The 288358-nt window shown below is 44.9% G+C and overlaps 4 protein-coding genes across 16 annotated transcripts in view; 3 read left to right on the forward strand and 1 right to left on the reverse strand.

Annotated features, from left to right (window-relative positions):
• The first annotated feature begins 19511 nt into the window (after window positions 1–19511).
• On the forward strand, window positions 19512–43488 carry METTL3 (methyltransferase 3, N6-adenosine-methyltransferase complex catalytic subunit). The gene is made up of 11 exons (XM_077466856.1): window positions 19512–19709; window positions 23423–23631; window positions 25684–26070; window positions 26537–26712; window positions 30267–30483; window positions 32944–33131; window positions 37115–37153; window positions 37242–37350; window positions 39579–39644; window positions 41337–41449; window positions 43166–43488. Exons 1-11 carry the CDS (start codon window positions 19604–19606, stop codon window positions 43335–43337), a joined length of 1782 nt encoding a protein of 593 aa, XP_077322982.1. The 5' UTR covers window positions 19512–19603; the 3' UTR covers window positions 43338–43488.
• Window positions 43489–54477: 10989 nt separating this feature from the next.
• On the reverse strand, window positions 54478–120922 carry TOX4 (TOX high mobility group box family member 4). Of its 4 annotated transcripts, none has more exons than XM_077466860.1 (9): window positions 120782–120922; window positions 89044–89112; window positions 74694–74936; window positions 74348–74608; window positions 74037–74264; window positions 72544–72624; window positions 67594–68301; window positions 62664–62830; window positions 54478–55040 (listed from the first exon to the last, which is right to left on the reverse strand). In XM_077466860.1, the coding sequence occupies exons 3-9, from the start codon at window positions 74760–74762 to the stop codon at window positions 54983–54985; spliced, it is 1572 nt and encodes a 523-aa protein (XP_077322986.1). In that variant the 5' UTR covers window positions 74763–74936; window positions 89044–89112; window positions 120782–120922; the 3' UTR covers window positions 54478–54982. The 4 variants fall into 4 exon arrangements, with proteins under 4 accessions (XP_077322986.1, XP_077322983.1, XP_077322984.1 ...); XM_077466857.1 differs by lacking the exon at window positions 120782–120922 and adding an exon at window positions 110157–110298; XM_077466858.1 differs by lacking the exons at window positions 74694–74936; window positions 120782–120922 and adding an exon at window positions 110157–110298.
• On the forward strand, window positions 110367–160309 carry RAB2B (RAB2B, member RAS oncogene family). 6 transcript variants are annotated; one of them, XM_077466862.1, is made up of 9 exons: window positions 110367–110545; window positions 120827–120881; window positions 122501–122572; window positions 132685–132752; window positions 139954–140036; window positions 153320–153412; window positions 154990–155101; window positions 155193–155261; window positions 155542–160309. In XM_077466862.1, exons 1-9 carry the CDS (start codon window positions 110507–110509, stop codon window positions 155641–155643), a joined length of 693 nt encoding a protein of 230 aa, XP_077322988.1. In that variant the 5' UTR covers window positions 110367–110506; the 3' UTR covers window positions 155644–160309. The 6 variants fall into 6 exon arrangements, with proteins under 6 accessions (XP_077322988.1, XP_077322987.1, XP_077322989.1 ...); XM_077466864.1 differs by having other exon boundaries at window positions 110372–110545; window positions 120827–120897; XM_077466861.1 differs by lacking the exon at window positions 120827–120881 and having other exon boundaries at window positions 110367–110630.
• A 103510-nt stretch (window positions 160310–263819) lies between these two features.
• CHD8 (chromodomain helicase DNA binding protein 8) overlaps window positions 263820–288358 on the forward strand; it is a 124286-nt gene continuing 99747 nt past the window's right edge. For 3 of the 5 annotated variants that reach the window (XM_077466867.1, XM_077466870.1, XM_077466871.1), the window contains exon 1: window positions 263820–263952. The gene's annotated coding sequence lies outside the window, so the exon portion shown is untranslated. Of the gene's footprint in view, window positions 263992–283627; window positions 283780–288358 lie in introns of those variants that run through there. The other 2 variants (XM_077466868.1, XM_077466869.1) reach the window with 2 other exon arrangements.

Consider the following 288358-nt stretch of genomic DNA (forward strand, 5'->3'; position numbering starts at 1 on the left):
GTGTCTTATTGCAAGCAAAGACCAGGCACGAGGCTACATAACCTTTGACATCTCTTTTGCACCCAGGCCACCAAAAGGAATGGGATAAAAGTTCCTCGGCCTTAGAAACTCCAAAATGTCCAGCAAGTTTGCAGTCATGAACCAACTTGAGGACTTCAACCCGAGCAACTTCAGGTACATAGAGGCGATGTGCTTGAGTCCAGAAGCCGTTTTTGTACTCAAGGATGATGTCCATAGGAGGATTTTTGAGGAGTGGGTCATTCTCATACCCTTCCTTGAGGAGACTCAAGAGTGATTTAGAACTTGTGGCCCCTACAGGTTCTCTTGAGGCAGGACTGTGTATTCAGAGTGGTTTTCCTGGAGAGGCCCAGACAACATTTGTGATAAAGCATCGGCCTTACCATTCCTTGACCCAGGTCGATATGAGGTAATAAAATTGAACCTGGAAAAGAACAATGACCAACATGCTTGTCTAGAAGACAATCTCTTTGCAGAACGAATGAATTCCAGATTCTTATGATCTGGGAGAACAGTCACAGGATGCTTAGCGCCTTCCAGAAAATGCCTCCATTCACAAAATGCTTCCTTAATTGCATCAACCTGCATAGGTTCAGCTGTGTCAGAATCTGGAGAAACTCTTGGATCCTTCTGAACAAATTGACTAGCAGAGAAATGCATGCCACCATTACTTCCAAACATTCTCAGCCTCTCCTTCCTCCTTTCTGTAAGCCTCTGATCAACTCGGATACATAGTTGGATAAAGGCTTCAAGATCATTAGGAGTCTCTACTCTGGCAAGCTCATCTTTTACCTGTTCAGAAAGCCCTTGGCGGTGTTAAGGAATCTAATGTACATAATGATAATCAGAAAATGTCTATTCGCTTATGTGTATACATGTTCCTATGCTCCTTACTTATTATGTAATATACAGATTGACTTTCTGTTCAGAGCTAAGATGGCGTCTATACCCTACATCCCCCGCGTTAGAAGAATGCATTTGAGATAACAGAACCAGCGTCAACCAAACTTCAAGCATCAAGTTTCTTCATTTCTCTTGTATTGTAACCAATGAGATGTACCTATTAGACTGACATAGCAATGACGTATCTTTCTGTATAAAATATCAACACCGCCCACCAATAAATCAGAAGTTAGAAGTAGCCTGAGCTGAACGTATCTCAGAGAGTGTTTACTTCTAATGTGCATGCATATTTATACTTTTTAATTAGAAATAGCAGCACATAACCAAGAACTAATTTGTAGTTCTTATCCATTTCAACTGGCGCCCAAATGTGTGGGGGCTTCAGGCCACAATCGAAGGGAGACCGCATTCCAGGACTGAACAGCTGGCCAGATTAGAGAAGGGGGTTAAGCGCGCAGCCCTAACAGTACGCTAAGCATATTTATTCTTACCATTTGTACGACTTCTCTGGTTGGGCCGGTTGATTTTGTCTTGTTGGCTCCTTTTGATTGTTCAAAGAGGCAGGTAACTTATTTCTCGCCTGGAGCTGTTTTAACGAACCTGCTAATGGTTTTCTGCTGACTATTATCTGATCAGTGTCTGTCATTCTGAAGGACTGCAGATTTAGCAGACTGAAAGTGCAGCTGCAGGCGTGTCCATCCTCACCCCTAGATTCTACCTCTAGTGGTGGGGTGGAATTCTGCAGGCATTTATAGACGGGGTTACTCGAGGTTGGCTGTGTAGGACCTCTGAGGGTTAATCTCAAGCTGTGAATTAGGGCAGTTTGAAAGAAGGCTTGCGGAAGTGGCAGTCTTGCAAACGTCTATAAATGTTCTTCTCGGGTAAGCTTTCCTTGAGGGTTAATCTCAGCTGCGGAAATTGGGCAGACTGAACGAAGGCTAGCTGAAATTTGGCAGTCTTGTAACTCAGGTGAGCTTTTCCCAAGAGCTATCTTTGCAGTTCAAAGAGTGTCAGGTGTCATGTCCTGTACTGAGTGTATTTGTCGATTACTGTTTGCCATACACGAAGAGGGTTGGAGAGAAGGTGGCTACCTGAAGATTCAGTTGGGCCATAAGCCACTGCTCCACACCACCTCTGACGTGCTAGTTTTGACCCTCGAAGAGAAAAGTCAGGAGTGTGCGAGGAGACAGATCTCTCGCAGGGATGCGAGCCCCCACCCTAGGAATTCTTTGATAAGACAGCAGTCAGAGGAGTATTAACCAATTTGTTGCCTGTATTCTCCTCTTAAGCCGTCCGCTGAAAGAAAGAGAGAGAGAGAGAGAGAGAGAGAGAGAGAGAGAGAGAGAGAGAGAGAAGGGAATGCTAGAATGTGATATTGTGAAGAGGAGAGAAGATGTTGCAAGAAGCAGAGGAATGGCGTGTGCTGATAAGAGAACAAAGGGGCGCTCTGTGTGATAATGGCTTATTGGATGTGGCAGAAGCATGGTTCAGGATGGCAAGGGCATTGCAAAGAGGGTTGGATAGAAGAGGAAATCTAGAAAGATGTCAATTGTACTATGTATGTGTATCACAGAGTTGATAATGTGGCTGTACCGCCCCCATATACTAAAACTGGAACAAAGGAGGAGAGGGACAACCCTGCCATCCGCCTTACACCCACTCCCTTCTCAAAACTCCAGCCCAAGCACAACCCACTGTGACAACTCCACCCGGCAGCCATCTTAGTGCACCCATACCTTCACTTTCTGCACAGCCCAGTGCACTTCCTGCCGGTGGCCATCTTGGTACACCCAATAGGCCTAGCCATGGCCTATACCCAGTTCTTCCCGTTTTAAACCAGGATGGTTCCTATCACACACCTATCTTCCCTAGTATGGAAGCACTACCTTCACAGGCCGGATATGTTAATGATGAAGAAGCGTGCGAGTGGGAAGGCCAACAACAGGCAGCAAAGCCACCTGCTGATTTAACCCCCAATCCGGCTCCAGACTCACAGATCCAGGAGGATCTCAAACGTATGCTGACAACCATAAGAAACAGTGCCCATTCTCAGCCCCTGCCCCAACACCAGTCTCGGTTACCAGAAGAGGCACCGGTGATGTATGTCGCTTTTACCCCATCACAAGCAGCAACCTTAGTGACAAGTCTGCCTGACCCAGAGAAACAGCCAATGCCCTTCTACCGCAGGATAGTGCAGATACAAGAAACTTACTCAGCTGCCTGGAGAGACTTGATCAGCCTACGCCAAATTAAAGCAGGACATGTCCTTTGGCTGGTCATGCAGACAGCCTTCAATGATGCCTGCCTGGCAAGTGCCACTTCTTACACCTTAGGCTTGGAGTTCTGTGCACAACTCCGCGACTGGGCAAAGGAGAAATTGGCAGATCAGACCACCACAATCCAAGATATTGCCCAAGATAAAGGGGAGTCTGTGAAGTATCATGCTAGACTCATACAGGCCTTTGATGATCTGGGCTTCTCCCTCTATGAAAAGACACACACACACACACACACACACACACACACACACACACACACACACACACACGTTATTTTCTTTTGTCTCAGGACTCAGAGAGGATTTCAGAAAAAGCCCTGAATATCGCTCAATGAAAATGTCCGATTTACTGTTTGTGGCCAGAGGGATAGAAAACCAAAAGGGAAAAAAAAACAACGCCCCTCATGGTAACACAAGACGAAGATCCCGCCTACACTCGTCCTCCACCACTGCCCAATACCAGGGAAAAGATCATCTGTTACAACTGTGGAAAGCGGGGTTACATCAGAAGAGTATGCAGAACCCCAAGACATCCGAGACAAGACAGGGATCCCCGTGAAGGGCAACATGGACATGAACCTCCACCACCACGCCACAACTCATGCTAGGAAATGAGAAAACCCGTGTCACCCCTTATGACGGTGTCCTCAAATGAGACTGGGGGACCCCTAGCAAAGGTCACGTTACCTATACAAGGAAAACCTACCACTTTTCTAATTTCCATGAGTGCAGCCAGGAGTGTGTTGAGGGCTGAGGACCTGCCTGATAATTCTTTCCTTTCCACTATTGATGTTTCCTGCGTGGGAGTGGATGGGGTGCCCCGCTCCAGTCCACTCACTGAGCCTCTCCAAGTGGGGACATTTCCTGATTTGCTTGCCAGATTTGTGGTGTCCTCTACATGTCCCTTGAATCTACTAGGAGCTGATGTGCTGTCCAGACTACAGGCGTCAATCATCTTCACACCTGAAGGGGGGGTGAAGTTACATACTCCCCTATCCTTGGAAGACTCATCTGCTTTGTATTCTCTGCCCCTCCTGATGACACTTCATGAAGCAATAACTCCAAGTTCAATACCACAGGAAGTACTTGACAGAATCCCTGTGTGCCTATGATCCACAGGACCGGAAGACAACTGTCACTTAATGGTGCCATCAGTTTCAGTCAAGCTCAAAGAGGGCGCATCATTGCCCCGGAAACCACAATAACCCCCTAAAGTTAGCTCAATCTGCAGCTATTTTGAAGCATGTTACGGCCCTCGTGTCAGATGGAGCCCTGATACCCTGCGCATCTCCATGCAACACACCTCTGTTCTCTAGGAAGAAGAGAACCCCTAAAAGAGAACAAGCTGGTTGCGGGGGTGTCCCTGACTGCAAAGTACCTCACAGTGGTGGACCATGCAAACGCTCTCTTCAGTGTCCACCCTCACCCCTCCTGCTGGTACCTTTTGCATTCACCCACGAAAAGACAGCAACGTACCTAGACAGTTATGCCAAAAGGGGCACAGAACTCTCCAAGCTAGTTTGCAAACGCTATGGCTATCATCCTTGACACATAACAAGAGGATCACCTGGAAGTGATTCTCCTCCAATATGGTGATGACCTTCTCCACTGTGCAGCTGACTTACCCACTGTTGAAGTCACCTCAGAAAGCCAGTTGGGCTATCTTGCCACACAGGGTTGCAAAGCCTCAAAGCCCACATTGCAGTGGTGCTCAACATCTGTAATTGTTCTTGGACACTGTCTTGTCCCATGGGACAAGACACCTCACTGAAGACAGGGTGAAAGCAATCTCCGACATCCCAGTGCCACAAGGCCAGAAGCCCCTTCATTCCTTCCTTGGACTAATTTTGTATTGCAGAGCATGGATTCCAGAAGGCTCCCTACTGATGCAAGCTTTGTATGATGCCCTGAAAGCAGACCCCATCCAGATGTTTCCTGAAGCAATATCCAACTTTGAGGCCTTCAAGCACACCATCTTTGCTGGTAGGGCTCCCAGACTACGACAAAACGTTCAAGCCCTTTGTATCCGAACATCTGGGACATGCTACAGGTGTACTCGCCCAATCACACGGCATCTGCCTACGCCCTATAGGATATTATTCCTGTCGGCTGGATGCGACAGCAAGAGGAGGCCCATCGTGTCTGTGAGCTGTCTTTGCTGCACAAGCCTTGTTTGACAAAACTTTGGACTTGGCTCTCGGACTCTGCCTCGTTCTGCTTGCTCCCCATGACATTGCTCCCATACTCCACCAAGATCCAGCCGAAACATCTGTCCATTGCCAGACACTTGAGACTCCTGTGTTCCTACCTTCTAGACAGCATTACTCTATTACATTGTCAAACACTGAAACCTACCACCCTTCTTTCACTTCTCGAGGGGGGAAAGGAGGAGGAGTCAAGTCTTGACTTATCACCCCATGACTGCATCGAACTAATGTGGCTGGAAACCACGCATCTCCCCACCATGAGTGAAATACCCCTGCAGGATCCAGGTCACCACTGAAAACTCGGTTCTCCAAACTGAAACCTTACCGCCGGTGATGTCTGAACAGGTGGCAGAGCTGCAAGCACTTACTACAGCATGTAAATTGGCAGAGGGAAAAAGAGGCAATATTCATACGGACTCAAGATATGCTTTCAGCGTTGCCCATGATTTTGGTGTTATCTGGAAGGACAGAGGGTTCCTGCCGGCTGAAGGAACACCTGTGAAACATAGCTCAGCCATCAAGGACTTGATGGACGCCCTGCTTCTCCCAACCCAAGTGACTATTCTAAAACTAAAGCACACGACAAACTCAACTCGAAGGAAGCTCAAGGCAATCTAGCTGATTCAGCTGCCAAACAGACAGCCAGTGGTTCACGGGAAGTGGAAAGCAGGGTGGTAGAAGAAGACCACTCCGTGCTTACCCTACAGACTCTCCCAGTGGACAGAGTTTGTCTGAAAGAATTACAGGAAGCAGCAAGTCCGGTGGAGAAGGAAAGCTGGAAACGGAGAGGAGAAACTTTCAGAGATGGACTATTCAAAGCCTTGTCTACCCAGGAGTATGTACCCAGCCATGGTGCAATGGGCAAATGGAGCTGCCCACATGACAAAGACTCTTATGAACTTATGAGTTACACCATTGACCAACAACTTCTGCAGATCATGCACTATCTGCAACAAATGTAACCCAGAATGTACAGAAAAGGCACAGAAGAAGCACCTGGCAAAAGCTCTATACCCCTTCCAGAGGATACAAATTGATCACTCCCAAATGCCAAAGGAGTGACAGATTCGAATACGCCCTAGTGGAGGTGGACATGACTGCCAGGACCACAGCTAAGGAACTACTGAGTGAGATAGTATGTAGATTTGAGGTCCCAGAGGTGATAGAGAGCAATCAGGCCCAACCTTCACAGCAACCCTTACAAAAGATTAGGGTAGCACTGGGGGTTCAGTTGGCTCTACACACTCAAAGTAGCGGGAAGGTAGAAAGGATGAAAGGGACACTAGAAAAACAGGATGTTAAAGATGGCCCAAAAGACTAACATGAGTCGGCCAGACAGTTTGCCCATTGCCCTGTTCAGTGTCGGACACACACCCCGGGGGGAAACATGCCCTATCCCCTCATGAAATTGGTTCAGCCCCCAGACTTGGCTGTTATTTTCCCCAACAGTTACAGTTACAATCTGATGTGTTGACTAATTATGTAACCGCATTATCACGAGAATTAACCCAAATGCATGTCCAGGTGTTTTCTTCCATTCCAGATCCTGAATTAGATACAGGAACACACCAACTACTGCCTGGAGATTGGGAGCTGGTAAAGATATTTGTGAGAAAACATTTTCTTGAACCCAGATATGATGGTCCATTCCAAGTTTTGCTGACTGACCACAGCCACCTCAGTCGAATTGGCCAGAAAGAACACCTGAATACACTCCTCCCACTGCAAGAAAGCTCCAAACCCCCGAGGACAAGATCCCGCCCACTTCATGACGACCATGCTGCATATCCTTTTTCTGTTTGGTCTAGAGGGGAGGCTCAGGAGGTGGTCATCACAAAACATGATAACATAATTACATTTTGGTATAACTCTTCAGGTACACATGTGACCACCTTTACCTTTGATTACTGTGACATAGTACCTTGTTCGTTTGACTCTTTCATGGCAATGCCATTGGTACAGTGACATCCCTAATGGTACGGATATATATGTGTGTTTTACAGACAGTTACTGGGGACAGAATTGTGGTTCCTGGGAGGGACAGTGGGTTGGAACATAGGACCAGATTAGAGGGTATCTGGACCGGTGAATGTGGCCTTGAAAAGGTCATTATGCCCCTCCATATCCTAGCAGAAGATACTCCTGATACATACACTGACCCAGCACACAGTCAGAGGAGGAAGCGAACAGCTCTCTCCGGAAGCTTTGACCCTCATGTATACATAGATGTTATAGGAGTTCCAAGGGGGTCCCTGATGAATTCAAATCCAGGGATCAGGTAAAAGTTGGTTCTGAGTCTTTGATCCCCATAATAACTGTGAACAAGAATGTAGATTGGATCAATTACATATACTATAACCAACAAAGATTCATTAATTACACTAAAGATGCCCTCCAGAGAATTGCTGACCAGTTAGCCCCTGCTTCCTACATGACATTCCAGAACCGGATGGCCTTAGACATGGTGTTAGCTGAGAAAGGAGGTGTCTGTAAAATCATAGAAAAAACGGGAATCTGTTGCACCTACATTCCTGATAATACCGGCCCAAATGGTAAAGTAACTTTAGCTATAAAGAAATTAGAAGATTTGACATTGGAGTTGAAGAAGAACTCAATAATATAATAAATATTTTAGCTGGATGAGTGGGTGGCAGAAGGTGGTCGCCCAGATAGGGGTAACGGTACTAATAATCCTGGTTCTTTTAGCCCCGATTGTATGCTGTATTCTACCTTTCGTAAAGAAGTTAATGAGCAAGGCTGTAGACAACAGCACACCTACATTTCTCCACCAAGAAGAGGACCCTCTTATGATGGAGGATGACAAACCCTTCACTCCTCTACAGTCACTCCCTGTCCAAAATCTCACAATCCTCTAGGGTTATAGGGACAGATAGCACCTGATTGCCCTTCTCCAGCTGTATCGAGGGGGGTAGTGAACTAGTTTCTGCCTAACTCTATATACAGCTTAAAAAGAGTTGCTGAGGAGAATGGGCCAGGTGAGGAGGACCTTTAGATGAGGGACAGAAGAAAATAGACATTTTAGGGGGGACTGTTAAGGAATCTAATGTACATAATGATAATCAGAAAATGTCTATTCGCTTATGTGTATACATGTTCCTATGCTCCTTACTTATTATGTAATATACAGATTGACTTTCTGTTCGGAGCTAAGATGGCGTCTATACCCTACATCCCCCGCGTTAGAAGAATGCATTTGAGATAACAGAACCAGCGTCAACCAAACTTCAAGCATCAAGTTTCTTCATTTCTCTTGTATTGTAACCAATGAGATGTACCTATTAGACTGACATAGCAATGACGTATCTTTCTGTATAAAATATCAACACCGCCCACCAATAAATCAGAAGTTAGAAGTAGCCTGAGCTGAACGTATCTCAGAGAGTGTTTACTTCTAATGTGCATGCACATTTATACTTTTTAATTAGAAATAGCAGCAGATAACCAAGAACTAATTTGTAGTTCTTATCCATTTCAGCGGAACTGACTTTTTTGCGCTGCTGGGTTCCAAGTGGTATCTGCCATCCAATGTCTGAATTCAGTTGTGTACTCAATAACAGAGTGTTTACCCTGCCGTAAACTATGCAACTTTGCTTCAGCCGTAGCGCAGTGGTTGGGATCATCAAAAACTTGATTCATCGCATCCTCAAAAGTCTGTAAAATATTCAGCATGGCACTGTCTTGTTCGATATAGGGGGAGGCCCAGGCTAGAGCTTCCCAAGTCAGGAGGTTGATAACAAACATGACCTTCTGTCTTTCAGAAATGAATGCAGTGGGTCGCATTTGGAAATAGATGCGACACTAGTTAAGAAAACCTCTGTAATGGTGGCGGTTGCCATTAAACTTGGGTGGGTGAGGCATATATGCATTAGTATCATCTTAGGAACATAGATCCAGCAATTGTTTTATCAGAGTGTGGATCTCTTCGTGCTGCTCTTTTACCACACCTTCCAGTACGGAGAATTTTTCTTGGTAAGTGACACCGAACTCCTGCAGCTCTGCAATTTGCTGCCTGAATGGAGCCACAGCATTTGCTATAGCGGCCTCCATGTTTTGGGCCAGAATATTCTGTCATGATCAGGGGTCAGGCTCGAAGACCAATTGCTATAGCAGTTGCCGGACTACCACTAACCAGCAGGATAGGTACATAGGCAGTCACCCTGGCAGATGACACAGGCTCACCTGAGGTGTGGAGTCTAAGTACTAACCGGTGTTCACCAGAGCTCCTGATGGTGAAGATGGATTTAGCTGCGTGTTAGTACCAGGTCGCGGTCCTCAGGATCGCCCCACCAGGAGGTGAGCAAACCGGGGTTCAGTAGCGGATGAGCAGGTAAGGATCAAGCAGAAGCATGGTCAGTAAACAAGCTAAAAGGTCATAACGAGTTGTTGCAGGTTGGGATCAGGCAGAATCGTAGTCGTGGAACAAGCCAAGGGTCGATAACGAGCAGTAGCAAATATAAACGGCAGCAGGGAGCGAGATACAGGCTGGAGATAGCACAATATTCTGGCAAGGAGGAAGTGTAAAGACATGGCTATTGTATTACCAACAAATGGTTTTCTATCATACCATCAGAATTTATGAAGATGGAGATATCCAGGAAATTGATTGACTTTTGATTATATGTCAAGGTGAATTTTCAAATGATACCGATTGCTCTCCAATTTACCCATAAAGAGGAGAAGCTGATCCTTGGTGCCAGTCCAAATGACAAAAATGTCATCAATAAACCGATGCCAAATGAGTACATTTTCAAAGAAATCTTGAAATTCATCAGAGAAGAAAATATAGTGGATAGTCTGATCTGATCTTTTTTCTTTAAAAAATTCAGACGGACCTAGAAATAGAACATGTTTCAATCATGTCCAACTGACTCAATTCCTATCGGGAAAACTATTCTTCTGTATGCTGGTCTGACAGACCAAATATGACACAAGGGCAGCTATTGGCTACTGGCTATTGAACTTCCTTTTCTAGTCCCGTCATCACGTTCAAAACGAACAAACTTTCGAACAGACTTTAGTTCGTTCGTGTGTGGGCAAGTCCGTTCTTACGGAAGTCCGTCGAAAGTCCGTCAGGAAGACCGTCGGACCTTTTCTGCCGGAAAGTCCAGTCGTGTGTGCGCGGCATTAGACTTTATAGCAATGGTCAACTTGAAAATTATAGAGGGGTTTAAGTGCAGTTCCGACACTTTCAGAGGGTCAGACAATAGCAGCACATTTCCGTACCTCAACACCCAAAAATGTTGGTCTTTTTTTTGCAGTGTGTCACAATGAACAGTGAAAAAGTTAGTGCACACATCAATAACTTCCAGCAGTGGTGTCAGTTGATGTAGTAATAACCCCCAACATTGGTGCCAGTGGACACAATAATATCCCCCAGGATTGGTGTCAAAGCGTACAATCACAGTCCCCAACACTGGTATCAGTGGATGCATAATAATGCCCAACACTGGCATCACAGAACACAATAATAACCCCCAGCATTGGTGTGAGTGCAATAATTACCCTCAAGATGGGGGCAATAATACTCACCAGCATTGGTTTCAGTGGAGGCAATAATAACCCCCAGCAATGGTCTCAGTGCACGTAAAGATAACCCCCAGCATGGGTGTCAGTGGATGCAATAATAATACCAATCAATAGACGCAATTTTAGTCCCCAAAACTGGTATCAGTACTATTCATTCCCAACATTGGTACATTGGTATTCACTGGGTGTGAAAATTTTAACCCCCCTGCATTGGTCATCACTGGCAAAAAATATAAATCTCCCATGCATTGGTGGTCAATAGCAGTGAATATTAAACCCCCTGCGTTGCTGGTAATGGCAGTGAAATTTAACCCCCCCCCCCCCACCCTTACATTGGGATCAGTGGCAATAAAAGGTAACCTCACCCCTCCCCCCGCATTGATAATCACTGGCAGTGAAATGTAACCCCCACTCTCTTCCTGCATTGGTGGACAGTGGCAGTGAAATCTAACTTCAGTACAGTCCAGGGTCGCTCTATCTTCTAAGTGCAGTCAAGAGAAGCTCTGTAAACACAGGTGAAGTGATCACAGACTTACGAACACAGCAGGGGACTACCCCACTGGACATGCAATACTCTGATAGCAATTTGGGAGGTGCTCCCCACCATAGCTGGGTTTTCTGAGGAAGCTGTATACTTTTAGACCGTATGCCAGTTATGGCAGAGGAGGGCCCCTCACCTGGCTGAAAATTACAAGCCTAGCTACCTCTGCCTCATCAGATTCCCTCTCTGAGTGATAAAAGTGTTAAAGGATCCTGCATCTGCATTTGAGCATGGTGCATAAATGGGCAGATCGCTACACCTCACCCTGCTTGAACTTATTGTGTCTAGCAGGTTTGCAGACAATTCAGATTCTTCTTCTGTAAAATGTACACAGGGTCTCCCAAAGTCAGGTCTGGGGGAGCACCTCAGGAGTCTCAGTTTGAGACAAGAATTAATGTATCTTAGTATTTATGCGTGTCAGTAGATGATGGTTCAGAGGGGCCCACAGCAGGAGCGTGGACCAGAACTGTGGCTCACAAACCGGTTCCTCAGAACCCCTCATAATGACCTCCCTGTGAGTTTCATTGGATATATGGAGTTTATGGCATCTTGGTTTTTCCTTCTTTCCTTCTCTTTGGATTCCCTAGACTGGCACACCTGGAATAAACTGTTGTAAAACACCTTTCCTGATTGGTGTGCACCTTTACATTATACTTGCTCTTGTACCCAGGTTGAAGATCAAAGTCTGATGCTTTGAACTCTCCATGCTCCATCCATGATTGATCTTTAACAAACTACTGGACTTCAGACAGGTATTGTTTCTACTCCCCAGCCCAGGAAGTTGAAGTGTGTTAACATTTTTCTGTGGGTACTGTAACCCATAGATCTGTTGGCTCCAAGAATATGGCCAAACATAACATAGTAGGTTGAGTGGCCTGTTAGGGAATGTACTGTATGGTTGTTTTTACAGATTACTTGCCTAAATGGGTCCATTCCTTTGTTTCTTATCAGCTAAGTTACTCAGCAGTTGTATGTGGAATATATGTGGAAGCCACACTGCCTCACTCTCTGAAAAGTGTAGTCCCTAACTCTAAATTATAAAAGCCTCCATTTTGAAACATTTATATCAATGAATAAATTGTGGGCAGGTTGTCTGGAGACAGCCTTATCCTCCCTAAAGCATAACTCCAGGTAACGTGAAAATTGTAACCTATAAAAGTGTATAAATAGGCCGCACAGCTACAAAAATCCAATGAATCCATCAAATATTATATGAATCATTTGCATCAATATGTAACTTAAAATGAAATCAAAATATTGCATGTAGCACTAGCCCTGTAGGGGCCGCTGGTGAATGTGGTTCGTCTTCCACCCTGCACAGCCAGGTACACAAATTACCAGAGTATCTGAGGGGGTCTGCCCCCTGCCAATCCAAGTTGTGGATGAGTGAGAGCCTGAGAATACTCCAGGAAGCTCCACCTTACCCCCCCTCCCATCTTTCCAGAAGATTCCAGCACATTCTAGAAATAGGGGGGAGGTCTCATTGATGCTGCCTGTGAGTCATCCAGCTCTACCTGGATTGCTGCCTGGATCCTTCGTATGTTGTAAACTATCACTCCAGAAAACAATATTTGGAAAAATATTAATTGTGCAATGCCTTTAGCTTTATTAAATAAATAAAATAAAAAAAAGCACATTTCATTACAGCAATGTCAAAGGAAATGATTCATAAGCTGCAGATCATGAAGCAGACCCATGTGCATGAAGTGAGATGAATGGCAGCCTCAGCCTGGACTTTAGCCCCATGATTAGGCTTCATGATGTGCAGCTTCTGGATCTTTTCCTTCATTACACTCACATTCTTTGTACATGCAGCGTGTATAAAAAGATGGCCAGCGCTACCCAAGGACCAGAAGCACCTTTTGAGCCAGAGACAGGATGTGACATCACCAGGAAGTGACGTATCGTCTGTGATTGGACGTCTTCAGGCTGCTGCATGCCTGTTTGGATGATGCTGGCTGGCCATGTTGCTAGAGGGACCCGAGTACAAGTAAGTTGAAGCTTTCTTAAAGGGATCTCTGCATTAGTCTGTCTGAGTTCCCTCCATTTCTCCTTGCTCTCAGGCCAATTGCTGTTCCCTGTGTTATTGCTGACTATGACACGTTGTCCATTCCATTGCCCCTGAGAAAGAACAAGTCACAAAACACATTAAGCATTTTGGCAGGCAGCTATTTGTTGTAAATGGTCACAATCACAAATTCTTCTGTGCTTGGGAGTGGACCCGCTCAAAATAAGTAGGCTATGTCTCCATCCTGGCTTAATCTTGATAAGTCTCGTCTTGCTGCCCTCATAAGACTGAGGGAGTGTGGAACTACTGGAACCACACTGACCTAGTGCATTATCATCATCAAAGCATGCATTATGCATTATCATCATCAAATCATTATCAGCATCAAAGCTCATCACATAGTACAGCATCAGCCAGTCCACAGTACATCATATCATGTGGCAGGAGGTGAAGATCCAATAACTAACGCATTTCGAGGACTAGTCTCTTCCTCAGAGCTAATAAGACTGTTGCCTGAACACCTCTTATACAGTAAATTGACATAGCAGATTGTCTAGCCATTTTATCAGGTATAGGAGTCCTATCTGAACCTATGTGGGCATAAGTTGATGTGGTTGCAATAATTAGTCCATGCATATTTGTATGTGCTTTGGCATAGCTCCCAACTGTCCCTGATTTTGAGGGACTGTTCCTGATTTGAAAGAATGTCCCTCTGTCCCTCTTTCCTCATCATTTGTACCTTATTTTGGTCTGATCTATATTGTTGTATATAAAATGCACTTTTTATCTTTCAAAAGGTATTTTGCGGTGCTAAACCTTTTATCCAATTTCTAAATTGCTGCATTTGTCAATTTCAAAAGTCAATATAAAGGTATAGTAGTGGTAAAATAAAGCACTTGTGGGTATAACAAATATTTTTTTGGTATACTTCTCCTTTAGAAGAAAGTGGCAGTGGTTGTGTCCTATGCCTTCATACGTTTGCTAATAGGTGCCTCTCGTTCCCATATCAAAAAGTTGGCAGGTATGGCTTTGGAATGAGCAAAAGCATAATGCTAGTGGAAATCAAATCAGAAGCAGACTGAGATGCACACATGCAGTAAACTCGCATTCCAGGTATGCATGTAAAGACAATTTTATTGGTCTTTACTAGAACAAACAACATTATGAAGGCCAAGGAACACACCAGACAGGTCAGGGATAAAGTTGTGGAGAAGTTTAAAGCAGGGTTAGGTTATAGACAGTGGCGGCTGGTGAAGTTTTTGGATGGGGGGGCGCCAGACCCCGCACATCATGACCCCGCCCATCATTTTGGCCCCTCCCACTTCTCATAAAACACGCCCCTTATGTAATCTGAAAAAAAAATTGGCGTGGGTTCCCCCCTCCGAGGGCATACCAGGCCCTTAGGTCTGGTATGGATTCCAAGGGAAACCCCCTACGCCGAAAAAACGGCGTGGGGGTCCCCCCAGATCCTTATCCGAGCACGCTACCCGGCCGGCCAGGAAAGGGGGTGGGGACGAGCGGGCGGCCCCCCCCTCCTGAGCCGTACCAGGCCGCGTCCCCTCAACATGGGGGGGTGCCTTGGGGGAGGGGGGCGTGCGGCCCCCCCACCCCAAAGCACCTTGTCCCCATGTTGATGAGGACAAGGGCCTCTTCCCGACAACCCTGGCCGTTGGTTGTCGGGGTCTGCGGACGGGGGGGCTTATCGGAATCCGGGAGCCCCCTTTAATAAGGGGGCCCCGGATACCGGCCCCCCATCCTATGTGAATGAGTATGGGGTACAATGTACCCCTACCCATTCACCTGTGAAAAAAAAGTACAAAAAAAACACAACACAGGGTTAAAATATTTTATTGCACAGCTCCGGGGGTCTTCCGTCTTCGGGGGTCTTCTCGCCGGACTCCTCCGCTATCTTCTTGTAGCTCTTTTGCTAGCGGAGGAGTCCGGCTTTCTTCCTCGCCGCCGGCCTCTTCTCCCGACTTCGGGGGTCTTGTCCCCCTCTTCGGTTCTTCTGCCGGGCCACCGCGCCTTCTTATAGCTCTTTTACAGGCGGTGGCCCGGCGCTGCCGACGTCACTTCCGGGTTTTGTGAAGCAGCCGAAAGCCGGAAGTGACTGCCTGTCTAAGAATGACAGTGCTCCCGCCCGTAGAATCACAGTGATTTTACGGGCGGAAGCTAGTCGGCGTTCTGCAGTGCACCGCAAGGCGGGTTTTTAACCCGCAAATGAAGCGCCATGGATGCAATCTTGTGATTGCATCGACGTGGCGCTTCTCATAGTGCACTGTGACCGGCGCCACAGTACACTATGTCAAATTGTTAAATGACATTTTTTTTTTTTTTTTTTATGTCTTAAAGGGCCCGTTTTTTTTTTTTTTTTTTTTTACTTTTTTTTTTTTTTTTACACCTAGGGAGAGGGGGGGCGGCGCCCGGGCGCCCCCTATGGGCGGGCCGCCACTGGTTATAGAACACTATCCCAAGCTTTAAACATCTCACAGAGCACTCTTCAACTCATCATCTGAAAATGGAAAGAGTATGGCACAACTGCAAACCTACCAAGACATGGCCACCAACCTAAACTGACAGCCCGGGCAAGGAGAGCATTAATCAGAGAAGAAGTAATGTGGGGGACAGAGCAAACATGTGAAACATGGTGGTCAGATAAGACCAAGATTAAACTTTTTGGCCTAAAGGCAAAACGCTATGTGTGGTGGAAAACTAACACTGCACATCACCCTGACCACACCATCCCCACCGTGAAAGATGGTGGTGGCAGCATCATGTTGTGGGGATGCTTTTCTTCAGCAGGGACAGGGAAGCTGGTCAGATGGGAAGATGGATGGAGACAAATACAGTGCAATCTTAGAAGAAAACCTGTAATGCCGTGTACACACGACTGTTTTTTCCATCAGAATGTACTCTGATGGTCTTTCTGACGGAGTTCCGCTGAAACGGACTTGCCTTCACATGATCACACCAAAGTCCGTTCGTTTAGAACGTGATGACATATGACGGGACTAGAAAAAGGAAGTTCAATAGCCAGTAGCCAATAGCTGCCCTTGCGTCATTTTTGGTCTGTCGGAATAGCATACAGACGATCGGTTTTCCATTGGAAAGATTTAAAATATGTTCTATTTCTAGGTCCATCAGAATTTTTGAAAAAAATAAGTCAGATGAAGCCCACACACGATCGGAATATCCGATGAAATTATTCCGTCTGACCTTTTCTGCCGGAAAGTCTGTACGCGGCATTAGAGTCTGAAAAAGACTTGAGACTGGGGTGGAGGTTCACATTCCAGCAGGACAATGACCCTAAACATACAACCAGAGCTACACTGGAATGGTCAAAGCATATCCATGTGTTAGAAAGGCCCAGTCAAAGCCCAGACATAAATCCAATTGAGAATCTGTGACAAGACTTGAAAATTGCTGTCCATAGAAACTCTCCATCCAATCGGACAGAGCTTGAGTTATTTTGCAAAGAAGAATGGGCAGAAATGTCCCTCTGTAGATGTACAAAGCTGGTGGAGACAAACCCAATAAAGACTTGCAGCTGTAATTGCAGTGGAAGGTGGTTCTACAAAGTATTCACTCAGAGAGGCTAAATACAAATGCATGCCACACTTTTCACATATTTATTTGTAAAAATATTTGAAAACCATTTATATTATTATACAGGTTTAACCATATATATATTATACTTTATATTATTATACAGGTTTAACCAAATATAACCATATATAAAATGTATATATACCATAGTTTTTGGATGGTTGTTTCACTCGTTGTTTCACTAACAAAAAATACACTGTGCACTACAAGTGCAGTTGCTCTAGATTTGAGGGGAAGCTCTGTTGATTTTTATTATCCAATCATGTGCAAGCAAATGTTGTTTTTTTTTTTTTCCTTGCATATGATTGGTTATTCTTTGCAAAGTGAGGCTTTACCACATTTACTAAGCTCTGGAGCAAATGCCCTTGCAGTGCACAGTATGCCTTTAGTAAATCAACCTCTATAACTTTCCTACAGACTAAATAATAAACACTGATTTGGGTTATTTTCACCAAAGAAATGTAGGAGAATACAGTTTGACCTATATTTATGAAGAAAGATTATTTAATTTGCAAACTGTTATAATCCAAAGACATGCAGGTAGGTTAATTGGCTTCTGTCCAAAATTGGCCCTAGTATATGAATGCGGACCTTAGATTGTGGATTGTGCGGACTCCTTGAGGATAGGGACCGATGTGGGTGTAGTAATGTACAGGGAAAGGGACCATTGTAGACACTCACTCAGGTTGAACTGGATGGACTGGTGTCTTTATTCAACCTAACTAACTATGAAACTAACTATGAAACTATAACAGAAACAAAGAAAAACATGTTTTTTTTCTCAACATTTTCGCCTTTTTTTTATATAATTTATTTAGCAAAAAATATAAAAACCCAGCAGTCATTCAATACCACCAAAAGAAAGCTCTATTTGTGTAGAAGAAATGCTAAAAAATCTCATAGGGATACAGTGTTGCACGACTATGCAATTGTCATTTAAAGTGCAACAGCGCCCAAAGCTGAAAATTGGCCCGGGCTGGAAGGGGGTAAAAGTGCCCAGTATTACAATGGATAAACAATGCTGGCAGTTAACCACTTGCCAACCATATAACTTACATATACAGCAGCAAGATGGCTCTCTTGCATACTAAGTATGTGATCCGGTAATTCCAGGCTGGGGGCGCATACGCGTGCCGCAGGTGACACGGCTCTGCTGTGATTATACACAGCAGATGTTGATCAACAGGTGTCGACCAATAGATGACCGCCGGCACCTGCTGATCGTCGGGAAGACACACAAGACAGTGATCTGCCTATGTAAACAAGGCAGAGCCCTGTCCTGTCAGCGAGGAAGTAATAGAAGTTCTTTCGCTGCAAAGCAGGGAATAAACTCCACCACTTGCCCTTAGTAAAAGCACCTCACATAGTACACCAAAACACTGGCTAGGCACATATTTAACACTTTGATTGCCCCTGATGTTAACCCCATCCCAGCCAGTGTCATTTTATATATATATATATATATATATATATATATATATATATATATATATATTATAGTTACAGTGCATATTTTTAGCACTGATCACAGTATTAGTGTCACTGGTCCCAAAAAGTGTCAGATTTTCTGCTGCAATATCGCAGTCCTGCTATGAGTCGCTAATCGCTGCAATTACTAGTAAAAAATAAATAAATAAAAATGTCAGTATATAACCCATAGTTTGTAGATGCCATAACTTTGGTGTAGACCAATCAATATACGCTTATTAGGATTTTTTTTATCAAAAATATGTAGCAGAATACAGATTGTCCTAAATGTATAAAGAAATTAGATTTTTTGTTTTTTTTGCAATTTTTTTTTTATTTGATATTTTATAGAGGAAAGTAAAAAAAGTTTTTTTTTCATAATTGGCAGGCTTTTTTGGTTTATAGCTCAAAAAAAAAAAAAAATCAAAGTAGTAATCAAATACCGCTCTATTTCAGCACACAAATAAGCTCTATTTGTGGGGGTAAAAGGGACATACATTTTGTCAGTTAAAGTAACTCAGTGGTGTTTAGCAAAAAATGGCCTGGTCATGAAGTGGGTGGGGGTAAACCTTCCAGAGGTCAAGTGGTTAAACAGTCCATTTACATATACACATCCGTACATAGGGGTTAATGAGGGCTATTTGAGGAGGAATTGGAACAAAAGCCAGAGACAGCCGTGAGCTATAAGCTCAGTACTTGTATTGTGTTATTACGTATGGAATCTGACTGACGGGCTACAATCACCCCGCCGTGGGCGCTGATACAATTTTAGGTTTTAACCAATCGCAGTTCTCATTTTACCACCCTCCAAAGCACGAGAAGGGGGACGCAGATGAAAGGCGCACTGTTATTGGTTACCCCCCTCTCAGCGGTCTCCCTATGGAACCTATTAGCAGGAAGTTCTCTTGTTCGGGGAAGGGTTTACTTATGACTCTAGTTGCAACTTCCGGTGTGCGTTGTACACATCCGGTGGGGGAGTAGGACGGTGTGTAGTGATTGTAGTACGCCTGAGGACGGTGCCGAGCGCTATGTCCGACACATGGAGCTCCATCCAGGCTCACAAGAAGCAGCTGGACTACCTGCGGGAGCGTCTGCAGCGGAGGAGGAAGGATGTCACCTCTCAGCTGGTGCTGGGTAAATGCGCTGCCTCTCTTTATTCACCAGTCTGCATGATAAACACCATCAGCTTGTATTCCCTTACTGCAGACAGGGATTTCTCTTTACTCTGCTAATAAACATGGAAAACCAAGTCACTGAGATCTTTTTCCTGATCTCTGTTTATATTCAGTCACTGACTAGGAATAAGCATTCAAAAACTAAAGTATAAATGTTATTCTGAATATCAAGTGTAGGGATGAGCTCAGGCGTGTTCGCATGCTCCACGTGTAGATCCCGCCAGGAAGTCGGCACGACGCTGTGCTAATCACAGGCAGTGAGACATTTACCAATCTCTGCAGCCGCGCAACGGGCCAATGTCTCACTGCCTGTGATTAGCGCAGCGCCAACTTCCTGGCGGGCTCTGCACGTGGAGCATGCGAACACGCCAGAGCTCATCCTTAATCACGTGTGGATCACTGGCTCAAATATTTAAACCCTAAGTTTAGAGATTTTTTTTATTTATTTTTTGTTAACTCAGCATAAGGGATGGTACTTACATTTAATCCAAAGTATCCTTTGAGCTAGTGCTGTCAAAAGCGCTGACTCGGCTTTCCCCTTCCACCCAGCTTCTCCATTCATAGAACCCACAAAATATAAACTCGGTGCTCATTTGAGGAGAGACCCTGAAGATGTACACAGATCAAATAAATGTGATTGATAAAGTCTTTCAATAGGAGGGACAAAGTCCATAGCAACAGTCTCTAAGATGAAGAGGCCTGAGGAAGGAGCAAGCACGCCCCGAACACAAAGCCACCTCTTCTCACCCGGAAGTGATGTCATCTCCGATCTCCCCTGTGTTCCCTGCTGTTCTTATAGGCTGCGAATGCTGGAATCCACCTGCAAAAGCTGTCAGCTGCACTTCAGAGACACGGATGTTTAGGAGAAACACCTCTGGATTTTGCTGCAGGATTGCTATCATGCTTGTGTTTATGCTCCCTTTGTGAGTAGTTTTACTTTTAACTTATTAAATGGTTTACCAATACTGTACTTAGAGGAGCTGGGATTCATAGAACCCATACTATAGCTTACATGGATGAAAAGTGTTCTGTGAATGGGGAAGGTGGACCATTCATGCACCTGCCTGTCCTCCGTTTATAGATGCATTTCATTAATGGAAGCTATAGTACAGGTTCTATGAATGGAGGAGCTGGGTGGAAACAGAGGGCATAGTCAGCACTATGCTTGTGACAGCTCATATTAAACCCTGCATCACCAGAAGATCACAGCTGTGTGGTATTGGTAGAACAGAGAATTTAAACTGACAGCTGGCACAGCACAAGGGATCCTTCAGATTAAATGTAAGTAGCATCTCTTGTGCTAATTTTTTATTTATTTTTTACTCCTAATTTTGGATTGTCATGACAGCCAGGCAATTTGTATTTCTCCTCTCACCTTCCAGGGCGGCACACCTATGTAGGCCTGCCGTCTTGGATGGTTCATAGAAATGTTATTACCGATAAGTGTAACTATAGGTTTTTTTGAAGGTGGAGAGTTGCAACCGCTATAATTTTCTCAGTACGGTTTTAATAGCTAAATGTAATAACACAAAAGGCTGCTTCAATTTAAAAAAACAAAACTCTTTTTACATCTAAAGTGTATTTTCAAGCCAAAAGCATTTTTTCTAGTTTTTAACAGCATGAGGAAGGCTTATAATGTTGTCATCCCTGTAGCCGATGTAAACAAAAAGATGTGGTTCATTGTTCTAAAACGGGTACATGGTTATATTAAGATAATGATGTCATGAGTATCCCCCACTCCCTTCCGTATGTGCAGCTGCAGGGTGGAGAATTACCCCTTTTAAAGCTCATTCGACCAGCAATGACTGCTAATTTCCAATTCTTCAGCGCAGTCCCAAACTCAACCCTGTTAGGCCTCCTGTGCAACATTTGGCACTTTATAAAAACAAAAATAGGGGGAGGTGGGGGGTGGGGGGAACAGATGCCTTCTTTTTTTTTTTTTTTTTTTTTTTTTGACAGGTACCTGCTCCGATCACCTTTGTGATCAGAGCAGAATTTCGTTACCCCTCTCTTTGCCCGTTGACCTCCGGGACATGTCACACATTCCAGAAGGCTTTGGGACCATTCACACAGCACGACACAGCTCCTGCATGCGCAGCAGGAAGCTGGCTGTGAAGCCACAAAGAGTCACAGCTGGTTTCTCTTGGTGACTATGCCGTGGACCCGGTGAGGGTGGCCCTGGATCCCCAGACAGGCAGGTTGTCCTTTTATTAAAAACCAGCAGCTACAGTATTTGTATCTGCTGACTTTTTTTTTTTCTTTGTATGGTGAAGATCCTTTTTAACCACTTGAGACCCGCGCTATAGCCGAATGACGGCTACAGCGCGGACCTCCTTTGCCGGGACTACGTCTATTGACATCGTCCTGTGCACGAGAGCGGCCTGCTCGCGATCGGCGAGTCTATGAGACTCGCCTGATCACCGATCCGATCAAGGGGTCGATCCCGACCCCTTATCACGTGATCAGCAGTCAGCCAATGACAGCTGATCATGTGATACAACGGAGCCAGTAATCGGCTGTTATTCCTCCTCGCGCTGGCAGCGCGAGGAGAAAAAAAAGACCCGATCACCAGCGGCTGTGATCGGGACATCAGTCCCAATCACGGCCAGCCCTGCCAGTGCCCACCTGCCCCCTGCCAGTGCCACCCAGCAGTGCCCACAATCTGCCTCAAAGGTGCTGCACCCCAGTGCCACATATCCGTGCCCATCAGTGCCGCCTATCAGTCCCATCTATCAGTGGTACCTATCAGTGCCCCTTAGTGCCACCCATCCGTGCCATCTTATCTGTGCCCATCAGTGCCGCCTTATCTATGCCTATCAGTGCCCACCAGTGCAGCCTATCAGTGCCCACCAATGCAGCCTATCAGTGCCCACCAGTGCCGCCTCATCAGCGCACTTCAATGAAGGAGAAAAATGACCTGTTTGCAAAATTTTATAACAAACTATTAAACATGATTTTTTATTTATTTTTTGCATCTTTTTTTGTTTGTTTAGCAAAAAATAAAACTCCGAGCTGTAATTAAATACCACCAAAAGAAAGCTCTATTTGTGGGAAAAAAATGATAAAAATTTCATTTGGGTACAGTGTTGTATGCCCGCGCAATTGTCATTCAAAGTGCATCAGCGCTGAAAGCTGAAAATTGGTCTGGGCATAAGGGGGGTTTAAGTGCCCAGTAAGCAAGTGGTTAAAAACTATCCAACATATCTTTCAAGTGAATGGAGAAGTAACCTCAAGCTGTGCACTCCGTTGTGGCATGTTTTTTGGGGCAAAAAGGGGGTTGAAACTTCTCAAAGGAGTGGCAAGTTTAGATGCAGATCTAAACCTAGCTTCAGAATGTTCCCCTGGCTTTTTGTCTGAGAAAACATTGTCAGCAGGACAGGAAGTGAGGGGAAATCTCTCATATGGAGTCCCAGATAGCACTATAAATCTAACAGGAGTTCTAACCCTGCCCCACCCTATCCAAAACTAGAAAACATGTTTTTGGCTTGACATTTGCTTTAAAAAGCCTTCAATGATCATTATTTTGCTTAATGCATAAAATGGTTTTAAAATACCAATAAAGCAGTAAATATCAAATATGACAGAATATCACTTTCAACGGGCTGCTGTTAATGAGATATGATGTTATTGTGAATCATTGCGCAGATTCATTCTTGTCTTCTCTTCTTCCAGATCTCCAGAACCCAGATGCTGGGGTGGCTCCAGGTTTCCGTAGTGATAGCCCAGTCCCTTCTTCTGCTCCACAAACTTCAAAGACATCAAGTGGACCAACAGAAGTAATTCCTGATCCTGAACTGGAAAGTAAACTACTGCATCATCTGTCAGATCTGTCACTTATCCTGCCAGCAGACTCTGTATCCATTCAACATGCTATTGCTACGGTGAGAACTGCTCTAAAGCTAAAGTGCACCTGTCATGCACATAAAACCAAAGTATTTCCCATCTGCATACCAAGAACACTGGTACCATATCGTGCACTTAGAACTTTCTTCTGTGAAGTGGATAACCCCTGTCCCTGGCACAGTGTTATGCTATGTAAAAAATAAGAAGCAATTAGTTTTTTTCTGCCTGTGGAGAAAACATAAGATTTTGGCTCAGTAATAGGTATATATAAAAGAAGCATACCTGGGGCACCATGTGCTAACGCTCTCGGATGCTGCAGGGCCGCCAGCAGAAAAATGTTGGGTGGTTGCTGATTACTCAATGACTGTCTGACATTTGTTTTCTATGTATATTACTTCGTGTTTCAGTGCCTATTGTATTTGCACTGCAGCTCTGCTTCTGACCATCTCATAGCAGCAGTTCAGAGCAGAGGACGGCTCCTGTCATTTAACCAATTCAATACAGTGCACTTTCACCCTCTTCCTGCCCAGGCCAATTTTCAGCTTTCAGCGCTGTCGCACTTTAAATGACAATTGCGTGGTCGTGCAACTCTGTACCCAAAGAAATGATGTTGTTTTTTTAGACCGATGGAGCTCTCTTTTAGTGGTATTTAATCACCACTGTGTGTTAAAATTTTTTTTGCTAAACCAAAAATTTTCTTTGTTTTCTGTTTATAAAATGTTGTAAATGAGTAATTTTTCCCCTTCACTGATCTGCACTGAGGAGGGGGCATTGATGAGGAGGCACTGATGGGCAGCACTGAAAGGCATCATGGATGGGGCTGCACTGATAATCATTGCACTGATGCAGATGTCCCAACTAAGAAAAGCCGCTTATCCGCTCTCCTTTCCTCACATGCTATCAGTGTGAGGAGAGGAATGCCAATAACCAGCACTTCCCATTTGCGTTGTGATTGGACACAGCTGATCACATGGTAAAAAACCTAGGTCATAGGCTCTTTACCGCGATTGGTGATGTGGTGGGGTGGAGCATGAATGAGCAGCTGTTCTGAAGGATATCATATGAAATCTACTCAGAACAATGAAATCCTGTCAATCTACTATAGGCCAGGCGGGAACTGGTTAACAAAGTCAAGGAGAGTGTTTCTCTAACACGGAACCACTGTTGCATTTGGGGTGGGAGAGAGAGGAGATTGGTACAAATTGGAGGTCTATGCTGGGGAAGGCTGGCTAGTAGGGAGAGGGTTGTACTGAGGAAGACTGTGAGGGTGGGATCTGTACTGAGACAGAATTGGGGATACTAGGGTGGAGATCAGTAATGACTCAAACCCTGTCAACCCTAACTGAATGAGTTTGTTAAAGCATTTTTTATTTGCTAATTTTTGCATAACTGGTTCAACTATGGTTTATTTTATATATATATATATATATATATATATAATATAATATAATATAATATAATATAAAATAAACTATATATATAATATAATATAATATAAAATAAACTATAGTTGAACCAGTTATGTCAGTGCTTATCTTCAGCTGTTACCTTCAGCCTACATGCTGGTAGCAGGGGATTCCTCTGGATAAGCTTACTAATGGTGACAACTGTGTAACATGCAATTTATAGTCTCCCTCGAAAGGGAGTGTGAAAGGGTGACAGCAAAGAGGAATCCATGGGAGACCAGGACAAAGTGTTGTCGCCTTATAACAGGAATGCCCTCTTCATGGTAGGATCACTACGTTTTTTTTTTTTTTTTTTTTTTTTATGTTATTTAAAGCTGCTGATTTGAAAAGATTGAATATACCTTTTTAAAATACACATTAAAGATTGAGATTGATTATAGTGATGGGGTTTCGATCTACTTGATGAGTTTGTGTAAGTGAATGTTTACGCTAATCATAATGGCCTTTTCTTTCATATTTGATTAGTCTGCTTGATTGTATATAATTTAAAAGGAGTGAGTGGAGTGCTCTCACATAAATCAAAATGTATCCACCATTTCAGTTTCATCAGTTATAATTGTTCCTATTTTGTAGTTCAACTATTATGTGTCCTATAATAAATAGAATAAAAATTTTGTGTTTCAGCCAGAACTTCCTGTGTCACGCCAAGCAGTTGAAAGCCTTTTACAAAAATTTGCTGCTCAGGAGCTTATTGAAGTAAAATGCAGTGAGCATGAAGATAACGACCGTCCCACTGTAGTGATTTTTGCTGACCATTCCAAGCTTTCAGCAATGATGGGAGTTGTATCTGAAAGAAAAGCACAAACTACTGCTCCAGGAGCAAAAAAGAGAAGAATACAGGAGACGGATTGTGCTACTTCTTCTTTATCAGTAGCCTCATCCTCTGGTGCTTCAGGAGAGAAAAAGGCACCCGAGCCCCATAAGAAGGCCCGCAAACATGCATCCCATTTGGACTTGGAAATCGAGAGCTTGCTAAGTCAACAGTCCACCAAAGAACAGCAAAGTAAGAAGGTACGTGTTTTTTTTTTTTCTTTTTCTTCGCAGGGCCCCAAGTGCTCTTTGAGATTGTCGAGCTTGATTTAGAATTAATTAGCACCTACACTTGGGGTACTACAGTCTGCATTTTCTTTTTGATCTATTATTTTTTAAGTACCCAAGGGTTAGCTTTGGTCACATGACCCACATTTTGACATTTTGTAACAAGAAATTCTGTATTTCTAAATTCTTTTATTTATTTATTTTTTACCTTTTTCTGCCAAGCTAAGGCTTCAAACAAAATAAGTATGTACTGATGGTCAGGATTTTTTTTTTTTGTTTTTTTTTTTTACACTAAGTCATAATTAATATTGACTTTTGTAAAAAAAAAATGTACTCTATTTCATTCAGTATAATGTTGGCAGGTTGAAATTGGTAGTTTATTGGTCTTCACTTTTTACTACTATTTATTCAGTTTTTCTTCCCTTTTTTAAAATGTTAGGTAAGTCAGGAGATCTTGGAGCTCCTCAATACTAGCACAGCCAAAGAGCAATCCATTGTGGAGAAGTTCCGCTCCCGTGGAAGAGCTCAGGTCCAGGAGTTCTGTGACTATGGGACAAAAGAAGAGTGTACAAGAGCGTCTGGAGCAGACACTCCTTGTCGGAAACTACACTTCAGGTAAGGAGTTATTGGTAATAACAAATGTGGTGTAATTTTATAAAATAGTCATATTTAACCACTTTGCGCCCGCCCTATAGCCAAAAGACGGCTACAGCGTGGACGCTAACTGCCGGGAGGGCATCTCCTGTTTACTTGCCCAATGCGCCACCGCGGGCGCGCATCGGGGAAGTTCTGTGCTGGCCGTGCTTTCCCTCCTCACACAGACAGCGTGCGAGGAGGGAGAGATGAACCGCTGCATCTCTGCAGCGGTCAGTGTAAAAAAAAAAAAAAACAGTGCCCACCTGTCCCCACTGTCAGTGCCACGTGTCATCAGTGCCACATATTAGTGTCATCAATGCCAGGTATCAGTGCCATTTGTCATCAGTGTCACGTGTCATCAGTGCCACGTATTCGTTCCATCTGTCATCGATGCCACGTGTCATCAGTGCCACATATTAGTGTCACGTGTCATCAGTGCCACGTTGGTGTCACGTGTCATTGTCCTGGTGCTCCAGGGCCTTCAAAAGTGTAATAGGTAGTCAACAAGTTAGATGTTTAATTTATGCTCCTAGAACACCTGATGTCGCTCCCTGCATGTTGGGCCTCTCTATGTGGCCAGGCTGTGGAAAAGTCCCACACATGTGGTATCGTAATACTCAGGAGGAGTAGCAGAATTTATTTTGGGGCATTATTTGTGGTATACACATGCCATGTGAGAGAAATAACCTATTACAATGATAATTTTGTGGGAAAAATTAAAATAAAATAAAAAATCTTCATTTTGCAAAGAATTGTGGGAAAAAATGACAACATCAAAAAGCTCACCATTCCTCTTACTAAATACCTTGGAATGTCTACTTTCAAGAAAGGGGTCATTTAGGGGATATTTGTACTTTCCTGGCTTGTTCGGGTCACAAGAAATGAGATAGGCCACCAGTACATCAGATGAGATCAATTTTGTATGATTCGCACCACAGCTTGTAGACTCTCTAACTTTCACAAAGACCAAATAATATCCACTAATTTTGGGTTATTTTTACCAAAGATATGTAGCAGTATAAATTGTGGGCAAAATTTATGAAGAAAAATTAATAATTTGCCAAATTTTATCACAGAAACAAAGAAAAATGCGTTTTTTTTTCTTCAAAATTTTCGTTATGTTTTCATTTATAGCGCAAAAAATAAAAAACCCAGAGGTGATCAAATACCACCAAAAGAAAGCTCTATTTGTGGGGAAAAAAAGGACAAAAAAAATCATTTGGGTACAGTGTTACATGACTGAGAAAATGTTATTCAAAGTGTAAGAGCACCGAAAGCTGAAAATTGGTCTGCGCAGGAGGGGTGTTTAAGTGCCCAGTAGGCAAGTGGTTAAGAAGGGGGGGGGGGGGGGGTGAGGTTACTAGTTCTGGAGTCCAGCATTGTCTTCCCATAGCTGGTTGATCTCACTGTGGGTCCCTGGTGTCTCGATCTTGGATTTGGGAGGTGGCTGTGACTTGCTGAGGAATCACAGCTGGCTCCTACTGCACATGTGTGAGATTGCACAGCACAGAGAGACTGGTCATGCAGCCTCATGGGATGTGTGAAAGGTCCCAGGAGTCTGTGGGTGTAGAGGGAGCAGGTTGAGTGATGTAGTTCTCATGTAGATGAAAATGCAGCAGTTATTCCTGTCAAAAAAAAGTACCTGCTCCCCATTAAAAAAAATGTTAGGGATGGGGAAGAGTATTAATGACACTATCGCTTTTGAGTGAGTAAAGGTCCGCTTTAACCACTTCAGCCCCGGAAGGATTTACCCCCTTCCTGACCAGAGCACTTTTTACAATTTTGCACTGCGCTGCTTTAACTGGTAATTGCGCGGTCATGCAATGCTGTACCCAAACGAAATTTGCATCCTTTTTTCCCCACAAATAGAGCTTTCTTTTGGTACTATTTGATCACCTCTGCGATTTTATTTTTTTGCTATAAAACAAAAAAATACAACAAACTCAATTTTAGTCATACATTTAGGCCAAAAAGCATTCAGCCACATGTGTCTGATAATAAAAAAATCAATAAGCATATATTGGTTTATGCAAATGTTATAGCGTCTACAAACTAGGGTACATTTTTTGGAATTTACGCTGCTTTTAATTTGACTGCCTATCATTTCTTGAGGTGCTAAAATGGCAGTGCAGTACAACTATTCCCCCGCATTTTGGAAAGTAGACACCCCAAGGAATTTGCTGAGATTCTTGTTGAGCACATTGAATATTTTATTTTTTTGTCACAGGTGATTGTGTAAAAATTTTATTTAATTTTTGTAATTTTTCAAAGTTGTTACTGAAATGATATATTGCTCAAACATGCCATGGGCTTATGTGAATTTACACCCCAAAATACCTTCTTCTGCTTCTCCTCAGTACGGGGACCACATGTGAAACTTTTTTGCAGTCTAGCCGTGTCCAGGACCCCGAAAACCAATCACCGCCTTCAGGATTTCTAAGGCTGTAAATTTTTGATTTCACTCCTCACTACCTATAACCATTACGGAGGCCATGAAATGACCATATAGTGCAAACCCCCCCCCCCAAAATGACCCCATTTTAGAAAGTAGACAAAGGCCCTACAGATTAAAATGGTGGGTGTTGCAAAAAAATTTTTTCACAAAATTGTCAGTTAAAGCGACACAGTGCCGTATTGCAAAAAAATGGCCTGGTCGGGAAGGGGGTAAATTCTTCCGGGGCTGAAGTAGTTAAAGGGGAATAATTTTCTATACCCACTGTATAGTAGTCAGATTGGGTATTCAATCTCCAGCCAGTAATCAACAAGTAATGTCTCTTCCAGAAAAAAAATCTCATTCATATTATTTGTCATTAAACGGATATTAGTCTGTGTATAATAAGATAATAAAACAGCTTGTGTATCATACTGTCTGTACAGTTTCACAATGTCCCTGCTAAGCAGAAGATAACATCAAAATGATTAATTTGTTTCATTTTGCAAAGAGAAGTAAAGACGCTTTGACTTTAAGAATGCTTGCTCTCTATTCTATTCTGCAAACAATATGTTAAAGAGGGGTTCCCATTTAAAAAAAAAATTATTAAAAATTAAATGTCAGCGGCTACAAATTCTGCAGCTGCTGACTTTTAGTAATCAGACACTTACCTGTGCCAGGGTCCAGCAATGCGGGGGATTGAAGCGCCGCTGCCCCCCCCCCCCCCCCCCCCTCCATTCGACGGTGCCTGCATTGTAACTGTGGGCCACAGCCGGGCACCCACTGCGCATTCGCGAGCTGCGCCGTGCAATCATCTGGGACCTGTCACGTGTCCCAGATTGACCAGAGGGAGGGGGCAGAGCTGAGCTCTTCCTGCGCCTAGGGGAAGAGATGTCAAGAGCCCAGGCACTGAAGGAGGCAGTCTACGAGGGACCCCTTAGCAACAGCCATTTAGAGGTGAGTAAAGAAAAAAAAAAAAATCCCAATTTATTTTTTTCCAGGCACATTGATGAATAATTTTATTTATTTTTTGGGGTGGAACACCACTTTAAGTCTAGAATTTTATTTTATTTATTTCTTTTTAAATAATTTTTTTTTACAGACGCATCATTAACCCACATACCGATGAATCCCTCGGTGACTGCTCTTTCCTGAACACCTGTTTCCATATGGACACTTGTAAATATGTTCATTATGAGATTGATGCATGGGTGGAGCCTGGAGGAACTGCGGTTGGGATCGGATCTGCTCCATGTCAAGATATGCCTCTAGTCAAGAGTGTAGGAGACCCAAGTGTAGGTCGTCTCTTCCCCTCACAGGTAACCCTATAATTTTTATTTATTTTTTTAACTGTAAGAAAATTGTTGGATATATACATTTTTTTTTTCTTGTTTTATGTATTGTATTCTTCCACACAGAAAGTTTTATTATTGAGTGATTTTAATGGGATTAAAAACTGCATGTAGTTCATTTCTAGTATTGAGAAAATATTCAAGAGAAATAGAAAAGCGCGCATGCATCTGGTGTAATATCAAACTCTTTATTAGTATAAATATAGTAGAATGCGCAGCTACATTTCAGAAGGTAATGGGCAGCATTGAAACACAGCATGGGTCTCTGAGAGAAGGAACACTGACTGAGGCCGGTAATTCTGTGAATGAACAAACAAATTCTTTATTCCTTAATTGGGGAATCCCCAGCTGACTGATGAAGGTGCCAGCTCTCTAACAGCCAGGAGGAAGCTGTTGCATTTAGCACTGGTAATACCAACACTCAATGTTTTGGTACACATTGCAGTTGGAGGTTCATTCGACCGTTTGCCCTGCATGCCAGTTACCCCTTAGGCTTGGGAAAGGGGGACTGCCCCGTAAACTGGCTGTAACATCTTTTTAACATCCACTGCTGTGATTTTAATGGGGACATGCTATGTATTCAGGAATTCCTGGGGAATTTAACTAGCCTTTTTTGTCTGCTGATGCTGTTTTTTAAAACTGGCTGTTAATAAAGAAGCTTTCAGGAGCATGTTTTAAATGGACACTGCTAATTTATGTGCAAAAGTCAAGCTGCAGTCTTAATCTTTTCCATAATAATCTGTCTTGCTGCTCTTATTCTTCATTACCTTGCTGTTTAGCAAAGTTGATAACCTCCTTTCAGATTCTGTAGTCTTTGTCGGTGGACAAAAAAATGCAGACTAAATGCAGTCCGTGTCAGTGTGCATTGGGTTTTTCAATGAGTTTGGCATTGCGCTTCTGAGATCACTGTTTACTTTTTGAGATGTGGTGCGTAGAAAAACATATAGAAACATAGCTGCAAGTGTTTTGCTGTGTGGGACAGAAAACTGCGGACATATTGCACATTCTGCACCTCAGCTCAGGCTGCGTTAAAGCGTAAACAAGGCACATAAAAAAACAATTGTTTTCAATATGCCCTTGTGGAGATTGACTTTTTTTTAGTGCAGAAAACTACCGATCACTGCACAAGTCTGAGCAATACTTAATAGGTGTATTTGATCTGTAGGTGATCTTTCTCATCTGTATTTGATCTGTTACTTAAAGCGGGGTTCCACCCTAAAGTGGAACTTCCGCTCATCGGAACCCTCCCCCCCTCCGGTGTCACAGCTGGCACCTTTTTAGGGGGAGGGGGGTGCAGATACCTGTCTAATGCCGGCCATACACGGTTCGAATTTCGAAAGAATTTTCTTTCGAAAATCATATCTAAGAATTTTCGTATGAATTTCGCACCATTAGTGGGCTGCAGCAACAGCCGATTTTTGTGCGGAAATAAAATTTGAGGAATCGAACATGTTGGAAATTTTTAGAAAAACAAACGATTTTCTAATCAATGATGGGAGAATCGTGCGAGAAACGTAATAAGAAAAGAAAATGTACGGAGATACAAGAAAATTTATGGAGCGAAAAGAAAATTCTTTTCTGTAGCAATTTGAGGTGAAATTGAAGGCTTGGTCGGCCGAATTTCGAAAATCAATGGTGGCATCATCAGATCACAAAAAAAACAAATTTTCTGATTTTGAAAAGAAAATTCGTTCGAAATTCGACTGTGTATGGCCTGCATAAGACAGGTATTTGCACCCACTTCCGGGCATAGACTCCCACGGGAGTCTATGCCTCTTCCTGTCCCTGCGCGTTGTCTGCTGGGACACACACGGGTCCCAGAGACAGCGCGGACAATTCCTATTGCGCTGCGCGACTCACGCATGGGCAGTAGGGAACAGGGAAGTAAAGCCGCAACGCTTCACTTCCTGATTCCCTCACCTAGAATGGTGGCGGCAGCAGCCGAGAGCCAATCGATCGATCGGCCTCGGCTGCCGACATCGCTGGATCCTGGGACAGGTGAGTGTCCATTTATTAAAAGTCAGCAGCTGCAGTATTTCTAGCTGCTGGCTTTTAATCATTTTTTTCACAGTGAAATCCCTCTTTAAGTATATGGGAGTGCCAAACCTGAATGACACAAACAAAAGCCCATCAACACTCTGCCTGCCTGCAATCAGCTCTGCTTATGAAAAGCAAGTTCTACATCTGCATGTGTTTTGACACCAATGTGGTTGACATTATTGTCTGCTCTGGTGGAATAAAATAAAAATACTTGTAATTTATTTATTCACAGATCTCTGAAGGGGGGATTTGGCTGTTTCTTAGCAAAGTGTACATGTTATCCTCTAAATATGGGTGTAACCTGCTGCTAATGTTGCAGTTAGCCTTTTTAATAGCTGTATTGGTTTGACTTTACCAAGTGTAATTTTTGGCTCATTTGTTAATTAGTGGATCCGGTGTGACATCCGATACCTGGACGTGAGCATTTTGGGCAAGTTCTCTGTGGTAATGGCTGACCCACCATGGGATATTCATATGGAACTGCCATATGGGACCTTGACAGATGATGAGATGAGAAAATTGCAGATTCCAGTGCTGCAGGACGATGGATTCCTATTCCTCTGGGTAACTGGAAGGTAAAACCAATTGTTTTTTTTATAAGCACTAAGTGGCCTCTTAATAAAGGACTAAGACAAACATAGAAAAGCGATGGCAGAAAAAGACAGGGTAGTCCATCGAGTCTGCTTTTTTTTTTATTTATTTTTTTCCTGCGTGTTTTTTTCTGATGTTCACCCCTTTTTAGTTAAGCAAAAGATACTTGATTTTTACAGCAGCAGTGTGTGTATGTATGTATGTATGTGTATATATATATATATATATATATATATATAATATATATATATCACTTTTTTTTTTTGTTTTTACGCTAATCATTTTTATTGAGTAAAAGTTATAAAACAAAGAAAACTAACAAGCCCAAAACGAGCTCATAGGAATAAAACAATAAAAAGCAGGAGTTCATAACATAGCATTGGTAGAAGCATAGTAAGTACAGGAAAAGAGGAACACTCAACCATTGTGCTCTAAATCTCTCAGTGCACTGTAATAATTGCTTATATAAGCATAAACAATGAGCATATAAGATCATCAAATCATTTACCATCGTGCAAGTTATTGTTGTTGAAATTGTATAATGTAGTATTAGGAATAAAATTAATATGGCAGCCTTCCTTACGAATACCATACAATTTTCAAAATCAATAAACGCTGATAAAAGAACAGAACAATGGCGCATGTATTTACCTATCATATGACCCATGCCCAAACAATAAGTGTATAAAATCTTTAGTTGTCAAAGTAATAAACCACAGGGTTTATTTACTAAAGGCATATCCTCTGCACTACAAGTGCACTTGGAAGTGCAGTCACTGTAGATCTGAGGGGGATGTGCAAGGAATATAACAGCATTTTTGTCTGCACATGATTGGATGACAAAAATCAGCAGAGCTTCCCCTCACTTCCAAGTGCATTTGCAGTACACAGTGTATTTGCCTTTAGTAACCCCAATGAGTCTAGCAAAGTAATCTGTTGAGAATCAATTATGTCGGGGCTAAACTAAGAATTTCCAACCAGGCACCCCAAATTTTTGAAAGTTTGTTAGGACAACTTCTATGATGGTATACTAATTTCTCTTTTAAGAGAGAAGCATTAATCAGTTGCATCCACATATCAAAATTAAGGGGGGGGGGGGTCTCTATGAAATGATTTTTGTACCATAAGTTATTATTATTATACAAGCTATTGACAATAATCGCGTGATGGCAATATACATATATGGAGTATACTGTTCTTCATCCAGCAAGCTCAATACATGGTTAAATTGTAAATTAGCAGAAAAGATAGTATTGATAGTGTCCATAATAAGCGCCCAGTGGCGAACAAGTTTGGGCCACTTCCAAGCCATGTGGATCTTTGTACCCATGTCTATTTCACAACTCACACATAAGAGAAGTACCTCCTATACCATCTGAAAAGTTTTTTGGGGGTATGATAGGTTCTGTGTCCAATAACAAAATTTATATAGGACCAGTATCAGTTTCTGTGTTCCTAGCAATTAAAGAGTCATACTGTCAGTGGAATGCTGCAGCAATGTGCTGTACATTAACAAGATATTTTCCCTTTTAGAGATAGTTGATCAACCATAGAGGAGACCATTAACGACCATACACTAGACCTAGCTTGCAACTTCTTTGTTAAAATATCTGAAGCTCTTTCCCTATTGCATATGTCTGAGCTGCGTCAATCCTCAGTCCTGCATTGACGTCCAGCCTCAGGGAAAGTTTTGCCTGCCCTTAACTGAAGTAAAGATCATGACCAAGTTAGCGGTCGCATGATCCAGGATAACTGCAAAAAAAAAGAAAAAGTTATTAACATTGGTTTCCCATATTTTGACATATAAGTGTGTCATATCTATTTAAGAACTGACATTTGGTGAGTTCTATACGTAATGCCTATCAAAATACTTAAAATTAACTTGTACTCAGAAAGTATGTAGTAAGCTACTAAGAAAATATAATTACTGCGCTATCAAAATCAAAGTGAATAAGTGAAACCAAGCCGCAACGTCTTGTGAGATACACACAACAACATAAGCTTTTCAATAAATAAGTTGCGCTAATTTTTAAACAATGTGATTGAGTAGAAAGTAACAAAGTCCATCCAGTGTAGTGACATCAATGTGAAATGAGGAACGATGCACCCAAGGAATAAAAGAGATGACTTCCACCACTAGACACACTGCCTCTTACGACTTCTTCCTATGATTTCCTATTCCAGGAGATCATGAGTGCTTTCGTCTTAGAAACCCAGCCAGGGTCTTTGTTTAAACACAGCAGCAGTCTGTTTCAGAAGGAGGGGTCAGCAGTAGCATACTACATCTGCCTAGGGGAGGGCGTGACATAGTAGAGTGGTGGAAACCTATGAAGACGCTGTCGCTGAGAGTGTTGCTGTGTTTAACAAAGACCCTGGGGCTGGGTATTAAGCCAGAAGGTGCTTGTGATCTCCCATAATAGGAGATCATAGGAAGTCAATAGGTGGCAGTGTGTCTAGTGGTGGAAGTCATCTCTCTTTTATATGACATTCCTTGGATGCATCATTCTTCATTTCACATTGATGTCACTACACTGGATGGACTTCAGTTGTTGTTACTTTTTACTCATTCAGTCACGTTGTTTAGAAACTAGCGCAACTTATTTATTGAAAAGCAGATGTAGTATGCTACTGCAGGAAAATTCCAATTACCTTGACTGTCAGTAGCTTCATTTGCTAACCAGAATAAATATGCAGATCGGGAGCACTAACTTGCCTATTCAGGGCTTGTTTTATGTCATGAATTTAGATATTGCAGACAGACATGTAGCATTTGCTCTGTACTGGTGTCTTTTTGCCATTTTTTTTTAAAGGTTAAAGCAGAACTATAATCACCTCGGCTCCAGGGATGTAGCGTCACCGTGCTCCCCGCCCAGCTTCAGATGTATTCGGGCAGCCGGTTTCTGAGTTTCGATCGTCAGACGCTTTCATTGGCCAGGCGGGGATGACGTCACTCTTGCACATGTGTCAGATTCAGCTTCGAGCGTGCAGCTTACTGTACAGGGGCGAACAGGCAGGCAAGTAACTTTAATGCAGAAGAGATAAAGCATGTCTCTTCTGCATTAAAATTTCTGCCTGTTCGCCCATTTTTAATTTTGTTCTAAAATTCCACTTTCATCCCCCCCTTAGAATTTAATAAAGTACTTTAAGAAATTGGTAGAAAAAAAATGTACTGAAAAATATAAAACTCAATCAGAATGAAATGTTTGAATTTGCCTGGTGCTCTGTAAATATTTCCTTTAGCATGGATTGACTGAGGTGATAGGCATATTCTTCCCCCTGCATGCCAGTGATTCCTAACCTGGGGTATGTGTCCCCCAGGGGTTTAGGCAGGGAAAAAATTTAATAATGGTGGTAGAAATGATGACTTCGCTGGGAGGTGACTGTCTGAGCTAACAACCTGATCCTGTAAAAAATTCCTTCTGGTTTTGCACAGGGTGGTGCTGAGGCTGAGAAATTCCTACCTACCAAAGGTAGTTTTGACCTTTCACCTTAAACAGGGTGTTATTTTTCTGCACTCGGCTCCAGTTCATCAGAAAGAGATTTCCCATCATTACAGTATCTGAATGTGGTTTGGACAGGCGTGTGTGTGTGTGTGTGTGTGTGTGTGTGTGTGTGTGTGTTTTTCTGATAAAAAACAAAACAAAAAAAAAACTGACCCTTTATTTCTGATGGTCTCCATAAAGGTGAACCAGATTCTTATTCCACTATTTCTCAGTGACTCGCACAGACCATTATCCAAGTTTGGTATTACAGATGGGGTTCTACCCTTTCTTGTCAAGGTGCATGCTACTAGATTATGTTAGGTTAGCTCCGATTTTTTCCACTTGAATTGTTTTTTAATGTTGGCATCTTTAGCAAAACACTGTTATATTGTATTGATACAAGCTATATAACGTTATCCTGGCAAGCTACCTATATTTATTTAGTATTAATACAATTCTATTATTTTAATTTTTTTATTTTATAGAGCTATGGAACTGGGTCGAGAATGCTTGAAGCTGTGGGGGTGAGTGTATGGTACTGTCAGTTTTTCCACTTGTGACTGATAGATGCTCTTTTCTAACCCGAGTTATCATTGGATGACCTATCTACAGATACGAGAGAGTGGATGAGATAATCTGGGTAAAAACGAACCAGTTACAAAGAATTATTCGGACTGGACGCACTGGACATTGGCTTAATCATGGCAAAGAGCATTGCTTGGTAATTGTTTTGTTAACTGACGACATGTGTATTCTTTTCATAGTAGCATGAACTTATTTTTTAAATCTGTTTATTACATTCCGATACACCCATATAAGTATCATCTGCATTTATTAACTACTTAAGGACCAGGCCTCTTTTTTTTCAGACTCGGTGTTTACATGTTTAAAACAGTTTTTTTTTTTTTTTTTGCTAGAAAATTACTTAGAACCCCCAAACATTTTATATTGTTTTTTTTCTAAGAGAATAAAATGGTGGTCATTGCAATACTTTTTTTTCACACCGTATTTGTGCAGCGGTCTTACAAGTGCACTTTTTTTGGAAAAAATTCACTTTTTTGAATAAAAAAAAGACAACAGTAAAATTAGCCCAATTTTTTTTTTATATTGTAAAAGATAATGTTACGCCGAGTAAATTGATACCCAACATGTCACATTTCAAAATTGCGCCTGCTCGTGGAATGGGGTCAAACTTTTAGCCTCAAAAATGTTCCATAAGCGACATTTAAAAAATTATACAGGTTGCATTTTTTGAGTTACAGAGGAAGTCTAGGGCTAGAATTATTGCTTTCGCTCTACCGATCGCAGCGATACCTCACATGTGTGGTTTGACTACCATTTTCATATGCGGGAGCTACTCATGTATGCGCTCGCTTCGGCGCGCAAGCTCGTCATGACGGGGTGTTTTTAAAAACTTTTTTTTTTCTTATTTATTTTAATTGATTTTATTTATTTTTACACTGTTTTAAAAAAATGAAATAAAAAATTGATCACTTTTATTCCTATTACAAGGAATGTAAACATCCCTTGTAATAGAAAAAAAAGCATGACAGGTCCTCTTAAATATGAGATCTGGGGTCAAAAAGTCCTCAGATCTCATATTTGGACTTAAATGCAATAAAAAAAAAAGTAATTTGAAAAAATGACATTAAAAAAAAATATACCTTTTTTAAGAGGTATGGGCGGAAGTGATGTTTTGATGTCTCTTCCGCCCTCCTATGGTATAGAGACGAGTGGTGGCCATTTTAGCCTCACTCGTCTCTATACCCAGCCATCGATAGCGGCAGAGGCAATCGGGTCCTACCGACGGCTCCGGTAAGCAGCGGCGGGAGGGGGGGTGGCACCTCTCCCGCTGCCGATAGCAGTGATCTTGCGGCGAACCCGCCGCAGAGACCTCCGTTATCGCACACACGACCGGAGCCTGAAGAGATGGACATCTCGGTTGTGGCAGCAGCTGCTGCCGTTACCGAGTTATCCCTCTTCAAAAATAGGACGTACATCATATAAGTGGTTAAACTAGAATAAAACGTAAATCGTGGGAAACTTTCTTCATTTTCCCATGTGCAGATTTGGGTATCTCTGGCAAAGGGGCTATTTGTTTCCTTTTCTTTTTAATAAGAAAAAAAAAAAAAAGAGTACCAACCAATATTCAGAGATGACATGTCTGTCGGAAATCCAATCTGTTTATCAGTTTGCACAGATTTATTTGTTTTTCAAATGCATTTGCTAGGCTGTGTGAATCCCAAGAACCCTTTTCAGCTATTAATACTATATATTAGTTAAGCCTATTTACAAAAAATTGTAGGGTTTGTTGTAGCCTAATTTGGGAACATCTTAATTTAGAGAGAGACAGAGCATTGTTCTGTCTGTTCCAGCTTCAAATGGGAACTCTACCTTTTTTATTTTGTACCTGTTCACTTACACACAGTGTAAGTGAACAGTGTAAGTGGATCCAGTGAAGAAAGCCCTCTCAATGGCTTTCTGCGCTCATAAATCATCCCCAGATGAAACACTATCACTCTTCTGTTTATCCCAGCCATAGAGACTGAAGATCAGGACTACAGTATATTACAGATCAAAAATGATTCAATCTTTTATAATGTAACCCTATTTTGATCAAAACTGCAAGAATTATCTTTTTCTTTTCTTTTTTTTCCACCCAGGAATTCTGATCTCCCAGTCCAGCAAATATTGCTTTGCAATGCATGCAGGATAATGTAAATACATAGGCTGTCCATTGCCATGCTATTGTACTGGCTGGAGAGGGTAGTGAAAGATGGGGAGCATTTAAGGTACATGCAGACTAGAGGGGTGGGGAGGATGCTTCCAGTTCAACTTTTCTTTTTTTGTTAAAAGGTGAACTAACTCTTTAAGACAGTATTTTGGGGGCTTTGGGGAGGTATACTTACAGGGTGAGCACTTCTGATGTTTCTTCTGTTTTCATTTCAGGTTGGCGTGAAAGGAAACCCACAAGGGTTTAACCGGGGCCTTGACTGCGATGTAATTGTGGCTGAGGTACACAGAGTTTTTTTTTTTTTTTTTTTTTCTATTGTATAGACGTTTTAAGATGCCCATAGACATCAGACTCCATAGTAAACATAATAAACATGAAAGCATGAGCAGGGACATGAACAGACATCCGATCACCATTTTCTGACTAGTTTCTGGTGGCAGTTTCTGCTCTTTTCCCATAACCAATGGATTGCTACTCTCATGCAAGGTTTTTAAGTGAACAAATGTTTGAATAAAAAAATGTATTGAGAAAAATAAGGAGTTGACCATTGCTTTTCTCCTGAACATTCTACTTGCCTGATTGTGCCTGGCTTCAGTATCGCTTTTGGTCATGTCTCCCATGAGTCACAGGAATGCGCTTATTTGTGACTCCAATCAACTGACAGCAGGCTAAAGCCTGCTGTCTGCACCAAGGCACTCCAGTCTCTGGATGTCTCTTGAAAATAATGTCAGGATCCACCCAGATGCCTAAGCCAGCTGTTCCTGCCCAACACTTCAGTGAGCAAGGGTCAGAGCAGAGACTGGTGACTGACGGTCACTGCTCTGTGCTTAGAGTGGCCCTGAGAACTGAGTGATCAGTGGTCGTCTGATAGCTCAGTTATCAGATTCAGAGTCTGAGAGGGACAGCCATATAGGTGAGGAGTATGTGCTTGTTGTGTTTTTTTTTTTGTTTTTGTTTCTCACACTTCTCCTTTTTAACCACTTTTAGTACCGTGCACTTTCACCCCCTTCCTGCCCAGGCCAATTTTCAGCATCAGCGCTGTCACACTTTGAATGACATTTGCATGGTCAAGCAACACTGTACCCAAATATTTTATTTATTTTTTTTTTTTTTTTGGGACAGATGGAGCTTTCTTTTGGTAGTATTGCTGCTGAGGTTTTTTTTAATCTTTTATATTATTTTTTTTTTTCTAAACAAATGAACACATTTTGAAAAAAAAGAAAGTTTTTTTCTTTGTTTCTGCTATAAAATTTTGTAAATAAGTAACTTCTTTCATTCGCTGATATGCACTGAGGTGGCACTGATAGACGGCACTGATGGGCAGCATGGATGAGGAGGCACTGATATGCAGCACTGATGATCAACACTGATGGGCAGCCTTTATGGGTAGCACTGATGAGGAGCCACTGATGGGCACTGAAAGGCAGCACTGGTGGGCTACACTGCTGGGTATTGCTGATGGGGCTGCACTGATAATCAAAGCATTATCAGTGCAGATCTTCCTTATCAGGAAAGCTGCTTATCGGCTCTAACACAGAGTCGTGAGTAGAGGAATGCCGATAACTTGCACTTCCTAGTTACTGTGATTGGACACAGCTGATCACATGGTAAACAGCCTACGTCAAAGGCTCTTTACCATCGATTGCCAAGCTGCACACCCCCAGGTGGCACTCATGAGCAGCATGTTCTGAAGGACTTCTTATGACGTACAGTCAGAATGGGGATGTGGTTAAAGACATTGACCATGCAAATTAGAAAAGTCAGAGTGAAGTCATAAGTCCTAATCTGCATGTTTACGCCAGTGTAGTAATTTAATAAGTACTGAATCCACAGACATCCAGGGACATAGTATTTGGAGGCGGGTTGAACAATATCAACCCCTCATGCCTCCTAGGGTAACAAGTTTACTTTAATTTATGCAAATAAATCTTGGCACATTTGATTAAACGAGAACTGTATTTTAAATCTTTTAGGTTCGTTCTACAAGCCACAAACCTGACGAGATTTATGGCATGATTGAGCGCCTCTCACCTGGAACACGCAAGATTGAGCTCTTTGGACGACCCCATAATGTGCAGCCAAATTGGTTGGTACCAACTTTCACAAATCAACACATCTCCAATTCTCTTGTTTTCTATGAGTTACTATCTCCAAGGCTACTTGATACTTACTTTAGTGTAACGTAGTTCCATAGAGCTCTCTAGTTTTGGCTTAGCAGAAAAAGTAATCGCAAATCATGTAGAAGGCATATCAGGTTTTCATAAATTTCCATTTCTTTGTTTTCTATTGAGGAACACGGAAATTTACATACTGTCAGGTTATACTACAGGAGCATTGGACACTAGCAAACAGGCATGGATGCATGTTCCTGCTTTGCAGGAACACAGGATCCCTGTCTTCCCTATGTACAAAACGGCAATCTACCTTGTTTATATGAGCAGATTGCCATTCTGCCTGTACACTGAGGGATCGGCAGGTGCCGGTGAACATAGAGTCTGCAGTACCTGCCGCTCAGCTCCTGCTGTGTATAATCATCACAGCAGGAGCAAGCTGCTGGCAGCGTGCATTTGTGCTCACTACCTGAAAGAACCAGATAGTGTGTGTGAGTACTTTTGCCGAAAATGGGTAGGGCTTGCTGGGCTTGGCCCAGCCCCTGGTGCCACCCATCACGGTGGTGTCATTCCGTCTTTACTCTCTCTCTCTCCCTCCCTCCTCATCCATGCTGCAGGCGGCCCGTGGGGTCTTGCTGTAAAGTCCCCCTCTCCCCAGCGGTGGCTGCATATGGCTCCTCAGCCAGTGTGTAAATCGGCTGTGCAGGAGCTTGTCACGCTGTTTACTGTGAAAGCAAGGGAGAGATGTCTAGCAGTGTGTGCTGTGCTCTCTGCCTCCCCCTACAGTGCCGTACCCAGCATGGAGATTGAAGGTACAGAGCTGCTGCTGCCAATTTTTAAAAAGACTGTGTGTGTGTGTGTGTGTGTATATATATATATATATATATATATATATATATATATATATATATATATAAATTGTGTGTATGTTTATATGCACTGGTGAGGCACAGGCAGGCTACATGATGGGCACTGATGAGGCTGCATTGATTTCCTGTATAAAAATATTTTTTAAAAAGTCAATTTCGGTATTGATAATAATGGTGTGATACCACCCAGTGGACAAATGTAACTGACATTAAAGACACTTTAAAATGTGTTCCACTTTTGCAGCCAAATTGGAATGACACCTACTTTGTCACATGTCCCTATTCACGTAGCATAACTTATCAAATTAAAAAAAAAAATTAATTATTATAAATCTTCTGGACCCTCCAGCAAGGAAATATTCTACTTTTCTTTGAGGGGGCTGGGCAGCTATGTTTGCCATAATTGACCCTGTCTGTACTGTGCAAGTATCAAATGTAATCAGATTTGAACATGGTTTGTCCTAAAAAAAAAAAATATTAAAGGTGCAGAGGTTGAGCTTCTTGCATTGTATGTTAGTGAGGACAGACTTGGATCAGGTGGTTATTCAAAAAACCTAGCAGTCAGCTATGATAACTCCTCCTGAGAAACTTCTAAAAGACTAGAATTTTTTTTTTTTTTTTTCTCAAATTTTACTGCAAAAGTGGGAAAATACTTTAAGAAATTTTAGAAAACATGCCTAATTTTCACTTAAAGTTTTCAGGATAAACTTCTATATCCGTAATTAAAAAAGCCTTTTGTTTGTACAACTGACAAATATAACTGTATAAGATTGTATTGTACATGTTGCTCTGTAGCTTCTGACCACTGTTTATTTTTTTTAGGATAACATTAGGAAACCAGTTGGATGGGATTCATTTACTAGATCCTGATGTTGTGGCTCGATTTAAGCAACAGTATCCTGATGGAGTGATCTCAAAACCAAAGCCTGTGATGAACTGCTCTTACTACATGAATGAGCAAAATAATTTGGATCAGAAATGCATAGGCATTTGAGGTCTATGCAGTCCCAATAAAAAGGACTATCACTTTTTGTAAAAAGACTTGTTTTGCAATTGTAAATACAAATGTATGGCATTGTACTTCTTTGGTAAAGTGCTGTATTCTAAATTAAACGTTCTAAGAAGCATTCAAGGAACACAGTGTACCTACTGATGGTATATGTTTTTCATCTAGGTTTAGCTGTATTGTACTATCCTGCTTTGAAAAAACAAAAACCTTGCTTGCAGAAGTTGGTGTTCTGGAAACATCTTATGTGTGGTTTATAACTGAAGTGGGCTTTCCAATTGTAAAAGATAAAACTCTACTACAGCCCATAATGAATAGAAACATAATGTGACATCTCTACGCGTTTCATGGAGTGTATATCCACTCCTCAGGAGCATGCATGTGACTTGCATCTGTAATAAAGAAATTGCTATGTGATCTAACGATATAAAAAAAAAAGCAAGGATAAAAAATAAAATAAAAATTGGAAACTAATAAAGCCCCACCCTCTGAGATACTTAAACAAAGCTGTATTAAATGTGGCACTAGAAACCGGAAGGACCAGAAGGGTATCTATACTGGAAGCTGAGGTGAGGGGCACGGCCTGTAGAACCAACAGGGGCCACATCCGGGGAGGGTGATGTCCAGAATTGAGGATAGCTATTCATAACCATAGTTAAGCCTTCTATAAAGAATATAATGTGTTAATACACAATGTGCAGTATGTCCTTTATGCAGATAGAGCAGGACAAATGTACAATAGCAAGTGTCAATTAAAACCCAGATAAGAGAATAAATGGTAGGATAAGTGAAGAATGTAAAGTTAAACCACCAAGGAAAATGTGCCAACTCCAAAAGATGTTGAGTTCTAATTGCCAAATTCCCCAGACTGGAACGTGAAAGCTGAAGTCCAGCATGATGTATATGATTGGCCAAGCAAAGGCAGAGACAGACCAACAAGGTGGAAGAGCCACCTGGAAACGGGACCTAATATGGATACAGCCGTCGCACACCCACCAATGTCACGAGCAGGAGGAAGGCATCAACGATTGAGAGGTGAAGCTGCTCATTGTTTGCACCATAAACACTCCTCCCATACATCTGCTGGGTGTAAAGGACGCGGGAGAGATAGTGCCACAGGATATGATGCCATACCCCAGTGCAAAGGCAGGATGTTGATGCATAGCGCAAGACCGCACCCCGAGGAAAGGGGGAGGAGAGCCCGCTGTATGCATTGCAGCTCCTGGATGAGATGGGAGCCAATAGGCTCCTAGAACCAGATCATGTGACACACACATAGCAAGGGGAAACTAAGCATCAAGCCAAGGGATGTGACCTAGTTATGTATAGTCTCTTTTTGACAGTTATGAAGAATAGCATTTCCTCAGTAGTAGCGCTGGAGGCTGTACCTGGGCCCCACTGGACTGGATGTGTGCGTTAGCTGCTGGGCACTTCCCAAAGCCATGGCACAGCCCCAAGTGTGCTCTGGTCTCTGAAGGACGGTCTAAAGTACAAAGAGCTACTTCACCATTTGCAGCGTTGGGTGCCTTTTCAAAAATCCCACCACTGCTGGTTTTTGGTACAGTAAGGCTGCTTTCACACTGGGGCGGTATTCAGGCGTTACAGCGCTAAAAATAGCGCCTGTGTAGCGCCTGAAAAAAACCAGCCCCTTTCCCTCCAGTGTTAAAGCCGGAGGGCTTTCACACTGGAGCGATGCGCTGGCAGGACGGTGAAAAAAGTCCTGCTAGCCGCATCTTTGGAGCGGTGTATTCACCGCTCCTACCCATTGAAATCAATGGGACACCGCGGCAATACCGCCGGCAAAGCGCCGCTGCAGCGGCGCTTTGCGGGCGGGTTTAACCCTTTTTCGGCCGCTAGCGGGGGTTAAAACCACCCCGCTAGCGCCCGCAGACCGCCGCTAAAACGACGGTAAAGCGCCGCTAAAAATAGCGGCGCTTTACCGCCGACGCCGCTCCCGCCCCAGTGTGAAAGCAGCCTAAGGGTTATAGCTGCGGTATAGTTTTTGGGGCACTGCAGTCTCCCACCAACTACTCAAATTCACAGGGTAATGTTTCAAATATTAGTGTTGCTGTATTTTTATTTTTTTACCCTGAATTTGAGGAGCAATCTACTATTCCAGACTTTGGGTTTTATAGAGCTCCTACAGGTGCAAACACCTTTCCACATCACCTCTATTTTAATCATTCCTCTGTTACTGGAAACACCCTTAAGCATTCTACTAACTTCCTTTTGAAAGAGAATTCTGGTAATAGGTTGGTCTGGCCCCACTGTAAATTCACCAGTAACTCAACTAAACAGGATTACCACTACACTGGTTGAAGGTGCATGCACCTACTCAATAGCTTCCCTCCTTAAATCCTAGGTTCAATTCACCAATGCGGACCTCCACCCTTTGGCAGTAAATTTAATCTCTCAAACTATGTCAGAATATGTGGATTCTAACGTTACACTTTTGGGTTAGGTCACAGTTTCACAAAGCACCTGACAGTATTAGTTGTAATATCTAGCTAAACACCTCTAAGCAAATGTCTATACAGATGCAAGAAGCACTGATTACATCGTTGGGATGCTGAATCCAAAGAGCATCTGAACTGATTGACCCTTGAACAAAATCTCTTAGACCCTGCTCATGACACCATGATTATCTGCACTACAGACAGTATTCCTTCCTCAGTGAGGGGCCCTCCTCCATCCACCTTGGCAACTGGTATCCATAGGCCCTCAGAACCTAATCCTTCTCAGTCCCCAGGGTTCATAGCGAGAGGTCAACTAACCCCTCTGAAAAGCCTTTCATATAAAGGTGTGCCCCCACTTTTCCAAGTGAAGGGGGTTGTAGATGGGTCCTAAAGTAGCTTGTCTCTCTTACATTTAGGTTCTCAGGGAACTCATCCCAGCCCACAGACTAATTGCTTTTATATGAAACCTCCTTCAGCTATCTCTCTTAAGCTACTTTCACACTGGGGAGTTGCGTGCGCTTGCAGTAAAGCAGTGCTATATATTTAGCACCGTTTACCATTGTTTTAGCAGTGCTAGTGGCCGAAAAAAAGGGTTACAGGCGGGTTTGCAGTGCTGCCTCGTTGTTTTCAATGTTAAGGGGAGCTTTAGGAGTGATAAATACACCGCAGCTTGCAGGACTTTTTTGACCGCCCTGCAAGCGCACCGCTCCAGTACAGCAGCAGCTGTTTCAGGGTGCTTTGCAGGAGCTATTTTTAGCACTTTAGCTCCTTCAAAGCACCTCAGTGTGAAAGCAGCCCTAAAAAAAAAATTCCCAGGTTCCTTGCACCTTAGGTCCCTTGTTCCTGGTATAGTGTAATTTTGCTTCAGGAGTTGTTAAATGCGCAGATGTCCATGGATAATGTTAAACTCTTCATGGTACCCCTCAGGTTTTCCTTTCTCTCAAGGGGGATCTGAAGGGTCTACTAGGATTTGTTAATACTGCTCCTTTCCCTAACAGGGACCTGACCCTTTAATGTCTTGCCTTGATACATGCCATTTATAGAAGCACTGGATCCCATGTCCACCCTAGTGCTATCTTAATCATAGCCTACCAGACACATGCTTAATGTTCATAGACCCTGAGTTATAGGCTGGTAATTTTGGGTGATTGAATTCTGGCAAAGCTTTTAAAGGACACACCTGCTGGGCATGCCCTATAACCCTACCCTAGTTTTTTGCTCGTACCTAAGGTGATGGACCTCTCTTACTAGCTTAACTAGTTTATTATTTTACTTCAGATTCTTTGATCAACTGTTCGGAATAAGACAGGATCATCCTGTTTATTGAACGGTTACTGCAGCCCAACAGTAAAAGTGTGGGACATACAGTTGTGTGAAAAAGTATTTGCCCCTTTTCTGATTTTTAATTTTTTTGCATATTTGTCACACTTAAATGACTCAGATCATCAAACAAATTGTATTATTACACACAGATAACCAGAGTAAATACAAAATGCATTATTTTAATGATGGTTTCATTTAAGGCAACAAAGCTGTCCAAACCTGCCTGGCTTTATGTGAAAAAGTAATTGCCCCCTAAACCTAATAACTGGTTGTGCAACCCTTAGTGTCGACAACTGTAATCAAGTGTCTGCGATAACTGGCAATGAGTCTTGCACATTGCTGTGGAGCGCATTTGTCCCACTCTTCTATGCAGAATTGTTATAATTTGGCTACATTGGAGGGTTTTCCAGCATGAATGGCCTGTGTAAGGTCATGATAGAGCATCTCAATTGGATTTAAGTCTGGGCTGTGATTAATCAACTCCAAAACCTACATTTTGCTTTGTGTTTGAGTCATTTGGAGGTGGACTTGCTGTTGTGTTTCGGACCATTGTCCTGCGGCATAACCCAAGTGCACTTGCGCTTGAAGCCACAAACTGATGGCCGGACATTCTCCTGTAGGATTTTCTGGTAGAACTCGGAATTCATGGTTCCATGGTAAGTCGTCCAGGTCCTGAAGCTGCAAAGCAGCCCCAGACCATTACACTACCACCATTGTTTGACTGTTGGTATGATGTTCTTGTTATGAAATGCTATATTTGTTTTATGCCAGATGTAACGGGCCGCACACCTTCCAAAAAGTTTAAGTTTTGTGTCTCATCAGTCCACAGAATATTTGCCTAAAAGTCTTGGGGATAATCAAGATGTTTTTTGGTAAATGTGTTCTTTTTGGTCAGCAGTGGCTTTGGCCTTGGAACTCTACCATGGATGCCATTTTTGCCCAGTCTCTTATTGTTGAATCGTTCTTTTATGACCTCCTGGATGAGTCGTCATCATGTTCATGGAGTCATTTTTGTAGGCTAGCCCCTCCTGGGAAGGTTCACCACTGTTCCAAGTTATCTAAAAATGTATGGATAATGGCTGTCCCACTGGTGGTTCACTGGAGTTACAAAGCCTTAGAAATGGCTCTGAAACCCTTCCTAGACCAATGCATGTATATTACTTTGTTCCTAATCTGTTCTTGATTCATTTTTTATTTTTTTTAGATTGTGGCATAATGTGACTTTTTGTGATCTGTTTGTGCTTCACTTTGTCAAACAGCTTCTATTTATGTGATTTCTTGACTCAAAAGGTCTGGCAGTAATCAGGCCTGGGTGTGGCAAGTGAAATTTAAAGTGGAAGTAAACTCTCCTATCGTTTTCAGCCAAGGAAGCTGCCATCTTTGCCTCTGTTTAATCTTCAACTGCTATGGTGCTGCACATGTGATTCGTTATGACACCAGCCATTGGCTGAGAGCACAGCGAATGTGCAGGTAGCATTCCTGGCATGCCCTTTTTTTTTTTTTTTTTTTTTTAACTGTTTAAATTGATGGGTTTACTTCCACTTTAACTCACCTTTCCAGAAAATTGTGGTTAATCACAGTTCATTCATGATTCAGGATGGGAGGGGGCAATTACTTTTTCCCATAGGGCCAGGCAGGTTTGAACAGATTTTTTCCCCTTGAAATAATAATTAAAAAACTGCATCTTGGAGTTACTTGGGTTATCTTTGTGTAATATTAAAATTTGATTGATCTGACATTTAAATGTGAGAAAAATGCAAAAAAAAAAAAAATCAGAAAGTGATTTACACTATTTGTGTATCTTGAATTGTATGCCTTTATATGTTACAGATATCAGGAAAGTATTTCAAACTTGTCCTCTGATATGATGTTAAACTTTTAAAACTTAATGCTTACGTTCCATTATTTATTGCACATTTTACCATGACAATGAATTAAAGTGTTTGTTCACCAATGCCAGAAGTCTGCCAAGCAAAATAGTTGAGTTTAAAGCACTGGTGGATGAGGAGAAATATGATCTAATTGGTATTGCTGAATCTTGGCTTCAGTCTTCTCATACCTGGGATATTAATATTCCTGGCTAGGCTCTCTTTTGGAAAGGGGGGGGGGGAGGGATGGGTGGTGTCTGTCTCTAGGTGAGAAGTGATCTCAAAGAGAGTGTGATGAGTGAAGCATTATGGGTGTGCAAAGGTTGCCATTGGAGTTTGCTATAGACCGCCCAGTGTTAGTGAGAAAAGGCTGCAAGGGCTAGCACAGTGATAATAATAGGGGATTTTAAGTACCCGGAAATTGACTGGCGTAATGGTACTGCTAGGACAGTGAAAGGGCAAAAATGTATAAACCTATTACAAGACAATTTTATGGTCCAGGTTATTGAGGCCCGAAGTAAGAATGACGCTCTGCTGGACCTGGTAATCTCAAAGCATGCAGATCTTATTACCAATATTCATATAAAAGAACATCTGGCATGTTAGCTATAAGCAACAAATGCATACGGGTAAGTTAAAAACACTTAACTTTAAGAGAGCAAATTTTCTAAGGATGAGGGCTGCTCTCCAGGACTTTGAAGAATTCCTATTTCTGTTGTGTCCATTGATGCCAATATTCCCTCAAAGTAACTGTATGTAAAACTCACTGCAAAGTATATTGCCATGAGCAATAAGTTTAAAAGGCTTTTTTTTCCCCTCAGGTTAGGCAGATATGTATTCTTCTACATATTTTTGGGGTAAAAAAATAAAAATACAATAAGCGTTTGCTTGGTTTGCGCAAACGTTATAGCGTCTACAAAATAAGGGATGGCATTTTTTGTAATAATTTTTATTTTATTTTTTACTAGTAATGGCGGCGATGAGCGATTTTTATCGTGACTGTGACATTATTGCGGACACATCGGACAATTTTGACACATTTTTGGGACCATTAGCATTAATACAGCGATCAATGCGATAAAATTGCATTGATTACTGTAAAAATTTTACTGGCAGTGAAGGGGTTAACCACTAGGGGCTGGGGAGGAGTTAAGTGTGTCCTAGGGGCACGATTCTAACTGTCTGGGGGATGGGCTAGTAGTGAGACGACACTGATCGCTGCTCCCGCTGACAGGGAGCAGACTATCAGATTTCCTGTGACTAGGGAGAACGGGGAGATGCTGTTTACATCGGCATCTCCCCGTTCTTCAGCTCCATGACACGCTCATGGGTATCCTCGCGGCGATAGAGTCCGCGGGTCCTGCGGGCACGGCGGGAAATTCAAAGTAACGTATGGGTACGCTATTGGGCATGGCGGGAAATTCAAAGTAACGTATGGGTACGTTATTTTTCCCAGCCATGCCATTCTGCCGTCGTATATGTGCTGACAGCAGTCGGCAGGTGGTTAAGCTCTGCAACTGCTATGAAGTGCTCAAGGGAGCCCAATACAGTAAAAAAAATATTTTTTTTTGTGTCTGTTGGGGGCACCAGATCTAGGCTAGTGCACTGAGACAGACTACGCCAGGGCACTTAACTTTCCATGGCACAGGGCCCCCTAGGGGTTCCAATCTTCACCCATCACGGCAGGCAATATGACAAGGGCCTTCAGGAACTCTACTCCAGGGGATCATTACCCTGGACCTGTATAGTACCCGTCTGCAAGGTAATTTATCATGGAACATGAAAAAGAGCCCAGGTGAAACCATTGAGCAGCTGGCTATTTTGCATGCAGAGACTGGACAGACACACCCATCACAAACTATCAGGAAAAAAAAAAAAAAAAAAAAACACACCACACCAAAGCCTAGCGTAAAAAGGCAGGTATTATGCCTAGGATGGGATTTCCTGTCTTTTTTAAATTGCTTCTCAATCACCTAAAGTTGGCAGCATAACACTATCTGGTATCTAAGGACCTCCATATTAATGGGGGTCTCCAGATTCCAATAAGCCCCCCCAAGCCCACAGACACCAAGTCAGGGCTGCGTGGAAGAGGCCCTTCTCTAGGTGCCTTGCTGGGGGGGGGGTTGGGTGGCATACCCATGGACTCCAGGACAGGCAAGTGTCCCATTATTAAAAAAGTCAGCAGCTGCAGTATGTGGGAGTTGCTGATTTTTTTTTTTCACTTTATTTTTTTTAGCTAGACCCCCGTTTTAACCTACACAAGCCCTGCAAAAATGCATACATGTCTTTTACAGGCATTTTTTTGTGTGTTTCTATTGACATCTATGGGGCCAAAATCATGCAGCAACTGCACCGCTTCCAAAAACATGCTGTATTGATGGGACCAGGAACCATAGCGAATAATGTGAATTTCATTGTCATCATGTGATTCTGTGCGGCAGACGTTACATCTGAAATAGCACTAGAGTGAATCAGGCCTAAGATTTATTTTTTCCTTCATCATGAAAAAGGTTAAGGAATAACGCAATGCAATGTAAGAAGCATTGAGGGGGAGGCGCCAACTAAGGCTGGATTCACACCTATGCATTTTTAGTGCATAGGTGTGCATTGTGCAGATTTGCACTACAGTCCATTTAACATGGTTTCCTATGGAACACATTCTGTAGTGCAAAATGCAAAAAGCACTAAAAATGCATAGGTGTGAATCAGCCCTAAGTGTAGTAGTATTAGATCAACATTTATTGCATAGGGTTAAACAAAAGCAAAAATAAAAAAATATAAACACACAACACAGGAAGCAAGAGAAATTCATGCTCTTCAAATACTGATCAATCCTGGCGGTCCCTTTGCTAGCTTGCAGGCTCCACGAATGGCCCAAGAGGCTGGGGAAGCTTTAAACCGGATGGGGCACCTCCTGCCTCTTGGATGGTTTGTGGAGTCCGCAGGTTGACAAAGGAACTGCCAGGATTGATCAGTACTCGATGGGCGTGAATTTCTCTTGCTTCCTGTAAGTTGTTTTTTTTTTTTTTAACTTTGTGCAATAAATGTTGATCTAATACGAATTAGTTGTCGCCTCCCCCCCCCCTGCTTTTCCCATGTTTTACAGAGTTCCCGGATACACTCAGAGGATGGCTGCCTTCTTTTAACTATTTACTAATAGACTTATTGCCACTCAGCATTTGCCTATTAAAAAAAATAAAAAAAAAGGGACATATACCATTTGGTGCCAGATCCCTATTTTTGTGCTATGCAATATAAAAACCGAACATGCACTGCCTTTGTCTTAATGCATAAGATGCAATTATGTAAGGAAATCATTTAAAGAACACAAAGGATCTTAATGAGGCATCTTTTGTGAACTCGCAGCATTGCTATGAAGCAGAGACCAGTAATTTCCCAACCATTTGAGGATTCGGTAATCACTACTAGGCAGTCCAAGAGAGTTTCAATAAAAACAGTCTTCTTAAATAATTTATTGTTGTCCAAATACTCTAGAACTTGGTTTTCAATATCCTATATTCAAATATGATGTAAAATTTTGAGGGGGGTAAAAAAAAAAAAAAAGCGACAAGAGATCCTCTCAAACCTTCACGAATAATACATATTTCACGGAAGATCAGGTTCTAAAGCTGGATACACACTATCCAATTTTCTGTAGATTTTTCCTTCAGATTTACCAAAACCATATAATATGAGCTCGAACCTTAAGATTTTCAATTTGTATGCAATCAGGTAGGCCCTTACACTACATGGTTTTGGTAAATCTGAAGGAAAATCGTACAAAAGTTGGATAGTGTGTAAGGAGTCTTATGTGACGAGACCTAAATTCAGACACTAGCAATGATACTCAAGCAACTGCTTGTCTGTCTTCGCTCATTAGAAACATTAAAAAGTAACAATTCCCAAATATTGGGTTCAATGGTTATATATGCCAAACTGGCTATATTCATTAGCCTGTCCAATAAAAATAACTATGCCACAAAAAACTTTTTAAAAGCAAACCAAGGAATGTAATTTCTTATCATACTTGTTGCTTGGCTGTCTCTAGCTCCAATACTTTCAGTCACTGACCTAGAACAAAAACATACCAGGTTAGGTTGGAAAGTGACAATGGAGATAGAACCGATCTGTAGACTTATTCCAGGTGAGTGGCTCAAAGCATTAAAGCCATTGGATCTGCATGACAAAAAGAGGCAATTCCTATTTTCAGAAGAGAACAGCAATGGAAGCCTCTTAAGGGCCGGTTCACACAGCGAGGCGCGGCGAGGCGTCTCCGACTTGCCTCGCCGCGACCTGCGGGGACCTCAGCGGCGACTTGCAGAGGACTTCTGTATAGAAGTCAATGCAAGTCGCCCCGAAGTAGTACAGGAACCTTTTTTCTGAGTCGGAGCGACTTGAGTCGCTCCTCTCAGAACGGTTCCATTGTACAGAACGGGGGCGACTTGCGGGAGCGAGGCGAGGCGAGCCGTGTCGCCTCACATCGCCTCGCTGTGTGAACCGGCCCTTACTTGTTGCATGTTTTGCTTGAAGAAGAAAGGAAAGAAAAAAATTAAAAAAACAAAAACAAGATTTCTGGAGTGGGATGGGGCAAGCATAAATTATGTGCAGGATCACGATCTTTGGGGCTAGATGAGGCATTTCTGTGCTATACTCTCTACTCCATGCCTCTGCTTAAAGCAGTATTAAACCCAAAAGCAAACGTTTCAGATTGCAACTTACCAATAACATGTAATGACTAATAGGCAAAAAAACAAACAAACAAAAAAAAAAAAAAAAAACTTTCTTGCTATTTTCATTTGGTGATCCAGCCAGCAAGGCTGTTTTTCACAGCACAAACCCACCAGCAGAATGTATCAATTTACACGGATGAGACAAACCACTTAACACTGGCAGGGGATTAAAATAATCTGTTCTTTTTTAGTTTTACAAAACCTTTATCCCAAAATAAAAAATAAATAAATAAAAAAGTGTTGTAACCGATTATAAAGTGTGAGCTCGAGTTTTTTTTCTTCAATTTGTTAGTGGTTCTAAATCTGCTAATAGATTTAACACTGCCCTCCCCCCAGACTGACAATGCTGCCATCTGCAAAAAAATAAAAAAATATAAAAAACACCCTGGTACAGCCACAACATCCAATTGGTAGCTACAATATATTTTTGGTTTTGGGATTAATGCGGCATTAAGGCTGGGTCCTTGCACACAGCTAATCGGTGCTTGGACTATGGGGCCCAAGAAGCAAAAAGACAGACATGCTAGGATCTACCCTACCTAATTCGGGGATCTCACAATCTTGGAGTGCTTTATTATCTTTGTTACATAAATTTAAAAGGGTATGCATCATTTAACATGATAAACTCTGCAATCAAACAATTGTAATGGCTTCTTTTAAGCTCTCATGAAGAACACCTAAGGGACTTAAAGTTGGATCCACACTAATACACTATGTCAAACCGCTTAATAATTCACTGAGAAGACCTGTGTAAATATTCCTCCAAATACATGTTGATTTATTTATGTATTTTTTCTTCATCATACTTTTTCAGATTTTTAGTCTTTTTATGACTGCATTCTTGAAAAAAATCCCAGAGATTGTGAAAAAGCCATGGTTGGGGAATAACAGACAAGGCTGTACTTGGTGTTGTAGGGAATATCCTTTGCCCTCGATCCTTACAATAATAGAACAGACAAGAATATGCCTAAACAGCTTCCAAATTCCATTAATTTAGAGGAAAAAAAGTTTCTTAGCAACAGGAAATAGAAATGGTTTCCTGCAAAGACAAAGGCCAGGTTCATCCACCAATTCAGAAGAGGTCAATGGCCCTGTCGCACGAAAGTAGGTACATTTTTCCCATCCATTATAGTCTTCAGTCTTCCTCACATATCATAATATGTACATATAGTCAGTAAAAACGTGTCTCTTGGAAATTCACTTGATCCATGGGAGTTGTGTGATCCAACAAATACCGAAATGTAAGGGATCATGGGCTATTTTACAGGTGCAATTGTCCCTTGACGTGCAGCAACAAAAGCCAAGAATGTGTCTCTGTGAAAAGAAATACCAAAAAGTCAATAATACATAGCACAAGTGGTACATGACATTTTGAAAAATGACATACACCAGTTAAAATTTTAAGGTTACATTTACATGTTACGTGTGTGTGGGCACGCGCGCGCATGTGCCCATGTGTAGGTCCTTCCCCAAATCAGGATTTTTGTACGCTTGGAAGGGAATGATTCCGTTTTTGTTTCCCTCCCTAAAATCATAATTTCTCTTTCTCGTCCAATGAGTGAAACAGGAAGTAACATAGGGTCAGGTTATACTACCGCCTACAGAATGAGGACTGGACACTGGAAAACAAAATCTGTAGGCAAGCCCAGAATAGCCTCTTTTCCCAGCATGCCATAGTTTATAGAAAGCAGTACCAAGTGTGTGCACATAAAACGAACAGAGGGATGGGGGACCTGTGTCCCTCAAGAATGGGATGTTTTATCTAGTACAAAAGTTTCCTCTCTCATATCACTTGAGGGATACTGGAAGTCATTACCTGGAGACTCGCTCACCTTGAGTGACTTTCTTTGTTTCACATGGTGCATCAACTTAATGCCCAAGACCAAGAAAAAAAGGGCAACAGTGAGAACATCTCTACATGAAAGGAGGAAAAAAAAACCCACGCAACACACCATGGTCAACAAGGAAAGTGAATAAAACCCTTAGGCCCCTTTCACACTTGTGTGACTTGTCCTGCGACTTGGGACTGCAAAGTCACATGACAAGTCGTTCTCCATGATTTCCAATGATAATCATTCATATATATGTGACTTCAAAAGTAGTTCCAAAGTAGTTCCTTTCACATGAGTTGAGGTCCATAGACCTCACGTTTACACAGGCAAACAAGACACATATGGGACATCCTTCTAGTAAATATCACAGCTAAAGATTAGGGCTCCAGACATTTGCTCCCATTAGGAAGGGGGTCACTATGTAGAGATCTTTTGGAGGAATCCAACTCATTCCAACACCGTTTGATTAGAGTCCCAAACGGAGTGAAAGGCAATGGTTACCAGGGAAAATTGAGCGTTAAAGAGGGATTCCAGCTATTGGTCAGTAGAAAGTTAGAAGGTGATGTCACCTTCTACTGGTCCAGTAGTTTCCCTGTTAAGTTGGGTTGCTGCCAGATCCACAGTGTGTATAAACCACTGTTGAACAAATGCCTTCAAAAAGGTAGGTTTTAGTACAGTTCAGGGCGCTTCCAGTATGATCAGTGGAATACCTCAAACAGCAGGTGTAGTGGAAAGTTCTCTGCAGCTGTATGAGTTCTGAAAGACTCACGGCTGGAGACAGTAGGTTGATCCTCCAGATGCAGATAATTACAAACCACATTAACAAGGGCAGAAACAGTTACTTGAGGCAACAGCAAAGGACCAAGATTGGCTTTTGGCAGCAGTGGGAGCCATTGAGCCAATCAGGAGACGGAGGGGGCCACAGCTCAGTATGTGAATGGACACACAGTGCAGCGAGTCCAGAGCATGACTACTTTGGTGCTCCCAAGCTGCTTGCTGTGGGCGCACCTGGCATGGGACCCGAGAAGAGAAGGATCTGGGCTGCTCTGTGCAGAGCCATTACACAGATTAAGTATGTCTAATGGCCTATTCACAGAGGGAGTCTACAGAGATAGGGCAAGTGCAGAGGTAATTCCAGTGGCTCTGAAACTAAAAAGCCATCTGCAGCTTACTTGTTATCAGAACAGAGTCTTAAAGTGGATGTAAACCCAATTCATGAAATTTGGGCTGGGCACTTATATCTGTAGTGTCTTCTTATATCTTTTCAAAGCACTGAGTCATGTAGCTTTTTCCTGCCCAGTAGCTCCGTTTTCAGCCTGATATTCTGACAAGTTCTCTGAGATAGCAGCCTGAAGTGTGTGTTGTGGGAGGTTGCTATAAATAGATTAGCAGACAGTTTGCTGTCTCAGAGCAGTGCTCTGCACATTACTTCCTTCACCAACGTAGAGTGGGGGTATCTGCCTTTCCTCCAATCAGGCGTCTTGGCTGTATGCCAATAATCCATTCCCAGTGCTGTCCAGGAAGATAAAATCTGTATCAGGAAGAATACTTTCTAAAGGATAGAAATATCATCTATCTCTCTATCTATATTAGAGCTGCAACTAACGATTAATTTGTCTGTCGACTAATCTAGCGATTATTTTTTCGATTAGTCAACGACTATCCGATTATTTTTTTATTTTTTATGAATCTAGTGTTTTTTTTTTTTGATTAGCTAATTAATCCTTTGGATAACCTTGAGAGTATTGAATTGCAGAGTATTGTATTGTATTGGCTGGCAGAGTATTGTATTGGCTGGCAGAGTATTGTATTGCATGGCAGAGTATTGGCTGGCAGAGTATTGTATTGCAGAGTATTGTATTGGGCTGGGTATGGAGGGTTGGCTGCTTCCATCCGACCTCTCCCCTCCACTGCACAGATCAGTACAGAGAGGGGAGAGAGAAACCAGCGTCATGTCATGACACCGGTTTGTTTACAAGTGATCGCTCGGTCGGAGCGATCACATTGTAAACGCCTGGGTGTAGAAAGATGGCCGCCGCTTCGGAGCTAGGCCGAAGCCGCGGCCTCTCCTAAGGCCGAGACCGCGGAGCGCTCCGCGGCATGTGCCAATCCGAGCGGGGTGACCCGTTCGGATCACGGATTGGTGACGATCCGTTGCACCCCTAGGGACTGGGGCATGGAGGGGGGAGAAGAGAGGGGGAAGTTTTAAATGTTTATTGTGTGACTATTAGAAAAACAATATTCCTGGGACTGATTTTTAAAAAAAACTTACTTCTGAGCACATTATTGTATTAACTTGTTGTATTGTTTTGTCTTATCCAACTCCATAGTAAGTTGTTGGATGATTACATTTAACTAAATATGATAGCCTAAGAATGTACGAGGAACATGAATATCAAAATAAAGTACCATTATGTACCATGACAACGTTATTTATGTTTCCTCAGCCAATAGAAGCATAGAGGTGGTAATTCTTGTAGGAATAAAGGGGGGGGGGGGGGGGGGGAGACATTTCTTTTGTGAGACACTCTTCTTCAGCTTCTGTCCTGTAAGCATGTCTCCCTGTTGTGGGCCACATCAGAAATAAATTGTCTGCTTCTCAATACATCTGGAGTTTTGACTGATCACAAGAGAAGATTCCTAACAGGGACGGCAGCACGGAGGAAAGCGGTAGATACTAAGCACCGTGACGCATCAACAACCTGCACGCACGTCGATGTATTTTTGTAGTCGATGTTATCGATTACGTTGACTCGTCGTGGTGGCTCTAATCTATATATCTCTATCTCTCACACACGTAAAACTTATGTAGGGAGATTTGTTTCATCTCTGTGTATCATCGGAAGCTGTTCACTTCACTGGGTATATGTGAGGGTTTGCATCCACTTTAATGTAAAACCCAGTGCCTGAAGGCAGCCCCACAACATCTAGTCCAGCAGTGTCCAGGTATGGCACTTCAAAGCTAGGCAGAAGAAAGGCCAAGCCAGGTAGTTGCCATGTAGAGAACAGCTCAAGCAGCAATGTAGCAAGGAATCTTCATTAAAGTGGTTGTAAACCCTTACATAAAACCAGTGAAGTGAACAGCCTCAGATACCACAGATGGAAAAAAAATAAAAAATTATCCCTAAATAAGTTTTACTTGTTTAGTCTTCTCATCTACAACCCTTCAAAAGTGCAGAATTGTGATATAATCCTTATACATCTGTGATAATAATTCTCCCGCTCTACAAGACTCTGGTCCGGCCTCACCTAGAGTATGCTGTCCAGATCTGGGCACCAGTCCTCAGGAAGGATGTATTGGATATGGAGCGAGTACAAAGAAGGGCAACAAAGCTAATAAAGGGTCTGGAGGATATTAGTTTTGAAGAAAGGTTGCGAGCACTGACCTTATTCTCTCTGGAGAAGAGACGCTTGAGAGGGGATATGATTTCAATATACAAATACCGTACTGGTGACCCCACAATAGGGATAAAGCTTTTTTGCAAAAGGGAGTTTAAGAAGACTTGTGGCCACTCATTAAAATTAGAAGAAAAGAGGTTTAACCTTAAACTACGTAGAGGGTTCTTTACTGTAAGAGTGGCAAGGATGTGGAATTCCCTTCCACAGGCGGTGGTCTCAGCGGGGGCATTGCTAGTTTCAAGAAACTAGATTCGTTTACAAAAAGTTGTCACTAAATGATATATTGCTCACACATGCCATAGTTATATGTGGAATTGCACCCCAAAATATATTCTGCTGCTTCTCCTGAGTATGGGGATACCACATATGTGGGACTTTTTGGGAGTCTAGCCGCGTACGGCACCCCGAAAACCAATTACTGCCTTCAGGATTTCTAAGGGTGCAAATTTTTGATTTCACTCCTCACTACCCATAACAGTTTCGAAGGCCATAAAATGCCAAAATAGCACAAACCCCCCCCCCCAAATGACCCCATTTTGGAAAGTAGACACCCCAAGCTATTTACTGAGAGGCATGTTGAGTTCATGAAATATTTTATATTTTGTCCCAAGTTGCAGGAATATTACAATATTTTTTTGCACAAAGTTGTCACTAAATGATATATTGCTCACACATGCTAAGGGCATAAGTGAAATTACACCCCAAAATAAATTCTGCTGCTTCTCCCGAGTACAGGGATACCACATGTGGGGGACTTTTTGGGAGTCTAGCCACGTATGGGACCCCGAAAACCAAGCACTGCCTTCCGGATTTAAATATAAAACGCTACAAAAAAAAACCTGTTAGCGATCGCAGGGATCAGGCCTGACTCTGCGAATGCTGCAGTTATGTGTTTAGCGTTTTGTAAGTGACAGTGATCGATCGATACTGCACTTGGGTGGGCTGGGCGGAGGGGCAAAACGCAGGTGCTAGCAGGTATCTGGGCTGATCCCGCTAACAATGCGTTTTTTTGGTACCCTAAACTGCTGGGGGACGCTAGTATAGATCTGATCAGATCAGATATTGATCTGTTCAGATACTATACCACTACGGGAGGTGTATGCTTTGCGCGTGGGTGTTAGCGGTACTGGCACTAACCTAGCGCTGCCTGGGGCGACGCAGACCCTGACCCTAAAACCTAATTGATATCACCCACCGGGTGATCAGGGGGTTAAACCTTTATTGGGTAATAAATGGTGGGTGCCCTGATGCTATAAAAAGCAAACTAACTAACCAGTCACCCGTAACACTTATACGGTGATCACTGGTGAAAGGGTTAACTAGGGGCAATCAGGGGGTTAAAATCTTTATTAGGTAGTGAATGGGGGTCCCTGGCGCTATATAAAACCCTGACGGGGAACCTAAATTACTAACTGGCTAACCAGCGTCACTTATACGGTGATCGCTGGTGAAAGGGTTAACTAGGGGCAATCGGGGAGTTAAAACCATTATTGAGTAGTATATGGGGGTACCTAGCGCTATAAAAACCTGGCGGTGAACCTAAAATAAAAATAATTAGCTACCTAGCGACACCAGTGACACTAATGCAGCGATCAGAAAAATGATCGCTTAGTAACACTGGCAAAAGGGGGTGAAAGGGTTAACTCTAGGGGCAATCAGGGGGTTAAACCTTTATTGGGGGGTGGTAGGGGGCTAACACTAACTGCCCTGACAGTTTTTACTTTTACAACTGACACTGAATGCAGTGATCAGAAAATAAATGGATCACTGCAATCAGTGACACTGTGACTGGGAGGGGGAGGGGGGCGGTTTGTGTGCCTATGTGTGCCTACATGTTAGTGTAGTTTAGGTGCACACTTACTTTCACTCTTCTCCTCGTAGTCCGGTCAAAAAGACCGCCCGGAGGAGAATGACATCACTTCCTCCCTGCCTGTGTTTACTATACACAGCGGGGGAAGCTTCTCATTCGCCAGGAGCGATCCAGAGGGGATGGCCAGAAACCAATAACAATAACCGATCGGACCCCCCACCCGCTGTACATGTACGTGCTTGTGCCTGTACATGCCATTCTGATGATGTACATTGGCATGCGGCGGTCCTTAAGTGGTTAATGGGGTTTATAACCACCTTAACCATTTAAGGACCAAACCTCTGAGATTTGTTCTTTACAATTTAAAAACATTTTTTTTTGCTAGAAAATTACTTAGAAAAAAAAATGTATAATGTTTGGGGGTTCTAACGCCCTAGAGAATAAAATGTCACTGCAATAATTTCTGTCACACCGTATTTGCGGAGCGGTCTTACAAGCGCATTTTTTTTTGGAAAGAATACACTTAAAGTTATATTGTGAAAGATAATGTTACGCTGAGTACATTGATACCCAACATGTCACACTTCAAAACTGGAATGGCAACAAACTTTTACCCTTAAAAATCTCTATAGGTGAGGTTTAAAATGTCTACAGGTTACCAGTTTTGAGTTACAGATGAAGTCTAGGCCTAGAATTATTGCTCTCGCTCTAATGATCGTGGCGATACCTCACATGTGTGGTTTGAACACCGTTTTCATATGCGGAAGCTACTCATGTATGTGTTCGCTTCTGTGCGTGAGCTTGTCGGGAGGGGGGCGCTTTAAAAATTCTTAAATTTACTTTATTTTACTTTTATTGTGAAGCGGACCACCCGCTGAAGATGATACCGGGGTTTTGGCAGCTAGCTGGTGCCATAACAACGACACTGCTCTTCAAAGTACCAACGTATAAGTACAGTGGGCGGTCCGGAAGTGGTTAAACAACTCACAGGGAATAATCGGAAACCCATTTTTTGTTAGCTAGAGTATGTCCTGGGTTGCCCTACGGATTTGTTTGCCAGTGTCCAATCCTCCTGTAAGTGGCAGATTTACATGAAAGTAGATGACTGTGTCCTTCAATGAATGAGGAACAGGTGCCATTTCATATTCCTCCACACCCAAAAGTACCAAAGCAGTGGAAATTGCTAAATGGCTTTTTTCTTGACAGATTCTTTAAAGGAAACCTGTGGCAAGCCATTTGTTTACATTTATGATTGGCAATCTCACCTTCTAAAAAAAAATGCTGTTGCCATTTAAACTGATCCAAGGTCTGTAAAGGTTGGAGTTGATGACAGAATAAGCATGCAGATCTTGAGTTTTGACTAATTGTTGAATATTTTTTAGGGTCAAAGACACATTGAATTCAGGGTCGATCAAGCAAACTAGCATTTTAAAAAGAGGCTTAGTCAATGGCAACCTATACATTTTTGTGCATCAGTTTGAACCTTAAAAAGAACAAGTTCACTTTTGAAACAGGTTACACCCGCTTTTAGGGTGAACATGTTCCAGCATCTGCAGCTCTCCCCCTACTGCCCCCTGTGAGAGCAGGCTGGGGATTTTCTCCACACACTGGCAGTCACTATTTGAAAACATGGCTGCATCATTAACAGTTGCCCGTTAATGAATGCTTACAGGTACCATCATCCATTGTGGCTGACAGCTAGTAATTTTCAATGAGCTGCGAGTGTGCTGTGCTGATGACAGCTATGCTGGAGTCTGCGGAAGCTGCACATTGCAACCACGATCTGCCAATTGCAGGTGCAATGCTCTGCAGGCTTAGAAAAAATAAAAATAAATTGTGCATTTATTATTTAAAAGGTGAACCTATCCTTTAAGCCAAAAGGAATCTGTCACTTACCTGCAGTGTTTGGCCACACATTCATTACTACAGTACTCATTGTCCCAATCTTTGCTTTCCACAGGGGGATTCTCGCATCCCGAACGTACACACCGAGGCTGGGGAGATGGACTGCGAGGTGGAGAAGCACTTACTAGCTGCACATCCATTTGGGGCGGGGAAGACTCCTACAAAGTGAAGTTATTGTTTTAGGTGAAACAATGTACAACATGCAAAGTTCTCAGTATTAGTCTTAAAGCAATATTACTAAACTTGATTCCGAATACAGTCCTTTTTTAACACTATTACCTATGCAACCATTTACTAAAATGTTCTAAAAAATACATTGTTCTTGCCCTAAAAAACACTTTTTGGAGTCCATAAACCTCCCTGCACAGAGGTTGGAACACTAGCAAACAGTAAAAAGCAATCCAGCCCCCATATAACCCGTCTTCTACTTCATATTCCTCAGTTTTGAGAGAAAATGAACACACAATGCCGGGAGCTGGACTAAGGTCCCTCAGTGGATACCAAGAAGAAGATTTTGTGGCAAGTACAACAATTGTAATTCTCTTTAGTGTCCATTGAGACACAGGAGTTCAAAAACAAATAAATAAAGGTCCAAAACAAAAATACCGCAAATAAAAATAGTGCAACTAGGAACCAACGTCCAAAGTATGTTTGCAAAATATATCAGTGTCCATGAGTTCAGGCTCCCAAACTCAGGAGGGAAGGTAGAGAAGGAATGAGACAACAGATAAAGAGGAGACAGATAAGAATGGAATTAATGCCCCACAAGTAGGCCATACATGGATGGAAAATCTGCTGGTTCAGCAGGGACTGGAGGAATTTCGATCCATGTATGGGCAGGGTTGCTGCACAGGTCAGTTTACGGCCAGTATGAAGAATAGTTAGGCTTTCAAACTATTCTATGCTGCAACCTCTGTTTCTGCTACAGCCTGCCCAAAAAAATAAAAAATAAAAAGAGCTAAGGATGCGCCCACACCCATTGGCTGCCTCCCCTGTACAGTGGCACCCATGTCCCTTTACAGTAGGGAGAAGGACGCTCTCTTGTAAGGGACTCGAGTTCATCTTAATCTGGCTGGGGCTGTCTACAGGAGGGGCGAGCAAAAAGACAACACTACACTGCAGCCCCAATCATGGTTTCCCACCCTGCAAGCACTACAGACATCAAAGCTCACCAAAGGGCAGAGTGAAGATAAGGATGGATGGATTCTAGGTTTTATGCACCTGAGTCCTGATCTATTCTGCTTTCCGAATCCAAATTGTATCTGGCAGTGCTGTAATCCTGCCCTGTACTTTGCACTAAACTTGAAAGAGAAAGTAAAACTGTTTAATATGGTAGGAATATACTGAGAGCTTTCAGTTTTCTACAAAGTGTGGAGAAACTCTATTCCACTCTGACATGTGTAGCTGCAACAAAGATCGATATAGTGGTGATGGAGCACTTTGCCAATTTGCCCTTTGCTGCTATGCAAGGAACACAGCCAAATGCAATTCTTCCTTCTGTGCTCTTCATATGTAAACATGGCAGCGTCAGTTCTCCTGATCTCCCTCCTGTGTGACCCGCTTCATTCATTCCCTGCATGCACATTACAGCTCAGAGCTGCTCTGACAGCCCCACATTCTCAGCAGAAATAGGAGGAGCCCAATCCAAGCAAAGCTGACAGAAAACAGACACCTCTAAAGGGTTCACAAAACTGACCCTTTTCAGAGGGGGGTCACCTGAATGGTCTACTGTGGTGATGCCAGGAAAATGTATTAGGGAAGGGCGAAAGGATCAGAATCTTGAGAAGGGAAAAGGAGCTTCTGGTGGATCCTGTATAGTCAGGTCCTTTTTACAAAAGCCCTCTAATGGGTCAGGAGTAGATTAGACTAGGACTAGACTGGATGACAGGGGTCCCAGGGTTTGGAGGGCCCAGGTAGATCTTTATGCTTTAAAAAAAAAAAAAAAAAAAAAAAAAAAAAAAAAAGGGAAAAAAACCTTTTGTATGCAGTCAGTCTCCCCCTCCCTCCCAGCCCTCCTAATTAGCTGCTCCCAATCTTGATCCAGCGATGTGCACAAGAGCAGTGGCTCTCTCCCCTCATTGAACAGAGGCAGCAGTGGGAGAGATTGGTTCCTGCTTCTGTCAATCACAGCCAATGAGAAGAGAGCAGGGGACGGGGCCGAGCCATGCTCTGTGTGTCAATGGACATGCAAAGCCCAATCGGTAGAGAGCATGCACAAGTGCCCCTCAGTGCCAGCAGTTTGATCTGGGGGCTCGCGGGAAAAAAAGAGGAGCCATGAGAACTGGCGGGGGGACCCCAGAAGAGAAGAATCGGGCCTGTTCTGTGAAAACCATTGCATAGCAGGCAAGTAGTACAGGTTGGTGATTTAAAGAAAAAAAAAAAATGAATAAAATTGCCTTTAGATGCATTGTAAGGGTGCAATAAAATGTAGGACTAAAAAGATGCTTGCAACAAGCCATCATAACTGAAGCACAAGGCTTTATACATCTGTTCCACACCCTAAATTACAAAGGGATCTACCCCAGCAGTAAAGAGACCATTTGAGGGATCTAATCCATCCCTTCACAGTTTGGCATATTAGAGTTACAGCTAAAATAGGACAGAGAGCAGGACCCCACAGAGCAAAAACAGCTTTAAGTAGGGATTCTAATCTCCCCCATCAGTAGAATCATTAAAGAAAGGTAAGCATGCCCTCTACCCGTCCAGTAGTTTCCTGTTAAGATGGGTCACTAGCAGATCCGCAATGTATATAGCACACTAAAAAAAAAAAAAAAAAAAAAAAAAAAAAAAAAATCCCTTCTCAAGTGGGAACAGTCCCAACACACTTGGGTGGGGCCCAGGATCCTTCAGATTGCTCCCAGCCTACAGAGAAATACCTTGAATAGGAGTATTGGAAAGACCTTTGCAGCTGTATGAGCATTGAAAGACTCAAAGCTGGAGACAGTGATCCTCAAAGTGCAGTCAACGCCTTGTAATTCTAAAAGTGATGATGGCAGGAGACTGCAGGGCCTCAAAAACAAATTGGAACTCAATCTAAGAGCGGGATGAGTAATTGGGTGAATCTGGCCACAGACGGCAGTAGATGCCCTTGATGACGGGGTACGGGACATGGCCTCACCCAACGGAGCAGAAGACTCCAAGGATATAGCCCCTAGAACTACAGTGTTAGTACTGAGTACAGTGCTACCGTTTCTCAGACTGCAGGTGTCAGTTCCTTCAGAAAGTACAGAGTAGACATTGCTGGAACTTCTAGGAAAAAGAATGGGCTGAGGTCACCCATTGCAGCGGAACTATTCTCCATGATATAGATATGTTTCGCCCAAGTGGCAGTAATGCAACTATGCCCAAAATGTAGGGAAAGGCCTCAGGTACTCACAAACCTTGACAACTGCCGATGAGAGTTGGACTGAACTTAATATTCTATGTGTTTGAGGACACAATAAGCCTCAAAAGCGGGAAAGTGTGTGTGTGTTCCCCTAATGGTACAATTCGTGACTGATCCTGACCGTTTGTTTCCTACTTCCTGTAACACCTAATGTGGTAGTTACAGTAAATGGAAAAAAACAAATAATCTTGCCACCTGTGGATCTGCTTAAAGTGGTCAACTTTTATTCACATGGTTTGTGCCAACAATAACTGTGCAGGCATGTTCCACTGTTATCACCATCAATAAGCCTGCCTTAAAGTGGTTGTAAACCCTTACAAACCACTTTGACCTACAGGTAAGCCTAGATTAAGGCTTACCTGTAGGTCCAAGCAATATCTCCTAAACCTATATGGTTTAGGAGATATTTGCCCGAAAACGGGCACCGCTGTCTACGGCGCATGCGCCGTAGACAGCGGCGCGCAGTCGCACTGAACGCAGCAGTTCCAAAAATGGAGCTGCCGCATTTGTCGACTGCCGTGCGCATGCGCGGGAGTGACGTCACCGCGGCTTCGCCAAATGACAGCGGCGGAGCTGCGAGACGCCACCAGCAAGATGGATGCGGCAGACTACAGGGGACAGCGCGACTTCGCTGGCTCCTGTCAGGTAAGTGACACATAATGGGCTACTATGCGATGCATAGTAGTCCATTACGCTTTACCTTTGCAGGGAAAAAAAGAGGAAGTAAACTCATCAGGGTTTACTTCCTCTTTAAAGCTGGTCATAAACTATTAGATATAACACATTCCTCGAGCACAGATGGTCGTTTCTCTTGCTGTGGTTATTGCATTTTGATATCCAGCAGCTGTCAAAATATCCAAGCAGTGGTTGCCTCTGATTGGATGTAGCCTCTATTCGGCCAACAATTTTCCATCCAACCCCTTTCATTTTGCAATTGAAGAATGTTGGGTAGGAGGTTGGCGACAAAACCACCCAGAGGGCCAATGCTGACTGGTTCATCAGAGCTGGACGAAATTCAAATTCTGTATGGCCAGCAATAGACATAACGTGCAGCCACAGCTAGACTGAAGGTATGTAGACAAAGTTATCCTGTATGGTCTGCCTGCCTCCAATGCAGTCTACCACCTAAAAAAGCTAGGAGCAATGGAATACATGCTCATCTCCACTGCAGCAGTCTCCTCCAGATTCAACCAATCTGCTGATTTCCCAATACTCAAGATCTTCAACCACAATTGATGGTAGTTCCGGAATCGTTGCACTCCTTGAAATCTTTTATTGTATATCATAAAATCATCACAGACACCATGGGGCTATCACAGATGAACATATTTAACACTAGTGTCATACCAAAACTGACCAACATACGTAAGCGGCACAGGTGCAGGCACTTGATTGATTAGTGTCTGCCTCTTGCTAAACACAGCACTAGAACATTACCTCTCATACGATCAAATCTTGTGTGCCATGTGGAAGAGACTGCTCTAGATGACTGCAATTATAAGCCATACACACACACACACAAAACGTAACACTAACCTCTTGTACAACTTCTGTCAATACTTCCAAATGCTCAGGTGAGGCAGGAACTTCTGGTGAACAGGGTACACTGATGATTGGGATGGTTTGTGCTTGGACTTGTACAGTCTGTGGTTGGGGCTGCAGAGGAGGGGGTATAATCTTAATCTGCAATGGGGGAGGCTGCACACTGAGCCTCACTTTCTGCATTGGCTGTAGAGGTGGAGGTGGCTGCAGAATAGTGATCGATGGTTGCTGAGAAGGTGCCATCTGTTGTAAACGTGGTGGTTGCTGCATCTGTTGTAGTGGTGGCGGTTGTAGACGTGGAGGCATCTGCATTGCTGCCTGTAGTACTGATCTCGTGACTCGCGTCTGAGGGCTGGGCTGCAGTTGGTGAAGTGGTATGCCACGAGAAGTCACCATAGTAGCTGGAATCACCGTCACCATGCCCTGAGACATAGCGATAGATGTGGGGATCTGCCCTGCCTGTAGCATCTGTTTGGAGATTATTATTTTGGCAATGCTTGGTTGGGGAGCAATTGCTTGTGGAGGTGGAGGAGTAGGTGCAGGTGGGGGTGTTGGTGCTTGACTAGATGTTTGAACAGGTGGTGAAGATGCACTCTGGGGTATACTGGCTACAGTTGCTACCGAGGGAGAATGAACAGGTGATTCAGGCAAGAGAGCTGGTGTAGCAGGAGAAGGATCCAAATCCACAGTTTCCACAACCACCTGTTTGCAAAAGATATCGGGTCATTAACACAGCATTCAATTCCATCATTTTTAACAACTGACATTTAAATCAAAAGCCTATCCTTTATTCAGTGCTCTGCATGTCAATACCAGAGTTCAGATTAACATTTTCAAAAGGCACTGGCAGAAACTCATGGGGCTAATTAGAAATAAGGTCCAACAGCTTTAAAAAAAAAAAAAAAAAAAAAAAAAAAAAAAGCGCAAGTATAGATTTTGCTGCGGGACCTTAGGTCTCAGCCTAATTTTTTATTTATTCTTTACACATATACAGTAAAAGACATATTCTTTTAGCCAAAAAACCTTTGCCCCACAATCCTATCAATTTTTCTTGAACACTGCATGCCGAAAATACAGCCAGAAGCCAGGGATAATGCAACACTTGTGCATATGCACAAGAATTCTAATCTCTCGCCAATTCTAATTCTACATCTGACCAATGGCAGAAGAGGAGCAGAGCAGGTCATGGATGAAGCAACGGGGGAGATGGTCGCAGAGTTGGACAAAATGGCAACTGAAGCCCAGCCCTATCACTGTTGGAGGTCACACTAGGAGGCAAGTATGCTGTACACACTTACGTTAAGGCGAGAGCCCACCCCACTCAGCCATCTAGTTCACTTTAACAATACCGGTCTGACTCCAAGACCTTGCTGATATGGGCTTCAGCTCATAATCAAAACAATTTATTTTATTTATTTTCTGTAAAAAGCATTTGCACAGCTTTCAGCAAACGTTAAGCAGCTTTGTTAAAGTCCTTAAAGCAGGGGTGCCCAACCTTTTGAAGAGCGAGGGCCACTTAAGCGACTTGGTAGCTGGTCGCAGGCCACAATGAGCGGAGCAGGTGGATGGCATATCCGTGGACACAGACGCAGCCCACGATACTTTTTGGCAGATCGTATTGAAGGTAGAACACAAGTCGATTATGTCTGCCACTACTTAGAGGTGAATAGAGGGTCCAATTGTTTCGGACTGACCGTATGAAAGCAGTCCAAGGCTGCTTTCACATTGATGCGCTGAGGTTTACCCGCACCACGTGTGCAATGCAGTGTACCTTTGGCTTTCCTGTAGTTTGCAATGGACTTCTATTATATTCTGCAGGTTTGGTGCACTTTCAGAAAGATCACCAAACTTGCAGGTAATAATAGAAGTCTATGGCTCAGTGCAGGTAACCTGCAGGTAAACTGCTCTGCACCTGCGGATCAGTTTGAAAACAGCCCAGTAACCACTGCAGAACAGATATGCCCATATATACACTGTGATTTTAGTAATAAACTGACCTTTAATAAAAGTATTCTTTCTATTCTATCCCAGAGCAGGAGGTCGCGGGCCACATCAGAGGGCTCTGCAGGCCACATGTGGCCCCCGGGCCACTGGTTGGGCACCCCTGCCTTAAAGCATTCCTTAGCTCCAGAAAGGAGGTTAAAGAAAGTGCTTTCTGATGCTTTAAAAGCAAGCTGCTAGTGTGCTTTAACTTTCACCAAGCTTCGCATAGTGCTAAAGCCTACTAGCAGCTTGTTGAAAGCCAACACTTCCAGTAAGATCTACGCTTCAACCCCTAAAATGGTGATGTCTTAATTCATGCTGGCCCTTAATCATTTATATGCATGTCAAACATTGCAGGAAGCTCACCTGTATTTGCAGGGTCCTAATATATATATATATATATATATATATATATATATATATATATATATATATATATATATATATATATATATACATATACATATACATACACACACATATACATACACACACATATACATACACACACACACACACAATTTCACAATTTTTTTTCATGGACAAGGGGAGACCTCTAGGGAAACTTGCACTTATACCCAATAAAGCCATGTCGGTGCTCCGGTTGTTCACCCGTTCACCTTTTTGATTCAAATGCCTGCTCCTTACCGAAAAACAGGTCCTGTCGATAATGCGTTGCAAACATGGAGTAGCTGGACCACGTTGCCACTCTGCAAATATCCTCCGGAGTGTCACTTGCCCTCTCTGCCCATGAAGCTGACACAGACCTAGTTGAATGTGCCTCAACTACCTGCCAAAGTGTATGCTTCCATAATCGTCATTCTGATCAATCTGGCAATGGAGGATTTTGAAGCCCTTACGTGCCCCCGCAAAATTAACAAATAAGGATTCTGACCTCCTGAAGTCCCTGCTGACCTCAAGATAAGACAACAGGCTTCTTGTAACGTCCAGTAAACTAAAACTTCCTTCCTCATCAACCTTTAAGGGGAAATAAAATGTTGGCAGGATAATATCCTGCTTTCTATGAAACAAAGGGGATACCTTGGGGAAAAACCCTGGGTTTGTGTTAAGCACAACCCTATCCTCCAAAATGAACAAAAATGGCTCTCGAATTGAGAGCGCATGCAATTCACTCACCCTTCTAGCGGAGGTGGTGGCCACCAAAAACGCTGTCTTTAAGACTACCCACTTAACCTCTGATTTCTCCAGGGGTTCAAAAGGGACTGCCCGTAAGCACCCCGAGGACCAAGGACAGATCTCAGGCAGGGCAGGACAGGCCCTGATCTGGAGAGGGCTTTGAAAAAATTCTTACAAACCGATCTTGCTGAAGGGAGACCTGAAGAAATACACTCAAGGCAGTGGCCAACACCTTTAGTGTGCTAATAGAGAGGTCCAATTCTTCCTGCATGGAAGAAAAAAAAAAAAAAATAAAAAAATAAAAAAAGAGGACTGCCAGAATGCCCGGTTGTACCTGTCCCTGTTTTCTTAACCAGGAATTGAACCTCTTCCAAATTTTGGTATAAATGGCCCTAGTCACTGGTTTGCGGCAGTCTAGAAGGGTCTTTATCACCATCTGAGAACCCCTGAGACCTCAACAGCTGTTCCTCAGATACTACGCTGTTAGTCCGAGGGTTCCTACCCGAGGGTGCCGGATTGGTCCCTGCATGACCAGATGTTCCCTCACAGGGAGAAGAATTTGGGGATATATGGCGAGCCTCCTTAGGCTGGAGAACCAGGCTCTCCCCTGCCAAAATGGAGCTGCCAGATTTAGGGCAGTCTTCTCACTCAGGAACTTCTGTAGAACTGCAAATATAAATCTTACTGGAGGAAAGGCATAGCAAAGGCTGAACTCCCATGCATTGGCAAAGGCATCTATCCCCTTGGCTCGATCCTTGGATGCATGGAGAAGAACTGGGTTACCTTTCTGTTGCTACAATTTAAAATCAGCGCTCAGTGGAACTCAACATAAATACAATCAATTAAAAATATCACATTTAATCAAAAGAGAAGCACAGAGGTAAAGTCATTAATATCCAGCACAACAGTGAGGGATGTACTTATTGCACAGTCAAGTAAAAATCTAAAAGTAGGAATAAAGTAATAGTACACTGTGCCGCCTTCCTTTGGGAAACAAGGGGTTAACTCTCGGCTATAGATCTATTACCAGGTAGCCAAAGCATAGAGGACTCATAGCGCCATGTTGCAGTAACTTGGCAATTCACTTATTGCAGGCTGCTGTCCACTTAAAAAACACGTGCGCCATTTTAATCTCAAGTTGAGATGACCAGGGATCAGACAGCGCTCCGCCAAGACAGTCACCAGAGTACCTCTATTCACGATGAGCGGCGTCCTATAGTGTATGTCCGGGAGACATCGGATTGGCGTCCCATGACCCCCGCCGTGTGGTGAAGAGGGGAGGAGCCTGAGTCGCCGGGAATGACCAGAAAAGGACAACCACTACCGTTTGGAAAATGGAGCTCCCGTTCGGAAGGAAAGGGCGGTCAGTGAAGCTCAGTAAGTTGCCGTGATGACCGTGACTGACACGTTTCGTGCGCCTGCGCTTTGTTAAAGTCCACGGTCGTCGCGGCAACTTAAAAAGCTGAAAATTGGCCTGGGCAGGAAGGGGGTTTAATGTGCCCTGTAGGCAAGTGGTTAAAAGCTTTTACAAAGCTGCTTGACGTTGATTGAAATTTTTGAAATAAAAAGCCTTGTAGAAACTTGCTGTACATATTGTTTATACAACATGAATTCCATAGGTACAAGGCCTCAAATTTCTTGTGCACTGCCATGAAGCGTTTTTACAGCAACATTTTCACATCAATGCCATAAAGAAAAGCCAGGAAACATTGACCTCTCAATGGATTTCAAGTGCTAAAATTAGGTCATCAGAATTTTGGTATCCAACCCACAGGAACCCATGTAAACAGAACGCCAATTTTAGGCTTAATGAGGCAGCTTTACCTGTGACATTTGGTTTTCCTTGTACAGTGCCAAAGCTTTCAGATATTCCTTTTTAGCTGCCTCAGTTTTTCGTTTATAAACCTAGGGGGGGGGAAGAGAAAAAAAAAAACACACCATGTCAATTGCCATTGTAACACATATTAATTGTAATTTTTTTTGGCTTATTTTATACAATTCTATAAATTCCCCAACAGTAGACGGCTTACACCACATTAAAATACACCTGTAAATTAAATCAATTACATTAAGAATAGTAAGGATAACGTGTAACACTGAACCGTGAAAACATTGCACATAAAGCATAGCACAGAACTAAATACATGCAAGTCCCCGGGTTACAACCAAGATAGTTTTGTTCTCAAGTTAAAACAAGTATATTTTTTAAGTAAAATCCCAGCCAAAAGAAATAAAAAACTACTTTTTTTTTGGGGATAGCATAGGGAACAGGTAACACCCCAGTAACATTTGTTTTGCCGTCTGTGCCCCTGTTCAGATGATTTCACCTGACTTTCGGTCCCTGTGACAATTAGATTATGAAGAATGTGGGTTTTTCTAGAAACAAGGATTGGTGATAAAGCTTCAGTGGAGACACCTTTTCCCATGATAACTCTAATACTGCGTACACACGATCGGAATTTCCGACAGGAACTGTTCGATGTGAGCTTGTTGTCGGAAAGTCCAACCGTGTGTATGCTCCATCGAACGTTTGCTGTCGGAATTTCCGCACAAATGTTTCAGAGCAGGTTCTCAAATTTTCTGACAACTTTACTTGTTTTCAGAAAGTGTACACAAGTCCGTCGCACAAAAGTTCACGCATGCTCGGAATCAAGCGGAAGGAGCCGCACTTGCTACTGAACTTCCTTTTTCTCGGCTCGTCGTATGTCTTGTACGTCACCGCTTTCTTACGTTCGGAATTTCCGACAACATTTGTGTGACCGTGTGTATCCAAGACAAATTTGAGCCAACATCCTTCGGAAAAAAATCCACGGTTTTGTTGTCGGAAATTCCATTAGTGTGTATGCAGGATAAGGCTACTTTCATACTGGGGCAGGGGGGCGCTAGTGCTAAAGCAACGCTAATTTTAGCGGTGCGCTTTTTGAATCCCCGCTAACGGCAGAAAAAAGGGTTCAAAGCGCCTGCTAAGCATTTGGCAGGCGCTTCAGCAGCGGTGCCCATTGATTTCAATTGCAGGGGCAGTGGAGGAGCGCCGCTCCAGCACTGCCCGAAAGATGCTTGCTAACGTCCTGCAAGCACACCGCCCCAGTGTGAAAGCACTCGGGCTCTCACACAGGGGCTGCAGGGGAGGCGTATTTCAGGAGCTATTTTTAGCTGAAAAGCACCTGAAAACCGCTCCAGTGTGAAAGGGGTCTTACAGGTGAACGTTTCCCTTCCTAGGGGTAGATTTCATCTCACTTCCTGTTGTCTCCCTCCGTTTGTAAGTTAAAGGGTTGTAACTGAGGGACTGTCTGTAGTAAAGCTTTTCAAAAGATTACCTGTTTCTGCTCTTCTCCAAGGCTGTCCCACATAGAGGCCACAATTTTAGACACCTCCCCAAACGTGGCATTAGGATTTTGTCCCTTAATGGCAGCCTGCGTGTCACGAAAAAATAGAGCATATGCAGAAAGAGGTTTTTGAGGCTCATTAGGATCTTTCTTCTTTCTTTTCTTAGAAGCTTTCGGTTTCTTGGTTTGTTCCACAACAATATTCTTAGGAGCAGTTATCTGTGAAGTACAACAGCCGACATTAGCATTCTCAAAAACAGCCCATATTTTAACAAAAGCGATTTGGAAATAATTATACTAACCCTTCTAAAGTCTTCCATGTCTTCATCGTGCAAAGAGCTTGTTGGCGAGGGAGTAGGTGACAGGTGATCCTCAGGAGACTGGACCGGAGGCAAAATAGTACCACCACCAAGGCTCAAACCAAGTTGGGTGCTCAGCTCTGATTGATCAATAGTTGTAAGCTGACTGTGAGCCAGAAGACCAGAGGATAAATCGGTCATCGAAACATCTATGGTAACTGGTGGGTTGGCACTGTACGTGGTAACAATGGGATGATCCAAATCCTGCATACAGACAAAAGCAATCAAACATCCTATTTTGTTTTAAGTGTAATAAACAGATTACGGTGCTGCAGGACTGAATGTTTACCATGGTTAATCCGGTTCCAAGCAGTCCACCAGTCTGTTCTATTACTTCATGGGACATTTCCACTGGCATGTCCAAAGTCTGAACTCCATACTGGGCTGCAAATGCTCCTTGCTGAACAGTTGTATGATCCCCAAGGTCATCAAAGTGTCCAACTACATCAGTGACTGCCAGGGATGGGTCAGAATCTAAGGATATGGGAGGGATCTCAAACTCCTCATCCCCTAGGCTTGGTGTATGAAAGGTCTACAGAAAGATAATAAAAAATAGGGACATGCTTTAGTATTAAAACATGTTAGCTTTTAACTGCCAACCATATTAGAAATACTGTTTCCCCAGTCCTACTCTTGCCAGTAGGTAAAAAAAAAAAAAAAAAAAAAAAAAAATGTAAAAAATGGTACACTAAGCATTAAGAAGGGCCCTCTCAAAAAGGAATATCATAGATACATGCAGAGTATGGTAGGCTATATCAGCCACTGACCTATTATACACGTTAAATATAATTTTAGAAGTAAAAACTTCCTTCCATAATTCCTAGCTCAGTTTCTGCTTTACGCCATGTTTTAGCACAATACTGAATATTAAAAAAAAAAAAAAATTTCCAACAAAGAACATCAAAAGCTCATAATGACCAAAAGCACATGTACTGCCCTTGAAATTCAAATACAGCTATATCACTCAGTCTCAAAGATACAGGAAACAATCAGGGGGTTTAATTTGTTGGCATGAGAAAAAAAAAAAAAAAAAAAAAAAAGGTGGTCAAGCCCTTTAAAATATACCTACCGTGAGAGAAGGGGGCATGCTTTTGCTGACCTAAGTCAGTCAGTGTGTCTCCAGTGGCCAGAACACACAGCAATTATTGCCAGCGGCTATAATCACATAAAAATAATCCAACATGCTCAGCCTGCCCATACACGGTTTGAATCTCAGCTGGTCCCTGCTAAACGAGCCGAGATTCGAACAGTCTATGGCAGGCTTAAGTCACCACACTATGAGAAGCATGTGCATCAAGACCCCTTTCAAACTGGGGTGTTTTTCAGGCACTATAGTGTTAGAAATAGTGCCTGCAAAACCACCCTAAAACAGCTGTTCCATTTACTCCAGTGTGAAAGCCCTCAGCGTTGCGCTAGCAGGGCGTCAGAAAAAGTCATGCCAGCAGCTTCTTTGGAGCAGTGAAGGAGCAGTGAAGTTCACCGCTCCTTCCCATTGAAATCAATGGAGCGGTGCTGTCATACCTCTGGCAAAACGCCGCTGCGGCTGCATTTTGCGGGCGGATTTAACCCCTTTTCACCCGCTAGTGGGGGTTAAAACCGACCTGCTAGCAGCCGAATAGTGCCGCTTTACCGCTGTATAAATAACTTAGGATCTACTTGTTCTAGGTCAGCAACTAAAAATATTCAAGCAGCTAGCAATACAACAAAAACAGAAGCTCATTCAAGAAAATGAAAAAAATTCTACCTTGGTATACAAAACACGTTAATTTTTCTTGGATGACCAGACCAATAGTTAAAGTGTATCAAATATATTGCAGTTTACCAATCCCTTAACATAGGAGCTGCTATTGCTTTCCATTTTTAGCTTCTAGTTTCACCTGGTGATCCAGCCAGTGACACGCTTCCTGTCTTATGGGGTCTCCACTCACGATGGAGGAACACAGGAGACACCTTTGGACAGCAGCACTATGTATCTGAGGTACTGTTAGATGCACTAGCAGAAATAGAGCCATTTTTACAGGGGCATTCCCATCAGGTCTGTGCGTCTATTTTTCAGGTGAGCCCGATCAGAAGAGCTATGTGGGGCTATGAGTAGGCTGATGTAAACAGACTGGTGTCTATTTACACCCACCTATCTCACACACACACACACCTTTCCTCTTCAGTTCAGATTCAGCAGGGGACCCGCTAATGTATCCCCTGCTTAACAAAGCAGCTCCAATTGAAAAAGATAGACTTGACCAAACAAATTAAAGTTGAACTCCAGCTAAAAAATTTTAAGCAATTGCAGCAACATTTCCCCCCCCCCCCCCCCTTTGGGATAAATAAAAGGATGGCCATTGTAAGCACCCTGTCAGTGTTAATGGTTTGTCTTAACACTCCTTTCTTAGAAAGCTTGATCTGTTAAAGGAAGTTGATAAATAACTTACTGCACAGATAACCATGTGAAAATAAAAGGAACAAAAAAAAAAAAAAAGGGGGGGGGGGCTAAGAAAACCAATGCAGCCACCAAATATATATTTTTCTTGCTTCAAGAGGGTTTTCCATACCCATACAAGTCTACAGGCATAGAAAACCTGCTTTAAGCAGGTCAGAAACGTCAACACATCTGTCAATGGATTCTGCATGATCTCAGAACTGGTTCAAACTAATGCCATCAGTCCAAAGCCCTTCAACACAGGTCCCAAACTTTTTGGGGAATGTTCAGGCACTTTTAGGCCGTTTGACTGGGTGGAGCCGTGATGACGTCACTCCCTCGCATTGCACGTGGGAATCACAGCCACGGCACGGCTCTCTATGGATGGCACGCCGTTTAATTGAGAGTGCAGTGCGCATGTCCCAGTGACATCACTGGTGCTGCGCTAAATATCTCCTAAATGGCGCACGTTTAGGAGATATTTACTGTACCTACAAGTAAACCTTATTATAGTCTTACCTGTAGGTATAAATCAAAAAGCAGCATTTACTACCACTTCTTATGAGAGATGTACAAGCAAACTTGTTCATCAGCCTCCCAAAAGTGAACGAACATTTGGTCTGTGTACCCAAGCTTCTACTTTTGCCTGCCCAGTACAATTATCATGGGGGTTTCTGCATGAGGATTCACTTATTTTACATTCAAGATAATGCGGTAAGAGTAGGCAACCTGCTTTCCTTAAAGGCTGTACCCATGGGCGGAATATCGGGCCAAATATCAGGCGTTATCGGTGGTTCAATAGAAACTATAGCTGATTAATTCTAAATAGTTGTTATTTAGTTGATCTGGGAAAAAAAACAAACACACACCCACTGATCGCCGCCATTACTAGTAAAAAAATAAATATAAAAATGCCATAAAAAACTATCCCCTATTTTGTAGATGCTATAACTTTTGCGCAAACCAAACGCTTATTGCAATTTTTTTTACCAAAAATATGTAAAAGAATACGTATTGGCCTAAACTGAGGGGGAAAAAAAAAAAGTTGTTTTTTTTTATATATATTTTTGGGGAATATTTATTATAGCAAAAAGTAAAAAAAAAAAAAAAAATAGCTTTTTTCAAAATTGGTGCTCTCTCTTGTTTATAGCGCAAAAAAGAAACACCGCAGAGGTGATCAAATACCAGCAAAAGAAAGTTCTATCTGTGGGGAAAAAAGGACATCAATTTTGTTTGGGTACAACGTCCCAAGACCACGCAATTGTCAGTTAAAGCGACGCAGTGCCGAATCGCAAAAAGTGATCTGGTCTTTGGCCAGCCAAATGGTCCGGGGCTCAAGTGGTTAATACAGCATTTCCCCCCCATTCATGTTAAATAAGTGCTCAGAGCTGTCAAAAAATAAAAAATAAAAGTGCCTCAGCTGGCAAATGTTTAACAGTGATAAAGAGAAATAATGCATCTCATGGTTCTTTTAGATCACAGGAATGAACTTCGGTCTGCAAGATCCCTTTCACACTGGGGGCCGAAGAAAGGGTTAATAGTGCCTGTGTTGCAGCTCTTGCAGGACTTTTTTCCTGTCCTGCAAAGCACACCACCCCAGTCTGAAAAGCACTCAGGCTTTCACACGGGGTGGCTTGAGAGGCGCTTTTTAGGTGCTATTTTTAGTGCTAAAACATCTGAAAAGCACCCCAGCGTGAAAAGGGGTCTAAATAATGTCCGTTTAACTACTTAAAAAAAAAAAAAAAAAAAAAAATTTAAAATTAAAAGTCAGCAGCTGCAAACACTGCAGCTGCTGACTTAATAAGCACACTTACCTGTCCAGGGAGCCCGCGATGTCGGCCACCCTAGCCCGACCCGTCCCTCGGCTCTCGGGTCCTGGCGCCGCCATTCCTTCTAAGGGAAACAGGCAGTGGAGCCTTACGGCTTCACTGCCCATTTCCTACTGCGCATGCACGAGTCGTGCAGCGCTTTGTGAATGGGATGCGCTGTGTTCTGGAACACACAGTTCCCAGAACACACAGTGCCCCATTACCCAGAAGACAACGCGACGAGGAGAGAAGAAAGAAGATCTCCACGGAAGAGCAAGATTAGGATTATGTGCCTAGCAACAGGCATTTCTGGCAAGTTAAAATCTGTATTTTTTGCTAGAATATTATTTAGAAACGCCAATATATATATTTATTTTATTTTTATTTTTTATTTTTTAGCAGAGACCCTAGAGAATAAAATGGAGATCATTGCAATCTTTTATGTCACACTGTATTTGTACAGTGGTCTTTCGAAAGAAATTTTTTCTTAGGAAAACATGCACTTCAATGGATTAGTTAGACTCTGCCTGTCAGAATACAAAACAGCTCAGTGGGGGAGATTGCTGTACTAACATCAGATAATTAGTACAGCAGCTCCTACCAATCCCCCCATGGCAGCCAAAAAATAAATAAATAGCTAGTGTGTGTACCAGGTTTTAGACTCTTATGATTCAGCCCATCAGCATCCATGCAGAGGCGTAACTAGAAATCACAGGGCCCCATTGCAAAAATGTTGTCTGGGCCCCCCTCACACAAAAAATAAATACAATAATATCATTATTAATAATAATAATAATAATAATGATGATGATGATCTAATGCCATTGAACAACAGATTACCACAGTCATTAAGCACAGTACCCAGGCAACAGCTTATATCGAACAACAAAGTATGCAGTATACTGTATGCAGCCCTTGAAGGACACACATGCATACCCCATCAGCACAAACACCCCTACCTCAGTGCAGACCCCCAGCATTACAGACCGCCCCCCCCCCCCAGCAGTACAGACACCCCCACAGTGCAGAGCTCCCCCTAGTGGTGCAGACCCCCCCCCCTCCTCAGTAATGCAGACCCACCCCAGCAGTATAGACCACCCCCCCTTACATACCTCAGAACAGCGCTGACAGTCTCCAGATACACACAGCTGTGTGTGTCCCTGGAGGCTCGAGTGCAGGCTCCTCCTCCTCCTCTGTGGATGTAAACAGAGAGGAGGTGGCTTCAGTCCGTGCCGCTGAGGGGCACAGCGGCACGAGGCACAGCAAGCGGTGTTAGTGGTGCAGCTGCCACTACCCATGGGCGTGACCCGGTGCGGCTCACACCCACCTAGCAACGCCACTCACCAGGCTTCATGGGTCGCTATGGCGGCAGTTCTGCCACTGCATCCATGCATTTATAAAATATACAAGCTTCCTGTTGAGAAATATATATATTATACACACCTATCATATTGCGAGTAACGCGGTTTACGAGCGTTTAGCAATAAGAGCTATTTTTTAAAAATCCTGAAACGCAAAACGAGCACGATTCAAGCCTCTGTGGTGTGCAGTACAACATCTGGCCAGAGGTGCGGGGGGCACTGACGACACTCAGAAACACTCAGTTCCAAGTGTATTCAAGCGGCTCCGACGCCCCCCCCCCCCCCACCTCTGGTTACATGTGGTACTGCATACACTAGCAGTGCCACAGGAACGCATTATCTGAGTTTCCATTATTACCTATGGGGACACTCGCTTTGATATACAAGCGTTCTGGAACGAATTATGCTCGTAATCCAAGGTATGTATATGTATATTATACACACATACACACACACGGGTTTATTTTAAGCCTAAATGCAGTCAGAATAACCAGAGAGATAATAAATAAAACAGAAACACTCGCACATGGGACATAACCTGCAGTCAGTAGAAGGTGTCCCTTGTGTTCTTCCGTTTTTAAATTTTTGCTGCACTTAGCCTAGGTTTCCACTATTGCGACCTGAAAGTCACACGATTTTGATGCAACTTGACGCAATGCCTGTGTATTCTTGAGGTCTATGAACCTCAAATCGCATCAAAGCCAGATCAAAATAGTACAGGGACTACTTTGAAGTCGCTACGGCTTAAAGTCGCACAGATATGAATGGTAATCATTCACAATCATGGGGTATGACTTGTCATGCGACTTTGCAGTCCCAAGTTGCAAGAAAAGTTGCACAAGTGAGAACAGAGCCTTAGGCTTTAAATAGGATAGCTCTGAAAATCATCATGATTATCAATGTTAATCATATAAAACATGTAATTTCCATAATGTGTATGGAAAGCCGGTAGGGATGCACAGCTATACACCAGTGCACTTTGTTTCCTCCATAGAACATTTCATGTTGTGATATTGAGTCACAGTCATGTGTGGTTTTGCAAAACAAATACTCTAATCATCTTACTAATCCAGCTATACTATATTTTTTTAAACATTGCTAAAAATTGTGTAATTCTGGCAAAGCATTATTCCAATGAAAACTTTCAGCTGAATGACTTTGAATACATTTGAAACAAACAGAACGAAGGCTTACCCCAAAGCTTGCGTCTCGGTTGTTTTGTCTGCTCTGTCCTGAAGGCTACTTCCCTAATTCTTCTACACTACAGTGTTCTGTCTGCTCACATGACCCGTCCAATCAGCTCGTTACACATTCATTTCAACTTATCTGCTAACACTTCCTCTTTCCTTTCCACAACACATTCTATCCTATAGCTCTTCTGCCACCACCTCAAATAGATTGGATTTAGCTGGAACCTTTTAAAATGCACATTCCATTGCATAAAACAACAGAGTAGAACGTGTTAATTGCAACATTCTAAAAAGGCAATCTAGTTTGTATCACTCCCCAGCTCACAGTTATTACAGATGACATGCTACACTCGACAGCATAGATTTTATTCATGGCATGAAAAAATAAATAAAATAATAGATTATTTGTGGCAATTAAACTCAGGCCTAAACACTTGATGCCGATAAACGCACCTAAGCGCACCTTAATGCGTTACACAACTTTACAAGCGCTAGGCGTTTTTTTTGCTGCCAGGAGGAAAGGCTTTTAGGAGACTTTCCAAAATGTCCTGTGTGCATAAGGCCTAAATATAAATCAGTGAGGCATGTAACCACTAAAATATTTGAGCCAAAATTTTTTTTTTTCTTTTAACCATTGAAATAAATTCACAGGCATTATTAAACAAGTGCCAAGTGGTTTTTTTCTGCCAAAACACCTCTGCTCCTGGATGCACTGGCAGGGTTTTTTTTCCCCGCTTCTAAAAGCCCTGCCTCCAAGCGCACATAAACCACCAAGTACGCTTGGAAGTACAGTTGCTCTAAATCTAAGGGGTAGATCTGAAATGAGGGGAAGCTCTGCTGATTTTATCATCCAATCATGTACAAGCTAAAATGCCGTTTTTTTTATTTTCCTTGCATGTCCCCCTTAGATCTACAGTGACTGCACTTCTAAGGTCACTTTCAGTGCAATTTCAAGTGCACTTTGCTCTTGTAGTGCAAAGTGGATTTGCCTTTAGTAAATGACCCCCATAGGCCAACATGCAGGGGAGTTCAAAAGCAGGGGGGAGAACACACACTGCAAAAACATCCCGTGTGCATGGGACTTAAAGAGATCCCATTTCTATTAGGACACTGTTGTACAGGCTCATCTGCTTTATTAAAATGGCTTACTCTAATTTCACTGTACATGTTAAGCTTTTCACAGTGTGCATTTGAAGCTACAAGTCAGAAAATGCCTCAGTGCCTGGCTGAACGTCCAGCCTCATCTAGCTTTTATTCTAGCCTGGTACACACATTAGGGCTTGTTTTGTTCAACTCAGCGGGAAGGAAATATGAGGAGGTTGTACTAACTAAGCAGTGTTAGTAAAGTGATCTTCTTGCCGTGCTTTTGAGGGGGGGGCACCCCCCCCCCCAGATGCCAATCAGCTGCTGGTTTTCCAACAGAGCAAGCAGCTGTACACATGGGCAAAAAGTCTGCCAGTTTCCACTGTAAGGCTCAATTCACATCTATGCATGTTGCTTTTGAGTGTTTCTGCAGTGCTTTTTGTGGTGCTTGCTGCGTTTTTGGGGCACGCATTTTTTTTTTTTTTTTTTTTTATATGAGCCACTGGAATGTTTTCAGGAGGTGATGGGAGGGACTCTATGGCCTTGGACATTTCACTTCCAGTGCAGGCTGGAAACACTTTTAAAAAAGGTGAAAAAGGAAAAATACTTAGGGGAAACGTTTATGGTATATGTGAAAAAAATATTATATTATATATATATATATATATATATATATATATATATATATATATATATATATATATACACACTTTTATTTTATTTTTTTATTAAAAAGGGACAGTGTAAAAAGTAAAATAAAGTAAAGAGCCCCATCCCTCTATGTTTGCGTGCAGGAGCAAACGCATACGCAAGTCGCACACATATGTAAACAGCATTTGCACCACATGTGAGGTATCCCTGTGAACGTTAAAGCTAGAGCAATAATTCTTGCACTGGACCGCATCTAACTAACTCATTTAAAGCAATGCCTATGGAGATTTTTTAAGTGCCGCAGATTGTTGTCATTCCACGAGCATAACATCTTTCACATTTTATTTGAAAATAATTAGGATAGATATGGGATAGTAATATATCTTATATATACACACACACACACACACACACACACACACACAAAAGCGAGCGCAAATACTGTGACAAAAGAAAACACACAATCGCCATTTTATTCACTAGGGTCTCTAACAAAATAACAACGTTTGGCGGTTACGAGTAATTTTTCTAGCAAAAAATTACCGATTTATACTTGTAAACAAAAAGTGCCAGAAAAAGCCTGGTCTTAAAGTGGTTAAACTTCAGCTCTAAAAGGGTACTCACATAATCATTAAAGTCCGTACGCTGCTGTTTTTAAGGCAGGTCATAAATTTTGCCATATTCTTTCCTGTAACAAAGAAGCTAAATTCCCTCATCAACACAGTCAGCAGTGATGGGGGGAATCCCTCCCATGGAGCTATTGTGATCTCCTGGGGGGGGGGGGGGGGGGCGTCCCTGCCGCATGCAGACAGTGATTATTGCTAGCGGCTACAGCGGAATCGACTTGGGTATGATCAGCCTGTCAATTCCAATCTCGACAGGTCCCTGCTGAACCAGCCAAGATTTGAGCTATCTACTTAAGTTCTTTGGTTCATTGTACTGGAAACAGACCTTCCATATTTTCTGGGAGCATCAGAGGCCCTGTATTCCAGGAGGGACACACCTTTTTCTCCTATCCAGCCCTGACATCAAAGTTCAGCCTCCACCAAGCTGCAAACTTTGTCAAGGCAGACAGGGCAAAGCTCACCCAGCTGCTGCCAGAATCTTTGTTGACCTTGGAGCCAAGGGAGTAGCTGTGTCTCTATAACAAAGTCTCTGACACTACTGAAATGTCAGATTAGTGAAAAAAATAAATAAAAAAATAACCTATGATTACAGTGTTTTTTTTTCCCCCAACACAACAGGGAAAATGTTAAATAAAATAAAAGAAGTCTTGTCTTATTTTGTGATGTTTATCCTAAAGCAGAACTAAACCTTTTGATTTATCCATTTCTCAAAACGGCATGAGCATGCTGTGTATGATAGATTATACAATATTATTTTATCAGCCGATTTTGGTAAATCAGTCTTTCCCGCATGGGGCAAAAACTGTAAAAATACAGGTGGGGTTCAGTTAGGCTACTTTCACACTGAAGGCGTTTCAGCACTACAAATAGTAGCTGTAAAGCGCCATAAAAACGTGCTTTTACGCTGGGGAGGTGCGCTTGCAGGACGCTACAAGCGGCATCTTTGGGAGCGCTTTATCACAGCCTAAACCGCCCCTGGCCTTTGGAATGCATGGGCAGTGTTTCAGAAGCCCCGCAACACGGGCAAGCAGCGCTTTACTGCAAACGTGGTGCGACCCCAATGTGGAAGTAGCCTTAGTTCTTACCCAGCAAAGCAAATATTAATTGTTCTCATACCTTCTGGATCAGGTGTAAATTAACCACTTAAGGACTGCCTCACGCCGATGTACGTCGGCAGAATGGCACAGCTGGGCGCAAGCTCGTACCTGTACGTTGCCTTTTAAGTGCTCAGCCGTGGGTCGGGAGTGCGCTGCCGGCGGCACGCCCCGACCCGGTCCTGTGGCCGCGGGACCAGCGGACCCAATCGCCACTGGTGTCCCGCGATCACAGAGCTGAAGAATGAGCAGAGGTCTGTGTAAACAAACCTCTCCCCGTGCTTCTCTGTGTGGCTGTCACCGATCGTCTCTTCCCTTTTATAGGGAAGGACGATTAGTGACGTCACATGCCAGGTCACGCCCCCTACAATAAAAAAAAAACACACATAAGGTCATACATAACACCTACACTGCCCCCTAGTGGTTAACTCCTTCACTGCCAGTGTCATTTACACAGGAATCAGTGCATTTAAATAGCACTGATTGCTGTATAAATAACAATAGTCCCAAAAATGTGTCCGCCATAATGTCGTAGCCACAATAAAAAATAAATAAATAAATTGCTGATCGCCGCCATTACTAGTAAAAAAAAAATGCTATAAAAATATCCCCTATTTTGTAAACGCTACAACTCTTACGCAAAATCAATAAATCGCTAATTGCGATTTTTTTTTTTACCAAAAATATGTAGAATATGTATCGGCCTAAACGGAGTAAAAAAAAATATATATATTTTTTATATATTTTTGGGGATATTTATTATAGCAAAAAGTAAAAAATATTGCATTTTTTTCAAAATTGACGCTCTATTTTTGTTTATATCACAAAAAATAAAAACCGCAGAGGTGATCAAATACCACCAAAAGAAAGCTCTATTTGTGGGGGGAAAAAAAAGGACGTAAATTTTGTTTGGGAGCCGCGCAATTGTCAATAAAAGCGACACAGTGCCGAATCGCAAAAAGGGGCTTGGTCCTTTGGCTGCAAATTGGTCCGGGGCTGAAGTAGTTAAGGACATTACACAAATATATAAGGGGTTAAAAATCCTGACATGTTTGTTGCAAGATTACTTGTGCCAGCCTTTACCATATCCTCAAAGGTTTCCAAAACATTTTTTGTTAGAGAACTAAAGTATCATCCACTACTAAAGTGTTTAAGGCCACATGCACATTGGGCCTTTGCCCAGCTCCCCTGAACACCTTTCTCCTAACATAAGAGCAGTTTTTGTGTAAATGCATTTAGGCATGTCAAGCGCTTGGCTGGCAATTCATTCTATTGGTCAGAATTTATGCTAGCCATTAAAATGATTTAACGTTCAAGCATGAAGCGCATTAGTGCGCTTTTAGACGCATTTAAAGGCGTCAAGCATTTTTTTGCCAAAACGTTGCTGCCCCTAAACTCTCTGGCAGTGGGGTTTTTTCCTGTCTGGAAACACCAATGTGTGCATGATCATATAGACCAGCCTTATGCCGCGTACACACGATCAAACAAGCGGGTGGAAAAGTCCGGCAAACTCAAGTCCGCCAAACAATCCCCCCGTGTGTAGCCTCCGGCACACTTTTTTTGACCCGAAAGTACGGCGGACTTAGAATGTAGTTTTACACTCCAATCTTCCCGCCGGACTCGCATTTCGGCGGACAATCTGGCCGTGTGTATGCCAGTACTTTTGAAATGAACGGACTTTTCCCGCCCTGAGAAAAGTCCGCTCATTTCGAGCGGGTCTCCAGGTAGGCGGGGCCCGCGAAGGAGACGCTTGGTATGGACTTAAAGGGGAAGCCCAACGCCGAAAAAAAAAAATTAAAAAAAAAAAAAAAAAAAAAAAAAAATCGGCGTGGGGGTCCCCCCAAAGTCCACAACAGACCCTTGTCCGAGCACGCTACCCGGCCGGCCAGGAAAGGAGGGGCGAGCGAGCGCCCCCCCTCCTGAGCCGTACCAGGCCGCGCGCCCCCCCACCCCAAAGCACCTTGTCCCCATGTTGATGAGGACAAGGGCCTCTTCCCGACAACCCTGGCCGTTGATTGTCGAGGTCTGCGGGCGGGGGGCTTATCGGAATCCGGGAGCCCCCTTTAATAAGGGGGCCCCCGGATACCGGCCCCCCACCCTATGTGAATGAGTATGGGGTACAATGTACCCCTACCCATTCACCAGTGAAATAAAGTACAAAAATAAAAACACAACACACAAGATAAAATAATTTATTGCACAGCTCCGGGGGTCTTCCGTCTTCGGGGGTTCTTCTTGTAGCTCTTTTACAGGCGGTGGCCCGGTCTTCTGTCGCCGCCGCCTTCCATTCTTCTTCTTCTTCTCCTGGAGATGTTACCTCGACGTTCTCTCCGGCCGCAATGCCAGAGCTGCGACTTATATAGGGACAAGGGGTGGTGTCACATGGTGACCCCGCCCCCTTACGATGTCACAGTCCCGGAGGATGCTGGGACTGTCGCCATGTGACATCAACCCATGTGACATCGCCCCTTGTCCCTATATAAGTCGCAGCGCAGCGCGTCCCTGGCATTGCGGCCGGAGAGAATGTTGAGTCAACATCTCCAGGAGAAGAAGAAGAAGAAGAAGAAGAAGAACGGAAGGCGGCGGCGGCGACAGAAGACCGGGCCACCGCCTGTAAAAGAGCTATAAGAAGGCGCGGTGGCCCGGCAGAAGAACCGAAGAGGGGGACAAGACCCCCGAAGTCGGAAGAAGAGGCCGCGGCGACGAAGAAGAATGCCGGGCTCCTCCGCTAGTAAAAGAGCTACAAGAAGATAGCGGAGGAGTCCGGCAAGAAGACCCCCGAAGACGGAAGACCCCCGGAGCTGTGCAATAAATTATTTTATCTTGTGTGTTGTGTTTTTTTTTTGTACTTTATTTCACTGGTGAATGGGTAGGGGTACATTGTACCCCATACTCATTCACATAGGGTGGGGGGGCCGGTTTCCAGGGGCCCCCTTATTAAAGGGGGCTCCCGGATTCCGATAAGCCCCCCGCCCGCAGACCCCGACAACCAATGGCCAGGGTTGTCAGGAAGAGGCCCTTGTCCTCATCAACATAGGGACAAGGTGCTTTGGGGTGGGGGGGCCGTGCGGCCCCCCCTTCCCCAAGGCACCCCCCATGTTGAGGGCATGCGGCCTGGTACGGCTCAGGAGGGGGGGGGGGCGCTCGCTCGCCCCTCCTTTCCTGGCCGGCCGGGTAGCGTGCTCGGACAAGGGTCTGTTGTGGACTTTGGGGGGACCCCCACGCCGATTTTTTTCAGCGTTGGGGTTCCCCTTTAAGTCCATACCAGGCGGCGGGGCCAGCGACCTCTCCTTTGCGGGCCCCGCCTACCTGGAGACCCGCTCGAATTGAGCGGACTTTCCTCCGCGTGTGTGGGGGAGTCCGTTCATTTCAAAAGTAGGGCGGATAGTACGGCGGACTTAGTACGCCGTATTAGTCCGCTGAAAAAGTGCCGTGTGTGGGCAAGTAGCCCGTTCGGAAAGTCCGACGGACAGTCTGGCGGAAGTCCGCCAGACTAAGTACGTCGGACAGACGGCTACGTGTGTACGCGGCTTTACTCAACCTTTTCAACACACAGGAACCCTTGAAATAGTTCTGCTGTCTTGAAGAACCCCTGCTAAAAATTAGAAATCTACAACTCATGATACATTAGTGTGATGGTCAGTGGGAAGAATGGTCCTTACACTTGTGGTCATTGGGAAGAATTACCTGCTTACAGATAGCTAAAAAGATCAATTGTGTCAGTGGGAACTTATCTGAGAGGCAGAAATTGCCCAATGCTGAAGGAACCCCTAGCAACCCCTGGAGGAACCCTGGTTGAGAATCACCGATATAGACTAACAAAAAAAGTCAAAACAAAATAAACACGCCTAATGGAGTGTGCATGAGGACACTGGTGCGATGTGGAAACCCTGCAAATCCAGTGCATGTTCCTGCTTCGCACCTGAAATCACAGTGGTTCACACCGAGATCTGCAAACTGCTGGGGAGATCAATGTAAAGTTAATGACAGTTCGGAGAGCACAATGCAAACTGACATGGTGCGGGAATCGGATTGCATAGGTTCCATACCATCCAATTCCACTGCAGACAAAAAAAAAGGGGGGTCCTGCACCATTTTGGTGTGAATGCGATTTCAGCCAGTTTGTATGGCTGAAGTTGCATCGCACAGACATCGCATGTGATCTGCACAGCAATGCGGTGCGAATCAAATGCGATTTCTGTCATCGCACTAGTGTGAACCGCCACTTAATTATCATTTTATTCTGAATATAGCATGTGTTTAAGGGGTGCCACTACTAGATAAGGATTTTGATATGCTAATCTAGTATAACAGGGAACCTAAACCATAGAACACAAACAATGAAGGGGGTACTTTAGTTTACCTTTGTAAAAGATTAGGGCGATTTTAATATACAGATGCCACGCTTACCTCTGTCCCAGTCAGGAATGGGTGTCCTGAACCAGTGATGGTCAGGTAGCTGTCACTACCCCCTGGAAACTGCAAACAAAAATATGAAAAATTGTAAAATGTTGTTTAAAAACAATACTGCATACAGAACAGATAATATACACATTTAAATGCCTCTCTGTTATATATGAACCATAATCTTTGTATTACTTAAACTGCCTCTTATGCTTTAAAACACTAATACCTTAGAAATGTATACATGGGTGAACATCCAAAAAAAAAAAAAAAAACTAAAACACACGATATATACTATTATAAGATATTATACAAGCAAACCACCACTGCCCATGTACAATAAGGTCAATTTTGATTCATAATATAAATTTCACATTGTATCTTTATGCTTAATGTACACGGGAGGTTTTAAAACCTCTCCTGAACGACTGACTTGACAGATAGTAACCAACGATTAAAAACGTCTGTTTTGCCGCGTTTACAAGCCCCCCCCCCCTCCCCCAAATAGTCAAAAACATATCTTCATTAAAAAAGTCTGTAAAAGGAAATGCGGCTAAAGAGCAAGTTACCGCGTTTACAATCTGTTACAGGCATTTGGCGTTTCAAACGCCTCTGAACATCTGTCCTGAGCGCTTTTTTTGCTTTCTAAAAAATGCTTCTGAATTCAACTGCCTAGAAACGACTATATGGACCGTGTGTGGATATACTGATAAAATAACAGAGGAGGGTTCAGGGGCAGCTGAAAAAAAAAAAAAAAAAAACATCCGACTGCTCCTAAGGCTTAATGTACACAGATGTTTTTATAACCTCTCCTGAATGATTTAACTTGACATAAATAATATATATATATATATATATATATATATATATATATATATATATATATATATATATATATAATTATATCCTGAAGAGCACACACTATGTTTTTGAAATTTAAGGTTACACCCAAACTGCAGTTTGGTTTGGGTACAATTGTTCAAAATTTGGAACTCAGCATCAGTCTGCCTGGACTATAGGGTGTTCAGCCTGGCCATAGGGGGCATTGTCTCTTCTGGCAGAGATGGAACCACAGTCTGGTTGGATGCTTTAAGGTTACTCTCTCTCAGAACCCGCCCAGTGGGAGTGTCACTCTTGCTGTGCTTTCTGGGAGAGGGTACTTAAGATGCAGATGTCACGTGATTCGGGGGTTCCGGTCCAGAAGGATGTTCTGACTCCATGGTCCTGGTCCTCCTGACCAGCACCTAGAAAGGCTATGGCCTGGGGTCCGGATCCACCCAACTTATTGTCTCGGGGCTGGCTAGCCCGAGGCAAGGAAACTAAAGGATTCCAAGGTGGTCCAGTGCCATCTCCGGTAGTTGGAGAGGCCCAGTAACTTTATAGCTATCCAGGGGAGGACTCTTCAGAAGGACACGTATGGGTTGGCTTCTTAGCAAGAGCCTGGAGGGGCTGAAGTACCTAAGTGAATCCAGTCTCATTGGTAAACTGGCTGAAAGATACAGGTATAGCACGAGTGTTCTACAAGTTCTAGTTTCCTGCATGTTCTACAACAGGGATATGCAATTAGTGGACCTCCAGCTGTTGCAAAACTACAAGTCCCATCATGCCTCTGCCTCTGTCTCGCTATGCCTCATGGGACTTGTAGTTCTGCAACAGCTGGAGGTCCGCTAATTGCATATCCCTGTTCTACAACAATGTCTGAGGCAGAGACTTGTTCCCGAGTTAAGCACCTTGTTGGCTGCTAGGCCTCATGAGAGAGGGACTATCCAATTTGAGTGAACATCCAGTTGTGAATGGCTATTCTCTGGATTTAGTCAAAGTAAACAAGTTTTTCGTTATTGACTTTAACACTAAGGGCCGGTTCACACTGCGGGCGATGCGAGGCGACACGACTTGCCTCGCCGCAATCTTACAAGTCGCCCCCGTTCTGTACAATGGAACCGTTCTGAGAGGAGCGACTCGAGTCGCTCCGACTCAGAAAAAAGGTTCCTGTACTACTTCTGGGCGACTTGCATTGACTTCTATACAGAAGTCATTCGCAAATCGCCGCTGAGGTTGCGGCAGGTCGCGGCGAGGCAAGTCGTGTCGCCTCGCATCGCCCGCAGTTTGAACCGGCTCTAAGTGCCCGTTCACACAGGGGCGATGTGACTTGCAGCGCGACTCACAGACACGACCTGCACACGACTTCAGCGGCGACTTGCAAAATGACTTCTGTATAGAAGTCAATGCAAGTCGCCTGAAGTCGCCCCAAAAATAGTACAGGAACCTTTTTCTAAGTCGGAGCCACTTGAGTCGCTCCTATTAGAACGGTTCCATAGTACAGAACGGAGCGCGACTTGTCAGGCGGCTAAGTCGCCTGACAAGTCGCGGTAGTGTGAACGGGCACTAAGAGTACCTGAACTTTCTTCCTGACCGTCTGATCCTAATTTAAGAGACTGTTCATAGACTACATTTTTTGCAAATAAAAATCCCTTTATGCGGATCTGTCATCAGTCTCAAAAGTTACTGGGCCATCTACCACAGGACAGACGTGAATTGTGGAGATGAAGGTAACGGTAAAGTTGGCCATACGCCTATAGATTTTCTGCAGATTTTCTAGGGTTAGATGGAAAAAGTGGGAGATTCCTCCATCCACACAGTTTAGCAAATATTGAAAAATCTGTTGCACTTTTTACATCTAACCATAGAAAATCTGCAGATAATCTATAGGTGTATGGCCAGCTTTAGCCCAATCAAACCAGCAGCTCCTTCCCAATAGCCAAAAATTAAATATGCCTGCAAATGAAACACGGCTAGAACGTGAGTTACCGTAATTAACACTTGAAATGCCTCTAAACTAAGCGTCTGAACTCTTTTGCTTTCTAAAAAAAGGCCTCTAAACTCAACTGCCTAAAATGACTATAAACAACCCTGTGTACATGTACTGATAAGATAACAGAGGGGAGTTCAGGGGCAGTTGGAAAAAATGCCCAACAGCTCCTAAACAACAGTTTACCAGCAGTAGTGTACATGAGGTCTTACTGTCTGGTTGAAGGGACAGAATTTTACACCCAAAACCAAAGGCATGCCCACAAAGTAGAAATACTTAGCCCTCCTGTACTGATCTCAGCTGTATGAGAGCTATGCTGGCTGAAAAAGCTTCAGCACCCGATTCTTCCAGGAATGTCTTGATGCCTGATCCCCCTATGGTTACTTTCTCTGGTCCCTACAGCTATACAATACATAGCAATGTTGTTGGAGTTAGAGGAAAGAACAAAAACGGCATCTGACACTCCTGGAAGTGTCAAATGCTGAAGATTTTTCAGCTAGCACAGGGCATGAACACAGCAGAAATCAAAGTCAGTGGCAGAAGTTGTAAATATTAACCCTTTTCTTTGCAGGCAAGCCTTTGGTTTGTAAAGTCTTTGGAAATAAAGTGTGAATGCCTAATACAGGCGTTCTTAACCTTTTTAATCTGGAGGACCCAAATAAGACAACCATCCTGGTACTCAAGGAATTAACTTTTACCGAAATAATAGAAAAAGCCATACGACTAATAATGCCCATTAAAAACCACTTGGCCTTCCATTGTTGTAATACAGTTTTGTGAAACTTTCCACTGTGCCAATAAAGAATTGCTTGGAATTACCATCATAAATAGTATGTTTCACTGTAAAATTGACTTTTGTGGCCTGAAAATTGCTTAAAAGTCCAAAACAATGCCTGACTGCAGAGGATCTGTGCAATAAATAAAGATTATATATTTGTACAACTATTTAATGTATAACTAAAAGGCAAAACTTTTTTTTAAGTTTTGGATAGAATGAAGAGGTATTAGAATGCTCATTGGTTTTTATTGTCTGTGCCCCCGTTAGGAGAATCACCCTCTCTATTTGTCCTGTTTACCATTATCATTGAAAGGGAAAGAAAATCCCAAATTTTGCCCCAAAAAAATTAAGAGGGGAAATTTTCCAACGAGGACACTAGTTCTGGTGACCTGGGGGTTCCCAAGGAATTCCCTTATTTGCAAGAATTCCCCCCCCCCCACTTCCTGTTTGGCTATGGAACCAGAAGTGAAGGGAAGTCTCCACAATGGGATACAAATTGCAAAAAAATACAATAATATGTGACTGGGTTATAACCTACCCTTACTCTATCCAAAATGGAAAAAAAAAAAAAAACGTTTTGCTTAAGTATATAACTAAAGGCAAATTATAATTTTTTGGGGATAGAGTGGAGAAGGATTGGAACTCCTGTCAGGTCTTTATTGCTGTATGTGTCCAATTAAGAGAGAACCCTCTTGTCATGTTTACTGTTGTTCCCGAAAAATTAAAGTAAATGAAAATCCCAAATTTTGAGTTGTCCCCAGAACAGTGAGATCTTCCAATGGTGACACCATTTCTGCTGACCCTGATAACATTCAGGAATTTCCTCTCACTTACTGATTTGACAATGACAGGACATGAAGGGGCAACTCACCAAGGGGACACAAATTGGGGAAGAAAAAAAATAAATAAATAAAATAAAACGCATGATGAGTATAACCCTGCTAGTCAAAAAAAAATAATAATAATTATATATATATATATATATTTTTTTTTCCCCCTTTAGTTTAAAGGATGTCCACACGGCTGCATCATTCATATACACAGCTCTGTGTCTGATCTACAAGCCCAGACATCCTTAGCAACTGTCAGCTTGTAGTTCTCAATGAACTACCATGGAGCTGTGGTAGTTCATTGAGTCTTCCTGTCAGGGAGTATCGGCTTACCCGTACGGAGATGTACACGGAAGCCCATACACTGACAGATCTGCATGGCATCAGCGATCTGCTGAATTCTGGTGCAATGCTTAACAGGCTCCTACTATAATAAAATAAAAAATATTAATAATAAATGCAAGTTTTTTTCACCTGCAAAAAACGTGCATTTATTTATTTTAAAAAAGTGAACTTATTCTTTAATCTATATTCTCAGTAAAAGATTGCACAAAAAAAAAAATAATAATTGAATTGGCACAGCATACAATTAGTGTGAAGTGAAATACCATGAGTTTCTGTGAAGGCCGTTCCTCCACAGAAACTCATGGTATTTCACTTGTCCTGCAATTCCATGTGTTCTGGAACACATCAAAAAATGCATCAGTGTGAACAGGGGCTAAAGCTGATTTTATTATTATTATTATAATACATTGTGAAGAATTAGACTGTCAGTCAGTTTTTATTGTTGTAGGAGTTTGATCTGATCAAAGGGAAGAGTCACTTTGTGGGGATAAAATAAAAACAAACTCTATACAGTGTGCTATATTTTACGACCACACCGCACCCCTCCTCCCTGACAAACATGTGCAGGCTGGTGTGAACAAGCGCTACAGCAGCGATGGCGAACCTTGGCACCACAGATGTTTTGGAACTACATTTCCCATGATGCTCATGCACTCTGCAGTGTAGTCAAGCATCGCTGGAAATGTAGTTCCAAAACATCTGGGGTGCAAGGTTCGCAATCAACCTGGCTGCCCTCCACCTGTTGCAAAACTACAAGTCCCATCATGCCTCTGCCTGTGGGAGTCATGCTTGTAAAATGTCAGCCTTGCAATGCCTCATGCCGCCAGTTTGAGACCCTTGCTTTAGTAGTTTTATTGCATTCAACTCAGCAGGATGAATGAAAAAAATAAATAAATAATAAATTACATCTCAGGAGGAGCTGCTGTACTAGCAATCTGATGTTAGTACAGTGATCTCCCCTGCTGCTCTATTGTGTTCTAACAGGGGGACGCCCCCCAGAACACTCTGGTCAGCGCTCTCAGCTGATCAACAGACCTTATTCAGTCACGCCCCTTCAAGAGAAGCTGGCCAATCCACCTGCTTCTATTGGGCTGGCTGTAGTACACACGGGGGCCCAATGCTGGCCGCTTCCTATTGAACTGTCCAATGCCACCCAGCATTCAGCCTATATGTACTAGCCTTACGGATCCTTTCACACAGGGGTCATCAGATCATTCACATTACAATCGATTGCACACCTGTCTTCAGTGCACATCAGTTTGCATTTTCACTCAGTAAAAATAAATAACTCCCCCAAAAGTAAACAAAAAAAAAAAAAAACACACAAACAACAGCTAAGAAAAAAACAAAACAAAACCAGCTAAGAAAATCAAAACAAAAACAAAAACAAAAAAAAAAAGAGAAAAAAAACTAAACAAATAACCACACACACACACCATTAACTGTTTATATGCACCTGGCCCTAATCAAACATTGGGAGTGTCTGGATCCATCTGAAGGACTGACAGATCCAGGCTGATCACCCATGTGAATAAAAATCCAACGTTTTAGAATGATCACCAAGCAGGTCTTGAGTGTATATCATCCATTTTGGATAAACATGATGACATCAGTGGACAGGGAGATCTCCTGGCTTCAGGGTCACCAGGACAGGAAGTGAGGGGAATTCTCTCCAACTGATCAGAGAAGGCGGATTGACATTTAACCCTTCCCTACTCGGTGTATCTGTACAGATCACCCATCCAATAAGAGCATCTCCTTGTAGAAACGATAACAGGAAGCTCACCTTACTGCGCCCATACACGCTGTACATCTGCGGAGAGCCCAGAGAAGTGGAGGGCCCCTCCTCCCCCGAGAACATTCCTGCCCCATCCCCGCTCTCCAGAGCCGTGAAGAAGTGCAGATCCATCGGCCAGCGCTGTATAATAGCTGAGCGCCGCCTCTCCTACATACATTTTATCCCGCCACACCACTCTCCCCGAGCAAGCTCTACACTGCCCCCAGCGGCTGGAACCTGCACCGATCTGCCATTGGCCCAGCGCTAACATGTGACGAGTCGGAGCGTTCTCCTTCTCAGACACACCCGTGCGGTGCCAGCTGCAGGACAAGCACGCCCGGCTTACCTGCAGTATGGGCTCTTCTTGTGGAAGATGAGGATAGCCGCTTGTATTTGGTACCTGGCTGCATTCGACCTTATCCTCACATATCGGCTGTCCTCTTTCACTGGGCCACCTTCACACACCAAACTCTGAGTGAGCTTTAACCACTTCAGCCCAGGAAGGTTTAACCCCCCCCTCCTGACCAGGCCAAGTTTTGCAATCACTGCGTTACTTTAGCTGACAATTGCACAGTCGTGTGACGCTGTACCCAAACAAAATTGATGTCCTTTTCCCACAAATAGAGATTTATTTTGGTGGTATTTGATCACCGCTGCAGTGTTTTTTTTTTTTTTGTGCTATAAATAAAAAAAAGGTGTCAATTTTGGAAAAAAAAAAAATTATATATATATATATATATATATATATATATATATATATATATAATATTACTTTCTTTTATAAAACCTACCCAATAAAAAAAAAATCAAACTTCTTCATCAATTTAGGCCAATACGTATTCTGCTACATATTTTGGTAAAAAAAATCCCAATAAGCGTATATTGATTGATTTGCACACAAGTTATAGTGTCTACAAACTATGGGATATTTTTATAGCATTTTTATTTTTACTAGTCATGGCAGTGATTTCCCCCGTTTTTTTTTTTTTTTTGTATTTTTTTAGCAAAACTGCGACATTGCGGCGGACAAATCGGACACTAAGGGCTCATTTACACTTGCTTCAAAACAAGGCTTCGGACACACTTTATTAAAGGTCTCTGCACACCAGTCAAAGCTCCTGTCACTAAATAAAATGGTCAGCTTACAGTCCTGTTTACACTGCTTTTACTTTGGCTTTGCTTCAAAAAGTTTACCTGATGGTGCTTCAAAGCCTCTATAGAAGTCTATGGTAAAGCTCGCTTGAAGCTCTACCAAAGGCTCATCGAAGCTCCAAGCAAAAGCAAGTTGTTAACAGGCCTGTAAGCTGACCGTTTTATTTAGTGACAGGAGCTTTGACTAGCGTTCAGAGAGCTTTAACAAAGCCTGTTTGAAGCAAATGTGAACTAGTGCTAAGTGACACCAATACAGTGATCAGTGCTAAAAAAAATAATAATGCACTGTTACTGTATAAATGACACTGGCAGGGAAGGGGTTAACATCAAAGGGTTAAGTGTGCTCCTAGGGAATGATTTCTAACTGTGTGGGGGATGGACTGACAGAGAAGGAGAGACATCTGTGCTCCTGATTAGCAGGAATTACAGAGCTCGCTCTTCCTCTGTGACAGAACGACAGTCTGCCTTGTTTACATAGGCAAACCGCTGTTCTGTCTCTCCTACAAACGATTGCGGGTGGCCTGCAGCCACCAAACCCAGTGATTGGCTCCCGCTGTGTCCAGTCACAGTGTGAGCAGGTCTCCGGCGGTGTACGCCCCAGACCCAGTAAGTGAAAACGTACAGATACCTTGTTTCACTCAGCCTGGCCGCCCTGCCGCAGTATATGTACGGTGGGCTGTCCGGAAGTGGTTAAATAGCCTCACTGGCCCAAATGGATTCTTCATTATCCAGCTCGGCTCCCAAAAGTTTTACCCCCTACATGACCAGGCCATTATTTGATATTTGGCACTGCGCTACTTTATCTGGTAATTGTACGGTCATGCAACGCTGTACCCAAACAAAATTTATATGATTTTGTTCACACAAATAGAGCTTTCTTTTGGTAGTATTTAATTGCCAGTTTTTATTTTATTTTATTATATAAGTGAAAAAAGATTGACAATTGACAATTTTGAAAAAAAAAAAAAACTATCTTTTACTTTCTACTAGAAAACCTTTTTGTTAAAAAAAAAAAAAAAAAAAAAAAAATCTCAAAAAGTGTATGATTGGTTTGCACCTACAAACTATGGTGCAATATAATGGAGTTTTATTTTTTATACTACTAATGGTAGTGATCAGCGACTTAGAATGGGACTGCGATAGATCTGAAATAAACTGTCACTGGGGGGAACTGACTGAAGCCTGGTACACACTACTATTTTTTATTTTTTTCGTTCAACCCAGTGGGTTGAATGGAAAGAAAACTGACAACTCAGGTCGGAGTCCGCTGTACAATGTTAGTGCAGTGTTCTCCTCTGCTGTGCTATTGTGTTCTGACAGGGGAAAGACCCCCCACCAGAACACCCCAGTCAGCAGACCTTTTTTGGTCATGACCCTTCAACAGAAGCCGGCCAAACAGCCAGCTTCTGTCAGACGGCTCCCGTACAGATGGGCGGGAAGGTCGGCCGGTTACTATTGACCCAGCTGATGCCGCCCAACATTTGGCTCATGTTTACTAGGCTATACTGCCACTAATACAGTGATCAGTGTTAATACTATGTCTAATACTAATACACTACACTGTCACTGTACTTATGACACTGGGCAGGAAGGGGTTAACATCTAGGGCAATCAAGGGGTTAAACGTGGGCCTAAATATGTGTAAAGTGTGCGGTTTTTACTAACATCTCTCAGTGGGATGAAAAACTGACAGATAGCTCCCTCTTTACAGACCTCTGGGCTGTGATTGTACACAGCCAATCGGGAGGTCCTGGGTGTGAATCATTGGCTGGGACCTGCTGACAGAATCACAGCGGGTGCCAGGTCGGAGGTGCACATGCATGCATCCTACATATGGGTAAGTCACTTTGCCTTCAGCGACCGCTCGCCCACAATATATTGCGGGTAGGCGGGTGCCAAATGGTTAGAAATGGTGCAGGGCTAGTAGCCTGTTTAAAAGAATGGGGTGCCGTGCCTGTGCAAACAAATGTATCTTTCTGCAATCTTCCCTATCCTCACATGTGTGTGGGATGATTCCTGTCTTTCATTGGACCACCTTCATAGTAACACAGTTGGGGAGCCTAACACCAGGTTTTGAATGAATGTAAATTGCCTAGCTGGCCCAAATGAACAATTTTTTTCACTAAAGGCCAGCTCACACTTCATAAAAAATGTATAGACTTAGGGCTGCAGATAACGCCGGGGTGCCATGAAGTGGCTTTGTAGCTTACGCATGTATTTGCAAATGCATGCAAACGAAACCCGTTTTTAACTCCTACTATTAGGATAATTCAGTTGTTTTCAGGCTGGTTGGTGAGTTGAGCTGGGAATGTCTTTGGTTTTGTATGACATGCGTTGCCCTTCCATGTGCTCCTTGCTGCGAGGGCCAGTTATAGGTGAGGGCAGTGGCCATTTGTAGTGTTGAAATATTGGTAAGAGGGCACTCTGGACATTGTGCTATATGCTGGGTGTCCAGTGTGCCTTTAAGGATGGGTGGGCTCCCTCCAGGCTTACCTGCCCTCTATCACGCACATGTTTCTACTATGGAGGCTCTCAAAAAATGTATAGTTAGGACTGCACATAATAATGGGGTGCCATGAAGTGGCTCTGCAGCTTATGCATGTATTTGCAAATGTGTGCAAACTACACCCATTTTTAACACAAACTGTAAGCCAGGATCATTCGATTGGTTGCAGGCTGGTCGGTGAGTTGAGCTGGGAATTTTCTTTGGTTTTGTTTGACGTGCGTCACCCTTCCATGTGCTCCTTTCTGCAAAGGCCAGTTAAAGGTGAGGGCAGTGGCCATCTGTTTGTAATGTGGAGATCTGCATTTTTCTGTAGAAGACAACCACAGCTCTCTGCAAGTGCACATAGAAAACAGTGGTTTTCTATGTGCCCCGTTACACTTCCACACAGCTGTCAGCTGCAGGGCACAACAGGGTCTGCATTTTTTTCACACCGCTTCGCAGCTCTCGGTGTAACCTTGTGTTTTTGGGAGTTTTTTGCACCGCAGCAGAGCTCTGGTGTAGTGTATAGAAATGAATGGCGTGTCACTTTGTGACACACCTATAAAAAAGGTAAGGGAAAAGAAAAATGGGGAAAACAGTGCATTGTAAAAGTGCCAAGGCACCAGCCCTCAAAGCCTGCCCAGCAGAATCACTACCTGCAGAACAGAACGTTTACAGCATAAACCTGGCCTAACAAATGTGTGCGTATATAGAATCAGCTACTTACAGTATATAGCTCAGTGTTGCTATAGCAGTATAGGAGCTTCCCACCCTGCTCCCAGAACAAAATCAAGTCAGGCTGAGCACTACTCATCCATTCACTGGAAGCTCTATATATAAAAGAATGGATACGAGGCTTTCTCTGCTTGGCTGAGGTGAAGGTTGTGACATCAACTGCCTGCCAATTTCCTCCAGCCAATCAGAGGAAGCTTTGTATTAATTTCTACAATACAAAGCTTCCTCTAAATGGTTGGGTAGCACTCAGTCAGCTTCTATTTTGTTCCAGGAGCAGGATGGAATCTGCCAGAACACAGTGCTGTATACTTTATGTAGCAGAGGCTGCATATAGTTTATACACTTGCACACAGCCAGCACAACTGTTAATGGAGAAAATAGTTTTTTTGGGCCATCTTGGTGGTTAGAATTTAAAGTACTTTTTTTTACAGTTAGGCTCCATTTACACCAATGTGTTTTTTTTTCATGCTTTTTGCAGAAACACATGACATATTTTTTTTTTTTTTTTTTTTAACATGGGCTCCTATGGAACATGTTCACATCAATTTGTTTTGGTGCCTCTGCATTTTTGGAAAGGGTCAGGGAATTTTTGCAATGCAAAATTGTGCTTTTTGAATAGACTTCTATGGAGAAGCTGCAGAAAAGCATGTAGAAGTCCCTCAAGCCGCATCTTTGCAGTGCCTAAAGCGCCGCTGCCCATTGAAATAAATGGGCAGCGGCGCTTTGCAGGCGGTTTTATCACTTTTTCGGCCGCTAGCGGGGGTTAAAAATGCCCCGCTAGTGGCCGAACAGCGCTGCTAAAACGACAATACAGCGCCGCTATTTTTTTTTTTTTACCGCTGGCGCCCCCCAACGCCTCAATGTGAAAGTACTCTTAATGCTGTTGTTTATCACTAAGAACGTGATGTCATGTCATCCTATTGTGTTATGTTTCTTACTTTTACGTGAAGAATAAAAAAAAAAAAAAAACACTGTCTCAACTAGAATGCAGCCAATTGGCTTTTAAATTTTCAGTAAATGATAGATGCTGCTAGAACTCGCCCGAGACACTTTTTATGAACTCCCCCAATTTGCATAAAAGAGAATTTGACCGAAACCTGCAATAAATTGGCGATCAGTGTTAGAAGATCAACCCGTCATTTCTGGTGCAAAGCTCCGGGTCCAAAGATAAATGGCTCAGAATAAAGCCCATCTTATATTAGAATTGTTACTCCAGTTTTTTATTATTATTATTTTTTAATCCCCTCTTCCTTGTGTGCTTAAAAATAAAAACACTTTTACTTGCTCTCTCCACTCTGCAGTGATTCCAACTTCCTCCTTGGTTCAGCACCAGTAGTCCTCTTCATGCAGAACTCCAGTCATGTCATTGTTCCCTCTTACCTGGGAACCTGTCGTTTGCATTCTCCTCAGTGTGCAGTGTAGAGACTAACCATTTATCACTGACAGGGGTGCTTACAATGGTCAGTTTTTATTCATTTATGTAAAGCCTTGAACCCAAAAGGAAAAAAAAAAAAAAAAAAGTAATTGCCTAAAGCTGAAGCTTAGCCCAAAAAATAAAACCGTTATAAAGCTGCAGTTAATAAGCTCCCAATAGGGACCCACCTCCTCCATTGGGAAAACTTCTTGTTTCATAGCGTAGACTCAATGTACTATGATCTCTCTATGGGGGAAGAGTATGAAGATTACAGGCATCTTTCTTCCATTCGCAGAATGTATTACATGCAGTGCACGCTATAAAACAACTTTTCACAATGAAGGCTGCAGGTCCCCATCAGGCTCTTGTTCATGCAGCTTCACAGAGGACTTGGAGCTATTAACCATCACAGTGCTTGAAGTTCAGCAGGTAAACTAGACCACTAAGGCTATAGGAAAGATTTTTTTTTTTTTTTAAGTGTTACCTGACATTCAGCTTTAATTCTTCAAGTCCATTGAAATCTGCTAGTGCATCTAACCTTACACTCTCCCCAGACTGACAATGTTGCTGCCCAAAGGTGTCTCCATTGCTCCTCCAGTGGAGGAGACACTCTAAGGCTGGATTCACACCTGTGCATTTTTAGTGCATTTTGCAGATTTGCACTGCAGAACATGTTCCATAGGAAACCACGTTAAATGGACTGTAGTGCAAATCTGCAAAATGCAAAAAGCACTAAAACTGCATAGGTGTGAATCCAGCCTAAAGCAGTGGTCATCAACCCTGTCCTCAGGGTCCACTAACAGGCCAGGTTAGCAAGATAACTGAAATACATCACAGGTGATATCATTTTCTGCTCAGTGATTGCAGTATTCTAGTCTGCATCTCTCCAAGGTAATACATAAAATCTGGCCTGTTAGTGGGCCCCGAGGACAGAGTTGATGACCACTGCTCTAAGGCCCCATTAATGGAGCCATTTGAAAATAGATGCAGGACACCTAGTAGAGGTTCCTTATGATTAGATAGAGGAGGGAAGCCAACAGGTCTGGATCGTTCATTCAGCAACTATCTGCCATAGACTGCATCCAGCGCCAATCCTCTGCGCGTAATCACTGCATGAGCTCATGTGATCAGCCGCAAAGAGATGTGAAAGCTGTCAGCTTCCCATTGTTTTTCAATGGGGCTTCCCTCCCGCACCTAATCACAAGCAGTGACATTCGCAAGTATGAAAAGACAAGGTGTGTTACTGGCTGGATAACCAGGTGGAAAAAAAGCTCAAGGACCCCTTCCGCATGGGGCAGATGACAAGTCCATCTCTGCTCACTAAGCGGGGAGGGGCCTGTCAGAGCCCCACTGATTCATATGGGGAGATCGGATGAAAACGGACATGTCCATTTTTTTTCATCAGATCTCATCTAATCCGTCAGATGGAAGGCTGAACGTATCGCCACACATCTGACTTTAGCGGATCGGATGTCAGAGGACACATGTCCGCTTATATCCGCCTGCCTATAGGAGTCAAAGGATGGCCCCACTCGGATTCACGCTATGTTCCGTGAGCGGCATTTTAAAGTGTCACTAAACCCAGGGCCCCACATTCACTGTATCTGGTCTCCCATAGTACACATAACATGGAAATGTAATTATCTTAGTAAATATGAACTACAAAAAACCTTTTGTCATCAGCAGTATATAGCAGTCTTGTGACGTTTAGCAGTGTCCGGTTAAAGCTTGGAGGAGTTTATCCTACGGACTGTCCTTAGAGGCTGCAGGATCCCTGACCCTCTGTCTGGACAGTGCTGATTGGCCCTGTTCTGATGACATGCACCCTCCCAAAGGCAAATGGATTGGGGACAGTGGAAGAAGGGGAGGATCAGAGAAAAAAGGACCAAACAGCCTTTTTGCACAATATGCAGGATTAACCCCGTGGGGTTCCACAATGAGTATAACAAGGACGCTTTACTGCAGATAGAGATTGATTTTATTGTTGTGGGTTTAGTAACACTTTGATGCACTGTAAAACCCTGGTCACCAACAATTGTTTCCTTTATAACCCATTCACACCGCAACACAGCCCAGAGCATTTTATAGCAGAACACTGTACAGAAGCACATTACACTGCTGTACAGTGACATGAAGTGTACTTTTTGAGTTTGGGGGGTGAGGAGCCATGTTATGCTTTGAACACTCATCACACAACAAAGTGCTTCCAGCCGTGATCACTGTGAGTAATTGCTGGCTGTGCAAAGAGCCGCGAATAGCTGCAGCCTCCAACAACCTGTCACTATAGTAAATGGGGCCAGCGGCCACACCAAGGCGCAGCAGGAATCGGATTTCGGACACTAAAATTTGCACCAGCCTAAATCGCCGAATGTAGCCTTACAACAGCAAGGACGACGAGGGCCCCCCTCCTGAACCATAACAGGCCACATGACCTCAACATGGGGGGTGGTGCCTTGGGGCAGTCAAGGCTCTGCCCCTGCCCCCCTCCCAAAGCACCTTGTCCCCATGGGGTGTTGATGGGGACAAGGGCCTCTTTCCCACAACCCTGGCCAGTGGTGGCGGTGACTTCGCTGGCTCCTGTGTCAGGTAAGTGACACATAATGGACTACTATGTGATGCATAGTAGTCCATTATGCTTTGCCTTTGCAGCGAATGAAAGAGGAAGTAAACTCATCAAGGTTTACTTCCTCTTTAATATAGAGCTATCACTGACAGTTCCAAGTCTTCTACAAATGATCAGGAGTCAAGCGACCCACCTCTCAAAAACATGACTGGCTATCACAGTGATCGTTCAATAAAATCCACACCTGTACTGTTTTTTTTTTTTTTCTCTGAATGTATATTTTTCTACATGGGGGGAGAAGAGTAAACAAATAAAGATAAAATGGCTAGATAAGGGCAATCTAAATTGGTATCAAGGTCAGTGTTAAGCCTCGTACACACGATTGATTTTTCTGCAGACTTTTGTCTGAAGGACATTGGCCAGGAACTTGTCTTGCAAACAAACGGCAAGGAATTGTTGGCCAACAAACATGAACGTAGTGACGTACTAAGTGGTTTTTCAGATCTTTAATGACACCCTTTGCGCTCCTTCTGCTAATTTCGTGTTAGAAGAAGTTTGAGTGTCGATTCACGCTTTTCAGTTCATTTCTGAACGGCCATTCATCAACCAGCCACGTTGCGGAATCGGAGGAGATAGGAGGAGGAGGAAAAATTGGTTGCTTTATTAATGGTGACCAATTATGTCATATGCCTTTGCTGTGGGAGCTCCAGGAGAATAATCCAGATGATTATTGGAATTATCTCCAGATGACGGACCCCTGCTTTCACCAACTCTTGGCATTGTTGACCCCCTATATTAAGAAGCAGGACACATGCATGAGGCTTTTATTTTATTTTTTGGTTGAATAATGATTTTATTTGTTATATTTTCTATATTTTTGGATGCAGAGAATGCACTTTTTAGTTAAGTTCAATTGGCAGATAGCATGTCTAATTTTATTTGTTTTTTTTAATGCACAATAAAAAAAAAATTGTGGAGAATAATACTTTGTGTTTTACTTCAAATGACAGTTTGGGAGTAGGCAGTTACATTTGAAAAAATACAATGTAAAATTAACAAGGGATATCAACATAGTTGTATCTTTGATCTTAAAAACTATGGGATAATGGTCTTATGGTAACTTGCCTAAATAAAAAACAACAAGCATAATATTCTTGATATCACTAGAAAAAAAAGCCTTTGAAATTTTGTTTGCAATAACTCCACCAGTAAAGCAGCTTCATTATTATCCCATTAAAGTGGTTGTAAACCCTTACAAACCACTTTGACCTACAGGTAAGCCTAGATTAAGGCTTACCTGTAGGTCCAAGCAATATCTCCTAAACCTATATGGTTTAGGAGATATTTGCCCGAAAACGGGCACCGCTGTCTACGGCGCATGTGCCGTAGACAGCGGTGCGCAGGCGCACTGAGCGCAGCATTTCCAAGAATGGAGCTGCCGCGCGTGTTGACTCCCGTGCGCATGCGCGGGAGTGACGTCATCGCGGCTTCGCCGAATGACAGCGGCGGAGCTGCGAGACGCCACCAGCAAGATGGATGCGGCAGACTACAGGGGACAGCGGCTCCTGTGTCAGGTAAGTGACACATAATGGGCTACTATGCGATGCATAGTAGTCCATTATGCTTTGCCTTTGCAGGGAATGAAAGAGGAAGTAAACCCATCAGGGTTTACTTCCTCTTTAAAGAAGAGAATATGCGCTGCATTTCGAGATTTTATAATTTGCCACGTCACAAATGTTAATTTTCCATTATGAATGCTAATTTACAAGACTGACCTCTTCCAGCTTGTCCTTGCTTTCCGAGCATGCATGTTGTACTTTGAACTTTTGTCCGAAGGACTCATGTACACAAGCTCAGAAAATCTGACAACATACATTTGTCCGCGGAAATTTTTAATGCCCACCATCCAACATTTGTCTGTGGAAAATCCTACAATTGTCTGATGGAGCGTACGAACGGTCAGATTTTCCACTACGGCCTGTCATCACACATTTCCCGTTGGAAAATCCGATCGTGTGTATGAGGCTTAAGGCTGGGTTCACACATATGCAAATTTCTCCACATCCAACTTGCATGACAGGCAAGTGTGACTGCCTCTCAATGGAGCCCGTTCACACAGGTCTGGGGCGGCCCCAGTCCAGATTGAAAAAAATTATACAGTGCATGTTTGGGTCCGGTACAGGTGCAAGTTCAGACAAAAATTCGGACCTGCATTGCACCTGAACCGGCAAACAGACACACACCGGACCCCAGGCATGAACCTGCAGCCGCACATGTGTGTGAACCCAGCCTTAAAGATCACAGACCAGGTCAAAAGGCCACAAAGTGTGTTTTAGGTTGGATAACCGAAAATAAAAACACAAAATGTGCACTATTGTTTCTTGGCCCTACTACAGGTACAAACAACAAATTAACCCCTTTATGACATAGTAACAGATGAAGCATGCAGGAGGTGGGCTTCAAACCTAGGTGCCCCATATACATGTGTTCTTGTGTTTGTGCTGGAAGCCCTGTTCCCCATGACAAGATCGCTTTGATTGCTTCTGATTAGCTATCACAGTAATCAGTAACTGTGCAGGCCACCCCTTTTTTTTTTCTCCTCTGAATGGAGAGAAAGATATATTGTATCTTTCTCTCCTTGGCAGGGTAGAAGAAAAGTATGTAAAAAATAAAAAATTGATGAGGGTTTTTTTCTAGGCCAGTGGTCAGATTAACAACAACCAGGCCAATTCTGGCATTTCTCTCTTACATGTAAAAATCATAATTGTTTGGATAAATTACTCAGAACCCCCAAACATTATATATATTTTTTTTTTTTTTTTTTAGCAAAGACCCTGGAGAATAAAATTGCGGTTGTTTATACAGCAATTTTTTTTTTTTGGAAAAAAATACACTTTTAATACAAAAAAAAACACCATAGATAACCCAATAGTCTGGTAAAACATAAAAGATGTTACGCCAAATATATAGAGACCAAGTCACGCTTTAGAATTGTGCACATTTGTGGAGCGCACAAGGACAGAGCCCATTCTCTATGGGGCAGTCCTGATCAAAACCGGCTGCATGTCTGTTTCCATCAGACTGTCATCAGATCTAACCCGCTGGATGGATGGTGAACATAACGTACAATGGGTGGCCCGATCAGTCTGCGGGTGTGAAAGGGGCCTTATAGAGGAGGTCTAGTGCTATAATTATTGCTCTTGCTCTAACATTCATGGCAACAGGTCCTCTTTATGGAGACATCTGGGGTCAATGAGATGTCAGACAACTCCTCTACCCTGGAAAGTATGGGGGGGGGGACCCCATCTCAGCTTTCCAGGGGAAAGATCTGGCAGTGTTTACACATGCTAGCGCCAGAAGTTATGTCATGGCGTTGCTTCCGGCCCCCCAGGATCATAGCAGGAGAACTTAAGGTCAGCGGCCAGCTCTATAGTAATCTGCCCCTGGATCGGTTTTCTAGGTCCGCAAACACGCGAGAGCCACTGCAGGGTGGCACGTCCCCTCCCACTGCCTGTAAAGACAACCCAGCAGCTCATGAGCCACTAGGATGGCTTTTGCAAGATAGGGGATCGCTGGCTGAAAACATATTTGGATGATGCCTGTAGCTGCAGGGATCTTCCAGATAGCACCACTTCAACCTAGGGACATCATATGAGGGGCCTTCCGGCAGGAAGTGGTTAATGCAAGGGAAAAAGGGCACTATCAGGGTCAAAGATCAGAATCAGTATATTTTAGGTAGGATTATATAAAAAAAAAAAATAGCATTTTAAATTCATATAATTGGCAGTGCGTTTTAGGCAAGATTAAAAATAAAAACGCAAAGTGTGCACTGTTGTTTCTGGGCCCTACTACAGGTACAAACAAGTAACCTAGAAATATGTGGCATTGCTGTAGTCGTGGTCAGGAGAATTTATTTGGGTTGTTCTGTGGTGGCAAGTTATGATAATGGCAAAATACAAAGATATTTTTACCATTTTGTGACTGTAATGAAGGTATTCATTACCATTTACCACTAAATGAAAGCCCAATTTGTCCTGAAAAAACAAACAGTATAATCCATCTGGATACACCAAGTATTGCATTTATATGTATCAGACCAATGCTGCATCTGTCCCATGGCGTCTCTGCACTGAGGACCGAGCCATGAAACAGTCAATCCCTCGGCTCTCCGAGGAGAGCTGCTGACTGTCAATCAACAGCTCTCCTCCCTGCTCTTCTACGCTCACTGGAGCACAGCTCGCGGAGAGAATGAGACAGGCATCAGTCCAGCCACCTGGCAGATCCAGACTGTCTTGATTACATGATGCCTGGACTGATTCCAGAGACATCAGCAGAAAGCGGACTTCAGACTGCCCTCTGCTGAAAACGGGTCACAGGCGTGCAAACTGCACTCCAGTGATCCATAGGAGAAACCCAGCCAAACAAGCTCAGGCTGGAAGTCTCCTTTTAAGGTTTGTTGACCCTGGTAATGAAGGGGTTAAATTAAGCGCTTAATATTTTAAAAGAGAAACCACTGTCAACAGGGACAATTTTTAATCTTTAGGCTGTTAACATTAGTAACTAGACAAAAAAAAAAAAAAAAAAGTATGATATTTACTTGCTTTAACCTTTTTATTTAATTGCATTTCTTCAATTACTTCCTGGTTTCTGACCATATCTCAATAGTCTTGAGAGGTTTTGCCAGCTAAGCGTACCCTCCTGCATGCATGCCTGAATCATCTGCCCTTACTCAAAATGGCCAGAAAAGCTGGGGGTGTTCAAAATTATTTCACAGCAAAATAAAGCAGAACATGGGTGCCCAAAATGTGGCCTATGGAGCCCTCTCATGTGGACAGTGCCCTCCTGCTCTGGGATGGCAGGTCAGCATGCCCAGATAACAGGTTGCCGACCCACCATCCTAGAGCATCAGTGTTGTAAATGGAGTTGGAGATAGAGGAAGCAGGCAGCTGCATAAGCCAATGCTTCCTGTATAGCGCCAGCATCCGATCACAAGCTGAGTGATACCAAATGCACTGCGCTGGAAACAGAAACAGCCAGCGATACCTGAATGGAAGACTTATTAAAGGTCAGTTTATTACTAAAATCAGAGTGCATATGGGCAGGTCTCTTCTGCAGTGGTTCCTGGGCTGCTTTCAAAATGATCTGCAAGTGCAGCACAGTGTACCTGCAGGTCACCTGCACTGAGCCATAGACTTCTGTTATTACCTGTGGGTTTGGTGCACGTTCTGAAAACAGGAGTTTTGGTGCGCTTTCAAAAATTGCACCACACCTGCAGGATATAATAGAAGTCTATGGTAAAGTGCAGGTAATCCGCAGCACATCAGTGTGAAAGCAGCCATGGTCCCCTTTCACCCAATTGGGTTCACCTTTCAGGCAGACCTAATTGGACCCTCCATTCACCTCTATGGAGCGGCAGATGTAAACAGACTCTTGTTTACACCTGCCAATGAGATCTGCAAGAAAACCTAAAGGGGATCTGTTCCCTGCCATTTGGGTGGATGGAGGGCCCATAGAGTAGAGAAAGCTGTGTCTGTTCTGTATATGCCACGTGAACACAAACCTGTCATTCGCTCGCTCATGTTTGCCCATGACTGGTTGCCAAGTCACTTAAAGCAGTGGTCATCAACGCTGTCCTCAGGGCCCACTAACAGGCCAGGATTGCAAGATAACAAATACATCCCAGGTGATTTGCTGCTCAGTGATTGCAGTATTCTAGTCTGCATCGTCCCAATGTAATACGTAAAACCTGCGCTGTTAGTGGGCCCTGAAGACAGGAGGTGATGACCACTGGGTTAAAGTGGTCCTCACCCTTGAAAAGCTTGGGCACCAATGGCTTAGAACATTGAAGATCAAGTAAACAACATTTGTGGCACTCAGATCCAGTGTGGTTTGCGTTCAATGGACATAGTAAGCCATCTTCCATTTTGCCTTCACTCACACAAGGCTGGAAATGAGAATGGATGTGCACATAGACAGTTATCAGATCCTGTACTTGTCCCTTAACCACCCAACAAGCTGGCACAATGCCACCTTCCACGGAGCGGTTAGAAGACACCTTCCTTCTAGAGTCCAGCTAACAGGCCCATACAAAGCACTCCACCACTTAGACTCATAGAAGAACACGGCTCGTCATACTCTGCCTTTACCAAAGGCACCATGTACTTCCTGGACGCTTTCTTCAGCCCAGTGCACTGCTCTTCCTCACCCCACATCCGTGACCAATCCACTTACCTCCATCGTCAACCGGCTAGCCCCTTCTTTTTATAACCACACTTCTCCGCCTCCACCAAGATGGCGGAAGACCAGCTTCCGGTAAAAACCCCGGAAGTCACCGTGCCATTTTCCAAGTGCAGGACCAATGTGTAGTAAGTAGTATGGCTGTCACGTGGTGTCGTGACGGAGGACTGAGACGTAGGTTCTAGCTGTAGTCTAGTAACCAATAGGTGAAAACTTCCTGGAGCATCCGAGAGGAAGCCTGGAGAACGGATAGTCTCTTGTCATACCATCGAGAGCAGGTCCAGTGGGCAGAGAGACTACACCCTGTGATCCTCTGTGTGGTTGGTGTGCAGCAATCATGTCGTATGCTTATCTGTTCAAATATATCATCATCGGCGACACAGGTGCGGGCTTCTCCCACTTCTAGCTGTGCTGCTGCATGTGCTTGTGTGGACGTGTCTTCTGGTGGGCAAGTTGTATCAGCTGCAGGTGATCCACCCATAATAACAAAGGCTCTTCGTTGTTTATTATGGATCGTATTCCCTAACGTTCCTCCTCCTCCTTTTATTTTCTGCTTGTTGGGGGTTCTCAATTGTTGATTACTAAAAGCAGATTGGTATGAGGGGAACTTGCATTTATTTCATAATCTAAAGTCCTGTGAGGAATAAGGGGGCAGCCATTGCTGACTTTTCCTTCTGAAATGCTATGTGCCTGGCTGTCATGAAGGACCTCTTCAGTAATTACATTGGCTCAGGGCTATTATAGATCAAGACTAGGGGTGAGCGCAGGTGTGTTCGCATGGAACACGTGCAGAGCCTGACAGGAAGCGAACGCAGCGTTGCGCTAATCACAGGCAGTGAGACTTTGCCTCGGTGTGCGGCTGCAGAGATCGGGTAATGTCGCACTGCCTGTGATTAGCACAACGCTGCGTTCACCTCCTTGCGGGCTCTGCACGTGTTCCATGTGAACACGCCTGAGCTCATCCCTAATCAGGATTTGTAAGTATTCTGTTCTGGGCCAGTCACTGGCTCTGGAAGTGGGTCAGTATAACAGCAAGGAAGATTCGCCTCAAATGTGCTTTATCATTACATGATTAAGCACACTTGAAATGGGTAAAACGCATCTACCAGGCATTCTGGTCCTGCGGTGTTACTTGGTATGTCCAATAAAGGATCTTGGATCATTTCTGTGGTGTGTAGACGTTTCTTCTTATTCAGCATACCAGCAGCTAGCATTTTCAGGAAAAGGACAGCATGGCAGCCCCCTTATTTCGCACAAATTTTGATTGTGAAATAAAATGTATACATTCTAGGCATACTAAAGGGATCAATACTCGCCTTTCTAATCCATCCCTTGCTGGTGTCTTCTTTTTTTTTTTTTTTTTTTTGTGCCATCTTCATTGGCTGGCATGGCATGACATCACTCCTGCACATGTGCAGGGGGCTAGTTGTTCCAGCACGCAGGGATTGGCCCAGCTGCGCTGTGCATGCACAGGAGCTAGTTGTTACAGCACACAGGGATTGGCCCGGCTGCTCTGAGCTTTGCATGCGCAGGGGCTAGTCGTTCTAGCACACAGGGATTGGCCGCTGTAAGCTGAGCTGTGAATGCGCAGGAGCTAGTCATTCCAGCACACAGGGATTGGCCGATGTAAGCTGAGCTGTGAATGCGCAGCTCAGTTTATGTTCTGGGGATTGCTGTGAGCAGGCAGATAGGTGTAGTTTATTGCAGAAGAGACATTACAGGTCTTTCTGCAAAAAATAAAAAATAAAACCTTGCATGCTCACAGTATGTAACAGCGGAGCTTTAGTTGCATGCATATATATGCACTTGTTCCTTCTGGTTAAAAGAAACTTTAGTAAAGATTATTTTTGATCTTTGGCCCTGGTTCGCGCTATTTTGATGCGGGACCAGCGCAATTCTAGTGCGGGTTCCCACATTGTATCTTCCCTGCAGCCAGGGAACTACCCTTTGCGAACCATTGCAATTGTCGATACAAAGTTGATCACGCCCACAGATTGATTCACAGATTGCAGGGCGAACAGGCAATTCAGACAGGAATTGGACTGCATAGGTGAGAATACCATACAATCTGATTCCAGTGTGGGAAAAAAAAGGTTCCTGTAGCATTTTTGTGTCAAATGCAATGAGAGTTCAGCCATACAAACTGGCTGAATTCACATCGTATGTGATCTGCACAGCAATGGAAATGCGTTGTGAATCACATGCAATGTCTGTGTTCGCAGTAGTGTGAACCCAGGCTCAAAGTTGTTGTAAACCTCAGACATGAAATCTGAACAAAGCATCTCCCTCTATAGTGTTAACTTGTATCAATTAAGAGCACTAAGGCTGGATTCACACCTATGCATTTTAAGTACTTTTTGCATTTTGCAGATTGGCACCACAGAATGTGTTCCATAGGAAACAATGTTAAATGTACTGTAGTCCAAATCTGCAAAATGCAGAAAGCACTAAAAATGCATAGGTGTGAATCCAGCCTAAGTGTAATTTCTCTCTACTGCTTTGTTCCTCTGCTATCATCATGAATCACTTCTGACAAGTTTTCCTGACACTAAGGCCCCTTTCACACTGGGGCGATTTGCAGGCATTACAGCGCTAAAAATAGAGCCTGCAAAGTGCCCTGAAACAGCCGCTGCTGTCTCTCCAGTGTGAAAACCCTGAGGGCTTTCATACTGGAGCGGTGCTCTTGCAGGACGGTCAAAAAAGTCCTGCAAGCCGCATCTTTTGGAGTGCTGTAGGAGCGGTGTATTCACCTAAGGCGCCCCTTCCCATAGAAAACGGTGGGGCAGTGCTGCAAACTCTTTTTTTGGCCGCTAGCGGGGGTTAAAACTGCCCCACTAGCGGCCGCATAGTGCCGCTAAAAAGGTGCCCGCAATGCCCCAGTGTGAAAGTAGCCTTAGAGAAAAATGGTGATGGGAGGGATCCCCAGTAGATTGACAGCCTCAGCTCTGTTTCTCTCGTCCCTCCAATCTGCTCTCAGAGCTTTCCTCACTGAGCTCTGCAGAGTGGAACTTCGGCTCTTCTCTGCACCCTTTTTTACAAATTCTCAGAAGCTTTAAATATTCATCACTTTGAGTGCATGTAGCTAAGAGAAGACTGCAGATATACAGGTACAACTTATGTAAGAGGATTTGTTTCATCTTTGTGTATAACATGAGGCAAGTCACTTCAATATGTATATGAGGGTTTACAAACACTTTAATCTAGAGATCCAGTGGGACACCACTCCTGATCCCTTTGCACCCATTGGCAAAACTAGTATGTAAAACCCATTTGAACTTTCAGTTTAAATCCACTAAATATGTTTCAGATCCATCAAAATGAAAAGCTGTGTAAATTCTTTTTTTTTTTTTTTTTTTTTTTTCAAAACTAGCCCCAACGGGAATAGTAAAGCCTGTCCCCTGCCAGCATGCTGCAGAGTATGATCCTTGCGCTCTCTATGGGGAAGCAGTGATCTATTTTCAGGGGTCTGACCTGCCCCCAACTGAGTAAGCTAGAACTCTCCAATTTGCAGGACACATGAGTTTTACTAACTGCAGAGGTATAGGTCTTAATCAGTAAAGGTTGTGAAAGACCTTTAGAACCCATTCACACTTGTGCAACTTTGGACTTCAAAGTCACATGGCAAGTCATACCTCATGTTTTCCAATGAAAACCATTCATTTATGTGCGACTTAAAGTAGTTCATGCACTATTTTTGGTCTGACTTTCATATAACTTGAGGGCCATAGACTTCAATGTTAACCCTCAAAAATTGCATGAAAGTCCTACCTGAATGTTTTACATTTAACAGTTGATCGATCCAACTTTGCAGAGCGACAACAAGTCACATCCAAGTCTCGCCTATCCAAAGTTGCAGTCCAAAGTCGTGTGACATTGGAGTCGTACAGGTGTGAATGGAGCCTAACAGAGTGCTTGCTGCTTCCCTATATAGAACAAAGGTTGCACTCTACAACAGCTAGCACCTGACAGGCTTTACTACTCAGGCTGTGGCTGCTTTAATGGGACAACAAACTGTAAGGCATTTAACAGTTCTTGTGCTGAGCCACCTGAAATGTATGTCAAATCGCATGCCAAATCGGAGCCTATTGTTGGCATAGGCACCATCCGAATTGGTACGATTCTGCATCGATTCCCAAAAGTAGTTCCTGCACTACTTTTGGTGACTTTGCGGGCCATTTCAATAGACATCTGTGCATGAACCTGCACAGATGTCTTAAAAATCGCCCCCCTGATGCCGGATTGAAATCTGGCTTAGAAAATGTGCAAGTTCTGCTGAACTTGCGCGATTTCAAACTCGCCCTTAGCGTGAATCAAGCAAAACTGTGGCTACAGGTGACTACTGCTGACAAAGCATTTGTCCAGTGCACTCTCTCTCTCTCTCTGTGTGTCTGTCTGTCTTTTGCTATGTAAGAGTCTCTCTGCCTGTTGATCCGTGTTTGATACCAGAATCACAGTAGATTTCCCAAGAAAGGTCAACACAAATCCAAACATGTTCCTGCATGTATAAGTGCTCCCTGAACAATAAGTGAATTTGCGACCAAGCTATGGACTTTTAAGTATATACATACTTTTAATAAACAGTACATTCTCATTAAAACAAGCCCTCACTGACCTCTGTAGACTCAGACACTGTGGAGCAAATCATCCTCAAAGTTCACAGTAGAATCACTGAAATTATTTTCTTTACAGCTCAACTCACCCTGCTCCCTTTTCCCATCAGTGGTTTTTCAGATAGTCAAGCGCAGGCCCTTTCCTTGCCACTTACTGCAGCTTACTATGACACAAAGCTGTTGCTACGTTAATAAGTCGATAGGGAGCTGTAGTATGGGGGACGACAAGATTTCCTTAGAAAATAGAGAGTCCTGAGGTTTGTGGACTCCCAGGACAAATGCAAATATAATCAGGTATGTTCATGTACACTGCTTTGTTAGAAAATAGGGATGCACCAAATGGAAATTTTGGCACTGAAAATGCGGGATGCACTTGGCCAAAAACCGAAAATGACGACAGTTTAAAAATAAATAAATATATATATTTAAAATAATTGTATTCTATTCAACTTTTTAATTTAATATCATCAATTTTAAATTGATATACATTTATCGCCAGCCATTTTTGGTACCTTTTTTAGAGCAAGGAAAGCTCAAGAAAAATGTATCCCTTTTAAATTCGATTTATGTCTGCACACTGGTCTGTTGGGCTTCCATTGTGGCGTTAAAAATCCTGCTTCCTGCATTTTTGGTCAGTTAAAAAAAAAATGCACAAAAAAACCGCACCTCCCAGTTCAAATGCATTGAAAACACAGCAAAAATGCCTCGATAATGCAACGTGTTTGTTTTTTTTATGTGTTTTTTGAGTCGCATGACGTATGAAAAACACACCATAAGCACAGTAAAATGGCGGAAAAGTCACCACAAATTAACAGCTAAATCGTGGCAAAATCGAATGCCGATAACACCATTATCGGCCAAAATTTCAGTGCATCACTATTAGAAGAGGTTTACACTAAAGTGACCCCCCTCCCTACCCACCAGCAGTACATACTCGGGTACCTCGCTCCCATGGTTGGCTACTGGAACTGAAGAAAGAAGTTTATTAGAATTACTAAAGGCACATTTTTTAAAATAAAATAGAGATGCTCTACTTACCTGCTCTGTGGTATTGCACAGAGGGGCCCTGAACCTCCTCTCCTGGGGTCCTACACTGGCAATTTTGGCTCTTGTTCTTTTCTGTCTGCCAGCACAGCAAGCCACTTGCCAAGGGGCATGTGAGCTCCCTTCTGAGCGTGTCTGAGCGTGTCTATAGGCATGCATCGTGGCTCAGCCCTGCCCATGAACCCAAACCCTACCCACGGCATGAGCTAAAGGCTCTCTCACTGCTGCCCAATCCTCCTGTGAGAAGACCTTGGCACGTCAAGTGGCAAAACATTTTTCACATGAATGCGTTAAGTTAAAGAAACCATTTTGTCAGAGACCACCCAGGGCTATGAACTCGTTCCCAATCACCATGTGACAGCACTTGGCCAATCTCAGAGCAGCTAGCATTGTCACATGGGTGAAGGGCAGTGAGTTATATGCTCACCCATACCCTGAAGTTCCACGTATTTTTCTGTGTCTTCCAGGACAGCACATGGCACCTCCTCCACCAGGAACAGGAAACGTGTCACTTAAACTTTTTAAAGGCAATCCTACAGAATTGGGCAGTTGTTGCGTGTTGCTTGGAACCTGGTGGAAGGAGGTGCAGCGTGGGACATAGAGTTGCCACCTATCTAGTTTAGTACCCAGACAGTACGGGTTTATAATGCTGTGCCCGGGTTTCCCTCTGTCTGACACCGAGACACCAGTGCCACTGACAGGGGGTACCATGGGACCTCCTGTAGGGGCACCAGCACACGGGGACCCAGACAGCAGAGGGATCAGAGCAGGAGGAGGGGAATTACAGAGGAGTCAAAACATAAGGGAGGGAATGAGGCAACTGGTAGCTGCTGGTGTTGTCGTTTTTAATAAATTAGATGTTTAAAAGCAATCCACTCACTCCATATCAGAGCTGTAGGTATGTCAGTCTGCGAAGTTCGATGCCCCATTCTCCCAATCCACGCTGCTTTTTCACTGAATCGCTGGAGGAAGTCAAGGATACAGAGCCATGGGGAAACTGCAGTGGGCTGTCAGCCTGGGACACTGTGACCAATCAGAGCATTCCAAAGGCTTAGCCACACCTCCATCATCAGAGGCTGACAATTCACATGAGTTTCCTGCGGCTCTCTGTTTCCTCCAGCAGTTCAGTGATAGCAGTGTGGATCGGGAGAATGGGGCAGTGTCAAAATTGTGCCACGGTTGGGGTGCTATGCTGTGTGCCGCTAAAGTGTTCAGGTCTGGCTTGAAGAAGAGGTGGCAACCCTAGTGGGGCACCTCCTCCCCCCCCCCCCTTCTTCACTTTCCTTGTTTGAGGGGGTCTCGTCAATTTTTGCTCCCAGTCTAATCTTTTTTATGGGCAGAAGAGGTCTGGGCTAAGCCCCAAAACAGAAATTGTATGTATTGTAGCATTCCAATCACTAGATATGGTGGCTGCATTTGTCTTTTTTTTTTCTTTTTTTTGGGGGGTGGGGGCTCAAGGTTTTATTTCCATAGGGAAATCTGCTAGTAACACAGGGAGATTTACTAAAAGCTGTACATGGTAGCCAATTGGTGTATAACTTCTTCATGTTCAATTAAGCTTCGACAATGAAGCTTTAAAGGTGATTGGTTTCTATTCAGAGCTGCATTAAATTTTGCACGCTCTAATTTAACCCCTAGTACACACAGCCCGAATGTCAGGTGGGATCCGCCAGTTGGATAAACGTCTGGCATTCGGCCTGTGTACAGCAGCTGGTCCGACAGAAGTTGGCTGAATGGCCGGAAGGGGCGTGACCAAAAAAGTCTGCTGATCGGCACCCAATCAGAGCGCTGATAGGGCTGTCCTGCTGTTGGTACACAATAGCTCAGCGGGGTAGATTGCTGTACTAACATTGCATAGTTAGAACAGCGGCTCCTCCTGAGCTTTTCAGGGTGTTTTTTAGGGCTGCAACTAACGATTATTTTCATAATCGATTAATCAGCCGATCATTTTTTCGATTAATCGGATAAAAACAAAAATGAAAAAAGGGAAGAAATACACACACACACACACACACACACACACACACACACACACACACACACGTTCCCCCCCCCCCAGTATAGATGACACATTCCTCCCCTCTCGCATGGTGTCACTGCCCCACCTCCTCTCAGTGCTCCCCTCCCCCCCTCCGGCGTCTCAGGTTTTCTCACCTCTTCATGGTGACAGCGGCTCCTCCTCGGTGTGCCGGGGTGGTGTGGTGCGGAGTCTCAGTCCAGACCCGCCACACGTGACTCGGCCGACTCCCTTGAATGGAGCGAAGGGCACCCCGAAGCCGGGAGATGGATGCACGCATGTGCAGAGCACAACCTCCAATCACGGCAGCGCTGGAAAGCGGCCTGGCGAGGGCTTGCCACGCCTGCGCTCTGCGGCGGGTCTATCGGAAGGCTGCTGGGTAGAGGGGGGGAGGAGGAGCCGAAAGCAGCGCAGGCAGTTGCTTTTCACTGTGGAAATTTAGAGCCTAGGATTTATAGGATTTTGCAATGACTTGTTTAATTGTGGTGAAAATAAAAAGGTTAAAGTGATACTAAAGGATAACATAACATTTTTTTTTTTTTACGTTAAAATAAAAAAGGTTATATTTAGCCACTTTGTGCAACGATGACGCACAGAAAGGTCCCACACCTCCTCCTCTGGAAATCTTTTGCTTACGCTGTCTGCTCCTCCCACCTTCGGGTGCCTCCTTAGCAAGCGGGGTACTAAGCAGGTACTAATGCATTTGCATTCCCAAGCCAGGCTGCGTGTGTTCATAGACACAAATAGTGCTGGTAAGCCACGTCTCTGCTCCCTCTTCAAATAAGTTAGATTCACATCTATGCGTTTTTAGTGCTTTTTGCATTTTGCAGATTTGCACTACAGTCCATTTAACATGGTTTCCTATGGAACACGTTCTGTAGTGCAAATCTGCAAAAGGCAGTAAAAATGCCATAGGTGTGAATCCAGCCTGACGAAGGCAAGCATAGGAGGAGGTAACAAGGCAGCTAGAGAGCAGGAGCATAAAGCATAACAAAAATACCCTGTGCAGCTCTAGCATAAAACAATTTCTAGCAAGTGCTTATATTTCTCAATAGCTTAAGGTTTAAATGATGTGTAGCTTTGATATGAAAGCATTTGCAGCCTAAATCTTCATACTCTGGTTTACAGTGCTGACATCAATGTTAAATACAATGATAATTCTCCTCTCATCCAATTTCTCATTAGCATTACAGTATGCAGCATGCCACACTGGGGGTGACGTCAGTGCGCAGCTCGCCGCCGCCGGGTGTACCAAGATGGCCGCCAGCTCCGGAGCTAGGCCAAAGCCGCGGCCTTTCCTAAGGCCGCGGATTGCGTGGTGCGAAACAACTAATCGATAATGAAAATCGTTGACAACGATTTTCATTATCGATAATATTGATTAATCGGTTCAGCCCTAGTGTTTTTTTGTTTTCGTTCAGCCTGCTGAATTTCAGCTAACAGCAGTTAAAGCAACATTTTTATTCCTTAAGTTTTACATAAATCAAAGCTGATCACTTCCCCTGTTAGCGGTAAATGTGTTTTTTTTTTTTTTTTTTTTTTCCTTCTAACTACCGTTATTGCCGGACAACTTGGTCTGTAAAAGGAAGTTGAAAAACAATAGACTTACTGGCCAGATCACAAGGTAATAAAACTGTTCTCGAGGGACTCCAAAAAACAAAGACTGCTGTGTTAATGCCACTGACTGTCATTTTTTTGTTTTGAGCATAGTTGGGCCCCTTTCACACAAGCGGACCGTTCAGGTCCGCTTGTCAGTTTTTTAGGCAGACCTGAACGGATGCTCCATACAAGTCTATGGAGCGACGGATGTCAGCGGTGACGACTCCGCTGACATCCAACCCGCTCCGATCCACTAAAGTGTGACGGATGGAAACCCTATTTTAATTTTCCATCCGTCTGGTGGATCGTATGAAAACGGACTCTACGGTCCGTCTTCATCCGATCCCGCATAGAGGAGAGCGGTGCTCTGACAGGTCGGTCCCTGCACAGTGTGCAGAGACAGACCTGTCATCTTCCTGCTTGGCGGGGATCAACGGAGCGATTCCTGCGGAGCCCGTACACGGACATGTCCGAGTGAAAGGGCCCTTGCACTTTAAAGCGGTCATAAAGGATATATATATATTATATTATATAATATATCTATCTATCTATATATATATTAGTTGTGTGTGTGTGTGTGTGTGTACTGTATATAGTGTGTTTTAATTATTTTCTAATATACGAGTTATACTTGCCTGCTCTGTGCAATAATGTTGCATTGGGCAGTCCCAAACTTCCTCATCTCAGGTCCCCCCTGGCGCTCTCTCACATCTTCCTCTTCTCTGTGCACCCCCCATAGGAAGCTGCTTTCTATGGTGGCGCACCTGCGGGCTCACTCTCAAACCGAGCTGTGTACGTTTATAGAGCCACAGCATGTTACCCCCATTAGATTGAAAGCAGCAGGAGTCAATGAGACTGTGAGAGAGGGGAGAGAGAGAACCAGCACTGCTACAGATGGGCACAGCGGTGTATTGATACAGGACACGGGTAAGAATTTAGGCAGGGAGTTTGGGGGAACGAATCGTGAAAGGGTGTTTTTTTTTTATTTTTTTATTTTTTTTTTTGAGGGTAAAGCATTATGGTTAAAAAAAAAAAACTTTTATTTGGCTTTAGAACCACTTTTACGATTTGCATGTCAATTCAAATAGAGTCCTTCTTTATCCCCATGTCTGCTGGGCATGCCAAAACAGATTCTCCCTTTGCCAGTTCAGCATTGGAAAGTGGGAGGAATAATCCCTGAGTAACTGTACATTTTAATATGAATGTATTGATGTGAAAGGCACATCCTGTATATGAACATGTATCCAGTGTTTCTGATAAAGTTAAATGAAATCTGTATTTCTAGATGCTCAATCCTTATTGCCACTGTGTGTTGTGCTATGTGTCTAATATAAAATCTGTGCACTTACCTGATCATCTGGAAGGCCATTGAGGAGTCCCTTGTTTCTTTCCAGATTGTACAACAGACGTTAACGGAATTCAACAAGAATGACTCTGATGCTTTCTTTCGTAAAGTTCTGTTTCAGTAATGCATTTTTGGACACGTGATGTGCAAAGCATAGAACTATGCATGCCCTTTAAATATAGAATAACCCCACGTTCTGTGATGTTTTAACAAAATAACATCTACTTACGGGTGTTTCTGCTAACGGTTTTGAAGTAACTTCCTCTCATCCTTGCGTCTTAGAAGATCTCGTGGTCACAGGTGGGCGTAAGACACTCGTACAGTCATGTAGCAATCGATGGAAACTCGGCAAACAAGAAGCATAATGCATGTGGTTAAGATGGCTGTGCTCTGAAATCAACACAACAATTTATTCAGGTTTAGCTACCTGTAATTTTGTATCGCTTTTTTGTGATTTTTATTGTGCTAAAATTAGAACCTTAATTCTGTTTAACTTAAAGCAGACCTTCACTCCCCTAAAACCTCTTGGCATCCTTGCAATCCTCAGCTCCCATCCCCCCAAAATCTTAAAGGCTAACGCCACCTTTTGGACCATGTTGAATGTTACATTTTGGGTGTAACATGATGCACATTGGACCCTCCCATGTGTGACAGGGTGCGGGGATTCTTCTCCCCTGCAGTAGCTGTCACTTTAGAAATGTTCACATGTGGTACTTTGCCTGCACAGCCACATCATTCATTCACAAATATCTGTGAATAAACAAACTACAAGTCCTGTCTGCCTCATGTTTCATAGTCCCTATGAAACACGAGTGCAGTAATACCACGCTTTGTAGTCTCCCTCCTTCCCGTCAATCTCACCCAGGCATGAATGACAGGTACTTTGCTCCAGCAGCCTCCTGGGTTATCCACATCAGATATCACAGGAGGGTTATTTAATGTGGAAATCCCCTTAGAGAGAGCAGGTGCAGAAGGACAGACCTGGCTTCGTATCACCTCATTGGTGCCAGTCAGTGAACGAGAAAACTTACTTATTTACAAAATGTTATAATGCATTTTAGCAAAAAAAATAAAAACCCCAGTAGTGATCAAATACCACCTAAAGAAAGCTCTATGGCTACTTTCACACTGGGGCGGGGAGGCGTAAAGAGCCTCTAATTTTAGCGGTGCGCTTTTCGGACACTAGCGCGGCACATTTAACCACCATTAGCGGCCAAGGAAAGGGTTAAAGGCGCTTGAAAAGCACCGCTGCCGTAGCCCTGCCACTGAAATCAATGAGCAGCGGCTCTCCCCCCCCCATCCTGCACATGCACCACCAGATTGTGAAAGCACTCAGGCTTTTACACTGGAGAGGCTTTTGAGGCGCTTTTCGGGTGCTATTTTTAGCGCTAAAACGCATGAAAAGCTCCCCAGTGTGAAAGGGGTCTATTTGTGGGAAGAAAATGATAAGATTTTGTTTGGGTACATTGTTGCATGACCACGCAATTGTCATTTTAAAAAGCGACAGCGCTGATAGATGAAAATTGCCCTGGGCGGAAAGGGGGGAAGGTGCCTGGTACTGAAGTGGTTATAGGGGTCCTAAAACTTGCATGGTTCTAAGGGCACACTTGAAACTTGCTTTTTATATACTGACTAATAAACTGTTTTGTATTATAATGCCGTATGTTTGAATTTTGGTATATTCTGTTAATTAGTGATGTCTCTATCTGTTTTCTCTTTGTAGGGGTTGGGAAGTCATGTCTTCTGCTTCAGTTTACAGATAAGCGGTTTCAGCCTGTTCACGATCTCACTATAGGTAAATGCTTTCAAGAGATTTTTTTGTAGTCTATAAACATTTTTTGCTTTTGTTTTCTATATGTAGTATGTGTCGTAATCATCACTTAGAACATGACCGTAATATTCACTGTTGATGGTGGCACCACAGGGTAGAAAATCCATATCAATAACACCGCGTTTGTCCCAGAAAACACTTGCCATCCTTTTACCTGCAGATGCAATTGTTTGAAAAAGAGTCCACATGCTTCCACTGCACTAACACCATTGTCTGCCATCTTGATCAATGGTCTCTGGACTGGCCTGCCACATGTATGCCACGTATCAGTAATAGGACCCACTTACTACTTGCTGGGGTTGATTAACTAAAGGCAAATCCACTGTGCACTACAAGTGCATTTGGAAGTGCAGTCGCTGTAGATCTAACAGGGAGATCTAAATTGAGGGGAAGCTCTGCTGATTTCTATCATCCATGTGCAAGCTAAAATGTTGGTTCTTATTGTCTTTGTCCCCCTCAGAGCTACAGCAACTGCACTACAAAGTGCACCTCTAGTGCACAGTGGATCTGCCTTTAGTAAATATCCCCCATTGTTTGTAGTACTGCCATGCTAGCATCCTTCTTTATACCTGTAAAATTAGTCCTGGTTTGACTTGAACACCGTGTGTGTGTGTGTGTGTGTGTGTGTGTGTGTAGATAGATATTATATATGTATATATCTCTATCATACAGCGTGTGTGTGTATATGTCTATCTACAAAGCCTTAAAGTATTTATACCCCTTGAAATTTTATCATGTTACAAACAAAAACGTAAATGTATTTATTGTGATGGGTCAACACAAAGTGGCACATAATTGTGAAGTGGAAGGAAAATGATAAATGGTTTTCAAAATTTTTTACAAACAAATATGTGAAGTGTGGTGTACATTTGTATTCATCCTCCCGAGTCATTACTTAGTTGAACCACCTTTCTTTGCTATTACAGCTGCAAGTTATTTTGGGTATGCCTCTACCAGCTTTGCACATCTAAAGTGACATTTTTGCCCATTCTCCTTTGCAAAATAGCTCAAGCTCTGTCAGATTGGATGTAAAGTCTGTGTCTTGCCACAGATTCTCAATTGGATTTAGGTCGGGACATTGACTGGGCCATTCTAACGCAAGAATATGCTTTGTTCTAAACCATTCCATTGTAGCTCTGGTTGTCTGTTTAGGGTCGTTGTCCTGCTGGAAGATGAACCTCCTCCTAAGTCTCAAGTCTTTTGCAGACATGACCGGACTTCAACAGACTTGGTCCGTTCTCACGTTTCACTGGTCGGTGTCCTGGCCACCTGGTCACACCTGTGTGTGTGTGTGTTTGTGTGTGTGTGCGCACTGCCTACCATACTTAATACAATTGTTTACAATAGTTATATAATTTTCTCAATCAGAGCCTGTTTAATACAATCCCCCATGTCCGCCGCCAGGGGAATTGATGGGTCTTCTGGTCTGCGAGTTTTGCCTATGGTGGGGGTGTGCTGATCTTCTTAACTTAATATTATTGTATTGAATATAACTCCTTGAGATTCATATTTCATTGCTCTGTTTTTTGTTTATGTCCTATCTAAATGTATTATCTGCTTTATAGATCATACTCCTGATGAAGCGGTTTTCCGCAAAACTAGTTGAGGGAATTGTGTGTACTCCTCCTTCATTTGAAACTCTTCGGGGGAACCCGCCAGTAGTTTGTCCATTGTAGTGTACACTATATATTTTTAATATATTGTTGTTCGTGTAATTGCTTTTTTTCCTTATTAAACTTTATATACTTTTAACCATTATCCATTTTTGATTACTAAGTACAGAGATAGTCCAATCAACAATCCTTTTAGGTGTGGTTGCACGAAGGTCAGTATGAGCAACTTCCCTGGCACCTACATACCAGCGAATTTCTCTAAATTAAGAATTTTGGATTCATAATTTTGGATGAGGATACATTCATGTAATGTAAATTTCTGTGAATCTGAGGCTATACTCACATTGTGCTAAATTACACACAGGTGGACTCTATTTACAAATTTGGTGACTTCTGAAGGCAATTGGTTCCACTAGATTTTATTTATCAGAATAAAAGGGGCCGAATACAAATGCACCTTCACTTTTTAGCTATTTATTTGTAAACAATTTTGATAACCTTTATCATTTCCTTCAACTTCACAATTATGTGCCACTTTGTGTTGGTCTGTCACATTAAATCCCAATAAAATACATTTACATTTTTGGTTATAACATGGCAAATTGTGGAAAATTTCATGGGGTATGAATACATTTTCTAAGCCCATCTATCATATAGATATGTCTATATGGTCTATAGCAGAAATGTAATGCTAATGAATAAATAACAGAAATTATTTAAATTATAAAGTTTTTGTATCTCATACTGGGTGCCCAAACCATTGATTATAAAAGTGGGCCAAGTTAAACAATGATAGATAAATAGATCCGTGAAGCTAGTTGGCCAAATTTCCTTGTGCTCTTGTGTACAGATCTATAGAATGTGACCAAAGAGTGAGCCCCGCTCTGAGAATTTCGATTATGGTCTACTCTTCAAAATGAATGTGAACTGCACAGTTCATGCCTTATGTTCATTTTATTTAGGAGGAGACTGCAAGGATTAAGCCCCATGTTGAGTTTTCAAACTTGACATTGAGTTGTATTTAGACTGTGCCATCCACACTGTTAATTATAAATGAGTTTGATATATTTTTGCAGGCTTGCTGCAAGTGCAGTGATCCAAAGATATCGCATTGCAGTCTAAGCTGTGTTTATTGTGTTTTCCTGGTTTCTACATGTATGAAGTTTGTAGCACAGGGACATGCAGTGCTCCTTTGCTCAGTTGTTTGTAAGCAGTTTTGAAAAAGTGTTACAGAATCTAGGAGGAAGCAGCAAAGCTGCTTTGACCTGTGACCTTTCCATTTCCCCATGTCCCTATAGCAGCCATACATAGGACACACATGACATCATCAATATATACAGTTTCCCCCAACCCTTTTTAATCTGAATACAGCAGCCATATAGACAGTTATACACTTCTTAAAGGGATTGTAAAGAATCGTTTTTTTTATTGTTTTTAAATAACAAACATGTCATACTTCCACTGTGCAGCTCGTGTACAGAGTGTCCCAGAGCATCATCTTCTGGGGTCCCCTGTCAGCTCTCGCGGCTCCTCCCTGCATCAGATAACCCCCTAGGAGAAGCGCTCTCCTGAGGGCGTTACCTTGCGGGCGCGCTCCCGAGTCCAGCATTTGCATTCAGACATGAATGCCGGACTCTGCCCCTCCCCCTCAGTGCCCGCATCATTGGATTTGATTGGCAGCAGTGGGAGCCAATGGCTGCGCTGCTATCAATCTATCCAATCAAGAGCCATGACCCCATGAAGAAAGGGAAATCAGGTCCCCGCCGAAGAGATAAAGGGGCTCAGGTAAGTAAAAGGGGGGGGGGTGTCTGACAGATGTTCTTTCACCTTTTAATGCACAGGATGCATTAAGGTGAAAAAACATAAGGGTTTGCAACCCCTTTAACCATTTTTCTGCAAAACATCTGTTTGGGAGCCACGTCGCCCAACCGCGCAATTGTTGGTTAAAGTGACGCAGTGCCGAATCGCAAAAACTGCTCTGGTCAGGAAGGGGGTAAAATCTTCCGGGGCTGAAGTGGTTAAGGCAATTGTTTTATGCGCTATAAATAATAGTGTTTTGACAGGTGTTCTAATATTATTATTATTATATTCTAGATAGCCCAAAAGGCATATCTTGGGATCTAAATCCATATGGGTTTGATAAGTGCAGTTAATAGTGTCTACCAGGCTTTGCCAGTACCTGAACAATTTTGGAGCATTTCCACAACATGTGGAGTAATTCGACAGGAGACCTAGAACATTCTCACGCTGACCCCAGTTGAACAACTTAAGTGGGGTCCTATATGCTCTATGAAGGATAAGTGTTGCAGAAAGTGCCCGTTCCAAGTATAGTCTGTGAAACCTCATTTAAAATATCTTGCTTCTTTCTCCCACCCTTTCCTACCCAGGCAAGTGACCATCCTTTGACATTATCATTACGAGGGAATCTTTAAGTGGTATGGGCTATATATATCTAGCTTGGTATATTTGGACTGGGCCTGTAGAGCGTCCCGCAGTTGTAAATATTAGAAGAATCTGCGAGAAGGAAATGGTATGTCGTCTGTAGAACCTAGAATGTTCTCAGAACATTTTGAGTACAACTGGGCACTATATTGAATCCTTAACACATGCCAGTACTCAAACCCCTCTAAGTTGCACAACTCTTTATAATTTGCATTTTCCCAAAACTGAATACACGGAGATTCCCTCATATTGTATAATCTCATATCTGGCACACTTGTGCATAGGTACCAGGGTGGGGCTATGAGGAGCATGGGCAAAGGGCCCTGATTCTAGTTGGGCTAAAAGATGGTAATGGGAAGATCTACACAGAAGCAATGACTGAATGTCTGTCCAGTTCGTAACCCACAAAATTCTTAAGGTATGCAGCCAAAAAGTACAGTCTTGCTTGAGGCACTGCCAGTTCCCTTGCTTCCTTAGGTAGCTGAAGTGCGTCAGTAACTTAATCCTGGGGTTTTGACCTTTCCATAAAGAGTCTATTTTTTTTTTTAACCACTTGAGGGGTATCCATGTGGGTGGGCCTAGTGTGGTCAGTTTTTAGCAGGGACACAGAGGCACGGAAGGAACACCAGGGATTTTACACAAGGAAAGCAATACAATGAGACCGAGATACCTTTCTATACACTCGCATGGTATAGCAGGCACATATCAGGAATTTGAAATGCTGGGGTAACAAACACTTTAGGCACATTTTGATCACTAGGAGAGAGGGATGGTATTCCCAGTGGAGCTGGAAATTCCCTAAGACTCCATTCACACCTGATAGCGGGCAGAATCGCCGCCATTCCACCGGCAATTTCAAATTGCTGCAGGGTGCTTTTGCGATGCTATTACTTCTTAATGGCACCCCAATCGCGCCACAATTTTCCCGCAGATAAATTGCAGCGTTTGTCGCTCAAAAGGGAACATGAGCTTCTTTCGTGATTTACCGCTCAACAGTTGTGGCAAAATCACAGCGCGATTGGGGTGTCATCAGAAGTAATATATATATTGGTGGACTAATATCTCTAGTATAGTTTAGTCGACTGAAATCTAACAGGTTTAGTTAAATTGTAATGCATTATTTAAGCATTTCTCTAGAATTGCCAATGTCAATTGTCATGATATACTGAAATAAAAATAGAATAACACGTTATTTATGGTATTCAGGTTTGAATATGTGCTCCAGACACAGATTTTGCCCTTTTGTATGCATAACTTTATAAGTCAAACCAAGTATCATAAGCTAACAAAAATATTGCTTTTTGACAAACAGAAGTACAACTTAAAAAACAAAACAAAAAAAAAACACTATTGGCTGTAATGCCATTCACATATTACCTGAATATTCAGTGGAGAAAATAATTATTTGATCCCCCCTGTACATTTTGTATGCTTGCCCACTTACAAAGAAATGAAGGGTCTATTGTTTTTATCATAGGTGTATTTTAAATGATCGAGACAGAATATGGACCAAAAATTCAGAAAAAACACATGATACAAATTAGGGCCGAGACAACTAATCGATTAATTGATAACTAATCAATTACTATTTTCATAATCGATTAATCGACCAGCCGATTAGTTAGTCTGCATACAGAATGCATTATTTGTTTACATATCATGAAATACAGTGCAGCACACATACAGCTCAGTACACCGTCCACACATGTGAGTAAGTGCCTGAGAACTTGTGAATGTGTGAGGAGCAATGCCTCATGGGACATGTAGTCCGGGGCAGGAAGTGGTGGTTCTAAAGACAGAAGTTTTTTTTTTTTTTTTTTTAACCTTGCTATAGGGGCACTTTATACTATACTTTGCAGCTTGTTATTGGGGCACTCGGAGGGCAGGAGGAGCCAAAAGTGTCAGGGACCCTAGAAGAGGAGGATCAGGACCACTCTTCTTTACTCTGTGCAAAACCATTACACAGAGCAGGTAAGTATAACATGTTTGTTGTTTTTAACTAAAACAAAAAACAAGACTTTAAAGACTCGGAAGATCAGCATCTGAACCCAGAGAAGGTGGAGGCTGATAGATTGGAGGTAATAGAAGGGATTGCCATTACATTTAAAGTAAACTTTTACCAGTATTGTGCATTATATTTAAAATGATCATATCCATGAATAAAAAAAGTCTCAGCTTTTAGTACTACTTTTAATATAAACGATTTATATCTCCCTTCCACTCATCATATAGCTTCATGTCTGACTCCTAGTGAAAATGCCATATATAGAATATTCATACAAATAATCTTTGTACATTCGCTGAATGAAACCATGTTGTTTGAAATTTTCACTTTCTTTTAAAATTCTGTTTTTTTATTTATTTATTTATTTTTTTAAATGAAATTTCGGAATAAAAACCACATACACTATCTGAAAATTCCTTTCACAAGAAGTTTTCTATTTCTATATTTTTCATGTCGCTGTGGTTGAAAACGAACGTTGATTTGACCCCACTAATGATTAGAAAATTGAACGAACGTTCTTAAAATTACTAACTGTTAGTTGCAGCCCTAATACAAATTTTATAAGTTTGAGTTGCAGTTCAGTGAGTAAAATAAGTATTTGATCCCCAAGCAAAACAAGCAAGTACAGTAGGGATTTTGGTCCACTCTTTACAGATCTTTTCTAAATCCTTAAGGTTTTTTAGCTGTCACTTGTCAACTCAGTTTCAGCTCCCTGCAGAAATTGTCTTTTAGGATTCAGGTCTGGAGAGCGGCTAGGCCATGCCATGACCTTTAAAGGTGTTTGTTATTTAAAAAAAAAAAAAACATGTTATACTTGCCTCCACTGCGCAGCTCGTTTTGCACAGAGTGGCCCCGAACTTGGTCTTCTGGGGTCCCTCGGCGGCTGTCTCGGCTTCCTCCCACAAGGACTCCACAACTTCACGCGAGCTCCCTCGCATGATGTGGAGTGCTTGCGGGCGCGCTCCCGTGATACAGCTGGTGGCCATTGCCGCTCACTGTATCACTCGGGCACGCCATGTCATTGGATGTTTTTGACAGCAGCGCGAGTCAGTGGCTGCGCGGTTTTCAATCCATCCACTCTAGCCAATCAATGGCCAGGGAGAGTGGCGAAGAGGATGTCGGGGGCGAGTGTGGGACTTTCGAGGGGTCAGGTAAGTAAAACGAGGGGGATGGGGGGCCGGCACTGTCATGTTTTTTCACTTTAATGCATTCTAAACTTAGAACTTTTCCCTCTACAACCCCTTTAATGTGCTTCTGTTTGAGCCACTCCTTTGTTGCCTTGGCAGTATGTTTTGGGTCATTGTCATGCTGGGAGACCCATCCACAACCCATCTTCAGTGTTCTGGCTGAGGGAAGAAGGTTCTCATCCAAGATTTTACAATACAAGGCCCCGTCCATTGGCCCCTCAATGCATCAAAGCCAGTCTGTACCTTTAGCAGAGAATCAGCCCAAAGCATAATGTTTCCACCTCCATGCTTGACTGTAGGAATGGTGTCCTTAGGGTCTTAGCATTTTTCTTCCTCCAAACACGGCGAGTCGAGTTAATGCCAAAGAGCTCAATTTTGGTCTCATCTGACCACAGCACTTTCTCCCAATCCTGGGACATGGGCCTATACATGTGCCTTCTTGAGCAGGGGGATCTTGAAGGCACCGCAAGTTTTCAATCAATGGCAGCATATTGTGGTTACCAATGATTTGTTTGGTGACTGGTCCCAACTGCCTTGAGATCATTCACATGCTCCTTCCATGTAGTTCTGGGCTGATCCCTCACTTTTCTCATGATCATCCTTACCCCATGAGGCAAAATCTTGCATGAAGCTCCAGACTGTGGGCAATTGATGGTTATTTTGTATTTCTTTAATTTGCGAATGGTCGAGCCGACAGTTGTCTCTGCCTGACCAAACTTCTTGCTGATGGTCTTGTAGCCTATTCCACCCTCGTGCAGGTGTACAATCTTGTCCCCGATGTCCTTTGACAGCTCTTTGGTCTTGCCCATAATGGTGAGGTTTTAATGGAAGAGATTCCGTGGACTGGTGTCGTTTATACACATAATAAGTTGTGAGTTCTTAACCACTTCAATACAGGGCACTTTCAGGCCAATTTTCAGGTTTCAGCGCTGTTGCATTTTAACTCATGCAGCACTGTACCCAAACAAAATGTTTATCTTTTTTTTTTTTTCCTACAAATAGTGCTTTCTTTTGGTGGTATTTTAATCACTACTGGGTTCTTTGTTTGTTTTTCTTTGTTTCTTTTGTAAAACTTTGTAAATAAGTAAGTTTTCTCCTTCACTGATGAGGCAGCACTTATATACAGCACTGATTGGCACTCAAAGGTGGCACTGATAGGTCCTACTGATTGGCACAGATTGGCATCCCTAATGGCCACTGCCATCACTGGTGGGCTGTAGTGGGCATCCCTGGTGGGTTTGCACTGATAATGTGCCGATTATAAGCGCAGGCTCCCCCCGTCAGGAGACCCGCCGATCGTTGCTCCTCTGCTCATGTCTTGTCAGCGTTAGTAGAGGAAAAGCGAAGAAACGGCACTTCCTGGCTACCGGGTGATAAGCTGTGATTGGGCACAGCTGATCACATGCTAAAGAGCCTACATCATAGGCTCTTTATTTAGATCAGAGATGCGGTGTGTCAGAGCGACACACCATAACATTGATCGTTGCGCTCGCCTGCGGCTCTTTCTGCTGGACGTTATATGGCGCCCGGTCAGCATAATATAACCGCCTCCTGGCCATCATTCTGCTATATGATGGGCAGGAAGTGGTTAAATTGACAGGATTAGTCTGTGTACCACATAATCATACTGCAGTCAGCCTGTGGGAGGCAGAATGTTTGTTGGTTGGTAGGGGGATCAAATGTTGTGGTGTTTTTTATTTAATTTTTTTTCTCGCTGAACGGCAACTCCATTTTATAACAATTGTATCATGTGTTTTTTTTTTTTTCTGGATTTCTGGTTGATAGTCTGTTTCTTTCATTTAAAATACACCTATGATAAAAATTATAGACCCTTCATTTATTTTTAAGTGGGCAAACTTACAAAATCTGCAGGGGATCAAATAATTATTTTCCCCACTGTATTACAAACATTAAATATCAAGAAAAAAAACATAAGAAAAGGCTTTTTTGTTAATATTTTTATCTTTCGGCAGCTTAGTAGATGCCCCCTACTTATGTAGCAGTGTAAAATTGCAGTACATGTTCAAACTGTAGTGTGTTGTTATTATTATAGGCTGGGGATGGAATTGTGTTGCCAATTTGGAGATGGCCAGCAGAGGGCGCCAAAGAGATGGTGTGAATGAGTGTAATCCGTGGAACTGCACAGGAAAGGGAAAGGATTAATGGGAGCTTGTGTCTCCCAGCCAATACAGCTTGTGGGGAACTAATTGCCACTGACATCTTGGATCTTGGACACCTTGGGATAAATTGAAAAGGCTACTGGGAGGCGGATCTTTTTTTTTACAATTTCAGTACCTGACCTAAAAAATGTTTTTGATTGAATGGCCACAGATTTCAATAGACATACTCCCATCTTGTGGAAAGCGTTCCCAAAATCTGGAGGCTGTTGCATCTGCAAAGGAGGGCCAACTCTTTTATTATTGCACGTGGATTAGGATCTCCAACAACCTCCATGTAGGTGCGATAGTTGGGTATCCACAATCTACATAGTGAGTTACATTTTTATTTTTTTTTATTTAATTTTAGGGTTATGTCTGCTTCCTGCTTCCTTCTTCCCTCTTCTTTCTTCTTCCATTCTGATTGTCCCTTATGGAACCTGTAAAATGCCAACTTTATCACCTCAGAGTAACTGACCACACATCTCCGGAGTGACAATTTTTTTTTTTTTGTATTTTTTTTTTAAAGGGTAAAAAGAAAGAGGCTAGACTTTTGCCATGTTTTTTGCAGTCATGCTTCCATTACATCAGTGAAACCTAAAAGAGAAAATAAACTATATAATAACCAAACCCAAACATTTTCAACTTATGAATTTAAATGTTTTGTTTTCAGGGGTTGAGTTTGGTGCCAGAATGATAAATATAGACGGGAAACCTATAAAGCTGCAGATATGGGACACGGTAAGATTTTTTTTTTTGATTTGTGCGCAACATAGGTCTCAAAAGATCATATGCTTTATTTCAAGTATAAATTAGAAAATGTACCTAAAAAACATAAGCACAGGGGACATTACTTACCTTAAAGTGGTTGTAAACCCTTACAACACACTTTGACCTACGGGTAAGCCTAGATTAAGGCTTACCCGTAGGTCTAAGAAATATCTCCTAAACCTATACGGTTTAGGAGATATTTGCCCAAATACAGGCACCGCTGTCTACGGTGCACTGACCGCAGCATTTTCAACGGCGGAGCTGCCGCGCGTGTCGGCTCCCGTGCGCATGCGCGGCAGTGACGTCATCACGGCTTCGCCGAATGACAGCGGCGGAGCTGCGAGACCCCTCCAAAGAGGAAGTAAACCCTGATGGATTTTACTTCCTCTTTTGCTCGCTGCTGCAGCCTGCAAATGAAATCGCATACTAGCTCATTATGTGCCACTTACCTGAAAAAGAATCCAGCGATGTCCCCTGTGTAGGCAGCATCCATCTTCTGGCCCTCTGTGATTCACTGGAGCCACGTGACGTCACTCCCGCACATGTGAGCGGGAGCCGCAACTAACTGCACAGGCGCAGTGGGAATTTTCGGCAGACTACAAGTGAAATATGTCCTACGGCACACGTTTAGGAGATGTTTACACTACCTATAGGTAAGTCTTATTTTTGGCTTATCAATAGGTAGAAGTCCAAGAAGTGCATTTACAACCACTTTCAGTGTAAAGGTAAGGTTACCGTACAATTCCTCTTGAATGGTCTCCCTGTTAATCTGGTCAGAAATGCGGAGCTGTCTCGTTCTTTAGCTCAGCAAAAAGACAACTGATACAAGTCCAGCAAAGGCAATGTGCTGTAAGCACACAGCAGAATATTCGATGCTGAATGTTTCTGACAGACTAAAATTTTTTATTTTTTTTTGCTAGAAAATTACTTAGAACCCCCAAACATTATATATATTTTTTTCTAACACCCTAGATAAAATGGAGGTCATTGCAATACTTCTTTTTTTTTTTTTCACACCGTGTTTGCTCAGTGGTCTTACAAGCGCACTTTTTTGGGAAAAAATTCACTTTTTTGAATAAAAAGAAATAAGACAACCTTAAAATTAGCCCTTTTTTTTTTTATATTGTGAAAGATAATGTTACGTCAAGTAAATTGATACCCAGCATGTCATGCTTAAAAAAATGTGCCTGCTTGTGGAATGGCGTCAAACTTTTAACCTAAAAAATCTCCATAAGCGACATTTAAAAAAAAAAAAAAATTCTACAGGTTGCATGTTTGCATGAGGTCTAGGACTAGAATTATTGCTCTCGCTCTACCAATTGCGGCGATACCTCCCATGTGTGGTTTGACTACCGTTTTCATATGCGTGCGCTACTTACATATGCGTTCGCTTCTGCACACAAGCTCGTCGGGACGGGGTGTTTAAAAAAAGGTTTGCTTTTTTTTATTAATTTTTTTTCTTATTTATTTTACTTAATTTTATTTTTACACTGTTTTAAAAAAAAAAAATTGGATCACTTTTATTCCTATTACAAGGAATGTAAATATCCCTTGTAATAGAAAAAAACATGATGGGTCCTGTTAATTATGAGATCTGGGGTCAAAAAGTCCTCAGATCTCATATTTGGACTTAAGTGCAATAAAAAAATAAATTAAAAAAAATTGTAATTTGAAAAAATGACATTCAAAAATGTGCCTTTTAAGAGGTATGGGCGGAAGTGACGTTTTGACGTCACTTCCGCCCTGCTATGGTATAGAGATGGGCGGGGGCTATCTTGGCCTCCATCTCCATACCACAGACAAGGCAGGTCCCGATCGCCTCCACCGATACCAACGCCTCCGGTAAGCGGCAAAGGGTGCAGGAGAGCGGCAGGAGGGAGGGTGGCACCTCTCCCGCCACAGATAACCGTGATCTCGATGCGAACCCGCCACAGAGACCACCATTATCGTACACACAACCAGCGCCTGAAGAGATGGATATCTCGGTTGTGGCAGCAGCTGCTGCCGTTACTGAGATACCCATTCTTTAACCACTTCAATACAGGGCACTTAAACACCTTCCTGCCCAGACCAATTTTAAGCTTTCAGCGCTGTCGCACTTTGAATGACAATTGCGCGGTCATGCTACACTGTACCCAAATGAAATTTTTATCATTTTTTCCCCACAAATAGAGCTTTCTATTGGTGGTATTTGATCACCTCTACGGTTTTTATTTTTTGCGCTACAAATAAAAAAATACCGAAAATTTTGAAAAAAAAATTTTTTTTTTTTTGTTTCAGTTTCAAAACTTTGTAAATAAGTACGTTTTCTCCTTCACTGATGGGGCTACACTGATGGGCACTGATAAGGTGGCACGGATGGGCGACACGGATGGGCGACACGGACGGACACTGATAGGTGGCACAAATTGGCACTGATAGCTGGCACGGATGGGCGGCACGGATGGGCGGCACGGATGGGCATGGATAGGCGGCACAGGTGGGCATGGATAGGCGGCACAGGTGGGCACTCATAGGCGGCACAGGTGGGCACTCATAGGCGGCACAGGTGGGCACTTATAGGCGGCACAGGTGGGCACTTATAGGCGGCACAGGTGGGCACTTATAGGCGGCACAGGTGGGCACTTATAGGCGGCACAGGTGGGCACTCATAGGCGGCATCGGTGTTATAGTAATGGATGCCAATCAGTGCCAAACAATAATGCATGCCAATCAGTGATGCCCATTGTGGCCACTGATTGGCATCCATTATGGGCACTGATTGGCACCCATTGTGCTGACTGGCACCCTGGTGGTCTAGGGAGGATTATGGATTTTTATTACCTTTTCCCTGGTGGTCTAGTGGTGTCCCTGGTGGTCCAGTGTGGGCATCCTCGGGGGGGCTGTGCTGATAATCGATCAGCACAGACCCCCCCCTGTCAGAGGAGCAGCCGATCAGCTCTCCTCTACTCGCGTCTGACAGACGCGAGTGAGGGAAAGCCGATCACCGGCTCTTCCCATTTACACTGTGATCAGCCGTGATTGGACACGGCTGATCACATGGTAAAGAGTCTCCGTCGGAGACTCTTTACCGAGATCGTAGTTGCCGGGTGTCAGACTGACACCCCGCAACAATGAGGGGGCGCGTAGCGGCTCATAATCCTAATCACGTCATATGACGTCCGGTTAGGATTATGAAACCACTTTGCCGCCGTCAATTTGTAATAGGGCGGGCGGCAAGTGGTTAAGTAATGGACGTACATCGGCGTGCGCCGGTCGTAAAGTGGTGAGAGTTCCTGTAATGCGTTGTGGTGTTTTTTTTTTTTTTTTTTTTTGTTTTTTTTTTTTCTCTCTATTACAAGGGATGTTTACAGAGGTGGTTCTGGCCAGCTCAGTACAAAAAAAAGGCCTGAATTCTTTCCTAAATATACAGAATATAAGTGGGTACTAAACTTTTTATAGGTAAAGTTGATCCTGGGAAAATCCGATTGCCTCTCGGGGGATCAGGAAGGAATTTTTTTACCCTGCTGTAGCAAATTGGAGCATGCTTTGCTGGCTGTGGGTGAAGGTTTGTGTACATGAGATTGTATATATTTTTTTTTTTTGGTTGAACTAGATGGACTTTTTTTTTTCCCCCTGACTATGTAACTATGAATAAAAGTGACCCTTTTTTTTTTTTTTTTTTTAATGGACAGTGTCAAAATAAAAAGTTAAATAAATAAGAAAAAAAAAGTTAAAATGCCCCGTCCCCATGAGCCCGCGTGCAGAAGCCAACACATATGTACGTCGAGCGCACATATGAAAACTGTGTTCAAACCACACGTGAGGTATCGCTGCGATCATTGGAGCGAGAGTAATAATTCTAGCAAAATTCTGGAACTCTAAACAGGTAACCTGTAGAAATTTTTAAACGTCGCCAATGGAGATTAAGTGCCAAGGTTTGTCACCATTCCATGAGCAAGCGCAATTTTAAAGCATGACATGTTGGGTATCAATTTACTCGACGTAACATTATCTTTCACAATGTAAAAAAAAAATGGTCTTTAAGACCGCTGCGCAAATATGGTGTGACCTAAAGTATTGCAATGGCCGCCATTTTATTCTCTAGGGCACGTGTCTAACACAAGGCCCATGAGCTGAATCCTGCCCTCCAGGCCACCAGATCCACCAGATCTTGCACTTTTCTGTGCAGCCACAGAGGGGCTCATCATTCAGAAGACTCTGGCCCAGAGGGCCAGAGTCCAAAATCAACAACTTCTGCGCTCTGGTGCCTTGGTCTTTGAAGTGTGGTACCGACAGTTTAGATGGTAGTGTCAAAAGGTCTTGCAGCCCTCCTTTAGAACATTGGGTGTTCAGATACTGGATAAAAACAAAACAAAAAGGAAGGCGCACTGACCTAGTGCATTACCATAAAAGGAGCTTTATTAAATGCAGAACAAATGGCAAAATGGCTACTCACAAACAAGTATTGATCAAAGGCAAAATCAATACAATTGAATCCATCGCACCGAACATCGACAAATTCAGATCAGATGTCAGATGAATAGGCAAATACCTCAACAAAAATTGCTGACGCGTTTCAAGGGTGACCCCCTTTCTTCAGAGCCAAAAATAAGCAAAGCAAATAAGCTTATTTTTGGCTCTGAAGAAAGGGGGTCACCCTTGAAACGCGTCAGCAATTTTTGTTGAGGTATTTGCCTATTCATCTGATCTGAATTTGTCGATGTTCGGTGCGATGGATTCAATTGTATTGATTTTGCCTTTGATCAATACTTGTTTGTGAGTAGCCATTTTGCTATTTGTTCTGCATTTAATAAAGCTCCTTTTATGGTAATGCACTAGGTCAGTGCGCCTTACTTTTTGTTTTGTTTTCCTTCTCCAAAGTCTGCACTTTCTGCTTCTTGGCTCTGCCCCCAGCTTCTTCTTGGCAGAAGCACACGGTAAGGGGGTGCACTGTAATGTAAGGGAGGGTGAGGGACTCTTGATTTCTGATGGGAGTTGGGGGTGCTCTGGACATCTAATGTTATACATCATAATGCTATATGAATATGCAACCATAATGCTGATGTGGTCCACAATGAAATTCAGCTTGACAGCCCTGTTCTAGGGTGTCTGAAAAAAAAAGTGTGTGTGTGTGTGTGTTTGGGGGTTCTAAGTAATTTTCTAGCAAAAAAAAAGATTTTCGCTTTTGTAAACAGATCTCAAAAAGAGGCTTGGTCCAGAAGTGGGTAAGGTAAAAAACCTTCAGCCTTTATAACCACTTTAAAATGTGATGTAAATACTACAAGAAAAAATAGACAAATCGTTAAACTCCATTCACAAAAAAACGCACACTGTTATTATCTCACGGCAGTCAATATTTTAGTATTGTGCAAAATAACAATGAGGTGGAACTTTGCACTGGCAAATAGGTTAAAAGTATACAATGTATTAGTGTAAAAATGTTATGCCCTGAGCTCAGGAATGTAAATAAATTGTAACGTTCCACTAGAAGAAGCTTGTTTTGTGAATGAAAGACACGAAGGCCCCTTTCACATGTGCAGATCCGTATTCAGCCATCCGTTTGCTCAGCAGGGATCGCTCCGTTGATCCCCCGCTAAGCTGGCGGATGACAAGTGCGTCTCTACACACTATGCAGGAACAGGCCTGTCAGATCTCCGCTCTCCCCTATGGGGGTTCGGATGATTGCGGACCGCCTGTCCATTCTTCATCCGGCCCGCCAGACCGATGGAAAATAGGGTTTCCATCCGTCTGGATTTTGCAGAGCGGATCAAATGTCAGCGGACATGTCACCGCTGACATCTGTAGCTTCATAGAGAGACCGTTCAGGTGCGCTGAAAAAACTGACAGGCGTATCTGGTCCACACGTGTGAAAGGGCCCTTGGGATGTTTTCAGTTTTTGTGTGCATTCATTCACCGAACAGTCTTCCATGTGGTGCAGTGTTGGGCTTTGGTCGCACTTCTGCAACTTGGGATCCGACTTGTGAAACCCCAGGTTGCATGACATGTGAAATCCAATTTTAGTCAATGAGAGCTGTCTCCATTAGCACTAGTGAAGTCTCTCCAACTTTAGGAAATGTTCCTGTACTACTTCAAGGCAACTTATATTTGACTTGTGCCCATAGATTTTAATGGAAGTCACTTCCAAGTTGTATCCTCCTATATTGATGTAATTTGGATCCGATCTTACAGAAAGATTACCCAGGCAGTGCATGGCATCTTCTTGTATGCTATCTCTGCATACCTATATTTCTGCATACCAGGACTAAGGCTGGCCATACATAATACAATTTTCTTGTACAGCTTTCCTTTAGATTTAACAAAACCATATAATAGGAGATCAAACCTAAACACTTTAATTTTGTATGCAATCAGGCAGGCCTTTGCACTACATAGTTGAAGGTAAATCTAAAGAAAATTGAATAAGAAAGTTGTATGGTGTACAGCCAGCTAAAGTTGCATCAAAGGATTACTCAAGGCACATCAGGTCGCAAGCAAATCCCCAAAAGGTCGCCTGGCAAATTTGCACCATAAGACTTGCAACTTTCAGGTCGCAGTAGTGTAAACCGAGCCTTTGCCTGTGCAAAAAAAATGCAAAAACACCAGATTCAGGTGTTAAATATTGAATGTATTTGTTAAATAAAGCACTTCCCTTTTTTTTTTTTTGTGTGTGAATTTTATCCTTTTTGAGATGAATGCTGTAAAAGTTATTTTAAGCAAAGATGCATATGGTATTTCTCTCTGTGAATTGACCCCATGGGGGTCACAATCTAACTTTTCTCTACTCCATCTAGAATGCAAATGTTATGAATGGAATTTCACTAATGCAGTAGATAACAGGTCACATAGGTGATTGTTTGTTTTTTAATCAAATGTGCTCACTTTTGGGTCCATTTAGGGAGTTCTTGTCTTGGAACAAGCATGCAGCCAGTAAAGTGTGAACTCCTATCTTCATGTATGTTGAAGGTCAGCAGTTTTCTAGGTAGTGTAGCCAGGATCAGAATGACAGCTGCAGATCTTAGTGTTCAGAATGACTCCCATATTCTTATTTTCATAGAAGAGGCATTTGGATTTACTGGGTATCTGATGCCTTTTTATTTGTTTTATTGTAATATGCTGCATATGCCATTTCATCCAAATCTTGTGGTTGGTTAATGTTTTATATATTCCATCTTCCTTTTTTTCTACTCAGGCTGGACAGGAGAGTTTTCGTTCTATAACCAGGTCATATTACAGAGGTGCTGCAGGAGCGCTCCTTGTATATGATATCACTAGGTAAGAGAAAATGACAGGAGCGACATTTGTAACGCTGGCACAGTTCTCTGTTCTGGATCATATTCTGTAGGGGACATTTACTAAAACTAGAAAGTTCAAAATCTGGTGCAGCTCTGCATGGAAACCAATTGGCTTCCAGGTTTTATTATCCAAGCAGAAGTTGGATGCGGATTGGCTAGCATTCTTAGCTGCACCAGATTCTGGGTGCTCCAAGTTGAGTAAATCTCCACCTGTATGTGTACTTAATAATTTACATTAGCCTATTAACACCACTGCAGAGTGGTGGTGCACAATGTGTGTTGCGGTGCCATTCATTTTGAAAAGTGCCCCAATGCACTTCTAGTGCAAACTGCAGTAAACACACTATCGTGCATTGTGTTTTGAAAAATGCAGCACATAAAAATGATTAATTGTTCTTTGGGCTTCCCATTCAAATAGCATGTAAATGTGCTTTATACCATACTGCAATGAACCTGACCAGTGAATTGGCTCTTGCCGTATTTTTATTCCTGTAGTGATAAAAGTAACTAATTCATCTGTGACTGGAAATGGAATTTTGATGATGTGATTTTTCCAGTTGGTCCCATGCTCCAAAATGATTTTGTTGCGCAGCAGCCCTAGCCCTTTATTAGCACTGTGCCTGATGGTGTCAGAATTTACATGGTGTTGATGATGTCCCCTCTCTGTTTTCAGATAATATTTGCAATTTTCTGTTATCATATCTGGAAGCACCTTGTATCATATGGTGGCTTTAAAGGATAACTTCACCTTTTCGAGCAGAATTTAGAAATTTTTGTAATAAATACAGTTTTCCAGTACCAATTCTGGCCCAGCCATCCTAATGTGCTTTTCTCTCACTTACCTTATCCACAGAGGGTTTCAAATCTTGTCAGTTTATTTGTATTTTTAAAAGGATTTGCAAATTCCATCACTTGCTCAGCTTTCACTTCCTGTTGGGTCATTTCTCAGAAGCTTTCAGTTCCTTGTTGCATCACAGAAGAGGGTATAATAGGGTGTGCTCTACTTGCGACAAACGACCCAGAGAAGCTCCAGAACCCTTTTGCCACACTTGGTGTGCCTTTGACATATAATGACAACACAAGCACTATGCACATTTGCAGCGTTTCCGAAATGCATGGCAAAGTACACATTTTCTGTGTAGTTTGCCGTGCGCTTGGAAACACAGAGGAGTGAATGGAGCTGTGATGTTTTTGTGTAAATGCAATAATTTCTCCTTCGTTCATTGATGGACACAGCACCTTTAATCTTGACCTTAGGGTTATATTGCCACAGTGTGTCATGGCCGATAGCCGCCCCGCACTGCTAGGGTGATGGGTCTGTTCCGTGGAATGCGTCCAGCAGTCCCTGCAGGAGGGGTAAGTATGGTTCCACCTGCCTTGGCAGGATGTAGCAACTGGGCATTCCCTGGGAGTTTGACTAGGGGGTCTCTCCCTCTCCCTATATTCTCTCCCTGTCCCTTTCCCTCCTCCCCATGCTATATGGGCCTCTGTGTGACTGCACTGGATGTTGGTGGTCCACTCCTCCTTTTCCCTGATTTTAGGCCATGGTGGGGGGGTATCTAATTGTGTATTCCATGTGTGCAGGGTGCCGCGTGAACCACAGCCATTGTTCTGTAGCCACAGCCAGTATTTCTTATTTGGCCGATTTCTGAAAGTCCGGCGGCCATTTTTCCAGTGCTCTGATGTTTTTTGCTGAGGCGGCCATTTTCTAGTAGACTCAGCTTGTTTTACCTCTAGCGCTGGGTGGCTGGTTTTTCACCTCGTGGCTGACACAGGGGAGAGCAAGCGGCGGCAGCACAGCGCAGTACCTGGATCAGGGTGGTGAGTTCTGCGGGGGCCTTCAGTCTGTGGTAGCTAGGAGGGTGGGCATTTTGTGTGACTTGTCTTAGATTTCTAAGTGGTGACAGACGAGAGTGGGTCAACATGGCGTCAGAAGCTGGCGCTTCTTCCCAAGACATCCCTGTTATTGCAACTGGTTCCCCTAGCCTTTGGTGCCTATGGACGCTCTGTTGGCGGTCCTGGAGTCCTTTGTTGCCAGGGTGAAATCAGCGTGCAGGCGCAAGGGGGGGTAAAAAAAAATGCCCCCCACTGTCTTCTGGGGAAAGCTCTGATTCAGACTTGGGCCACGCAGTGGCAGGCGGCCCCTGTTCTGACGTTTCACAGGATGCGGACCAGGACTGTTCAGACAGTGAGGATGACTCCGTGTCTAGGTCGGCGCAGGAAAAAGCGCTAGTAGGAGCACTTATCACCGTGGTGCTTGATGCCTTTAAAGATGGAGTATACGGCGGGGGCATCTACAGAGGTGTCTGTACCTTTTGGGCCCCACAAGCCGGCCTGCACGGCTAAGGTGTTTCCCTACCTAACTTATTTTGATAAGTTTATTTACAAGGAGTGGGGATGCCCGCAGCAGGCCTTTTTGGTCCCGAGACGGATGGCGGTGCGTTGCCCCTTTGAGGAGCGTTTCCTGAAAAATTGACATCTCCTCCTGTTGTTTACCCCCCCTCCCCCCCCCCCCACCGAGTGTCCAGGTTAAATAAGGTAACCACGATTCCGGTGTTGGCCATGGCCCTGGTGTCAGACGCTTACTGAATGGGCTAAATTGTTGCACCGTGAGTTGGAGAAGCAATAGGTTTCCCCAGTCTGCATGGAACTGGCAGACCAGTTTGTGCAGGGCCTGAAGTATGTCTGTGATGCGGCCTTAGATAGGAGCCCCTTGCTTTCTAGAGCCTCAATATCAGCTGTGGTGCTCTGTCAGATTTTGTTTTGTCCGCCCGGGTTGGCAGGTAAGCTTTCCCAGTCTGACAAAGTGCCCACTGAGGGACAAAAGCGTCCCTGGTTTCGCAAGCCAAACAAACCTGCGAGCAAATCTGTTGCTGCATCAAGGTTCGCTTCCGCCTGAATCTCTGGTGGGGGGTCGCCTTCGGGAGTTTGCAGCTTGGTGGACTTCCCTACTTTCTGACCAGTGGGTCTGCGAACTGGTTTCATCAGGATACAAGATCGTTTCTTTCTTGTCCACCAAACAGAGATTTTTTTCCCTCCAACCTTCTTCTGGCTCATCGGGAAGCCCTGTTCGGGGCAGTACAGGACCTGCTGCTGCACGGGGTGATAGTACCTGTACCGACGCCGGAAAGGTTTCAGGGATTCTACTCCAATCTGTTTGTAGTCCCAAAGAAGGAAGGGGTTCGTCCGGTCCTGGATCTCAAGGCCCTCAACGGCTTTGTGAAAGTACAAAGTTTCAGGATGGAATCGGTTCGCTCCGTGGTCGCTGCACACCATCAGGGGAATTTCCTTGCGTCCTTGGGCATCAAGGACGCATACTTGCATGTCCCCATATGCTTTAGGCATCAGAGGTTTCTGCGACTTTCGGTTGGGAACAAGCACTACCAATTTGTAGCTCTCCCTTTTGGCCTAGCCTCGGCACCAAGGGTCTTCACCAAGGTGCTAGCCCCAATTCTGGCATTGCTAAGGCAATGAGGGATCGCAATCGTGGGTTACCTGGATGACCTCCTTCTGAGAGCAGCTTCTGCCTCAGACTTAAGGGAGGATGTGAGGATCACCATAAAGATTTTTCAGGAGTTTGGTTGGGTACTGAACATCCAAAAGTCGGTGTTGGTGCCGACTCGATGCCTGGAGTACCTGGGCTTGCTTCTGGACTCCTCAGAGGCAAGAGTCTTTCTCTCTTCAGACAAGCTGCACACTCTTCAAGCTGCGGTGAAGTTGTTTGTGTCCCGCAGGTGGTCGTCGCTGCGTTTTTTGCATGCGAGTCCTGGGTCTCATGGTAGCCACTTTCGAGGCGGTACCATATGCTCAATTCCACACGAGTCTTGCAGAGAGAGTTACTGTCCAAATGGGACAAATCTCCGTTATCCCTGGATTGCCAAATTCGGGTGAGCCAGCTAGTCGGTGAGTCTCTTCTCTGGTTGCTGAGGTCTCTGGCCCTTCGATCCAGGAAGTCATTCCTTCCTCTTCATTGGACGGTGATCACACGGGACACCAGCCTGACCGGTTGAGGGGGGGAGTTTGGGACATACAGTAAGTAGGCCCAGGGTCACTGGACGCAAGAAAAATCCCGCCTGCCGATCAATGTGCTGGAACTTGCTCCACATGGTCACAGAGGCTGCAGGGGAATCCGGTCAGGATCCAGTTGTACATCGCCACGGCGGTGCCGTATGTCAACCATCAGGGAGGAACAAGGAGCTTGGCTGTAGCACTAGAGGTCGCTCACATCCTGCGGTGGGCAGAGCAGTGCGTGCCGGCTCTGTCGGCTGTATACATTACGGGTGTAGAAAACTGGCAGGCAGACTACCTAAGTCGTCACCTGCTGGACCAGGGAAAATGGTCGCTGCATCCAGATGTATTTCGGCTCCTTTGCCTAAGGTGGGGCACACCAGATGTGGATCTCTTGGCTTCTCAACTCAATTGTAAGGTACAGAGGTTTGTGGCCAGGTCAAAAGATCCCTGGGCGGACGCAGCAGACACGTTGGTGGCTCCATGGGGGCATTATAGGCTGATTTATAAGATTGATTTATTTATTTAAATAAGAAAAAAAATATATATTTTTAAAACACCCGTCCCAACGAGCACACGCACAGAAGCGAACACGTACGTGAGTAGCGCCCACATATTAAAACGGCGGTCAAACCACACATGTGAGGTATCACCGCGATCGTTAGAGCGAGAGCAATAATTCTAGCCCTAGAACTCCTCTGTAATGCAAAACATGCAACCTGTAGAATTTTTTAAATGTCGCTTATAGGGATTTTTGAGGGTAAAAGTTTGACGCTATTACACAAGCGGGCGCCTTTTTAAGCATGACATGTTGGGTATCAATTTACTCGGCGTAACTTTATCTTTCACAGTCTAAAAAAAAATGGGCTAATTTTACTGTTGTGTTTTGAATAAAAAAAAAAAAAGTGAATTTTTTTTCCCAAAAAAAAGTGCGCTTGTAAGACCGTTGCGCAAATACGGTGTGAAAAGTATTGCAATGACCGCCATTTTATTCTCTAGGGTGTTAGAAAAAAACAAACTATAATGTTTGGGGGTTCTAAGTAATTTTCTATAAAAAAAAAACGGTTTTAAACTTGTAAACACCAAATCTGAAAAAGAGAGGCCTGGTCCTTTAGTGGCTAAGCACCTTTAAGGGGCAGGTATCGGCTTTTTTTTTTTTTTTCAGCGACCTTTGGTGACTCATTCATTGGTGAGTACGTTTGTTCAGGGGGTTCGACACCCGCTTCCTCCATGGGATTTGAATCTGGTGCTCTCGGTACTTCAGAAACCGCCGTTTAAAAAAAACAGGGAGATTTCCTTATTGACTCTCTCTCAGAAAGTAGTCTTTCTAGTGGCTATTACATCGACCAGGAGGGTTTCTGAGTTGGCGGCCTTATCATGCAAGTCTCCCTACTTGATCCTCTACAAGGATAAGGCGGTGCTGCGTCCGCAGCCTTCGTTTCTTCGTTGTTTCAGCCTTTCATCTAAAGGAGGGCATTGTGCTTCCATCCCTAATGTCCTCGGCCGTCACATCCCAAAGAGGTTGCTTTGCATTCCTTGGATGTGGTCCAGGCTCTGAGGGTGTATCTGTCTGCTACGGCTCCTTTCTGAAGGTTGGACTCACTGTTCGTATCGGTGGCTGGTCCAAAGAAGGGCCTGGCAGTCTTGTCGGCCACCATTTCTCTGTGGCTCAGACAGATCTTGGTTCAGGCTTACGCCTTAAGGGGGCGGGAAGCCCCCTTTTCTGTCACGGCACATTCGACCAGGGCAATCGGTGCCTCCTGGGATTTCCGACATCAAGCGTCTGTTTTCCAGGTGTGTAAGGCAGTGACCTGGTTGTTCGTTCATACTTTCACTAAATTTTACAAGGTTGATGTGAGCGCATCTTCGGATGCTTACTTCGGCCGCAAGGTTTTGTAGGCGGCTGTTTAAGGTTGCAACTCCTCTGTTGAGGCGTTATGGGTGGCGTTTATTTTCTTGCTGTTCCCACACCTCGGTTTTTTGTTTGTTTTGTTTTTTGTTTTTTTTACACTGCTTGGGGACGTCCCTAAGGTCAAGATTAAAGGTGCTGTGTCTGTCAATGAATGAAAGAGAAAGTGGGATTTTTGTATTTGCCATAAAATCCTTTTCTCTGAAGTTCATTGAAGGACACAGCATCCACCCCTCCTATCTGTTTGTACTGCTTTTTGACGAACTGAGCTGCTGGAAGCAGAGTTAGGGTTTGTAGCCAGTAGGACCCCCCCTTAAACCCTGCAGCTGGATAAGAAAAGGGAGATTCCCAAGGAATTCTAATTTTTGTGGGTTTTCTCCTTTAAAGTAAATGTTGCTGTGCCTATAGTCGCCACCGGGTGCTGTCAAGAGCAAGTACCTGTTCCAGGCTTGTCAGTCTCCCCTCTGTGTACAAGTTTCACACTTCCTCCAGCCCAGGCGCCAGGTAAAGTCGTGGGAAAGAGGCTTTTTCTCCAGGCAGTGGGAGCATGGCATTAGACGGCGGTATGCTGTGCATCTCCTGCCGCCATTACGGCATTTCCCTTCGGCAGCTCTCCTCCATATGGTCCGGTCAGGATCGGAGCCCGCTCGTGCCGGAAAATTCTGTATTTTATAGTAGATGAGGAAGGGGGGCTCAGTGGGTGGTCGAAGGAATGGGGCAGGGCTTAGCAGCGTTGGCACGATTTAGCATCCACAACGTGGGCTGCATAGCTATAAAATGCACCTTTTTCAAGGTGCATGCAGCTAGGAGGGACACAGAGTGGACAGGTGGCATGTGAGTGAGTGACACAGGCATTCCCAGGCACATTTACTTTAAGCATCAGGCTGAGCTTAATAGCAGCGGCAGTTGCTGGACTATTGCTCAGCAGTGGGTGCATTTTTTTTTTTTTGCTCAGCCCTATAACCAGAGGAGGTGGTTCAGATGCCACAAAGACCAAGGACACAAAGGGGTCGCCCTCAGGTCCTAAGGACCATCCCTCTGCAATACCACCCCGTACTAAGGAGGCTGGTCAGAGTAAGCCATCGGGGTCATCAGGGGCTGCAATTGCTTCCAACACTTTAGCCCCTGTCTATATAACTGAGCAGATTTTCTCAGCTATGAGTGGGTTAGAGGAAAGATTAGTGGCTTTAATCATGTCTTCATGGAGTGAAAGAAAATACTTTAGGTCCCCTTCTACCACTCAGGAGCCCCAAACTGAGGAACTGTGGGAGGGGGAAGATGAACCCCCCTCAGGGGAATGTGAACAGGCTGATGATTCCTCTTCCGAGGAATTAAGTGGGGAAGGGCATTCTTCAGCTTCACATGCTGAGAAGTTGCTGGTGCATTCTCTTACTGAAATGGTCTGCACCACATTTAAAGTGGAGGGCCACCCTGAAAAACAAAATTACATAAAAAAAATTCAAAAAATCAGAAGAAAATGTTGCTAGGCATATCGTCCTAATCTGCCTCTTCCTACTCCGCGGTGATGTTCGGTCTTCTCTCCTCCGTGCGGCGTCTTCTGGGTAATGGGGCGCTGTGTGTTCTGGGAACTGTGTGTCCCAGAACACAGCGTGCCCCAGTCGCAAAGCACTGCGCGACGCGCGCATGTGCAGTAGGAAACGGGCAGTGAAGCTGCAAGGCTCCACTGCCTGTTTCCCTTAGTTGGAATGGCGGTGCCGGGACCCGAGAGCCAAGGGACGGGTCAGCCTCGGGCGGCCGACATCGCGGGCGCCCTGGACAGGTAAGTCTGCTTATTAAAAAATCAGCAGCTACAGTGTTTGCAGCTGCTGACTTTTAAAAAAAAAACATATTTTTAAGCTGGCCCTCCTATTTAAGCTACCCTTAACGGAGTCTGTTGAAGAGCCCACTTCCTGTTTGGGTTCACTAAAGCCTCCTCAAGCCTTGGGGGCCCTTCCCAGTCCATTGTAATCGCCCATATTTTTCAACACTTTATCCTATGGAGGAAAAATTTACTAAGATGTGGAGTATACCAGCAATTGATGCTGCTATATCCTCTGTGAATAAAAGTTTGACTTGTCCGGTTGCCCAAATGCTTAGGGATCCAACTGATAAAAAATTGGAATTGAAAAAACATTTCCTCCCTGGCAGGTTCAGTGGCTAAACCTGCAGTGGCAGCAAGTGGGGTATGTCAGTCCTTGAGCGACCATTTGAAACAGGTACTCAAGGTGTTCCCTGAACCGCAGGCTCAGGAAGTAGCTAAGCTGCCAGCAGCTTTGTGCTTTGCAATTGACGCAATCAGAGATTCTATTCTTCAAATACTTTTTATCTTATATATTTTTTATATATTTTTTTCAGATTTTTCACATTTTTTCTGGATGGGTTTATATTTTATGGGATGAAATTGTATATATATTTTCCACATTTTTTCTGGTTTTGTTTATATTTTAAATTTTTATATTGGATGAAATTGTACAAAAAATTTTTTTGCACACGCAAAATAATTTTTTTTACACGCATATTTAATGATGGGGGTCATAGCGTAAATAGTAATTAGCACAAGGGATGTGTATGTAAATTGCAGGCACTTTTGATACTCTTCCCACTTTATGGGGAGACCTTAGTACTAACAAATAGTTTGAGGTATCACGGGTGCTTGCTTTGTGTTTTTTTTTGTGATTTTTATTTTATTTTATTTGTTTTTGGTTAGGGTTTTTTGGTTTCTAGCTCTTTGGGTAAATAAGTGACAAGGGTTGTCAGTTCACCTATGGTAGGTGATACTAAGTGCTGTACTAATCACATTTGGTTGAATTTAAGGTGTTGTAAAAATAGGTTTAGTCTAATCATAACAGCTGGGATATAACACGAAACACAGTTTAAATTATATAGTCCCTAGGGACAGGCAAAGGTGATTGATATAAGTTTAAAATCTAACATTGTGAATAAAAATAGCCGGAGGTAGCGCCAATAACCCACAACTAATATCCACGGTGAAAAGTTGTTTGGGAAGGATTTGGACAAATGTATCCAAAAAATATCAAGTGGGAAAAAGTACCCTTTTGCCAGTTAAGATAAAGAGTAAATGTCCCTCATTTAAACAGGCTCTTTCTGCAGTGCCAGGGGCATCAGCCTCCAGGCAGTAGCAAGGGCCTCCACCATCAGGTTCAAGAGGTAAACTTCAGGGTCAACCCCAGGGACAAAAGAAGTCCTTGGGAGGAAATCCGCAAGACAGAACGCTAAAGCCTCTATATGAAGGGGCGCCCTCGCTCATTCGAGTGGGGGGGGGGAGACTTCTGCAGTTCTCAAAGGTCTGACAGGAAGAATTTTGGGACAGATGGGTGGTCTCCACAATAGGTCTAGGTTACTGACTAGAGTTCCAAAAGTTCCCGTCTCCTCGCTTCCTCAGGTCAAATTTCCCCAAAGATCCAGAAAAAAATAAGTCTTTCCTTCTAGCGTTAGACCAACTTTTGTCACGAAAGGTCATCATGGTGGTTCCTGTGGAAGAGCAGGTGTCAGGGTTTTATTCAAACCTTTTCACGGTACCAAAACCAAATGGGGATGTCAGGCCCATTCTAGATCTCAAACCTCTAAATCGATTGTTCGCTCTTTTCGCATGGAATCAATCCGATCAGTAGTCTCCATCCTACAAGGGGGAAGAGCTTCTGGCATCAATCAACATCAAGAATGCATACCTGCATGTACCCATTTTCTGCGCTCACCAAAAGTATCTGCATTTCAAAGTAGGACTCCATTTTCAGTTTGTAGCCTTGCCTTTCAGTCTAGCTACTGCACCTCGGGTGTTTACAAAACTTCTGGCCCTTTCCCTGGCCAGATTAAGGACTCCAGATATGCTATTATTGTTATACCTTGAAGAACTGCTCTGAATAGACCGGTCGGTAGTCCGCTTGGACCAAACCGTGGTCACCACAGTCTACTACCTGGAATACCTAGGTTGGGTCATAAAACTAGAGAAATCTTCTTTAAAGCCAGAAAGAATATTAGAGTACTTGGGTCTGGTCATAGATACAGCCCATAAGAAGGTGTTTTTACCGCAGGCAAAGATCAGCATAATAAAGGAGCTGGTCCAAGGGGTCAGGGCAAAGAAGGGTCCTTCCATTCGCCTTTGTATGAGGTTGTTTGGGAAGATGGTGACTTGATTCGAAGCAGTTCTCTATGCTCAGTTTCATTTTGAGACTGCTGCAAAATATTATCCTATCGGCCTGGAACAAGAAGATTCAGGCACTAGATTTTTTCAATGCGTTTGTCGCCAAAAGTGCACCAGAGCCTCAGTTGGTAGAGGATATACGAGAATCTGCAGAAGGGGAAATCATTCTTACCGGTTACCTGGAAGGTGGTAACAGATGCCAGCCTTTCAGGTTGGGGAGCAGTCCTAGAAGAAGCATCTGTCCAAGGGAAATGGTCCAGAGCCGAAAGGACCTTGCCCATCAACATTCTAGAAATTCGGGCGGCGCGTCTAGCCCTAAGGGCCTGGACATTCAGTTTGCAGAATTCTCCTGTCAGGATTCAATCTGACAATGTCACAGCAGTGGCTTATATCAATCACCAAGGGGGCACCAGAAGTCAGGCAGCCCAGGGAGAGGTAAACCATATCCTAACCTGGGCAGAAAAACATGTGCCATACATTTCAGCAATCTTCATTCCAGGGGTAGAGAACTGGCAGGCAGACTACTTAAGTCACCAGCAGTTGTACCCGGGGGAATGGTCTCTTCACCCCAACATCTTCCTGGCTATATGCCGAAGATGGGGGTATCCCGGATGTTGATCGGTTTGCGTCCAGGTTCAACAACAAAGTCGACTACTTTGTCAATAACAAGGGATCCACTCGCATGTGTAACAGATGTGTTGGTGACCCCGTGGGATCAGTTCTCACTGATTTATGCATTCCTTCCTATTCTGCTGCTACCTCAACGTCTTCGCAGGCTCAAGCGAGAAAGGAAGTTGGTAGTTCTTGTGGCCTCAGCTTGACCCAGAAGATCTTGGTATGCAGAAATGGTAAAGATGGTGGTAGGGGCCCCATGGACCCTAGTGTAGGGACCAGTGTTCCATCCTACTTTACTAAATTTAACAGTTTGGCTATTGAAACCCACATTCTAAGGAATCGTGGGCTTTCAGGCTCAGTGATTCCTACCTTGATTAATGCAAGGAAGCCAGCTTCCATAGTCATTTATTATAGGGTCTGGAAAGCATATGTTTCTTGGTGTGAATCCAGGGGTTAGCATCCTAAGAATTATGTCATAGGTAGAATTCTTGCCTTTCTGCAAATGGGGCTAGAAATGAAACTGGCCTTGAGTACTATCAAGGGCCAGGTCCTGGCCTTATCAGTATTGTTTCAGCATCCGCTGGCTTTGCATTCTTTGATCCGAAGCTTTATACAGGGGGTAACGCTGCTTAATCCACTGGTTAGGGCACCCCTGAACCTTTTGGGACTTGAATTTAGCTCTGTCAGCATTACAGAAACAGCCTTTTGAGCCGATACGACATATTCCTTTGGTGCTTTTGACAAGGAAGCTAGTTTTTCTGTTACCCTTCTTGCAGAAGAAATGGTTATCAGAGTTGGTGGCTTTCTTGTAAAGACATATTTAATCGTTCACAAGGATAGAGTAGTATTGCGTCCTCCACCTTTGGCAGAAAGCTAGGATGTTTCAGGTTTTCACCTAAGCCAGGATATTGTTTTACCTTAATTTTTTTCCAGAACCCTGTTCTAAGGAAGAAAAGTCACTACATTCTTTGGCTGTAGTGAGAGCAGTCAAGATCTATTTGAAGGCAACTGCTCAGATTAAAAAAAACAGATGTTTTGTTCGTGTTGCCCCAAGGTCCTAGGAAAGGACAGGCAGCATCGAAATCCACTATTGTCAAATGGATTCGTCAGGTAATTATTAAAGTTTATGGCTTGAAGAAGGTTCCACCTTTTTCAGGTCAAAGCGCAATCCACCAGGGCTGTTAGTGCTTCGTGTGCAGTGCATCACCAAACCTCCATGGCTCAAATCTGCAAGGCCACAACCTGGTCTTCAGTCCATACATTCACCAGATTCTATCAGATGGATGTAAGAAGGCATGAGGATATCTCCTTTGGGCACAGTGTGCTGCAGGCAGCAGTATAGGTCCTCAGGTCTGATTGTCCCCCCCCCTTGGGTGGCATTGCTCTGGGACTTCCCATACAGTTATTACTGTGGCTCTGTGTCTCGAGATGTACTTAAAGAACAGGAGTTTATAGGTACGCTGTTATAAAAATCCTTTTTTATTGCATTTTAGTGTAAATATGAGATCTGAGGTCTTTTTAATCTCATGTAATAGGAATAAAGGTGACGCAATTTTTTATTTTTTTTTATAAAAAAGAACAGTGTAAAAAATAAAAGGTAAAATAAATAAGAAAAAAATATATATTTTTTTTTTTTAACGCGCCCCGCCGAGCTTGCGTATGAAAACTGTCTTCAATAGACCTCCTCTGTAACTCAAAACATGCAACCTGTAGAATTTTTTTGAAACGTCTCCTATGGAGATTTTTAAGGGTAAAAGTTTGTTGACATTCCATGAGCGGGCGCAATTTTGAAGCGTGACATGTTGGGTATCAATTTACTCGTCATAACATTATCTTTCACAATAAAAAAGAATTGGGCTAACTTTACTATTTTTTTTTTTTTCCAAATGTGCGCTTGTAAGACCGCTACGCAAATATGGTGTGACAAAGTATTGCAACAACCGCAATTTTATTCTCTAGGGCAGTGATGGCGAACCTTGGCACCCCAGATGTTTTGAAACTACATTTCCCATGATGCTCCTGCACTCTGCAGTGTAGATGAGCATCATGGGAAGTGTAGTTCCAAAACATCTGGGGTGCCAAGGTTCGCCATCACTGTACTAGGGTGTTCAAAAAAAAAGTATGTTTGGGGGTTCTAAGTAACTTTCGAGGAAAAAAAAAAAGTTTTTAACTTGTACACAAATCTCAAAAAGAGGATCGGTCATTAAGTGGTTCATGTGTGCTAGCTGGTAAACGCCTTCCTCTGTCTCTGTCTATACCAAGGAGTTTCTGACCCTTTCTAAGAAATATAGCAAGGCCTAAGGTATGGTCTTGTTCTCAAAATGAAGGAGAGCTTGTATTTTTCTGCATCAGAGGTACATTAATGGTATATTGGTACATAGGGGAGCTGGGTTTAAGGAAAATAAAAAGGTGAACTTGGCCTTCAAGCAGGCTAAAATAAGTGCTGTTTGAACTGCCTGATGTGATTGATTTTTTTTTTTTCTTTATAAGGAATTAGTTATTTTAAAGGAGTCGTGAGAAGGAAGTGTAAAAATGTGAGCGCATATTAAACAGTTGTTTTGTCTTTCAGAAGAGAAACATTTAGCCATTTAACATCATGGTTAGAAGATGCACGACAACACTCTAGTAGCAATATGGTGATCATTTTAATTGGGAACAAAAGGTGAGCCTTTAATTGTATTATGCCTTCTCTTCTGTTTCAGGCATATATACATGATGATTTTCATAAATGACTACTTCCACGCTGAGCAAAAAAAGACAACGTTCGAGTATAAATATTACAACCATGTATCCTGTGTAATTAAAGGGTCAGTGTACCCAAAGCTTAAATGTGTTCCCCCCCATTTGGTAGGTGGTGCCTAAGTCCTCTTTGCTATTCCAGTGGAGAGATCTCTACATTTAAGCAGAACCAGCTACCACTAGGCCTTTGTAATAATTTGACTCTTCACTCCTAAATTGTTCTAGTACAGCCTTACTTCTCACAGATTGCTGTGGTGTATATTTTCTTTGTTTTATTCTCTCCATTTCAGAACAGGAAGTTAGGCTGTAGCACTGTCCTAGCTTCTGCTCAAGAGCAGCACTAGTAAGTCACTAAAGAAAAATATCCTGATAAAAGTGCTGTCTGGTTTCCAAAAACAAAAAGCTTTGGTCTCTGATAGCTACACCCTCCTCAGGCAGACTGTACAATGGTCCTAAGCTCAGGCATGAGACAAGTCAACCTTTACAGCCTGACACTGAGCGAATAATAGTACAAACACCAGTCTCTGAGGTAAGGCTGCACAATTCTAACAACTAAAGAGTGTACCATTGCCCTTTCCCTGGCTAGTTCTCTTTAAAGCGCTCCTTTCCTTTTCCAACATTTATAAAACATTCTGGCAAATCTTATAAGTAGCTCTCCATTACTACTATAAGGTGTAGTGGTGATTTTGTATGGCAGTTGTCCTAATAAAATGGTGGTCAGTGGAGAGAGTCCGAATTGTCATATCCTGGGCCAATGTTGGCAATATGCAGTCCATAGGCGTGCCTGAAGACACCCTAATCACCCATGGTCGGTTCTAGGGGGTGCTGCGCCGCCCCATGCAACACATAGACATGCCGACCATCCATCAGAAATTGTCTCCTGTTAGCACTGTCCCATCCCGTCGCATCCAACCCCAACCCCCCCCCCACTGGTGGAAGAGGAGAGATGGATCCATTTCTGCTCTGCCTCCTCCCGCCCATCTCCCTCTGTGTCTACCCTCTGCCACTCCAATCCCTGCCCAGCGCTGTGCCTGAGACCGCTGATGTAGTTTGGTCTTGGGGCCAGAAAGCAATGTTAAAAATTCATCTCTGCTATCCCTATGGGAGAGGATTGCCTCCTCTCCTTTACCAATAAAAAAAAAGAATCTAGGGCAGTGATGGCTAACCTTGGCACCCCAGATGTTTTGGAACTACATTTCCCATGATGCTCTGGCACTCTGTAGTATAGTGGAGCATCATGGGAAATGTAGTTCCAAAACATCTGGGGTGCCAAGGTTCGCCATCACTGATCTAGGGGGTTCTTGCAATATCTGCTAAAGCCTTCTTGTACTTGCATAGCCAGTCTTATTCCTTCACCAACCCTGGACCCCCAGCAATATGGGCTGGATGTTGCATTCTAGTCAGTTTGGTGAATTTGGTAGAACCCTTATCCCTAGTGCAGTAGACATATGCTAAATATGTATACACTGTATTCCATACATTGGTTCAATTTTTCCTCAGTGATCTGGAAGGTCGTAGAGATGTATCAAGGGAAGAAGGAGAGGCATTTGCAAGAGAACACGGCCTGATATTTATGGAAACCTCTGCCAAAACTGCAGCAAATGTGGAAGAGGTAAGACTGAGGCATATATGTCAGACATGAGCATTTTACAACCACATTTCTAGGCTTTAAGCACATGACACTTCCTTTTTTGTTTTTAAAGGCCTTTATTGGCACTGCCAAAGAAATTTACAAGAAAATTCAGCAGGGGCTCTTCGATGTAAACAATGAGGTAAGGCTCAGGAAGTGATCGTGTCTTTTATGATATCGTGTGGAGCAGTGATCATCAACCCTGTCCTCCGGACCCACTAATAAGCCAGGTTTTATGTATTCCCTTGGGGAGATGCAGACTAGAATACTGCAATCACTGAGCAGCAAATTATATCACCTGTGATGTATTTCCGTTATCTTGCAAACCTGGCCTGTTGGTGGGCCCTGAGGACAGGGTTGATGGCTACTGGTGTGGAGGATAATGCTGATCTAACATTTTCTTTTTGCTCTTTTTCTTGCAGGCTAATGGTATTAAGGTTGGACCACAGCAGACACTTCTGGAGCCTCTTGGAGGAGCAAGACAAAGCCAGGCAGAAGGGAGAGGGTCTTCTGGTTGCTGTTAAAAAAAATAAAAAAATGCTAGAATGGATAATATTTGAGGAAAATGGGGTTCAGCCCTTGACTCACTATTTCCCTGCATCTCTTCCCTTATTTGGTCTATTGTACTTCTCTTCATATTTTAAAATTGGCCCTATTCAGGCTGTTTCAATGCACACATGAGGGGTTAATCTCTTCTTCAAACATTAATTTTCTTGCTGAGTGTAGCAAGTATAGTAATCTGCGTGATTGATTAAATACTACGTTATAAACTGGTTGAAGAAAGAGAAAATATGTTTACATTCCCAGGTGTTTCCATTTGAAGTGTTACATTTTAAGGGTAATTGATCACCATGAATATTAAGTGCCATGGTTAATATATACAGGCTGTTATCTTTAAGGTGTATATAGTTTGTCTGCTTGAGACCAGGTTGCCTATCAGAACTAGTATTTGCATCTACTGTAGGTACTGACAATGGGTAGCTGGGACACGTATGGTCCAAAAAAAGAAGTTACCTGAGGTTGCTTCAATAGACAGTATTGTACACAGCCTGGCTGAACCAGCACATTTGTTGTAAGAAGGGCAATGTGAGTTCCAGCAATTGAGCCTTCAAATGAAACCACATAACGCCTTGTTTTTACAAACTGCCTGTTCTCTCTGTAGCATGCAGTCAGATGCCATCTGCATATTAGGTTAGGTGTGACTTGTTGGTATAAACTACTAGTTTGTTTTCCCAGAATCATCCTGTAGGATTATGCATGAGAGAAGTCTGTTACCCACCTTTAAAATGGCTGTAAACCCCATTCATGAAATCTGACCTGGGCACATATATCTGTAGTGTTTACTTATCTCTCTCCAAAGCTTTGAGTGCCATGTCTTTCTGCTGCTCCGTTCCTCTGTTATAAGCAGAGTCGCATCTGACAAGTTCTCTGACACACGAGATAGTAGCTGCAAATTTGTGTCTGGAAGGGAGCTTAGAGATAGATAAGCAGAGAGTTTGTACTCACAGTACAGCTCTGCATGTTCCTTTGTTCCTCTGCCTATGTGGAGGGTGTGTGTGTGTTTGTGTATGCGCCTTTCTTCCAATCAGCTTATCACACAATATAAGCCCAGGCTCCACACCCACTGCTGAAAAAGGAAATTAGATTTCTAACACGATGTGCACTTTCTAAAGAGTGTAGCAAGGGAAAAACAGCAGATATACATATAAAACTTGTGTAGGGAGATTTGTTTCATCTCTGTGTATCATCTGAGGCAATTCACTTCACTGGGTATCTGAGAGAGGTTACAACCACTTTAAGAAACACAAGACTGAAAAAGATTTAAGAAGGGCACCTAAGAGCCAGTACTTCAGTTCTTGTGCTTCCTGCTTCCAAAAAACTTACATATTTGACCTCCTAGTTTATTGATCCCTCAGAGGCCAGTTGCAGGTGTTTGAGACCCCCCCCCCCCTTTTGCCAGCCAAAGACACTAGAGCAGGCTGGTGGGTCCTCCAAGACAGACCTGTTCTACCTTTTTGGTTCTGAACGTGCGGACTGATTTCCCAAACCTTCTGCTCCCCTATGGCTAAATTGTCACCCTTCTTGAAGTGACATGCATTTTCTAGAGTAAATTTGTGACTGATCTAATTACATGGTTAAGTTAATGTTTTTAGTGGCCATCACCTCAGCTTGCAGAGTAAAGCCTCATACACACGGTCGGACTTTGTACAAACTTTTCCGTGGACTTTTGTACAAAGGGCATGGTCCACAATTTTGTATTGCATACACACGGTCTGACTTTTTGACAACAAACACTAACATAGTGACGTCACAACGTACTGACGCCACTTCAAAAGAGGACGTTCAATGACTCCAGCGCCACCTTTGGTCAACTTCTGTATTGTAGTCTGATCTTTTGCATTGGTTCTGAGCATGCGTGTTTGTACCTTGTACAAAAGTCCGATGCTTTTGCGTACACACGGTCGGACTTTGCTCCATCAGACTTTTGTTGCCAGAAAGTTTGTCCGTTCGCACAGCCAACAAAAGTCTGATGAAAACAGAAAAAGTTTGTCCGATGGAGCGTACACACAGTCGGATGTTGCTCCAAAACAGCTAATTTGCATGTTTGTTGTCAAAAAGTCCGACCGTGTGTACGGGCCTAAAGGCTTATTTCACACAGGCTTCGTCCTTTAGAACAGTGTGAACAGAAAGCAGAGCTTTTAACAAGCTTTAAGGCTTGTAAAGTACCATCCGACTCCAGTTTTTAAATGTTGAACACAGGTCCTAAAACCAAATGTTTTATTATTTTTTGGCAATAGCATGGTATGGGCAGATTTCTGGCGGTCACAGGCTGCAGTTTTAGAATAAGAGGGAGATGAAACCTCCATCAATCTACAGTACATGTAATATCACACCCCCATTGTGTTTGGCTGGTTAGTGGGCATGGAGGAGGTGAAACTGAGTGGGCTGTCATTAACCACTGTGTATACACCCATAAATGTGACTCTATAGTCACATTGGCTGCTCAGATGTGATATGGGGGAAATGCTCAGCATTGCAACTTAATACATTAAGGTGAAAAACCTTGAGGGTTTACAAGCCCTTTTAAAATGACAACCAGCACTCCCATTTAAGATCTATGTAAAACATTTCCAAACCGGAGCAGAAGGGTGCTTTAAAAGCTTAATTAATCAAAGGAGCTCAAAGCTTGCCAAAAACAGTGCAAATTTTGTTGAATTCATACAGGCTTTGTGTTCACACTTCTCTTATACAAGCTGAAGCTCGTGTGATACAGGCTTTAAGTGGAACTTCAGTCATTTTTTTTCATCTTTCCATCAATTAAATCTTCTGCCCTTGTTTTAACTTTGTATAGTAAAACATTTTTTTTTTCTGCCAGTAAATGCCTTATACAGCCCACTTCCTGTTTCTTTTCTGGTCTAGGTTTATGACATCATGCACAGCTCTCTCAATTTCATGAGAGTTTACCAGGAAGGGAGGGGGGGGGGGGGGTGAGTAATAAGAGGGCCAATGAGAGCTGCAGAGCTGGGGGTGTGCCTCTGTCTGTAAATCCAGGAAGTGAAAAGGCAGTAGCTTCAGCTGCCCACAGTTAAAATGGATGCAGCCAGACTCAGTGGAGTGAGTTCTGCAACATATTTGGCAAGTACAGAATCGCAGTGTATATAAAATATTATGCAAAGTGGTTGGAAGGAAGCTTCAGAATGGCAAAGTTGTTTTTATTACAAATTTTGTGAGCAGACTGCAGTTCCTCCTTTAAGCGAGCTTTAAAATCCACCATAGCTTGACAGACTGCACTGACCTACAGTTCTACTGGCAAGTCTTGCCCTATATGAATCACTGTGCATTCAACCAGAGCACTATCTACTTCCTGGGCAGAAAAGGATGGTGAACCTGAACACATGTGCAGGTCAGCTACATGGTTAGACGTGAATGCTGTCATGAGTCACTTTCACATCAGCTTCCTCTCTACTTAAAGAGGAAGTAAACCCTGATGAGTTTACTTCCTCTTTCATTCCCTGCAAAGGCAAAGCATAATGGACTACTATGCATCGCATAGTAGTCCATTATGTGTCACTTACCTGACACAGGAGCCAGCGAAGTCGCCGCTGTCCCCTGTAGTCCGCCGCATCCATCTTCTTGGTGGGGTCTCGCAGCTCCGCTGCTGTCATTTGGCGAAGCCGCGATGACGTCACTCCCGTGCACGGGAGCCGACACGCGCAGCAGCTCCGTCGTTGAGAATGCCGCGCTCAGTGCGCCTGCGCGCCACTGTCTACGGCAGATGCGCCGTAGACAGTGGTGCCTGTTTTCGGGCAAATATCTCCTAAACCATATAGGTTTAGGAGATATTTCTAGGACCTACAGGTAAGCCTTAATCTAGGCTTACCTGTAGGTCTAAGTGGTTTGTAAGGGTTTACAACCACTTTAAGCTTAGATGTTTGGAAGGAAAATGCTTCAAGTGGTACTCCCACCTTAGGTATCCTTTTGTTAACTCTCTCTTATGTATCTTTATATGGAGGATGATTCAGGAAAAACCTGAGTTGATTACCTGAGAGCTGCTTTCCAAGAATCCTGCAGGACAGGAGCTCCCACCCTCAGGTTTCTACTTTGTATTGGTTATTTGGATAGTCATAGTCTAAACTACTGAGGCACTGACTCCTAGAACTTTTTAATCTCTCAAGTCTTGTGTTTGCTGAAAGTGAGCAGAGCCATGCCTTGTGAACTACACTGAAGGGTTCTTGGAAAAGAAGTTAAACTTAGGTTTTCCACCAGTGAAGATAATGAAGGCCATTGCTTGGTGATAATTTCTTTGTAAAGTGCATATAACTTACTGGAAACACAGCATGAGAATTCAAATTGCCTATAGCTAGTTGTCTTATTGTTCTACTTGAATAGACACTAATTTTTAGTTTTTTGCTCTCCTATTATTTTTTTTATATATATTTTTTTTATGTAAATGTTACATTGTATTTTAGCACTTTATTGCCTGAAGTTAGGTACCAGAGAATGCCATTATGTATTATTATTATTATTATTATTTTTATTATTACTACTATTATTACTACTATTTTATTATTACTATTACTTTATTATTGTTATTATCAACTATTATTAAGATCAACCATTTGGTGCCATTCAACGTGTTAATACATTTTTTGTTTACCATTAAATATTTCTTTTATTTTGCCTATTGCATTTTGCTGTCTGTGGTTTCTGTTAATAGTAAATTAGACGGACCCTTTAAAATTAAACAGTTTTGACCATGCGTTGATGACATAGCAGCAAGTTTGTTGAACTGCTCCCTTCCTTTTGCCCCCCTGCCACTGCATTCGGCCTCTGGGAGTGAAGAATGGTAGCCTTGTGTGTGCTAGTTCCTGATTGCGACTTGTAGCAAAGCGCTGAAGACTCGCTGCTAATGCGCCACATGAAGAAAACGCACACATGTGCCTTAGAATGGCTTTATGATTACACAAGAAATATACTTTCTATGCACTGTGCCCAGGGTTATTTTGTCAACTTATGGAAGAGCAGGCAAGTAAAAGAGAATCGGTCAAAACTCATTGCAACAAAGGGGCAACTGCTGCATAATATTGCCAGCACAGCTCCTGGAGGTAGACACACAGGAGGTTATTTACTAAAACTGGAGAGTGCAAAATCTGGTGTAGCTATGATGGTAAACCAATCCGCTTCCCAGTTGTATTGTCAAAGCTTAATTGAACAAGCTGAAGTTAGAAGCTGATTGGCTACCATGCACAGCTGTACTCAATTCTGATTGTTATGGTTTTAGTAAATCCCCCTCCCCCCCCCACAGTGTTGCATGCTTGAAATGCTCTGGATATCACGGGACAGGGTATTTGCAGAGTGGCCCCATTCACTTGAATGGGTCATACTTGGCAGGAGCTACACCTGTTAAGTGTGACCGGGTGTATAATTTCTGCTGCAGCTGCGACATGCGTAGACCTTACAGCTGTTCAAGGGACCCCAAAATATCTCATGGCTGCCCTGCTCCTAAGCTCATATACAAAAAATTGCTTTTTTTTTTTTTTTTTTTTTTTTTTTTTTATAAGCCCATTGTGCCTTACTGCTTGCCACTGGCATTGTCTCTCCCACACAATGTACCCATACATTTCAGGGGAAAAATTCCATCTTTACAGGAGCGCCCACGTGCCCCCTGCTGCTCATGCTGTGGTTGGACAAAAACAATGTTTTTGGCTGTGAACCTGCTGATGGCCCTGGCTGGTTTTGCTCCCTGATCCTGGACACAGGCAGAACTATACTAGTGTGCCCAATAACCCAGTGTTAGCAGCATCAGCCCTGATCACTGCCGGCACTTGCATTTAGCGCCCCCCCCCCCCCAAGTGCAGTGTCAGTATAATTTGCTACCTCTGATACATTGTCCTCAAAACCTCATTGTTGGCAAGATCAGGCCTGATTTCTCCTACCACTAGCAGTTAATTTTATTTTAAGGTGCAAGCAGTCCCAGGTTGGTAGCCAGGAGCCCCTTTTCCCCATAGTCACCACTAGGTAGCTGTAAAGTTAGTGCCCAGAATATCCAATAAAAGGGTACACTAGTGACAGATATATAGGATTTTGAGCATGGCAGTTGAGAGCAAAGGGGAGAACTCATCATCTGACTCAGGCTTGGAATATGATCTTGTAGAAAGCAATGTCATCCTGACAGCTTGCTCGGACAATGGTGAAGAGGTCAGTGATAAAATCGGATGCAACCAACCCCATGTTGCTGAAGTACTAGAAACACATGATTATGCTCAGATGCAGCAGGGCGCAAGTACTAGCACCACCCTACATTTTGGTGATCTGGCAAACACCAGCAGCATATTACATTCTGGCCTTCTAGACACCAACAATGCAGTTTATCGTGGTAAAGTAGTGAGCACCAGCAGTGCAGTACAAGCTTGTGAGGTAGCTAGCACTAGTAAAATAATGCAACCGCAGCCACCAAGAATTTGAGCACAGGCCCATAGTGGCCCCCCCAGAGGTGCTTAAACTTTAACTGGCTTCCCCCAGATTCAGCAGCACCTGTTATCCCCCCTATTCACAGGCCAGCCCTGGGTTTAAGTGCATAACGCCAACTTAACAATGCCTCATTACTTTTTTTTTTTTTTTTAGCTTTTATTTTATTTTTTTTCATCGAAGACCTCTAAAGTTTAAGTGTGGAGCAAAGTAATGTTTATGCCCTCCAGTTCATTGCCGCCAACCCAAATTCATACTTTGCCAGCTCATTCGAACCTCTTATGGTTTTTGAATTGAAAGCGTTTTTGACCTAACCCTTAACATGGGCATTACAAGAAAGGATGAATTACGGTCTGTAGTACGGGTCTATATTCATAATTAGAATAGAACTTGGTATTAGGAGTTATTAACTATGATAGTTTTAAGGTGATCACTTCCGTGTATGTATATATATATATATATATATATATGTATGTGTGTATATATATATATATATATATATATATATATATATATATATATATATATATATATATATATATATATATAAAAAATTTGTATGCCGTTTCTGCATACGTTGATCTTTCTGAGCTCAGAGATGGTCACCTTGTCTTAGGACAGTTATGGCTATTCTATTGTTAGCACTGGATGACATCAGCTTCTTTGCACCTTCTTTCTAACTTATAAAAGGTTAGACAATCATGGCTCAGAACCTCTTCCAGGACATGGAATGAATGTGCCTGGAGATTAGGAGACTGTCGACTTCTAGAACTTTCTGATGACTTCAGAAGTTGAGGGATTCCCTGGATTGAATGCTGTATTTATCTTATCATCTGTAATACATCTTTACTCAAAGCTAAGTAAATCTATTTTATTACTATACTATTTGTGTGTTTTAATCATTGTACTTCCAAAAATCTGAAGGGTAAATATATGAATGAACCTGTCAAGAAATATAACACAGAATTTAACCCCTTGTTACACTGTCATATTGGTTCGCAGACCCAATTCATTACATGCCCGTGTTCTCTGCAACATTGGTCAGGAAAAGATATGAGATAATATTGCGTTTTATGCATTTCAGTGACAATAACCTCTGTCGACCCCCAGGGTGACCCTGACTGTGATCGGCCCCTCACAAATTTCCTGCCCCAGAAATTTGGAGAGGTTTGTATTTGCCCCGACAAAACATCTACTGTATATAGAGGAGTCCTTTGTACATTTTACTCGCAGGCTTGCAATATCTCCCCAGCAAGCATGCCAGATATGGGGTCAAAATGTAACAGCTCTGTGAGAGGGCCACAGGTTATACATATGCTTTAAAATTTATAAAGGAAAAGACAGTCAGCTGGAGTCCCCTGAATGCCCAGACTACATGGGGTGCAATGGGAGATAGTATGGAACTTGTCACTAGGGCTGAAACAACTGACACATTCAATTCTAAAAATAGTTGTCCACTATTTTCATAATCGATTAGTTGGTCAGCCGATTAGTTGACCTGCATACAGAATGCATTATTTGTTTAGGTATCAGGAAATACAGTGCAGCATACATATAGCTCAGTACACCGTCCATACCTGTTAGTAAATGGCTGAGAGCTTATGAATGTCCTGGGCAGGGGATGGAAAGGATTTAAATTCCTTACCCTGTGAGTGCACGTGGGCTTTGAGCACCTGTGTATTGAGTATTCATGTCAGGAAGCTAGTTGTTAGGTAATTTGGACAGGGTATAATCCCCAATCATTAAATTAGTAGGTACGATGCCCGGCGGGTGTGGAGAGGCAACTCGGTGTACATCTTGAGGCATGTATGCATTTCTTGATCATATGATCGAGGGCGATTACTGCTGTGTAAAATGTAAACGTTTCCCTGGAAGCCCAGGTTCTGAATCTAGGGAAGCTACTGTCAACACTGAGAAGACTCTCCATACTAAAGGAGAGTTGGGATAGTACCCCGCATGGGCCAGCACAGAGGTGGTGGAGATGAAAAGGGGCAGGAACCAAAGTATAGTAGATGAGTGACAGGAAGGGTAGTGGGGAAAGTGCCAGGGAGGCACTTTCCTGGGCTGGAACATCGCAATAAGTATGCCCTGTTGAGTGACATTGGTGAAACCAGTCAGGGACCAGAATTGCTGGAGTTGAGTGACTCTCCTAGCTGCCAGGGGAATAACTCCTCCAGTGAGGGTGGGAGTAAAGCCAAGGCAAAGGAAAGAGCTTCTGGTGGTAGGGGTCTCAATTCTTAGGACAGAGAGGGCAATCTGTCACATAGACCTGAATCCCTGAACTTTATGTTGTCTACCGGCACTCGGGTTCAGCACATCACAGATCTGGTGGATAGATGACTGGGAGGGGCTGGGGAAGACCCAGCTGTCATGGTGCATGTTGGCACCAATGACAAAGTCAGAGGTAGATGGAGTATCCAAAAAAAAAAAAAAACATTTTTAGAGACTTAGGAGCTAAATTGAGGAAAAGACCTCAAAGGTAGTATTCTCAGAAATACTACCAGTACCTTGAGCCACACCAGAAAGGCAGAGTGAGATTAGGGAAGTTAAGAAGTGGCTGAGAAGCTGGTGTAGAATGAAATGGTTTGGGTTCCTGGAGAACTGGGACGACTTCTCAGTCGGTTACCAGCTCTTATAGAAGGGACGGACTGCACCTGAATGAGGAGGGTGCAGATCTGCTGGGAGTAAAGATGGCCGAAAAGTTATAGGGGCTTTTAAACTAGGCGACCGGGGGAGGGTCCAGAGGGTAGAGAAAGTCAGCGTACAACATATTTCAGAGGGTAGAACTGGGGGCATTAGCGGTAGTTTGACTAAAGCACATAGACCTGAGGTAAGTATAGTAACAAGTCCTATTTGCAACCCCAGAGCACCCAATAAAGCGATAGTATGTGACCGGTCTAAACTACGTGGCATGTTCACCAATGCCAGAAGTCTGGCGAACAAGATGGGAGAACTAGAGCTACAGTTGTACGAGGAAGACTTTGTTTTTGTAAGAATTACAGAGACTTGGTTCGACAGTTCCCATGATTGGCTGGCAACCATTCAAGGGTATTTCCTATATCAAAGGGATAGAGACGGTAAAAAAGGGGGAGGGGTATGCCTCTATATCAAAAATTATGTACAAGTGAATGTGAGAGATGACATCACTAAGGGAGCAAGGGAGGAGGTGGAATCCTTATGGGTAGAGCTGCAAAGGGAGGAAACTAAGGGTAAAGTAATGCTGGGAGTATACTATAGGTCCCCTAACCAGAGGGGGGGGGGAGGTGGACCTCCTATCCCAATTTGCATTAGTGGCAAGAATAGGAAGTGTCATTAGAATGGGGGGTTTTAATTATCCAGACATAGACTGGGTGGACAGAACCGCGCATTCATCTAAGGCCGCGTACACACGGGCGGACTATCCGTCCAACTAAGTCCGTCAGACAATCCGTCCTACTTTTGAATGAACGGACTTGACCACACACGACGAACAGACAGTCCGCTGAAAGCTTGCGCGATGACGTGTACGGCACGTACGACGGGACTAGAAATACGACGTCCAATACACTGCAATGCAACCTTCGGCCGTGTAAATCCTTTCTGAGCATGCGCCATACTTAGTCCGTCGAACTAGCCTACTCACGAGCGGACTGTCCGCTGAAACCAAGTTTGGACGGACAATATTACGGAAATTCCGAAAGACTTAGTCCGCCAGACTGTCCACTGAAAAAGTCCGCTGAAGCCCACACACGAGCGGATTGTCCGCTGAAACACGTTTCAGCGGACCAAGTCCGTCAGACAGTCCGCCCGTGTGTACGCGGCCTAAGGCTCGCCAGTTCCTAAATGTCGTGCAGGACAAATTCATGGGTCAGATGGTAAATGCACCAACTAGAAACAAAGAGTAACTAGACCTATTGATTACCAACAATACATACCTGATCACGGATATGGAAATACGGGGCAATTTAGGAAATAGCGATCACAGGTCAATTATTTTTAGTATAAATTACACAAATAGGTAACATAATGGGAATACAAAGACACCGAATTTCAAAAGAGCCAACTTCCCTAAACTACGATAGAGTATAAAAATTGGGATAGAATCTTAGGAACAAAGAACACATGGGAAAAATGGGTATGCTTTAAGAGCATATTAAATGAGGGCATTAGCCATTGCATCCCAATGGGCAATACATTTAAAAGGGCTAATAAAAGTCCTGGGTGGCTTAACTCCAATGTAAAAGTGCATATAAAAACAAAGGAGAAGGCCTTCAAAAAATACAAGACTGAGGGATCGTCATCAGCATTTCAACTTTACAAAGAATGCAACAAGAAATGTAAGGGTGCAATCAGGGCTGCTAAGATAGAACATGAAAGCCACATAGCAGAGGAAAGTCAAAAAAATCTCAAGAAATTCTTTAAGTACACGAATAGTAAGAAAGGGAGGTCAGATCATATTGGTCCCATAAAGGATTATGAAGGAAATCTGGTTACTAAAGATGGAGAAGTGGTGAAGGTTTTTAATTTATTCTTCTGTCTTCACGAGGGAATCAGGGGGCTTCAGTAACCAAAACTGCAATGTTTATCCTCATTACATGTCATCCTCATGGTTAACAGAGGACAAAAGTAGAAATAGACTTAAAAAACGTAACATTATTAAGTCACCGGGACCAGGTGGCTTGCACCCCAGGGCCCTTAAGGAACTCAATCAAGTAATTGCCAGACCATTGTTCCTAATTTTTACGAACAGTCTACTGACTGGAATGGTACCTGTGGATTGGAGAAAAGCTAACATAGCACCAATATTTAAAAAGGAGCAAGATACCTCCCTGGGAATTAGACCAGTTAGCCTAACATCAATTATATGCAATCTCTTGTAGGGAATAATAAGGGACTATATACAAGATTTTAGCAATGACAACGGTATTAGCAGTAATCAATAGTGATGGACGAACTTCCGACGGGACGTTTCGCGAACGCGAAACGCGAACGGGCACAAACGTTCGCGAAAACGACCGTTCGCCGCGGGCTCCATTGACTTCAATGGGAGGCGAATTTCGCAAACCTTTAGGTCGAATTTGCGGCCACGGGGTAATTATTAGGGGGTAGCACGTAGTCCCACCACCTGGACAATAGCATAATACATGTATGAGGTGAATTTGGGATCGATAACTACAAGCATTTTTTTTTTATTTGGGAAATTGTTCTGACAATTCAGGACTATGGAGCTAATGAAGGCAATGGAGGAGAGGGAAGGTCAGGGACCAGGGTAGGCAAACAAGAGGGTGCTGGAGATACAGAGCACTGACAGCAGCACCGTAATACAGAGCACTGACATCAGCACCGTGACATACAGCGCTGACAGCAGCTCCGTGACATACAGCGCTGACAGCAGCTCCGTGACATACAGCGCTGACAGCAGCTCCGTGACATACAGCGCTGACAGCAGCTCCGTGACATACAGCGCTGACAGCAGCTCCGTGACATACAGCGCTGACAGCAGCACCGTGACATACAGCGCTGACAGCAGCTCCGTGACATACAGCGCTGACAGCAGCTCCGTGACATACAGCGCTGACAGCAGCACCGTGACATACAGCGCTGACAGCAGCTCCGTGACATACAGCGCTGACAGCAGCTCCGTGACATACAGCGCTGACAGCAGCTCCGTGACATACAGCACTGACAGCAGCTCCGTGACATACAGCGCTGACAGCAGCTCCGTGACATACAGCGCTGACAGCAGCACCGTGACATACAGCGCTGACAGCAGCTCCGTGACATACAGCGCTGACAGCAGCTCCGTGACATACAGCGCTGACAGCAGCTCCGTGACATACAGCACTGACAGCAGCTCCGTGACATACAGCGCTGACAGCAGCTCCGTGACATACAGCGCTGACAGCAGCACCGTGACATACAGCGCTGACAGCAGCTCCGTGACATACAGCGCTGACAGCAGCTCCGTGACATACAGCGCTGACAGCAGCTCCGTGACATACAGCGCTGACAGCAGCTCCGTGACATACAGCGCTGACAGCAGCTCCGTGACATACAGCGCTGACAGCAGCTCCGTGACATACAGCGCTGACAGCAGCTCCGTGACATACAGCGCTGACAGCAGCACCGTAAGCAGCCCCAGGAGGAAGTCAGCACAGCACAGGGATGGTGTGATCCCCTCATAATAAGAACCCCCAGGAGGAAGTCAGCACAGCACAGGGATGGTGTGATCCCCTCATAATAAGAACCCCCAGGAGGAAGTCAGCACAGCACAGGGATGGTGTGATCCCCTCATAATAAGAACCCCCAGGAGGAAGTCAGCACAGCACAGGGATGGTGGGAGCCCCTCATAATAAGAACACCCAGGAGGAAGTCAGCACAGCACAGGGATGGTGGGAACCCCTCATAATAAGCAGCCCCAGTAGAAATATGACACCGCTCAACCTCTTCAAAGAGGAGGGTAGGGGCATATAGTACGGTGTGCTTTTTTGGGTCAGGGAAGTGAGCCAAATGAATTAAGAAGGTCTGTGTGCTTGATTCCAAAAATTGTTTATAGACATATACATGGTCTACTGATCACATGTGTTGAATTCCTCCGAGATCCATGCCTCATTCATTTTTAGAAATGTGAGGTAGTTAACACTGTGGTGAGCTAGGCGAGTACGCTTATCGGTCACAATCCCCCCTGCTGCGCTGAACGTCCTTTCGGACAGGACACTGGATGAGGGGCAAGCCAACAGTTCGATTGCAAATTGGGCAAGCTCTGGCCAGAGGTCAAGCCTGCCCACCCAGTAGTCTAGGGGTTCATCACTCCTCAGAGCGTCCACATCGGCCGTTAACCCAATGTAGTCGGACACCTGACGGTCTAGGCGTTCCCTGATGCTGGATCCGGATGACACCTGTCGATGGGTCGGCTGAAAGAATGACCTCATATCCGAAGTCACCAACACATCTTCAAACCGGCCTCTTCTTGCAGGCGCTGTTGGATTGGTACCCGCAAATCCTTCTCTGGGAGTGGGAATTGCTCCTCTGCCAGCGCACGCAAAAGCAGAATGCAGCATTTCTCGAAGCAAGGCCTGGAAGTGCTGCATTCTGACAGCCCTCTGCGACGGCGGTAACATTTCCGCCATTTTGTGTTTGTACCGGGGGTCTAAGTACGTTGCCACCCAGTACTGGTCCTTGACCCTCATGCTTTTTATACGGGGGTCCCTATTAAAACACTGGAGCATGAAGGCCCCCATTTGCACTAAAGTGGAAGCGGTGTGGTGGCCTGGCTCCTGCTCATCATCCAGGATAATGTCGTCCTCTTCATTCTCCTCTCCCCATCCTCGCACAACAGGGATCCCAGAAAGGTTTAAAGCATGCTCTTCTTGCTCCTGCTCATCCGCCCCGGCACCATCCTCCTCTGACTCCTCATCAGACTCCTGTTGTTGACTTGTCTCAGATAGAGTAGCCCCCCCTGGGAATTCATCCAGCATTGCGACTTCCTCATCTTCCCGCTCCTGCTCCTCCACAGCCTGATCAATGACACGACGCAATGCACGCTCCAGAAAGAAGGCATAAGGTACCATGTCACTGATGGCGCCATGGCTGCGACTGACCAGTTTGGTGATCTCCTCAAATGGCCGCAGAAGTCTGCATGTGTCGCGCATGAGCAGCCACTGGCGCGGTGAAAAAAAACCCAGCTCCCCAGAACCGTTTCTTTCGCAGAGTTCATACAGGTAGACGTTAACTGCACGTTTCTGCTGGAGCAGCCTATCAAGCATATAGAAGGTTGAGTTCCATCGCGTCGGGCAATCGCAAATAAGACGTCTGACCGGCAGATGGTGTCGCCGCTGAATGTCAGCAAGGCGAGCCATGGCCGTGTAAGATCTTCTGAAATGGGCCGAGATTTTCCTTGCCTGCCGCAAGATGTCCTGGACCCCAGGGTATTTGACAAGGAATCGCTGCACGACCAAGTTTAAGACGTGTGCCATGCACGGCACGTGCGTGATTTTGCCCTGTTTCAATGCGCTAAGCAGATTGGCACCGTTGTCACACACCACTTTACCAACTGTCAAATTGAGCGGTGTTAGCCACTCATCTGCCTGTGAACGCAAAGCTGAAAGGAGTGCCGGGCCAGTGTGGCTCTTTGCTTCCAGGCACAACAGACGCAGCACGGCATGGCAACGTCTCACCTGGCATGTGGAATAGGTTCTGGGGAGCTTGGGCGGTGCAGTGGAAGAGACGCTAGCAGCGGAAAAGGAGGAGGCAGCTGAGGAGGAGAGGGAGGAGGATGGAGTAGGAGGAGGAGAAGAAGAGTCAGGCCTGCATGCAATCCGTGGCGGTAAAACCAAATCTACACGGGTGCCACGGGTTACATGCTTGACGGCCGTCAGAAGGTTCACCCAGTGGGCAGTAAAACTGATATACCTTCCCTGCCCGTGTTTGCTAGACCACGTGTCTGTGGTCAGATGTATCTTGGCACCGACACTGTGTGCCAGAGATACATTCACTTGCCGCTGAACATGGCCATATAGCTCTGGGATGCCCTTCTCTGAGAAATACTTCCTTCCTGGGACCTTCCATTGTGGTGTTCCAATGGCCACAAATTTGCGAAAGGCCTCCGAGTCCACCAGTTTATATGGCAGTAGTTGGCGGGCTATGAGTTCTGACAAGCCAGCCGCCAACCGTTGGGCAAGAGGGTTATCCGGCGTCATCATTTTTTTACGCTCAAACATTAGGCCCACGGAAGCCTGCCTTTTTGCAGAAAAATGTGAGCTTGGCGTGATGGAAGGTGGAGTGGAGGACAATTGTGAGGAGAGAGGAGAAGGAGAAGTAGAAGACGAGGCTGGACGGTGAGAGCCTGCAGTGTGGCTTTGTGTGTTCCGTTGCTCCCACTGGGCTCGGTGATGGCTGCTCATGTGCCTTCTTAAGGCGGTCGTCCCTAGGTGAGTATTGGGCTTACCGCGACTAACGCGTTGACTGCAAAGATTGCAGATGGCAACGCTATTGTCAGCAGCGGACACGTTAAAAAAAGCCCACACTGCGGAGCCATGTGCCGGTGTCCTGGGAGCGCCAGATGTGACCGTACATGGTCGATGACTCGCTCCTGATACATTTGCAGTCTGCTTTGTCCCTGCTGTGCAATGTAAGTCATTGCTGCTTCTCCTCCCTATCTGCTGGTCCATATCTCCCTCTGAACTCCCCTCCTCTTCCTCTCTTGTGGGCACCCACGTGACATCACTAGACACGTCATCATCAACGTCACCTTCCCCACCGCTATAAGTAGAGTAGGCAGCAACACCGGGGACCAACCTCCTCCTTGGGCTGATCTGGGTACTGGCGTCAGACTGCTGAGTAGCGCTTGTTGCTACCTCCTCTTCCTGATCCAATACCAAGAGTGGCTGCGCATCAGAAATGTCCTCTTGATATGGATCGGAAAATAATTCCAGTGACTCAAGCGGAAGGTATGTGGTGGTGGTGGTGGTGGTCGTGTTGTTGGTGGTAGTGTCTTTGGGGGTGCACATAGCAGAGAGTGAAGAAGAGGGTGCAGATCGAGAGGATGAGGAGGGTGCAGAAGAATAAGGCTGAGTGAGCCACTCAACCAAGTCTGGTGCGTCCTTTAAAGTAATTGAACGCACCTTCTGCAACTTCCCACTTTGGCTCAAGGCTGTTGCTCCTGCCCTACCCCTACCACCCCTGCGGAAGGGCCTGCCTCTTCCTCTGCCTGTCATTTTTTAAATCACCCTGTGACAAAACTCTTAGTCCCTATACCGCTGAAGGACTGCTGCAGTATAGGGCAGCGGTCAGCAGTAGTGCACGTCAACCCTATGTATTGTGGACCGATAGCGGTCCTTACAGAACAGCAGACTGTACTGCACTCAGGCCTATGTACCGTAGCACCCTATACCAAGTTACCAGTCCTTATAAGAACTTTTGTGGACCAAGCAGGTTGTGTGTTAGTGATTAGCAGACTGTACGTCAGTCCCTATACCAATGAAGGACTGCTGCAGTATAGGGCAGCGGTCAGCAGTGGTGCACGTCAACCCTATCTATTGTGGACCGATAGCGGTCCTTACAGAACAGCAGACTGTACCGCACTCAAGCCTATGTACCGTAGCACCCTATACCAAGTTACCAGTCCTTATAAGAACTTTTGTGGACCAAGCAGGTTGTGTATTAGTGTTTAGCAGACTGTACGTCAGTCCCTATACCGCTGAAGGACTGCTGCAGTATAGGGCAGTGGTCAGCAGTAGTGCACGGCAACCCTATGTATTGTGGACCGATAGCGGTCCTTACAGAACAGCAGACTGTAACGCACTCAGGCCTATGTACCGTAGCACCCTATACCAAGTTACCAGTCCTTATAAGAACTTTTGTGGACCAAGCAGGTTGTGTGTTAGTGATTAGCAGACTGTACGTCAGTCCCTATACCAATGAAGGACTGCTGCAGTATAGGGCAGCGGTCAGCAGTAGTGCACGGCAACCCTATGTATTGTGGACCGATAGCGGTCCTTACAGAACAGCAGACTGTAACGCACTCAGGCCTATGTACCGTAGCACCCTATACCAAGTTACCAGTCCTTATAAGAACTTTTGTGGACCAAGCAGGTTGTGTGTTAGTGATTAGCAGACTGTACGTCAGTCCCTATACCGCTGAAGGACTGCTGCAGTATAGGGCAGCGGTCAGCAGTAGTGCACGGCAACCCTATGTATTGTGGACCGATAGCGGTCCTTACAGAACAGCAGACTGTAACGCACTCAGGCCTATGTACCGTAGCACCCTATACCAAGTTACCAGTCCTTATAAGAACTTTTGTGGACCAAGCAGGTTGTGTGTTAGTGATTAGCAGACTGTACGTCAGTCCCTATACCAATGAAGGACTGCTGCAGTATAGGGCAGCGGTCAGCAGTAGTGCACGGCAACCCTATGTATTGTGGACCGATAGCGGTCCTTACAGAACAGCAGACTGTAACGCACTCAGGCCTATGTACCGTAGCACCCTATACCAAGTTACCAGTCCTTATAAGAACTTTTGTGGACCAAGCAGGTTGTGTGTTAGTGATTAGCAGACTGTACGTCAGTCCCTATACCAATGAAGGACTGCTGCAGTATAGGGCAGCGGTCAGCAGTAGTGCACGGCAACCCTATGTATTGTGGACCGATAGCGGTCCTTACAGAACAGCAGACTGTACTGCACTCAGGCCTATGTACCGTAGCACCCTATACCAAGTTACCAGTCCTTATAAGAACTTTTGTGGACCAAGCAGGTTGTGTGTTAGTGATTAGCAGACTGTACGTCAGTCCCTATACCAATGAAGGACTGCTGCAGTATAGGGCAGCGGTCAGCAGTAGTGCACGGCAACCCTATGTATTGTGGACCGATAGCGGTCCTTACAGAACAGCAGACTGTAACGCACTCAGGCCTATGTACCGTAGCACCCTATACCAAGTTACCAGTCCTTATAAGAACTTTTGTGGACCAAGCAGGTTGTGTGTTAGTGATTAGCAGACTGTACGTCAGTCCCTATACCAATGAAGGACTGCTGCAGTATAGGGCAGCGGTCAGCAGTAGTGCACGGCAACCCTATGTATTGTGGACCGATAGCGGTCCTTACAGAACAGCAGACTGTACTGCACTCAGGCCTATGTACCGTAGCACCCTATACCAAGTTACCAGTCCTTATAAGAACTTTTGTGGACCAAGCAGGTTGTGTGTTAGTGATTAGCAGACTGTACGTCAGTCCCTATACCAATGAAGGACTGCTGCAGTATAGGGCAGCGGTCAGCAGTAGTGCACGGCAACCCTATGTATTGTGGACCGATAGCGGTCCTTACAGAACAGCAGACTGTACTGCACTCAGGCCTATGTACCGTAGCACCCTATACCAAGTTACCAGTCCTTATAAAAACTTTTGTGGACCAAGCAGGTTGTGTATTAGTGTTTAGCAGACTGTACGTCAGTCCCTATACCGCTGAAGGACTGCTGCAGTATAGGGCAGCGGTCAGCAGTAGTGCACGGCAACCCTATGTATTGTGGACCGATAGCGGTCCTTACAGAACAGCAGACTGTAACGCACTCAGGCCTATGTACCGTAGCACCCTATACCAAGTTACCAGTCCTTATAAGAACTTTTGTGGACCAAGCAGGTTGTGTGTTAGTGATTAGCAGACTGTACGTCAGTCCCTATACCAATGAAGGACTGCTGCAGTATAGGGCAGCGGTCAGCAGTAGTGCACGGCAACCCTATGTATTGTGGACCGATAGCGGTCCTTACAGAACAGCAGACTGTACTGCACTCAGGCCTATGTACCGTAGCACCCTATACCAAGTTACCAGTCCTTATAAGAACTTTTGTGGAACAAGCAGGTTGTGTGTTAGTGATTAGCAGACTGTACGTCAGTCCCTATACCGCTGAAGGACTGCTGCAGTATAGGTGAGCGGTCAGCAGTGGTGCACGTCAACCCTATCTATTGTGGACCGATAGCGGTCCTTACAGAACAGCAGACTGTAACGCACTCAGGCCTATGTACCGTAGCACCCTATACCAAGTTACCAGTCCTTATAAGAACTTTTGTGGACCAAGCAGGTTGTGTGTTAGTGATTAGCAGACTGTACGTCAGTCCCTATACCAATGAAGGACTGCTGCAGTATAGGGCAGCGGTCAGCAGTAGTGCACGGCAACCCTATGTATTGTGGACCGATAGCGGTCCTTACAGAACAGCAGACTGTACTGCACTCAGGCCTATGTACCGTAGCACCCTATACCAAGTTACCAGTCCTTATAAGAACTTTTGTGGAACAAGCAGGTTGTGTGTTAGTGATTAGCAGACTGTACGTCAGTCCCTATACCGCTGAAGGACTGCTGCAGTATAGGTGAGCGGTCAGCAGTGGTGCACGTCAACCCTATCTATTGTGGACCGATAGCGGTCCTTACAGAACAGCAGACTGTAACGCACTCAGGCCTATGTACCGTAGCACCCTATACCAAGTTACCAGTCCTTATAAGAACTTTTGTGGACCAAGCAGGTTGTGTGTTAGTGATTAGCAGACTGTACGTCAGTCCCTATACCAATGAAGGACTGCTGCAGTATAGGGCAGCGGTCAGCAGTAGTGCACGGCAACCCTATGTATTGTGGACCGATAGCGGTCCTTACAGAACAGCAGACTGTAACGCACTCAGGCCTATGTACCGTAGCACCCTATACCAAGTTACCAGTCCTTATAAGAACTTTTGTGGACCAAGCAGGTTGTGTGTTAGTGATTAGCAGACTGTACGTCAGTCCCTATACCAATGAAGGACTGCTGCAGTATAGGGCAGCGGTCAGCAGTAGTGCACGGCAACCCTATGTATTGTGGACCGATAGCGGTCCTTACAGAACAGCAGACTGTAACGCACTCAGGCCTATGTACCGTAGCACCCTATACCAAGTTACCAGTCCTTATAAGAACTTTTGTGGACCAAGCAGGTTGTGTGTTAGTGATTAGCAGACTGTACGTCAGTCCCTATACCAATGAAGGACTGCTGCAGTATAGGGCAGCGGTCAGCAGTAGTGCACGGCAACCCTATGTATTGTGGACCGATAGCGGTCCTTACAGAACAGCAGACTGTACTGCACTCAGGCCTATGTACCGTAGCACCCTATACCAAGTTACCAGTCCTTATAAGAACTTTTGTGGACCAAGCAGGTTGTGTGTTAGTGATTAGCAGACTGTACGTCAGTCCCTATACCAATGAAGGACTGCTGCAGTATAGGGCAGCGGTCAGCAGTAGTGCACGGCAACCCTATGTATTGTGGACCGATAGCGGTCCTTACAGAACAGCAGACTGTAACGCACTCAGGCCTATGTACCGTAGCACCCTATACCAAGTTACCAGTCCTTATAAGAACTTTTGTGGACCAAGCAGGTTGTGTGTTAGTGATTAGCAGACTGTACGTCAGTCCCTATACCAATGAAGGACTGCTGCAGTATAGGGCAGCGGTCAGCAGTAGTGCACGGCAACCCTATGTATTGTGGACCGATAGCGGTCCTTACAGAACAGCAGACTGTAACGCACTCAGGCCTATGTACCGTAGCACCCTATACCAAGTTACCAGTCCTTATAAGAACTTTTGTGGACCAAGCAGGTTGTGTGTTAGTGATTAGCAGACTGTACGTCAGTCCCTATACCGCTGAAGGACTGCTGCAGTATAGGGCAGCGGTCAGCAGTAGTGCACGGCAACCCTATGTATTGTGGACCGATAGCGGTCCTTACAGAACAGCAGACTGTAACGCACTCAGGCCTATGTACCGTAGCACCCTATACCAAGTTACCAGTCCTTATAAGAACTTTTGTGGACCAAGCAGGTTGTGTGTTAGTGATTAGCAGACTGTACGTCAGTCCCTATACCAATGAAGGACTGCTGCAGTATAGGGCAGCGGTCAGCAGTAGTGCACGGCAACCCTATGTATTGTGGACCGATAGCGGTCCTTACAGAACAGCAGACTGTAACGCACTCAGGCCTATGTACCGTAGCACCCTATACCAAGTTACCAGTCCTTATAAGAACTTTTGTGGACCAAGCAGGTTGTGTGTTAGTGATTAGCAGACTGTACGTCAGTCCCTATACCAATGAAGGACTGCTGCAGTATAGGGCAGCGGTCAGCAGTAGTGCACGGCAACCCTATGTATTGTGGACCGATAGCGGTCCTTACAGAACAGCAGACTGTAACGCACTCAGGCCTATGTACCGTAGCACCCTATACCAAGTTACCAGTCCTTATAAGAACTTTTGTGGACCAAGCAGGTTGTGTGTTAGTGATTAGCAGACTGTACGTCAGTCCCTATACCAATGAAGGACTGCTGCAGTATAGGGCAGCGGTCAGCAGTAGTGCACGGCAACCCTATGTATTGTGGACCGATAGCGGTCCTTACAGAACAGCAGACTGTACTGCACTCAGGCCTATGTACCGTAGCACCCTATACCAAGTTACCAGTCCTTATAAGAACTTTTGTGGACCAAGCAGGTTGTGTGTTAGTGATTAGCAGACTGTACGTCAGTCCCTATACCAATGAAGGACTGCTGCAGTATAGGGCAGCGGTCAGCAGTAGTGCACGGCAACCCTATGTATTGTGGACCGATAGCGGTCCTTACAGAACAGCAGACTGTAACGCACTCAGGCCTATGTACCGTAGCACCCTATACCAAGTTACCAGTCCTTATAAGAACTTTTGTGGACCAAGCAGGTTGTGTGTTAGTGATTAGCAGACTGTACGTCAGTCCCTATACCAATGAAGGACTGCTGCAGTATAGGGCAGCGGTCAGCAGTAGTGCACGGCAACCCTATGTATTGTGGACCGATAGCGGTCCTTACAGAACAGCAGACTGTAACGCACTCAGGCCTATGTACCGTAGCACCCTATACCAAGTTACCAGTCCTTATAAGAACTTTTGTGGACCAAGCAGGTTGTGTGTTAGTGATTAGCAGACTGTACGTCAGTCCCTATACCAATGAAGGACTGCTGCAGTATAGGGCAGCGGTCAGCAGTAGTGCACGGCAACCCTATGTATTGTGGACCGATAGCGGTCCTTACAGAACAGCAGACTGTACTGCACTCAGGCCTATGTACCGTAGCACCCTATACCAAGTTACCAGTCCTTATAAGAACTTTTGTGGACCAAGCAGGTTGTGTGTTAGTGATTAGCAGACTGTACGTCAGTCCCTATACCAATGAAGGACTGCTGCAGTATAGGGCAGCGGTCAGCAGTAGTGCACGGCAACCCTATGTATTGTGGACCGATAGCGGTCCTTACAGAACAGCAGACTGTAACGCACTCAGGCCTATGTACCGTAGCACCCTATACCAAGTTACCAGTCCTTATAAGAACTTTTGTGGAACAAGCAGGTTGTGTGTTAGTGATTAGCAGACTGTACGTCAGTCCCTATACCGCTGAAGGACTGCTGCAGTATAGGTGAGCGGTCAGCAGTGGTGCACGTCAACCCTATCTATTGTGGACCGATAGTGGTCCTTACAGAACAGCAGACTGTACCGCACTCAAGCCTATGTACCGTAGCACCCTATACCAAGTTACCAGTCCTTATAAGAACTTTTGTGGACCAAGCAGGTTGTGTATTAGTGTTTAGCAGACTGTACGTCAGTCCCTATACCGCTGAAGGACTGCTGCAGTATAGGGCAGCGGTCAGCAGTAGTGCACGGCAACCCTATGTATTGTGGACCGATAGCGGTCCTTACAGAACAGCAGACTGTAACGCACTCAGGCCTATGTACCGTAGCACCCTATACCAAGTTACCAGTCCTTATAAGAACTTTTGTGGACCAAGCAGGTTGTGTGTTAGTGATTAGCAGACTGTACGTCAGTCCCTATACCAATGAAGGACTGCTGCAGTATAGGGCAGCGGTCAGCAGTAGTGCACGGCAACCCTATGTATTGTGGACCGATAGCGGTCCTTACAGAACAGCAGACTGTAACGCACTCAGGCCTATGTACCGTAGCACCCTATACCAAGTTACCAGTCCTTATAAGAACTTTTGTGGACCAAGCAGGTTGTGTGTTAGTGATTAGCAGACTGTACGTCAGTCCCTATACCAATGAAGGACTGCTGCAGTATAGGGCAGCGGTCAGCAGTAGTGCACGGCAACCCTATGTATTGTGGACCGATAGCGGTCCTTACAGAACAGCAGACTGTACTGCACTCAGGCCTATGTACCGTAGCACCCTATACCAAGTTACCAGTCCTTATAAGAACTTTTGTGGACCAAGCAGGTTGTGTATTAGTGTTTAGCAGACTGTGCGTCAGTCCCTATACCGCTGAAGGACTGCTGCAGTATAGGGCAGCGGTCAGCAGTAGTGCACGGCAACCCTATGTATTGTGGACCGATAGCGGTCCTTACAGAACAGCAGACTGTACCGCACCCAAGCCTATGTACCGTAGCACCCTAGACAGACCAAGTTACCAGTCCTGATAAAGAGCTTTGTGGAACAAGTGAGTTGTGAATGATTAGCAGACTGCAGCAGAAGGGCAGCAGTCAAGTATAATATTCTTTCTATATTTGGAAGAAAGAATATTATACGTGTACAAGCCTATTACCGTACCACTGATACCAGTCCTGAAAAGAACCTTTGTGGAACTAATAGTAACAGCAAGTCTTTAAAATTATCCTCACTGCCTGACACACTGCTTCCTGCCTGTCCCTATACAAATTGGCAAAAAAGAGTAGGCTGGAACGATTAGCTGGAACAGCTCTTTTGTGGACCTGATAGTAACAGCTAATGATGATGATGATGATGATGATGAAGAAAGACTAATCTGGCTGAGCTGTCCCTAAAATAGCAGCATACAGCGCTCTGTCCCTTTATCTAAACTGACAAAAGAAACTCAGGCTGCTGACCTAACACCTATACCAGTCCTGAAAAGAACTTTTGTGTACCAAATAGCTAGCATTTTCTCTGTCCCTACTCCACACAGGATCCTTTCCCTACAGTGACAGAAGAAAGAATGTAAAATGGCCACCGGATCGGGTGTATTTATAGGTTAGGGGGAATGTCCAAGTGTCCATGAGCTGTCATGTCTCAATTGGTTGTCCTGTAACACATGATAAACGTGTCACGAAAGGTTAAAGTTCTTGTATACATTAAACACGTAAGTCCGCCGGGGCGAACGACGGAAAAAGGCGTTCGAACCCGCGGACGGCGAAAGTCGGAAATTCGCCGCGAAACGACCGCCGGGCGAACCGTTCGGCCATCACTAGTAATCAACATGGTTTCATGAAGAATTGTTCTTGCCAAACCAACCCATTAACCTTTTACAAGGAGGTGAGCTGCCATCTAGATAAAGGAAGGCCATTAGATGTGGTGTATATGGATTTTGCAAAACCATTTGATACAGTTCCCCATAAACGTTTACTGTACAAAGTAAGGTCCTTGGGCATGGACCATAGGGTGAGCACATGGATTAAGGTTGAACATATTTTTTATTGTTACAAGATCAGTGCAAGTAAGTAATACAGAATGGTAGTACATTTCCAAAAATACATAAACATTGAGGTACAGGTATATAGGCATAAAGAACTGCGAAAATAACAGAGCTGAGTTATACCCATTTTAAACATAAACAAATGAAGGAATCAGTTGATGGGGAAGAGAGGGAGGGGGTGCAAAAAGGAGGGGAAGGGGGTAGGGGAAGGCAAGGGAGAGGGAGAGAGGGAGACAGGAACCCCGAGACAGGAATCACTTAGATCAATTCTGCAGCCTCCAGGGCGGATCTGGGATGAGGACCTGAGGTCTAACAAAGGTCGCCACAGAGGGGGAGAGGGAAGGTGTAAGGGAACCAGTTAGGAGAGGGCGCACATAGGGAAATGAGAGCATAGGCCTGCAAGCCGTGTGACCCCCAGGATGGCGTCCCAGGTAAACGTTTAAAATACAGGAAGGGACAGTGTCCTATCAGAGACCACTCAGGAAGCCCGGTGAGGCCGAGTGATGGCGCCAGATAGACCACAGGGCAGTGAACTTGTCATATCTGTCGTCCACCTTCGCCTGTAGCTCCTCCATGACCATCACATCATTAAGAATTTCAACCCATCCAACCACCGACGGGACCCGGTCCTTCTTCCAATAAAGGGTGATGTTATGACGGGCAGCAGAGAGGAGGAATCAAAGGAGGCAAGTTTTGTGCCTTTTAATGGAGCCCGGTATAATGGACAATAGAGCAACCAAGGGTGAGGGGGACATGGCAGTCTGATACATAGCATTATATGTCTCAAAAACCTTATCCCAAAAAGGACGTACCATAACACAATCCCACCAGATATGAAGGAACGTACCTGTCGCTCCGTGACACCGCCAGCACACATCCGTTGAGCCGGGGAACATCCTGCGTACCGAGACTGGAACTCTGTACCACCGTGACAGTAATTTATAATTATTTTCCTGAGTGAATCCTGATCTGGAGGATTGGTGGGTAAGGATAAAGGAGGTATGCCAGTGCGATGGGGTAATTTCAGTCTCAATGTCAGCGGACCACTTATCCGTGTATGTAGGAAGAGAGGTGTAAGTGAGAGATTGGATTTCTTTGTAGAGAAGAGATAGCGTATGTTTCGGAGTGTGGGGGAGAGTGCAAAACTCCTCAAACAGAGTGAGCGGTCTATGAATGTTGCCGTATTGGAAGAGCGAATTGCAAAATTGGTTAATGGATCGCTCAGAAAGCCAGTCCAAGCCAGGCAAAAGTGACAATGTTACCGGGTCCCTTAAGCGACCAGTGGAAGGGTGAACAAATTGAATAGCCGTGGGCCAGTCCTCCCTGTGGTATGCTCCAACATGGGTAGCCGAGAGGAGAGTGGGGAGGAGTGGGTTATCAAAAAGGGAGGAAAGAGGGCTAGGGTCCGTGGACAGGCCCGTTTTACTAGATACGTCATACCATTTGGTCAGGACTGCGACCGTCAGAGGGGAAACCCCACGGAGCGAGCGGAACGTAGCGTGATGTCCCCATAAAAGGGCCCTAAGATCTCTGGAGGTCATGTTCTGTTCGATAATCACTGAGGGTTTAGTTAGGGGTCTCGGGAACCATTCCAACAGTCTGGATAATAAAGATGCTGTATGATACAATTGAAAGTCAGATAGGCCAGTGCCCCCGCGAAGCTTAGGGGCACACAAGACCTTATGTTTCAGTCTAGGGGGGTGGTGTAGCCATACAAATTTGATTATCGCAGAGCGGAGGGAGAGGAAGAACGCTCTAGGGAGGAGTACGGGGAGGGTTTGGAACAGATACAGAACCTTGGGCAGTATGTCCATTTTAATGACGTTCATCCTCCCCCACCAAGTAAGTTTCAAATTGTGCCAAGAGTCAAGGGAGCGCCTAAGGTTGGTCAACAGGGGACTATAGTTCAAGGAGTAAATGTCTTGCAGGTCCCTCGGGATTGCGGTCCCTAGATACTTAACAGAGCGTGGTTGCCACCGGAACGGGTAGTTCCTTTGCAGGGCCGCCAGGTCCCGTTCGGATAGAGAAATGTTCAGGGCTTCAGTCTTTGCTATGTTAAGTTTGAAATTACTATAGCTACCGAAGCGGTCTAATTCCGCCAGAATATGCGGTATGCTAGTTTGGGGCTTCGTGACATACAAAAGTAAGTCGTCAGCATAGAGTGACAGCTTGCGGGGAGCCGAGGGGGTGGGAATACCATGAATAGAGGTATTGTTGCGTATAGCTTGTGCCAGGTGTTCCACCGTGATTGCGAACAGCAAGGGCGAGAGGGGGCAGCCCTGTCTGGTACCATTACTAATACGGAATGGTGTGGACGATTCCCCGTTAGCTGAGACCCGAGCAGTAGGGTGGGAGTAGAGGGCCATGATCTTTGAAAGTAAGTTGGGGCCTAAGCCTATTTGTTGCAGGGATGCCCTAAGGAACTGCCAACTCACCCTGTCAAATGCCTTCTCAGCATCGCAGGCCAAGAGGCAGGTAGGGATATTATGTGCTTTGGCGTAAGAGATCAGGTGTAGTGTTTTCGTGGTGTTGTCTCTGGCCTCCCGGCCAGGGACAAACCCCACTTGGTCCCCATGAATCAGAGAGGGAAGGAGGGGGGCTAAGCGCGTGGCAAGGATTTTAGCGTAAAGTTTCAGGTCGACATTCAACAAGGAGATCGGGCGGTAATTACCGCAGAGCGTAGGATCCCTCCCAGGTTTGGGGATCACCGCTATTTGAGCTTGCAGAAGCTCGACAGAGAGCGGGTGGTCGTCGCCAACCTCCTCAAATGCCCGCGCCATCAATGGAGCCAGTTGTTGGGCATATTGCTTGAAAAACAGGGGCGTATAGCCATCAGGGCCTGGACTTTTGCCCTGCTTAAGCCCCTTTATGGCAGTCAAAAAATCTGAAGTGGACAACGGGCGTTCCAAGTCTGATACTGCATCTGGGGGCAATTGAGGTAGAGAGGTATCACGGACATATTGTAAGAGGTCCAAGTGCGAGGAGGGGGCGGGCACCCGAGCAACCGGTAAGTTATACAAGGAAGAGTAGAAGTCCCGGAAATCAGAGACAATTTCTGAGTTTTTAGTGCGTTTGACGTGAGTAGAGGATATAAGATGGGAGATATTTGGTCTACGCTGTTGGGGGTGGAGTATGCGAGCCAGGTGTCTCCCACATTTGTTCGCGTGGGCGTAGTGAACATGTCTACCTCTAGTACAGGCAATCACAGAGCGTTCGGTGAAAATCCGTTGGAGATCCCTACGTGCGTTAGAAAGTTCTGCCAGTGTCCCAGGATCGGGAGAACGCTTGTGGGAATCCTCAAGGGTAGAGATCAGCGCAAATAGTCTGTGAATTTCGGCAGTACGGGCCTTTTTCAACCGAGAGCCATGCTGAATCAAAATGCCTCGGAGGACACATTTAAGTGCTTCCCATTTGGTCAGATTAGAGGTGTTGTCGTCAGCATGGACCAGGTTAAACTCTGTGATTGCCGCTATTATCGCTGCATTGCATACTGAGTCCCGTAGGAGGTTATCGTTCAGTCGCCAGGATTTGTGTCCGCAGAGGTGTGGGGGTCTCCCCAGCGCCAAATGTACCGGGGCGTGATCAGACCAGATTCTCAGTCCGATGTCGCATGTAGGGTCACAGTCCAGTAATGTTTGGGAGATCAGTATGTAGTCGAGTCGGCTGTAGGAGTTATGTGCAGGGGAGTAATAGGTATAATCCCGTGCAGAGGGGTGAAGTACCCGCCAGGGGTCTACCAAGGAGAGGTCTTTCAAAACGGAGCGTATACTGGTCAGTGTGGATGGAGGTATGTTTGACTTACCAGTGGATGAGTCCAGTCTCGGCACTAACGGTACGTTCAGGTAGCCACCCAGGATCAAGTTATGAGTTCCAAAATTGCGGAGGCGGGAAGCCACGGAGGAGAGGAATCGGTGCTGGTTCTGGTTAGGGAAATAAACGTTAACAATGGTTAAAACCGTTTGTTGAACCTGCAGTTTCAAAAGCACATATCTACCATTAGGGTCTATCTCCTGGTCAAGAATGGTCGGGTTAAAGGAGGCATGGAAGGCCACAGAGGTCCCCCGTGTCTTGGCGTCAGGGTTGGTGCTATGAAACCAACTTGGGTATCGTTTGTCGGAGATTGTAGGGAGCTTGTCTGTCCGGAAATGAGTTTCCTGCAATAGTAGAATGTGCGTTTTAGCTTTGTGAAAGTGATGCAGGAGCTGTCTACGCTTCTCTGGAGTATTAAACCCTCTACAGTTAAGAGAAGAGATTTTAATGCCTAGGGAGGACATACCAAGCGGGGGGGGGCGTGGGGGGTGTGTTAGGGTTCCTGTCATGGGAGCTAGAGGAGGTAGTCTCCAGCTAAGGTAACAAAGGGTCAGCAAATGGATCGTAGGGTTGGGGAAAGAGAGGGCGTCAAGCTAAACAACCAGTCAACCCCCGGAGCAGAAGGGGTAGGTAGTGGCGGACGGAAAATACACAAGGGGCAATAACAGCTCCGGGAGGGCCCAGAAGAGCCCGTGTGGGTGTGTCAAAATACGGTGCCCCCAGGAAGGGCGGGTAGGGAGCAGTCAAACCCCGCCCATTAGTGTTCAGGGGGGAAAGGGGTTGTGAACACTACACAGATTTCCTAAAAAATATCAGAAAACAGAGGCAGTAAAGACTCTGCACACCCTAACGTGGGGAACGTGGAAGGGCAAATCTCGGGGGCTCCACCCCAACATAACAAAACAGACATTACTAAAGAAAAAGTGCTTATCTAAAGCGCACAGCACAGCACGTGCTGAGCCAACAAACAGTAAAAAAAAAAAAAAAGGGAAAACAGTGCAAAGTCAGTAGCATAGTAGAAAAAATACAGCCCAAGCCACTGTCCAGGGCTGGCAACCAACCATGATTCGAGCAGTTCACAAAAAGGCCCAGATGAGGCTCAGCACAAAAACAAAGTGACAAAAACAGGTAGCGCCAGCGGACAGTCTCGTAGAGAAGAGAAAACTTCACAGGCTGGAACTCATCATCAAAGCTGGATAGCCAGGTCAACAACCACCTAGAGGAGGAAAAGGGAACAATGCAAAACGAAGAGTCAAGCCTGCAAACCAGCAAGTGTAGTAGAAAAAATATAAAAATATAAAAATAAAAGAAAAATCATCCAGGCGGGGACTTAGAGGTGCGGGATCTGGATCTCTTTTTCCTGGATTGCTTCTCCCATCTAGGTGCTTTGGGGAACCCGGGAGTAACTGCCTCCAGTGGCCAATCCGGAATCCGAATCTGCGGCAGTTCAAACACACCTAGGAAGTTAGGTAGATCACCCAGGGTGCGAAACGTGGCCGATTTACCCTCATGGGATGCAAACAAGTGGAAAGGGAAGCCCCATCGGTATTTAATTTACTTGGAGTGAAGTGTGTCCGTGAGCGGCTTCAGAGCTTTCCGCATGAGAAGGGTCTGCCTGGAGAGGTCCGTCAGAAGCATGACGGGGGATCCGTTAAAGAGGATGGATTCCTGATTCCGGGCGGCCTGCATAATGTCAGACTTGGTATGAAAGAAGTGAATGCGGCATATAATGTCCCTGTGGTAAGCAGGATTGGGATTGCGGGGGGCCCAGGGACCTATGAATCCTGTCAATTTCCAGGTGCTCTTCCCTAGGCTTGTTCAATAGCTGATTAAACATCAAAGTGGCCGCTTTGGCAAGATCTTTGTTTTCAACCGATTCAGGCACTCCGCGGATGCGAATATTATTGCGACGACTTCTATTTTCCTGGTCGTCGAGACCGTAAAACAGTTGTTGGATCTGGTTAGTGTGCTCTTGAAGGATGTGATCATGTTCAATAATTCTGGTCACAGATTCCTCCACTGTCGCTTCAATATCATCAAAGCGCTGTCCTATATCATGGCGCAGGTCAGTAATTTCACGTTTATAGGAGCGCTCGAGCCTGCTGATGTAGGCCTCAATATCCCCTTTAGTGGGGAGGGCCTTGAGATAGCTTTCCATGTCCCTGGCTGAGAATGTGGCTGGGGCGGAGGGCTTCCGGGACATGCAGGGTTGCGGGGGCTCCGGGTGCCCGAACCGGGGGATTGCGGTGAAGGTACCTGAGAGGCGGGGAGAGCCGCCTGTGCTGCCGCCGAGCGGGTCGCCGCCATCTTGGAGGCCGGCGTGGTCCGGCCTGCGGGTCCCTTCGCGGGGAAATAGCTGCCGATCTCCTTGGATTTGAGATCCCCCGAGGCTCGGGGGTGTCTCCGGTCCCTCTCCTGCTCATGAGGGAAGGTAGCGAGGATGTATCCGGCCGTGCTGTGCGCCGTTCGGTGAGGTGGAGCGGGAGCCGAGGTCTCAGGCAGCCGTCTTCTCCATGCGCCAAGCCACGCCCCCCCCCACATGGATTAAAAACTGGCTACAGGGGTGAGTTTAGAGGGTAGTGATAAATGGGGTGTACTCAGAATGGTCTGTGGTGGAAAGTGGGGTCCCCCAGGGCTCTTTCTTGGGACAAATCCTATTTAATTTATTAAAAAAACATCTGGAGGATGGGATAAACAGCTTGATCTCAGTATTTGTGGACGATACTAAGCTAAGCAGGGCAATAACTTCTCCGCAGAATGTGGAAACCTTGCAAGAAGATCTGAATAAATTAATGGGGTGGGAAACTACATGGCAAATAAGGTTTGAGGTAGAAAAATTTAAAATAATGCATTTGGTTGGCAAAAATTTGAATGCAATCTACTTTCTAGGGGGAGAATCTCTGGGAGAATCTAGGATGGAAAAGGACCTGGGGGCAATCTACTTTCTAGGGGGAGAATCTCTGGGGGAATCTAGGATGGAAAAGGACCTGGGGGTCCTAGTAGATCACAGACTCAGCAATGGCATGCAATGCCAAGCTGCTGAAAGCAAAGCCAACAGAATATTGGCATGCATTAAAAAGGGGATTAGCTCCAGAGATAAAATGATAATTCTCCCGCTCTACAAGACTCTGGTCAGGCTGCACCTGCAGTATGCTGTCCAGTTCTGGGCACCAGTTCTCAGGAAGGATGTGCTGAACGGTAGAGAGTCCAAAGAAGGGGAACAAAACTGATAAAGGGTCTGGAGGACCTTAGTTATGAGGAAAGGTTAAGAGCACTGAACTTGTTCTCTGGAGAGGAGACGCTTGAGATATGATTTTAATGTACAAATACCGTACTGGCAAGTCCACACTAGGGATAAAGCTTTCTGCAAAAGGGAAGACACGTGGTCATTCACTAAAATCAGAAGAAATGCGGTTTAACCTTAAACTGCGTAAAGGGTTCTTTACTATAAGCCCTTGTACACACGGTCGGAGATTCCGACGGAATGTGTCCTATCGGACCGTTTTGTCGGATATTCCGACTGTGTGTGGTCTCCATCCGACTGTTTCCGTCGGAATATCCAACGGACCAGCTTTTCCAACTTGCCGGTAAAATATTCAGACAAAATGCTCCGATCGGACATACACCGATCATGTGTAGCCTACTCCGACGGACAAAGTGCCATGCATGCTCAGATCAAATTCCTAGACCAAAGCTATTGGCTACTAGCCTGAACGTAGTCCCGCCATAACGAAATAACGTCATCACGTTATGTACAATAGGATTTTCCGACAACTTAGTCCGACCGTGTGTATGCAACATCACTTCCGGACCTCTTCTGGAATTAATCCGTCAGAATCTCTGACCGTGTGTACAAGGGCTTAGAGCGGCTAGGATGTGAAATTCTCTTCCACAAGCAGTGGTTTCAGCGGCGAGCATTATTATTATTAACGATTTATATAGCGCCAACATCGATAATTGCAAAAATCTATTAGATAAGCACATGGACAATCACAACATAGAGGGATGTACAATGTAATACTGACATAAAATCACACACATACGGCCTCCCATAAACTCTCCCATCTATATCTACTGCATAGGGTTTATAGGACGCCAGTTAAACTGCACAGCTGGGGTGTTAGGGGATCCCCCCTTTGCCCAAAATGTATGCGGGACCATGGGGATCTCCTGCATATGTTCTGGAGGTGCCCAAAACTAAAAAGGTATTGGGATGAGATCCTTGACACTATCTCTTCTGTATTCTCTGTTAGTATTCCGTGGTGTCCATTGGTCTGCCTGTTGGGGGCCCTAGACGAAGAATCGTTAACGCCTTCGGCTCATACTGCCATTATTCGGTTATTATATGTAGCCAGGAAATTAATAGCACGATTGTGGATGACACACAGGGTTCCCACCAGGCAGCAATGGACGGACCAAGTGAACCAGATGCTGATCAGGGAAAAAATAACATACCAACACAGAAACGCACCGCACAAATTTAATGCTATGTGGCAGGGATGGCTCGAGGTTCCGGGGCTAGCCCCCCACCAACTTATACAGGACAGACTTTTACAGGGCTGAATGTGGGTCCAGGGGCATGTGCACGGAGGCACATAGACAATCTTAATCTCTTCATGGGGCTAATTCTATGTCTCTCCCTCACCCGCCATTTATGAGGGGTAAGAGGAGGGACCAGCAGGACTGGGTAGAGGGATGCTGGACGTTGTGCATAACACTGTACTTATATAGCTGTCCCAAAATGCAATATGGTCTCAGAGAGAATGCCACTTTTGTTTATGTTCTTGGTTTATTTTTCTTATTTTTCAGTTTTAATGACATGTCTCAGCAGTCTACAAACCGGGTCAATTTGTACTTTGTATTTCCAGTATTCCTTTAGACGTAAAAACCAATACTGCTGTACGACTGTATTTCCTGTCTATGTTTGGTTTGTACCATATATGTTTTGCAATAAAAACTTATTTGATTTAAAAAAAAATCACACACATAGGTTGAACCTGATGGTTTTGTGTCTTTTTTCAACCTCGCCTAATATGTAACTACTATGCATTCTAAAGGCAGAAGTATTTTTTAACCTTAATCAATTCTACGCATTAATGTAAAAAACCTTCTGGGACTAGCTCTCCCAACCCCCCCTGTATACTTACCTGATACCAATCTCGATCCAGCGCTGTGCCTGACATGGTGACCCCGCCCCCTTACGATGTCACAGTCCCGGAGGATGCTGGGACTGTCGCCATGTGACATCAACCCATGTGACATCAACCCATGTGACACCGCCCCTTGTCCCTATATAAGTCGCAGCGCATCGCGTCCCTGGCATTGCGGCCGGAGAGAACGTTGAGTCAACATCTCCAGCAGAAGAAGGAGAAGAAGAAGAATGGAAGGCGGCGGCGGCGACAGAAGACCGGGCCACCGCCTGTAAAAGAGCTATAAGAAGGCGCGGTGGCCCGGCAGAAGAACCGAAGAGGGGGACAAGACCCCCGAAGTCGGAAGAAGAGGCTGCGGCGACGAAGAATGCCGGGCTCCTCCGTTAGTAAAAGAGCTACAAGAAGATAGTGGAGGAGTCCGGCGAGAAGACCCCCGAAGACGGAAGACCCCCGGAGCTGTGCAATAAATTATTTTATCTTGTGTGTTGTGTTTTTTTTTTGTACTTTATTTTACAGGTGAATGGGTAGGGGTACATTGTACCCCATACTCATTCACATAGGGTGGGGGGCCGGTATCCGGGGGCCCCCTTATTAAAGGGGGCTCCCGGATTCCGATAAGCCCCCCGCCCGCAGACCCCGACAACCAACGGCCAGGGTTGTTGGGAAGGGGCCCTTGTCCTCATCAACATGGGGACAAGGTGCTTTGGGGTGGGGGGCGCTCGCTCGCCCCTCCTTTCCTGGCCGGCCGGGTAGTGTGCTCGGACAAGGGTCTGTTGTGGACTTGGGGGGGACCCCCACGCTGATTTTTTTTCGGCATTGGGGTTCCCCTTTAAGTCCATACCAGGCGGCGGGGCCAGCGACGTATCCTTCGCGGGCCCTGCCTACCTTGAGACGCGCTCGAAATGAGCGGACTTTCCTCAGCGTGTGCGGGCGAGTCCGTTCATTTCAAAAGTAGGGCGGATAGTACGGCGGACTTAGTACGCCGTATTAGTCCGCTGAAAAAGTGCCGTGTGTGGGCAAGTAGCCCGTTCGGAGAGTCCGACGGACAGTCTGGCGGGAAGTCCGCCAGACTAAGTACATCGGACAGACGGCTACGTGTGTACGCGGCTTTAGAAGAAAACCTGTTAGAGTCTGCAAAAGACTTGAGACTGGGGCAGAGGTTCACCTTCCAGCAGGAAAACGACAGCCAGAGCTACAATGGAATGGTTTAGATGGGGGGTCAGCAAGCCGTCGATCGCAGGCAGCTGATGGTTCGATCGGGGAACACAGCCCCACACAAAGTCCTTCCCCCAGCCACTGCCACTCTCCTCTTCACTACAACGCAGAGAATGGGAGAAGTCACAGTACTGGATCAATGGTGAGGGCGGGAACTTTTTACATGAACCAGCAGGTAATTGATTGCTGAGCAGTCCTAGCAACCAATCACCAGCTTGTTAATGTTAAAAATTAACTCCGTCCGATCCCGTTTGTGCCCTCTATACAGTACTGTGACTTCTCTGGTTCTGCACTCTGCTATACACCAGTGTAAGGTAGGAGAGTGCTACATACATACTGGTATGAAGGGGATAGAGGACAATGCAATTGAGGGGAGGGAGAGGTGAAGGGGCCCGAAGACACTGCATGGGGGAGTGAAAAGGACAGAGGGCATCGCATTGGGGGGCAAAGGATACTACAGTGGGGGGAGGGTTAAAGGGGACAGAGGACACTACAGTGGGAAGGGGTGTGTGTAGGAGACTGGGGACACTAAAGTGGGGGGGGGGGGGGGTAAAGGGGACAGAGAGATGATGGTAAATGGTTATTCCTGCGCTGCTCACTAGTGAGAACTACTTAAATGTATAGCTGCATACACCGATATGGACCAAACCGTGTCCAATAGAAAGAACTTCCCCCATAAAGGGGACAGAGGACACTACAGTGGGGGGAGGGTGTGAAGGGGACAGAGGACACTACAGTGGGGGGGGGGGGGGGGGGGGTGAAGGACACTGCATTTGGGGGGCTGTAAGGAAGGCTCCGTCAGAATACAGAATAATAGCGGCAGACAAATCCCTGTTCCCCAAATGTCTGAAAGAAGTGGTGTGCTAAGGCATATGTGCATGCGCAGGCAAATAGATATGCGACGGAATGCTAATAAATATTTGCGGCGCATTCCATGACAGATAAGGGCACCAAATGGACTATTTAAACTGGATCAACACCCAGGATAAGTGCTGTCTTGTATACAGAATTCCCTTGATTGTCCTATTCCCTGTTGCTCTGTTTCTATTCCAGTTATTGACCTGGCTTGTTCTGATTACTCCTGCTTTCTGCCTGCATCGACCCCGGCTTGTACCTTGACTCCTCTACTGCCTCTGCATCTGTACCTGATCTGACTGCACGTTTATGACCTGGCTTGTTTGACCCTGTCTGTGTTTCAGTCCTCACGGAACTATCCGGCTGCAAGTATCTGCCGTTAGCCACTGGGGCCTGCTCTTCTGCTAACTACATCTAAGCACCAGCCTGTTCCAGTTCACAGAACATCCGCTGTCATCTGGTATACCAGCCTACCAGTAGCTCAGCAGCCAGCAAGACCACCAACACTTGTGCAACTCTGCACTCCTGTGCTATCTGTCTACTCTATCAGGGGCCCTGAGTCAGAGATTTAAGAGAGGCCTTCCTCTGCATATCAGGTTCTTCTACCAGGTACGTGACAGGGGCACAGAGACACTACTGTGGGGGGTGTGAGATGACGGAGACAGAAGCCACTACAGTGGGGGGAGGGTGTGAAGGGGACACTGAAGGAGGAGAATGAGTTAACATGACTAAAACTTTAAAATAACTGACAGAGCAATATCTTTATTTTAGGGTCTTGTTTGTCACGATGGCCACAGGATAGATAAGGTCTGGTAAGAACTGGTTTTGAAATTATGTCTTCAGACAAAGTCAGAACTTCAGCATTAAATAGTTAAAATTATGTTTTTAGATAATATCCCCTGTCAGCTAAAATACTAGTTTAGACTATGTCTGAGGTGATATATGTTTGTATAGGAATTATGTGTCGTGTGATGAACTCTGTCCTTCCTCCCTCCCTCCTTTCTCTTTAAGTTGTGCAATATTCTTTGTCCATAATTTACATAAAAGGACGATTCTTACCATCAAAAGCAAGCATTCATTGAATGACTCTCTTGTCTTGTGCATTGGATGCTTCCAGAGCTCCGAAAGAATTCTACTGATTGTCCAAGTCTGAGCAGATTTAACCCTTACAGACATTACAGTGGGGGTGTGTGAAGGGGACAGAGGACACTTCTTTTAGGGGGCACAGGTGGCAGCGCTTGGAATGCGATGTTTACCTGAGGTATGTTGAATGTGTCTGCTGTGTTGACACTGTTCTTCTTGCCTTAGCTCTGACAATTACGCATCCTTGTATTAGTGCAAAATTGCAAACTAACGTGTAGTGATGGACGAGCTTCCGACGGGACATTTCGCGAACGCAATCTGCGAACGTGCCCAAATGTTCGCGAACCACAGGTTCACGGCGGACCCCATTCACTTTAATGGCAGGCGAACCTTAAAACCTCCAGGTCATTTTTTCAGCCACAAAATACTTACTAGCTGTGCACACATAGTCCCACAACATGGACACTGACATACCAGAAGTATTAAGTGAATCTGGGATCGACAACGACAAGCATTCTTTTTTATCCGTGAAATTTTGTCAATTCAGGAGTGCATGAAGGCCATGGAGGAGAGGCAAGGTCAGGTCAGGCCAGGCTATGAAGAGGGTGCAGGAGATGATCAGTGCCACAGTCAGGGCAGCACAGCCCAGTGTCTCAGTGTGCCAACCTGTGCTTGAGCCCCTGACCCCTCACTCTGCCCGGCCCTTACTCCCACCTATGCAGGGCTCCACTGCGGCGGTCCGGAGGTGCCAGTCCAGTGCTGATCCTCAGCCATGGTGCTGGCACTGCCTGCTGATTGGCTTCTCCGCTGCTATCTCCCTCACTGACACCAGCACTGAGATAGAACACTGACACCAGCACCTTGATAGAGACTGAGCACTGACACCAGCACCGAGATAGAGAACACTGACACCAGCACCGAGATAGAGAGCACTGACACCAGCACCGAGATAGACAGCACTGACACCAGCACCGTGATAGAGAGCACTGACACCAGCACCGTGATAGAGAGCACTGACACCAGCACTGACACCAGCAACTCGCTGCGGGACCCAAAAATATGACACCGCTCAACCTCTTCAAACAGGAGGGTAGGGGCATATAGTACGGTGTGCTTTTTTTTGTACAAGTGAGCCAAAGTTAGAAAAAAGGTCCGTGTGCTAGATTATATAAATCGTTTATAGAGTTATGCATATACATGGTCTACTGGTCACATGTGTTGAATTCCTCCGAGATCCATGCCTCATTTCGTTCACTTAATTTTTTATAAATGTGAGGTAGTCAACACTGTCGTGAGCTAGGTGAGTACGCTTATCGGTCACGATCCCCCCTGCTGCGCTGAACGTCCTTTTGGACAGGACACTGGACAAGGGGCAAGCCAACAGTTCCATTGCAAATTGTGCAAGCTCTGGCCAGAGGTCAAGCCTGCCCATCCAGTAGTCCAGGGGTTCATTACTTCTCAGAGCGTCCACATCGGCCGTTAACCCGATGTAGTCGGACACCTGACAGTCTAGGCCAGGGGTCTCAAACAGGCGGCCCTCCAGCTGTTGCTAAACTACAAGTCCCATGAGGCATTGCAAGGCTGGCAGTTACAAACATGACTCCCATAGGCAGAAGCATGATGGGAATTGTAGTTTCGCAACAGCTGGAGGGCCGCCAGTTTAAGACCCCTGGTCTAGGCATTCCCTGACGCTGGATCCGGATGACACCTGTCGATGCGTCGCCTGAAAGAATGATCTCATATCAGAAGTGACCAACACATCTTCAAACTGCCCTCTTCTTGCAGGCGCTGTTGGATTGGTACCCACAACTCTTTCTCTGGGAGTGGGAATTCCTCTGCCAGCGCACACAAAAGCAGAATGCAGCATTTCTCTAAGCAAGGCCTGTATGTGCTCCATTCTGACAGCCCTCTGTGATGGTGGTAACATTTCCGCCATTTTGTGTTTGTACCGGGGGGTCTAAGTATGTTGCCACCCAGTACTGGTCCTTGACCTTTATGCTTTTTATACGGGGGTTCCTGTTAAAACACTGGAGCATGAAGGCCCCATTTGCAGTAAACTGGGAGCGGTGTGGTAGCCTGGCTCCTGCTCATCATCCAGGATAATGTCGTCCTCCTCGTTCTCCTCACCCATCCATGGACAACAACAGGGATCCCAGAAAGGTTTAAAGCATGCTTTTCTTGCTCCTCCTCATCCGCCCTGTCACCATCCTCCTCTGACTCCTCTTCAGACTCCTGTTGTTGACTTGTCTCAGCTAGAGTAGCGACTTCCTCATCTTCCTGCTCCTGCTCCTCCACGGCTTGATCAATGACACGACGCAATGCACGCTCCATAAAGAAGGCATAAGATATGATGTCACTGATGGCTGCGACTGACCAGTTTGGTGATCTCATCAAATGGCCGCAGAAGTCTGCATACGTCGGGCATGAGCAGCCACTGGCGCGGTGAAAAAAACAAGCTCCCCAGAACCTGTTCTGCCGCAGAGTTCGTACAGGTAGTCGTTAACTGCACGTTTCTGCTGGAGCAGCCCATAAAGCATATAGAAGGTTGAGTTCCATCGCGTCGGGCAATCACAAATAAGATGTCTGACCGGCAGATTGTGTCGCCGCTGAATGTCAGCAAGACGAGCCATGGCCATGTAAGATCTTCTGAAATGGGCCAAGATTTTCCTTGCCTGCTGCAAGATGTCCTGGACCCCAGGGTATTTGACAATGAATCGCTGCACGACCAAGTTTAAGACGTGTGCCATGCATGGCATGTGTGTAATTTTGCCCTGTTTCAATGATTGGCACCGTTGTCACACACCACTTTACCAACTGTCAAATTGAGCGGTGTTAGCCACTGATCTGCCTGTGAACGCAAAGCTGAAAGGAGTGCAGGGCCAGTGTGACTCTTGGCTTCCAGGCACAACAGACACAGCACAGCATGGCAACGTCTCACCTGGTATGGCGAATAGGTTCTGGGGATCTTGGACGGCGCAGCGGAAGAGGAGGAGACCCTCAACTTATTTGTTGCTAAAATGGAGGCGGTGCATGGAAGGAAAGGTGCGCTAAAAAGGCCCCTGCCCCCCCTGTCCTCTGGGGGGAGCTCTGATGCAGACTCGGGCCCTGCTGCGGCTGGTGACCCCTGCTCTGGCTGGTGACCCCTGCTCTGACCTATCAGACGAGGCTGACCAGGAACAGTTGGACAGTGAGGATGATTCCCTGTCCGGGTCCAGGCGCGACAAAGCGCTGGTTGGAGCACTTATCACAGCTGTGCGTGATACCCTGAAAATCCAGGAGCCAGCGGATCCCTCTGCTGGTGTATCGGTCCCCTTTGGGTCCCGCAAGGCAACACTTTCACCTAAGGTGTTCCTGTATTTGACTTATTTTGACAAGTTCATCTACAGGGAATGGGGTCGGCCGCAAAGGACCTTTTCAGTCCCCAAAAACATGGTGGTGCGTTACCCCTTTGAGGAAAGCCTTCTCAAAAAATTGTCGGCTCCTCCGGTCGTGGACCCCCCCAGTATCCAGGTTAAATAAAGTAACCACGATTCCGGTAGAGGGGACTCCTGCATTCAAGGATCCCACGAACAGGAAGGCCTAGGCAGTGGCTCGTTCCTTGTTTACGGTTGTGGGGTCCGCCATACGACCTGTACTGGCATCTTCACTTGTGTCACAGACCCTGACTGAGTGGGCAAAACTTTTGCACCGCGAATTGGGAGAGCAGAAGGCTTCTCCTGTCTGCGTAGAATTGGCGGACCAACTAGTGCAAGGCCTCAAGTACGTTTGTGACGCGCCCCTGGATACGCTCCCTTTGTTATCCAGGGCTTCAGTGTCAGCTGTGGTGCTGAGGCGCCTGATTTGTTTAAAATGCTGGTCGGCTGACAAGGCATCTAAGAAAGCCCTGACGGATCTTCCCTTCCTTGGCGACCGGCTCTTTGGAGCCTCCTTGGATGACATTATTAAAAATGCCACCAGTGGTATGAGTACCCTACTCCCGCAAGCCAGGAAGCCTAAGGAGACACGCCGCAGGCAAGGGCCCTCTTTTTCCGCTCACAAACGGCTTTTTCGTCCGACCATGGCTTCAGCGAAGCGTCCCCAGCCCGATAGGACGGCCACGGATTGCAAAACCGTCCCTGGCATCGCAAGCCTAGCAAGCCTGCGACAAAAAGTGCTACCACTTGAATGTCTCGGGTGGGGGGTCGCCTTCAGGAGTTTGCAGCCCGGTGGTCCTCCCGATTATCCGACCAATGGGTCTACGATCGGATTTCCGCAGGCTACAAGATAGAGTTTCTCTCTTGGCCGCCAAACAGATTCTTCCCCTCCAGCATATCCGTGTCCCCAGTTCGCCGGGAGGCCCTGTTGGGGGCGGTAAGGGACTTGCTGAGTCGAGGGGGGTGATTGTACCAGTTCCGGAATCGGAACGCTTCCAGGGATTCTACTCAAATCTGTTTGTGGTTCCCAAGAAGGAAGGGGTACGTCCAATCTTGGACTTGAAAGCCCTCAATCACTTTGTGAAAGTGCAGAGGTTCAGGATGGAATCAGTTCGCTCAGTAGTCGCTGCACACCATCAAGGGGACTCCCTGGCATCCTTGGACATCCAGGATGCGTACCTGCACACACCCATATGTCTGCGGCAGCAAAAGTTTCTGCGATTTGCAGTTGGGGAAGCCCACTATTAGTTTGTGGCTCTACCATTTGGTCTGGCATCAGCCCCCCCGAGTTTTTATCAAGGTATTGGCTCCAGTTTTGGCGTTGCTGCGACAATGCGGGATTGCGATCGTGGGATATCTAGACGATCTTCTCCTGAGAGCATCTTCCACCTCAGAGTTGGAGGAGGATGTTGCGATCACCATGCAGACTTTGCAAGAATTTGGGTGGCTGTTGAACCTAAAGAAGTCGGTGGTGGTACCGACCCAGCGTCTGGAGTACCTAGGCTTGCTGCTGGACTCCAAGGAAGCGAGAGTCTTTCTCCCTTCAGACAAGGGGCAGACCCTCAGAGCCACGATCAAACTATTGTGGATTCGCGAGCGGCCGTCACTTCACTTTGGCATGCAAGTCCTGGGACTCATGGTGGCCGCCTTCGAGGCCGTGCCATATGCCCAGTTCCACCCCAGGGTCTTTCAGAAAGAAATTTTGTCAAAATGAGACAAATCTCTGTGGTCCCTGGATCGCTCGATCCAGGTGAGTCAGTCCGTCAGAGACTCCCTGCTATGGTGGCTAAGATCCCCGGTGATTCAGTATGGGAAGTCATTCCTACCTCTCCAATGGACGGTGATCACAATGGATGCCAGACTATCCGACTATCCGGCTGGGGTGGAGTGATGGGGATTCAGTCGGCTCAGGGCCTCTGGTGAATGGAAGAATCCAAGTTGCCAATCAATCTTTTTGAATTTAGAGCGATCAGGCTGTGTGACACATGGTCGTTGAATATTCAAGGGCGTCCGATCAGGGTACAGTCAGACAACGCCACTGCCGTGTGTGGCAGCACGCAGGTAAAATCACCTGGTTGTATTCAGGATGGGAAATATGTGTGTCCTAGATTCAGGCTTTATGCAGACTTTTACAATTAGAGGGGAAGAGTTAATGAGCCCAGCTGTAGTAAGTGGGCTCATTAAGGCCTCTACAAAAAACCCCAGCATGCATAGGGAGATGCTCCATCCTGGAACCAGTTTTGTGTGTATAGACTGGGGAGTCTGAGATCTGTTCTGTGCGGTGAGTTAACGCCTGTGTGGCAAACCCCTACAATAGAGACAGGGACTGGGGCAGCACAAGGCTGCACCCAGTTGTTAGACAGGGAGTCTACGTGTGTAGTTAGAGGTCAAGCTGACCAGGATTTATTTTCTTGTTTTATTTTGTTTGGCTGTTATATGTATCACTGCATGTAGCCTAAATAAACCGGATCTTTTGTTTTTTGCACCTACACCGCTGTCTGCTGTGCCTGACTTTGTGTTGTGAACCCATCCAGGGGGTCACACACACCCGCTACCGAGCGAACCCCCTCACAGTTGGTGGAGAATGCGGGCAGTTTTTTTTTTTTTTTTTTGTTAAGGCCAGCATGGAGGAGATACTGAGACAGCTGGCTCTAGCAAATGCAAACCAGCAGCAAACAAATGCAGCTTTACAAAAGAGCCTTGCAGCTCAACAACATGCCCAGCAGCAGGCAAATGCAAATCAGCAGCAGACAAATGCAACTTTGCAGCAGAGTTTGGAAGCTCAGCAACAAGCCCAGCAGCAGACAAATGCAACTTTGCAGCAGAGTTTGGAAGCTCAGCAACAAGCCCAGCAGCGATCTGAAGCCCGCTTCATAGACCTGTTGCAGAAGCAAGAGCAGAATTTTCAACAGCAAATAGAGACATTGATACAGCAACGTCCGCAGACCAATGAAGCAAGTGGGTACAATAATACCGCAACCTTTGGTGTGAGCCGTTTACTGACAAAAATGACTGGAGAGGATGATCCGGAGGTGTTTTTGACCACATTTGAAAGGACTGCTAAAAGGGAAAAGTGGCCTAAGGAGCAATGGGCTGGACTGGTGGCCCCTCTGTTAACTGGGGAATCGCAGAAAGCTTATTATGACCTAGAGCCTGACCAAGCAAAAGACTATGTGGTGCTAAAAGCAGAAATATTGGCACGGCTGGGTGTCACCCTGGCAGTCCGGGCTCAGCGTGTGCATAACTGGACTTTTCAGGATGGAAAACCTCCCAGGTCTCAAATGTATGATCTCATTCACCTGAGCAGGAAGTGGCTGCAGCCAGAGATTTTGACCACACCAAACATTGTGGAACGTGTGGTTATGGATCGTTTCCTGAGAGCTCTTCCTACTGCCATCCAAAAATGGGTAAGCCATGGAGACCCAGAAAATGCAGATAAACTTGTGGATCTGGTTGAGAGGTACTTGGCTACAGAGAACTTGACCACCTCTTCCAGGGACTCACGGACTTTCCCCCCTAAGACCAGATCATCCCCAGTGGCGGGTAAGATGACTCCAAGGGGTGAGGGCGGAGAGAGTGAGAGGGTGGGAGTTCTACCTAAGGTCTGGCGGGAGCAGCCCAGGAAGCCCATGCTGCAAGAGGCAGCGAAAAAAATTATTTGCTACTGCTGCCGGCAAGAGGGACATATTGCAGCCAATTGCCCAGTTGTGGATGAGCCTATGCAATGTGACTTTATAAGGGAGAGACGTCAGTCGCTGTTTGCGACAGTTGCATGCACTGCCATTCGGGGACCTGAGAAACATTTATGTAAAATGTGTATTAATGGTAGACATGTTGATGTGTTGCAAGATTCAGGTAGCCTGGTAACATTGATAAAAGCTGAATTAGTTACTACAGAGGTCTCTGGGAAGAACAGAGTGGCTGTTATTTGTGTGCATGGGGACACCCGAGAGTATCCTGTAACTTCAGTGTTTTTTGAGACCCCCAAAGGTAACCTCTCTCATCAGGTGGGGTTAGTGTCTCAGTTACCACATGATGCTATTGTGGGAAGGGATTTTCCAAAATTCTGGGAACTCTGGGATTGTCCTGAGGCCCCCATTGGTGCCCCTATAAACCAGGAAGATGACCAGAATTCCTCTGGGAGTGGTGAGGACTCTCCTGAATTTCCCTTGTCGGTATTGGCGGGGGAAACTCGAGAAACTGGGGAGGAGCCAACATCCTCAGATGAAAACATGCCGTCTGTGGAGTTTTCGGATCTTGAGGTTCACAGGGAAAATTTTGCCACAGAACAGTTAAAAGACCCCACCCTAATAAAGGCACGGGAAAATGTGGTGAAAATAGATGGCGAGTTAGTGAACCCAGATAAGACTTGCCCTTATCCTTACTTCACTATGGAAAGGGACCTGCTATATCGAGTGGCTCAAAGAGCAGAAGAAACCATTGAGCAACTTGTAGTGCCCAAACCTTACAGGAAGTTGGTGTTAGAATTGGCTCATGGACACATTCTGGGAGGTCATCTGGGGACAGAGAAAACCAGAGAGAGGGTATTGCAGAGATTCTATTGGCCTGGGGTCATGAAGGAAATAGAAAAGTATTGTTCCTCCTGCCCTGTGTGTCAGAAGTCGGCACCTATGCCACATTTCCGTAACCCACTGGTACCTCTTCCTATCATTGAGGTCCCCTTTGAGAGGATCGCAATGGATTTGGTAGGTCCGATAATGAAGTCTGCTAGGGGGCATCAGTACATTTTGGTTATATTGGACTATGCCACCCGTTATCCGGAAGCAATTCCTCTCCGAAATACCTCGGCCAAAACCATAGCCAAAGAGCTATCCCTTGTTTTTAGCCGCGTGGGTATTTGTAAGGAACTGCTTATGGACCAAGGTACACCCTTTATGTCCCGGGTTATGAAAGAATTATGCAAGTTGTACAAAGTGAAGCAATTGCGTACATCTGTGTATCACCCCCAAACAGATGGGTTGGTTGAAAGATTCAACAAAACCCTAAAACAAATGTTAAAGAAGGTGGTGGATAGAGATGGAAAGAATTGGGATTGTCTAATACCCTATCTGATGTTTGCCATTAGGGAGGTACCCCAATCCTCTACGGGTTTCTCACCCTTCGAGTTGCTCTATGGGAGACACCCAAGAGGGCTGCTGGATATCGCCAAGGAAACTTGGGAAAATGAGAGTTCTCCTCACAGGAGTGTGATTGAGCATGTCGCCCTGATGCAAGATAGAATTGCACAGGTAATGCCAATTGTAAAGGAACATTTAACCCAAGCGCAGTTATCACAGCAGAGAGTGTACAACCGTGGGGCCAAGACACGTACTTTTTCCCCGGGGGATAGGGTCTTGGTGCTAGTCCCTACGGTTGAAAGCAAATTTCTGGCCAAATGGCAAGGTCCATATGAAGTGATTGAAAAAATTAGTGAGGTGAACTACAGGGTTAGACAGCCAGGAAGGCGAAAGCCGGAGCAGATCTATCACGTCAATCTGCTGAAAGCCTGGAGGGATAGGGAATCCCTAGTCGCAGAGACTTTGTCACAAGTACAGCCTGATTGCTTAGTTCCTGAGGTTGGAATAGCAGACACCTTATCGAAACCCCAACAACAGGAGGTTAAAGAGTTTGTACTTCGTAACAAAGAGATTTTCTCTGAGCTTCCGGGACAAACATCTGGCGTAGAGCATGACATTATCACCCCGCCAGGAGAAAGGGTAAAACTAAAACCTTATAGAATACCAGAGGCCCGACGGGAGGCAATACGTGGGGAGGTTCAAAGGATGCTGGAATTGGGTGTGATAGAGGAGTCCCAGAGTGACTGGTCCAGTCCTATTGTACTAGTGCCCAAACCTGATGGGAGCTGGCGGTTTTGTAACGATTTTAGACAATTAAATAAAGTTACAAAATTTGACACCTACCCCATGCCACGTATAGATGAGTTGGTTGACCGGCTGGGAACAGCCCGATATATGACAACTCTTGATCTCACCAAAGGGTATTGGCAAATTCCCCTGGCCGAGTCGGCCAAGGAGAAAACTGCGTTTGTAACCCCAGATGGGGCATTCCAATATAAGAGAATGCCGTTTGGGTTACAGAATGCACCGGCAACATTCCAGCGGAAAATGGATAAGATTCTGAGGCCCCATCATAAATATGCTGCAGCTTACCTGGATGATGTGATTATCCATAGCACAGACTGGGTCTCACATTTGCCAAAAGTACAAGCAGTCCTAGACTCTATACGGGAAGCTGGGTTTACGGCCAATCCAAAGAAGTGTACCATTGGAAAGGAGGAGGCCAAATATCTTGGGTACACTATTGGGAGAGGGGGTGATAAAACCCCAAGTCAATAAAGTCGAGGCCATACAGAGTTGGCCACGTCCCAACAGCAAGAAACAGGTACGAGCCTTTCTGGGAATCGCTGGCTATTATCGACGATTCATTCCCCATTTTGCTTCTCAGGCTGTGCCCCTCACCAACCTGACAAAAGGGAAAGAGTCGGTTATGGTTAAATGGTCCCCAGAGGCTGAGGAAGCATTTCAGTCCTTAAAAACAGCCTTATGTAGCCAGCCAGTGTTGTACTCACCAGACTTCTCTAAGGACTTTGTTGTACAAACTGATGCATCAGACGTTGGGTTAGGAGCAGTGTTATCCCAGGTCTGGAACGGGGAAGAGCACCCAGTCATTTACCTCAGCAGGAAGATGAAGTCCCATGAGGTAAATTACTCCACGATTGAGAAGGAATGTTTAGCAGTGAAGTGGGCTCTAGATTCCCTTCGGTACTATCTGCTAGGTAGGCACTTTGACCTGGTGACTGATCACGCTCCTTTAAAGTGGATGGCTCAAAACAAGGAGACCAATAGAAGGGTAAATAGGTGGTTCCTAGCCCTACAGGAATTTAACTTTACAGTTAAGCATCGCCCTGGTGTTAAAATGGGGAATGTGGATGCTTTGTCTCGGATACATGCGTGTCTGGCTGCTTGTGTTACAACCCCAAGGTTGAAACAAGAGGGGGGGGGTATGTGGCAGCACGCAGGTAAAATCACCTGGTTGTATTCAGGATGGGAAATATGTGTGTCCTAGATTCAGGCTTTATGCAGACTTTTACAATTAGAGGGGAAGAGTTAATGAGCCCAGCTGTAGTAAGTGGGCTCATTAAGGCCTCTACAAAAAACCCCAGCATGCATAGGGAGATGCTCCATCCTGGAACCAGTTTTGTGTGTATAGACTGGGGAGTCTGAGATCTGTTCTGTGCGGTGAGTTAACGCCTGTGTGGCAAACCCCTACAATAGAGACAGGGACTGGGGCAGCACAAGGCTGCACGTGTGTAGTTAGAGGTCAAGCTGACCAGGATTTATTTTCTTGTTTTATTTTGTTTGGCTGTTATATGTATCACTGCATGTAGCCTAAATAAACCCGATCTTTTGTTTTTTGCACCTACACCGCTGTCTGCTGTGCCTGACTTTGTGTTGTGAACCCATCCAGGGGGTCACACACACCCGCTACCGAGCGAACCCCCTCACACGTGGCATACATAAATCACCAAGGGGGAACATGGAGCTCAGCCGCTGCTTGGGAGGTCGCTCACATACTTTGGTGGGCAGAGCGACACGTACCGGCCCTGTCGGTCATTTACATCCGGGGGGAGGAATTGGCAGGAGGACTGAGTCGACAGATGCTGGACCCAGGAGAATGGGCATTGCATCCGGAGATATTCGGGCTGCTGTGCCTGAAGTGGGGCACACCAGATGTGGATCTATTGGCCTCCCGTCTCAATCGAAGGGTGCCAAGCTTCTTGTCCAGGACAAGAGATCCGTGGGCAGACGCGTCAGACGTGCTGGTGGCTCCGTGGGATCAGTACCAGCTGATCTACGCCTTTCCTCCAGTGAAGCTGTTGCCACGTCTGCTTCGCAGAGTGGAAGCCGAGGGGATTCCAGTAATCCTGGTTGCCCCAGATTGACCTCAGTGTCCTTGGTACGCAGACCTGGTGCGTCTGGTGGCGACTGCCACTGCGAGAGGACCTCCTATCTCAAGGTCCAATCTTTCACCCTGCTTTACCATCGTTGGCTTTAACGGCATGGCTATTGAGAGCCAGGTGCTGAGGAACTGGGGTCTGTCGGACTCTGTGATTTCAACTATGTTGAGGGAGCGGAAATCTTCACGGAAGATATATCATCGTACCTGGAAGGCCTACATCTCCAATTGTAAGGAGAAAGGATGGCATCCACGCTCCTTTTCTATATCCAGGATCCTGCTGTTTCTTCAGCAAGGAGTGGACCAGAAGTTGGCGTTAAGCACCATTAAGGAGCAAATTTCAGCCTTGACTGTCTTTTTTCAATGACCCTGCATCTCACTCATTAGTGAGTACCTTCGTTCAGAGGGTACAACATGTAGTCCCTCCGGTGCGTCCACCGTTACCCCCATGGGATTTGAACCTGGTGTTGTCGGCGCTTCAAAAGCCGCCATTTGAAAATATCAGGGAGATTCCCCTGTTGACTCTTTCCCAGAAAGTGGTCTTTCTAGTGGCCATCACATCGGCCAGGAGGGTTTCGGAATTGGCAGCCTTGTCTTGCAAGTCGCCTTATCTGGTTATCCACAGGGATAAGGTGGTGTTGCGTCTGTAACCGTCCTTTCTAACTAAGGTGGTCTCAGCTTTTCATATCAATGAGGACATTGTATTACCATCGTTGTGTCCTAAGCCAAAGCACCCCAAAGAGGTGGCCCTTCACACTCTCGATGTGGTTAGGGCTCTGAAGGTGTACTTGTCTGCCACGGTTCCCTTTCGTAAATGTCAGACTCACTGTTTGTTTCGGTGGCTGGTCCAAAGAAGGGTTTGGCGGTCTCGTCGGCCACCATTTCCAGGTGACAGATTGTAGTCCAAGCCTACGCCTTGAAGGGGCAGGTGCCTCCCATTCCAATCACGGCCCACTCTACAAGAGCAATTGGAACGTCTTGGGCCTTCCAACACCAAGCGTCTGTCGCTCAGGTGTGTAAGGTGTGGCCGCAAAGTCTTGCATTTATATATGCCATTGAGATTCTTTCCTTGCTTTTCTATAAAAACCAGTACTATTTTGTTAATGCACGGTTGCATTACTTCTGCAATGTTGCGGTCTTGGGGATCACTCCTGTTGAGGATACCCGGTTATATGGTGGTGCTTTTTCCACACACTGCTGTTTTTTTGTGGATTTAGTTTCACTAGTTCCCACTTGTCATAGGAGATGAAGTGTTTATGCTGTTTTTCCCACCCCTCATTTGGCACTGCTTGGGGACATCCCATTTAGTTACAGAGAGGAGCTGTGTCGGTCGGTGAATATAAGAGAAAACACGATTTTTCTACTCACTGTAAAAAATCCTTTTCTCTGTAATTCACCGACCGACACAGCACCCACCCCTCCTTTTCTCTACGTTATACTGCTTGTTGACGTACTGAAGCTGCTGGGGCAGCAGGGAGAGTTGTTAGCACAGGGTCCGCCTCCTGGGCGGTACTGACAATTCTGTGTATTGTGTTACAATTTTGCCTAGTTTCTCCTAGTGGCAGGCTAATAAACCATTTAGTTACAGAGAATAACTGTGTTGGTCGGTGAATTACAGAGAAAAGGATTTTAAGGTACACCCCGCTGCAATCTGTCATTTTGGGGGGCCACTGGTCTATCACACCAGTTATAATACTTTTTTCTAATTGCATTTGTCACTCTTTGTAGTATCGCTGCAAAACCGCTCAGCAGTCACAATGCTGCACAGTGGAAATGAACTATACTATGCTTTCTATATTTGAAAGTATTTTATACGTGTATTACACCCCTATATACTGCACACCAAATAGTACACCTATACCAGTCCTTAAAAGGACGTTTGTGGACCTAATAGTAGCTAGCTAGGGAATTACAGACTGTCCCTGCTCCAAACAGAAAACTCTATCCCTACACTGAGAAACAACAGCTGCAGAATCGGTCAGCACTGCAGTGCACTATAATATGCTTTCTATATTTGAAAGAAAGTATATTAGAAGTGTATTACAACCCTATATACTGTACACCTATACCAGTCCTTAAAAGGATGCTTGTGGACCTAATAGTAGCTAGCAGCTAGTGAATTACAGACTGTCCCTGCTCCAAACAGCAAACTCTATCCCTACACTGAGAACAGACAGCTGCAGAATCGGTCAACACTGCAGTGCACTATAATATGCTTTCTATATTTGAAAGAAAGTATATTATAAGTGTATTACAACCCTATATACTGTACACCTATACCAGTACTTGAAAGGACGTTTGTGGACCTAATAGTAGCTAGCTAGTAGCTAGTGAATTACAGACTGTCCCTGCTCCAAACACCATATTGTCCCTACACTGAGAAAAGACAGCTGCAGAATCGGTCAGCACTGAAGTGCACTATAATATGCTTTCTATATTTGAAAGAAACTATATTATAAGTGTATTACAACCCTATATACCGTACACCTATACCAGTCCTTAAAAGGACTTTTGTGGACCTAATAGTAATAGCTAGTGATTACAGACAGACTGTCCCTGCTCCAAACAGCGTCCTTTCCCTACACTGAGAACAGGCAGCTGCAGAATCGGTCGGTCAGCACTGCAGTGCACTATAATATGCTTTCTATATTTGAAAGAAAGAGTATATTATAAGTGTATTACAAACATATATACTGTACACCTATACCAGTCCTTAAAAGGACTTTTGTGGACCTAATAGTAATAGCTAGTAGTTACAGACTGACTGTCCCTGCTCCACACAATGTCCTTTCCCTACACTGACAAAAGACAGAATGTAAAATGGCTGCCAGATCAGGTCTATTTAAAAGGTAGGGGGTATGTCCATGTGCTGAAATGTCTCAATTGGCTGTCCTGTACCACATGATGGATGTGTCATGGGTCAAAGTTCTTCACAATATAAACTAATATGTCCGCCGTGAACAGCGCCAGAAGTCCGCCGGTTTGGCGAATCGAGAAACGAGAAAAGTTTGCCGCGAACCGACCGCCTGGCGAACCGCAAGGCCATCTCTACTAACGTGCTTTTGGCAAGCACATTAAGGCAATATTCTTTGGTAGACTGATTGAAAACAAATTGTAGAGAGGTTAATTGTAAACTGCTGTGCATTTGGGAAGCACATATGCTTTTGGCAAGCCCATTAAAGTTATAGTCTTTGGAAGACTGATTTGAAAATAGTAAAATAGAGGCTCTTAAGGAAGGAGACGGACAATCAATGGAATTCTACCAACCTTTTCACTTTTTCTTTTGATCGCTGAATATTGTATAAGAATATTGTATTGTACTGTATAAGAATATTGTTTAGAGCTTATATTATCGTTGTACATTGCAAGAGGGTCTTGTAAGGTAAGACAACGACCCTTGGTAAGTTTGTATAAGTTATTTGTAACCAAATTAAGAATCGGTAAACGAGAAAGTAAAGAATACCCCCCACCTAATCCCGGAGAGACATGTAAAGACAATGTGGTCAGAGTATGTGGAACGGATTATTTTTTGATAAATCCTTTCATATTTGATCTGGCTGGGTAATCTGAAAGTATGTGCAGTAGCTCACCCTTCCCGTCGCACAGGCGCAAATGACAAATTCCATATGGATATGATCAGGGGACTCTGAGGGATAAGAATGTTTTCCCATGGTACACAGGGGACCCTGAGTGGGACATAAAGTACATGAAGTAAACAGGGACCCCTCCTCCACTCAAATAAACCAAGAGGAAGCTACCTCTTCAGCAGATATGATCCTTGATAGTGAGTGACTTTGTCACTGGAATGTTATTCTTACATCATTCATTCAGGATAATACCTTCATGCCGGGTAAATGTTTTGGGAAGAGATTTAATAGTCTTAGAAATTGAAATGTTCTTGTCTAGAAGAGGGGGAGTAGCCATAGAATTACCACTGTTTTTTCAAACTGAAGTCCCTCCCCCATTTCCACAGGACCACCCCCTCTGAGCTAAAGACAGTCTTGATGTAGGATACATTTCATGTACACCTTACAAAACCAGACTAAAACAAGGAGTATCCCCAGTTAACCACAAGCAGTACCATCTCCCCAAAGAGGAGGAAGGCATCAGACCCATTATTGAGCAATTCCTGAAACAAGGACCCATCATATCGCCTTATAATACCCCATAAACCCAGTTAAAAAGAGTGATGGCTCTTTCGCCGACTCCGGGAAGATCTTCAACGATAGACAGACTATCCCTTATCTTGGTTCAGTAGAATCAATTCTATTAAGATGACATTTTTACCCAGGATACTTTATTATTTTAGAACTTTACCTATTGCAGTCCTGAGGGGAGATCTACAATGACTACAATCGGATGTTCTCGGCTTTAATTGGGTTAATAAAAAGCCTTGCATGAACAAATTGACGTTACATACATCAAAATCCTGTGGTGGGCTTGGCCTCCCCAATTTACAAGCGAACTTTCCTACACAACGGCTCCGCCCCCCTGGGTCTCTATTGAAGCTCTTTTATGCCACCCTTTTGCATTCGATGGTTCCTGTTGACTCTGTGAAGAATAAGCTTAACTGGATCGGGGTTAATGAGACTCACCTGTATTCTCCGCAACAATACTAAGAAATTCGATGTGATATGGGCTCTGTGGATAAGATATATATCTCCCTCGTGATTCACCTCTGGCTGACCCCTCCTTTTTTTTCCTCTTCTTCTCCTTTTCCTTATTCCTCTCCTTAATATTTACTGTTTATCAGATATTCTTAGAGATACAAGATGACATGATATTACATATAATTCTATGTTGTTGATACTTACGGAAAAGGGCACAAGGGAAACCCTTCTTTTTTTTTCCTCCCCCCCCCCCTTTCCCTTCCCTTCCCTATCCCCCTTATTTGGTTCCTACCTTTTCCCTGTGCTATCACCATTCCTAGTAATATAGGTCTAAAAGGCTCATTGGGATTCTATGTAACTAGTCCCTAAAGAATTAGATAAATATTTCATGATCTGGCCACTAACAAATTATATCCTTCTATGTTAATACATATTGTTAACCTCACCAATATTTCCACCAAATATATTTTATTTTTCAGATTAAAGTTTTGAGGTGTTGTATCTTGACATATCCTGATGGAAGGACATCCAGATGCTTAATTTCACATCTCTAGGGTTTACTGTTTATTGAGTATACTTTATATGACATTGTCTTGTCAGTTGTATTTGATAAATAAAAACATATTGAAAGTTAAAAAGAGTGATGGATCATACAGGTTTGTGCAGGACCTCTGAGCCACTAATAACCTTGTGATTCCAATTGCCCCTATTGTACCTGATGTGCCTTCTCTCATTACCTCCATACCTGCCTCCGTAGTGTGTTTTTCGGTTAATGATTTAAGTAATTTTTTTTTCTCCATCCCTGTTGACGAACAGACAGAACTAATACTAGTTTTTTTTTCCTATAGAGGGCGCCAGATAACTTGGAATTGCCTGCCATGGCTATATAGACGCCCCTGCAGTCTAAGCAATAGCTCTCCAGGCCACCTTACAGTCTTAGGCACCTAGCCATGGTTCCGTCCCTCTTCAATGCCCTACTGTTGTGTGGTCCCCCCAGGAAGCCTGTCAGAAAGACTGTTTTACTGTTAGAAAATTTAGCATAGACAGGTCACAAAGTGTCTAAGGAAAAGTGGCAATGGTGTCAGGAAACAGTTGCGTGTCTTGATTTTACTCTGTCCATGGTGAAAGGAGAATCAGTCATAAGAGAGCTGTGGCTTTCGTGGGTCTGCCCCGACCACATACCAAGAAGGAAGTGTTAACCGTCTAAGGTATGATTAGTTACTGCCGCCAATGGATATCTGATTGCTTCTACTATGATGACTTGCTGAGACAAGCTGATCTACCTGACAGTCCTGATCTTGTGAAATGGAATGATGAAATGGTTTATGCTTTTGTGTATCTTAAAACTGCTATGATAATGGCTCCTGGTTTGGGATTACTTGATTATTGTAAAGTGTTTCATTTGTTTGCAAGGGACAACTGTAAAACAATGGCTGGGGTCCTTGCACAAGAGCATGGAGGAAAGCTGAGGCCTGTAGCCTTCTTTTCTAGAGTAGTCACAGTTCTGGAACAAGGCATGGCAGCATGTCTGAGGGCTTTGGCCTCTTGTGCCATGGCTGTAGAAATGACTACATCATTTACATTAGGCCACCCTACAGAAGCAAACACACACAGTACTAATGACATTTCAAAGGGAATTGCACTGGCCAACAGGGGTAGCCAGGCATACCAAAAGCAAGTGCACCTTTATTAACCACTTCAGCCCCGGACCAATAAACACCTTAATGACCAGAGGTCTTTTTCCAATTTTGCACTGTGCTGCTTTAACTGGTAATTGCGCGGTCATGCAATATTGCACCCAAACGAAATTTGCGTCCTTTTCTTCCCACAAATAGAGCTTTCTTTTGATGGTATTTGATTGCCTCTGCGATTTTTATTTTTTGCGATATAAATGGAAAAAGAGCGAAAATTTTGAAAAAAAAAGATATTTTCTTCTTTTTGTTATAAGAAAAATCGAATAAACTAAATTTTAGTCATACATTGAGGGCAAAATGTATTCAGCCACATGTCTTTAGTATAAAAAAATGTCAATAAGCGTATATTTTTTGGTTTGCGCAAAAGTTATAGCATCTACAAACTAGAGTACATTTCCTGGAATTTACACAGCTTTTAATTTAGGACTGCCTATCTCATTTCTTGAGGTGCTAAAATGGCAGGGCAGTACAAACCCCCCCCCAAATGACCCCATTTTGTAAAGTAGACACCCCAAGCTATTTACTGAGAGGCATGTTGAGTCCATGGAATATTTTATATTTTGCCACAAGTTGCGGGAATATTACAAACTTTTTTTTTTTGCACAAAGTTGTCACTAAATGATATATTGCTCACACATGCTATGGGCATATGTGAAATGACACCCCAAAATACATTCTGCTGCTTCTCCTGAGTACAGGGATACCACATGTGTGGGACTTTTTGGGAGCCTAGCCGCGTACAGGACCCCAAAATCCAAGCACCGCCTTCAGGATTTCTAAGGGCATACATTTTTTATTTTACTCCTCACTACCTATCACAGTTTTGAAGGCCATAAAATGCCAAGATGGCACAAAACCCCCCCAAATGACCCCATTTTGGAAAGTAGACACCCTAAGCTATTTGCTGAGGGGCGTGTTGAGACCATTGAATATTTTTTTTTTGTCCCAAGGGATTGAATAATGACAAAAAATAAAAAAAATTTTTTTTTTTTACAAAAAGTTGTCACTAAATGATATATTGCTCACACATGCCATGGTTTTATGTGGAATTGCACCCCAAAATATATTCCGCTACTTCTCCTGAGTATGGAGATACCACATGTGTGGGACTTTTTGGGAGTCTAGTCGTGCACGGCACCCCGAAAACCAATCACCACCTTCAGGATTTGTAAGGGTGCAAATTTTTGATTTCACTCCTCACTACCTATCACAGTTTCGAAGGCCATAAAATGCCAAAATAGCACAAAACCCCCCAAAATGACTCATTTTGGAAAGTAGACACCCCAAGCTATTTACTGAGAGGCATGTTGAGTCCATGGAATATTTTATATTTTGCCACAAGTTGCGGGAATATTACAAACTTTTTTTTTTTTGCACAAAGTTGTCACTAAATGATATATTGCTCACACATGCTATAGGCATAAGTCAAATTACACCCCAAAATAAATTCTGCTGCTTCTCCCGAGTACGGGGATACCACATGTGGGGGACTTTTTGGGAGCCTAGCCAGGTACGGGACCCCGAAAACCAAGCACTGCCTTCCGGATTTAAATATAAAATGCTACCAAAAAAACTGTTAGCGATCGCAGGGATCAGGCCTGACTCTGCGATCGCTGCAGTTATGTGTTTAGTGTTTTGTAAGTGACAGTGATCGATCGATACTGCACTTGGGTGGGCTGGGCAGAGGGGCAAAACGCAGGTGTTAGCAGGTATCTGGGCTGATCCCGCTAACAATGCGTTTTTTTGGAACCCTAAACTGCTGGGGACGCTAGTATAGATCTGATCAGATCAGATATTGATTTGTTCAGATTCTATACCACTACGGTAGGTGTATGCTTTGCGCGTGGGTGTTAGCGGTACTGGCACTAACCTAGCGCTGCCTGGGGCGACGCAGACCCTGACCCTAAAACCTAATTGATATCACCCGCCGGGTGATCAGGGGGTTAAACCTTTATTGGGTAATAAATGGTGGGTGCCCTGATGCTATAAAAAGCAAACTAACCAGAGTCACCCGTAACACTTATATGGTGATCAGTGGTGAAAGGGTTAACTAGGGGCAATCAGGGGGTTCAAATTTTTATTAGGTAGTATATGGGGGTCCCTGGCGCTATATAAAAACCTGACGGGGAACCTAAATAACTAACTGGCTAACCAGCGTCACCAGTGACACGTATACTGTGATCGCTGGTGAAAGGGTTAACTAGGGGCAATCAGGGGGTTAAAACCATTATTGGGTAGTGTATGGGGGTACCTAACGCTATAAAAACCTGGCAGTGAACCTAAAAAAATAACTAGCTACCTAACGACACTAGTGACACTAATGCAGCGATCAGAAAAACGATCGCTTAGTGACACTGGCAAAATGGGGTGAAAGGGTTAACTAGGGGCAATCAGGGGGTTAAAACCATTATTGGGTAGTATATCGGGGTACCTAGCGCTATAAAAACCTGGCGGTGAACCTAAAAAAATAACTAGCTACCTAGCGGCACTAGTGACACTAATGCAGCGATCAGAAAAACGATCGCTTAGTGACACTGGCAAAAGGGGGTGAAAGGGTTAACTAGGGGCAATCAGGGGGTTAAAACCATTATTGGGTAGTATATCGGGGTACCTAGCGTTATAAAAACCTGGCGGTGAACCTAAAAAAAAAACTAGCTACCTAGGGACACTAATGCAGCGATCAGAAAAATTATCGCTTAGTGACACTGGTAAAAGGGGTGAAAGGGTTAACTAGGGGCAATCAGGGGGTTAAAACCATTATTGGGTAGTATATCGGGGTACCTAGCGATATAAAAACCTGGCGGTGAACCTAAAAAAATAACTAGCTACCTAGCGACAGTAGCGACACTAATGCAGCGATCAGAAAAATGATCGCTTAGTGACACTGGCAAAAGGGGGTGAAAGGGTTAACTAGGGGTAATCAGGGGGTTAAAACCATTATTGGGTAGTATATCGGGGTACCTAGCGATATAAAAACCTGGCGGTGAACCTAAAAAAATAACTAGCTACCTAGCGACAGTAGCGACACTAATGCAGCGATCAGAAAAATGATCGCTTAGTGACACTGGCAAAAGGGGGTGAAAGGGTTAACTCTAGGGGCAATAAGGGGGTTAAACCTTTATTGGGGGGGTAGGGGGCTACCCTGGACCTAACACTAACTGCCCTGACAGTTTTTACTGTTACAACTGACACTGAATGCAGTGATCAGTAAATAAATGATCAATGCAATCAGTAACACTGTGACTGGGGGGGGGGGCGGGGGGGATCGGGGGCGATCGGGGGGGGTTTGTATACCTATGTGTACCTATGTGTACCTATGTGTCAGTGTAGTGTTTTGGTGCACTTACTTTTTGTCTTCTCCTCGTAGTCTGGTCAAAAAGACCGCCCCGAGGAGAATGACATCACTTCCTCCTTCCTGTGTATACAATACACAGTGGGAGGAAGCTTCTCATTGGCCAGGAGCGATCCAGAGGGGGTGGCCAGAAACCAACGGCCATCCCCTCATCACGGATCGCTCCTGAAGTGAACCGGACCGCCGTATCCAGCGGGAGGGGGTCCGATCGGTCCCCCCACCCGCTGGAAGGCAGGCACGTACATGTACGTGCTTGTGCCTGCCTGTGCCATTGCGATGACGTACAATGGCAATACGGCGGTCCTTAAGTGGTTAATCTCACATTACCATGGCATAGGAGATAAAGGATGGAATGCTACAGCTGAAATGTTAACACAATACTTTTCAAATAGAGTGGAAATTCCATATCACCCACAGAGTTCAAGTATAGTGGAAAGAATGAACTGAACAATTAAAGATAAAATAAGGAACGCTACGGGTGGCACATTTGTCAAATGGAAAACTGTGCTGTCGGCGGTTTTAGCAGAAATAAGAATGATCCCTTCCAAGACCAATCACTTGTCCCCTTTTGAGATCCTGGTGGGTCGACCTTTTCCCACTCCCTGGATTAAGAAACCCTTGGGTAATAGAGCAGGGAGATCTGAGTTTGATACAGGAAGAATATTGTAGAAACTTGATTATGAAGTTGAATGGCATCTACGGTAAAGTATTCTCTTCTTTTCCAATACCCTCACAGGAACCAACACACCAGTTCCAACCTGGAGATACGCTCATAATTCGTCAGCTGAACCAGACCAAGAAGCAAGATTACCCTTTTGGTCCGTCCAATTGTGTTGACGCAGTGACCAGAACCACTGTCCTCACGGAACAACCCGGTGTCTGGATCCACGAGGAGAGGATAAAGAAAGTACCACAAAGGACCCTGAAGCAAGACACAGATAAAGGAGGTCAAGCAGGTAATGCAAATCCTCAAAGAGCAAGTAAAACAGGTGATAAAAGACTCTGAAGAAGATGACCTCAGTTCTCTCACAACAGACTTTTGGGAATGCCTTGTGCCTACTCTTTATGTTGAAACTGATTGTATTTCTACCCACATGGATCATCACTAACTGTATTCATCATCCTGAGGACTTGGGCACCCTAAAGACCATATGCAGCCCCCTTCTAATGGAAGAGTAACTAGACAAAGAAGGGAATCCGATGTGGAGGGCCCAAAGGACTCATACCCCTCTACTGATAAAATGTTGTTAGTATAAGTATTCTTATGCTCAGAAGCCAGATTATGACAAATGTTGGGTATGTAGTAAATTGCATCCAAGCACACTCCACACTCTCCTCCCTGATTCAAGACGGTATTTCAATTTGTATTAAGTTCTGGGTTATATTTATAGGGGCAGCTAAGAGAGGAATTTGGAGTGTGCTTGGATGCAATTTACTAGGAGGGCAGTAGCGGGATCTTCCGCTCCACCGCTTATGCTCAGAAGCCAGGTTATAACAAATGTTGGGTATGTAGTAAATTGCATCCAAGCACACTCCAAATTCCTCTCTTAGCTGCCCCTATAAATATAACCCAGAACTTAAAGCGGTTCTCCACCCTAAAGGGGAAGTTCCGCTAATCTGATCCCTCCCCCCCTCCGGTGCCACAATCAGCACCTTTCAGGGGGGAGGGGGTGCAGTTACCTGGATAATCCAGGTATCTGCACCCACTTCTGGGACAGACCGCCACAGACCCCCGCAGATGCCCCGCCCCCCGTTGTGTTCTGGGAAACACACAGTTCCCAGGACACAGCGGGGACCAGAAGAGACGCGCAGCGCGACTCGCGCATGCGCAGTAGGGAACTGGACAGTGAAGCCGCAACGCTTCACTTCCCGATTCCCTGACAGAGGATGGCGGGAGGGGGCAGCAGAGAGACGAGCGATCGCTTGTCATCTGCCACCGACATCGCTGGACCTTGGGACAGGTAAGTGTCCATTTATTAAAAGTCAGCAGCTGCAATATTAGTAGCTGCTGGCTTTTAATATTTTTTTTTTAGGTGCAGAACCGGTTTAATACAAATTGAAATACTGTCTTGAATCAGGGAGCAGAGTGTGGATGCAATTTACTACATACCCAACATTTGTCATAACCTGGCTTCTGAGCATAAGCGGTGGAGCGGAAGATCCCACTACTGCCCTCCTTAAGCATAACATGGGTTCAGAAAAAGTGGTCACGGGACTAGAGGCCTTATCGTTTGCCAAGTCGAACAAGCTCTTCCCCACATACACTCTAATCCAGAAAATCTGGAACAAAACTCACCAATTTCAAGATGTAAATGGCTTTACAGGGCATAGTCCAATATAGAACAACCAGTTTTATGGGGAGCTGCTTCTTCTGACCTGTGCGTAACTTTGGAAACAATATGGCGTCACCCACTTAGTTCACATTTTTGCTAATGGAAAACTGCTCTCCTTCACAGAGCTGCAGGAAAAATTTGAATTTCCCCAATCAATGTATTTTCACTACTTGCAGCTAAGACATGCAGTCCATGCACAGGCAGGAAACAATCCATGGGTACAATCCCCTGCCCCGATCTTCCGTTACATGACATAAGTTTCCAGCTATAAGGGCTTCATATCTAGATCGTATGCTATATTACTCACTGCATTTCTGCCTGGCTTCCCTGCAAGCGGGATTTCGTCTTGGAAGAGAGACATAGGAGCATTTGAGGTGGACCAGTGGGCAGAGGCCCTACAGGCAATACAAGGGTGCTCACTGAACACAACACAACGGCTGTCACAATTGTTTATAGTAATGAAGGTACACCTCACACTGGCTTGAATATATAAGATGGGCATTGGGGACAGTGACAGCTGCACCAGGTGCGCCAGAGAACACAGGGATCTCATTCACCTATTATGGCGATGCCCCAAACTGCATCGCTACTGAATGGGGGTCATTAAAACTATAAATGATGTATTCAAGATCCTGCAAGACCCTAAAGTGTGTATCCTAGGTATTCTGGATGATCTCCCAATTGAATATAATCCAAAGAAGGCCGTTAGTAGAGTACTTTTCCAAGCCTGTAAACTTATCCTTCATCATTGGAAGGCAAGTGATCCTCCTAGGTTGCGGGAATGGATAGAGCAGATGGGTACTACGCTGCACCTGGAAAAGTACATTTACCAACACAGGGGTGGGTCGTCCTGGAAAATTTCATCGTGGGATCCATGGCTGAATATTCCAGGGTTATCCCCCCTGGAACTGGTTATTGACAGACTGCTTGTTTAAGAAATGTATTGGTGGGCCGAAGCTGAAGGGTTTGAATGTATAATGACAGAGAAATGTAGGGGAACGTCCGGGTGCTAATACCATATATATATATATATAATTGTCATATGCTAGAATGCAGCAGGTACATGATTCCACCACATGTATGTTCTAATGTTACACTGGAATGATATGGTTGTTGTTTGGGTTTTCTGTATGAACCTATATTTCACTTATATCAATAAAATCCTTTTTGAGAAAAAAAAAGAAAAACAACAATTTAAAGAAAACACACAATGAAAAACAACAATTCTATATATTGATATAATGAACAGATAAGCAGTGAACAGTAAGCATGATCTGATCATGGTACCGACCTTTAACCACCTCAATACAGTGCACTTACACCCCCTTCCTGACCAGACTAATTTTCAGCTTTCAGCACTGTCACACTTTGAATGACAATTACTCAGTCATGCAACACTGTACCCACATGAAATTTGCGTCCCTTTTTTTCACATAAATAGAGCTTTCTTTTGGTGGTATTTAATCACTAGTGGGTTTTTTATTTTTTGTGCTATAAATAAAAAATGCCGTAAATTTTGTGAAAAAAATGCCTTTTTCTTTGTTTCCGTCATAAAATTTTGCAAATTAGTAATTCTTCTTCATAAATTTTGGCCAAGATTTATACTGCTACATACAGTGCCTTGCGAAAGTATTCGGCCCCCTTGAACTTTTCAACCTTTTGCCACATTCCAGGCTTCAAACATAAAGATATAAAATGTAAATTTTTTGTGAAGAATCACCAACAAGTGGGACACAATTGTGAGTGGAACGAAATCTATTGGATATTTTAAACTTTTTTTTAGCAAATAAAAAACTGAAAAGTGGTGTGTGCAAAATTATTCGGCCCCTTTACTTTCAGTGCAGCAAACTCACCCCAGAAGTTCAGCGAGGATCTCTGAATGATCCAATGTTGTCCTAAATGACTGATGGTGATAAATAGAATCCACCTGTGTGTAATCAAGTCTCTGTATAAATGCACCTGCTCTGTGATAGTCTCAGGGTTCTGTTGAAAGCGCAGAGAGCATCATGAAGACCAAGGAACACACCAGGCAGGTCCGTAATACTGTTGTGGAGAAGTTTAAAGTCGGATTTGGATACAAAAAGATTTCCCAAGCTTTAAACATCCCAAGGAGCACTGTGCAAGCGATCATTTTGAAATGGAAGGAGTATCAGACCACTGCAAATCTACCAAGACCTGGCCGTCCCTCTAAACTTTCAGCTCAGACAAGGAGAAGATTGATCAGAGATGCAGCCAAGAGGCCCATGATCACTCTGGATGAACTGCAGAGAACTACAGCTGAGGTGGGAGAGTCTGTCCATAGGACAACAATCAGTCGTACACTGCACAAATCTGGCCTTTATGGAAGAGTGGCAAGAAGAAAGCCATTTCTCAAAGATATCCATAAAAAGTCTTGTCTAAAGTTTGCCACAAGCCACCTGGGAGACACACCAAACATGTGGAAGAAGGTGCTCTGGTCAGATGAAACCAAAATGGAACTTTTTGCCCACAATGCAAAACGATATGTTTGGCGTAAAAGCAACACAGCTCATCACCCTCAACACACCATCCCCACTGTCAAACATGGTGGTGGCAGCATCATGGTTTGGGCCTGCTTTTCTTTCAGCAGGGACAGGGAAGATGGTTAAAATTGAGGGGAATATGGATGCAGCCAAATACAGGACCATTCTGGATGAAAACCTGTTGGAGTCTGCAAAAGACCTGAAACTGGGACGGAGATTTATCTTCCAACAAGACAATGATCCCAAACATACAGCAAAATCTACAAAGGAATGGTTCACAAATAAACGTATCCAGGTGTTAGAATGGCCAAGTCAAAGTCCAGACCTGAATCCAATTGAGAATCTGTGGAAAGAGCTGAAAACTGCTGTTCACAAACGCTCTCCATTCAACCTCACTGAGCTCGAGCTGTTTTGCAAGGAAGAATGGGCAAGAATTTCAGTCTCTCGATTTCATACCCCAAGCTACTTGCAGCTGTAATCGCAGCAAAAGCTGGCTCTACAAAGTATTAACGCAAGGGGGCCGAATTATTTTGCACGCCCCACTTTTCATTTTTTTATTAGTTAAAAAAGTTTCAAAAATCCAATAGATTTCATTCCACTTCACAATTGTGTCCCACGTCATTCTTCACAAAAAATAATAATTTTATATCTTTATGTTTGAAGCCTGAAATGTGGCAAACGGTTGAAAAGTTCAAAGGGGGCCGAATACTTTCGCAAGTATCTTTGGTAAAATAACCTAAATTAGTGTAAATTATTTGGTCTTTTTGAAAGTTATAGAGTCTACAACTATGGGGCCAATCACTGAAAAATGATCACATCTGATCAGGCTTTCAGTATATCAGGTGTATCTCATTTCTTGAGACACTAACAAGTAAGGAAAGTACAAATACCAGCTAAATTACCCCTTTTTAGAAAGTAGACATTCCAAGGTATTAAGTAAGTAGCATGATGAATTTTTTTTTTTTGAAATTTTTTTTATTAATTTGCAAGTAAACAATAAAACAACCTACAGCCTATTGGGCATACCCAGGCTGATTATTACAAAAACCCCCCTGAGTCAACCAATCAGGGAACAACCAAATAACCCTCCCCTTCCCCCCACCAGATACACCGCCACCGGCGTGTGCATCCAAACACAAAACAGAAAACCCCCCCTCCCCCTGTACGCTCCAGCACCACTGCACATTACTCAGGACAGTTACTTAATTCGCCTATGCTCCACCGCAGTCCACACTCAGACCCAGGATAAAATATGCAAGCATCACCCTTCACCTACCAATCCCCTATTGCCCACGTAAATAATGACCCAGGGTTACATGAATATCACACAACTTAGAACTCTTCCACTAATCACTAATGAAACTCCATCAGTCACTTTATGAAATTTAGTGCCACAGCCTCGCGAAAGGTAGGTGGCCCTGTAAAGAGGGAGAGCCGTATTCACTAAGTGCTTCCAAAAATTAATAGAGGGGGCTACCGGGGCCTTCCATTTGAGAACAATCGACTTACGGGCATAGTACAGCAATAAGCCCAGGAGTGTTCTGAGCGCTCGGCGTGGAGCCAGCGGCTCGACCAGTCCTAAGAGGCATATCTCGACCGATAAAGGTATGTTAACGGTGGTAACCGCCAGAATAAAATTAGTCACCTCCACCCAAAACCTAGCTATCTGAGGACAGCTCCAGAACATGTGTATGAAATCCGCCGAAAGTGAGTTGCATCTCCAACAAACATCAGGGACAGATGGATAGATTCTGTGAAGACGTTGCGGAGTGTAATATACCCTATGTACTATTTTGAATTGCACCAATCTATCTCTGGCTGACACTAACTGTAGGAAAGGATACTCCCATACATCTTCCCAGTCCTCCGTATCCAAGGAGGGAAAATTAGCTTCCCACCTTGCCCTTTGGAGTTCCAAACCGGTATGAACACCTGGGAGTAACACCTTGTAGATAGCAGACAACGGTTTGGACAGATCAACATCTCTGAGCAGAGATTCCAACCTTGAGGTGTAAAATGCGACGGGGGCATTTCCAAACTGCGTTCGAAAGGCATGATTAAGTTGTAAGTATCTGAATAAGTGTGAGTTGGGCAGTGTATACTGTTGTTTCAGCCTATCAAAGGTCTGTATTTTGCCCTCAACACAGAGTTGATCAATATATTTGATACCCCTGCTTGCCCATACACTAGGGTCGGGAATAGAGCCAAATTCCGGTAAATTCGGGTTGAACCAAAGAGGACTATGTGGGGAGATGTGTCCCGAGGGTACGGGGCGCATCAGATTGGCAGCATTCCATGCCCTTATAACCGCCCTCATTGCAGCAGTAAGAGGAAAAGGGGCTCGTAGACCGCGATACACCAAGTGTCTTAGTGCCTCATACGACCCCAACCACGCCGCTTCCAGGACCACCGCCGCATTGGACTCGTCTGAAACCAGCCAATTATGAGCATGGGACAGAAGAGCCGCCACATAGTAGGAGTGCAAATCCGGGCAAGCTAAACCACCCTCCCCCCAAGGCCTCTGCAATACCGTGAGCTTAAACCGTGGCTGACCAGCGCCCCAGAGAAAGGACACCAAAAGAGAATTTATCGTGCGAAATATTTTTTTAGGAATCCAGATTGGAGCATGTCTGAGAACATAGAGAAAAGCAGGCAAAAGCTTCATCTTAAATAAACTAATTCTCCCAATCAAAGTGAGAGGGAGATGCGACCACGCCTTCAGTCTAGTCCTCATCCTCCGCACCAGTGGATCCAGATTGAGGGCACAAAAATCAGAGGTAGAGGGGGAAATGTAAATCCCCAAATATTTCAATGTATCTGTCCACATGAGTGGCAGGTTGGGATCCGCAGCTGCCCTGGCTTCCCTATCTATTGACATAATTTGAGATTTATCCCAGTTTACCTTAAGCCCTGAACAGTCAGTGAAGTGAGAAAGAATAAGTAGCGTCTCCCTGAGAGACTGGGCCGGGTCACTTAAAAAGAGTATGAGGTCATCTGCATATAAGGCTACCTTCTCCTGTATGGAACCCACCTGTATCCCTCTAACTCCCTCCGCCTTCCTGAGGGCCGACGCGAGTGGCTCCATTGCCAGGGCAAACAGAGCCGGTGACAATGGACAACCCTGCCGCGTTCCTCTCCTAACAGCGAAAGGCTCTGACAAGGCGCCACCTATCTTAATCTGCGCCAAGGGCTCCTTATATAAAGTATGTATCCAATTACAAAATCCCACTCCAAAACCCATGGCCTCCAAAACTAAGGACATAAACTGCCAGGCCACAGAGTCAAAAGCTTTTTCAATATCTAGTGTAACTATGACCCTCGTAGAAGACTCAGTGGCCGGCAACTGCAAATGTGTAAACACACCCGTCGTAGATTTATATCTGTGGACTTCCCTGGCATAAATCCAGTTTGGTCCATATCAATCAGGGATGACAGGACCGTCCGTAACCTGGTGGCCAGAATTTTCGTCAAGACTATCAGGTCATAATTTAGCAGGGAGATCGGTCTATAGGAAGCACACAGGGAGATATCCTTGCCAGGCTTAGGGATAAGCACTATATGTGCTTGATACATGGATGGGGGAAGCCCCAACTGAAGTTTGCTATCGGAGAACACTTTTAACAACTTGGGAGCAATCAGTGAGGCATACATCGTGTACCAGTCGCCAGGTAGACCATCAGGTCCAGGAGTCTTCCCACCAGGGAGTGAGCGAATTGCCTCCTCCACTTCCTCCAAAGTAAAGTCCTTATCTAGAAATTCCCGGTCCTCCTGTGATAGAGTGGGCAAATTTAGGGAGGAAAGAAATTCCCTCTGCGCTTCCACCGACCCCCCTGGAACCTCAGCATACAGTTGTTCATAGAAGGCCCTGAACTCAGAAAGTATCATGTCAGGCGCGGACACCAACTGACCATCCGACCCACAGATCTCCGAGACAACTGTCTGCATTTTAGAGTCAGCTACTAAATTTGCCAGAAGCTTACCATTTTTGTCCCCGGATTCGAAGATTTTTCCTGCCATAGATTTAAGATCTAAGTGTGTGGCCTCTGCAAGATGAAGGGATAAGGCCCGTCTTAAATCAGCCAGCCGAGTAAAGCGCTCCGGGGTCGGCGAGGCGGAAAAAGCCTCAGCCGCCTCAGCCTCGCTCCCCTCAAGCTGCCGCATCCGAGATGACATCTCAGAGCGGACCGCCTTGATAGCCGAAATATATTCCCCCCTGGTATTGGCCTTAAAAGCATCCCAGACCATCTGTACCGAGGCAGAGCCCTCATTCAGATCCCAATATTGTTTCAGCTTAGGAGCAACCTCCTCCCCCACCCGCAAGTCCTGCACCCATTTGGACGCCAGACGCCAACAACCTGTACCCCTGGTGTCCGACAACTGCAAGGTGACCTCCAAAGGTGCGTGGTCAGAGAGACCTGCAGGCAAGTACAGGGCCCCCCTCACCGACGTCAGGGCCCCAGAGTTGCCGAAGACCAAATCAATCCGAGAGCCCGATTTATGTGTGGAGGAGTGGAAGGAATAGGCCCGAACGCCCACATTCCTCCATCTCCAGATCTCAGTGTAGTTAAACGTTTGGGCCCACTGCAGTAGATCTGACGAATAAGCCCTGTTCGGGTTGGACGAGTCCAGGGATGGGTCTAAAATAGAGTTAAAATCCCCAGCTATGTACAATCTGGAGAACTGTAGGGGAGCCAGCAGTTCAGCAATCTTATACAAAATCTGTGGATTGAAAGGGGGGGGCACATATACGTTGACCAAAGCATAAACCACCTGGCCAATCTCTAACAGTAGGACAATAAATCTACCCCCTTGGTCAGTATGCAGGTGAACAACTTTGTAAGCTAGAGATTTGTTTAGCAAGATGGCCACTCCCCTCGCATAACTAGAGTATGTGGCATGAAATGCCTGTCTCACCCAGGGCCTGCGCAGGGCAAGGATTTTATTCCCCAGGAGATGAGTCTCCTGAAGAAAAAGTACATGGGGTCTGTGATTATTCAGGTATTTAAACATCAACGCCCTTTTTACCTTATCATTAAGGCCCCGCACGTTCCAAGACACTAGTCTCAACCCCATGGAGGCAATTAATAATTATGATAGTACAGTAATACACATACAATATCCCAGTATCCTGCCAGCGAGCATGGTACAGGTCAGCACAACATTCAAAACAGGTGCATTTATCAGTGGATTCAGAGCGTACAGTGAAAAAAAGAAAAAAGAACAAGAAAACAGCAACATAATTAAAACAACAAAAAAGAAGAAAAAAAGAAAACCCACAACTCCCTACCAGCCAAGAGTGCCCCAATTGGGGAAAAACAAAAACCAATCGGGCACTAAAAAACATGACCAGTTTGATACCCAAAACCTAACCAAAACTTAAACCTCCAGACTTTAGTAAAAAAAAAAGTTCCGAAGCAGCGGCCGCTCTAAGCCGCTTATTCTTGTCAGGTCAAAAACCCTGTAATGAGGGGAAAAACTAATAAGTCCTTAAGTGTCCCACGTCCGGGGAGCTCCGAGCTAAAAGGAGGTGGCTAAAGGACCTATAACAAAAAAAAACAAAAAAGCAAAGCAGAGTCAGGCAGGATCAACTTGAGAGATGGCAAGGCACCGCAGCAGCCCTAGGAGAGGCGGAGATCAGTACGCCATCCGCTGGCAGGAAGGATGAAACAAAGGCGTCCACCCATCCATTGGGAAGTAGCATCCCGTGAGTTCCGCAGCTGCCGTGTCAACAACCCGCCAGGAAAAAACAAAAAAACAAAAACAAAAACAAAAAACAAAAAAGGCCAGGAGCCCACAGCAGGATAACAATGCAGGCAAGTAGTAGTACCCCCCATCAACGTAGGGAAAGCTGTAGAAGATTAACGTAGAGTGATCAGCCAGTCATTTGCTTCCTCCGGGGTGTCAAAGAACTTCACTGATCCGTTATAAGGCACCCGAAGGCGGCTGGGGTATAACATGCTGTATTTAATATCCTTGTCCCGTAGGCGCCTGCAGACATCATTAAAGGACCTTCTCTTGCGCTGCTAATCTGCCGAAAAGTCCGGGAACAGTAGGATTGAGGAGTTGCCGTATGGTAGAGAAGGGAGCTTACGGGCTGCGGAGAGGATCCTATCCCGGTCCCTAAAATTCAGAAAGCGGACCAGGAAGGGTCGGGGAGTCGCCCCTGGGATGTAACGTCCTGTAGGAACCCGATGAGCACGCTCAACAACATATGTCGGGGAGACTTCCGGGAGGCTCAACAGCTTCTTGAAAAAATCTTCAGCAAACTCCGCTGGCCGATCACCCTCCTCCCCCTCCGGCAGACCTAAGACACGGATATTGTTGCGTCTTGCTCTATTCTCCGCATCATCAGCCTTAGCGACAAGCAGTTGCACCGTGCGTTGCAGGTCCGCTATGTTGTTGGTATGGGTAGCCATTAGGTCCTCAGCTGCAGAGATCCGTGATTCTGATTCAGTCAGCCTGCCCTTGATCTTGTCCAGGTCATTCCTAATAAAAGTACATTCCTCTGCAAGGCGGTCAATTCGTACCAGCATAGAGGCTTTACTCTGTTCAATGGCAGCCAGTATCACCGCAGTACTGTCCTGGGAGGGAGGGGTAGGCAAAGCCGCCCCAGAGGAGGAACCGGACTCCATGGCTAATTCCGCAAGCAGCGACTGCACCCTCCCAATAAGAGCGGGATCTGGTTGAGCGGGCGGATCAGGAGCAGGACAGCTCAACGCAGAAGAGCTCTTGGGCCGATGTTTAGGGCCCATGAAGGGATGTGGGCCGCAGGCATCCGTGAGCCTCCGCTCCTCACAGCTGCAGTCCCTAGGTAGCAAAGCTCAGGCAGTGACTCAATATGGCAGGGCCCAGGGAGCTGGATGGATGGATGCAATGTCCGTCAGCAAGGGAGGATAGCCAGGGCCCTCAGTCAGTGCACCAGAACAGCCCCCCCTGCAATGAGAAGCAGTGTCCAGAACTAAAGGAAAGGAGCAGCTACCAAAGCACAGGGGCCAGGCCGACCACAGCACATCCCCCCCAGCCACTGGGTACAGGCTGCAATTGATGCCCAGGCTGCGTTAGGTCGGACCAGGCCGGGGCAGTTTTTATGGCTCCACAGCTTCCCCACCAGCTCCTGCCAGGCCTGTGATGCAGGATTCGGCTCCCCACCGGACGACAGCCGCCTCCGCCGCTCCGCTGGCCGATCGCGGCGCTCGCCCGCCGGCCGGCCGGCCAGGAAAGTCCGGTCTGCGGCAGGCTTCACTAGGCCGCGCTAGGCCTCAGGCCCGAAAATCGCTCCAGCGGCCCGCGGAACAACGGGACAGCCCAGGGGGACAAGGGGGGCAGCGGATGAATGAAGAGGAGCCCCTTACCTCTCCCACAGGCCCCGGATCAGCTCCGTTTGCCCCGCACAGGCTGGGAAGATGGCGTCCGGCACGAGGAGGATGAGCGGCCGTATCTCAGGCTCCACGGTCCCCCACTCCACAATAACCACTCAGGACACCTTGTAGCAGGGCAGTAGTCCCTCCGGGCAAGAAAGCACTCCTTTTGGGCCGAGGAATTATCAGGATGGCACAGGATTAGAATGCGGATGGCCGGAGCTCCCCAAACACACGTCCGCTCTTCCTCACATCCGGACACGCCCCCGATTAATTTTTTTAAGTTGTAATTTTTTCCCACAATTCTTTGCAAAATGAAGATTTATTTTTTATTTTATTTTTATTTTTACAAAATTGTCATATTAACAGGTTATTTCTCTCACAGAGCATATGCATACAACAAATTACACCCCAAAATACATTCTGCTACTCTTCCCGAGTATGGCAATACCACATGTGTGGGACTTTTACACAGTCTGACCACATACAAAGGCCCAACATTGAAGAAGCATCTTCAGGCGTTTTAGAAGCATAAATGACACATCTCATTTCTCAACCACCTATTACAATTTTGAAGGCCCTGGAGCACCAGGACAATGGAATTGCCCCCAAAATGACCTCATTTTGGAAAGCAGACACCCCAACGTATAATCTATGAGGCATAATGAGTCTTTTGAACGGTTTATCTTTTTCCAGAAGTTTTTGGAAAATGTGGAAAAAAATGAAAACGCATTTTTTTTTTTTACACAGAGTTGTCCATTTATCATATATTTCCAACACATAGCATGTACATAGCAAAGATGACACCCCAAAATACATTCTGCTACTCCTCCTGAGTATGGCTATACCATATGTGTGAGACTTTTGCACAGCCTGGCCATATACAAAGGCCCAACATCCAAGTAGCACCATCAGACGTTCTAGGAGCATAAATTACATATAGTTTCCCGGAAAAACAATTCTGGAGCCCCTTATATATGTGAGACCCCTGTGTACTACAGTAGCAGGGCAACAGATCAGTCCAAGCGGTAGGCAAAAGCATAGTCCATAAAACAGGCCAGGGTCAGATGACGTGCAAGCAGTCCAAGCGGTAGGCATAAGCGTAGTTGATAAAACAGGCCAGGGTCAGTTCACGTGGAAGTAATCCAAATGGTAGGCAAAGGCATAGTCACAAACCGACCAGGGTCAGTTCACGTAGAAGCAGTACAAACAGTAGGCAGAGGCATAGTCAAAAAACAGGCCAGGGTCAGTTCACGTGGAAGGCAGTGGCATGGTTATTTGGGGAAGCATGAAAAATGGTCAGCACAGATGATGAAAATGGGGAAATGGTTAAAAATATGGGCGAAGCATTCACCAATGCAAAGGCCAGGTTGGGAGGGATACTGGGGACAATGGTAGCTGGTATCTTTTTGAAACCCTCTTTTGGTGCACACGCGACATTTTTTTGCCGTCTTTGGCCTGCTTCAGTTGGTGGAATGCAGAAGTGGAAGTGGCGCTCATGAAGTCGGCAAACAGTCTCAGAGCGAAGGTCTTCGGGGGGGGGGGGGGTCTTTGGTGATAGATGAGGGACGTGACAACTTCTTCGATGAATTTTTGGAAGGGGTCGGGGCTTTCCATGGATTTGGTGTAGACTACGTTGGAACTATAAATGGCCAAATGGATGAGATAAATTGCTACTTTCTTGTATCAGAATCGGGACCTCCTTATTGACAAATAGGGCTGAATCATTTGATCATTGAAATCCACCCACCCCATCACTACATGTATGTTCTAATGATTCACTGGAATGATATGGTTGTTATTTTCTTGTATTTTTGTTGTTAGAACATGTATTTCACTTTGGTTTATGTCAATAAAATCCTTTTTGAGGAAAAAAAAAAAAGAAATCCCCCGCCCCCCCCCCCCCATGTAGAGATTATAATCTTGGAGACACACGTTGGCTTTTCAATGGGACCTCGTCTTCTTTGAACCTCAACTGTAGTGTCCTCGTGGATGGTGAACATCATATGCACGTCCCTTTTATCCTTCCACCTCAAGGCCAGCACTTCATTGCATCTCAGTGATGCTCCTTCCCCCCTTCGCAGCTTTTTGTTCGCTAGTGATTGTGGGAAGCCCTTCCTATTTTTTCTGGAGGTTCCGCAGGCCAGGGTTTTTGAAAGGAATAAGTGTTTGAAAAGGGGCAGGCTGGTGTAAAAGTTGTCAAGGTATATGTGATATCCTTTGTTCAGAAGTGGGTACAATCTTTACAATCGTGCCCATGTAGGCCGGGCACTCAGGGGTCTGGAGCTGGGAATCTCTTCCTTCATATATGCGGAACGCATACAGATATCCCGTGGCTCTCTCACACAGCTTATATAATTGTATTCTATATCAGGCCCTTTTGCTAGGTATATATTGCTTTATTCCTAGCCGGCCTGCAAAGGGTACCAGGGACTCATCGACACATATATTCTGATCGGGGACATAGAGTTGTTGGGAAAATAAATTTATCAGTGGGCGAAGTTTATATAACTTGTCATAATTTGGATGATTGTGGGGAGGGCACTGGGTGTTGTCTCTGAAGTAAAGAAAGTGCATTATCTTCTTGTATCAGGACCTGGAAATTTCGGCAGAATAAATGGCCATGTGGTGGATGGGGTGGGTGGATCAATGGGCATGTTCTTAATTTTTTTTGTAATCCCCATGTTCAGGGTGAGGCCCATAAAAATTTTGAACTCCTCCAAATTGAGATCTCTCCACTCAAAGGGACGGGCATATGATGACTGGAGGTTATTGGCAATATACTGTTTGGCATATAAATTTGTTTGGTCCACAACGAATTGCAGCAATGCATCAGGCAAAAACAGATGAAAGAAATCAATCTCTGAGAAATTTTAGGTGTCGGTCTGCACACCTAGCTGTGCTGTGAAAGGGGGAATAATTGGTGATGCCGAGTCGGAATTCAGCCATGTTGGGTTGGCAAGACCATCTGGCATCTATGTAGAGGCCCTGGCTCTTAGGGGATGTGACACTCCAGTAGTTGGATTGGAATTTCCTGTGCTGGTACCCAGGCGTGATGTGGCAGCACTGGTACTGGGTCTGGGCATTTGGTGGCGATGCCCATCGCCGGTGGCAAAGCTGGTACTAGGCATTAGGGATGGCCGAACGGTTCGCCCGGCAGTCGGTTCGCGGCGAATTTCGGCTGTTCGCGGTCCGCCCGATCGGCGGACTATTGCCGCTGTTCGCCCGGCGGACTTACGTGTTTACTGTGTAAAAGAACTTTGACCTATGATGACACATCCATCATGTGGTACAGAACAGCCAATTGAGACATTACAGCACATGGACACTTGGACATTCCCCCTAACTTATAAATAGACCCGATCCGGCGGCCATTTTACATTCTTTTGTATGTCACTATAGGGAGAGGTTGCTGTGTGGAGCAGGGAGAGACTGCAGTGACCCAAATCGCAAGCTATTAGGTCCACAAAAGTTCTTTTAAGGACTGGTATGGTATAGGTGTAGTTCAGGATATAGGTTTGAGGCACTGCTATTCAAGTCATTGTTGCAGCAGCCTGTCTTTTGTCAGTGCTGAGAGAGGGACAGGAGGACGCTGTGTGCAGCAGGGATAGTCAGTTTAATCATTAGCTGTTACTATTAGGTCCACAAAAGTCCTTTTCAGGACTGGTATGGTAAAGTAATACAGGATATAGTTTTGAGTGCTATTCAAGTTATTGTTGCAGCAGCCTGTGTTTTGTCAGTTTAAATAGGGACAGACAGGAAGGTGTGTGTGGCAGTGAGGGACAGTCAGTTTAATCAGTAGCTGTTAGTATTAGGTCCACAAAGGTTCTTTTCAGGACTGGTATGGTAATAGGGTTGCACACGTATAATATTCTTTCTTCCAAATATAGAAAGAATATTATACTTGACTGCTGCCCAATTCTGCAGCAGTCCTTTATGAGTATAGGGACTGAGGTACAGTCTGCTAATCACAACCTACTAGTTGCACAAAGGTCCTTCTAAGGACTGGTAAGGTATAGCGTACTAGAGTATATAGGGTTGAGTGAGGTACAGTCTGCTAATCCTTAAGGACTGGTATAGGTTCACAATATATAGGGTTGAGGTGCACTACTTCTGACTGCTGCCCTATTCTGCAGCAGTCCTTTATGAGTATAGGGACTGAGGTACAGTCTGCTAATCACAACCTACTAGTTGCACAAAGGTCCTTCTAAGGACTGGTAAGGTATAGCGTACTAGAGTATATAGGGTTGAGTGAGGTACAGTCTGCTAATCCTTAAGGACTGGTATAGGTCCACAATATATAGGGTTGAGGTGCACTACTGCTGACTGCTGCCCAATTCTGCAGCAGTCCTTTATCAGTATAGGGACTGAGGTACAGTCTGCTAATCACAACCTACTAGTTGCACAAAGGTCCTTCTAAGGACTGGTAAGGTATAGCGTACTAGAGTATATAGGGTTGAGTGAGGTACAGTCTGCTAATCCTTAAGGACTGGTATAGGTCCACAATATATAGGGTTGAGGTGCACTACTGCTGACTGCTGCCCAATTCTGCAGCAGTCCTTTATGAGTATAGGGACTGAGGTACAGTCTGCTAATCACAACCTACTAGTTGCACAAAGGTCCTTCTAAGGACTGGTAAGGTATAGCGTACTAGAGTATATAGGGTTGAGTGAGGTACAGTCTGCTAATCCTTAAGGACTGGTATATCACGGTGCTGATGTCAGTGCTTTATGTCACGCTGCTGATGTCAGTGCTCTCTATCACGGTGCTGGTGTCAGATCACTCTATCACGGTGCAGGTGTCAGTGCTCTATATCACGGTGCTGGTGATCATCTCCTGCACCCTCTTCTTTGCCTACCCTGACCTTCCCTCCCCTCCATTGTCTCAAGAGTCCTGAATTGTCAGAATTTCACCTATAAAAAAAGAATGCTTGTAGTTGTCAATCCCAGATTCACCTCATACATGTGTTATGTCATTTGCCATGTGGTGGGACTATGTGTGCACAGCTAGTAATTATTTTGTGGCTGCAAATATGACCTGTAGGTTTGTAAAGTTCACCATCCCTGTGCTGTGCTGACTTCCACCTTGGGCTGCTTATTATGAGGGGCTCCCACCATCCCTGTGCTATGCTGACTTCCTCTTGGGGCTGCTTATTATGAGGGGCTCCCACCATCCCTGTGCTATGCTGACTTCCTCTTGGGGCTGCTTATTATGAGGGGCTCCCACCTTCCCTGTGCTGACTTCCTCCTGGGGCTGCTTACGGTGCAGGTGTCAGTGTTGTATATCACGGTGCTGGTGTCAGTGCTTTATGTCACGCTGCTGATGTCAGTGCTCTCTATCACGGTGCTGGTGTCAGATCACTCTATCACGGTGCAGGTGTCAGTGCTCTATATCACGGTGCTGGTGCTGGTGATCATCTCCTGTACCCTCTTCTTTACCTACCCTGACCTTCCCTCGCCTCCATTGTCTCAAGAGTCCTGAATTGTCAGAATGTCACATATAAAAAAAGAATGCTTGTAGTTGTCGATCCCAGATTCACCTCATACATGTGTTATGTCATTGGCCATGTGGTGGGACTATGTGTGCACAGCTAGTAATTATTTTGTGGCTGCAAATATGACGTGTAGGTTTGTAAAGTTCACCATCCCTGTGCTGTGCTGACTTCCTCATGGGGCTGTACCTCTGCTGTGCATATTATGAGGGGCTCCCACCATCCCTGTGCTATGCTCATTATGAGGGGCTCCCACCATCCCTGTGCTATGCTCATTATGAGGGGCTCCCACCATCCCTGTGCTATGCTCATTATGAGGGGCTCCCACCATCCCTGTGCTGTGCTGACTTCCTCCTGGGGCTGCTTATTATGAGGGGTTCCCACCATCCCTGTGCTGTGCTGACTTTCTCCTGGGGCTGTACCTCTGCTGTGCATATTATGAGGGGCTCCCATCATCCCTGTGCTGTGCTGACTTCCTCCTGGGGCTGTACCTCTGCTGTGCATATTATGAGGGGCTCCCACCATCCCTGTACTGTGCTGACTTCCTCCTGGGGCTGCTTATTATGAGGGGCTCCCACCATCCCTGTGCTATGCTGACTTACTCCTGGGGCTGTACCTCTGCTGTGCATATTATGAGGGGCTCCCACCATCCCTGTGCTATGCTCATTATGAGGGGCTCCCACCATCCCTGTGCTATGCTGACTTCCTCCTGGGGCTGCTTACGATGCAGGTGTCAGTGCTGTATATCACGGTGCTGGTGTCAGTGCTGTATATCACGGTGCTGGTGTCAGTGCTTTATGTCACGCTGCTGATGTCAGTGCTCTCTATCACGGTGCTGGTGTCAGATCACTCTATCACGGTGCAGGTGTCATTGCTGTATGTCACGCTGCTGATGTCAGTGCTCCCTATCACGGTGCTGGTGTCAGATCACTCTATCACGGTGCAGGTGTCATTTCTGTATGTCGCGCTGCTGATGTCAGTGCTCTCTATCACGGTGCTGGTGTCAGATCACTCTATCACAGTGCAGGTGTCATTGCGGTATGTCACGCTGCTGATGTCAGTGCTCTCTATCACGGTGCTGGTGTCAGATCACTCTATCACGGTGCAGGTGTCATTGCTGTATGTCACGCTGCTAATGTCAGTGCTCTCTAGAGGTCGACCGATATGGGTTTTTCTCTGGCCGATGCCGATATTTAGAAATCGTGGCGGCCGATGGCCGATATATGATGCCGATTTTGTTGGGCCGATTTTTTATTTATTTTTTCCTTTTTTTTTCCCCCTTCATCTCATAAAATCTAAGTTGGATACCTTTCACACTGGGGCGTTTTTCAGGCGATTTTGGGCTAAAAATAGCGCCTGTAAATTGCCTTCAAAACGGCTCCCCTGCAGTCTGTGTGAAAGCCTGAGTGCTTTCACAATGAGGAGATGCGCTGGCAGGACGTTAAAAAAAAATCCTGCAAGCAGCATCTTTGGAGCGGTGTAAATCGCTCCTCCACCACTCCTGCCCATTGAAATGAATGGTCACCACTGCTGAAGCACATGCAATGCGATTTTGCAGCCGAATTGCTGTATGTCACGCTGCTGATGTCAGTGCTCTCTATCACGGTGCGGTTGATCATCTCCTGCACCCTCTTCTTTGCCTACCCTGACCTTCCCTCTCCTCCATTGCCTTCATGCGCTCCACAGTCCTGAATTGTTACAATTTCACATATAAAAAAAGAATGCTTGTAGTTGTCGATCCCAGATTCACCTCATACATGTGTTATGTCATTGGCCATGTGGTGGGACTATGTGTGCACAGCTAGTAATTATTTTGTGGCTGCAAATTTGACCTGTAGGTTTGTAAAGTTCACCTCCCATTGAAGTCAATGGGGCCCGCTGCGAACGTTACGGTACTGGGCCTGGGAATATAATCCTGGTTTCCAGAGTGCCGTGCCCTTTTAGGAGGGACCCATTCTTCCTCCGAATCATTTTCCGATTCACTATTTGTCATTAAATGCCGAATTTGATTCAGAATTAGAATTGTAATCTGATGAGAACTCCCCGTTGACCTCATCGGTCATGGAGGGGATCTGAAACACCTCCTCACTGGCGTATACTCTTTTGGACATGGCGCTGATGGCTGTGTGACAGGTGACGGTCACTGATGGGCTGTGCGATGGGTGGCAGGTGACTTTTACTGATAGTTGATGACGGTGTGAAGGGCCACGGACAGTGATGGGTGATGGTCACTGATGGCTGGCGGTCACTGATGGGTGACAGGTGACGAGTGATGGCTGGCAGTCACTGATGGGTGACAGGTGATGGCTGATAGGTGAGAGGTGACGAGTGATGGCTGGCGGTCACTGATGGGTGACAGGTGATGGGTGACGGCTGGCGGTCACTGATGGCTGGCGGTCACTGATGGGTGATGGCTCACGGTCACTGATGGGTGACAGGTGATGGCTGATGGGTGATGGGCAATGGCTGGCGGTCACTGATGGGTGATGGGTGATGGCTGGTGGTCACTGGTGGGTGACAGGCGATGGCTGACGATCACTGATGGGTGACAGGTGATGGCTGCTGGGTGACGGCTGGCGGTGGCTGAGGGGTGATGTCTGGCGGTCACTAATGGCTGACGGGTGATGTCTGGCGGTCACTGATGGTTGACAGGTGATGTCTGGTGGTCACTGATGGGTGGCAGGTGATGGCTGATGGGTGACGGTTGGCGGTCACTGGTGGGTGACAGGTGATGGCTGGTGGTCACTGATGGGTGACGGGGATGGGTGACAGGGGCACCACTGATGGTCACTGATGGCAATCTCCTATGTGACAGGTGCATTTTATTGGGTGACTGTGGTGACTGTTGGGTGACAGATGACAATGGGGGGGCGATCTGATAAGTGTGGTGTTGGTGCAGACACTATAGAACACAAATCGGTAACTCACTGCCCCAGGCTCTTCTCTCCTCAGACTGGAAACGGTGTGCGAGGAGAGAAGAGCTGGTAGCAGCCAGTTACCGCTCTGTGTTTACATTTAGTGATCGGTTGTGAACCAATGGCTGTTTACCAGTGTCAGTGGCGCGCAGTGTTCCCGGGGAACACACCGTCACCGATGTGCACGAGCAGCGCACTCGCGATCGCACGCATGTGCCGTTCACATTAGGGTGGAACCATTTGTGATCGGCCGTGACTTCATCACAGCCGATCACGTGGTAAAACAGCCATGACCAATGACTGTTCACCACCCTCAGTGACACGCCGCCACCGAAGGAACAGGGATGCGCGTGCATGATCACGCGCATTCCCTGTTTAAACGGGAGTACGTCATATGACGCCCTCCCACCACAAGAGATGCGCCGCCTGGTCGGCGGTCGGCAACAGGTTAAAGATTCAAAATTACAATCTGCAACCAGTGTGGAGGGGCATGCAGGGCCATTTGGGAGCATCATAGCGAAGGGTAATAGCCTGGGAAGATCTGAAAGTCCATCTAAATTAAAGGTAAGTATGCAAAAATATAAATATAAATAAATATTTACCAAACAGCCAAAAAAGGGATATTATATTGAAACTTAGCTCTTGTATTTCTTTTTAAGGGAAGTCCGGAATACTTTGAGAATTTTTCCGCTATAAAAAGTCTATTTTCCCCTTGTATGCAAATGGAGCAATTGTAACGACTCTGAATTATCCTGAAAAACTATTAAGGTAGGCTCTTACTAGTAGGGAGTTCTGCTCTTGTATTTTTTTTGGCTGTTTGGTAAATATTTATTTATATTTTTGCATACTTACCTTTAATTTAGATGGACTTTCAGATCTTCCCAGTCTATTACCCTTCTCTATGATGCTCCCAAATGGCCCTGCATGCCTGTCCACACTGGTTAATGATTGTAATTTTGAATCTTTAAAGGTCGGTACCATGATCAGAACTTGCTTACTGTTCACTGCTTATCAGTTCATTATATCAATATGTGGAATTGTTTTGTTGTTTTTCATTGTGTGTATTCTTTAAATTGTTGCATTTCTGATTTGTATATTTTTCTATTATAGTGATCAGTCTATACATACATAGTTTATTGTAACAGAATCTCCTGAAGAAGCAATGAATGGCGAAACATGTAGAGATACAATTATACTTCTGTTGATATTTTTTACTGATTTAATGTGGATTTATATATTTTCACTTATGAATTTTTAATCTAAATACATTTTCTATTTTCAACATTTTTTGTTCATGTTTGATATATAAGAGATATTGCCAAAGATGGGTGGAACCCCCTTTAAGGGACTGGGAGGTTGGTTCTATTTTCTCTTGGTTCTGACAGGCAGAAATGTTAATTTTAATGTGCCTGGTTTTTATCCTTGTTATATATATATTGTTCAAGCTTATTCAATGTATCTGTAATTATACAACGTAACAAAATTACCCCACACAGAGAGCATTAAGTGATCATGGTGAAATCACTTTTGTGATTTAAGAAGGGATTGAAGGAGGAGAAAGAGTTAACATCACTAAAACTTTAAAATAGCTGACAAAGAGATATCTTTATTTTAGGGTCTTGTTTGTGACACTGACCACAGAATAGATACAGTAAGGTCTGGTAAGAACTGGTTTTGAATGATGTCTTCAGACAAAGTCAGAACTTCAGGATTAAATAAATAGTTTAAATTATGTTTTTAGATAATATTACTATAATACTAGTTTAGACTATGTCTGAGATGCTATATGTTTGTATAGGAATTATGTGTCATATGATGAACTCTGCCCTCCTTCCCTCCTTTCTCTTTAAGTTGTGCAATATTCTTGGTCCATAATTTGTATAAAAGTATGATTCTTATCATTAAAAGCAAGCATTCATTAAACGACTCTCTTGTCTTGTGCATTGGATGCTTCTGGAGCTCCGAAAGAATTCTACTGATTGTCCAGGTCTAAGCAGATTTAACCCTTACAGACACTACAGTGGGGGTGATGTAAAGGGGGACAGAAGACACTGCTTTGGGGGGGGAGCACAGGACACTGCAATAGTAGGAGTGGCTGAGGACCCTACTACAGAGTGGGGGGGGGGTGAAGAGGACACTATAGTGGGGGGTGGGATGTGAAGGGGGACAGGACACTGCTATGGGGAGCAGAAGACCTTACTGTGGGAATGAGGGGAAACTACTGTGGGGGGGGGGGGGGACAGAGGACACTATTGTGAGGGTAATGATGTAAAGATGTAAAAGTGAGTGGATGACACTAGTGGGAGTGGGGGGGGGGGGGCACAGGACACTATGCTGTGTTTTTATTGGGCGCTTGATAGTTATTCTTTTTAAAGGCCAACCCAACCTCTCTTCCCCCAGGGATCTTCGATTTCCTCCATGTTGTTCAGGTAGATCTCAAACTCTGAAAGGTTGCCTAACCTTGGATTAGATCAAAGCATATTCATGTATTAGAATGGCCCAGTCAAAGTCCAGACTTAAATCCAATTGAGAATCGGTGGCAAGACTTGAAAATTGCTGTTCACAGACCCTCTCTATCCAATCTGACAGAGCTTGAGCTATTTTGCAAGGAAGAATGGGCAAAAAAAAAGCTGGTAGAGACATACCCAAAAAGACTTGTAGCTGTAATTGCAGCAAAAGGGGGTTCTACAAAATATTGACTCGGGGAGCTGAATACAAATGCACGCCACTCTTTTCAGATATTTATTTGTAAAAAATGTTGAAAACTATTTATTATTTTCGTTCCACTCCACAATTATGTGCCACTTTGTGTTGGTCTATACATAAAATCCCAATAAAATACATTTATGTTTTTGGTTCTAATATGAAAAGGCACTGTAATATTTATACACCCTAAGGAGATATAGACGTTAGCAGCGCTAAACTCTTGTCTCAATCCCTGAAAGATATTAATTTTAAACACATAAATCCAGCATAATGTCCACATTATAAACAAGAATAAAAAAGTTTAAAAAAGTCTCTGTAATCAGCTGTAACAAAATAACAGTGCATGGGGGAGTGTTGAAATTTTTTAATTATAACTAATTCCTCAGAATCTTCATCCCTTTACCACACCACGTGGGACAACTCTCTCTTTACACTCACCAGAAACCAGGTGAAAATCAGCCTTAAACTCCACAAATAAGCGGACTTCCTCCTCTGGTCATCGGATCATGGTACGGACTACCTCTTTAGCTTCTAACGTAGTTTCTCCAGTATTAGGTTTGTATGGGTTAACACTGTGTTCTATCCTGGAATTCCAAGACCGACCGCTTCTGGCTTGTCCTTGCTTCCGAGCATGCATGTTTGTACTTTGGAATTTGTTCGAAGGACTCGTGTACATGCGCTCGGAAAAAGCATTTGTATGCGCAGACATGTTTCCGTGGAAAATTTTAAACCCTGCCATCCAACATTTGTCCGCGGAAAATCCAGCAATTGTCCGATGGAGCATACAAACGGTTGGATTGTCCGCCAGCAGCCTGTCATTACACATTTCCCGTCGGAAAATCCGATCGCGTGTACGCGGCTTTAAATGCCACAAATAAGTGGACTTCCTCCTCTGGTCATTGGATCATAGTACGGACTACCTCTTTAGCTTCTAATGTAATTTCACCAGTATTAGGTCTGTATGGGTTCACACTGTGTTCTATCCTGGAATACTAGACTCCAATAGATTGCTACTGGATCCCAAGCTCATCAGTGATCATGCCCAAAGGATAAAGAAGCTCTCATAGTATATTTCCGTTTTAAAGAGTTTTAATTAGACCCCAAATACCCCCTTACATATTGCACTTACAAATATAGGATTAAAAACAAGCATATAAATAGTAGCTTGTCCGCCTGATGTCACTCCACCACTCCTAGTATTGAAAGGATCGCGGAAATGAGTGGCCGTGTAGCTTCATCCTAACGCGTATTGTCATAGACTTCATCAGGGGGTGTGTAATTTAACCCTCGAACTGCCTCCAATTTAAATCAGTGCAAAGATCGCTCTCATCACTGCATAATTGCTGTATATTCATGATGTGTGTAGTACATCCACCAAACATGCAATGCAACTTTGATAATAAAAATGTACAAACTATATGATATGTTCTAATGTCTTTGGATGGATCCATGGATGGGTTTGTGCTCCATGTTTAGCTCATCAAAACCACAATATATAACTGGATACACCTTCACCATGAATTTCAACAATCCATTTGATATATTATCTCATTTAATGTCTTCTATGAATCCATCCAAAACAAAAATACCAAATAAAGCATAAAACATACAAAATTGAAAACATACCTATAATTCATAATTTAAAATTAAAAAATATTTAAAAAGAATCCAACGGTCTCTATTTAATAATTGATGTACTGCAAAAACCATACATTTTTATGTAAAGCTAAAATAATAAAAATCCCTATTAAAAGTCACTAATGAAGCAGTTTAAATCCAGCTCAATGGTCAAACCTTTTGGACTCAAACTGTTAGTCAAAAGAATCCATTTAGTCTCACATTTTGACAGTTCCCTGACTCTATTTTCACCTTGCCAAAGAGGTTTGGTCCTATCAATACCCCAAAACTTCTAGCCTGCAGGGTCTCTGTTAGGCTTACGCCTAAAGTGTAATGATACACTGTTATCTTTATACCCTGTGTATATATTATAAATATGCTCTGAGACTTGCTTACCTAGTGTCCTTTTAGTTCGGCCAATATACATTAAGCTATAAGGGCACTGCAGGGCATAGACCACATATGTCGAATTGCAAGAAATAAAATCTTTGATCTCAAATTCACATCCATTACATGATGAACTGAACTGAGTAAGACCTCTAATATGAGTATTAACCTGCTGGCACGCCTTACATTTTCTGCATGTTTAAAAAACAGGTGTGACACAGAACATCTGTGGTCGTGTGGGCAGATCCAACACTTTCTTTACTATCCTATCCCCAAAAGAAGGTGTTTTTCATAAATAAAAGTGGGGTTATCTCCAGATGACGGACCCCTACTTTCACCAACTCTTGGCACTGTTGACCCCCTATATTATGAAGCAGGACACATGCATTAGGCTTTTATTTTATTTTTTGGTTGAATAATAATGATTTGATTTGTTATATTTTCTATATTTTTGCATGCATAGAGAGATAATTCCGAAAATCATCTGGATTATTCTCTTGGAGCTCCCGCATATGACATAATTGGTCACCATTAATAACGCAACCAATTTTTGGTCCAAGAAATCCTCCTCCTCCTTGAACAATTACTTGTCGAATACATTTAGAAATAGTAGATTTTGATGCTGCCTGTCCTCTTTTAGGACCTTCAGGCAACACAAAGAAAACATCAGTTTTCCGAATCTGAGCAGTCGCCTTCAAGTAGACTTTGACAGCTCTCACGACGTCAAGAGAATGTAGTGATGTTTCGTCCGCAGAACAGGGTTCTGGGAAGAATGAAGGCAGAACAATATCCTGATTTAGAGGAAAACCTGATACTACCTTTAGTAGAAAATTAGGATGAGGACGCAATACAACCTTATCCTTGTCAATAATTAAATATGGCTCTTTACAAGAATGAGCAGCCAACTCTGATACCCTTCTTGCAGAAAAACTAGTTTCCTTTTCAGGAGGACCAAGGGAATATGTCATATCGGCTCAAAAATCAGTTTTTGTAATGCCGCCAAAACTAAATTTAAGTCCCAAGGGTTCGGGGGTGACCTAACCGGACGATTAAGCCACAAACCAAAGAATACAAAGCAAGTGGTTGTTGAAATAATACCGACAAGGCCAAAACCTGGCCTTTGATAGTACTCAAGGCCAGCTTCATTTCTAACCCCATCTGTAGAAAGTCAAGGATTTTACCTATGACATATTTCCTGGGTGCCAACCCCTGGATTCACACCAGAAGACATATGCCTTCCAGATTCTAATATATGACTCTGGAGGTCGGCTTCCTTGCATTAACCAAGGTAGACACCACTGAACCTGACAGCCCCATGCTTTTTCAGAATGTGGGTCTCAATAGCCAAACCATTAGATTTAGCATTTGTAAGGTAGGATGGAATACCGGACCTTGCGAGAGAAGGTCTGGACGTGGCAGTAGGGTCCATGGGACCCCTACCGCCATCTTTACGATCTCTGCATACCAAGATTTCCTGGGCCATGCTGGGGCCACAAGAATCACAGACTTCCCTTCCTGCTTGATCCTGTGAAGAAGTCGTGGAAGCAGCAGAACAGGAGGGAATGCATAAATCAGTGAAAACTAATTCCATGGAATACCAAGGCATCTGTTCCGCATGCCAGCGGATCATTTGTTCTTGACACAAAGTTGTGGATCTTTTTGTTGAACCTGGACACAAACAGATCCACGTCCGGAATTCCCCATATTTGACATATTGTCAGAAAGATGTCTGGGTGAAGAGACCATTCTCCCGGGAACAACTGCTGGCGACTCAAATAGTCCACCTGCCAATTCTCTATTCCTGGAATGAAGACTGCCGATAGGCAAGGTATATTGTCTTCTGCCCAAGTTAGCATATGATTCACCTCTTTCTGGGCTGCTACGGCATTGTTGGATTGGATCCTGACAGGACAATTCCATAGCCTGAACATCCAGGCCCTCAGGGCCAGATGGATATATAAAGTGTAGCGCTTAAAATGGCTGAAACAATAGCATAGCTAAACAAATGTTGGAGCCATCATGTGTGAAAAGGACACACTAAATAGTGACAGGTGCTGGCAACCAATCTTATGACACACTAAATAGTGACAGATACTAGCAACCAATCTTATGACACACTGAGTGGTGACAGGTACTGGCAACCAATCTTATAATAAGAAGGTGTCAGAGAAAAATAATAAACAATAAGAGAGTGACCAGTGTAATGACATTAGGATCACACATATATGAACATAAATTAAAATAAACATATAATAAGCTGTCCAAAGACAGATTTCAACATTGAAGCAATGAACTACGAGAAAAGTTATATAGCAAAAAAGATTTTTTAGGTGAAAAAGTCCATTTAAAGATTGTACCAAAAAGTCCCTGTCACGTACCTGATGGTGAGCCTGGAATGCAGGGAGCGGCCCCTCGTATCCCCTGGCTATCGAACCCCTGAAGGTGGAGACAGGTATTCGACAGTCCAGAGGGCACAAGTGCCTGGTAGATGGTATTGATCCGGAAGGTCAGCTGGGCACAGATAACAGACTGGTGTAGCGGATGATGCTTGACTGTCCCTGGCAGGCACAAGTGCGGGAACGGGCTGGTGAACAGATGTCCTGTACTGCAGGAGCTCAGGTAGGTAGCAGGAACAGCGGAGTCAGATACAGGCCGGGTCAGCAGGAGAGAATCAGCACGGTACAAAGGGATGAGGCAGGAATCGTAGTCAAACAGGCAGAGGTCGTAGGCAGGCAGCAATCAGTCAGAATCAAGGAAACAAGCCGGAGGTCAGGAATCAGATAGCAGGTTCAGATGCAAACGATACGGATCACGGACACGCTGTAGACTGGACAGCACAGATGGAAGGGATCCAGTGACTAAAGAAGGCTTCAGGGCGCCAAGCGAACGTACGACGGGTCAGCGCGCCCTCGCACGTAGACGTGCACCCGTTCGTGACCTACGTGTGCGCGTGCGCGCGTTCGTGTCGACGCGAGGGCGTTCGTTAGCTCTGACGCGCGTTGACGGGGAACGACGGACTCTCCACGACAGGCTGCGGCGGGTAAGGTTTCTAGGTCTAATCGAGACGTTAGGGCGATCGTGACATTGCCCCCCCCCAAGGGGCAGCCCCCGGATGCCCAACCGAGCCCACTTGTTCGGGTGAGAGTTCTTGAAAGCGCGGATAAGTCTCTTGGCGTGAATATTAGCCTCTGGTTCCCAGGAATTTTCCTCGGGTCCGTAGCCCTTCCATTTAACTAAGAATTGGACCTGGTTTCCTCTTCTCCTACAGTCCATGATGGCCTCAACTTCGAACTCGATCTCTCCATCGACCAACACCGGTTCCGGAGGGCAGGAAGACCTGTCAGAGAAAGGATCTTCGACTGCAGGCTTGAGGAGCGATACATGGAACACCGGGTGTATTCGGAAAGACTCAGGGAGTTCCAACTCAAATGCCACATCATTTAGCTTCCTTTTGATCGGGAAAGGACCCAGGAATCTTGGACCCAATTTCTTGGAGGGACAGGTTAACTTGAGATTTAAGGTGGACAGCCAGACCCTATCCCCGGTCTTGAGATCCAGCTCCCCTCTTCTTCTTCTGTCAAAGACTTCCTTATTATGTTCCTGCGACTTAGTCAAGGTTTCCTGTAAGAGTTTATTATTCTCTTCAAAGAAAGTAAGTCTCTTCTGAAGCGCTGGCACCGGACATTCAGGAAGATCGCCAGACAAGAACAACGGGTGGTACCCGAGATTTGCATAAAAAGGGGACTGTTTGGTGGCTGAATGGACGGAATTATTGTAGGCGAACTCGGCCATAGGTAGCAGGGAGACCCAGTCATCTTGTGAGAAGGACGAGAAGCAACGCAGGTACTGCTCTAAGGTCTGGTTCGTCCTCTCGGTCTGACCGTTGGTCTGCGGGTGGTAGGCCGAGGACATGCAGAGTTCGATCTTCAGAGTTGCGCAGAGTGCCCTCCAAAATCGAGATGTGAACTGCACCCCCCTGTCAGACGTGATATTGGTGGGGATGCCATGAAGCCTTATAACTTCCTTTATGAAGACGTTAGCTGTCTCCGCGGCAGAGGGAGTGCCCTTCATGGGCAGGAAATGAGCCATCTTCGTGAACCTGTCGACTACGACGAAGATCGCTGTATGGTTCTCCGAAGGGGGAAGTTCGACGATAAAATCCATGGAGATCATTCTCCATGGTCTATCAGGGACAGGTAGGGGTTTTAGTAAGCCCCAGGCTCTGGACTTGTTGTCCTTACTCCGAATGCAGGTCGTGCAGGTCTGTACGTAGCTCTTGCAGTCGTTCTTCATCTTCGGCCACCAGAAGTTACGCCTGAGTAATTCTAATGTCTTGAACGTTCCAAAGTGGCCAGCCATGGGATGGTCATGACAGGAAGCCAGAACTAAGGTCCGAGCTGTCTGGGGGACGAAGATCCTGTTCCCATGCCACATAAGATCATCGCTGGAGGACAGCGGGATACCGGGTGGAGGTGAGGCGCCTCTGGAAGCCTGTTTAACTTGGGAGATCACATCTCCTTGGAGTAAGAGGAAGTTTCCAGCAGGAAGGATGGTGTCACTGAGAGGTGGATCTTCCGGCTGGCTAAACATGCGAGATAAAGCATCTGGCTTCGTGTTTTTGGATCCGGGGCGGAAGGTTATGTGGAATACGAACCGTGAGAAAAAGAGTGCCCACCTGGCCTGACGGGGCTTCAACCTCTTAGCTGTCTTCAGATATTCGAGATTTTTATGATCTGTATAGATCAGGATTGGGTGGATAGCCCCTTCTAACAGATAGCGCCACTCCTCCAGTGCCGACTTAATTGCCAGTAGCTCACGGTCGCCCACATCATAGTTTCTCTCGGCTTCGGATAGTTTGCGGGAGAAGAACGCAACAGGGTGGAGCACGGACTTAGGTCCCTGCCTCTGGGACAACACAGCTCCGACTGCCACCTCCGAAGCGTCAACCTCAAGGGTGTACGGCAGGGTAGGATCAGGGTGTTTCAGAATTGAAGCTGAAACGAATAGCTTTTTCAGGGCTTCGAAGGCCTCTTGTGCCTCAGGTGTCCAGCGGAACTTGGTGCCCAGCTTGGTTAGCCCGGTAATGGGGGCAATGATGGAGGAAAATCCCTTTATAAATTTGCGATAGAAATTCGCAAAGCCCACAAACCGCTGAACTCCTTTTCTATCGGATGGGGCAGGCCAGTCCTGGATTGCGGTTATCTTCTGGGGATCCATCTCGACCCCTCGAATCGAGATAATCAGACCCAGGAACTGGATACTTTCCTTCTCAAAAACGCATTTTTCTGGCTTGGCATACAGGCCGTGAGAGCGGAGGCGAGTCAGGACCTTCTTGACATGTTCTCTGTGGGTGGCTAAAGTGGAGGAAAAGATTAGTATATCATCCAAATAAATGATAACAAACAAATCTAAATAGTCTCGGAAGATGTCGTTCACAAAATGCTGGAACGTAGCCGGGGCGTTACATAGCCCGAAAGGCATCACTAAATATTCATAGTGCCCGAAGCGGGTACGAAAGGCTGTTTTCCACTCATCGCCTTTTCTGATACGGACGAGGTTGTAAGCCCCCCGCAGATCCAGCTTGGTAAAGAGTCTAGCGGAACCCAGTCTCTGGAAAAGCTCAGGTACTAATGGCAGAGGGTAGCGATTTTTAACTGTGATTTTATTTAGTGCCCGATAGTCCACACACGGACGTAAGGATTGATCCTTCTTCTCGACAAAGAAGATCCCAGCGCCAGCTGGGGAGGTGGAAGGTCGGATGAACCCTTTTCTGAGATTATCGTCCAGGTAGGTCTTTAAAGTACTTAATTCGGATTCGGACAGTGGGAAGATCCTTCCGAACGGAATTTCTGCCCCCGGGAGCAGTTCAATAGGGCAATCATAAGGCCTATGAGGAGGGAGAGTCTCTGCGCCCTTCTTGCTGAAAACATCGAGAAACGCATGGTATTGCTTGGGTACAGCCTGTCGGGTTTCTTCATCCGCATCCAGACAGAGAAGGACTGACGAGTCACCATCGGGAGTCGGACAACAATGCTGGTGGCAGTAGTCAGAGGGGAACTTGATTACTCCGGTGGCCCAGTTGATGTGCGGATTGTGTGCCCTCAGCCAAGGCATGCCTAGGATAATAGGGAACAGGGGAGACTGGATGACATCCAAGCAGAGGAGTTCTTGGTGGGACCCGGCGATGATGGCGGGTAGAGGACTGGTCTCCTGAATTACGGGCCCAGATTCCAGAGTAGACCCGTCAGCCAAGTATACCGAAAGCCCCTTTTCTCGTGGTCTAAGAGGGATCCTGTTCGTTCGGGCGAAAGATGAGTCAATAAAGCCACTGCATGCCCCGGAATCAATTACCGCGTGGGTTGATATAGTCCTTCCTGGGAGCTGCAAGAGAACAGGAACAGCTAGATGGGAGATGTTATCTGGCAACACAGGAGACGAGACAGGTGGAACACGGAGGCACTTACGCGTCTTCGCCGGGCAGGAACGAACAAAGTGCCCTGGTTCCCCGCAATATAGGCATAGATTATTGACCCGACGACGCTGGCGTTCTTCCGGGGTCAGGGACGGGCGTAGTAGCCCCAGCTGCATAGGCTCCGGAGCGTCCGATGTGGATGCAACTGGAACAGGCGGAGGTGGGTGACTAGGCACCCGTGGTAGCATCCAAACCGGACGGGAAGTCGTGGTGGACCGTTCTTGGCGGCGCTCCCTCAAACGCCTATCAATCTGGATAACAATGTCAATCAGGGCCTCCAAGGTCTCAGGAACACCCACTCGTGCCAGCTCGTCTTTCAGGCCCTCGGAAAGCCCCATGCGGAACTGGTACCGCAGGGCCGCATTGTTCCAGTCCGTGTCTGCACTCCAACGTCGGAATTCGGAGACGTAGTCTTCTACGGGTCTGCGTCCTTGTTGTAGGGCATGTAGGGCTGCTTCGGCAGTGGCGGCTAGCTGGGGATCCTCATAAAGCCTGGACATGGCCCGGAAGAAGGTGTCCATGGAATCTAGGGACGGATCCTTCTGTTCCAACAGTCGGTGAGCCCAGGACTGGGGTTCATTGGCTAACAGGGAGATGACGAATCCCACCTTCGTTGCCTCCAGGGAGAAAGTTCTGGGCTGTAGGGCAAAGTAGAGTTCGCAGGCGTTGCGGAATGCCCTGAACTTGCTCCGGTCCCCTGTGAACCGTTCCGGGGTTGGGACCCTGGGTTCCGGTGGCAACATCACGACCGCCGGCGGGGCATGGGCCCCAGGAGCCGCTGGTGCAGAGGCGGATAGCGTCTGGATTTGTTCTTCCAGTCGGTTGTAGCCCTCTTGTAGGTTCTTAACTGCCTGTGTAAGGCCGGCCAGATGGTGGCAGAGTTCGTCCATGGGGGAGGCTCCCTGCGCAGGCTCGGACATGGCTGTCCAGTACTGTCACGTACCTGATGGTGAGCCTGGAATGCAGGGAGCGGCCCCTCGTATCCCCTGGCTATCGAACCCCTGAAGGTGGAGACAGGTATTCGACAGTCCAGAGGGCACAAGTGCCTGGTAGATGGTATTGATCCGGAAGGTCAGCTGGGCACAGATAACAGACTGGTGTAGCGGATGATGCTTGACTGTCCCTGGCAGGCACAAGTGCGGGAACGGGCTGGTGAACAGATGTCCTGTACTGCAGGAGCTCAGGTAGGTAGCAGGAACAGCGGAGTCAGATACAGGCCGGGTCAGCAGGAGAGAATCAGCACGGTACAAAGGGATGAGGCAGGAATCGTAGTCAAACAGGCAGAGGTCGTAGGCAGGCAGCAATCAGTCAGAATCAAGGAAACAAGCCGGAGGTCAGGAATCAGATAGCAGGTTCAGATGCAAACGATACGGATCACGGACACGCTGTAGACTGGACAGCACAGATGGAAGGGATCCAGTGACTAAAGAAGGCTTCAGGGCGCCAAGCGAACGTACGACGGGTCAGCGCGCCCTCGCACGTAGACGTGCACCCGTTCGTGACCTACGTGTGCGCGTGCGCGCGTTCGTGTCGACGCGAGGGCGTTCGTTAGCTCTGACGCGCGTTGACGGGGAACGACGGACTCTCCACGACAGGCTGCGGCGGGTAAGGTTTCTAGGTCTAATCGAGACGTTAGGGCGATCGTGACAGTCCCCAGTGATTGGTCAGAAGTTTGCACACTCTTCAGACGACCGAGAAAGCAAGTATCTTGCAATCATCAATGTGACAAGACCACCCCCAGTGAGGATGTGAGCTTACCAGATAGCTCGGACCCAACAGAACATATGCTCTATGAGTCAATAGAGCTTAGAATGTCAGCAGACAGCCAAAAACCGATCCCTGCAGATGCATCCCAAAACTTTTGGAGAAAGAGCCGTCTCCACTCAGGTAAGTATAATGTCAGGATTCAACTGCGACAAAGTACCCCATAATTAGTGGGCCCTACACTATCCATGGACTGGAAGATCCTGCTTCTCAGGGCCAGATGTGCTGCCTGAATTTCTAGAATATTGATGGGCAAGGTAATTTCCCTTGGACAGTCGCTTCTTCCAGGACTGCTCCCCAACCCAAAAGTCTGGCATCTGTTGTTACCACCTTCCAGGTAACTAGTAGGAAGGATTTTCCTTTCTGCAGATTCTTGGCTATCAACCACCAACTGAGGCATTGGCGCACCTTTGGAGACAAGTGCATTGGGAAGTTGTGACAGACCTAGCTGGGACCGAGGCCCTTGGAGGGGACTCAATGCGAGCCTTTTGCCTTGTGATTATGGGCTCTGGCATTTGGGGGAACGGTGCTCTTTGTGAGCTGTATGCCTGGGGACCCCTGAGGTGGTGTTACTTGGATTCAGGTCCGTGCCCCTCCCCATGACACACAGACTCTGCATATGTAAATGTCATGTTAGCAATAGACTGAATCACACTATTGGGACACAAACTCTTAGATGCTAATGTCCTCACCTCCAGCCACCTGTCTGTGTCTTGTATAACGTAAATGAGTCTAGTCTGGTTTGACACAGATTCTAAAGAGTATTTCACCTATTGTTGTTTTGTTGTTTGTGCTAATTAACCTGCAATTGAATTGTTAGTGAGCTAGGAGCCGAAAAGTCTTATCCCTCAGTCAACTAGTCTGAGTGTTGATTTAGATAATTAGCTCATGCTAATTAGGTTAGGTTTTAGTCTTCTACTGTATTATAAATACTTGGCATTTTGGTTCTAATAAATCAGTCCATGTTGAGCAGCTATGCAAGTGTCGTCTTGTTTTGTGCTTGTGAGCGGTTGGAATATCTGATATTTATATTCAGAATTAGGAAGCGGTATACTGACGGAAGCACTCAATCGGAGTGGTGTAGGGATCGGTTCCATCACATTGGTGGCAGCAGTGGGATGCTTCCTGCAGTCTGGGACATCCAAACCTCCATTGGGATCCAAGATCAGGATAGCAGACTTAGGTCACCCCAGCGGAGATATGGGCCTGGCATCAGAGTTCCCGGGCTGCTGCGGATCATCCTTTCAGCATACACCAGGACTGTGTCTGATGATGAATACCTGGAGCTCAGGCAGCAGATTCGGATGGAGCTCTGGATTGGAGCCCTCCAGCTCCCTGGTATAAAACAGGGCAAATGCTTTCCAACCCAAGAGCAGCGGGCCAGAGACCAACGGGCATTGCAGATGGCATTCCTGGGAGAGCGGCCCCAGGAACAATGGGTGACTGAGTTGGACAGGCTGGTCCAGCAGGAGATAGAGCTGGACAATCTTTATCGGGCTCTGCAATGGCACGCAGAGCAGGGATATTTAGGGGAGACAGCAGAATGCTCTCCGGAGGGATATGACTTTGGAGGCCCATAACGCCCCTGGTAGCTCCACCAACTCTTGGGCCTGCTGATCAGGAATAATCTTTAGCACCTGATTAAACTGGTCTCTCAAGGATTGACATACACCAATTGCTGCCAGCGCGGGCTAAGTTACTGAACCTGCCAGAGAAAAAGTGTTTTTTAATAGGAGTTCCAACTTCTTATCCGCTGGATCCTAAGGCTGCTTTCACACTGGGGCGGGAGCAGCGTCGGCGGTAAAGCGCCGCTATTTTTAGCGGCGTTTTAGCGGCGGTGTGCGGGCGCTAACGGGGTGGTTTTAACCCCCACTAGCGGCCGAAAAGGGGTTAAACCCGCCCGCAAAGCGCTGCTGCAGCGGCGCTTTGCCGGCGGTATTGCCGCGGTGTCCCATTGATTTCAATGGGTAGGAGCGGTATAGGAGCGGTGAATACACCGCTCCTTCACCGCTGCAAAGATGCGGCTAGCAGGACTTTTTTCACCGTCCTGCCAGCGCATCGCTCCAGTGTGAAAGCCCTCCGGCTTTCACACTGGAGTTAAAGGGGCCGTTTTTTTTCAGGCGTTACACAGGCGCTATTTTTAGCGCTGTAATGCCTGAATACCGCCCCAGTGTGAAAGCAGCCTTAAAGCAGAGGTTCACACAAAAATTGAAGCTCCGCTTTTCGGAACCCTCCCCCCTCCGGTGTCACAACGCTTCACTTCCTGATTCCCTAACCGAGGATGGCAGCAGCAGCTGCCAAGAGCCGAGCTGGACCCTGGGACAGGTAAGTGTCTGTTTATTAAAACTCAGCAGCTGCAATATTTGTAGCTGCTGGCTTTTAATATTTAATTCTTTAGGTGGACCTCCTCTTTAAACATTAGAGCATTGTCTACCGGACAAGTCAAACTTTTATTCACGGAGGATATAGCAGCGTCAATTGCGCCATAGGAGCAAACATAAAGTGTTGAAAACTTTTTACGAGGGTAAAACTGCTTATCTGGGTGATCCCACTCAGAATACATAAGCTTTTCCAGCAATGAATGGATAGGAAAAGCATGAACAGCTGGGAGGCTTTAACAAACCCAAACAAGAAGTAGGCTTATCGACCGACTCAGTTAAAGGTAGCAGGAATGTGGAGAGGACCAATTATGAACATGATCCTTCTGCATTTGACCCCTCAGAAGAAGAGTTATCAGCCTTTTCCTGGTCCCCTGAGAGAAATTCACCATCTCCTGCCCCTGATTCCTCAGTTTGAGGGTCCTGGGTAAAAGAAGGGGACCTATCGCGCTTCGTCCCATTCTGGGGTACGATTAAAGCCGCTATTGTCTCCTCCAACCCCAATATGGTTGAGGAAAAAACCTCTTCAGTAACACAGACAGGGGCTAGTGATGGCCGAACGGTTCGCCCGGCGGTCGTTTTGCGGCGAATTTCGGCTGTTCGCAATCCGCCCCATTCGGCAGACTATTGGTGCCGTTCGCCCGGCGGACTTCCGTGTTTACTGTGTAAAAGAACTTTGACCTATGATGACACATCCATCATGGGGTACAGGACAGCCAATTGAGACATTACAGCACATGGACACTTGGACATTCCCCCTAACTTATAAATAGACCCGATCCGGCGGCCATTTTACATTCTTTCTTCTGTCACTATAGGGAGAGGTTGCTGTGTGGAGCAGGGAGAGATTACAGTGACCCAAATCGCTAGCTATTTGGTACACAAAAGTTCTTTTCAGGACTGGTATAGGTGTTAGGTGTAGTTCAGGATAGGCAGTGCTGTGCTAGTGATTGTTGCAGCAGCCTGAGTGTCTTTTGTCAGTTTAGAGAAAGGGACAGGATGGTGTGTGCTGCAGGGACAGCCAGTTTAGTCATTAACTGTTACTATCAGGTCCACAAAAGTGCTATTTCAATTATTGTTCCAGTAGCCTCTGTTTTGTCAGTTTATATAGGGACAGGCAGGAAGCAGTGTGTGAGGCAGTAAGGGTCAGTTTAATCAGTAGCTGTTACTATTAGTTCCACAAAGGTTCTTTTCAGGACTGGTATCAGTGGTATGGTAATAGGTTTGTACACGTATAATATTCTTTCTTCCAAATATAGAAAGAATATTATACCTGACTGCTGCCCTTCTGCTGCAGTCTGCTAATCATTCACAACCCACTTGTTCCACAAAGCTCCTTATAAGGACTGGTAACTTGGTCTGTCTAGGGTGCTACAGTACATAGGGTTGAGTGAGGTACAGTCTGCCATTCTATAAGGACTGGTATCGGTCCACAGTACATAGGGTTGAGGTGCATTACTGCTGACCGCTGCCCTATACTGCAGCAGTCCTTCATCGGTATAGGGACTGACGTACAGTCTGCTAATCACTCACACACAACCTACTTGGTCCACAAAAGTCCTTATAAGGACTGGTAAGGTATAGGGTGCTACAGTACATAGGGTTGAGTGAGGTACAGTCTGTCATTCTATAAGGACTGGTATCGGTCCACAATAAATAGGGTTGAGGTGCACTACTGCTAACCGCTGCCCTATACTGCAGCAGTCTTTCATCGGTATAGGGACTGACGTACAGTCTGCTAATCACTCACACACAACCTACTTGGTCCACAAAGGTCCTTATAAGGACTGGTAAGGTATAGGGTACTACAGTACATAGGGTTGAGTGAGGTACAGTCTGCTACTCTATAAGGACTGGTATAGGTCCACAATACATAGGGTTGAGGTGCACTACTGCTGACCGCTGCCCTATACTGCAGCAGTCCTTCATCGGTATAGGGACTGAGAGTTTTGTCACAGGGTCATTTAAAAAAATGACAGGCAGAGGAAGAGGCAGGCCCTTCCACTGGGGTGGTAGGGGTTGGGCAGGAGCAACAGGCTTGAGCCAAAGTGGGAAGTTGCAGAAGGTGCGTTCAATTACTTTAAAGGACGCACCAGACTTGGTTGAGTGGCTCACTCAGCCTTACTCTTCTACACCCTCCTCATCCTCTCGATCTGCACCCTCTTCTTCACTCTCTGCTATGTGTACCCCCAAAGACACTACCACCAACAACACCACCACCACATACCTTCCGCTTGAGTCACAGGAATTATTTTCCGATACATATCAAGACATTTCTGATGCGCAGCCACTCTTGGTATTGAATCAGGAAGAGGAGGCAGCAACAACCGCTACTCAGCAGTCTAACGACAGTACCCAGATCAGCCCAAGGAGGAGGTTGGTCCCCGGTGTTGCTGCCTACTCCGAGATCTATACTTATAGCGGTGGGGAAGGTGACGTTGATGATGACGTGTCTAGTGATGTCACGTGGGTGCCCACAAGAGAGGAAGAGGAGGGGAGTTCAGAGGGAGATATGGACCAGCAGATAGGGAGGAGAAGCAGGAATAACTTACATTGCACAGGAGGGACAAAGCAGACTGCAAATGTATCAGGAGCGAGTCATCGACCATGTACGGTCACATCTGGCACTCCCAGGACACCAGCACATGGCTCCGCAGTGTGGGCTTTTTTTAACGTGTCCGCTGCTGACAATAGTGTTGCCATCTGCAATCTTTGCCGTCAACGCATGAGTCGCAGTAAGCCCAACACTCACCTAGGGATGACCGCCTTAAGAAGGCACATGAGCAGCCATCACCGAGCCGAGTGGGAGCAACGGAACACACAAAGCCACACTCCAGGCTCTCACCGTCCAGCCTCGTCTTCTACGTCTCCTTCTCCTCTCTCCTCACAATTGTCCTCCACTCCACCTTCCATCACGCCAAGCTCACGTTTTTCTGATGACGCCGGATAACCCTCTTGCCCAACGGTTGACAGCTGGCTTGTCAGAACTCATAGCCCGCCAACTACTGCCATATAAACTGGTGGACTTGGAGGCCTTTCGCAAATTTGTGGCCATTGGAACACCACAATGGAAGGTATTTCTCATTCTGGATGGTATTTCTCAGAGAAGGGCATCCCAGATATATATGGCCATGTTCAGCGGCAAGTGAATGTATCTCTGGCACACAGTGTCGGTGCCAAGATACATCTGACCACAGACACGTGGTCTAGCAAACACGGGCAGGGAAGGTATATCACTTTTACTGCCCACTGGGTGAACCTTCGGACGGCCGTCAAGCATGTAACCCGTGGCACCCGTGTAGATTTGGTTTTACCGCCACGGATTGCATGCAGGCCTGACTCTTCTTCTCCTCCTCCTCCTACTCCATCCTCCTCCCTCTCCTCCTCGGCTGACTCCTCCTTTTCCGCTGCTAGCGTCTCTTCCGCTGCACCACCCAAGCTCTCCAGAACCTATTCGACATGCCAGGTGAGACGTTGCCATGCCGTGCTGCGTCTGTTGTGCCTGAAAGCCAAGAGCCACACTGGCCCGGCACTCCTTTCAGCTTTGCGTTCACAGGCAGATCAGTGGCTAACACCGCTCAATTTGACAGTTGGTAAAGTGGTGTGTGACAACGGTGCCAATCTGCTTAGCACATTGAAACAGGGCAAAATCACGCATGTGCCATGCATGGCACACGTCTTAAACTTGGTCGTGCAGCGATTCGTTGTCAAATACCCTGGGGTCCAGGACATCTTGCGGCAGGCAAGGAAAATCTCGGCCCATTTCAGAAGATCTTACACGGCCATGGCTCGCCTTGCTGACATTCAGTGGTGACACAATCTGCCGGTCAGACGTCTTATTTGCGATTGCCCGACGCGATGGAACTCAATCTTCTATATGCTTGATAGGCTGCTCCAGCAGAAACGTGCAGTTAACGTCTACCTGTATGAACTCTGCAGCAGAACCGGTTCTGAGGAGCTGGGTTTTTTTTCACCCCACCAGTGGCTGCTCATGCGCGATGCATGCAGACTTCTGCGCCCATTTGAGGAGATCACCAAACTGGTCAGTCGCAGCCATGGCGCCATCAGTGACATGGTACCTTATGCCTTCTTTATGGAGCGTGCATTGCGTCGTGTCATTGATCAAGCTGTGGAGGAGCAGGAGCGGGAAGATGAGGAAGTCGCAATGCTGGATGAATTCCCAGGGGGGGCTACTCTATCTGAGACAAGTGAACAACAGGAGTCTGAAGAGGAGTCAGAGGAGGATGGTGCCAGGCGGATGAGGAGGAGCAAGAAGACCATGCTTTAAACCTTTCTGGGATCCCTGTTGTGCATGGATGGGGAGAGGAGAATGAAGAGGACGACATTATCCTGGATGATGACAGGAGCCAGGCCACCACACAGCTTCCACTTTAGTGCAAATGGGGGCCTTCATGCTCCAGTGTTTTAATAGGGACCCCCGTATAAAAAGCATAAGGGTCAAGGACCAGTACTGGGTGGCAACGTACTTAGACCCCCGGTACAAACACAAAATGGCGGAAATGTTACTGCAAGTAGTGGGAGGGGTTATATAGGGAGTGGACTTCCTGTCTTAGGGTGTGCCAGTGTCCATCACCTGAAGGTGGCCTATAACCCACATAGTAACTACTATGGATCTGTGTCCCGTGATGTACGATTTAGAAACTTTTATTTTCTAACACCCTAGAGCAGTGATGGCGAACCTTGGCACCCCAGATGTTTTGGAACTACATTTCCCATGATGCTCAACTACACTGCAGAGTGCATGAGCAGCATGGGAAATGTAGTTCCAAAACATCTGGGGTGCCAAGGTTTGCCATCACTGCCCTAGAGAATAAAATGGCGGTCATTGCAATACTTTCTGTCACACCGTATTTAAAAATTTAGCCCATTTTTTTTTTATAATGTGAAAGATAATGTTACACCGAGTAAATTGATACTCATGCTTCAAAATTGCACCCGCTCGTGGAATGGCGACAAACTTTTACTCTTAAAGATCTCAATAGGCAACGTTTAAAAAATTCTACAGGTTGCATGTTTTGAGTTACAGGGGAGGTCTAGGGTTAGATCACGTGTGGTTTGAACACCGTTTTCATATGCGGGCACACCTCACATATGCCTTCGCTTCTGCACACGAGCTCGTTGAGACAAGGGGGCGTTAAAAAAAAAAAAAATCTTATTTATTTTACCTTTTATTTTTTATTTTTACACTGTTCTTTAAAAAAAAAATTGTGTCACTTTTATTCCTATTTCGAGGAATGTAATCCCTTGTAATAGAAAAAAAGCATGACAGAACATCTTAAATATGAGATCTGGGGTCAAAAAGACCTCAGATCTCATATTTACACTAAAATGCAATTTAAAAAAAAATGTTTTGACTTCTGCCCTGCAATGATATGGAGACAGGTGGGGGCCATCTTCCCCTCACTCGTCTCTATGTCAGGCTTGGGATAACAACATCCGATTGCCTCCACCGCTGCGGACAGCCCCAGTAAGCAGCAGAGGGCACCAGAGAGGGGCCCTCTCCTGTCGCTGATAAAAGTGATCTTGCGGCGAATCCACCTCAGAAACCACTTTTATCTTGAAGCGGACCGCCCGCTGAAAAAGAGGATACCAGGGTTATGGCAGCTAGCTGCTGCCATACCAATGATATTCCTCTTCAAATTATCGACGTATAACGACGGTGGGCGGTCTGAAAGTTTAAATAAGAATTTTGATCTCGGAGTCTGATGATATGTATCAAATTCAATCTCTAATATTATATACTGTAAATGTCTTCTGTTATTCTTCTGTTATTCTCAGAGTGGATTCAATATTTTGTTCACCAACCATATAGCTGGCTATATATATTTACCACTGCATATAGCAATTCAAGAATAAATTGTCTTTTTTTAAACTTTGCATAATAACCAAATTATTCACCACACTTTTTTTGCGTTTTTTATCTGATTAATTGGAACAATAACCAGCCAAAGAATCGAGTATGAAAATACCGTATTTATCGGCGTATAACACGCACTTTTTAACCCTTAAAATTGGGGGAAAGTCGTGGGTGCATGTTATACGCTGATCCCCACTGTCTGTGAGCTGAAAATAACGAGCGACACTGAAGAATAGCGAGCGCCGGCGAAAAAAACCGAGTGCCGACGAAAAAGACCGAGCCGACTGGGCGGGACTGCGAGAAAATGTATGCAGCCATATTTAAGAATTGGTAAACTGCAATATATTTAGTTTTTTGGGTTTAATACCACTTACACATAATTCAAGAGTTTGATCAAAAATGCGTTGAAATTGTGTTAGGGTCCTTTCAAACAGGGCGGATCAGTGCTGATCCGCCCTGTAGATTTCCGCTTGCTCAGCGGGGATCGCTGGAGCGATCTCCGCTGAGCAGGAAGATGACAGGTCTGTCTCTGCACACTGCGCAGGGACGGACCTGTCACAGCGCAGCTCTCCCCTATGGGAGATCAGGTGACGACGGACCGCAGTGAAAATAGCTTTTTCCTCCGTCACACTTTTTCGGATCGGTGCGGGTCGGATGTCAGCGGACTTGTCACTGCTGACATCCGACGCTCCATAGACCTCTATGGAGCATCCGTTCAGGTCCGCCTGAAAAACTGACAGGCGGACCTGAACGGATCGTCCGTGTGAAAGGCGCCTTAGAATTATTGTGTATGGCTAGCATTATCAGAAAAGGTCATTTTTACTTTATTCCGTCAAGCCAGTAATCACAGTATTGAATATTAGTTCGCAAACAGAAAGGACCCAATTCATAACATTCTGGTGGTTTTGGACTAATAGTCCAGGTGGCAGCCTTGTCAGTTGGTTAGCATGAAAATTTGACAGATTCCCCCTTGTATTAGAAGAACCTGTTAAATGGTCTTCCTTTGGTAAACATTTTATATCTAATGAGCTAAGAGTTGTCACAAGGTGGATGTTAAATAGTATGTTCTTAAATATTTAAAATCTACTAGAGATTGGATCAAAGTTTTCTTTTCAATTAGGTCTGATCACATCATAAAAAGAAAAAGGCCTCCAAAAGCACAATGGTCACGTGGGTCAAGCTTGCCATTTAGGAAATCAATTTAACTTGTGTTACCTTTTGGATTTTGAACTTATTTTGGCTTATTTTGTGCTGAGAAGGCCTGTTGACTGGACTTTCAGAGCTGCCACATGTGTTTAGGCAAATACTAATATTTATTAACATTTCTTCAGACAAGCTTTGCCTCGCAAGGAATGTATCAAATATCAGTGTGAAAAGATGGGAGTTTGTCATAACTATTGGCTTAAAGATGCAAGTTATGGAACACATTAGATTCAACCAACAATATACACCTAAGGAGCTCTGAAAGCTTGCGTATTTAATGACTCGAAGTGTATTTATACCAAAAGCTTTTTAAAAATTTTATAAGGGTTAAAACTGCTGCCAGGTTTTACTGCTATCTGGGTCTCCATTTGTGAAATTTTGGGGTCAATTCACTAAGAGATAAATACGGCAATAATTTTTTTGTTAAATTATGTGTTATTTTTGGCCTTGTTTTTTTTTGTTTGCAATTTTATTTGCAGTCTAACACTGTAACAGAAGGCACACAGCAATATTGTGAAACTATGAAAACATTCTGGGGTGCTTTCTTTCACAAAACGATCTCCCTTTGATGAAATGTTACAATTTATTTTCATTCTTGAGCTCAAAGAAAAATGTTTTCACACTGAAACATTGTATTATTTTAATTTCCTGGCCAGTGCAGAGTTCTTGTTATTTTGTACATTTCTATAATACCAAAACACCAGATGATAAAAATGTTTTTACTGAAATTGAATTTAATAATTTATCAAATTTTTTTTTTTCATTGCGGTATTTATCGCACTATTTTAACAAATGTGCAGTATTTATCTCACATTCAATATTTTACTTTGATGAGCATATACTTTTTCTTAAAGTAGAACCTGTCTGTTGTATGAAAAAGAAGTGCCCTTAAAGCCCCATACACACTATCAGATTGTCTGCTGATTTTTTTCATCAGATTTACCAAAACCATATAATATGAGGTCAAACCTTAGGGGTTTCAATGTGTATGCAGTCAGGCAGGCCCTTGTACTACATGGTTTTGGTAAACCTGAAGGAAAAAATCAGCAGACAATCTGATAATGTGTATGGGGCTTTAGAAAGCATCCAGACCTGAGAATGCACTCTTAATGAGTACACAGAACACCCGCAACTAGGGATGAGCTTCGTGTTCGAGTCGCACGTACGTTCGACTCGAACATTGGCTGTTCGGCCGTTCGGCGAATTCCGAACGTTTGGGCCGTTCGCGTCAAAATTCGAGTGACGCGCGCGCGGACCACAATGCACTGCGGTGGCGCAGTGCATTGCTGCCCCATGATTGGCCAAGCATGCACTGTGACCCCACATGCTTGGCCAATCGCAGCGCCGGCAGCGAGGAGAGCCATGATTGGCCACAGGCATCCTGCCTGTGGCCAATCATAGCTCAGGCTGTGTAGTGCACGCCCCACACTATATAAGGCCGCCTTTGAGGCGGCCTCGTGTAGTGTGTTACTTAGCATCTGAAGCAGTGGGTGTTCTGTGTACCTTCAACACAGTACACACCAATCGTTTTTGGCTGATTTCCTATCTTGCTGCTGTGTAGTGGTTGTTGTCTGTGCCCTGACTGCAGTATACACCACTATATTCACCTCACCTATATAGCTAGTGATCTAGCTTTAACCACTTAACAACTGCCCATTGCCGATTAACGGCTTCAGGGCGGTTGTTTAACTCTGAGAGGCCGTTAATTAATGGCCTCCCAGAATTCTGCTCTCACGTGCCCCGAGGTGTGCGCACTCGAGAGCATCCGTGACCGCCGGGTCGCATCACGGATCACGGTAAACGGCCGCTCATAGCGGCCGTTTACCACGTGATTGCTCCGTCAAATGACGGAGTGATCACTTGGAAACAAACCGGCGTCATGTTATGACGCCTGTTCCTCCCTCCCCTCTCTGTACCGATCGGTACAGCGGAGGGGAAAGAGATCGGTGTCAGCAGCGATGTGGGCTGCATCTGCAGTGCCCACATCGCTGCTCACCGAATTTAACCCCTCAATTCCCTGCCAATACTCTGCAATACCAGTGCATACTCTGCAGTACCCTGCCATTACTCTGCAGTACCCCGCCATTACTCTGCAGTGCAGTACCCTGCCATTACTCTGCAGTGCAGTACCCTGCCATTACTCTGCAGTACCCCCCATTACTCTGCAGTAACCCCCATTACTCTGCAGTACCCCCCAATACTCTGCAGTACCCGCCATTACTCTGCAGTACCCGCCATTACTCTGCAGTACCCCCAATACTCTGCAGTACCCTGCCATTACTCTGCAGTGCAGTACCCTGCCATTACTCTGTAGTACCCCCCAATACTCTGCAGTACCCTGCTATTACTCTGTAGTACCCCGCCAATACCCCGCCAATACTCTGTAATACCCTGCCATAAATTGCCATACCCAGCCATACTCAGAGATACCCAGCCATACTCGGTGATACCCTGAAATACCCAGCCATAGACGCCCCCCACCCCTCACCGCCCTCCGGTGCTTCTACCAACTCGCCAGTACGATCAAAGCCAGAATCTTTTTTTTATTTTTTATTTCAGGCTTCCCAGCCTAGAGGTGAGATGTGGGGTCATATTGACCCCCCAGATTTCACTGTAAAGAGGACCTGTCACCCCATATTCCTATTACAAGGGATGTTTACATTTCTTGTAATAGGAATAAAAGTGATCAAAAATATATTTTTGGGGAAAAAAATGTCAAACTAAAATAAATAAAGTAAAATGAACAATAAAAAAATAAAATAAAAATTAAAGCGCCCATGTCCCCATGTGCTCGCATGTGCCACACATGTGAGGTATCGCCAAGAATGTTAGAGCGAGAGCAATAATTCTAGTCCTAGACCTCCTCTGCAACTCAAAACATGTAACCAGTAAAAAAAAAATTAAAGCGTCGCCTATGGGGATTTTTTAAGTAGCGACGTTTGGCGCCATTCCACGGGCATGTGCAATTTTGAAGAGTGACATGTTTGATATCTATTTACTCAGCATAACTTCATCTTTCACTTTATGCAAACATTGGGCTAACAAGTGGTTAATAATAGAGCTTGCAGTCAGTAGTGTTAGGAGATAGTGCGGGCTGTCTGCGTGCTCTGTACCCAGTACATACCGCTATAATATAGGGCAGGCCCCTACTTTCAAACATCCAACTTACAAACATCTCCTACTTGCAAACGCAAGGAGACAGCAGCAAGTGAGATGAAAAAAGATGGACGACAAAACAAATTATACAGGGGTGATAACCCTTCCCTATGTTTTCCAAAAAGCTTAAAGATAGTTTTTTTGACTGGAGCTACACTTTAAAAATGTACCGGTTGAAAATGACAAACAGATTCAACTTAACACAACAAACCTACACAGTCCCTGTCTTGTTTGCACCGCCTGTATACTGCTGTTCTGAGTATATAGGGCCTGGGGGCCACACGCATTTCCTTTTTTTAATATGGGTACGGGGTTCCCCTTAATATGCGTACAAGACCCAAATAGGCTGGTAATGGGCAGGGAGGGCTACCCATGCCATGTTTCTCAATGATTTTCAACCATATTGCAGGAACCAGATATAACATTAAAACCGCAAGCAGTTTTAAATGGTGTTATTTCCGTTTAATGTCATTTTGTGCAGGGACTGTTCTAAACATGGGAAACACGTGGCACTTCACAGGCATACTACAGACACCCCCCAGGCACCATATTTAAAGGAATATTTCACTTTTTTTTTTTCACTTTAATCGTAATTAAAAATCAGTGCTCCCGCCAAAACGGCAGTTTTTAAAACTTTTTTTTGCAGTGACCCATGTCCCCTGAGGCAGGAGGCAGGTCCCCAAACCCTTTTTAGGACACTATCTTGCATATTAGCCGTTAAAATTAGCACTTTCCAATTCGAACGTTCGAGTCCCATAGACTTCAATGGGGTTCTAACGTTCGTACCGAACGCGGGGGTCGTTCGCAAGTTCTGGTGCGAACCGAACCGGGGGGTGTTCGGCTCATCCCTACCCGCAACTTAAAGTATTCTCATTTATTTTTCAGCTTACAAAAGCTTTTGTATTGATTTGTTAAGACATAAAGAAAGAAACACCTGGTACTAAAGGTATGATGAGAGACCCCTTGGGTCGTTAATAGACAGATCAAACCAAGAGAAAACGGTATACATTTTGTTTTTTTATTTATTATTTTTACAAAATGTCAATAATATACATGTTAGAACAAAACATATGAAGAATAAAAACCATATCTAATACCCTGATTAATACAATTGTATAAATTAGTCACCATCCTGGTGCAGAAAGGACTGGCGGTGATCGACAGTATATATAACACCTTACATGTTACGGACTGAAAGTCCTTCTTCAGAAGTTTTATGTTATTAATTCAGATGGGTATAGAGTTTCTACAAAAAGAGAAGGAAGTATGCAAATAAATATGGCATTAATAAAAAAGTAATAATATCCATCATTATTCAGCTAAACAGCAAACTATGCAGTATATGAACATAACATCTGATATAGTACATGAACTAGTTTACTTACATGGCAAACAATTCACATTGAACATATATCTGAAGGAATTGACTTGGTCAGAGATATTCATTGGTCATAAAGGCATGCATCCTCCAAATTTGCCAAGCAGACAACCCACAAGGGAGAACTGGGGGTTACTTCACTGCAAGGACTCAAATTGGTGGGGCAAAAAACAGCCCGCCATCAAAGCTGGACCAATGCTGCTATAATGGTATAAAAAGTGTGTATCAAAATCAAATGCTATGGAAATGTATCCAAAAAAAAAAAAAAATTTGAAGATTGGAGCAATCAATTGCCAACCACATCTTAAAGAATATGGATGCAGGGCTAAATATGCCATCACCGGTATTATTAAGTAAACCAACCTGAGAGACGGAATGTGCTCCCTCATAACCAACCTCTCCTACAGCATCTGAGAGAGGCTTGGGGGGGGGGGAATAAGAGCACCTGTGAGGTGGTGGGCATCCAATCGCGATATTAATCGTGACTGCCATCAGCTGGAACAGTGAATGGGAGAAACTGTGCAAAGCCATCGCATGGGCGTCCTCCCTAAAGTCCCCCGGCATAGCAGCGCAGCCCCACCCCCAACAAAGGGCAGGACTGCATCACGGTTCATCACGCCGCCGACGCACAAATGGCGACGTCAGCAATCTGATGTGAAAGTCCTTTCTGCACCAGGATGGTGACTAATCTATACAATTGTATTAATCAGGGTATTAGGTTTTTATGCATAATATGTGTTGTTCTAACATGTATATTATTGACATTTTGTAATAAAATGTATACCTTTTTATGCTTGGTTTGATCTGTCTATTAATGACCCTAAGGGTTCTCTCACCATACCTTTGGTACCAGGTGTTTCTTTCTTGTTCTCCATTATTAGGTCAGACAGACCTAAACAGCGATGACCTGTCCATAAGGGGCACAGGGGCATCCAACCCCCTAATCTACATGGGAGGTGCAGAATGTATGGATTCCAATGGGGTTTTTTTTTTTTTAAGCACATGATTAAAACCAGAGGCTCTAATAGGCTTCAAAAAAGGATGGGCTAGGGGGGCAGAGCACTGCCCTGAGCCCACCCAGTTGTATCACAATAGCAAATTAATATTTGCTATTGTCACACTGATTCTCCTCCATCACCTGATTGGCTGAAAGGGCAGTTGATCCTATTGGACGCCTAGGAGGTGGAGATGCTCGGTGGAAGCCACTGTGATGCAGGGGAGGAGGAGACCTCATCTGTGACCTAGTGGGGTTGGATGACTGACCAGCCGAGGGGGGGGGTTGTTTGTCCCCCACCAAACAAAAAACACCAGCCGCCACTGGAGATGAAATCTACTGTACCCATTATGCACATGATGTCTGTAAAAACCGAAATAATCGATAACCCTTCCCCACTCTTCAAAACAAAATACAATATTTTGGTTGGGCTTGAGCTTTCAGGTCTAGTTCCTTTTAACACTAAATAGTAAGATTTCCATTATTTTCAGTGGTGCCTGTTCACACCTCAGTATCGTGTACCTTGAAACTTGTGACTTGATGTATGAAAAAGTACATGAGCTTCTTTGGAGCAGAGGCACGCATTTTTGGTTTCTATAGACTTCAATGGAGCACCTGAAAATGCACGCAACAATTGTTTTCATACAATTGCTTTTCTTCCCATCACCTAGCATTCCATTGGCTAAACCAACAATAGTCAAGTCTAAAAACGCCAGAAAAATAAGAGTACTAAAAAAGCTTGAAGAAGCTCAGGTATGAACCTAGCTTCAGCTGAACTCGCACGATTTCATTTCTGCATTTTAGTCCTGACTTCGGGGGGCAATCTGGGCGGGTTGTTGCACAGATTAGGGTTGCCACCTGTCCAGGATTCACCCGGACAGTCCGGGTTTTGAATTATGTGTCCAGGTTTCAGGCAGACTGAAACCCGGACACATTATTCAGACCGGGCTGTCGCTTGCTAAGTAAACAATATAGTCACACACAAATCTGTTGCTGTCTGGAAGCTGTGGACAGCTGTCTGGGGGCAAGTTCAGCATCACTCGGGGGCACGGCGATGATGTCGGCAAGGACATTTAGGCCACACCCACTGTTCGCTGTGACACTCTATGTGCATCGAATTACTACTCTCCTTGGGGTGTCCCAGGCCACTAAAGTGTTCGGGTTTGGCTTGAAAAAAAGGTGGCAACCCTAGCACAGATGCCTATTGAAATTGCACCCCGAAGTCGCCAAAAGTAGTACAGAAATGTATTTTGGAAATTGGTGTGGGACCGCACATGCGCCATTGCACCAATTCGGACAGTGCCATTGCCGGTGTTCTGCCTAATAGAGTCCGCCTATCAAATGCTGTCCGCTCCGTACTGCGCATGCGCAGTACGGAGCAGACGAAGCTTCGGAAAAACTCCGAAGCTGAACGGCGCCTGCGCCGTGAGTGGAGGAGGTAGCCCCACTATGCAAGCGGACATAGGGTTAAGAATTTTAGAGGGCCCCTCGCGGGCGAGCTTCGCTCGCCACGCTTCGGGCTCGGCCTCGCTCCGCTCGGCTCTTTTTATTCTAACTCTATGTCCACTTGGATAGTGGGGATAGAACCTGGACTCACGGCGCAGGCGCCGTTCATCCTCGGCAATTTTCGGAATCTGTGTTCCTGTGTACTGCGCATGCGCAGTACGCAGGGGACACCATCTGATGGAGGACACTATTTTACAAGACACCGGCAGTAGACGCCTATTTGGCGTGTGATTTGACCTGTCAAATTACATGCCAAATCGCTGCAATGTAAACCAGGGCTAAAATCCAATCTGTTAATATATATATATCAATGGTTTTGTTAAAACTGGTACATTTTAATGATAGACCTAATCACAGGGCTTCCAATTTAGAACGCCTGTCTTTTTTCTAACCACGACGATTTCCAATCAGGCACTATAAGGGCAGCCCTGCCTGAAGGGGCCATCTGCCCTCTCTTCCGTAGGTACTTCCTGAAGCGCGCAATCTAGCTTGTGCGCTTTGACGTTGCATACTTTCATTCGAGTGACGTGCGAACTGGCCAATGGAATCCCACATGGGGCGGGACTTGACGCCGAACTTGTTCAACCATTGACGGAGGCTGGGATGACGTAATGCGTAATGGTGTGAGGCTTAGCTGCACCGCGCTGCACGTCCATGCTCGGCATAGCCGGGACCAGCTCATAAAGGGTCAACAGCGGCCGAGACCCGGACAGCGTGACGTCACAGGTGAGACGGGGGCGTTGACGTCACGGAGTGGGGTCACAGGTGAGACGTGGGGGAGGGGGTATGACCCAGGCAGAAATCACTTATATGTACATCCCCACCTAACAAGTCCGTGTCGTAAGGCTGCGGGTAGATTAGATCGGCGGGGATGGGCTAATGGATCGTACCTGAGGGGGGAGGGAGGGGACTGTAGCGTCACCGAACACCGGCGGAGCCTTTAGTCACCGTTCACTCCCAGCACTGTATGAGGGGACTCTGTACTGCATTGTGTGTAATACGAGCTGCTTCTGTCCTCTACATCTCCATGGATGTTATCTAGTAGTGCCCCCTGGATTGTATAGTACCCATACCCTGGTGGGGAAACCTGAGAGTGACACCTCATCCCTTTAAACCCCAACACACATGAATTATACAGGTTCTGGGGCTGATTAAGGTGGTAATCAAACTCACTTGGTGACTCATCTGCATTAAATTAGCCTCAGAACCTGTGTAATTCATATGTGTTCGGGTTTAAAGGGATGAGGTGCCAACCCTAGGGTCACCTACCCATGCCTACGTTAAAGCATTACTGAAGCTATTTTTTAATTAAAATAATAAACCTGTTCTACTTCCCTGCTCCTATGCAATACCCCAAACCTCCTTTTCTGAGATCCCCCATGGCCTATCACTTCCATATCAAACTGCTTCCTATGGGAGTGTTTGTGTCTCTATAGACACACACAGTGCAACCCCGGTTCCTCCTCACTGGCTGTGATTGATGGCAGCAGGAGCCAATGGCTCTCTCTGCCGTTTCCCTGTCTAGTTAGGAGGGAGAGAGCCTCTGCACTGGATCTAGATGGGGCTCAGGTATGTATTGGGAGGGGGAAACCACATTCGAAAAGGTGTTTTTTTTTTTTTAACCCATATATAACAAACCCTGCCAGACTCTCTATTAGAGCCTGGCATAGCACACCGCATTAGTCTTTTATAAAAACGAGCGTTGTAAATTTAGAATGATGTTTAGGCCGGTCACATGACTTGGGGCTGCTGTACAAATGCGATATATGGCTTCTGCAGGAGGGGCCGAGATCTCCTCCCTCCGACATCAGCCTGGGAGATCACGCTCGGCCACTCCTGCAGTAGCCCTGGAAACTGTCCGAGAGTCACACGAAGATTGCACTAAATCAGTATTTACAATGCAAATTTTTTATAAAAGATGAATGCAGTGTGCTATGCCAGGCTATAAGAGAGGGGCTGGCAGGGACTATTTAGAATGTTTTTATTTTGCAGGGGGCGCCCAGAGATGACAGGCAGAGAGGAGAGCTGCGTATGACAGAGGGACGCACTTTGACCACGGTGGTCAAGGCTCAGCATCCCTGACCACTGTGGTCAGTACTAGGGATGAGCGCAGGCGTGTTCGCATGGTCCACGTGCAGAGCCCGCCAGGAAATCGGCGCTGCGCTAATCACAAGCAGTGAGACATTGCCCCGATGCGCGGCTGCAGACATCGGACAATGTCTCACTGCCTGTGATTAGCGCATCGCCGACTTCCTGGCGGGCTCTGCACATGGACCAAAGGAACACGCCTGAACTCAACCCTATTCAGTACAGAGAAGGGATACAGGAAGTGGCAGGTTCAGGGAGGTTTTTTTTTTTTTTTTACAGTTTAGAGGGGAGCAGGTTACACGGCACAAGCACTGTGCTGTTTAATCTGTTTTAAGGTACCAGGAAATCTATTATGTTTTTTTTTTGTTTTTTTTCTGTGTGTGGGGGGGTTTAACAAACCCTTTAATGCAGAGAATGCATTAAAGTGGAAGTAAACCTTCCTATCGTTTTCAGCCAAGGAAGCTGCCATCTTGGTCTGTTTGATCTTCAACTGCCAGGGTGTTTGCACATGTGATCAGTTATGACACCTGCCATTGGATGGTTTGACAGTTTGGTTGAGAGCATAACCAATGTGGCCGTTACATTTCCTGCACATACATACCGGGAATGTAACTTTTTTTAAACTTTTAAATCAATGAGTTTACTCCTGCCTTAAGGTAAAAAAATAAAATAAATAAAAAACCTTTAGCCTTTAGAGCCACGTTAAGAGGCCTCATTCAGGCTGGGTTCATGCTATTGCGAACACAGACCTCACATTCGATTCGCACTGCATTGCTGTGCAGATCACATGCGATGTCTGTGAGATGCAAATTCAGCCATACAGTTTTAATGGCTGAACTTGCATTGCATAAAAGGCTGCAGCAACCAAATGTGGCAGCAGGGGGGGGGGGGGGCTGGGGGGCTGGGGCAGTATCAAGTGGAACTTCCCCTTTTGTGCGGAGCACCGCTTTAAGTTTAATCGTTTTCAGCTTTACTGTATTCTCTGCATTAAGAGGGAACTTTAGTCAGAAAATTAAGTCCTGCTAGATCACTTCAGGCTTGCCTCTTGTGCTAGCTATTTAAAACATCTAAAATAATTGCCTATACTGTTTAAAATCCAGTAATAAACTGTCTCACCCTGCTCTGCACATGCTCAGTTGCTCTCCATTTTTAGGCACTGCCAAGTTTGTAGAGGCTGATCTGCTGATAGCCTTAAAGCAGATTGAAACCTTCCTATCCTTTCAGCTAATGTCACACTGAGGCACTTTACAGGTGCTATAACGCTAAAAATAGCGCCTGTAAAGCGCCTCTGTCACACCTGAGCGGTGCACTTGCGGGACATTACAAAAAAAAAAAAAGTCCTGGAAGCAGCATCTTTGCAGCACTTTAGAAGCAGTGTATACACCACTCCTAAAGTGCCCCTGCCCATTGAAATCAATGGGCAGCGCCGCCGAAACACTTTTAACCCTTTATTTGGCCGCTAGCGCGATTAAAAGCATCCCGCTAGCGGCCCGAAAAGCACCACAGAGCACTTTTAAGAGGGCAACACAAATGTAAACATGGTTTTTAACCTTCCTGTACCACCCATCAAAGCAGTAGGTAATTACATCAATAACAGAAGGATGGGGCAGTATAGACAGTCGTGTTATTTCTCTGAACTCTCCTTCTCTTTCCAGTGAAGCAGCGGTTAAATCCCTTTCCTGCTGTTATCCTTTTCTCCACAGTTTGTAGAGGGTGCCTGGTTTTCAGCATCTTGATTGGCTGGTTGGGGAATAACCGTATTCTGCGCATACGCAGCTCAGTGTGCATTCAGTAGAAAACTGCGATCAGGCAGTTAGGTGTTTGTCATTGCCTGCTAGCAGTCTTTTATTAATTAGATGTAGTTCCACTTTAAGGCATGTCACATTCTCTAGGCTTTACTGGAACCTGACGCCTCCATTGAGTTTGACTGCAGCACAACAAAAATGTGCTGATTAATTATTTTTTTAAACCTTTAAAATGATTTTTTTTTTCCATTGTGGAAAAACCTCAAAACCAAAGGTGGTGTTGGTAGTGTTTGTTAATGCATTTTAGCGTTTTGCTGCATGGTTCTTGAAGCAGGGCAACACTCGATATGAAGAATACCATATTTTCAATAGTTATGTTCATGTCTGAGTGGTGTCGTGTGAAGGATCTGTGGGTCAGAATTGTGCATCTTTGGCCCATAGATGGGAGTGCCTAAAAAGACTTGAAAAGTCAGAGGCCATAAATTTCATGATTCTGCTTCTATATGGCAAGTTGCGTGTGGAAAAACATACAAAAAAAAAAGCCTCTAAATGTCCTGGTTCACGATAAGTGTGAAAAAGGGGCGTTAAAGTAATCCTGTTTCAAGATAAGATGCTGGAAAGGTACGTGTAGAGACTCTCTTCCTGCGTTGTTTGACCTGGAAGTGACAGGGTCACTTTAAAGAAAATCTGTCACTTTGTCTTTTCAGGACAAGGTGACAGTTTTACATTACTGGTTACTTCCCCACTTACTGATACTTTTCTTTGCTGTGGTCCCTTGTCTCTGGGTCCATTTGCAGGAGAGCTAAGGAATTATCCAACGTGTGTGTGTGTGTGTGTGTGTTTGTGTGTGGGGGGGGGGGGTTGTTATGTGACCTTCTCGCCCTATTCCTAAAGTGCAATTTCCCACAAATAGAGCTTTCTTTTGGTGGTATTTGATCACCCCTGCCGTTTTTATTTTTTGCGTGACAATTTGTAAAAAAAACTAATTTTTTTGCTATAATAAATATCCCCCAAAATTGTATTAAAAAAACAATTTTTTTCCTCAGTTTAAGCCGATACGTATTCTTCTACATATTTTTGGTAAAAAAAATAAAATAAATCGCAATAAGCAATTATTGATTGGTTTGTGCAAAAGTTATAGTGTTTAAAAAAATAGGGGATAGTTTTATGGCATTTTTATTAATAATTTTTACTAGTAATGGAGGTGATCAGCAATTTTTATTGTGACATTATGGCGGATACATCGGACATTTTTGACACATTTTTGGGACCATTGTCATTTATACAGCAATCAGTTCTATACAAATGCACTGATTCCTGTGTAAATGGCACTGGCAGTGAAGGGGTTAACCGCTAGGTGCCAGTGTAGGGGTTAAGTGTGTCCTAGGGGCGTGTTTCCAACTGTGGGGGGGCGTGGCTGTGTTTTACACATCACTGATCTCTGCTCCAATCACATGGAGCAGAGATCAGTGTCACTGTTGCTAGGCAAAACAGAGAGATGCTTTTTTATTTTAGCATCTCCCCATTCTTCCTCCTTGTGAGACGATCTGGGGGATACCCAGGGCAATTGAGTCTGCGGGACCCGCGATCGGACTCACGGAGGTCCCGACTGGTGCTCACGCGATGGCACGCTGGCAAATTTAAAGGGACGTACCTGTATGCCTGTGCCATTCTGCCAACGTACATTGGCGCGCACCGGTCGGAAAGTGGTTAAGGAAGAAATAGAAGCAGCACTCTATTGGATACCTGCCAAATGTGGCATTGGGGGGGGGGGAGACAAATGAGCGGAAGTTCCACTTTTGGGTGGAACTCCGCTTTAAGGGTTTCAAAAAACAGTTACATTCCTGGCATGCCAGAATTGTCAAATCATCAAATGGCTGGTATCATGATTGATTGCAACACCATGGCAGCTGCAGATTAAATGGAGGCTAAGAAGGCAGCTTCCTTTGGCTGAAAAGGATAGAAGGGTTTAGTACCGGTTTAACTGCAACAAAGGAAAATAAAGTCTCCTGCCCTGCTAGACAGAGCTCTGCTGTGTGTCATAACAGTGTAAATCCCAGGATTGGAAGGACAGAAATGCAAATACTTGAGCGGATAAAACTACTGTTATATGTATTTAAAGCTGCATGATTAATCGTTAAAAAAACATGATCTTGATTCAACCCCCCCACGATCCTAATCCAGCATTTCCAATGATTCCTGTAACAAATGCAGAGTGTTTTCTCTCACTCGGCTGTCAAAAAAACCCCAAAAAAACAGCAAATGTTTACAAACATTGTCAGCGCTGGGAAATTACTTTAAACAACGTATCATTTGGTTCCTTTAGATCAAATGAATGAACTTCGGTCCGTAAATGAGGTCATTTTAACCCTTAAAGACAGCCTGTTTCTGACACTTGTTGCTTACAAGTTAAAATCCGCATATTTTGCTAGAAAATTACTTAGAACCTCCAAATTATTTTATATATATATATATATATATATATATATATATATCGCTCTCCAAATTATATAATTAGCAGAGACACTAGGGAATAAAATGGCGGTTGTTACAATATTGTATGTCACACACAATTTACGCAACAGTCTTTCAAATGCAATTTTTTAGGAAAAAATACACTTCATTGAGTTAAAAAAAAAATAAACAGTGAAGTTAGCCCAATTTTTTTATTTTTTTTGTATAATGTGAACGATGATGTTACGCCACAAGAATTGTAATCTTTATTCTAAGAAAAAAATTGTGATTCTCATTTTACCCAGAATCGTGCAGCTCTATTTTATATATGTATTTCATCGGTATATCTTTAGCTGTGTATCTGAAGTTCTGTGTATATATATATATATATATATATATATATATATATATATATATATATATATATATATATATATAATTATTTCAGGTACTTCTATAGTGCCGACAATTTCCTCAGCACTTCTCATTTATATTGTACATTCACATCAGTCCCTGCTTTCAAGGAGCATACAGTCTAAGGTCCCTAACTCACATTAATTCATACACACACACACTAGGGCCAATTTAGACAGGAGCCAATATATCCTACCAGCATGTCTTTGGATTGTGGGAGGAAAGCGGTGTACCCGATGGAAATCTGTGCAGGCAGTAGGTGTAGTTTATAAACCCCATCAGCGTTTTTCCCTGTCTGTGTCTCTGTTGGAGATTTTTGTTTGCGTGACAACATTCAGTGATACAGAAGTGAGGGGGGAAAATCTTCCCAATGAAGCCTTGGCCAAAAAAACTGAGATGCCTTGTGATGATTCTGACAAGGCTTTCACCAAGGAAGTTGGTATTTGCATAACAAGTTGCTGATAAACATATCACACTTTGTAGCAGTGATTAGTGATGTTTACCAATATCTCCTTTTTTTTTTTTCCTCTCTGATTTGTAGCTAGTTACAAAGTTGCTCCTATAACTGGATACAATGTTTATCTATGTAGCTACAAATTGCCCCATGGCAAAAAAGGAAGAGAAGTGCCAGGCAAATTCTAGTGCAGCATTGTTTTATTTGATTAAAATACAAATGTTTGACAATATAAGGTGCACTTACAAGTGAGTGCCACCGGGGTGTCCCTGTGGAAGAGTCCATGAGTGCCGGGTGTCAGTGGGAAGCTGAAGCCTCATGGCTTTTCTGTTATGCTGGATCTAGAAAGCACCTACCCTCACTAGCACTATGTAAGTGCACCTTATATTGTCAACAATTTGTATTTTAATAATATAATGCTGCACTAGGATTTGCCTGACGCTTCTCTTCCTTATTTGCCTTCCTTTTCCCATAGAGATCAGGTCCCCCAGCCCACACCTGATGCAGCCCTTGTTTCAGAGACTTGGGGGGGGGGGGTGACAGGGGCACAACCCTTAGACCTCCATGTTCAATGTGTTCATTTCAGGACTTTGATCAATTCTTTTTTTTGTTTTTTTTTGTTTTACAAAAACGTTTAGTTGTTTATTTGTTTTATTCAATTTTTGCCTCTACAATCTATTTTTATTGTTGCTATTGATGAACCAACATACTTATGCATGTCCTCCCACCATTTTTCATAATTGGGTGTAAACATAAAACAAGACACTGTAAGCAGGCAGGTCTTTTAGCCTCATGCACACTAGACCTTTTTACAGCTGCCCCAAATGGGCATCTGGCTTTTTTTTTGTTCCCGCCTCTAAAATCCCCTGCATGTTGGCCTGTTTGTCCATGCACACATAGATTTAGGCAGAAAGTTTGGGCAGAAAAAAACAATTGAGGCTTGTAAACATGCATTAACACTAGGCGCATTTAGCACTTGAGTGTTAATTAATTTCAATGGGCAGAATAAATTATTTCTTTCTGGCCAATGAAATTAATTAAAGCGGGAGTCCGCCGTTTTTTATATTTTTTTTTTAAAGCCAGCAGCTACAAATACTGCAGCTGCTGACTTTTAAAATAATGACACTTACCTGTCCAGCGCGCCCGCGATGTCGGCACCCGAAGCCGATCTCTCGATCGTCTCTCGGGTGCTGCCGCCGCCATCTTTGGTATGGGAATCGGGAAGTGGAGCCTTGCAGCTTCATTTCCCAGTTCCCTACTGCGCATGTGCGAGTCGCTCTGCGCAATAAGGATGGTCCCCGCTGTCTCTGGGATCCGTGTGTTTCCCAGCAGACAGCGGGGGACCTTAGAAAAGGGGCGTACCTTCTGCAGATATCTATGTACTGTACAGGTATCTGCACCCCCCTCCCCCCTGAAAGGTGCCAATTGTGGCGCCGGAGCGGGGGAGGGTTCCAATGATTGGAAGCTCCACTTTAGGGTGGACCTCCGCTTTAATACCCAAGTGCTTGACATGAGTAAACATGTTACACACTTCTACAAATATCAGGCGTCTTTTGTCAAAACGCTGCTGCCAGGATTAGAGTTTAGAAAATGTCCTGTGTTCGTGTGTGAGGCCTAATTAAAAAAAAAAAAATACCTGTTCACAAATTTGTTTAGGATTTTATACTGAGATGCGCATGCACGGCTCCATGAATATTCTCAGCACACCTTGAGGCTGGCATAAATAAACTCTTGTGCCTACGTGTGGGAGTTAAATCATGCCACACTGACCATTTAAGACAAAGATCCTCACCTGGAAAAAGATGGGGCTGGTCAGGGAGCTCAGTCCTCTCATCACCTCTGGAGCAGAGGTGACCCTCTTCAGACCTTAAGGGTACTGATGTATGAACATCAAAATCCTGGAAGAAAATTTCTGCGTAAAAACACAAGGATACACTGTATAATACATGTGCATTTGCATGTACATAATTCTTCTAGCTGTGCTTGGGGTGTCATACATGTGTATTTGCACATACATGTGTAAAATACTGCCCAGCAATGCAGTTCTTTTTTCCTACTGATCTATATACAGAGCAAGTTTGTGCAGCAGTGTGTACATGCCCATTAAAAACAATGGTCTGCCGTTAGATCTGTAAAAAAAAAAAAAAAAAAAAGTCTAAAATTGTTGTGTTTTTAGGTGTCTGTGTGCAAGAGGCCTAACAGTCCTAGTCCTGGCTTCCAATATGTTTCTGGGTGGTATAGGAGGTGACCTCTGTGTGCCTCTTGGGGTAGCTGCAGTCTTCTAATTCTGCGAGAATGGGCTCTGGGCTAATCCAGGGGCACATCCTTATGTTTTTTTGAGCACCCAGCTTTCTTAGGGGTTAGCAGTAAGGTATGGGGATATCAGCTGCAACTTTCATATGCTGGGTAGAAGGTCATTTTTCTTTCCTTCATTTTATTTCTAAAAGGCCTTTGCAGGTGATTTGGATTTTGGGGGGGGGGGGGGGGGGGGTTGGGCTTTTCATAGAGTGCTCCTTGGATTTTCATGGCACGCGAGGCTATGCACTAAACTGCATTGTGGTGTCATTAGGGTTGGTGTTTCCTAGTGCGGTAAAACATACTGTCCCTACCGGAATATTTTTTCCCATAGAACACTGCATATAATGGCAATAATAGTGCAACTAGCAAATCTGAATAACAATATCATATGAACATAATAAGACTCAAAGTTTAACATTTTAAAGAACTATGTTTATGTTAACATTAAAATGTACTAAAATAATACAGTGGTGTGAAAAAGTGTTTGCCCCCTTCCTCATTTCCTGTTCCTTTGCATGTTTGTCACACTTAAGTGTTTCGGAACATCAAACCAATTTAAACAATAGTCAAGGACAACACAAGTAAACACAAAATGCAATTTGTAAATGAAGGTGTTTATTATTAAAGGTGAAAAAAAATCCAAATCATCATGGCCCTGTGTGAAAAAGTGATTGCCCCCTAAACCTAATAACTGGTTGGGCCACCCTTAGCAGCAACAACTGCAACCAAGCGTTTGCGATAACGTGCAATGAGGCTTTTACAGCGTCCTGGAGGAATTTTGGCACACTCATCTTTGCAGAATTGTCCTAATTCAGTTACATTAGAGGGTTTTCGAGCATGAACGGCCTTTTTAAGGTCATACCACAACATCTCAATAGGATTCAGGTCAGGACTTTGGCTAGGCCACTCCAAAGTCTTCATTTTGTTTTTCTTCAGCCATTCGGTGGTGGACTTGCTGGTGTGTTTAGGATCATTGTCCTGCTGCAGAACCCAAGTTTGTTTCAGCTTGAGTACACGAACAGATGGTCGGACATTCTCCTTCAGGATCTCTTGGTAGACAGCAGAATTCATAGTTCCTTTTATCACGGCAAGTCTTCCAGGTCCTGAAGCAGCAAAACAGCCCCAGACCATCACACTACCACCACCATATTTTACTGTTGGTATAATGTTCTTTTTATGAAATGCAGTGTTCCTTCTACGCCAGATATACTTGGACACACACCTTCCAAAGAGTTCCACTTTTGTCTCATCAGTCCACAGAATGTTGTCCCAAAAGTCTTGGGGATCATCAAGATGTGTTGTGGAGAAATTGAGACGAGCTTTGATGTTCTTTTTGCTCAGCAGTGGTTTTCTCCTTGGAACTCTGCCATGCAGGCCATTTTTGCCCAGTCTTTTCCTGATGGTGGAGGCATGAACGCTGACCTTAACTGAGGCAAGTGAGGCCTGCAGTTCCTTGGACGTTGTTGTGGGGTCTTTTGTGACCTCTTGGATGAGTCGTCGCTGCGCTCTTGGGGTAATTTTGGGCGGCCGGCCACTCCTGGGAAGGTTCACCACTGTTCCATGTCTTCGCCATTTGTGGATAATGGCTCTCACTGTGGTTCGCTGGATTCCCAAAGCTTTGGAAATGGCTTTATAACCCTTTCCAGACTGATAGATCTCAATTACTTTCTTTCTCAATTGTTCCTGAATTTCTTTGGGTCTCTGCATGATGTGTAGCTTTTAAGGATCTTCTGGTGGACCTTACTGTGTCAAGCAGCTCCTATTTAAGTGATGCCTTGATTGTGAACAGGTGTGGCAATAATCAGACCTGGGTGTGGCTAGAGAAATTGAACTCAGGTGTGGACAACCACAGTTATAGTATGTTTTAACAAGGGGGGCAATCACTTTTTCACACAGGGCCATGATGGTTTGGATTTTTTTTCACCTTTAATAATAAACATCTTCATTTACAAATTGCATTTTGTGTTTACTTGTGTTGTCCTTGACTATTGTTTAAATTGGTTTGATGTTCCGAAACACTTAAGTGTGACAAACATGCAAAGGAACAGGAAATGAGGAAGGGGGCAAACACTTTTTCACACCACTGTAAATACACTTATTTAATAATTTTATATGAAATGTTCAGTATCCCCCCAGCCTGCCAAAGTGCTCTGTCCTGCTGCTGCAGAGTGACAGCAGGACAGGCAGTAGGGCACTGAGCAGACTAGTACTTGGGAGTCTACCACTCTATTCTAACAGCAGGAACAGGAAAGATCAGGAGACACTGGGCAGGTTAGCATTGGGCTCTGTCTAGCTCCTGTCTAGCATGCCACAGTGTGCTGCAGGGTGTTGGGTAGGCTAGTTACAGGCTACACACAGTGCACACCCAAAACAGGCCAATGTAAAAGAGGTTGGTGCTGGTGCATTCGATCTGTGTGCTGTCATGGATGGGGGTGACCCCATCATGGTCAGCAATCCCTGACTACTTGATGGTGTCATCTGGATGCAGGCCACACTCCCATAGTGACACCATTAGTGCACTGCCAGGAAAGGTTCAGGTCCATTGTTAAGGGATGCAATATACATTAAAGCGGTAGTAAACTGCATCATTAAAAAAATCCCCTGCAAGGCAATGGAAAATACTTGCCTTAGAATGAAGCCCCCCCCAGTGACATGCTGACAGGGCTTTTTTTTTTTTTTTTTTTTTTTTTCCTGGGCTTCCTTCTGGGTTTGTAGGCTCCGTCTGTATGATTGGTTGAGGCCGTAATGATGTTGCTCCTGCGCATCTGTGTGGGAACCCTCAGCTGCGGCACGGAGCTCTGAAGGTCTGGCATGGTATACCAGACCTTTGGAGCTCATGTGCTGGTGACGTCACCGGCTGCATGTAGTGTGAATATCCCCTAAACACTGCAAGTTTAGGAGCTAGTCACTGCACCTACAGGTAGGCTTTATTATAGGCTTACCTGTAGGTACAAATTTAAAAGAAGTAGTTACTACCACTTTAACCACTTTCAGACCGGACCATTTTGCTGGTAAATGACCAGAGGTCTTTTTACACTTTGGCACTGCGCTGCTTTAACTGGTAATTGCGCGGTCATGCAATGTTGTACCCAAACAAAATTTGCGTCCTTTTCTTCCCACAAATAGAGCTTTCTTTTGATGGTATTTGATTGCCTCTGCGATTTTTATTTTTTGCGATATAAACGTAAAAAGACCGCAAATTTTGAAAAAAAATGATATTTTCTACTTTTTGTTATTAGAAAAATCCAATAAACTCAATTTTAGTCATACATTTAGGCCAAAATGTATTCAGCCACATGTCTTTGGTAAAAAAAAAGTCAATAATTGTATATTTATTGGTTTGCGCAAAAGTTGTCACATCTACAAACTAAGGTACGTTTTCTGGAATTTACGCAGCTTTTAGTTTACGACTGCCTATCTCATTTCTTGAGGTGCTAAAATGACAGGGCAGTACAAAACCCCCCCAAATGACCCCATTTTGGAAAGTAGACCCCCTAAGGAAATTGATAAGAGGCATGTTGAGCCCATTGAATATTTTATTTTTTTGCCTCAAGCGATTGAATAATGACAAAAAAAAAATTTTTTTTTTTTTTTTACACAAAGTTGTCACTAAATGATATATTGCTCACACATGCTATGGGCGTATGTGAAATGACACCCCAAAATAAATTCTGCTGCTTCTCCTGAGTACGGGGATACCACATATGTGGGACTTTTTGGGAGCCTAGCCGCGTACAGGGCCCCGAAAACCAAGCACCGCCTTCAGGCTTTCTAAGGGCGTAAATTTTTGATTTCACGCCTCACTACCTATTACAGTTTTGAAGGCCATAAAATGCCAAGATGGCACAAAACCCCCACAAATGACCCCATTTTAGAAAGTAGACACCCCAAGCTATTTGCTGAGAGGCATGTTGAGTCCATGGAATATTTTATATTTTGCCACAAGTTGCGGGAAAATTACAAACTTTTTTTTTTTTTTTTTTTTTTCACAAAGTTGTCACTAAATGATATATTGCTCATGCATGCCATGGGCATATGTGAAATGACACCCCAAAATAAATTCTGCTGCTTCTCCTGAGTACGGGGATACCACATATGTGGGACTTTTTGGGAGCCTAGCCGCGTACGGGGCCCCGAAAACCAAGCACCGCCTTCAGGCTTTCTAAGGGCGTAATTTTTTGAGTTCACTTCTCACTACCTATTACAGTTTTGAAGGCCATAAAATGCCAAGATGGCACAAAACCCCCACAAATGACCCCATTTTAGAAAGTAGACACCCCAAGCTATTTGCTGAGAGGCATGTTGAGTCCATGGAATATTTTATATTTTGCCACAAGTTGCGGGAAAATTACAAACTTTTTTTTTTTTTCACAAAGTTGTCACTAAATGATATATTGCTCACGCATGCCATGGGCATATGTGAAATGACACCCCAAAATAAATTCTGCTGCTTCTCCTGAGTACGGGGATACCACATATGTGGGACTTTTTGGGAGCCTAGCCGCGTACGGGGCCCCAAAAACCAAGCACCGCCTTCAGGCTTTCTAAGGGCGTTACAGTTTTGAAGGCCATAAAATGCCAAGATGGCACAAACCCCCCCCCCCCAAATGACCCCATTTTAGAAAGTAGACACCCCTAAATTTAGGGGTACACTAGTGAGACTAGGTAATAAATGGCGGGTGCCCTGAAACTATAAAAAAATAACTAACCAACCAGCGTCACCTGTAACAGTTATATGGTGATCACTGGTGAAAGGGTTAACTAGGGGGCAATCAGGGGGCTTTATGCGGTAGTATATGGGGGTCCCTGGCGCTATAAAAAGCTGCGGCGAACCTAAATACCTACCTGCCTAACTAGCGTCACCTGTGACACTAATACAGCGATCAGAAAAACGATCGCTTATTAGGCTGGGTTCACACTGGAGCGATGCGGGAACGCCACGAATGCGCGGCGGGTTCCCGCATCGCATGCCTCCCGGCGGCAGTTCACACTGCCCTATGCGAACTGCTGGGAGTGTCAGTGAAATGTTAATGACACCCCCAGATCAGTTCGCATATCGCAGTGCGATCTGCAAACTTGGATCGCATGGTGTGAACACCCATGCGATCCGATTCTGCTGCGGACCAAAAAAAGGGTCCCGTGCGAGTTTGCGGCGGGTGCGGCGGGTGCGACACGAATTCAGCCATACTATCTGTATAGCTGAACTCGAATCGCACAGAGATCGGATGTGATTTGCACTGCAGTGCGGTGCGAATCACATCCGTTCTCATAAACCGCTGCAATGTGAACCCAGCCTTAGTGACACTGGCGACGGGGGGTGATCACGGGGTTAAACCTTTATTGGGGGGGTTAGGGGGGTACCTTAGAACTAAAGGGGGCTAACCCTAACTGCCCTAACAGTTATTAGTCACAAATGACACCTGCCGGGTGATCAGGGGGTTAAACCTTTATTAGGTAATAAATGGCGGGTGCCCTGAAACTATAAAAAAATAACTAACCAACCAGCGTCACCTGTAACAGTTATATGGTGATCACTGGTGAAAGGGTTAACTAGGGGGCAATCAGGGGGCTTTATGCGGTAGTATATGGGGGTCCCTAGCGCTATAAAAAGCTGCGGCGAACCTAAATACCTACCTGCCTAACTAGCGTCACCTGTGACACTAATACGGCGATCAGAAAAATGATCGCTTATTAGGCTGGGTTCACACTGGAGCGATGCGGAAACGCCGCGAATCCGCGGCGGGTTCCCGCATCGCATGCCTCCCGGCGGCAGTTCACACTGCCCTATGCGAACTGCTGGGAGTGTCAGTGAAATGTTACTGACACCCCCAGATCAGTTCGCATATCGCAGTGCGATCTGCAAACTCGGATCGCATGGTGTGAACACCCATGCGATCCGATTCTGCTGCGGGCCAAAAAAAGGGTCCCGTGCGAATTTGCGGCGGGTGCGGCGGGTGTGGCGGGTGCGGCGGGTGCGGCGAATGGCTGAACTCGAATCGCACAGAGATCGGATGTGATTTGCACTGCAGTGCGGTGCGAATCACATTCGTTCTCATAAACCGCTGCAATGTGAACCCAGCCTTAGTGACACTGGCGACGGGGGGTGATCACGGGGTTAAACCTTTATTGGGGGGGTTAGGGGGGTACATTAGAACTAAAGGGGGCTAACCCTAACTGCCCTAACAGTTATTACAGTCACAAATGACACCAATGCAAAAAAAAAAAAAAAAAAAATGACATTGGTGTCACTGTGACTGGGGGGCAGGGGTAATTGGGGGGGTGATCGGGGGGTAAAGGGGGGGTGTGAGTGTGCCTGGCATGTTCTACTGTGTGTGGGATGTGTTGGTGCAACTCACTGATCCGCTCTCCTCCGTGTCGGAACGAAAAATACCGACACGGAGGAGAGAATACATCACTTCCTCTCCTGTGTTTACATTACAGGAGAGGAAGTGATGTCACCGGGGATTTCCATTCGTCGGGAGCGATCGCGAGGGGGTGGCCATGAATGAATGGCCGTCCCCTCGTCCGGGATCGCTCCCGAACGAAAACCGACCGCCGCAGGCACCGGGCGGGGGCCCGATCGGGCCCCCGACCCGCGGGAGGCAAAGCACGTACATGTACGTGCTTATGCCTGCCCGTGCCATTCTGATGACGTACATCGGCGTGAGGCGGTCGGCAAGTGGTTAAAGAGGAAGTAAACCCCTTCAAACCACTTTGACCTACAGGTAAGCCTAGATTAAGGCTTACCTGTAGGTCCAAGCAATATCTCCTAAACCTATATGGTTTAGGAGATATTTGCCCGAAAATGGGCACCGCTGTCTACGGCGCATGCGCCGTAGACAGCGGCGCGCAGGCGCACTAAATGCAGCAAGTCCAAGAATGGATTTGCCTAATTTGTCGACTCCCGTGCGCATGCGCGGGAGTGACGTCATCGCGGCTTCGCCGAATGGCAGCGGCGGAGCTGCGACTCCCGTGCGCATGCGCGGGAGTGACGTCATCGCGGCTTCGCCGAATGGCAGCGGCGGAGCTGCGAGACGCGACTCCCGTGCGCATGCGCGGGAGTGACGTCATCGCGGCTTCGCCGCTGTCATTGGTCGGAGCTGCGAGACGCCACCAGCAAAATGGATGCGGCGGACTACAGGGATCAGCGGCGACTTCGCTGGCTCCTGTGTCAGGTAAGTGACACATAATGAGCTACTATGCGATGCATAGTAGTCCATTATGCTTTACCTTTGCAGGGAAAAAAAGAGGAAGTAAACCCATCAGGGTTTACTTCCTCTTTAACCACTTGCCCACTGCTGGCCGTCATGTGACGTCCTGGACTTTCAGTGGTGATATCTGAATGATGCCTGCAGTTACAGACATCATTCAGATATCAATCTCTTCTGCTGTTCAGCCACTTGATCGTTCTTACAGGCAGCGTGAGGGGAACCAGAGAAGGAATCCACTGCTGCCTCTCCGAGGCCCGGGCGCAATGTTATGACATCAAGTCTGGGCCGGCAGAAGTAAACAAAGCTGGGAACTTGGCAGGAAAGGCTAGGATCGTGAATTTTTATTTTTTTTGTATCTCAGCCTTTCCTGCCTAGAGGAGAGATATGGGGTTTTATAGCCCCCATATCTCTCCATAAAGAGGACCTGTCACACACCATTCCTATTACAAGGGATGTTTACATTCCTTGTAATAGGAACAAAAGTGATCAAAAAACATTTTTTTTTAAAGGGCGAAAGTGTAAAAATAAAATAATGTAAATACAATAAAAAAATATATATACGCGCCCCCCCACAAGCTGGCACGCAGAAACGAACGCATATGTAGGTCACGCCCGTTTATGTACCACACATATGAGGTAGCACCGTGATAGTTAAGAGTTAGAGCAACAATTCTAGCACTAGACCTCTTCCTCTGTAACTCTAAACATGTGACCTGAAAAAAAAAATTATATATAATTATTATATTTGTCACCTATGGAGATTTATTTTTAACCACCACTAGCTGACCAGCCGCCACAGTTATACTGCTGCAGGTTGGCTGGCTGGGGAAATCGCCGTAGCTGTACATCGCTCCTTTAAGACGTCACAGCAGGCGCGTGTGCATGGGAGTCGCGATGACCGCCGGGCACCCGTGATTGCTCGTGACAGAGCAAGAACCGGGATCTGGGTGTAAACAGATAAAAACACATCCCGATTCTCTCAGGGGAGAGATCAGCATTCATACAAAGTATGAACACTGATTGGTCTCCTCCCCCCTGCAGTGAGAACACACCTAGAGAACACAGTTGACCCCTTGATCGCCCTCTAATGTTAACCCCTTCCCTGCCAGTGACACTTATACAGTAATCGATGGCTTTAGCTCTGATCACCTGATAAATGTCAATCGTCCCAAAATAGTGTCAAGTGTTCAATCTGTCACAGTCCTGATAAAAATTGCAGATCGCCGCCATTACTAGTAAAAAAAGAAAAATAATAATTAAAAAATGACATCTATCCCCTATTTTGTAGAAGCTATAACTTTTTTGCACAAACCAATCAAAATTTAATATAGGCTTATTGCATTTTTTTTTTTTTTTACCAAAAATATGTAGAATACATATCAGCCTAAACTGAGGAATTTAAAAAAAATAGCAAAAACCACAGAATATTGTTTTTTTTTTTTTTTTTGCAATATTTATTTTTTTGCACTATAAACAAAAAAACAACACAGAGATGATCAAATACCGCCAAAAGAAAGCTCTATTTGTTTGGAGAAAAAAGGACATAAATTTTGTTTGGGTAAAGCGTTGCACGATCACGCAATTGTCAGTTAAAGCGACGCAGTGCCAAATCCCAAAAAATGGTCAGGAAGGGGAGAAAATCCTTTGCGGGGCTGAAGTGGTTAAGTACTGAAGTTTGGCACCATATCACAAGGGTGTGTAATTTTAAAGCGTGACATGTGAGGTATACATTTACTCAACTTATCATCCACTGTCACATTATACAAAAAAATTGGCTAATTTTAGTGTGTGTGTGTGTGTGTGTGTGTGTGTGTGTGTGTTTTTTTTTTTTCTTTTTTTTTTTTAACTCTCATAAAAATAAAACATTATATATTATATATATATCTCAATCATATTTTGTATTTATCGGCGTATAACATGCACCCCAAGTTTAGGAGGCAAGTTTAAGGAAAAAAAAACTTACATTTTTAAATGCCCATCAATGCAGCCTTGCACTGTCCCCCTGCAGCCTTGCCCAAAATTACAGCATGGTTTCGTTTTTAAATTTGCCGCCTAGATCTTTGGCTCCTCCCGCCACCGAGTGTACTCTGTTCCGCTCGCAGTAACGCCCCTTGGCCCGGCTCCTATGATGGACACAACACTGGGCCAATGGTGGGACGTAAAGGCTAGGAGGCGGGACTGGGCGTGACTGTGAGCGGAGCTGAGTACACAGTACACTCGGCTCTGCAAACGTTGGCGGTGTTCCACAGACAGCACAGATCAGTGTATAACACACACCCACGATTTTCCTAATTTTAAGGGGAACAAAAGTATGTGTTATACGTCGATAAATACGGTGTGTGTGTATAATATATATTTATATTATAGTGTGTGTTTGGGGGTTCTGAGTAATTTTTTAGCCATGTAGGAAAGGAGTGCTGAAATTCGCCTGGTGGGCAGGTGGTTAAAGTGTGAACCTAGACATTTTCAGTAACTTCCTGATTCATCTAAGGAACAGGAAGTGAGGAGAAATCTCCACAATGGGACATGGAAGCAAAAATAAGTGGGGGGATGTACCTCTTCCCCCACACCCCCAACTTTTTGAGATGGGGAAATGAGGGACACCTATGAGCAAAAGCATGCAGGCATAGGACACACACCCTTAAGGCCGGGTTCACACCGCTGCGATGCGGGAACGCCGCAAATCCGCGGCGTTTTCCCGCCGGCAGTTCACACTGCCCTATGCGGACGGCTGGGAGTGTCAATGATATGTTAATGACACCCCCAGATCCGTCCGCATATCGCAGTGCGATCTGCCGACTCGCACAGGAATCGGATCGCATGGTGTGAACCCCCATGCGATCCGATTCTGTTGCGGACCAAAAAAAGGGTCCTGTGCGAGTTTGCTGCGGGAGCGATGCGAATTCAGCCATACTATCTGTATGGCTGAACTCGCATCGCTACAGAGATCGGATGTGAGTTGCGGTGTGACTCACATCCGGATCTCCCCCCGCAGCAGTGTGAACCCAGCCTCAAGGAGAATTGTACAAAAAACAAGATTGGTTAAACACACAAGTGCCTTTTTACCACTTTTATTCCTTTATATTGGCTTTTGGAATTTACAAATGCAGCAATTTAGAAATCAGATGAAAGGTTTAGTACTGGAAAACACTTTTTGATAGATAAAAAGTGTGTTTTATTTACAACTGTATGGATCAGACCAAAATGAGGGACACATGAGGAGGAAAGAGGGACATTGCTCCAAATCAGGGACAGTCCCTTGAAATCAGTGATAGTTGCGCTATGCCTTCCCTACTATGGAATTGAAGCACCCACATTGGAGGCCGCTTGTATGTAGGTACACACTTGTGGCTCAGGCAGTTGTTTGTCCTCTGAGGAGTGTCGCACCGGTTGCTATGTATTATAGGTCACACGCTGTCTGTATTGAGGTGTGTACGGTCTCCGTTAACCCTTATTACTAGGCGCAGGGCCCCGCCTTCCTCGGTCAGCCGGAGGAAGTAGAGCGGCGGGCCGGAGCCGAGCGCTCCAGGATATCCAGGTCCGTCGCCTGTTTCTTTGCCGGCTTTCATTCATTCCCCGGCGTCGGGTCTGTAATCGAGACTGGCTTCGCTCTTGCCTTGGAAACCGCTAGGCCTCAGTGTGGTGGGAGGGGCGAAGCTCTCAGCCTAGCTTTAGTCTTTGGGTCCCGTACATGATTGACTATGCATGGAGCCAGTGAGTCGGAAAGCGGCGGCACGAGCAGTGTGGGCGGAGCCTGCGCTGGGTTAGGTTGCACCGTGTGTATCTGTATGGGGAGGAGAGAGCTCAGTGTGCAGCAGCATGTGTGTGACCGGGGGACTGCTACATGTGTATACTTGGCTAGTTTGTAAACAGCTCATCTGGACAGCAAGTAAGTGCACGAGGGGCCGACTATTCCTATTATATTGGGGCTGTATGATCGTAGAGGGGCACTGATAGGAGAACGGGCACACACACTCGGGTCCTTACTGTTACACCAATATTCTATGTATACATACAATGTAATGCATCCAGATATGATCATAATGCCATAGAGGGTAATAGACCTGCTTTATAGCATGACTAGGTAAAGTGCTAGCCACATGTATGTGTATAGATCACCTGTGTGCTGATATGGCCAATAATGTGATTGCTGAACAGCAGAAGAATCGCATTAAGCCACTTGTCAGGGATCATGGTTGTCACCTGGCTGTGGAGTAGGCATCCTTAAAGAGGTTGTAAACTCTGGGGGGAAAAAACAAACATTAGACAAAGGCATAATGAGCTAGTATGCATCACATACTAGCTCATTATCAAATACTTACCTTAGACCGAAGGCCTCCAGGGGTGCCCGCACGCAGCTGAGACGGCTGATGTCTTCAGCGTAGTTTCTTCTGAGTTTGCAAGCTCTGGCATTGTGATTGGCTGGAGCTGTGATGACGTCACTCCCGTGCATGTGTCCAGGAGCAGCAGTTTATGGCACAGGGCTCAGAAAGAACGGCACCCATGACCGATCCTTCAGATCACGTGCGCCAGTGATGTCACTAGCTGTGTATAATGTAAATCGCTCTTAAATGGTACACGTTTGGGAGATATTTTGAACTACTGGTAGGTAAGTCTTATTATAGGTAAATGGTAAGCAGAGGGGGTTTACTTCCTCTTTAAAGCGATGGAGAGCTACCTCAACGATATGGGAGAAGTCCAAGATCACCGGGTACAATGTCTCCTCCTCACACCTGATTTAAACCCCTAATTGCCATGCTACCATATTTTATTCACATGAATTGTGGGGCAGTCATGGGTTTAATTCAGGTGGCGAGGAGGCAATGCCTCGCCACCTGTAAAAGCATAGGTGTATTTCTTTTCAGAGGAGTAGCAGTGCCTACTGCATTTGTGATTTTAGCCCTTGGTTGCATTTGTCCGCAGTGCCCTTAGGGCTTGTTCACACAAAGTTGGGGGCGGTAAAACCCTGTGGTTGAGTCTAGGTTTTACCACACCAATCCCTAGCCTTTTTAGCTGCTGAGGCAGCAGCCAAAGGTGTATACATGCCACAGCAGTAGTTACAGCCCCTGTTTCTTTTGGCTGGCTCCACTGCCTGCTGAACGTGACCCATTCAGGTAAATGGGGCCCCTCTGCAATCACCCTGCAACTGCATGTTTCTCCGGGGTCCAAAGGGTTAAAGCAGTTGACGAGAAAGCAACACAATTCTGCCTGCTGTCACACCTTGCACAAGATTGCAGCGGTACACCAACCATGACCGATTGTGTAACGCTTGCTGCAACATGTGTACACCCCTGTCCACTGCAGCTAAAGGGGGTACGGTGGGGGTGGGGTGGAAAGTCTCAATTATGGAGTTTTACTACCCCCAAACTACAAATGTCAATGAACCCTTACTGTGCTGAGCCCCCTATAAGGCTGCTTTCATACTAATGTGCTGCGGTTTAACTGCACCACATTTGTGATGTTCCTGGGTTAGCTGTGCTTTGCTATACACTTCTGTTATATACTGTAATTGTGGTGCTCTTTCTGAAAGCGCCCCAAAGCTCCTGCATTCAGAAAATGCACAAAACGTGCAGGATATAATAGAAATCTATGGCTAAGTGCTGTAAAGCTGCAGGTACAGTCATGGTGTGTGTAAACTGCAGCACATCAGTGTGAAAGTGTAGCCCTATACTATTATGCCCAGAGTATTGCTTCACACTGACGTGAAGATCTCTTCTTCCCTGCTGCTGGCACCACTCTGGGGACTGCTGGACAGGATAAGCGGTGGAGTGCAGTTGGTATCACTCTGAATGGGACAGGAACCAGCACTACAGAGGGGGCATTGGCTTATGCGGCTTTTGCCCCTTACTACATATCCAACTTTACTAATAGTCTGCATTGCACTTTGACACCCTGGAATGGTGGGTCAGCAAGCCCAGACTGTGATCTACCAGTCACTTGTCAGTGATCTAGTAGTAGCTGACCCCCAGTGTAGAGGATAACCACCACTTCTACAAAATAAAGGCCTCTGTATGGACTTCTCATTAACATTCATCACATTTTCACAGCTCTTTTGCTGTGAGGTTTGTTGTGCATTGGTGTTTTTGCTCAGAGGTAACAATCATCATAATTCTCCATTATTGAAGGATACAGTCCTTGTACACCCTTCTGATCTTCTGTTCTCAAAGTATAACTAAAGGCAAAACTTTTGTTTTAGTTTTGGATAGAGCGCGGAGGGATTAGAAAGCTTCTCAGTTTTTATTGCTGTCTATGCTCCCGATAAGATTCACCCTCTCGATTTTGTCCTGTCCGCAGAAAAGTAATAGAGCAAAATCTGCCAATATGGACACTAGTTCTGGTGACCTGGGGGTTCCCCAGGAATTCTAAGAGGAAGTAAACCCTGCTGGGTTTTACTTTCTCTTTGTTTCCCTGCAAAGGTAAAGCATATCGGGCTACTATGCATTGCATAGTAGCCCATTATGTGTCACTTACCTGACACAAGAGCCAGCGACGTCACTGCTTCCACTGAGTGTCCATCTTCTTTCCGGGTATAGTGGCTCCGGCGCTGTGATTGGCCGGAGCCGCGATGATGTCACTCCCACGCATGCGCACGGGAGCCGCTACAAAGGGCATATCGCCGTTAGCAGCGGCATGCTCAGTGCGCCTGCGTGCCGCTGTCTGGTGCCTGCAAAGTTTAGGAGATATTTCTTGGACCTACAGGTAAGCTCTAATCTAGGCTTGCCTGTGGGTAAAAGTGGTCCTTTAAGGGTTTAATTTGCAGGGATTTCCTCTCACTCCTTGTTTGGCTGTGGAACAGCAACTGAAGGGAAATCTTCATAATGCGACACAGATAGCGAAAACAAATCTGACCTTTATAATCCTCCTTTACTTTACCCAAAATGAAGAAAATAAACCTTAAACTTTATGCAGTTTGCAGCTTTCCTTTCATAAGGAACATTGGTATAAGTAGCAGAAGAAGTTGTTTTTTTTTTTGTGGTTTTAAACTTCAACATTTTTTTTACCTTTTAACCACTTCGCGACCAACCTGCTGCAGTTATACTGCGGCAGGTTGGCTCCCCTGCGTGAGCCGTCATAGCTATACATCGGCTCACGGGATCGGGATAGCAGGCGATGCACAGCGGGGGTGCCGATGCTCGTAGCCGACGGACGCGATGACCTCCGGCCACGAGTGATCGTGACCAGGAGAAACGGAACAGGGACAAGTGTAAACATACACTTCCCTGTTCTGACAGGAGTGACAGATCGTGTATTTCTATCAGCTAGGAACCACGATCCGTCGCTTCCTCCAGTCAGTCCGTCCCCCTTCAGTTAGAATCACCTCCCAGGGAACACGGTTAACCCCTCGAGTGCCCCTAGTGTTAACCACTTCACTGCCAGTGACTCTTTTACAGTAATCAATGCAATTTTTATAGCATTGATCGCTGTATTAATGGCAATGGTCGCAAAAATGTGTCAAAATTGTCTGATGTGGCAGTTTGCCACCATTACTAGTAAAAAAAAATAATAATGACAGCTCTGATCCAAGCTGCTGTACTAAGATCCGACGTTAGTACAGCGATCTCCCCCACTGAGCTGTTGTGTTCTGACGGGGGCGGCCCCCCACCAGAACACTCTGATCAGCGCTCTCAGCCATCGGCAAAATCAAAACGTTCTTTCGATCTAACGTTTAATGGCCCAGTCGTTGTATTGGAAATTTTCCACTGAATTTCAAAATTTTTTAAATCATTTTCAAAATTAACTTCGGGTCGCCGGTGGCACACAAATATGTGGCTTCTTGGCGGGTGGGCCTTGGAGCATATTTATGTACCAGATTGCACTCCGCTTTAAAGCGGAGGTCCACCCTAAAGTGGAGCTTCCGCTCATTGGAACCCTCCCCCCCTCCGTCGCCACAATTGGCACCTTTTCAGGGGGGAGGGGGGTGCAGGTACCTGTACAGTACAGGTATCTGCACCCACTTCCGGCATAGATATCCGCAGAATCTACGGATATTTACGCCCCTTTCCGCAGGTCCCCCGCTGTCTGCTGGGAAACACACGGATCCCAGAGACAGCGGGGACCATCCTTATTGCGCAGCGCGACTCGCGCATGCGCAGTAGGGAACCGGGAAATGAAGCCGAAAGGCTCCACTTCCAGATTCCCATACCCAAGATGGCGGCGGCAGCACCCGAGAGACGATCGAGAGATCGGCTTCAGGTGCCGACATCGCGGGTGCGCTGGGCGGGTAAGTGTCCTTATTTTAAAAGTCAGCAGCTGCTGTATTTGTAGCTGCTGGCTTTAAAAAAAAAAAAAAAAACGGCAGAACTCCCGCTTTAATGTGTGATGATGGTTTGCATAAAAATATATATCTCTATCTCCGCAATTACATTATGACCACCCACCATAACCTGCCCATGAATGAACTCCACTAGACCTCTGTTCTTTTGAAAAACAACATACTTGCTGGCTGGATCACCAGATGAACATAAAGG

Source organism: Lithobates pipiens, unplaced genomic scaffold, assembly GCF_037356315.1.
Source record: "Lithobates pipiens isolate NorthernLeopardFrog02 unplaced genomic scaffold, aLitPip1_a1.2 Scaffold_4, whole genome shotgun sequence".
Classification (NCBI taxonomy): domain Eukaryota; kingdom Metazoa; phylum Chordata; class Amphibia; order Anura; family Ranidae; genus Lithobates; species Lithobates pipiens.

Bases quoted from the DNA above. Each gene is read 5' to 3' on its own strand.
- TOX4 (XM_077466857.1), bottom strand. The intron at 74,609-74,693 runs GTAAACATTCAG...GTCTGTATGCAG, and splicing joins TTGGAACCGGATTAACCATG to GATTTGGATCATCCCATTGT. The intron at 74,265-74,347 runs GTTAGTATAATT...TGTACTTCACAG, and splicing joins ACATGGAAGACTTTAGAAGG to ATAACTGCTCCTAAGAATAT.
- RAB2B (XM_077466861.1), top strand. From the start codon at position 110,507: ATGCTTATCTGTTCAAATATATCATCATCGGCGACACAGGTGCGGGCT. The intron at 110,631-122,500 runs GTGATCCACCCA...TTCTCTTTGTAG, and splicing joins GCAAGTTGTATCAGCTGCAG to GGGTTGGGAAGTCATGTCTT. The intron at 122,573-132,684 runs GTAAATGCTTTC...TTTTGTTTTCAG, and splicing joins TGTTCACGATCTCACTATAG to GGGTTGAGTTTGGTGCCAGA.
- METTL3 (XM_077466856.1), top strand. From the start codon at position 19,604: ATGTCCGACACATGGAGCTCCATCCAGGCTCACAAGAAGCAGCTGGAC. The intron at 26,071-26,536 runs GTACGTGTTTTT...TTAAAATGTTAG, and splicing joins AAGAACAGCAAAGTAAGAAG to GTAAGTCAGGAGATCTTGGA. The intron at 33,132-37,114 runs GTAAAACCAATT...TTTATTTTATAG, and splicing joins TTCCTCTGGGTAACTGGAAG to AGCTATGGAACTGGGTCGAG.